Source organism: Parasteatoda tepidariorum, chromosome 3, assembly GCF_982258835.1.
Source record: "Parasteatoda tepidariorum strain Cologne lab strain chromosome 3, Ptep-v5.0, whole genome shotgun sequence".
Classification (NCBI taxonomy): Eukaryota; Metazoa; Arthropoda; class Arachnida; order Araneae; family Theridiidae; genus Parasteatoda; species Parasteatoda tepidariorum.
The window spans coordinates 36,569,869-36,808,076 of record NC_141757.1 but is presented as its reverse complement, the minus strand read 5'-3'; the positions used below and the strand labels follow the sequence as shown (position 1 = coordinate 36,808,076).

The window sequence follows — 238,208 nt, the reverse complement described above, 5'->3', positions numbered from 1 at the left end:
TTTGCGACAGTCGGCGCGAAAGGGTTAATGGAGTGATAGTGGGGAAAGGGCTGAAATGGGTCTATATTTGGTGTTGTCATCTATAGGATCACTGTCTATAGGCAAATAAGTTGAAGTCACTTGTAGTGCAATCGTATGCGTTTTCATTAAAATGTGGCGTTGAGTTTGCCCATGTAAATGTTTATATCTTCTATCTTTAAATGTACGAAAATTAGTACACAATTTCTTTAAACATATTACTTAGTACTAGTACATGAGACTTAATTTCAGGTTTAAAAGTCGAATTGTTAAGAAATTTAATCTAGGATTAGGATTCTTTTTTTTTTTTTTTAATAGTTAATAGCTTTTACACATTTAAAAAAAATGAAAGTTTATGAAATAAAAAGCATCAATTGAATAAAAAAAAATGGAACTAAAAGGAAGTTAAAAAAAGCTTCAAATATGATTTTAGTGTAATGTTTTCTACTAGCAATTCTTTTCTGGTTGAGATGGATGAAACAGAAATTAAAATATCGGACTTCATGAAAGAAAACTGTTTCACTTTTATCCACATGGTAACCAGTACCGATAAAGCCTGTTAATGCAATCAATTGATGTCTTAAAAGTGATAACCAATCCAGAAACTAGAGGTAATTGCCAGGACGTCTGGACCATTACTTTAACACAGATACGAACTTAAATTCTTTTTGATTACTTGAATTTCTTTTCTTTCTTTTTTTTTTTCATTTATAATCATTTGTAAATTATCTTAGTCAAGTGTTTTGGGCCCTAATTTTTCGGCTCAATTTATCCTATAATTTTATTTCATTATTCTCACTCTCATAATTTTTTCACTCTTCTTCATTCAGCTGCCTATATCCACGTTTTACAAGTTTTTTTTTTCTCAACGGAAGAAATCCTATTACTACTCACTTTTTCGCTTTTTAAAAACTGTTCATATTTTTCGTAATAATAGTGGCGAGGGAAACTTTTCTCGTCGGGCTAGTACGCTCAGAACTGAAATTTCATGTCATGACCGTAAGATTTCGTTCTTTCTTTGAAGTTAAGACATGAGCATTTTACCAAACATACAAGATCACTTCTAAAGTGCATAAAAGGGAACATTCAGAAAAAGAATTTTAAAAATCCGTATTTATTTAGAAAAATATTAATATCGAACTCACTAATTAAAATAGCAGAAAATTTTCTATTTTATTTATTTTAATAACATTGACCCGGCATCTTCCCAAATGAAATAAAAATATTATTTTTTCTTAAACTTTTAGAATTATATTAATGAATTTAATAAAAAAAGAAAGGTAAAGCAAACTTTCATAAGGTAATACTTTCAAAACTAATTCGAAATTTTAACGCTGTTTTTCGAAGTTCTGTCGCCAAGGAAAATAAAAAAAGCCATAGTTTCAGTGTCTTACACTTGGAACAATGCGATGATTTTAAACTATATATGTAATCTTGCAGCGAAGACTTATCTGGGTTTTAGAACAGAACTGAAGTATTTTAAAAGTTATTAAACTTTTATAAGAGTTGCCAATTTGGTGGCATTTTTCCACCTAGATGAAAATTATTAAAAACTTCGCCTTATTTTCAGTTTCTGCAGATTTTTATGAGCCCACGTGAAATAGAATTGGAGTAAGACTTTAAATATTAAAAAATTAGACCACAAACCCTTTTCGTTTTCGCAAAACTGTGACATTTCTCCATGTTTATGTTTTGTGCCATTTTCAAAATAGCTCTGTCTTGTGATAGGCTAAACTTGAACTAACAGTCATCAGCGACAGTTGCTAACTCAAAGCAGTTTTAAAAATAGCATATTTCTCTCAAAAAAGCATCATTTCGTATTACATCGGAGCCTGAAAGAAATGATTATTTATTAGAATTATTTCATAAATAATAAAGCTCCGATATCGAACTCCGAAAACTCGGAATAGCTCCGATGGCATTTTTATTTTTGCGGCAGCTGTTATATTGTATAGCTATGGTCCATACGTACGTACATAAGTATCAATGAAATATTAAAAATATTGAATATTTGTTTCAACCACTAATATTTTAATTGTATATTTAGTCCTTTATATAAAATACCCCGTAAAGATGTTTAAAGGGTTTGTCTGTAAGGTGTGTCTTTCTGCGTAAGGTCCGCCCCATTAGGGCGGCAATTCATGGGGCCGCTTCCAAATGGTTGATGGCAATAACCTTGCATGGAGCATCACTACAGAAAATGTTGCACGTAACTAAAATAGATAACATCTCTTGAAAAAAATATGGAACTGCGGAAAAGATATATCTCAAGACAAACCTTTTAATGTAATTCATCGAAAAAACGTTGTTTAACCCCTTGAGGACGGGTGATTCATAAAAACATTCGCACAAAATCAGGATTTAAATAAATAAAAAACGGTAACTTAAATGTCGGCATTGCTAATTTGTCAGACTTTATTCGCCTTTACTTTAATTACTGTTAGTATAATCATAGATATAATCAATGTTAATACAAAGTATAACTAAATAATTTTATTTTGAACTAAGTAATGGTGAATTAAATAAATCAAACAATTATAACCCATCCCACAAATAAATTGCTAAGGAACTACTTTGGTTACCTGTTTTATCTTGTTAACCTGATTGATACGATTTTATGCTGGCACGTATTTGTGACAGTCGGCGCGAAAGGGTTAAATAATGACTTGAAACATATTAATGAATTTACATATTGTTGCATAGCCAAATTTGAGTAGCTTTTCGAAATGTTTTTCAAGAAGAAATTAAATAATTAAGTCAACGATGGACCAGGTCACGAATCATGATTCAATCAGTTCATAAGAAAAATATTATTTTCTAATTCACAAACTCTTCGTGATTTTAAGTTATGATACATCAATATCATAACTGATGACATATCAATAACTGTTAGTTATGACATATCAATAAAAATCAACAAAATTAATGTAATTACGAGAGCTTGATATCTATGTTTGTTGTTTACTTTAATCAATATGTCTACTTTAATTAATATCTAATAAAGATTAAATATTTAAGAAAAATCTTCCATCAATAGATAGTTGATTAACTGTGTTTGTTTTGCGCATTGCTAAACTGTCAGATTGCTGTAGGATTCAGACCTAATTGATCTAATTTCGAAAGTTCATAAAAACGTCTCTTCATAAATAATTGCTTATCAGATATTTTACGTACGTAGATGTTTACTTTGATTAATATCTAAGAAAAGTCCACTATAAGTGGGCTCACAAGTGGACACATCAGGTGTCTCTCTTTTGAGCTTGGACAAAAGACCTATTCAACGTGCACGTGGTGTAACTCTGCACAGGCTTCTCCCGATCACATTTTACACTGTCTTGGTCTGGAAAAGAAAGGCCTCTAACTTGTATTTGATTTCCTGAAGACTTTTGAACTCATTGACTTGGTCTAGCCTGCGGCTGACCAAGAGGAATAAGTCAACAACAGTATTTAAGAAATATTAAATATTTCAGAAAAATCTTCCACTGAAAGCTAGTATAGTTGGTTAACTGCAAATGAGCTTGTTTTCCCCAACTACCTTGCCAAATTGCTGTTGGATGCAGATTAAGGCTAATAATCGTGAACTGCAAACCGTTAAAAAGAAGTTAAGCAAAATGCTTCCACTTTTTTTCACAAAGGCCTTTACTTTATTATCACAAAATTGTTAGTTTAAGTTGGTGATATGAGGTGTGAAGTGTATTAATTATTAACATTTTAAGACTAAAGTAGCGACTAAAAATATTAATTTACCTTGAAAATAAAGTGTTTTTTTTTTTAAAATAACAATCGTAGAAACTTGGGTAATTTTCTCAATTTAAAAACTAGCTTTGAAGAAAAGGTGTAATATAAGCTGAATGAATTGTTTCACTGAATTTTTGATATAAGTAACAATTTAGCTGCTAAATCTCAAATATTTACTTTTGCAATGCAGTGTTTCACTCCTTGAACTAAATAACACTAAAATAAAGTTTGAATTTTAAAAAAAAGTTGTATTTTTTTAAAAATCCATTTAACAGAATTAATCTATTTTTCAAAATTCATACGACATTTATTTTATATTTTAAATAATAACTAAAAAATTTAAGGGGAAAAAAATATTTGAATTTTTTAAAATTGTTTACACTGTGTTGAATTATGTAATTTTTACTAAATCTTCTAATCACATTATAAAACGGTCTGACTGTAATATGAGACAATTATATTTCGATAATAGATATTTTCTGTTTCTAATTATCGATCAGAAAGTTTAAGGAAAGTGTAAAAAATCTGTCTGTCAAACCCTTATGTTGCAGCAAATGAGAATACAAAATGGAAAGTGCTAAAACTATTTAGGTTTCAAATAGGTGATATCTATGATGCTATCGTAAAAATTTATGAAACAAGTAATGATTCAAAATGCGAAGCTGAAGCGAAAGGTTTTGCATAGGCAATAAAATGCTCAAAATTTCGAACCACGTAATGTATATGGTATAACCTTCTAGGCCAATTTAATTTTGTCAATGAGCTAATGCAAAGTAATTCTGAATTCTGTCACGCAATTAACAGTTAACTTTTTGAAGCGGTTATCTTGTTAAATATTTATTTAGTGTGTCTATTTGTGAATAAGGAATAAAGATTTATTGTGGCCAGAATAATAAATTTTTAAAAATATTTTCTGATCTAAATTTATTTACTTTCAATTTGACAAATAAGTTCTCTGTCTTTAGAATTCATTAAAATTTTGAATTTCATTAAAAAAAATGACTTTCGTGGTGAGGCTTATAAAATGTTGGTAAAAATTACCCAAAAAATTCTGTAATCTTATGATTTTAATTGTCTACCAACCTATAAAATATTGTACAAAAAGCGTTGTAGTTGGCAGCCCTGTTAATGTCTTCCAGTTACATTTCGTAATTCATGGAGGACTGAGAATCCTTTAATTCTTGGCAAACAATGAAGAAATGGAGTTCAAGGCAAGACAAAGTTGAAGCTTTCCAAGTCCAATAGGTTTGTTCTAAAAACGGAATCAGCAACGATCTTTTTTGGCAGTATAGTTTGAACTTGGTAGAAGACTTTGTTCCGAAAAAGAAAGAAAAAAAAATTTAAAATATAAAAATACAAACGGATTTGGCGCGAAAGGTATTTTTCCCCTGTTTGTCTGGATTCTTGTGCTCACGATAATTAAAGTCAGATTTATTTACTTAAATCTTAAATTATCATTCCTAAATTAGTGTTATTGCGTCTGCGCTCACTTTAAAAAAAAATTTTTTTTATGGAAAATTAAGAATTAACGAATATACTTAGTTGATAATTTATTCCTTCGTGCGCAGGTCGTCGGGTTACTAAAGCAAGGGCGCCATCCCCTCTGCAGAGAATCAAAATTGCGGGGATGGCATGTCTTCGGATCATTATTAGGGATGCTTCCCAAACCGTCGCCAGTAGCCCATTGTGCATGTGCAGCTCTAGTACGACGTAAATAAAGTACCTACCTGATAATTTAATGTGACTACCACATAGTTTTGAAAAATAGAGCAAATGCTTCGGAACGAAAATTCATCATTTTATAATACTAATTATTCATAAACATGAACTTCGTTCATCGAAAATTTTTTCTTTAAAAAAATGAGAAGTTTATGATAATGATAAGAAGATCCAAATCATCAATCTTTTTTTAAAAAAAAGTTCAGGAGAGTTTCGGCCTTAAGCCTTTTATTAATTCCAAGCATTTGTGTTATGGATGGTTCGCAAGTGTATTAAATGAATTTGAAGTAACGTTTGATCCTTGATTTATTAACTTTGATTTGAAATTATTTTGACCACTTTGTTATAATAACTCAGTCCGAACTGCTGTAGCGAAACGTAACATGTTGTGAAATGATGAAAAAAGTATTTATAGAAATAAATAATAGAGCATTTATGCACAAAAAAAAACTGCTATTTTAAGCTATGGCTACCACTTAAATTTTAAATTATCGCAGGCAGCACTCTCCATACCGCAGTAAAATGGTCGTTAATGGAGGTTGGTCATTCTTAGTGGTTACCTCCATTGACTTCCAAAATTTTTATAGAAAGTAGGGTAAACCAACCAGTGAAGGAACATTTCATATATATTGATTAAAAATAAGAAGTAGAAAAATAAAAATAAGATTAAAAGAAGTTTTTCTTTAAATTGATTGGTAACAATAGCTTTCTGCCAAACAATAGGAAGTCATCTAGCAATGTTTTGGATTACCTGGTGAAATAGACTTCTTTGGAAAATTTTTTGAATTTGTTATTATCTCTGTAACACCTTGTTCCGTTAAAAAAATTATGAAGTGAGTGTTTGTATTTATATGTTTGAAGTGGAATTAATTGCATGTAATAGTCTTATTTTTCTCACTGTGAAAAAGAGTATTCAAAATATAGTTATTGAAGTTGCGTTTTATCTTTTTTTAAGCATCATAGCATAATAAATAAAGTACGGGGTGTTTATTCACTGGATCACCAAACGATGAAAAACCAGTGAAGGAACAAGTGTTCCTTTACTGGGTTTTTTTTCTGAGTTAATGAAAATAAAAGATAAACTTTAATTTTCTTGTACCTTTACTGATGTTCCGCATCAAAAGTATGATAAAAATACGAAAAACAACTAGTAACCAGTAAGGAAACAGCCATGTTCCTTTACTGGGCATAGATTTCCCAGTGAAAGAACAGTATGCGTTAATATGTTGACACTTTAATTTTCAATTCATGATTGCAGAAAAAATTAACATTTTCTAAGTATTTATATGTTATAATTTCAAGAATAGGCTTCTTTTTAAATATTTGTATGGCTTAAAAATTCATAAAGAGCATTGTAAAATAACCAAAATTAAGTGTTCCTTTTCTGGGTGTTCATTCACTCGTAAGAGCTGTTCCTTCACTGGGTCTTCTTACTACTCGTTATTTCAACCTCCAAAACTTTAAAACAATATTATGTATGTTCTCTACAATTTTTTTACATAATTTGCAATTAGTAACAAATGACACTGTCATTTAACTAAAATTACGAATTTTGAAATTAATATGATTTTTTAAAAGGCAAGCGAAGCTTAAGTGTTCCTTCACTGGTTAGTTTACCCTACATGATTTTTGGCAAACTATTTATTGTTAGTCATTATCATTTTCTTGATGCCGAAAGGCCACTTCTGTTGGCGTCATGAAAAGACCTATCGATGAATACAATTTAGCGTTCATAAAAAAAGATCCCAACTGATTATGTGTAAAAACAAATGTACCAATTATGAATGATAAAACTATTTTGAATTAATGAACAATTATGTTTAAGTTTGCATTTGATTTTATATCATAAAAAATAGCTTTAAAAGATGAGAAGAGGTTTATTTGTTTGAGATGCTTGTTTTTTCTAAAATAACTTTTTTTTTTTAAAAAAATTTTAATTTTCAACTCGAGAAGTAAATCATAGATAGCACTGATTGTCTTTAGTGCACTCTGTCTGCAACATGAGTTTGTATAGTCAAAAAGAGCTCTTTAAATAAGAGCCTCACACAAATAATTTGAATACATTTTAATCTACTGATTTCAACACTTCTGTAAAAAAAAATTTTTATCATTTCGCGTTTCCTTATATTTGACATTTTCCGCATTTGGTGCAGATGTTTCCTATAGTCACTGGGAGAGGTTTTAATGGTCTCTCCTAAACTCATACCGCAGTAAATAATTCGTCACTTTTATGAATGTGTGCTCTTATACTAGATTGCTTGTTTTTGTGTTTTTTTTAGGAGTTTTTAATTTCTATTTATTTACTTATATTTTCAAACTTAAAGAATATTCTCTGCGAGAATAGATTCTAGTTAGACAAATAGACACGTCAAACTTAAGATTTGCTCTTTGAAACTTCTGCATTTTCTCAACTAGTTTCTTATTTGTAAGAAAATTAAAGTTTTGAAATAGGCAGCTTTAAAAAAATGTATTGCGTTTTACTTAAAATATTGTATTTGTGCACACGTGATCGACACATTAGTGTCAGAATTTATAAACCAATTAATTTAAATGTTCCTTCAACTGAGAAAATAGAATCCTAAAGAATGTCTTAAAATTAGCGAAATATTTTTGATCAATATTTGAATACATAAACACGATTAGAGAGTCAAGATTATAACTTTTTGATCGGGGGAGGGTTTAAGCTTACATGTTTGTTTTCCTAATTGAATTGAATTTTGTTTGAACCAGTAACACCTGAATTGTAAACTTGCGATGATGTAACATATGTATTTATGAAAATATTGGTAGTACATATTTATTTTATCTAAGTTTGTACTTCCATCTCTTACCCACCATCTCGTTTGTTGTAGTGGAACTGGGAGTCTGAGGCCTTACGGCTCTTTTACCCACCATCTCATCTTTGAAAAGTCACATAATAAATGTTTTTCTTATTAATGTATTATGGTAGACTAGACTATCTTGTTTCCTCAAATAAATAAAATTCTTATAATGAAACAGGAGTGATACAACTTTTTTTAAAAAAAATAAATATAAAATTTAACGAACCATTCATACAAGACTTGTTCGACGCAAATGGATTTAAAAAACCCTCCAACTATCAACTACTACGGAAGTAATTTCCGTAGTTCTAGAAAATATTTTTCTTGATAGTAGCAAAGTTTATTTTTGTTTATTAATGTTTTCTATTTCAGGAGATTTTTGAAGCATCGTATTTATTTCTGCGTCGCTGATTTAAAATCTATAATTAGTTTCTCTCTACAAGATACACTTTTAATCAATCTAATAATGTATTCTGAACCATGATCCCTTAAATTTCAGTCAAGTGAATACTTAGTGTCCTAACTTTTCTGGTGCGTAGGGCGTGGTAGGAAGAAGGCTGTTATATAGGCACTTTGTGAAGCGATAAGTTAAGATCATATGATTTTTGTCTTAAGTGTTATTTTCAAAGCAGGTGACAGGTGTATATGCATGCATATAAATCATTTACGTTCTTTATAAATGCGTGAACGTTCAGACGAAACAAAATTTTCCCCATTGTAATCGACACACTTATGTTTTCTTATTCAATGAAATCAACAAAAAAAAAAAAATAGTGCATAGAGTCCCTCCGCGTGGAAGAAGTTAAACTTCGCAACCTGCGACGTTAATTGTAGAAGAATCAGCAGTCGTAGAAGGATCACTAGTTCTATTCAACGACTCTTTTTCCTGCTCCGCTCGCTTCCGTGCTCTGTAATCACGATAATATTGTGCCTTTTTCCCTCGTGGACCTCTTGAACCAGTGGAAGTGCTTGTGGTTGCCTCATCGTCTCACCCTGGAAAATGCACTTGTATTAATAATGTATGTGAATGCGTCATAATGTAATTTCAGAAGAGAAAACCTAACAATCAATTGATATTCACAAGAGACGTACCTTGACGTAACCTTAAATCCGTCGCATTGTCCGTGGGATTGTTTTCACTCATTTTTTACAATTGTTATCCACTAAATTTGAAAATAAAAAATGCTACCCTATTAAATTATACGTGTATCAAAACAAACTTAAAAAATATTTATAGAAAAACAATACTTTTATGCCTTTATTATTTTTATGCTAGTGAGAACCAAAACAATATGGAAGTGAATGAGGAAAACTGGACCACGTGATTTCCCAGCCAATAAAAATGTAGCGTTAAACGTTTAACGCAACCTTGTTGGAAGTCGCATAAGAAGTATAACTTCAAAAAAATTCGCCATGTCAGAGTTTCGTTAGAGTTATGTATTTTGTAGACTAACATACACCGCAGAACCTGTAAAAATTTTCGGAATTTTGGGACACAATTACACTAATTAATCACAGTGCGTCTTTAGTAAATAGTGACTGCAATAAAACTATATTTCAGAATCATTACTAATCTCGTGAGGTATAATTTTCTCATGTGATAGCTATCTAGTTGTATGGAATGTTAAATAATAACTGAAACAACATATGATTTTATTCTGCCTTATCTAGTTTTTAACTTCTAATCACGAGCTTAGACGATAAAAAAGACTTTAAAAAAAAAAAAGTCCGTTTATCGTAGATGATTCACTAGCTTAAAAAAACGTATCATCCAGGTATCTCTCTCACGTAAGTGAAAGTTTCAATGGAAAATTCTTCAGTTATGTAACGGAATTACTTTTCTTTTCTTTAAAAACCTATGTTGGCCTTCAATAAGGTATCTAATTCAAGTTCATGGAGTCATGAGACTAGTAACCTTGTAAGTAAAATAAAAAAGTAAAATTTTTTTTAAAAAAATTTATAGTGAGTGGGAACGGAAGATAAACGGCTTCAATTAAATCCGGCAGTGTGTCTCAGTTATACATTGACTTTCATGCATTGAAATATTTTTATATTTTGATTTAAGAAAATTTCAAGTCTTAAGTTTGGAGCTATTCTTTAATGTCACACTTTTTTTTTTCAAAATGTCTGATCTTCCTCCATCTCTGTCACTAGGTGTCAGGCTTTATCATATCCCAATATCCGGCTTGTCACACTGTACACAATATTTAAGTATTTGCTAAATGTTAATAAAATATATGTCTGCTATGCAATGTCACTTTTATCAGCATTTAACTACCACTAAAGAAAAACTCACCCTTTCCAACTTGTTGCTGTTTTCATTCTAAAAATGAATTTGTCAAGCAATGCAGAGATGCCAACTAGCTCCGCTTTTGGGAAATATTTTTTCTAGTGGCAATAAATTTTATGTTATAATTCTTGGTTTATCAAATATGATTAATTGTAACCAATACATGTAAACAATTCAGATATTCATATGGCTTGCCACTTTCATAGCTGTCAACTTGTACGGTCGTTTAGAAATTTTTTCTTAGTTATAGCAAAATTATATTGTTGACATATTAAATCTTCAATTTAAAGTTCCAAAAAAAATTGTCAACTTACAATGCCAAACCAATAGTTAAAAAATATGTAGATATGATAATTTGTTAGCTTATTTAGCTCTGAAATATTTAAGTAGTTAAATTTTTAGAAAATATTTCGAACTTAAATTGGTTTACTACTACTTTGTATAATCTTTTTCAGCGACCGTACAAGTTGGCAGGTGCGCATTTTGTTCGAGTCATTTCGAGGCAATCCTGTTAAAGTATTGGTCAATTGAAACAAAATAATAATAATTTAGCTTTGAATTATTTAACAATTTACACAGGTTTTTTTGTTATTTATTTATTTTATTTTTTTATTGAAAGCTGATAGCAGTTGGCATCCCTTGTGATGGTGAAATTAGAATTGGATTATAATCGGTATATTATGTTGTATTTAAATATACATTTAATGTGTAGAGGGGGTGGACAAATAATTTAACAATGAAATACAGAGCCTTGAAAAATTTAAATCCTAAACTAGACTTAAATAAAACAATCACCAAAATTTAAATGCTTCTTACCTGATGGGCATCAGGTTTCAATATTCAGTCATTGAAACATCATGGTGATCAAAAATGCTTTGTGTTTTATTTTTAACTAAACAAGAAACACATTTCATGAAGTAAATTTTACCACCAGTCTAATTTTTGCTAACATTTTAGAAAATGTATAGGAGAAAAAAAGTGGAAGAATTTTCAGCTATTAAATTATCACAGAGTTAAGGAGTTTTTAATTTTAGATCCTTCTTTACGTGCTGGATATCTGTACAGTCTCTGATTTTGGCGCGAAGCGCCACTGACCGATTCATCTTTACTGGGTAGAAATATTAATATAAGGTCATAGTTAAAGTCATATGCTTTCCTTCGTAACGTTCCAGAGCTGTCAACTTTATACGCTTTTTCTAAAATTGTTTTCTAGTGGTAGCTAAGTTTATGTTTTAATATATTATTTTTTATTCATTCAAACTCATTTTCCCCACCACCACATATAAATGACTTTCAAATTTATATGCTACGCCACTGTTCCAGCTGATTCGTAACGAAGCTTTTAAAATGAGGATAAAATTACCAAAAGTTTTGGTTTTTAAATAACTACCACTCTGTAAAATATTTTACAAAAAGAGTAGTAGTTGACAGGCCTGACTTAATAAACTGTTATTATCACTGAGAAGGCTTTCCAAATCAACCGTGTTGTTTTTATATCAGAGCTAAGTGCGTTCGACACTTCAGAGTAGAAATAACAAAGCAGCGAACCATCTGTTTATTCAGTATTCCACTGATTTCTCATACTTATTAATCCAGAAAAAAAATCACTTTGTACGTTTTCCACTATTCTTGCGTAAACGTTCTACTCAATTGCGTAAACGAAATAAACAAAACTGATGCAACATACGTGCATTAAAAAAATGGAGATTGATAAATAGTTACGAAAAGAACAGCAAATAATAACATCAAAGGAGAAAATTCGAACAGCTGTTTGGTTTCTGCTTTGTAATATTCTTAATGTAAGAAACAGAAAAACAATAATTTGATCTGATAAAGAGAAAAAACTGGAATCTTTTTTTTATGAATTATTTGCCCTGAACGCGTTAGATAATATTTCAGATAAGAGATCAGTGCGAAATTGGATTTTCATTTTTATTTGGTGTGCATAAGTTGCCAACTTATAGGCTATAGAGGACTTTTTGAGAGGGTAACAAAGTAATAATTGAATTGAAAATTGTAGGGAAAAAAGGAAAGACATAGAAACTATAAGTTCACGAGACAAAACTCTGAGTTTCACAATTACCATATAATACCTGAAAAGTGATAAATAAAGGTAAATGAAGTGCTTATTAACCCTTTGCACTCGAAATCTCTACTGAGGAAGCACCATTCTGAATGTTATAATTTTCGTTATATTTTATTACAGCTAAACCAATCTGAGTTTCGACTATCAATGTTCAATTTCGAAACCTTGAAATTTCGAACCCAACCCAGAAGACAGGGGAATCGAGCATTGGGACCTTCATGGAGGACTTTTTAATGTAAATTACCCGCATTTGCATAACATGGAGAGGAAATAAACTACTAAAACCTCCCCTGATTATCCCGAGTGCAAGGGAATTCTAGCCCATGATTCGTCTACCACTGAGGATATTTTTGCGGCAACACTGTGGTTGGGGCGAGCCGGGTGCAAATCAAGCCGGGGTGGCTGATTCGTACAAATCAGCCACCGCTGGGATTCGGGAAAGGTTGACACTTCATATATTTTCTCCCTTAACCAACTAAGATCGACGAAGAATTTTTTTTATTATTATTAAAAACTGGTTCATACAGCAACTATATTCTATTAATTTTTATCTCAGAAAATAAATTATACATGTTATTTGTGATTTAAAGTTTCGCAATCGGTTATATAATTTCAGGTGGGCACAATCTCGAAAAATTTTTTAATAAATAATAAATGTTTTTTTATGGTATCGCAAATTTCATGAGATTTAACAATGCAATTACGTTAATTTTGGGAATTCAGTTAGTTGTAAGATAGATATTTAATTCACAAATATTTTTCCCGGTCGTAATTAGTTAAAATAGGCTGTTTCCACCATCAATTTCTACTAGTATTTTAATTTTTCTGCACTTATAATCTCAGAATCGTAAATTTTTAAACCGATTATCTCCCAATGTCTTAGTTGTAGAACAGATTACCTTCTTAAAAATATATATAATGATAGTATTATTGTGTCAAAATCTTCATTTCTGTAGAAGAATTAAAAAATCCTCAGTCGCCAAAATTTATGCATGATTTAGGCATCCGTAACTAAAATTGATAAAAAATAAAATTAAATATTTCATTATTTTTGTGCTACATTTGCTGTAAATGATGATTTGTAACTCTATGATAATTTTCTCTAAAATGTTACTTTGAGATCGCTAATGTGTATTTTTCTCTAGATTTTACTGTTGTCAAAAATTATTTTTAAAAAAAGTTTAAACTTGTTATTAAGAAACAACGCACATACAATTAAATCAAACAGTAAATAAATGTTTAAAAAAAATATTGGGGAACAGAATGCTGTTCATCGTTTTGTTCAGTTCCCAACACGAGACTGTACTAAATCACAACAATCAACTAATTTTACTGTAAATAATCAATGAATAAGTTTCAATATTCGTCACACTAAGAAAAATCTCTAAAGAAATTCTTTATTTAATTTACTTTTTGTTTTGAAAAATCAATAAATTTCGTAAATCATCAATAAATACATTCTTAATAATAGTCACACTAAAAAAACTGTCAAATGAAATTCTCTATTTAATGCTTTATTAAAGCTTAAAAATTTTATTAATTTACTCCAGAATATGACAGAATGACGCCGATGTGAGAAAAAAACATTATGAAAATCAACTCCAATGAGATTATCACAAGTACTCGTATAAGATGGATTAGCGTAGTTGCCTTTTCCTCTGCAGAGGACGGGGGGAGGCTAATTCCAGCCATGAGCACCTGTGCTTCTTGAATGAAACGGATTTCTCTCCTGCTACCCTATAATTTTCAACCCCAGTTTGTGTCACGTGTCACCTTTCAAAGATATTGCATCATGTGACTTCACTCTTCCAAAACGTGACTGATTTGAGTAAACCAGAGTGGCAAAAAAGTGATATAGAGAAAGATTGAAAAAGCAAATTGTTTTTACTAAGCAAAATATATTTGTAAATTGAAAGGAACAAATCTAAGCGTTAAACAGTTAATAATCCTTTAACTTATCGGATGTCTTCATTTTTTATTCCATCCTACTATCTTAAAAATTTTTCTCGATGCCTTCCTATTTGCAAGTTTTGAATCTTTTGTACTCCTGACGTCACTTCTAAGTAGACCACGCAAGTCACTGCTAAAATTTAAAATTTTGATAACTTAATAATTAGAACTACATTATTTTATAAATTATATAAAAATATTTGAATAGGCAGCATTTTACATTAGTTCAAACAGCATTATATGGTCCTCGAACGATTTTTTAATATCGATCGAAAGTAAGTTACTTAATAATGTAAATACGAAAAAAAAAACTGCTCATCGTTACGTTTTTGAATGGTTGACAAAAATATCAAAGTAACACATGCTTCATAATAGTAAACAAATTAATTACTACAAAAACAGCCTCGTCACTGCAACATACAAAACATATTATTTTCAGCATGAAATATGGCGACAGATGGACGTAATTTGGCGCCTATTGCTAAAAATAAACTACCCAGGAAACGTAAATAAGTCTTTTTACATTCGATATTCCAAATATAGAAGTTTCATAATTGATATTTTGATAAAATAAAAACAGAACTACCGAAAAGAACTGCTTTCATTTAGATAAGAAAAGATACTTTCTCACATGATCCTCTTCAAAAAATTCTTCCAAGAAAATTTTATTAATTGATTATTTACGCCAAGTCAACGACTGAAAGATTTTCTTTCATTCAGAAGTATCGATAACGTTAGCCAGTTATCTCATAACATATATTTTTTCATCGATAAAACTGAATTTCTAAGTGATTGTACGTCAATAAAGTCTGTGAAGTAATGCCGATGATGCAAATTTAAATATTAAATTAAATAAGAGAGGAGACTTAAAGTTTCAAGGATGAGGCTAACAAACATATTTTCAATTTTACAATCTGAATAAAAAATAGGCGTAAATATTTTTTGGGGTTTTTGCTAAGTCCAAAAACAACACTTTTAAAACGCGTAAACAAGTGTAAATATAGAAACAAAAACTTGAACGTATAAACAAGTGAAATAAGTATTCGAAGAACATCCTTATTACAAAAACATTTGTGCTTTTCATAATTTTTCACAATTTAAATATATCGAGAAAAGAAATTTTTGCAAGTAAGACATCTCTTATATCCTAAACTAAAATAAGCTACAGTTGTGGGCACATGAATCTGAAAGAGATTTATTTTATTTAAATTTTTAGTTTTTGAAAACACTAATTAGTGAAAGGCCATCTCTCTGTTCCTTTAATAAAATTAGACTTAAAACTAAAGAGGCACTATTTCTTTTTCGGCTTCATTTGTACGGCAGCCCGGGATAGGCCCTGACCTTTTCAAGAAGTTTTTTTTTCCTTCCTGGCTAGCAGGTTCAGCATACGCTTGTTTTTTTGTCCGCAGTACCAGTAGATCTTTTGCCAAGGCATTATAACTTAAATGTACCTATATTTCTGCAGCAAAATATTTTCATTTCCAGGATTTATTATTAACAAGAAAAAAAAGTGCTTCGGGTATTAAACATTATATTAAACATCAAAATTATGTAAAAAAAATTTAAAATAATAATAAATAAATTATTATTATGATATTTAGTATTTTTACAAATTTCGATTCTTTAGATAACGGTGCATCTTTTAATTACTAATGTGCATCAAACAGGGAAAACACTATTTCATTTTTCTATGCAAATCTAAGAACTCTTGTGTGTTAATTAATACAGGGCTAAAGAAAAGAGAGACGGGCTGGTTCATTCCACTCTTAGAGGTGAAACTGCGATTTCCCTCCTCATGACATCACGCCGCACACAGATCTCGGAGATCGCAATCAAAGATATTATGAAAACTTTGCATCATGCACTGTGTAAAAATAAGTTTGACTTTTTCTTGATATTAGATTTCAAACTTTACACAATTAACACATTATTTCCATTCAAAAACATAGTTCAAAAACTTTTTCTGTCCATAATATTAAAATATATATCGTTTTAAACTAATAAAAATATTTTACTAGTTTTCGTAAATGACGCTATCATTATTTCATTTTAAAATTCTCTGCTTTAAGTTTTATTATTAAAAAAAATTAAAGCCTATGTCGACAATTTTTTAGCTACATATTGTTCGATAACAATCATTTGCAAAGTTGGGTTAAATTTAGAATCCTGATTTTAAAATATGCTGTTGATGACAGCTTGTTAATACTTAATCATTAGGAAACAACAACCTTAAACTCTAATTACTGAAACAAAAAAAATTATTTAGGTTCATAATAATATTAGAAATTTTACAATTGCTTATAGATATTTAAATTTAAGAGAATGTAATTTTTTAAAAATTATAAATATTTCGAATAACTACATTAAAAAATATGTTATGAAATTAGGAGAATTTTAACAGTTAATTATTTATACTTTTCATTCAAGTTTTTATTTTCTTTGACTTCATCCATTTTTATAATTTTTTCGCCTGCGTTTCTTTATGAAGTAACGGGTGGAGAATTCTTAAAATTGGATTTTTTTTTATTTGAGGTAAACTCATGGCTTAAGAGAAGTATTTTTTGAAGAATAAAATATGATTTTCAAACAAATTTAAGAATGAAATTTTAGATCACTAAGACTTAATATTTTTTCGATTTAAGAATATTTCAATGACAAAACTTTTTCTGCGTGAATTTAAGTAAAAATGAAAGGAAAATATGGTTTTAAATTTTTATAAATACATTATTAATGTTCCTTTTTTTTATTTAATTTAATAAGATTTTTTTTGCACCTTCCTCTGTTATACTCCTCTATTTTCAGTTCGTTTTTGGAATTAACAGAACTTAGAACTCTTCTGTGTTTTTTAACGTCATACTTGACTTTTGCTAGCAGGATCTCGGAGCTGAATAATTTTTCATGCTCCAGCTCCGCTCCCAGATAATAAGCTGAAGTTCCAGGTAAACTATGACTCCTTCAATTTTACTGTGTATTTATGAATGTTTTTAGGTTTCAGATTTTAATTTGAAATTTACATTGTAAAAAGGAACATTAATTATTATTAAAAGGAACATAGTATTATAATTATAAAAAGGAATTTTTGATAACCGAATGATTAGAATGTTATAATGAATAGATATCAGAAAGAAAGAAAATACTGCGTAACCCAATTTAAAACAAAATTAGATATAATATAACTAGATTAATTAGGCACAAATTATCTGTTTTTGTAGAAAAATTTTGAAATTGAAACCACAAAAATCTTTCATTTTTCTTTTATAATTATATGTCTGAATAAGTTTAAAAGACTGAAAAAAATATTGTTAAAAAACTAAAAGAGAACGAAGCATGAGAAAATTTAGAGCTCCAGCTCCAGGGAAAGCACAGCGGTCTTAGTAGGGACTAAAAATTAAATTTACTTTCAATAAAAGGGAAATGTCCTTTTAAAGAGAGCTAAAATGTCTAGCTTAGGAGGCATTTAATGATTATCCAATATAATGTGGTGTTTTTTTTAAATATATATGCATCTTCGCTTATCACTTGCTTGGACAAATCTTTTGTTTCTACTTCCGACTGCCGGTTTCTGCTGAACTCAAGGTCCTTTTGGCAAGGCAAACGTCAAATAAATTTTAACGACAGAGACGGCCTTGAGCTTGAAACTAAAATTTCAATACAACGCCTATTAACAAGATAATAACCCTCAAATATTCAATAGTAATTTAAACTTTATTTCCTCATCTTCTATTAGCCTAACACTTAGTATAATAACATTTTTGAGTGATTTTTGCAATGTCTTTTTTTTAAATTTGAAACCTAAGAAGAAATAGAAACTGTTTAATTTTAGATATATATATTTAATATTAGTATATTTCAATTGTGAAACTATCTTTCAATCAATTCAATTTAGTCAAATGTTTGGAAAAGTCCTTATCCGATGTATTTGACAATATTTTGGAATTGTGTAGAAATTTGTTCTGTTTAAAAAAAAATTGGTATTTTAATTCTCAAATTTGAAAGAAAAAAAAGAAAAAAAAAACTAACGTAAAATAATTAGCGAAAGGATTTTATGAGAACATTGCTCCGACGACCTGCGAAGTTTAAAAATAATTATAATCCATAAATTGTTCGATTCACGTGGGAAAAAAATTCCGAAAATTAAATTGTCTTTCCAAACTCACACGTGAATGTCAAGGTTGCGCCTGCGGTTATAATTTCGGAAGAAACAGCCGCATGCTCCTCCGCAATTATATTCCGCAAATTGTTACTTTCAGCTGCAGCGAAAAATCAAAGGATTCACCTACTTCCGTTTCTTACACTTCACGGAAGACGGTAGAGTAGAGAATATGAACGTAAACTCGCGTAGAAATTGCATCATGAGAACGTCGGACGTCTATTGGCTGCGAATGAATGACACATGTTGCTATATTTGGCACTTACTCGCGTTATTTTGAGTTCTCTGATTCAAATCTTGAATCATGCGGCAAAATTTAGTTTTTTTTTGTTTTTTAATCTTTTCTTTTAGTCTCTTTTTTTTTTTTGGAACTTATCAAAAAAGAGCACGACTCGGAAAAGCAAACTTCTGAGTCGATTCACTTGGATTCTAAATAAACATCAATAAAGGAAATTAGAATCTATCGCTTTTAAACTTAATCGAACAATTATCAATAAATGGAATTGAAAGAAAAAAACGAAAATTCTGGGTTAGTTTATCTTAATGTTAGTCTTAATCAATTTTTTTTTAAATTTATTTGCTCGATATTTCTTAGACTCTTCAACTTCAGTTCTGGAAAATTTCAAAATATAACACTATTATTAATTATCGTTTGCTACTACAAATACGAATAATAAAAATTTTATAATTCCTTCTTTACGAACGATACGAAAAATAGACATTTTATAATTCCTTATATCATAATTTCTTTTCTTTTTCTTAAAAAAAAAATTGAAAAAAAAATTCTTTAGTGATGTTCCTTTTTCTTTGAAAGACTATTTCCAATATTAAAAACGTTATACTTTGTTATGTTAGTGCACTCAATTTAGGCATAAAAAGGATGGATTAAATAGAACTTTTCTATATATCATAGAAAGGTAACTATCTGTAACAATTGTCCTACCATTCCAATTGGACAGAAAAATCATATTATTTGATAATCAAAGAGTTAAATGTATTTGGTTATTATCAATAACAATTGTAACTGGTTTTACAAACAAATTATTTTTTCTCCGTTATCTAATGGTATTTATCTGCATTGTTTATTATCACTGTGATGCCACAATCACCTTTCCTAATGCTATTTTCTGCTATTATTTTGTTTTCAGTTTTGAATATAATTTAAAACCGAAATCTTAAAGCTAAAAGTGGTGTTGTTTTATTATATTATGAAGTTCTTCTATGATATTCTTTTATATTGCTCAATATTTTATGGTAAACGCATCTAAATGCACTTGTAATATTATTAAATGTTAATAAATTATGATTTTAATAATACTTTCATATTAAATTTATGCAAGGTTTTAGCCTGCCCAGTTCTCGTAAAACACAGTCGTCATTGTCGACCTATACATTTAGGATGGCAACTGTATTTTTAGTTTTTTAATTACGATCTGAAATTTATCTATAATTTAATATTTTTATTAGAAAATCGGTCTAAGAATTGATCTTGAACAATAATTATCGCCCGTGTTCTGATAAAATCAGAGAAAAAAAATCACCTTTTTCCTCATCTTCGCACTGTCGAGTATTCCTTAAATTTCTGATTCTGCATTTTGAAATAATAATGTGATAAAAAAATAGCAAATAGAATCAATAGTTATAGTCATAGCGGATTAGCAATGAAAAACCACATAGATTTACGATGAAATCGGTGCAAATACGAACCAAAGTGATAGTCGAAGTCAAAGTGAAAGTAGAAAATAGAAAGGTTATTACTCATTTCCGCGTTTCGAGAAGCATGATTACGTATTAAAAATATGGGGATATTAGAAATTATTTAGAATTCCATGGGTATAGGCCACTGAAAAAGAAATTCGAAAAACTAAGTTAAGTCACAACAAACTCGGCGCAAATCGTACGCGTGCGTCACAAAGTTATTATTCAAATACGCTATTCGAAATTGACTTGCTGTACTAATATCATATTAAAAATTACTGAGTGATTATATTAAAGCGTAAATGTATTAAAAGCGATTTCAGAAAACTATGAAGAATTCTATTACAATAATTCTAAAAAACCCACATGGATTTATAATGAAATCGGTGCATAATTAAACCCGTCACTTAAATAACCTGAAGACGCAAATGGAAATTTCCGTGACGTATTGATTTCGCATTAAAATTATGGCAAAACTCGTTTCATACGGCAAAATAACGAAGAAACATTAATTTTTATCCACAGCAATTGCATTATTTTTGTGCAAGGCTCGTGTTTGCAGAATTTTCTTCTTCTTTTTTTTTTTTTTTTTTTTTTTTTTTTTATTTCGAGGAATTCTAAGTTTTGTAAAGTTGCATCCCAATTCATAAACTAGCGTAACTTTAAAAAAAAAAAAATAAATAAATAAAATTTAGAAAACTTGTTATATTATTTTGATTCCTGTTAATTCTCTGATAAAATATATATTTAATATTTAAAACACAACTTTGAAATTATACATTGAATTTTATTATTTAATTTTTTTTCGCTGAAAAAATCAACATATTTTATAATGTTGTAATAAGTGTTTCATTAATTTTGAATTAAGTATTTTAAATGTAAGTATTTAATTTTCATTCAACAAAATTCAACTTCAACAGATGTATTCAAAATTTCGAATTTAGAAGGCGGGGGAAAAAGAATGATATGGGAGGTGTTTACATTTTCACTGGCTAACGGAAAATTTTTGCTGGCAACCGACACTTTTTTTTTTTTTTAAATTCTCGGAGCCCTGCTCCGGTCAATGTAGATAATTAAAATAATTCTTATAAGTGTATAAAATTGCAAAGAAATGTTAGAAATTATCTTTTCGCAGTAGTCCCAAATAATCGTTCTTTTTTCTCTTCGTTTTTTCTAAAATTATTTAACAAGTTTTCATAAAAAAATTTTTTTTAAATAAATAAATAAAAAATATGGCTCTATTAAAAGCTTGTTAAGTAAGTAAGTTTTGTAAATGAAGTTTCAATTGCAACGAAGAAAATTGAAAAGGTTTAAATTTCATCCAATTTGATTTGGGAACCAAATCTCAGTTGATGCATTAAAAAAATTGGATCTCTTAATTGAATAATTGCAATGATGTAAACAACCTGTTTATCGTCAAGAAGCAAAAATTAATGCGTAGCAATCTTCGGGGACTGGAGAGCGAAGAGAGTAAACAACTTAATTAAATACCATATGCTCAGTATTTTATTATGGCTACTCCCCCTCAATATTTTATTAAATTGCTTTGTTTTAGTTTACATGACTAGATGCAAGTGTTTAAATTATACAGTAAACTTGAAATAATTTTTTTTAAAATTGTGGTAATTATTACATAGTTAATGAGTTTCAGACTTCAAGGCAATTTTATCATAGTTAGAAACTGAATGAAAAAAAATTTTGAAATAATTTTTCCCGATATACTGTTAAAGAATACAGGAAAAGTACGAGCTTTATCCATATAAAGTCACAGTGATTTTCCATCCTGGCACTTCTGTTTTTAATTCATATTTCATACTTTTTCCTAACTTTAATTTCTTTTTCCCTCGACTTTCATCATTGTTTTTGCAATTGAAGATCAAGGGGGAATAACGGTTTATAGCCATTTCTCACAAAAACAACGATTGGATCGCCATCTGTTACATTTTAAGGATTATTACATTTTGATAACTCAATAATGTGGGAAATCGGTTCTTCCTGAGAGTTATTACTCAGTGAAGAGGCGCTGTGCTGTGGAAAAACAGTTCCTGTCCGCCTTGAAATTCGTTTTTTCTCAGAATCATCTTTCATGGATATAAACATTTCTTTCCTCTTGATCTTCATTTATTTTTAGTTTCGCACTCACATTTCACCCTAATCTTATTTAATACCCTAGCTTTTATTATTCATTTTTATTTTAAAAATATTAAAGAGTTGCACCCTACTTTTCGCTATCGCCCACTTAACACCGAAAATGGTACGTTTTCCGCTATTCTTTTCAAATCGCTTTATCATCTCTTAATCAACTCGCTCGTTTCGTGAGAGATGTTTTAACATCGATCTGAAGTTAAATTTAAATTAATGTTTTTTCCCCTAAGTATTTAAACTTATAATGATAATTGTGAAAACAGTTTTCAAAAAAGCCTCTTGCTGTGTATATTCGTATTTATTCATTGTTTTAATTTGATAATATAAAAATAAATAAAAAATTGATTTCTTAATTATGTTATGGACATGGAGACTTTTTAAAACTTAAATTTTGGTAAAAACAGAAACAGTTATCTTTTAGGCATTTTAAATTTAATTTTGGTGAGAAAGTGGTATATTGACAGTGAATCTTTTGCATTATTCAAATTATTAATCACATTTAAAACGACAAAGGTAGAATAATTTGAAAAAATATTCGAAAAGAACAAAAAAAGGCATTATTTTCTGAAGAAATCTCGCAAACATTTATCATTTAAAATTTTATCATCAATGGATGGTTCATTGTTTCTTGGCAAACAAGCAGGGTCTGGTTATTCCCTAGACTCAATAAACTTACTAAGGCCTAAGATTTTTGAGAGGTTTCTAAAATTAGTATTATCAAGATATCAATCGTCAAAATAATTACTCTTCATTATTACCTTGAAACTTTTTAGAGTGAAAAAAATGCAATTTTTAATTTCCTTTACATCGCAATACAATTAAACTCACGTAAAAGTCAAGTAATAGTTTGTCACGTTTAGTTGGTAAAACGATCAGGGAAATCATGTATTAGGCTTTTAGAATTAGCGTTTTTTTAAAAAAAAATTTTATATATATTTTTTTTTACGTAAAAACTATATTTATCAGTAGGCTAATTTTAAAATATTTAGTAGAGGGCCCTTAAAATTTGGTGGTCCCTGGTTAGGTTTATTTTTTTTCATTTGCTTAAAAAATGTACTATTTTATTATTACTATTTTATTATTTTAGCACTATTTTATTATTTTAGTACTATTTCTTTTTTGTGTGCCGTGGGCGAACTTTCTCTTATCACCCCATGCATTAAGCAATGCAGAATGTTAAAAGAAAAAAATATGTTTTCTCTTGTTTCAATCCTTCTTTCCCTATACATTCCTAAATCGAAAAGAGTTCAACAGTTTTAAGAAAACGAAGTTATAGACCAGTGGTTCCCAACCTGGGGGCGATCGCCCCAAAGGGGGCGATAGAGCTTCTCAAGGGGGCGATCAGGGGGCGACGAGTACTCAAAAGATAAAAATTGCTAATAATATTAATAATTAAAGCTATTTGAGATTGAAATTAAAAAATATATATGAAACCAATGGTTCTGGTGTCGACAAAGAATTATGATAGTTAAAAATTAAAAAAAAATTCAAGTGCAGGATCGTTTTCGTCATACGTTTTGGTATCGCAGGCGGAAATCTGATAAGTCGCTCTGTTCCTCTGAGCAATAATACTGTTTCCAGGCGTACTGATGAGATGGCCGCAGACGTTGAATCAAAACTAATTAAATTTCTGAAAGAAGCTAAATTTGCGTTGCAGATTGATGAATCAACTGTGATAGATAACAAAGCTGTTTTAGCTTACGTGAGATTCATAAATGCGAGTAAAGAGATTAACTAGGAAACGTTGTTTACAAGAACTTTGAACACCGATACAAAAGGATCGTCGATTTTTAAATTGGTCAAAGACTATTTTGAGGTAAAAGAAATTCCCCTCACAAATGTAAGTGTTTGTGCAACAGGTGGTGCTCCAACCATGTCTGGTTGTCATATTGGGTTTCAGGGTCACCTTAAAAAAGAAGTACCAGAAGTTATCTCCCCATTCATTATGTCAGTCATCGTCAACTTTTGGCTGAGAAAAGTTGGTTATTCCTGGCATCAATAAAATAAAAGCTAATTCTCCTAATAACCGTTTGTTCCGAGAACTTTGCCATGAAAATGATGAAGATTTCGAATTCCTGCTCCTACATACAGCCGTGAGATGGCTTTCAAAAGGAAACTGAGCCGTTTCTTCGAATTGATGGATTCGGTTACTGAGTTTCTCGACACCACTGATCCTGTTTTAAGTGAGAGTTTGAAGCAACGCAAGTTAGAAACTGCGTACTTCACAGATAGTTTTGAAAAAATGAAGTAAATCAACGTAAAACTTCAAGCAAATGAAATAAACATTATCAAGGCTAAGGGAATCACATCTTCATTCATCGCCAAGTTTGATATCTACAAGTCAAACATTGGTCGCAAAGAGCTAATGCAATTTCCAACTCTTAAAAAGAGTTCAATGGCAGATGTCGAGATTCTCGAAAATAAAATCTTATATTTTACTGATCACCTTGATCAGTTACAAGATTTAAAGATTTGATGAAATTAGAAATTCCGGATTGGATTTTCGATCCTTTCTCTTTTAAAGTTGTGGATAAGCTCACTTCCTCTTTGTAGACTAAGATTTTAGATTTGAAGTATGACTGTGAGGCTAAAGTCGTCTTTAAAAAATACGGTTACGAGTTATCTTGGGTAAAGCTTATGGATACTTATCCACAATTGTGGAAACAAACTGAGCCGCTTCTCATCTCGTTCCCGTCAACATATTTAGTGGAGAGAGGATTTAGTTCTGTCTCCCAGCTGCTCACAAAGCAAAGCGATAGGTTGGACATTTGATTCAATTGCCTTTAAATCTGACGAGTATAAAACCTGACATTCAAGCTTTAACTTGAAATACACCAAGCACAGGGCAGTCATTGAAGTGGTAAAAATGTACTTTCTCCCTCTTAATTTTTTTCCCTCAAATTTTAGTTGTTAACGTTTTAAATTTTTCTTGATTACTTTAAAATATGAATTTAAAAAAATGTACTTTTGTTTTTATTATTCCGTTTTAAATATCATTTCTTTTTGAAAAAAAAAGATGCACAATTTTTTTTAATTAATAAAAATGACAGGATAAATGTGCCTCCTTATTTGCATTACAATTAAAATTAAAATCAAATAACATAGCATATTTTCAGTGTTTGGTTGCTCACAAGCAACAATGAATGTTTTTTTGAGCAAAAAGAGAAAGGGGCGATAGGTGTCAGCCAACCCCAAGAGGGGGGCGATGGTTCACAAAAGGTTGGGAACCACTGTTATAGACAGTAATTGTTAGAAATAAATAAATAATATAAAAAATAAATTAATAAATAATTAAAGTGAAAAAATTAATAAATAGTATTAAAAAAATAAATGAATAAATAAAATGTATAAGAATTTAAGAATAAATTAATGGAATAAAAAAATTAGAAGCAATTAAAAAAATAATAATAAATAAATAAAAAATAACAGAATATCGTTTATTTCTCCAGAGATGCAAAGAAGTTAGCAGCAGCTTGGCGAATTATTGGCGAGAAGCAACCCTTGTAGAGGATACGTAAAACTGCCGACTGCCAAGAAAAATCAACTATTCAGATTTGATAATTTACACGTGTTTTCTTTTGAATCTTTCAGCCCCGTAAGCAGTTGTCAGACCCTGTGCATTGCTCCTTAAATTTATTTATGCACTTAATTAGTATTATTATTATTTATATTGAAATCAATAAAATTTGAACAATAATGTCCGCGTGGGTCTTTGGATACGGTTCTCTCATATGGAATCCCGGATTCGAATATTTAGACAGCAAAATTGGTTTCATCAAAGGTTATGTTCGAAGATTTTGGCAGGGCAATGACTTCCACAGGGGAAGCCCTAAGAAGGTATGGCAATTTATAAATGTATTTATTAGCTATCAATTTATAGTCTATTTAAATTTTTTTTTTTTTAATTTCCTTTCCAATAGAAATGAATCAATTTCTAGATTACAAAAACTTAATATAAAATGCGTTTAGGAATCGATTTGGACTAAGCTCGCTTTTTTTTTTTAAAGATTAATTCTTTTTAATATTTTTTTTTAAAATAAAAGAAAATCTATTGAAGTTTTTTTAATTTAAAATCTCTTAAAGCTTGAGGCTTAGTGCCAGTGCTTTGATGCCCTTACGTAAATCAGTCCTTAGTAAACTTGTTTTGAAATATGGATAAATTTTACAATTTATTTATCTAACTTTTTAAGCAGTAAATAAAGCAAAATGGTAGTTCGATTAAGAGGATCATTTCAATGTTTGTTGGAGACTAATATTGTAGACTACCCTGTGTGAATTTTATAAAATATTTGAGAGAAAAGTGAGGAGAGTGATTAATAAATGTGAAAATTTTAGTTTTGTCCTTCCCTGATTTATTTTTAAAAGCTCACGGTAATTTTTGTTAAAAAAAATTTATAACTAATTGAGATAATAATTTGGTAAAAATAAGTATCCTAATATCAAGGTTTAATTCTGGTAATAATAATAAAAAATATTCAATTGCGCAGATATTTACAATAGCAACGCTGAATAGGTATGTGATATATATATATATATATATATATATATATATATATATATATATATATATATATATATATATATATATATATATATATGTGTGTGTGTGTGTGTGCCCGTTTTGATATATATATTTATATATACACCGAAGAGCCATTACATTATGACCACCTTTAGCCCTCAAAACTGCTAGCACCCACCATGGCATTGATTCCACAAGGTGCTGATAGATAGTCTGAGGTATCTGGTACCAAGCGCTCCCCAACTGGTCCTGCAATTCCCTCACATTGCGAGGGGGTAGCGTGGCAGCTGGCAGCACGAATTCCAAGGTTTCATTGGTTTTCCAAGTAGGACCACAAATACTCTATTGGATTAAGGTCAGGTTAATTTGGGGGCCAAGACATGACTTAAAAGTCACTGGAATGTTCCTCGAACCAATCCATGACGATTCGACCCTTGTGACATGGTGCATTATCCTGTTGGTAAACACCATCCCCGCAGGAAAAACTGTTGCCATGAATGGGTGAACATGGTCTGCAACTATGTTCAAGTAGCTTACAGACGCCAGGGATTGTTCTATGAGGATTATGGGTCCTAATGTGCCCCATGAAAACATTGTTCCTGGACGAGAAACCATGAAAACCTGGGCGAGCCCATTGTTATAGATGGAGGGTGGCCATAATGTAATGGCTCTTCGTTGTATATACAAACGAGTGAGGTTGGCAAAGGTAATATAAAAACGGGTTAGATGCAATAAAAACATTAATTTATTGCATTTGTAATATTCTAATCTAAAATTACCGATCATAATAATGTTAAAATTTAAGAGTCGGGAAAAATTTATTCTTATCATATTTATTAATTTACTTGTAATTAATAAAAGAGTTGTCAAAACACTTGTTAATTAATGTCAAATAACTAACAAATAATTAATGACTCTTTTTAACCGCTGGAGATTATTAGAGCCATGTATTCTAGGACTTCGTGCGCAGTTTCTCGGACTCCATCTACGAACGGAGTAAAAGATATCACATTTTGAAAAATTGATTTTGATTTTTTTTTCTCTCACAAGAATAGCTAATAATACAAAGTGTGCTAGATAGGTTTTACGGTTCCCAGAACGAAATTTATTACGGGCTCTTCCTTTATAGTCCGGTCCGCAGTGGACTGATCGTAAAGACACGGTTCCCAGTAGAACACCGAAGTCAAGCATCACTGGCTGCGGTCAGTAAGCGGGTGGGTGACCACTTTGATCAGCCTGCGTTTAGGGACCAATTGTGCGCAGTATCGGTTCTCGTTAAACTGTTCTACCGTAAAGTGCTCGACTTCGCGCGCAGGTCGTCAGGCTACTAAAGCAGGGGAGCCATCCCCTCTGCAGAGAATAAAAATTGTGATGGATGTTTCCCCAGACAGTCGCCAATAGCCTATTGAGCTCTAGTGAGACGTAAATAAAGTACCTACTTACCTTTCTTTTATAGCCCAAAAAATTCTTATTTTTATAAATCTTGTATGATCTCTAAAAATCTTATTTTTATAAATTTTGTATAATTTTTGAAGACCCTTTATATAAAATTGGTTTAATAAAATATAAAAATGCTTTTTATAAGATTCTTTATGTAAAAAAGTTTTTTTTGAAATAGATTGTAAGGAATTCGCGGCAATTTTCTTTTGAAAAACTTTTTTTTTTTTTTTTTAATATATATAAGGTGACCAGCGTCCTCAAAATAAACTGACAGCAAAATTTCTGGAAAAAAAAGAAGAAAAAATGTTCGCAAATTCCCTCCTATACTTTTTTTAAAGAAATTATTTCTGAATAATTAGAGAATCTCTGTTCCTCGTTTCTTTTTCATTTTGGTAACAAAGATTTGAAAAATCAAGCGTGTGAGCTGCCATAAGATTGAAAGCGTAAATATATATGTTTACAAATTTCTGAATAAAAATTCTTTTCTCGCGTTGACAACAACATAATTAAAAGGTTGAAAGCGAATAGTTCAACATATGGTGTTCTTATATTATATTTTAATTATAATATAATTTTAGTATATAGGTTGTAATAATAATTTTATACATTTTTATTCATTCAACTTATTATTTCATTGTTATTGTTATTAATTGCTTTACTTTTGTGTTTGGTTTATTAAACAATTAACGCAACTTAACTTAAACAATTTATAAGTTACAAAACAAATACTAAAGAATTAACTTTTAAATGATTGGAAGATTTAAAAAAGAAAGAATGTTTAACAAACAAGAGAATATCAAAATCTTACTACGTAACACGCGCATTTAAAATCAATATCGCAGTAAATATGACCTTAACTGAAAAGTTTATTGCCCCAAAAACATCATCAAACAAATATTGGAAAACAATTCAACGCTAACTTGAGTCATTCAATGAATAAATAGTCATAAATAAAAGAAAAAAAGTCTTTTTATTTGCACCTACTACATTTTGTAAATGATAAGGATTTAGTTTTCTTAATTTATTATTTTCTTTGAGAGTTTACGCGTGTTCAACTACTCGAAACGTGAAACTATTTCAAGAGTAATAATTATTTAAATTAAATATAAATTATATTTGTACATTAAACATCGTTTTTTTTTTTTTTTTTTTTGTAAGGAATAGTGCACAATTTCCGTAGACTAATTTCTTTATGTATCGTATAAAGTTAGTTGTAAATTTACCGTTTCGTACATTTTCTCTTGATTAAAATATACTACACTGTTAAAATTTCCATTCTGGAATTACAGTGAAATATCCGGCATAACTCAGTCTATCCGATTAACCATAAAATTCATGGCTAAAAACATTTTTATTACCATTACGATTTTGTAACCATTTACAATAAGCATAGTTTCTGAAATGAAACTTAAACGGACATTGGAGCTCTGTGGGTACAGGGCTATTTATGCTTAACGTAAATCATAGTTTCGTATTCTTATAGTCTAGGATTCATCGATTTTATTTTATAGGCCGGAATAGCATGGTTGGGCCCATGTTCAAGGGGTTGTGGGTTCGATCTCCGATGACTAAAGACTCCCGTATAGTAAATGGTGCACGTTAAATCTGTCGGGTCACAAAGTCATCCATGTTCCCATTACAAATCATATTTCTGGGGGTACTGAATTGGAGTCGTTTTCTGAGAGTTTCGGTTAAAATTACGCTCTGTGGATGAATAACCCTATAAACGGGCTATGACGTGTGTGGGGCTAAAGTCTTATTCTTGGCAATAGATGACGCCACTGAAAACAAGGAACTCACCCTCTTCACTTAATTTCGCTTGATTTCATCTAGCAGGCTTGCTGGTATCAGCTAGTTTTTTGAGAAAAAGTTAGTCTTTTTTTTTTTTAAATTGCGCGATTTTAAATAGTGTCAAAGATTTATCATAACAAACATATTGAAATTAATTGTAATATCAGTTGAACGAGAAGTGTTTTCATGGAGTTAGAGTGACATAACACATGTTATGTCATTTAATCAGAAGCCAAGTGACTATATAGTATGAAAAAGTGCTAGAAACAATCCCAAAAAAATACATTCCGTATTAAAAACACAATGTGTGTTTTTCAAGGTTGTGTTGCTGAAGAATTGTCAGCTTTTCTTTCGCGAAATTTGTAAATGAAATATCATATATATAAAAAAAAATTTTTTTCCATTCTAAAATCTTAGTGATTGTAAAATATTAGAATAGAATAAGAGTTATTTATATCGCTATACATGTCTGGAATTAAATATCTTCTGATCCAATGAAAAAAAATGTCTTTGTTTAACCAAGCAACGATGTGTGCGCATTTCACTACGGTGATTAAATGAAATATGTATTACTAATGCACGAAAATCAATAAAAGTTGAGTTTCTGCCATTGTAGAATCGTTTTCTCTTCATCTTCTTATCTTCGACATAATTGGAAGATTTTGTTTTCATAACAAATTAGAGAATTAACCAACCATTCAAATTTTGCAACAAAAAAAAAATTAATATTTGTAATCTAAAATAAAACTTATTGCATTTTATTTTACAAAAAAATATATTAATTGCTAGTGTAAAAGAGAATAAAATAATACTATTTTAAACAAACTATTTATGCATATGCCACATTTTAAAAACTTTTCGCGTTTTTTTAATTCATTTTCTCTTAAATTAATTATAATAGGTTAGATAGGAATAAAATAGGTTAGATAGGCAGGTGAATTTTCCTTAAAAAGATCTATCAATACGGCAGGGCAGATAGGGCATCCTAATATGAATAGGGTTAGGCAGTAGCATTATATGTTTTTTAATTAATAAATTTTGTTCTTGATTATCTATTTTCTTTAATTATGTATTAAATATTAGTGTAAGAAAATATATTAATTTGCAGAAATAATATATTACCTAGTATAAACATTAACTAACTTAGATAAAACTTAATTTTTTGAAAATCTTTTGGAGAGGAATGTTATGAACTCAACTTGTTGTTGTGCTCTTGTTGTTGTTGTTGAACTCTGCTTGTTGTGAACTCAACTCCTTCTGGATAAAGATCTACAATTAAACTTTAAATCCTTTGACACAAATGGGACACCGGTGTCCCTTTTGTATATTTTTTTTCTGACGCTCTAATTACAAGCAAAAAATATATTTTGTTATTTTTTAATTATAAAAAACAATCTAACAGTTACAAAAAAAAAATCTGTTAGATTATCAGAAATATATTTGCAATGAAATATAAAATCCTAAAAAAAGTAGTTTGAATTTTTTTTTCTCATTCTTTTTCATTCACTAATTCATATTCAAAAATTTATTAACTGATTTTGCAAATTAAATAAATTTCAGTGAGGAATAACGGTTTCTCTTACTAACTGCTAATAAGTGCAAATTTGAAAAATTATTGTTTAGAAGTAAGCAATGTTTGAAAAATTTTACATTTAGTGCTGAAAAAGGCACTGTTGTTTCATGTATTTTAATAACCATAAAATATTAAAATATAATATTTTTCACTTATTTTGACACCTGTTAATTCAAAATATTGAAAAAAGTATGAAAAATAGGTTTAATAAAAATTCTGCGTCAAAGGGTTAACGTATTGCATTATGAACTGAAAAGCATTACCTTCTTTTTACCACGCCATGCGTACCAGGAAGTGGGGATACTAAGTAGTCACTCGAATGTATTTTTAAATATATCTTGGTTCAGACAGAATCATTAAATTGTATAGATGTACATGTTGGCGTCAGAAACAGATTGCAGGTTTGAAATCGGCGATGCGAAAGATCTCGAGATTTTGCTTGAATTTTTTGAAAATTCTTATATATCGCTTAGTAAAATCTTTTCCAACGACCTGATAAGTTGGCAGATACTGCTGAATCGTCTTTTTTGACAAACTCAGAATAGTTCTACGTATTATTCTAAAAGGTATCATACACTTAAGAAAATAATCGCGTTTATTATTTTAGGATGGATATTCAGTATATGTTAACTTTCAAAAAACAGGATATGAGAAACTTACAGTATGATAATTCATTTGCAAGCATATTTTCGACCTCTATGTTCAAGGTTTATTTTGAAGATTTTAACCTCTTTCAAACGATAAATATGAAAGCGTTGTTTACATGAACTATATATTATGAAAGATGATTTTTGTATGCAATTAGTGTGACTCCGTTTCCTCTACTAGCAATATTTATCCCAGATTTGTTTTGGATTTTATGTAACCTGTATACTCTGTATTAGTAAAAGTGTGTAAAAGCATTCCTTTTTACTTATTAGAGTTTTCTTCTTCATTTTTCAACACATTCATTTCGGGAAATTCTTAACTCTAGCATGACGAAGTTTTGTGGCACACAGCCATTGAAATATCTCAGAAAAATTCTCGTGAACGAACTAGAAAAAAAACCGTCCAAAGAATTTGAGCATTCCTTAAAAGTTTTAGTTAGAATGCAACGAACGCATTTGTTCCGACAGAAAAAAAAAATTCTTTTCGTTATGTAATATTTTGTTTTTCTAATCTCAATTTTTAACCTAATTTTTTAAGCATGTATTTTTTTCCTCGTGTGTTTTAGGTAATTTTATTGAAGGTACGAAAACCTCTTGCAAATACAGTTTTCATAGCACCAAATTAAAACCGAGAATTGAGGAATATATAGGCATATCCACCGGTATAAGGCTCATGGTAGAATTCGCGACGATTAAAAATGCGTGTTCCAATTTGCACGTTCGTTTAATGTTCTAAAGTAGGTTGTATATGAGTTATTTTTTATTATAGAACCAGCTGGACTGCATCAATAAATGCTGATGGTTACATAATCGAAGAAAATATATTAAAACATCGTTCAAGTGAAGAATAATTTATGCATACTTCTGTGAAGAAAGGATTTCGTCGTGTCAGTGAGCGATAATACAATCGGATGATAAGGTGAATAATGCTTGAAAGGAAAACGATCTAAAAATAATAAAATAAACAGTCTGACTTTTTTCTTTATTAATCAGTAAATTGTCACACCTTTGTGAAAACCGGCCGTCACGAGAGCTATCAATTGATGCGATGAAAGCAGCCCTTGATACTGATTAAAAAGAAAAAAGATATCTTTGGCCTCTCTGCAAGGACAAACCAGTTAAGATTGGTTCTTTTTTTTTTTCCACGGTCATCTATCTATCTTTTAACTGAATAAAAAGAATGGTCTTTATGTATGCGGGATTTTCTTTTCTGAATTTTCATAATGTGGTAGTGTTCCGTCAGTCCAAATTCCACTCAGATTAACCCAAGGAAAGTACAAGGCAGAAAGTTGTCTATTGACCCAGTGGCGGGAAGAAATATTTAAATGCGAGCAAACTCATTAATTAAAACTTACGTATGATGCCCCTAAAAAGAAAAAGGGCAATCATTGTAGGTAAAAGTGAATTTTATTTTTTAAAAAAAGTTTTTTTTTCTTTTTAAATTTATTTCTGTGTATCTTATATTTTAAAATAAACCTTGAAAAATTCCAATTACTTCTTAAACATTTTTTTGGAAATGAATCTTTATTCCTTTACTTCGCAGCTCGCAGTTTAAGAAGGTTTGAAATAGACTGAGTGAGAGAGGGATAAATCAAACGTACATTCAAAGTTTCAAGATTAAGACGAAAATGTATACCTCACTCGTATTTACGCCATTTGGCGTAAACGTTTTTATTTTCAATGAAGTTAAATATTTATCGTCTATTGTCTTTAAACGAATAATAGGATTGGCTAATAATTCATGGAAATCATATTTAATGACTTTTAGAATACCTAAATTTGTTTTACTTAAAATATAAAACATAAGCTTTTTTTTTTATTTGCCTTAGTTACGTGAAAATAAAAATAATAAAAAATTCCAAAAGTTTTCTTAAATTTAATTCGATTAATAAAATGTTAATTAAAAAGTTTGTTTCAAAATATTGTTTTATTAATAAAAACTTATTGAAGAGGTTGGATGAAAAGTTAAGATTGAATGCTTAAATTCATTAATTGCTCGAAAATCGTGAATGTTGCCAAAAGCTTCACAAACAGCGTTGGGTCAATATTCTATTTTGGTCCTTTTTCACATTGCAGTACCTTTTTCATTGTTTGTTAATCATTTGGACGTTTTTCAAGGGAATTCGTACGCAAGTTTTACGCTTTGCACAATTGCGTAATCGTTGAGGTAAGACTTAAATAACAAGTTACGTTATTTCTTTTTATAGCATCCGCTTAACTTATTCTTTTTAAAATTTAAAATTGCACTTCGATAGCAATTTTAATTATGTCTCCAAAAATAATGCATATCATCTTTGGTTTTCATCACTCATCTAATTGGTATTGATCTGATAAAGAAATTAGATTATTTGAATTGATTTTCTACTTAGATCATTCAGTTAGGGATCTTTTTTTTCTTCTTATCTCAATGATTCATTTGATTAAAAGGCGAAATTATGAGTTATAATTGCTATTAACAAAGCTTATATCAACAAATTCGTTGCTATTCGGTAGTAATGGAATATGTATATATAATTAAAATATAGGAGAAAACATGGAAAATAATAAAGATTAATGAAAAGAGAAATTATTAAAATAGAATATTTTTAAAAAATATTTAAAGAAAAAAAGAAATTAATATATCTTAAAAAGTCGGAATAAAAAAAAATGAAAAGATATCTCTACATCAGCTCACACAATTATAACCGCAAAAAGGAGTGCTTTCTTATATTGTATCAATATAGCAAAAGCAAAATATATCAATACAATGGTGTGGGGAGCCCTCAAAAAATTGAAACAAAATGGTACACATTAAGTAAAAAATATATCACACAAAAAACAGAAAATAAAATGTAAAGAAAAAACAGAACGCAAAACAAAATCTATAAAGCAAGTACCGGAATCTTAAAAGAAGGATTTAAAATATTTTCTTAATAAGATTGCCAGATTACAAAAAAATAAAAACAGAAGTGTAAATAGAGGGATATTATTTTATAGTGCGTTCCTTCTGCAGTACTTAAGTTACCAAGGCTTCCTTGCACACATCCATTTTCGGGTCAATCTTTGGTAACTAACAAATCAAAACCGCTTCAGTACGTGCCATAAAACAAAATCCCTCTACGTGTTTAACTCCATTCGCTTTTAACTGTAAATATTTGTTTATGCATGGATGCTATGCATTTTTATGCATAATTACTGGTTACCAAATTTTTTCAATTCTTGGAAAATTGTTCCATTAAAATTAAGCAGATACCAAATTTTTAATTTGAAAAATTATAAGTTTTAAAAATGCGTATTTAAAATTCGGTAAAGGCTCAATACTCAATAGAACAAATTTCAATTAATTAAATGAAAATATTTTTTTAACAAGTATATACTACTTAATAAAAAGAGTAATTATTATGTTTTGTATAAATCTCCCTATGTTAATATGACCAAAGTAGAATTCGTTTTCTGCTTTATCCTTCAAGATTATGAGATAATTTCTAACACATATAATTTCCAAAATTCCACACTTAATTATAATAAAACATATTTTATTTTGATTCGTCCTTGAACAGCCGACCCAATTTTGTGTTTATGACTACAAATGTTCAACTCCGTAACCTTGTCATTTTGAACCCAATTCAGAAAACAAGGAAACTCCCAGATCAAGTATTGGGATAAATTTGCCTTCATGGAGGACTTCTTGATGGAACTAACCTGCATTTGCATTACGTAGAGAGGAAAACCACTAAAATCTCCCGCGGTTAGCCTGACAGAGAGGGGACTCTAACCCATAATATATCTACCACTGATGATATTTGACATCAGCACTGTTGTTGGCTCGAAATTTTATTGACCTACCATCACTGGGATTCGAACCTGGGGCCCATCATTGAAAGGCGAACGCTCTATCTCCTGAGCCCCCACGGCTCGTCTTTAGTCTATTGTGGAAATCTGATCTATAGAGCATAAACGCAAACCTCTCAACTCTACAATTAAACATATAATATAGATAAATAATGAATAATAAAAAAACATAATTACATGCCAACTTTTTTAATTAGGGTTTTGTAAAAAAACATTCCATAATTTTAATACCTAAAATATCATGTCACTCTATTTTTAATAACTCCTACATCAGTTAAAAAATGCAAAATCTATGGTAGATATATATTTTTAAATTTTGTACTTGAGATTTGTATTACAAAATGTATATTACATTAGTCATTCTTTCTCTCCCTAGCTTGGTCGCGTAGCAACCCTTGTTGAAGAAGAGCAGGTCAGTAAATTCAGTTGTGTTATTCCATTTAATTAGTGTTTTTATGAAATATAACTATTATACATTTTTATTAAAAAGGACAATGAAAGTTAGGTATTTTTATGATAAGTAATAAGTAAGTAAAAATGACAGAAATAGAAATAAATTTAAATTTATCAAATATTTAAAAAAAGTTTGTATAACAAAATATATTTAAAATATTTTATTTAGATTAAATATCAAATTTTAATAAATTAAATTTTTTTTTGTGTGTTTGATACTGTGTATAATTTGATAAGTCATAAGGCCATTATACTTTTCTAGTGACACTGGTTCTCGAAATTGAGTTTAAAAGGAGGTTGTGTTGCAATATATAATTAAAACATTATTTTGGATTAAGTATTTTTTTACAAAGTTAGCAAGTTTTTGCCACAGGTTTAAAAACTGTCTAGCTGTCATTCTATTCCTGCAGAATTAGGTTTTTACCAGCTCCTTAGGCAAAAAGGAATTTTTTGACCAACATAAAGGTCAGTTTTAACCAGTTTTTGCCACTGTCTAGGTAAAACAATAGCAGAATGCCCAACTCAGAGATTTTTTAATAGGAAATTTATAAAAAATTTTTTTTGTGTATTTTATCAGAATGCGTAGCGTTTTTAAAAAGTTCTTAAAGGTGCTTATTTTCGATTTTTAAAAGCCCTTAAAAGGTTCTTTTTTCATTGGATGTTTTTAAAAAGTGCTTAATATTCCTTTTTTTAAAATGAGACTTTTCCTTCACTATGTTGATTTTTGCTACGAATTAGGCAAAAAGAGACAGTTAACATTGTTCTATTCAACGTTTTCACAATTAATTCAACCCCAATCTATTTCGGTGCATTGTCAGTCCGTACCGTATTAAAACACCATTCGTTTCACATGATTCAAAATTTCTTGATTTTTGACAATTGTCAAAAACAATGCCAAAAGGTTTTTTTTTTTTAACATGATGGTTAAAACAAGATAAAACCGTCAATTGTCAAAAACTTTCTAACCCTGCCTAAAAGTGCTTAAAAATATTTTTTGAGTGCTTGAAAAGTGCTTATTTTTTGTTGAATAATTTGGCTACGCACCCTGTTTATACTTTGTGAGATTTGGTAGCATAAATATTTTCCTGGTGATTATTAAAACAAACACAATTATTTTAATTCCACATTTTTCATAAATTTATTTAATGCTGCAGCCATGTAGCCTTACTAATAATTTTTTTCGGTTCTAATATTATTTGTTCTCAAAGTACCTAATTATACTTTTTAGGGTCTGACATGGGGCAGAGCTTTCCTGTTAGGACCGGGAGCTGAATCTTCTCTTGCTTACTTAGACAGCAGGGAGACTAAACTGGGTGGGTACTGCACAACAGTTGTCTCCTTCCAGCCTAGAGACTCAAAAGAAGAATCTTTCCCAGTCCTTTTGTATATGGCCCTTCCCTCTAGTCACCTGTACATGGGTCCTGCACCACTACCTGAGGTGGCTTCTGATATTGCAGAGGCTGCAGGCCACTGCGGACACAATGCAGAATATCTTCTGAGGATTGTTAGTTTCATGAAAGAGCATGTGCCAGATGCTTGGGATGAGCATCTATACTATCTAGAGCATTTAGTTCGAGTAAGGCTAAAAGAAAGGAATTTATCTGTAGACGATGTTATGGGTGACCATTGTCCACTCTCTGTTGCTGGCATAGCTGGTGGTTCAGTTGAAGTGCAGGAACAAGAAGAGAGCAGGAGGTCACCTCCTATGGATTATGCATCTAGAGTGCCTTCTAGGAAACTACGTTGTGTAGATCTTTGATGACAGTGTTATCCTAAAACAGCGAAATGAATCCCTTTTGGATGTGGTTCTTGGAATCCTTGAATAACATCAGTTCCTAATAATAAGGCACTAAATATAGTGCATCATAGATCTTCAGTAAAACCAAAGGGTATCTGACATTTTTTAAATGAATTTAAACTTATGCTTTTGACAAATAGTTATTTGCACAATTAATTGAAATATTTAAAAGTAATATAAAGACATGTCATTCACAATATGATTAAATGAAATTGTTTTGTTGATTAGATAAAAGGTAATAATAGTCCATAACAATTGTTTATATACATGCTTTTAGCTAAATTTCCGTTCTTGGTTAGGGGTGAGAAAAAGCATAAGTAATTAGTAAAGTCTGTACTAAATAACGCTTAAATCATACACGAAACTTAGATACATACCAAAACAATTTAAAAAAAAGCTTAAATAATAAATCCATTTTTTTTAAAATTTATGTATTGTTCATCTTCTATGTGGTTTTATGCTATTAGATTGAGCTAAACACACTTTTATTAGTTCCTCCCATCAAAATAAAGATTAACTGTATTCAGTATCATTTGACATAATACTATTCCTCAAAACCAGCTCGTGATAGTCAAAATTTAATACAAATAAGTGATTTTCTGCAATACTTATCACTTTCAAGAGGTCGTAGGAAATCTCTTTATATAGGTCAATTTTAATAAGTGCCAAATATACGAGCATGGGTATCTTAGTACCTATATTAGTATATTTGGTATCGATTAAACTGAGCGAATTACCAGTAGTGCCAGTTACCAAAATTAAGCCTCATTGACCTCAATAATATGGCAAATTTTTACCAAATTTCATTGTACAATATCATAAATCTGCACAGTATTGATGCAATTTTAACAGGTACCAAATATACGAATATGAATATCTTAGTACCTATATTAGTATACCTATTAAAACTGAACCAATTACCATAATACTAGTAGTGCTAATTTCCAAAGCATCATTGGTGTCAATAATATGACAATTTTTCTCCTAGACTAATTGCAAACACTTCTCAATTAATTAGATTTTTAGCAAATGGTTTATTTTTTTTATTCCTTTTGTACCTATTGCCAAAATTAATTCAGTATCCTTGGCATCAATTTTAGTATGCCAATTTTTAATGTTTCTCTTAAATGAATTTGCCCCATTTCTCCATTTATTTTTCTTATTGAATCATAAATTTCAAATGAGGTTGATTTTAAATTATTTAGTTTATAGAAACACATTTTAAAAGCCTAACTGTAAGCACATGGTTTTTGATAACTTTAGAATTACTAATTTGGTGACTTAGTCTTTATATGCTACAATGTTCTCATTGATCTTTTAGTTTATCAAACATAGCTACTAATAAATTAATTATTAAAGAATGTGCAGTAAATTCTTTTTTTAAAATAAGAGCTATAAACTAGCAAATATCAATGATGTTATCTTTAAAATATATGAAAAAAGAATAGGACAGTCATAGTTCAATTTAAAAAAATGGCTAATGCTAAACCAATCAGAAAACTCCATTTTTCAAATGTTTCTCCCAAACAATCTAATTGAAATTTTTAAACACATTTTAGGATCAAGAGCTAAAATAACCTCTTTTTATCTGCAGTCCAAATTTCAGAACACTAGTGCTAACGGTTCTGGAGTTTTAAGGGAGACACATGCACACACTTTTCAGTTTATTACTAGAGGTTACAACCTTTCAACCTCTATTTAACCCCCTTAGGGGTGGAAGGCAAAACCTTCCTTAGTGTGTACCTATGTCAGAAAAAGAAACCCATTGTTTAAATTTAATGTTTCTAGCTTCAGTAGTTTAAGCTTTGCAATATATATATATATATAAAACATCTGAAAATGTTTAAACTTAGTTTTTGACAAATAAGTTAGTAAATTATTAGCAAATATGCATGAAATATTAGAGCATTTTCATTGTGCATTTCATTCAACACAAGACTAAAAGTGCCGATTTTTTTAAAAAATATTTTAATGTTTATTATAAATTTATTTTTTAAAATATTTAAACTTATTTCTTTTCTAGTTGACATTGCATAATGAAGAATATGCCTGCATTTGCTTTTCATATTTTAAATTACAAATATAATTTTTTTAAAATAATAAATTTAAATTGTAGACTTATTCCTGGAATATTTTTCTTTTAAATAACTGAAAGAAAATTTTAATCAAGTAATATAAATTTAGGCATGAAACAGTCTTAAACTGTAATTATAAATTCATACAAACATGAACTTAATCCGTTTTTTTGAAAAATATTTGTTTTCTTTTATATTCAAATAACTTTAGAAAGTACCATGCAGATAAAAATGTCCTACTTTCAGTAAAATTGAGCACATTACTCTACTGTTCTTAAGATTGTTTTAAGAATAGTATTAATAGTAAATCATAGTTTCAAACAGTAAAATGGCAAATAAAATTAAGTCATTATAAACTAACATAAACTTTATGTTATCTGTAAACAAAATGTTATTTTTTATATAACTTAGTACAACAGTTGTATTTTTATCAAATTGCATTAATCCTTTATTCTAAGTTTTCCTCAGTATTGAAACAGAGTTACTTTTTAAAAGTTAATTGTTCTTCAAATTTAATTTGCTAGTCTGCTGCCAGAGTATAAGGGCAAATAGACTATAATTTTAAAAAAATAATCTACGTAAGACTTAAAATGACACTGTAAGTCACAAGTTTGTTTTAATTTGAAGAATGGTTGCAATTAAATTGAATTGCATATTTGTACCTCTAATTTATCTATTTAAATTTATTAACACAACTCTCAAGCCTTTCTTTTCTGACTTAATTCATATTTTGAATGATTTTATGTTTAATTCTTTTCAAATGAAGTATTATCAATTTTCTTAATAAAATTAATTAAATAACAAAAATTTTCTCAGGATTTATGACTTTATTAGTAAGTTTGAAATAACTTCTAATAAACAACTAGTTGAAAATACATAACTAAAATGGTTATAAATGCTGCTTTTTGTACATAATGTTATATTTGCTGTTTGTATTTTGATATTCACTGTCTTTCAACTTTGCATTTTGATAACAGGATAATGTTCCTATGAAATATTCGTCAGAATATTTTAAAACTTTTCTCACATTGAGAATATTTATTGTGAAATATTCTATTTTTGTATAAATAAATGCATATATTTATTCACTATTTGTTTTTCTCTTATTTGTTTTATTTTATTTAAACAAGTTAGATCAAACAGAGTTCAATTAACTCTAAAAGTAAATAAATAAACACTGTCAGAAATAAGTTTTTATTTATGATAAAAATCGTGTTAAGAATTTAGCTTAAGCAGGGCTGATTGTGCTCCGGAAAAAATCCGGATTTTTCGCTAATCGTGATCCGGAAGTTTCCGGAGATCGAAGATCCAGACATTTAAAAAAAATCATTGATCAAAAAAGTTTCCAGAAATCAAATTTTGAAAGGTGGAACTTAAAAACACAGTTTATTTTATTTGTAAGGGAGAGCCAGATACTTTATAAGCTTTATATTCAAGATTAATATGAATTTTTTATCAGTATATAGTTATTATAATCATTAACTCAAGAAAGATTGTAAATTTCAATTACTTCTCCAGGTTATCATAGGTATGTGTAAATGGTATAAGTATGTGTAAAATCTTAAATATATTTTAAGTAAACTAAGAAAGATTAAGGAAAAGGAAAAACTCCTGTTTAAATTTTTTTCCATTTAAAGTGTTGTTTTTTTTAAACTAAAGAATGTTTTCGGAATTTTGACTTGGGCTCACAATCATCATAATACTCATCAGAATGAAACTTTAAATTTTAATAACTGAGAGCATATTTATTTTAAAAATTCTTACTTTTTGTATAATCTTAGGAAAAATTTTGCTTCAATCATTAATTACTAACATCCCATTTTAAATTCACAAAACTAACGATTTCTCCTATTAAAATATTTTGGTACTTCAGGCTTTATTAATTTCTCAATTAATATGATTTAAAATGATTTTGACTTCCTTCTGAATCAGCATTACAGTCTAATGCAGATTTTGGTTAAGATTTTCTCAATATGCCTCCCCCAAAGTCTAACAAAAGGATAAAGAGCAATGAATAAAAAATTATAAATATGATGCAGATTTGAGATAGTCTGATGAATTTTATGAATTTTATAATTTAAACCTCAGATTATGTTAAAACAAAAAGAAAATAGAGGCATATGAAATACTTAATATAAAACATTGCATATGGATATATGAAAGTTTATTTGCAAAACTATTTTACAATATATTGAAACTTCTTTTCTTTTCTGTATGTGACGAAAATAAATATTGAAATAATTAAATGAAAGCACAATGGTAATTAAAATTAGTTTCAATTGTTATATTTTCTTGAAAAATCTTTTAAATCTACCTATGTTTACCTTAGCAGCTAAATATAGTAGATTTAGATTCTTCTTATACCAAGACCTAAAGGGATAAAAATATTTCTATTATACATTTTGAAGCCTAAAATTTATATTTCTATACAATTAATGTGAGTAATATTACATAATACATTAGTAATAGGTAGTACTTGATAAATAACTAGCATGTCTACAACCTATTACTATTGTGTATATTTATCAATAGTACAAAACTAAAAAACATAGCATTATCTGGGATTAAACTGATTTCACAAAACAATAGCATAAAATGAAAATTTAATTTCAAAAGAATTAAACATAATATTAAAGCTAAAATTTGAAAGAATTAAATGCCAAATAAAGATTACATTTCAAAAGAATAAAAAGTAAAGCTAAAACTAAAATTCAAAAGAATTGTAAAATTTTTACCAGTTATAATCCATATGTTTTTTGTGATTCCTTTCTAAGAAGTCTCTGTAAAAGTGACTCATATCTTCATCTGTTAGATTTTCATCTTTAGACAAATTTTTTTCCTTGGAAATCTTTTCAATATATAATTTTCTAGACTAGATAGGTAAAAATTAATAAATTAGCTATCTTCTATAATATAATCACAAGTTCGGTAATAATATAAAAAAGAGCAGTTGAAAGACAAAATGAGATTTAAAGTAAAAGTCAAGAATCCTTTCTCCTTTAAATTTTTTTCATATCCTTTGTCCTTATATCTTTAGATATATCCTTTAGAACATATTTTTAAAGGATTCCAAAAGAAGAAAAAAAAACTTAATTTCTCTACATATTATTAAAAGACAATTGTCATCCCCTGATTTTTCATTTTCCCTGTATAGAAAAATATATGGTCATTAAAATAAACAAAGATTCAAATATTTTTGTATGTAATTGTATAAAAGTTATAAAGACATTTTATGCTGTAATTTATTTCTTTATCTCTTATTTAACCATATTTGCTGTATAATTCATTTATTATACTTTCCAAACTAAAAGTGGTGTCTCAATATTACAGTATAAAGAAAATATAAGTTTTTTGTTACCATTTTACAATTATGAATTTACTTTCTAATAAATTATAAAACTATGTCCATTCAACATATGTAATTAAAATAATGAATACAAAATAATTGTTTAGAATTGTAAAACAATGTTAGGAACTAACTTTACCCCAAATGATCTTCAAAGCAAATAAACATTATAAATAGTTCGCACAAGTTTTAAAGAAACAAGTCATAGTTGAAGTTAAACCATTAACAATTATTATGCAAATAATATGTTTGAAAAATATTATGCCGATCATATTTATATATTTTTTAAAAAAATCTATCCCTTCATTAGTAACAGAAAATATTTTTTATTAAAGACAAGCAACATTTAAAATTCAAATAACAGAGGTAATCTTTGAGCTTAATATAATAATACAGGGCATTACATGTAAAAGAGCAAATAATTTAATTAAAAAAAAAAAAAAGATTATAATTTTGCATAAGCATTATATTTAGTATCAATATCAGAATGAAGAAAAATGTGCAATTATAATTTTTAATATAGCAATTTATAATTTCTGCATTTCTCTTCATCCAGAGTTATGATATGGTACATTTTCAGAGAAAAAACTATTTCATTTTCAAACAATTTCCAGTAACTGAAAATGAACTGATTTTGGGAAACATTTAATATATCTGAAATTATTTTACACAAAAATATCTTTGTATTAACATATTAGATTTACAAAAGATATTTCAAATCAGTTAGGAATGTATAAAATACATTATAATTCGCGATCGCAACACTCGAATACGCCATCTGGGGAGAGACCGGTTTCATGCCTTTAGCCCTTCTCCCATCCCTCTCCTCCTCTTTTCAGTTGTACAGGAATGTACTACGATATTTTCCCTTTTCTTAATATTTTTCCTTTTTATTTAATAAAAATATTTCTTAAAATTTCCGTGATACTTTTCTCTAGAACTATGTTTAATGTAGTTTTCAGTTCCATATAGTTTTTCAACTTAAAAGATTTTAATCTATATAAAAATCAAGAGAGAAACTAACGTACTTCCTTCCTCTATGACTTTCCACACGCTAATGGGGAAAGCATGTGAAGTGTTGCCATAGGAAAAGAGTTCTGCTCTACGCCACCTGCAGCCCATTTCGATCGCCAATAGTAAAATATACCATGATAATAAATTCAAAATGTTAAATAAGAATGCATAAAAATAAAAACACACAAATTGATGTAAAAATAATTACATTCTTAAAGTCATTATTATGAGTTTCCCAGTATTCATGATTCCAGTCTTGAGTTTCTTCGTATTTCTGATAAAATGCTTTCTCTTCTTTTGATAAATGTTGAGAAGTAGGAAAAACTTTTAAACGTAAATTTGATTTTGGATGGGGTGGGCTAACCCAGATGTGGTTGTCATTTTCACTAAAAGGCTTTGTTTTCATTCCTTCAAAATATTTCTGCAAGAAATATTAGATTTAAAAATAAAAAAAAATCATTATTATAAAGATTTAAAAAAAAAAAAAATGATGCTGAAACATTTAAAATGAATTTGACAAGTGTGTTACATATATGAAATGATACTTTTATATCTTATGATATTTAGAGCAGTCAGCTTTTTAAGGTAATAGGTAACAATTTTTTTTTTAAATATTTATAAATTAAACAATGCTTCCTATTTTGTAATTTGCATGGAATAGGAATAAATTAATTGATATACATATTTCAAGTGAATACAGAAGGTTTTGAGATTAATAAATAATATTCATACAACACTAAATGGGATTTTTTTATCTTTTGTTATAGCCATAAATTTTTCATGAAAATATAAGTAAAAAAACAAAATTTATTTATTTTAATATTTCTTTTGAAAAATTGAATAATCTGAAATCGGGAAAATTTTACACTTTTCACATAGCTGAAAGTATTAACTTGAAAATGAAATGGCAGTTATTTATGAAATGAAATAACTCAATAAGATTTTTGAGGAGTTACTTTTTTTAGGATTCTAGATATTTTAAATGTTAGTTTTTGAAGAGATGTGGGAAAAGCTAACTAGAAGTTATAAACTAAGATCTTGTACAACAAAAAACCAATAAAATTTATTTGAATTAAATAGCACATTCTTTCCATGCATCATAGCGATCAATATTTTATTACAATTATTTACAAATATGGAAGGTTCAATACCATCCTATAAAGTAATCATCACTTTTAAAGAATAATTATCAAACTAAACAATTTTTCTTTTTACGAAGAATAATATATAATTTATATCTTACTTTTGTCAGATAACTACACATTTATATAGAAAGGGCATCATATAATTTAGTATAGAAAAATATTTGATACTGTTAAAAAAGTAAAGTTAAAATAATTTTTATGCAAAAAGTACAATGTAAATTCTAAACTTATAGATTACTTTCGCTAGACACATACATTTATGTAAAAAAAAGTATCACAATTCCAGGGATTAATCCTGAATTTTTGACTCATTACCTAATTTTCAGAAAGATTTTAACGATATTTTATTGTTGTAAAGACTTTTAGCGTGTTATAATTTTCGGTGAAAAATATGTTCAAATGTAACAAAAAGAAAGGGAAAAAAAACAACATTAATTGAGGTACGTATTTGTCATCAAACTTGCATATGTTCACAGGACTTGCGAAATATGCACATATTCACAGGACTTCCAAAACATGCATGTACACTGAATTATTTTTCTGCAATTTGACCATTAATAAAAATTTAGATGCCGATTTTTTATTCTTTCTGGAAAATTGTCGATTTTGCTAGGATAATTACAAGTTTTATGAAAGTAACGATCTTACTGTGACAATTTTTATGAAGGCACCATTTTTGCTTGGTGGACTATTGTGAAAATACTGATTAACAGCAGTAGTAAAATACAACTGTATAAAACACTAAATTCAGTAAAGGACAATTTATGTTATCAAAGAAATAAAGCTAAAGTATTATTTTCATGACAAAATAAGACAAATTTTATTTTACTTTAGTAAAATGTATAAAATTGGTAAATTCCAAAATTTTAAAATATGCATTTTTTGCTTAATTATGATATTCGAGTCTGATCTTCCATTATGAAAATGAAGCAAGTTTAATAATTATATTCAAATCCCACAAATATCTGAATACTTGCATTTGTTTACCAACACAATGCATGCAAAAAGTTTGTTACTTCAAAATCCATTTACAAAAAGATACTTCACTTCTACAATGAATAACCAATATATGTTCAGATAAAAAAGACACATAATTTAGTATAGGTCAATGTATACATTATTAAATATATTTAATTTGCATTGCACATAAAATTTAAATTCTTGACACTGTATGTTAGAGTTAACAAAATGGTTTTAATATAAATTAGACTTTTGCATTATAATCATAACCTTAATTAATAATTAGGATCATCTTATTTTAACAGAAGTAGCATGGGTACTTGCAAGGAAAGTAAAGAAGGTGCATTTGCACCCCCGGAAATCCAATGGAAAGAAAAATTATAATTTACAACTACTGTTATCAATTATATTTTTTTTAATAATACTTTTACGAATAAGACTCTATGAAAGTGGCACAAACATTGCATCTTTTAATCTAATACTAAAATTAATTATCATTTTTGGTTAAATAAATAAAAAAACTTAATATATTGTGCTAATAACACATTTAATTAACATAGTAACATATTTATTAAAAAAAGTTCTTTTGTTGTAAAATTTAAAATATTTTCTCAAACATGCAAAATTATTTTTAAGTAATACAAAATAAATAAATTAATTAAACAATAAATTATTTCTTTAAAACTATAATGAATATTTCATTTGCTGTACCTTTTTGAGAAAATTTCTAGGAAGTTGAGAAGTTGTAGAACTATTTATACAGAATTTTGATACATATGTTAAATACGTTACATTCAGTTTGAGAGTTTTTCAGTCCCGAAGAATTCAATATCATTGATTCTAAACTATCTATATCAATAGATAATGAAACTGTGTGTAGAAAGCTGTATATTTTATATTATTTAATTCAATAGATTTTCTGGTCTAAAGTCAAACTACAGCAGTATTAAATTCAGATAAAGCCCTTTACTCATTAACAGTGAAAAAGAAAGAAAAGCTATCCAGTTCTTAAAATAGAGAGAAAACTTTCAGATATTATTTTCACTTACAGATGAGTTTGAATGTAATCTTGGACAATCATATTTATAACACATGATTTGAAAAAAATATAAATTTGTTTTAAAGTTCGATCTAAATCCTCTTTTTAACACATGCATGTTAATAAAAATTAAAAGAAAGGTTTGACATATAATTTTTGAAAATGTAAGTTTTAACTTTTCATAAATAAAAATAATTAAATGACTTTGAATTGTTTCTTCAACATTAAGATATAATGTTTGCAAATGCATTTAGTTTCATGCTCATGCGAACTTTTTTAAAACCTTTAATATTGACTGCATGCCATTTTATCAAACTTTAGAAAAGCGAGAGTTGTGGTAAAATTAAAATTAAATGAGAATTAACGTTTTTTATTTGATTAAGTTAGAAAAAAAATAAATATGCATTCATAATATTTTAGAGTTTACTTGTAACCGTGGAAATAAATAAATAAAAGTAAATATAAACAAAAACTGATATCATAGCGCAAATGCGCTTCAATTAATTTTTGTCTTTATTAATTGCTATATTACTACTTACATTCTGGTTTAAAAACCAATAAAGTTTTTTGTATCGAGAATAGTGTTAGTATAACATCATTAAAGGTGAGAAAATGCAGTTTTGTGCTCTGATTTTTGTTTGCCATTTAAAACAATTCCATTTTTTTTTAAGTATTTCATTCATTAATTTTAAAGAAAGTCTTTGCAATTTTTTTTTTATTTATAAATTTTACAGATATTTGTTACATTTTCCGATAATTGTGTTGTTTGTAAACCTTAGTTCGTATATTTTACCTTTGCCCTTTCAAAAGATGATAGGTATATCCCGATTGAGTTCTGACTGGAACGGTACGGGAATCACTATAAAACACTTTTTCCAGATTGCTGAGTGTGTTAAAATCTCCCCATTTTAAGATATTCTTGTTACATAAAATTTGCTTTCACTTCTTATAATTTATTACGATGTAAGTCAATAAACATATAATTTTTTATTTAATATTCATCTAAGTCAGAATTTTCGTGGCACTTTCCTTAAAATATTAATCGAAAATTCGTTCTAATAGTTTTGACTTTCATAAAATATTTTTATGCTAATTAGTGTTGCGTACATTTTTATGAATTGTTTCTGAAAAATCTTTATCTTGTTAGTATTTTTCTAAGCAGACTAGAGGCTATAACATAATAATTTTTGGGAATATTTCTTTATGATGATCTGCTGTGCTTACTGTAATTGTCAAGGCGCCGAATGGATTTCAAACCTGCAAATTGTCAAAAAAACAAATTAACTAGTAAAGGTTTGGCCAGGGGCGACTGCATGTTTTTCCCTTTCGAGTTGGTCCTCCTTTATGATGTTTGATTTTGTTTTGCAGGAGCTATACTGCCCGGAAGTTGAAAAGACTTAATGAATATTCTACCTCAGATCATGATACAAAAATTTTCCTTAATCTTGAACCTTTACTGTTGTAATAAAAGAAAGATTTCCATTTCAGTACTTAGCTTTGCCAAAATAATTACAAAGTTTTAGTAAAGTTTTCTGCACAATGGCCTATATAAAACCACAAAAAAAAACTCAAAGGGTGTATCTCGTGACAATCCAGGAGAAACCTATTTGTATTTAGCAAATCCCTTTAGCATCTTGGCAATTGAAGTGGGCACATATTGGTGCTGATATTGAAATATACCCATAATATATATTTTTCTACATATTATTACAGAGTTTTCATATTATTCGTATAATTTCTGTATTGTACTCCGCTAGAAAAAATGGCCAAGTTTTATCAACTGCTGGTCACCAGTCCACAAGAAACTAATTGGAAAGGTGAAACTGCTTTGTCTCTGGGCAAGCTATTATATATGACTTTCCTATTATTGAAATCAAATAACTGGTAATAGCACTAGGTAAATTTAGTTTTTCAGGGACAAGTATCCATATAATAATGTCTCCATAAAACTGTGATATGCCTGGTATAAACTAAAATTATTTTTTAAAAGAAATCTTCAATAAAGCTAAATTTTTGAAGATTTCTTTCAAAAATCTTCAAAATCTAATAATTTCCCTTTTTCTAATAAAAAAAAAAAAGAAAAAAGAAAATGGTTCATGAAAATTTTTAGAAATTTTTACTTATTAATTGAAAGTTAAATTCTTTGTTTTTCAAGTAGGACTATATTGACAATCTATAAGTCATAAATCTGATATTGAATCTATAAACCTTAAATAAATTACTGATATTTCAAAAACGAGTTATTTTGTTACATTATTTCAGATAAAAGAAAATGATTTTATCTACTTTTGTTATTTTGCTTGAGATACAACGTTAGAATTGTTTCTCTGGTAGAGTTCTACTTTCTGCTTGGAGCCTTTATCGTTTGATGGGTTTGTATATTAATTTTATATTTATTGGGTTTAATTTATGGATATTTTAATAATTATATCTTGGATTGTATTTAAAAGAATACATTCGAAAACAATGCTAAAAGTTTTAACCAAGTTTTTTTTTTTCTTTTTCAACTATGTATTGAAATTTATAAAAAGCTAAATTTTTACCTTTTTATATTTTTAGTGGTCAAAATACATTCCTAATGGCAAATACACTTTAAATTGTGAAAAAATATTATTTTATGAAAAAGTTATTTAATAATTTTTTAAATATTTATTAAAGACTATCTGTGAACATATTGGACAGTTGATTAACTTTAGATTAATTTTTTTATTCCCATTATAGTTTTTTTAAATTTGAATTCAAGAAAAAAGATTATTTTCAGCTTTATAAAGCAGATGATTTACTTATGTTCTGAATATTAGTTTACCTGGTGTGTTAAAAGATATTTATTTTACACTTTTAATTCTGAAAAAGAAATCAAGTTTTGTCAAAAATACTCTTCCCTTACATTTTAATGTCTTGATAATATTTCTAATTTGATTTGGTTTGTTGCAAATTTTTATTCTGATATGGTTACTGATTTTACCTGTTAAAAATGAATCTGCAATTGATGCTTAATGTGGCTGTATCAAATTAATTTCTTCTACACAATTTGTTTTTACAATTGTGTTCATTGTCATTACAGTTTTATTTTTTATTTTTTTATAGTTAAAACCATTTTTCAATTGTGATAAAATAACATATATTGAGTTTTTCTCGAATCTTTAAAATATCCACAGATTCCACTAATTAACCTCTTGATTTTTATTTCCGTTATGTTAAGCTAATTGATCAACTATTTCAGAGTAATAGCTATTGATTTCTTGCTGGCTTGAATTTGAGCTGCTTGTGATGTATTTTTTATTCTTTATTGAAGAATATTAGAATAAAGTTGTTTAACTTGGTTCCCAATGTCTCAATTTAAAATAGATTTGTATGTCTGTTTAAATATCTTAATAGGATTAAAGAATATAATACATCTTTTGTTTCTAATGGTTGTTATATTTAAAAGAGAGGAGACATCTTGAATATGCTATAAAATAGCTGTTACTAAATACACATGTAAAAAATAATTTTCTTTCTTTATTACTTAAAAAATTTATCAATTAGTTAATAAAATGATAAGGGTAAACTTAAGATTAATTTTTTTGTTGTTGTTGTTGAAGAAATTGAAGATGTATCAAATTCTTTCAAATTTATTGTCCCTTCTTTTCTAAATGTATCTAATTCTATGTTAATTTAAATTCATTTGGTATTGGTGACCAAATATCTAATACTAGTGACTCCCCAAGTAACCCTGTGAAAAATAATCAAATTCTATTTGATTATTTTTCATTACCCAATGCAATAAAAGTCAGTTTGTAAATTAATTACTTGTTTGTATAATTAAATGCATTCTTTTTTTTCTTTTTTTCTTTTAAGTGTTTACATAAATGTTCAGAATTTTTTTTTTATCCCTTGCAAAAAATAAAGCAGAACATTTTTGTTTTATTCTGATATTATAAAGTCATTTTAATCACCTTAAAATTATTGTAGGTGTACAAAGTTCTTCCATGTCTTATCAAGAATTGGAGCAAGGTTACCAAGGGTTGAAGCAGAATCGACCATTTTTTTATATCGGAGAAGATGAGTATTCTTTGTCTCAAAAATTGATGAGGGTAAGTTATTTTAATGTCATTAAGGGATTATTTCTTGGCCAAATTATCTGTGATGCAGAATGAATAACTTTTCTAATGAACATTTTAATCTTATCCGATATATAATAAATTTTACCTTTTCTCAATTAATAACAACATTTGATTTACTTGATTCATTTGAACTAATTTTCATTTATGTGTGCAATTGGCTATTTATAATGTATAATTTACCATTACTTTTAAATAGAATTTGCAATTTCAATTCTTATCTTATAAGACTAAAATAAGTTTTAAATAATAAATAAGACATAAGGAGACAAACAAGTTATAAATAATTATCTTACAAGAAAGTTTGAAAAAAGCATTTTTGTTATCTTTTAAGGGTTTTTAAAGAATAAATCTGTATTTCTTGAGGTTTTCAGCATGTTAGTTTATTAATATATTTTAATATTAACCTAATTCAAAAGCTTTTAGCTTTTAAAGTGTTGTCAAATAATTAATTTTGTTGTTTTAACAATTAAAATATTCTGCAATTTGTAAAGTGAATTTGCACTATTCCACCCATCTGTTAAGTATGCTCCATGAGAAAATAGATCACTTCTCATTTTTAAAGTGGTCACGGAGCCTATTCTGTAAATACTCAGAAAAGTTTATCTATCTGAAAGGAAAAAAAATGGAAATGTTTGGGAAAATACCCAAAAGGGAGTTTGAGAAAATTAAATGATTTGAGTGTGAAGTACCTGAAAGTCCAATATTTTTTTCAGGTCTGAACAGGTCTTTTAATATATTTTTTTTTAAAGGAATTCTTTACTTTCAGCTCTAAAATCTTGTAATAAGTGTTTTGTGATGTAGTTTATGTATTAAGAATAAGGCGTAACTAAAAAAATAAAATAAAATGTATGCCACCGGTTGCAAAAATCAAGGAAGTTCGATGAATTCAACCTGGAAACATCAAGGAAAAGTCAATAAATTTGTTTTCTGAGTATTTGTAGCCATCTTGATTTTGTAGTTTTGTTCCATTTTAAACTACAAAACCTTGTAGGAATTTTCATAGTTGATCAATGTAGTTATAATTTCTTAACAGTTCTTCTTCGTTTTTTTTAAAATTTTTTTTAAAATATTTATGTGTCAATATGATAAGGTAATAATTTTGTGTCTTCGTAAACCTTGTGTTTGGCTTACCTTAATATTTGTAAATTTATTTTTTAAAAAATGCTTTCATTGTAATAATTTATTTTTCTCTTTATTATAATCCCCTGTTTATTTATTTAATTGAAATATGATACACAACATCTCTAAACTTGAAAATTCATTTTTAAAATGTTTTGTAAGGTAATTTTTATTGTAATTTTGTTTTATACTGAATCTCCCAATTTCAGAAATTTTCATGCCTATTTACATTTTCAGCAATGTTCTTTTTTTGTTGTTTTAAATATCACATATTTAATATATTGGGTCGCCCAGAACGTTCGTGCCATTAGCGTTAGTTTTCATATGTTATCTGTTTTTATAGAATCAACATAAACATTCTGGATGACTCAATATATGTATATTTTATAAGTAATAGAAATATATTTCTATGCATTTAATTCATTGTAAGTAATGCACAGTCTAATAATTTTTTTCAGTGGTTATAAATATTATAAAGTTGTAACATAACTTTATAATTTATAGTATATAATATTATAAAGTAAATATTATATACTATAAATATTATAACAATTAATAACTTATAAAGTTGATTTTTAGATTGTAAGTCAAGTAAAAAATGAAAATACCAATTAAAATCTATTGTTCAAATGAAATAGAATTTCAACTTCATGTTTATGTTAAAAATTTCATACCAAAACTTGGCAGTTGATAGACAAATTTGTTTAACCCTTTGCCAGTGTCACCTCAATTCAATATGAGTTTACTACCCACTTAAATTTTGGAACTTTGAGTAGAAGTAAAATCAAGGTTTTAGCTTCAGTTGATCCTGAAATTTTTTTGTTTTCTTTTATCAGATGCTCAAATTTAACTCTATATATTTGGTAGATTACAGTACACTGTTGACCCCCCCCCTTTTTTTGGAGTTAACTATCGTTTTTTTATTTGTAAACAATATTTATTAACAATAAACATTATTTTAAAATTATATTCATGTAAAAAAGAAATGAAAATGTATTACAAATCCATGCTGTACTCTTCATTTGATACTCTTTTTTGTTCTGACAATGTGTCAACTTGTATCTTTTCTGCATTTGTGATTTTACTTTTGCTCGAAGTATTTTTGTTTTTTTAGTTTGACTGTTGTGTGAGCAATTTTAATTCATTTGGTATATATTATTCACACATTATTATTATGTTCATATATGTTGAAATATACATTTTATTATCTTGTCTATGTTACTCATTGTATTTATTTGTTAAGATAAAAATTGTTATTTTGTGACAATTACATTATTGAATATTAATTCTTCATTAGAAATTAGAAATTGCATTCATAAGAAATTCTTCATTAGAGAAAGCATATTCTATTTTCAAAAATTATTTGGTATTTGCAAAATTCTACTTTTATTTGTTTTTGTTTCTTTTCTTACGATGCTTAATGTAAGAAACTCAATATTTACATTATATTTACATACTAAATATTTACATTATATTTACATACTAAATATTTACAATATATTTTACAATGGATAATGTAATAAAAGTTGAATAATAGTGTGAATAATATTTGTTTTGTATAAATCTCCCAAACCCATCCCCTCCAGCTGAAGTTCAGTTTGAAATTTACCTGTGTATAGTGTATGGTGAACAATAAGAGTTAAATTAATAATGAAGATATTACATCACGTTTTGTAACTTTTGTTGTTAAAGCCAGATTTTCACAAACTAAATACAAATCTTACTGATTCATAGTGGTGACTTAAAATATATTGATTAATTAGTGCTAAGTATTAAGTTATAAAATTAGACAAAATTTTTTTTTTCTCTGAATAAACTTATCTTTTATAAACAGCTTTAGTTTTTTTGGTCATGTGAGATATATAATTTTATCATAGAATTATCTGAGGGTGAGCAAATTTTATAATAATGTGGAAAAATTGATTCACTTAAAATCTTTCCAAGATATGCAGAAATAAAGAAAAAGTTAGTTTAACATTAAACTCAAACTTTCAACTGCTTTTCAGACAAAACTATTGGGACCATATTTTCCTGATTACAGTTATTTTGAAGGTTAAAAATCCAATTTTGTCAGTAAAATAAAAGGTATGGTTATTCAGAAAAGATAGTTTTTCCCCCCATAACTTAATGAATTAGCATATTTGAGGTCACATTTTTGTGTGATTAATATTGGGGCTTACTTTGTGAAAAAACAATAATTAGAAAAAAAGTTCTGTTATTATACATTTTTGAATTATATGTGCTTATTTTTGACTTTTATCAATAGTAGTTTTTTAAAATATTTTGTTATTGAAAATTTGTTAAGAGACATGAGAAATGAAAATATGATACTTTTTTTATCCAGTCTATTGTTTAGCACATTTAATTTGTTTAGTAAAATTAAAAGATTATTTTTTTGACAATAACTTAGTTAAGGGATCTTTTTTACTGGGAAGACACTGATTTATTTTTGAAATTAGATTTTAATCATGAACAGTTGCATTAAGAATGTTGGAAGAATACCAAAGAAGGAAGTATAAATAAAATATGCTCTTGAAAGAAAAAAAGAGAAAGTTGGAATGGACCTAGAAGTTAATGAATGGAAAATCAAATAATTATAAAATATTATCAAACGATTATAAAATTCAAGCATTGTGTTGCAAACAGATTATTATATGGAGATTTTGTATGACCATTTATCAAACAATATTTTTCATATGCAACCTTTCCTATTATGTTTCAGCTTATCTGTATATTTCAATGTTTCATTCTAATATTAGACTTAATAATTTTTAATATACTGCACTTGTATTATTTACAAATTATTTCAAAAGCAGTTTGAAAAGTAACAAGTCATTATATTTGACATGTATTTAGCTCTTTTTTTTCTGTATGATTATTTATCATATTTAAGACTTCATGATATCACACAAAAGCACATCCTTCATTTGTGACTTAGTCTATTGTAAAGTAAAAAGTTTCAGAATATCCATATTTATATTATGTTCTATTATAGTTATTAGACTGGATAATTTGGAACATACTGTGCTATTTGCAAATTATTTAAAGAATGATTGTAAAAGAAATGCAAGTCATTGTAATTATGCGTTTTCTTTGTATGGTCCTTAATCAACTTTAAGTTGTAATTACGTAATGGAAAAATAATGTTTTTCATTTGTAACTTATTCTAAAGTAAAATGTTAAAGCTATTTTCTTTCTTCAATCTAGGGATTAGTCTAAACAATTTGCAATATACTGTACTGATATTATTTACAAATTATTTAAAAACAGTTTGTAAAATGTAATAGGACATTATAATAAATGTGTATTCTGTTAATCTTTTTTAATAATCATTTATTATACATGTGTAATAAAAGCTATCTTAGCAATATCTTTCATCCATGACTTATTCTTCTATTGTAAAGTGAGAATTTTCAGATTATCCTTATTCTTTTTTCTATTCTAGTGATTAACCTGAATAATTTGGAGTATATTGTATTTGTATTATGTACAAATATACAGTTTATTTCTAAAGATTTTTTTGTGTGTGTATTTAAAAAGGAAATTTCTGAAGAATTAGATTTAGATGTTTTTAAACTATTATCATTTGTGAAAAATTATTTTTCTATATTTTATTTTTTCAAAACTGCAATTCAATTTTTATTGTTAAATCTTAAAATACCATGCCATTTTATAGTATAATTTCAGTTTATTGATTATTAATAGAAAGGAACTGCATGTTTTTTAATGTATTTAGGAGTATGGAATCCCATTTTTTCCCTTTTTTGTTTCTTCGAAACTAAATAGTAATACAATATTTTCTTTCTTGTAATTTGCTGTAAATTACAAGAAGAAATTAATACATATTTCTGATTTTTTTTAAAACTAAAATGAATTTGAAAATATTTCCTGTTAAATAATCTGTTTTATCTTCTTTTTTTTTTTTTTTTTTTTTTTGGTTTACTGTGTAACATACTTATGATATTTGATTTTTCTGTTGCAATTTTTTTTGTCTATTTAAAGCAAAGGGACTAACTAGTGTTCAAAATGAAATTTTATAGCTTGCTGTGCTTTATAAAATATAGTTTTTTTAGTCATGATCTTTTTTCTTTTTTTTTTGGAACTTGTTTGAAGTATTGTTTTTTAAAGAGTTTGTTTCAAAGTTTTAAATTATATTAGAGTGATAAAAGCTAAATATTTCTTTTTAAAGATAATGTTATTTGATTATAAAGAAAATGGATTTGCAAAATATTGACTATACATTTATAAAAAAAGATATTTTGAAAATATGTGACATAACTGACACTTTCGCAACTTCAGTCAATGAAATTATGAGTTCCTTATAAAATTTTGCAATCTCTTGGAAATAAAAACTGGGACATTGTTTGTATTCTCTCTTTCTACTCTTTTAGTCTCATATTACTTTACTGTAGCTGCAGTTTAGCTTTGAAGTACACTTTTTTTATGTTTATAAGTTTTTGTTTTCAGAAAGAGATTATTACAATTTTTTTTATTGGTACTCCAAAAATTTGTTTTTGTTCTTTTACAAATTTTTTTAATTCTGAAATGTAGGCAAAATTTATAAAATTAAATATGTGCATTGTATTTCAATTTTCTTAACACACTATGTATTTCAAAAGTATTTTGTAGCTGTAATCGCTTGATAATTTTACAACCTGATACTTGTCGACTTTCGTAAAAAAAATTTTAGGCATATTCCAAGTTATTTTCCCAAGATTTATTGGAAAACAAGTTTTTATAAAAATTTATTCATATTACAATATGGTTGTTTTATCCAATTTAATTTTTTGAAATTAAATTATTGTTTAATTTTTGTATTTAATTAATTATTGTATAATTAATTTTTAATGTAAAAATAAAATATTACTAACTACCTGTAAAGGTTGGCTGATAAGTTTGAAAATTGTGATGTTAAGTTTTTAAGGAAGTTTCTGTTAAAATATTACTGTAGAAATTCTGCAAAAATTTATTAATCTAATGAATCAATTTTGCTATTTAAAGTGAACTTTGTTTTTCTTTGCATAAAATAACAATTTCAAAATAATAAATAAATTTTGATCCTCTTTGTTATACATACATTCATATTTCAGATTCCCCTTAAAAATGTTTCATGACAGCAGTGTTTATAAATTAAAATGTCTTTTTTTTAAGAAATGTTTTTGTAAAAATAATTCAGGATTAATTGTAAAGAATTAACTAGATGAAAAAAGATTTTTTATAAAAATGGTTGCATTTTGTGATTTGTTTGTTTATAATTATTATTAAAATGAGGGATTGTAATCAGTTTTATGTTTTTAATTTTCAAGCGAATACTTCACGAGAATATTTCCCTGCGTTTTCAGTTTTTATTTGCTTTGTACTTTCGTCATTAGTATTTTATCTACAAATTTAATGTTATTCATTTATCGCATCAATAATTCCGAATGACTGATATAAATTGCATGCAATAACGTGTTCTTTATATCCCAAGTACTTTTATCTTAAGTGGATAGCACCATTCTATTAATTTTTGTATTTCAAAGAGGTAACTTGACTACTATATGTAAACATATACTTTTCCAATTCTTTAATGATTAAAAATTTATAAACAATCTTTTAATTAATTAGTCAAATCCCTATATTTCTATTTCATAATTTTATGTTTAGAAAACACTAGAAAAATTTTGAGCAATACTTGTTTATGTATTCCAGAAATAAATGTAAGATTTAATTATGACTATTACTGCTTGCATGATGCAATATAATACCGATTTTTGATCCTAATTTCATACCTTGATTAAAAGATGAAACTATTTTTCTTTTTCCAGAATTTTTAAATCTACTCTCCCTGTATCCATTGCAAACACCAGCCTTATATCCCGACTGCTGCTATTGTTTCTTATCCATGGTACCAATGCGTGTTATTAATGTAATTTAACTTTCTTTTATAATTATTAACTTTTTGTTTGATATTAACTTAGCAAAAATCCTACAAGTATTGCTTTTGAAAAATTAACTTTTAATTGCATTTTAATTATTAATTGATTTCAATGCATCTTCAACTTGAGATAAATGGATTTTTTCTTCAATTTGTTACAGGATAGCCGAAATGAGTTTAGTGTTGAATTATACTGTGTAGATGTTAAATATATTCTTTTGTGCTTGTGTATTATTATAAAATTGTACTCTTTATTATTAGAAAACATAGAATATGATGTACAAATCAGTGCATGTCATCAACAATTGTTCCTCAATTACCTTTCTTATTTCAGATATTATTAAAATAGTGCATGCAAAAGTTATAATTTCTTTTTTGATCAAAGTGTTATTTATGTTTAATTATTATCTGTTATGTAGTGCCTAATTTTGTTGTTTCTTGTCTGTAACTGATAAAACACTTAGTTTACAAACATGTTATTAAATTATCTGCTTTAAAACAAAGCATTTTCTTCTATCTAAAAACTTATGTAATCATATTCATTCTTTTAAAGGTTAGAAGGAAAAAATTATAAATAACAAATAAAGAAAATACTTAAGAACCATGTTTGTATTATTTATTAGACGTTCATAACAAGATATTTTTAATTTATTATTTAAAAACAGAGAGTGTATTTAGCATTTCACGACCCCCCTTCCTTAGAAATAAAGGCATTTGAATTATTCTTTTCATATAGTAAAAACGCGTAATTGAATGAAATATAAAGATAAATCTTCTTAGTTTTCTTAAAAAATATGAATAGTAATTAATATTATTTGTCTTAATTAAAACAATTGAAAATAATTTAATAATGCATTTAATAATGCTATAATTTGATAATTTGATAGCTAAAACAATAAAAATCATCTACTTATGCATTTAAAAAATACCTTCTAGTACTTTCTCTTTGGGATATATGAAAATATATCAGAGGGTAAAAAAAGTTTTAAAATAAAAAATTTTGAAATTAAAAATCATTCTTCAATGCAATTTTCAACAAACTGCATTATTTAATAAATTATTCAGTCTTATTTTAGTAACCTTAAAAGTCTTATATGTGCTAAGCTTTTTTCTCAAACATTCCTAAAAAAAATTATCTTTGCACAAGTTTTTTGCATAATTTTAGTTTATGTTACTGAAAAACTTTATGACTTAGTTTTGAAAGGATTTGATTTTAGTTTCAGTAGTTGATTAGGTAAGAATTTTATATTTGGGCAAGTTTGAAAGAGAATTTTTCTTGTCAGTATAAGGTTAAAGTGATAAGAAAAATGTGTCAATTCATTTCTCATAGGTTCTAACTCTCAATATCGGTATTTATCAATTAGAATGTGCGTAATATTTGTAAATTTATTTCTTTTACAATTAGTTCTAATAAAAAAAGACTGTTTGTATTCATTGCTTGATAAATACTTGTTTTAATTTTTTAAAAATCTAATTGAAATAAATCATCACCGAATCAACCGAAGATTATTTGTGGAGATAATTTTTTATGCCATTTTATAAATTACAAGATTTTTTTAAAGAATTAGAATGAAAATAATTAGTGTAAAAAACAACTGAAAATTGTCTTACCCTACAACTTTTTTGAGATTTGCGTAAAATTTTTCTCTAAAATTGTTTTGTAGTATAAACTTCTTTAATTTGCATTTTATAATGTTGACTGTGGTATTTTTTTTGTTGTCAAATCAATTTAACTAATTGTTTGGTTAAAACTAATTTTCATAAATTAGACTATTTGTTTTTTCCCTTTTGCACTTAAATTTTTTTTTATAATGTCCTTACAGAAATATCATGACTCATAATACATCGGTTCATGGTGAACAGGGAAAACAGGAATTCTCAGGAAATTGTATTTCGACTCCAAAAAGCTGGGAATAGTTAGAAAAAGTTGCTATATTTTACAAAAACCTAGAAAAGTCCTTCATCATACCTGAAAAATAACTACTTTCAAAATTGTCAGCAGCAGTAATCAGTTATAGAGATTTGAGTTAAATAATTCTAGCATCTATTACAATTATTTGTTGTAAAAATTTCACATTTTAGGGAAATTTCCATGTTTCCTTCCTCATTAAATGGTATTTTTTTGCTCAAAAAATTTAATATTTGCCATTGTAAATAAAAAATAAAATGTTTCGGTTGAAAAAAAATCGCATTGTATAAATAAAATATGGTCTGGATTTTAATAGAAATTTTCCTGATATACCTGGAAAAGTCAGGGAATTTTTATTCCCTGACTTTATACCCTTTAATAATAATTATTTTTCAGAATTTATAGGATATCAGTCATAATTTATAATAAATTCATAGGTCATAAATTATGGAAAATTATGGTAATAAAACTTAATGTTATTTTGTTTGTCATTAGTTTTTCAACTATTTCTGAAAATACTTGTTTGGGATGCATATCTCTGTCAATTGTTTAAAATAAGAGGTCAAATTTTTTCATTGTATAAATTGGTAGAAAATTCAGTAGTAATTTGGTCTTTTAGATGTAACTAGTATCACAAGATTCTTAACTTGATTTCACGTCTTATTTTTTTCTTAACACTTACTATTTGTTTGTGTCTATTATGTTGTATTATTTTATTTTAAATCAAATATTCTACTTAATGAGTATAAGGTTAGAAAAAGGTATTTTTCTTCATATGAAATGATTTTCTTAGCTATGAATTTGTGTTATATGTGTGTACTTAATTAGCATGAGAAATTGTTTACTGTTGTTTGGTGAGCTTGTTCAGTTTTGTCTATAAACTATAAAGGGTATAAACATATATGTTAATTTATATATTTTTTCTTTGTTGTAGTTTAAGAATATATAACTTTGATAACATAATAATATAAAAGATTTTTTTAATATATAATTGTATAAATGTTATAATTTTTTTTAATCACTGATATTTTAAGATTTTCCATTATTATTTTTTGTTTTGTTTTTTAAATGAATAATGCAATATTTACTACATCATAACCTATCAAAAAACTGTTTGTTTTATGAAAATTGGTGATAATAAGTTCAAATTAAATTGGTGTAACGTAAATAATATGAAAGCAAAAAATTAGTGCTCATTTACAAATTGTCTAAACTATATGAATTTGCTTGTAATTTAAATGTAAACTTGACTGAATTTTCAAGCCGACATTTGAATAAAGAATTCTATGGAGTTCTTAACATGTGAAATATGAGGTATAATTAATATAATTTTTTTTACTTTGGTGTCAGATGTAAAAATTTTAGTGTCAGACATAAATTTTTTTAGTTGGATATAAATTAAATCAGTGATAACAATAATAAATACTGAAAATTACTTTCATTTTTTTTCTTAATTCTATAAACATTATTTTTTCTATTAAAAAGCTTCTTTAAATTTAAATTGTCCTCTATTTCCTGTTGGAATAGGTGTTTTATAAAATTTTTCAGTGTGTAAAAGTTAGTTAAAAAATCACTAATTTTAATTTTAACTGAGCCGCATTTTTTAACAACAATGTAAATGCAACTTATATTTAAGCAATATGTCTTTCAATCTAATAATATTAAAAATCCTGGAATAAAAATAAATTAACAACTGTCTCTAAAAATTTTTCTATTTTTTCTAAATAACATGTAAAAAAATTTAAAAAATGCAGAAAAGTTTCACAATTTTTAAATACAATAAAATCATCTATTGAAAAATGTTACTGTACTTTAACAGAAGGACAAAAAAAAAAAAACACTTTAGTACTCTATTATCAGTCTATAAAAATTTTTCCTGCAAACCCGGCTCCCCCCAAAATGATATTTTCACGCAGGTGAAATGATAATTTTGATACCATATTTATGACCTGCATAAAATTAAATTATTGTTTCATACAATTTTCAGTTTTTATAATCATTGTATTTGATGCATCAAAACAGAAATGATATTAATCCGTATACTACACCTTTGTTTTTATTAGCAACATTTGGAGCTTTACGTCTAATGAATGCATATGGCAACCCTTTAGCAAGCATTTGTGCTAACCTAAGTATGAGTAGGTGCTTAAAGTCAAGAAAAGTTTCTGAATATAGGCATAAGTTGCATTTCTCTAAAAAATAACAATAATTACAGAATATTCGGTAAAAAATTTTTTTTACTTTGAATGCATACACTTTTTAAGCTCTTCTAAGCAAAATGATTGATTTAAAATGTTCTAAATGAAGTTAAGTTGTTTCTCACAAAATTTAAACTGAGTTGCTTACTCCAAAAGAAATACTTATAATAAAATGAAATAAAATAAAACTTCACTGATCAATTTTAAATTTAATAATAACAATGAATTTAAGAATGATCAATTTTAAATTTAATAAATGACTTTAAGTACAACATAGTTAAACAGATTTCGTTAGGTTACTGAAATGAAATTTATTGTTCTAAATTAACCCCTAAAAGAATATTTAGATGGTTTCTATTCATATTTCACTTCATTTCATAAAGGAGCAAAATGTGAGATGAAAATAGATGATAAATGGAATGAAAAAGTAAAGCAGTGGTGTCGAACATAAAAATAATTAATGTCCATCTTTGGAATTTTTTTTTCTTCTGCTAATCGAAAATGGTAAATGTTTCTACACATTTGGGCAAGATAATCTGTTTTGATTATCTTGCTTTACTGTGGTTAGAAATTTCAAATGATGTAGCCCTTTATTTAAGAGCCTATAGCTGATTGATAACTTATGTTAATAAGTTTAAAGTTATTATTTCTAAATCTTCAGTTTTTAACTGGAAAATGATACATTGTTTGCTTAAAAATATTAAGTTCAAAATTTTGGTCACCTGGTTTGAATTGCCCTACTAAAATAATGTGCAGTTTTTTTAACCTCGGATTTCACTCTTAAATTGAAATTTTTTTTTTTTTTTAAAAATTCGGACTTTCAAGAAATCATTTGTGAAAGTACCGATAAATGACATTTAATATTTATTACATTCAAATAATTTTTTTAGAACTTTATGTTTACTTGTTTAATCTCATCTTTGATTTATTTTTAAATTTTAAATTAAAATAACTTAATGTCATGAAAAAATTTAAATTGTGTAATATAATGATTAATTTTAGTTTTACTTTTTTTTTATAGGAGGCTGATAAGGGTGCTGAAGATGATGAATTGTGTGAAGGCAAGCAAGTTCTTGTTGGTATATGTGCGATGTCTAAAAAATCTCAATCCAAGCCAATGAAAGAAATTCTGACTCGCCTCGAGGAGTTTGAGTATTTGAAAACGGTTGTCTTTCCTGAGGAAGTCATTTTAAATGTTAGTTTCATCCCTTTCATTCTCAACTTATATTTTTGATTGCCATTTGAGGAAAGTATTTAAACATTATTACCACATGTGCAGCAGTATATAAAAAAAATTTGTGCTTAATCATTTCAAGTGTTAGTATTTATTAAAGGAATTCTTTATATTTGTCTTGTAATTCTTTGTATTTGTCTTTGTACTGTATTTTTTACACATTTATTTCTGAAAATCATAAATATTTGATGTAGTAACATTTATTCAATTCAAATCATACTTTCATTCAATATTTCCGTGCCTCAGAATTCTATTAACACAGTATATTGTTTGGGAAATTTGATATTTCTAGATCAATCACAGTGTTGTTCCAGTTAAACTAACTTATATTATGTTTACATTGGTCAATGTTTTCATCACTTAAATAAAATCTGCACTCAAAATAATATATTCAATAATTATTATCAATATCAATAATAACATTAAAGGTAAATACCTTTTGGGCATTAAATGGTTTATGTTATGTGATTAGTAATTTATTGTTCATAAATCATTAATAATTGTGGTATTTTTTCAGGAGCCTGTTGAAAAATGGCCTCTTTGTGATTGCCTAATCTCATTCCATTCCAAAGGATTTCCTCTTGCAAAAGCTGTAGAATATTCTAATCTTCGGAAACCATTCATCATAAATGATTTATTTATGCAATATGACATTCAAGATAGGTATGAATTTCATCACTCTTGCATGATCATTGATTGAAACATATTTGTATTTATAATACCTTTTTTTAATTGTTTATTCTTTATGGCAGCTTATTTTTAGATAAAAGTATATAATTTTTATATTCCATTATTACTTCAGCATCCCAAATCTCAAATGGCAAAAAAAGTTACAATGAGAAATTTTGATGCTCTCAATTTTACCGCAAAAGATCAAACTGTAATTCTTAAAATTGCTATTTATTTTAAACAATGGGATACCTGCAAGTGACGTAGTAAGGGTATCGCGATCCTGATTGGTTGTTGAAACATGGCATTTGTTTACATTAGCGACTGTTCTTTCCATTCTATTTCGAGTAAGTTAAGCCTGTTAAGTATTAATTCTCATAAGTGACACATTCTATATTCTTTCATAAAGATTCTTTCACTAGGATTTCAATACTTTCGCGATATGTTTCTCAACACAAAAACTTTTCTATTTGCTGCTCTCTTATATGGAAGGTTTAATACATTATTTTAGCTTCAACTTATTTTAGCTTCAACTTATTTTAGCTTTAGTGTATGAAACTTATTTAAAATGTTGCTTTACTTTTTTAATTTTATTCATACATAGTATTTATTAAGATCTCTTGTTTATCTTTTTTTAGGCGTAAAGTATATAGTATTTTAGAGAATGAAGGAATTGAGCTTCCGAGATACGCTGTTTTAGACAGGGAATCAGATCTTCCATCAGGTATGCTAAGAGGTGTGATATAATTTTAATTATTCCTTCATAATATAAATTTAAATATAGTTTCTATATCTTAAATTGTTTTGCGACAATTTTTATGAAATGATTTCAGATTGTTTGATTTTCATAATTTCTAAAATATGTTTAAAATAGTTTTTTTTAAAAGAAATTATGTAAAGTTATCCTTATGCTGCATTTCAGCTCCTTTTTTTGTTAATATTTGACAGTATTTTAGATTTAAATGACATTACATATGAGTATTAGATTCTAATAAACATTTTAGCGCAATATCTTCAAAGTGAGCACTTTCTCTGCTTAAACTATCATGAGATCAGCATTACCTTTCACTATTAAAATACCTGAAAATATTTATTGACAAATCTGTCTTTCTTTAAAAAAAAGAAGATTTAAAGCAAGGTTCTATCATGGCAAGGAAACAAGAATTGTTTGGGAATATGATTTTGACAAAAAGAAAAGTTCAGGTATATGGAATTTTACAATTATTTCTTGTATGCATTCCTCACCAACATGGTAAATTTTTTCCTTCTAATTAAAATTGGAATATAAATTTGTATAAAATACTCTTTCTTTAGCAATTTCTTGTTTCAATTTTTTTCTTAAATATAATTATATTTTTTGACCCGCAATAATATTCTCTAAACCACAGTATTAGTTAATTATTTTAAAAATTAAGCTTTCTGTATAAATTAATTTTGGTTCTTAATAATCTTAATCTCAAGGGTGATATATGCTGACTATATGACTGATATTAATTTATTAATAAACTATATTACAATGTGAGTTTATAAATTTTTGAAGTTCTTCTGCTGAATTTTTCTTCTATTTGTAATTTATATGTTACTGCATAATAAAATTTGCAAGTTTAACCTTCGTGTAGTGAAATTCTGTTTCTTACAAAATGCCATAATTTCTATTAAAAAAGTTTTGTTGCTCATTAAAACAAAATTTCTGTATTTTTGATTAAATATTTCAGCAATTACTATTAATGTGCTCTTGAATTTTATTGACATTTTTCTGAAAGAGTTAGATAAATTTATTTTATAAATTGAGTGAAAACTCTGCAAATATTACAGCAATGGAATTATTTTTGTCCACAATTGTACCAATTATATTAAATAAATGTTGAAATCCTATTTTAATTTTTTCACATTAATCATGCTTTTTTATTTACACATAATAAAAATTTTTATTAAATAGTTTATTTGTTCGCATAAGGCAAATATTTCTATAATTGGTTGTATTCAGAATAGAACATAGCAACTAAACTGTTATAAGTGCAACAAGTATTTATCATTTATTGGGATGTGTCAATACATATTGGTTACACACAAACTTATAGGATATTGAAAAATGGGAGGAAATAACTACTGTGAGGTAGAAAGGACATCAATATAACATTCGATTGATATATGAGCAGTTTTTATGTATTACATCATTCAACTCTTTTTGTTAGTTTTTTTTCTCCCTTCTCATTTATAGCCTTATTCTTTAGTTAGAAAATTTTTTTGCATTAATAAAAATAATGTTACTGAAATCCTAAGTAATATTCAATAAATTAAGTTGCTGCTTTGAAGTTATCAAAGTTTGAGTGCATTTTACTTTAATTAATTACACTGATCATTAGTATTTCACATTATTACAGAATTGGTTGAGAGTGAAGATCATGTGGAGGTGGATGGAGTGATATTCAACAAACCCTTTGTGGAAAAGCCGATATCTGCCGAGGATCACAATATATACATCTACTATCCAACATCTGCCGGTGGTGGAAGTCAAAGATTATTCAGAAAAGTCTGAGCCTTAAATTTTTTTTATCTCCCATTAGTTTAATTGTATTGTGTTCCATTTGAACTTGAGATTGTATATTAAACAAGTTCAAATGTAGTTTTAACGAAATATAAAAGTTTTCTAATATTTATGACTGTTTCTAACTTTTTTCATTTATTTAATTGTTAAATCTTCCATATACTTAATTGTTAAATCTTCCATATATTTAATAATCGGTATAAAATTGTTATAGAAATCTTTTCTTCCAAAATTTAATAAAGTAGTGTTTCATAAAAGGTTATTTGTCATTTTTTTTATAATCAAGGGATTCTTTAGTTTCATTAAATATTAAAAAAAAAAAAAAAAAAAAAACTGACAAATCCAATGTAAAATTGAATAGTTGGTTAACTTATGTTTGCTTGCTAATGAAATTGGGTTAATTTCAGATTGGCAGTAGAAGCAGCGTTTATTCTCCTGAGAGCAGAGTTAGGAAATCAGGATCTTTCATTTATGAAGAATTTATGCCTACAGATGGTACTGATGTTAAGGTTGTTACTTGTAGTTCGATTTGATTAATTATACATATTTTTTTGTTTATTTGCGTAAAAATGAAGTTTATGTATTTTTCATCATTTATTATTTACACATTGTTTTTTGATTAAAGTAAAAATCATGAGCAAAAATTATTTACCATAAATAGCATTTATACAATATTTCTCAAATATTCTACTTTATTACTTCTATATGAGAAAAATTGAAAAATAGTGCAAAGTATTTTGGGAGGTGTAAAGTGTAATGATTGTTGAAAAAAAAAAAAATTTCAGATCTTTATAGAATCTACAAAGAGTTAGACATAATAAAATTTATATCAGTTCAAAGACTAAAATGAATCTGAAAAAGGATCCGGTGGATCTACTGTCTAGAAAAAAATTTAAGAGTTCTCAAAGTTATAAACTGGAAGAGTATCCAAGAAGAAAGCAGCTTGGAACTTGCTTCTGAGAAAGGCCCTGGCCCACTCTGGGCTGGCATGCCATTGAAGAAGTAGAAAATATAAGAAATTCAAAATTCAATTCCCTTCAAAATATTGACTGAAGTTACAGAATTAAAGGTGTTTATTTTCTTCATTATAGCACATAGTTTATTATAAAACTCTTTCTTAGAGTCTTTACAAATTACTAATTTATATTATTTAAAAAAATATCATTTTTTCTTTTTATTATTGATTTTTATAACATTTTCGTATTTGGTGATAACTTTGTTGATGTAGATTGATGTACGCTCTGAAACGATAAGTTTTATACTGTTTTGGACGTTAATTTAGCCACCCTCTTGTTCAAACATCTTTTTTTGTTCTTTGATGTTTTAAAAAAGATTTCTTTCAAAGCCAACAAATATGTATCGCATGCAATAAACCATTTTAAATTACTCTTCAGTTTCACAATAAATAAAAGAAAATTCACCTTTTACAGAAAAGAGACACTTAAAAAAAAAAAGAAAATCTACTTACTTTTGTGTTTAACAGTTTTATTTATTTTTGTAGGTTTACACTGTTGGACCTGATTATGCGCATGCAGAAGCTCGAAAATCCCCTGCTCTAGATGGCAAAGTTGAAAGAGATAAAGAAGGAAAAGAAGTTAGATATCCTGTCATTCTAAGCAATGCTGAGAAACTTATTGCTAGAAAAGTCTGTTTAGCTTTTAAGGTATAAAAACATTTATCAAATTCAATCTTAATTCTTCTATCTTAAAATTCAGGTTACTGTATGACAGGGATGCATCTACCTTTTTTGATATCAAACCTCAAAAACTGAAGAGTGTTAACATGCATAAGGAAAAACTGTTTTCATAAAAATGTAAGATGTATGTGTATCCTGATTAAAAGTAACATGCAAAATTGTAATCATAATGATGTGTAATATATAGTTTGTCTACGCTAAGAACTATCCCCCACCACAATGTCTGAGGTCGTCTACTGCTATGAAAACAAGAATAGCGCATTTCAGGGAGGGTAGTTTCTTTTAATTTTAGAGCTAACACAATAAATCAAAGAAAAATATTCAATTTTTCTCGTCGACTAGACCGAGCCAAAACCTGTCCTAAACAATGACCTTCTTGAAATAGTTATACCTTGTTACCTTAATCACCGCCATGGGTCCAGACGAATGGCTAGGGGAGTTCTTACTTTAGACGAGCTATATGTAAGAAATTGCATCCCCTGCAAGCACTGAACTCATCTCCAAAATTAAAACTTGAAAAATAAAATGGTTCAGGTTTGCATTAAAACAATAAATAAATAAAAGAGCAAGATAACCAGTAAAAAAATTAAAGAAACTGGCTTTCTAATACAGCTGTATTTCAAGGTACTCTTTCTTAAATTTTATTTCACTAAAAAAACTTAATGTATTTCTTTCTCTTCTGGGGCCACTTTATAAACTTAAAAGGCGAACTTTGCCCTTTGCTCCATAAGTTGTGCATCCCTGCTGTAACATACAAAAGAGTCATGCATCCAAATTTTAGTGATCCCAGAAAATATATTTTTTCTGATAGTAGGTCTTTAAGGCTAACATAAAAGCTAAGCATGAGTTGCTTAATAGAAAAAGAAAGGAGGAAAAAAAGAAATCAAAATCAGGACTATTATTTGTTAAATTATGTTTTATCCTTGTTTCAATGATAACTAAAAAATATCTAACTAAGGCATTACTGCAACAAATAATTGTGAGTCAGAGGTGTAATGTAGTCTCTACAAATTTACGTGACCAACAGCTTAACTGTTGCAGTGTGGTCATCATTTCACGGAAGACACCTTTTATTTCCCAGACTATGGTACCAATCAATTTGAATCTGGGTGGGCTTTAATCATCCATTGAAGATCGAATCCCAGTCCTAAAAAATCTGTTGTGATAAAGTAAATGCCTTTAGATAAAATAATTTTAAATAAAAAAAATGAGTTGATGAAAATAAACCGAGAAAAGAATTTAAAATTTTTTTAAAGAGATATCTTTCTTCTGTCAAAAAGTGTCTTGAAAATAGGCGTCTCGATCTAAAACTTTGTACTGTCATAAAGAACTAGCCTAAGTTTTATTTTTTTTAAATTAATGAAATTATAATTGGCAGATTCAGTAGTCAATAATGCTGTTAAAGAAATATTCTGGAATTAAAAATGACCAAAAAATTTATATAAAAATAAGATTAAGAAAATAATTATCTTGAAAAGGTTTCTATAGTTAATGTAATAAATATAGTTAATGTAACAAATAAATATAGTTAATGTAATAAATAAATATATTTCACTCTTTGAATTGAATTTTAGCAAACTGTGTGTGGTTTTGACCTTCTAAGAGCGAATGGAAAATCTTACGTTTGTGATGTGAATGGCTTTAGTTTTGTTAAAAATTCAATGAAATATTATGATGATTGCTCTAAAATTCTAGGGTAAGTATTTTTAAATAATGAAAAAAGCTGTTGTTCTTACATACTTCTTAAAAAGACAACTGCTATTGCAAACAAGAATTTGTATTGTAAAATATATGTTTCTGGTAAATTTTTTTCCATGATATAAAACAGAAATCTATTAATAATATAGTGTCAATTTCAGAATTGCAGAAGTTAACTAAATTTTATATGTAATTACATAATTTTGATTTTGTTAAAATTTATTGGCAGGCATTTAGTTATAAAAGTAAAGAATAAATACAAAAGCATCCATTGTCATTCTTCTCAAAATCAGATGATTTTTTTCGTGTCTTTACAAGTTCCTAATTTCTATTAGCACAATTAGCTTTTTTCTTCTTTTTTTTATATCTAAATTATAAGTGGCAGAAAAGGATGTTAGAGGGAAAATATTTCAAGTATTACTGGTACAGTAGGGAACCGATTATCCGGAACGATCAGGATCATCGCTATTCCCGATAACTAATTTTTCTGGTTTTCTGAATCGCTACAAAAAGCTGCTTTTTTATTGTCAAACTCGACTGAAATTTTTTGTTTTTTTTAAAAATAATCTTAAAAAGAAGAAAAATTAATATACATAAGTTTAATAAGAAAAAAGGGGAAAAAAATAAGAAATAAAAATATATACAGGCTTAATGTAAAATGAACAAAAAAGGTAAGAAGGAAAAAAAAAAAGGGGGGGGGTTGGGCTCCATCTTCCTCATCGCTTTCTTCAACTTCGTCGTTGTCTGCGTCAGAACTCAAAACTAGCCATTCCTTTTTTTACTTCATTATTAACAAATGAAAATGGAAAAATCAGGAGCATTTCTTTTCCCTCCTCTGTGCGAAAAAAATAACGTTTGAATATAATTCTAGTTGGAAAAAAAATTCTTTCAAAAATTCCTGGAGAAAAGAAAAACACAATTTCTTTTTACTTAATTGTTTTTTTATTACTCTCAAATCAGAAGAGAAAAATCGCGAGCGTTTCTTTCCCCTCCTATGCGCGAGAAAGACATCGTTTGAGTATAATTCCGGAAGAAGGAAAAAAAAAAGGAAATCCTTCAGAAAAAAAAAGAGAATCCTTCCAAAATTTCTGGACAAAGGAAAAACACAATTTTTTATTTCATTATTCTTTATTACTTTCAAATTAGAAGAGAAAAATCGCGAGCATTTCTTTCCCCTCCCATTTGAATATAATTCTGGATGGAAAAAAAATCTTTCAAAAATTTCTGGAGAAAAGAAAAACAATTTTTTTTAACTTCATTATTTTTTATTATTCTCAAATGATAAGAGAAAAATCGTGAGCATGCGAGAAAGACATCATTTGAATATAATTCTGGATGGGGGAAGAAAAGAAAAAAAGAATTTCGAAAATTTCTGGATAAAAGGATAACAATTTTTTTTCTTCCTTCATTGTTCTCAAACATTTCTTTTCCCTCCTCCTATACTGCGCTAGAAATACATCATTTGAATATAATTCTGGATGGAAAAATAATCTTTCGAAAATTTCTGCAAAAAAGAAATAAAAAAAATTTTTACTTCCCAAAAGAAAAATCTTTCTGCAAAAAACTCTCTAACGTTCTGTGACAATATCTATCGCCGTGCTTCTGGCACGTGATTTCTATCTAGAAGAGTTTAACTTGGGTTTCAACATTTTGCTAAAACATTAATCAAAATTAGAAGGAAAAACAGGTGTATCACAATCTTATTCCTCATTATGCTTAGCTATTTTATTGCTAATTATGATTATGATTAGCTATTATCCAGTTGAACATAAATTGGCAAGCCCACACAGAAGCTGACAATAAAAAGAATTTATGTTCTACCATGTTCCGCCCCCTCCTCACACCCCATTCAAAATGAATGAATTTGAAAACAGGTGCAGTTGCAATACTTGGCCTTGAGTTATTATTCCCGTTTCTTTGGTTTCTTTGCTGTTGCTATGTTAAATGGGGAAATAGCAGAAAAGACAGATAATTTTTAAAAAAATAAGAAAAAGTAGAAAATAACAGGAAAAAAAAGAAGGAGTGCAGAGATGGTAGGAAAAATAGGAATTCTGCAGTCCCTGTAGGGAGTACTTTAAGAGATTTCTAAGAATCAAAGAGGAATAAAATTATTTCTTTTTAATTTTCCTGGACTAAACAATCAACAGACATGATGACTCTTATTGTGAGAAGCTGGTTGTAATGACTCCCTCTACTTAGGGCCTGATGATAAGAAAACAGGTGTTCAATGAGTCACTCTTCACTGAGCTATGGTCCCGCAGTGGACTGATCGTTAAGACACGGCTCCCAGCAGATCACCGAAGTCAAGCATCACTGGCTGCGGTCAGTGTGCGGGTGGGTGACCACTTGGATCAGTTTGCGTAGGGACCGAGGGTGTGCGGTATTGGTCCTCGTTAAACTGTTCTACCGTAAAGTGCTCGACTTCGCGTGCAGGTCGTCGGGCTACCGAAGCGGGGGTGCCATCCCCTCTGCAGAGGATCAAAATTGTGATGGCATGTCTTCGGATCATCCTCAGGGATGTTTCCCAGACCGTCGCCAATAGCCCATTGTGCAGCTCTAGTGCGACGTAAATGAACTACAACAACATCACTGAGCTATGATTGAAAAGAAACAACTATGTAGGGGGTGAGGAAGGGAATGATTGATGATATTTAGTACAAGACTTTTACTTCTCTTGACAGTGTAGGGAACTAATGATTATTTCTGAAATGATGGTAAAGTAAACATCTTTTAAAAAAGAAAGAAAAATCCTAAAATCATAGGAGGAAAAAAAATTTTTTTTTTTATTGGCGGGAAAATGTATCGAATTTCGTTCTGATTTCCGGATAAGAGGTTCTGTACTGTACTTATATTTTCAGCAAGTTTAAAATTTTAAATCCCTAAATTTTGAAATGTTAAGAATATTTCTTTTTGCATCAGACTTTTCAAGTAATGTCAATCCCACATTTCTAAATTAGTGACTCAGTATATGCATATTCCAAACATAAAAATGCGTAATTTTTATTTTTCGAAGTCTTTTTATTTACTGACTAAATTTTAAAAATTAGAGATACATTTTAAAATTGTTCTAGGTAGTAGGTTGATTTACAGCATATATCTATGTAAAAGTCGATCCCCTATTTTTGATTATGAGATAGCAATTTCCTGGTACGTTGAGTGTATAAATTGATGGTTGTGGGTTATTATTCCTATAGATGTCATGTGTCAAATGATACTAGACACTGAGTAAAGTGTGGATTCAAATGTTATGGTAAAATATTTTATAGAAATGTGGAATTTAGAATTCTTTCTATGGGAGTGAGGATTTTTTTGGGGGGACTCAGAACACTGTTAACGTTAATGAATCTGACACAAATGATGATCTGGAATCTTTAAATTTGTAGCTTTATGTTATGTTTCAAAAGTTTTCATTGTGTTATATATTTTGAAATACTCTTGAATACATTATCTTAACATTTCTAATTCCAACGTAATTTAAAGCAATGTTTATTTTTATTTATTTATTTTTTTTTTAAATTTTTAAAAAAAACTCATATATGTAAAGAAAATACGATGAGAGGAAACACGAAATTAATTGCATATAACATATTAAAAATAGTTTTTGAAAGGTGTGATTGTTATGATAAATTGATACAGAGTTATTCATATCTATTTCATTGTTTATAAAGCATTGAAATTTCACGATAAACATATGTCTGACTTTATTATCAGTGTGTAAGTCAAGGTGTATACGGTAATTCTTTTATTATTCATATCTAATTTTACTTTAAGTTCTATTTTATTTATAAAATGTCCAATGGATTATTATGAATCTTATAGCAATATGATTTTGAGAGAACTTACACCTCAATTGCATATACCCTGGTCCATGCCATTTCAACTAGATGATCCACCCATTGTTCCAACCACTTTTGGAAAAATGTAAGTAAGTTTACTTTTTATTGATATAACATTCCTATCATAAAAATTTGGCATAGCATGTTTTTCAAGATTTTTTTAAAGACATGCCCTTTAATTCATTTAGGATGGAACTACGGTGTGTCATTGCTGTTATAAGACATGGTGACAGGACACCAAAACAAAAAATGAAAATGGAAGTCAAACATTATAAGTAAGACTTGCAAGTTACAGTATTGTCTTTTTTTCTAGCAATGCAACTTGTAAATCCTTTTTGAGATCGAAAATAAATTAGATTTTTCAAGTTTATCTTCGCTAATATTATTTTTGAACATTTATTTATCGTGTATTTGTTTTTAATTTACTTGAAAAATTTGTGCATGTTTATCATAAAAAAATACTTAAGTTTGTTTAACAATGTTAATTATCGTTAAGCTTTGTGTATTATTAATAAGCTTTGTGTATTTTTTTCTCCCTTAGTTGTTATACTTAGAATTACATTAATATTAGCTTTTATACAGCTTGCGCATTTTTATTATTAATTATTTTTGACTAATAACATCTTGATTTTTGTAATTTTATTAAATAAAGAATGCTTTATTTGTGTTAATTTTATAATGTTGCAACATGTTGAACTAAACGTAACATCGCAAAATGTTAAACATGACACATTGTTTACAGCATTTTTGATAAATAACTTACATCTAGAGAACCTCTAAGTCTCAACAGAAACGAAACCACAGAAAGAAATTACCCCAAGTGTTAACTTGAAAATAAACCACTAAAAGAGACAAACATTTGACAAATATAGGGAACAATATTTTCAAACAAAACAAATATGGTCTATAAATTTATTATACTCTTTAAAAATAAATATACAAAGGTTTGGAATGGATCATTTTAAGCCTAATGAATGCATATCATAGATCACTTCGGTTTTTTGTGGCAGTGTAATATTATCTTTTAAATACCAATAATGTAATGTACCAAAAAGATGGTTTAAATATTTTTTTTTAAAGCTTTTGCTATTAAACGTGTAATTTTAAATGGAAACAAGTACTTTTTAAGTACTGAAAAAACAACAACTTAACACTTGTTTTTGGAAATAAAAAAAAATGTTTTGAATTAGATTTTTTTTTGATTGAATTGTTTAGACTTAGAGGTAGGGCAGCTCTGAAGAGCAGGGCACATCGAGGAGAGGTCTAATGTACCCAAACCCTAAATCATGATTAGCAAAAAAGCTTTATAGCTGAAACAAAGTTCAGCAAACACCTGACAGGAATATCTTGTAATTCCCAGGCCTTAATGCAATGTTGCCCCAAATGCTCATATCTTTGATCAGAATAGACCTCACAATCACAAAGTATATGTCGTGAAGACTCCTCCACAAGATGACCACCTCAGCAATGAGAGTGCAATGTCCAGTGAGAAAACCAATGACATCCTCAAACTATTTCTGTTAAGCTGAAGAAGCTCTTTTTGATGCACGTTAGGGTAGTCACGATTTAGCTGAATGAACAACTTAAGTGAGATGTTTTAATGAGCATTAAAATGTCTTTTTTTCATGCAATAGCAAACAAGACAGTACTTACAGTTTTTATAATGGAAGAGTTGCTATAATGGAGATACACAATAAAGGACAAAAACTTTATTTGATTGACAATAATATTAAAAATATTTTTACTTAATTATTTTGATGTATTTAATTATATATTTTTTAAATTTATATTCATATATTTATTACATTATTTATACTATTACAAATATTTTTATTTTTTATTCAACTCCATTTATAAATTTGATAAGTTTAAATAAAAAAAATTATCTATAGTGTTTCCTTAATGAATTTTCAAATATTCTCTTAATTGATTTAGATTTTTTGAAATATTTAAAAAATATGGTGGGTATAAAGATGGACATGTAAAACTAAAGAAGCCTAAACAACTACAAGTGAGTTAATATTTTTTAAAAATAACTTTACTTCTTTAAAATTTGAATTAGCTTAATCTTGAAACTTTAATTTTTTTTCTTTTTAGGAAATTTTAGACATCTCTAGATTTTTATTAAATGAAATTGAAATGAAAAGAACAGATCTTGAAATAGAAGAAAACAAAGCAAAGCTTGAACAGCTGAAAGCCGTTTTAGAAATGTAAATACACATTTTTATACATATACATATATATACCTTATTTTAAAAGAGTTTGCTGAAAGGCAAATGTGCTATCACTTCCATTTAAGAGTGGTAAATTTATATAATTTATTTTAATACAAATTTTATCATATTAACAGCTTATTTTTGAAACTTAACAACACTGAATGTTTATATATATAATGAATAACATGTTTAATCCTTGTTTCAAGGATTCTTTGTAAGCTGGATAAAACTACTATAGACAGATAAATAGTTTTATCATTTGTCCTTGTTTTTTCCTGTGTATACTACAAAAAATATGAATTTTAAAAGAAAAAGCAGCATCATCAATTATCATTGACACATGCAAGCATTTGAAAATTAGGTGTTCAATAAAATACTTTATTTTACCTAATACCTAATTATGTTGATATGCTCTGTAATAGTCATCATCTTTTTAAAGGTTTAAAATGATTAGAATAATAGTATTTATACCTGAAAAAAAATGTAATAGTTGAACTCTTCTAGCTGTCATAAGTTGTTTCATCCTTTTCAAAAAAGGAAGTGCTGTAAGTTGCCTTCAGCTTTCTAAGGCATAGGTTGTATTGGCACGGCCGGATTATCCTATAGGCACACTAGGCACGTGCCTAGGGCCTACGAAATTCAGGGGCCTACGAAAAACTTGGGAGAAAAAAATTTATTGACCAAAATAATTTAGCTTTAAAAACAACAAGTGTATTTTGCACAAAATTATGAAGATACAAATAAAAATATAATTTTTTCGGTAATAAATTATTTTGCAGAATCTTATGATCTAATATATTACTTTTTTGCGATTTTTGGATTCAACGAAATCTTGTATTATGCTGTCGAATTCCAAACTACGCAAAATGTCGTATTCAATAGACATAAGTGCGAGAGATGCCAAACGATCTTGATTCATTGTTGAACGCAAATAATTTTTTATAAATTTTAATCTGGAGAAAGATCTTTCTCCTTCTGCATTTGATCCAAGAATCGACAAATATATTCTTAATGCAATGTGAACATTAGGAAAAGTATTCACAAGTTTATCTTTAATTTGAGCCTTCAACATTTCTTGTGCAGATTTATGCTCATACAAATTTGAAAATAGTAAAAATTCATCTACAAAGTTTTCCTCTAAATCGGAAGAGTAAATTTTCACCAAAAATGGTATTATCGATATCAACTGCAATATCGGCAGTATGTCGGTATTGCAGATAAAGTTAGATAAACAAATTCGTAAATTAAAACCCATATTAATAAAAATGTAAAAAAAAAAATATGCAAGAAAATTTTAGTGGGGAAAGAGGGGAGGAATGGGGGGGGGCAAAAACGGCTATGCCTAGGGCCTACGAAAGGTATAATCCGGCTCTGTACCTAGGGCCTACGAAAGGTATAATCCGGCCCTGTGTATTGGGAACATGGCAATATCCATTCTTCAGTTAAAGGAAGGATGAGAATCCGAGGATTAAATAGATGTTTTTTATAAAAACATTCACTTCTCTGTAAAGATGAAAAAAAATGACATGATTCCATGTTAAAATGCCTTTTCTTGTTTGGCTATTTGAGCATAGGATATTGATACATTAGAAAAATGTGTTCTAAATGTGTGACCGAATCAGTGACTGAACTTTAAAGCTCAGTAAAATAAAAAATTTAAGCTTAAAGTCAAAATGTTAATTTAAAATTTTCCATTTACACTTTACAAAATGTTAAGTCTTGTAGTCAGTAGACTTGTCTTGTTTTGAAACTTGTTCTTTATTTTGTTGTAGTTTCTTTAATTATTACAAGCTAGTTATTTACTGCAACGAACATCTGATTTTTATAATATTTTGAATTGATTTAATAAATTTTGTGAGAGGGTAGTGTTATCACTTTTAATGATATGATTATTGCAAACTTGAGTCACAAAACTTCAGCGAAAACTCATTAATGTCTTAATGTATGCTGATAATGCCATACGACTCACATCTTCATGCTATCTCAGTATTTAGTACACTCTCCCTGTGTTTGATATGAGTACTGATGTTTTTGTCTAACTCTTCAATTAAATTAAATAGAAACTTGAGCTTCTTTAGATTAATATAACCTTTATCAAAATGCCTTTATTGTTAAAATGGTATTCTTAATGACAAATTATGAGATTTGTAACTTATTTCTTATTGTTTCAGGTATGGCCATTTTTCTGGTATTAATCTGGTTTTTGTCTAACTCTTCAATTAAATTAAATAGAAACTTGAGCTTCTTTAGATTAATATAACCTTTATCAAAATGCCTTTATTGTTAAAATGGTATTCTTAATGACAAATTATGAGATTTGTAACTTATTTCTTATTGTTCCAGGTATGGCCATTTTTCTGGTATTAATCGCAAAGTACAGTTGAAATACCAGCCAAAAGGAAGACCTCGGCGCTCCAGCAGTGATGAAGGTTCTTAATATTTTCTGATAAATATTATTCCTTAATATTTATAATAGTTATTTTGTAATATTTTTATCTCACTATATTTTTCAGATACTCCGAGAGAACCATCTCTTGTACTTATCCTGAAGTGGGGTGGTGAATTAACGCCCGCGGGAAGGGTTCAAGCAGAGGAATTAGGGCGTGTCTTTAGATGTATGTACCCTGGTGGACAAGGTATGCTGTAATTGCTTGGCCATTAGCAATTCTGTTATTTTTTCCTTCTTTTCCTTAGAATTTCATCTAGAATGAGATTTTTTTTTTGCTGCCTTTATTTACCGTCACTGCATAACATTTACATAATACATTTAATGAATTCTCTCAACAATCCTGCACTTTTCTTTTTCTCTCACTTTTACAATACATTTCTTTTTATAAAATATAATTCTAATTTTCCTTGTGTAAGATAAACTACAGATTTTATAATTGTTTTTCCAATTGTGTAATAAAGCATTTTTGAATCTATAATGACCTTGCAAATAAAAATTTTCCGTTAGAAGTGAAAAATTTAATGGATACAAATAAAATTTTGAGCTTGTTTATTTAATTTAACTTCGATTAGCTTTATCTGTATTCAGAATTGAAATTGATTTAAGTTTATTAATCATAAATAAATTGAAATCATATAGGTTTATCCATTGCTGAATAATATTCAAAATTAGATTTTAATTTAAATTACAGGAAAATGCATTTAGTAGAAGAGGCTAGTTGTCAAATTATTTGGAAATATCTTTGTTGCTGTCTGAAATTAAAAGCTAATTCCTAATTTATATTTTCTCTTCCAAAAACTTTATATTTGCTTTGATAAAAATACTTCAATATTACAGCATTCCACTAGCATTATTTTTTCTAATATTTTACTTCAGCATCGTAGTTATTCACACAGTTTTTACCATATTGAATTTTTCTAAATATTCAAAAGTCTTGATTGGTATTTTTAATGTAAAAAAATTGTTTTGATTTTAATGTTGTTTTATTATATTTTTATAAAATTATATATTTAAAATTTAATATGTTAAATGAAACAGCAAATTTAATTATTGAACCTTTAAATAAATGGAGATGAATGTGGGTTATACTTAAAACACAATTATAAATGATAAACATAAATTACATTCAATGTAACACATAGCTTTTCGATTTATGTTAAGATTTCATTTACTTTAAGATCTAGGTGTCTGGATTGTTTTAAGCTTCGTGTGTTGCCTTTCTTGCTGTTTAATTAATATACTACAGGGGTGCACAACCTTTTTCCATGAAGGGTAACTTGCTCAGCAGGTTGACTAATGGGCTGCACACATGTTTAGTCATGTTGGCAAAAATGATAATTTTTATACTTGCATGTTTAGTCAAATAGGATATTTTTTGTGTAAACAATAGTGCACTAAGAACTAAATTTTTTATCAGTAAACTTAGTAATGTATTTGCAGGAAAGAAAATGCTAAAAATTATTAAAAATTACTAAACATTATTCAAAAATGGAAAAACATGCTTTTTCAAATTTTTTCCCTTTTACCAATTACTGATTGATCAATAATATATATGAAAGAAAAATATTCATTCTGACAAAAAAGGAAGAAAAAATATGTAATGCTCAAACAATGAAATATTATTTCCATTTCTTGAATTTCTAGAGTTTTTATAGATTTTAAATAAGAAAAGCTTTCTTTCTAAAAATGAAGCACCTATACTACAAGAATTTAAAACAAAATTAAAAACAGTGAGCAGTTTAAAAAATGTGAGTTTTCCTCCACTTTTCTAAATTTTCTTGTTGCAATAACAATGCATTAAAATATCGGAATTCTAAATGTTATGTGCAAATGGCTAAAAAATCGACGGAAAAATAACTTATGGTTACAAGGAAATATGCATAAATTTCATGAAAAAGTTATTATTTAAATGCACTTTTATTAACTCGCGTGTCGCTACAACATCATTGTTAAAATAACGGGATTGTCAAATTCACGTGAAAAAACATCGCGATAATTACAACAGCAACAAAAAGAACAAAAAATCGCTTTAATTTATGATGACATCCACACGAATAAAGCGCGTCTGTAAGTAATTATTTAAATGCATGATATTAAAATCGCATATTGTAAAAGAAATAGAAATTTTTAAAACCACATGGAAATGCATTGTAGACACTGATGAAAAAGTAACTAAAAAATAACTTGGATTTTCGATAAAATTGGCAGAAACAAAGTGTGTCAAAAAGGGAAATTTAATTGTGTCATTTGAAACTGGTACAGTAGAGAACCAATTATCTGGGATGCTCGGGACCATCGCTATCCCGGATGTCTGAAATTCCCGGTTTTCTGGATCGACCAAAAAGTGTCGTTAATCGATGTTTTATCGAATCCGAATTACAAGGAAAAAGTGTGATGCATAAAGTAAGCGAAAAAAGAAAGGTACTCCTAAATTTAAAAGAATAAAAAAAATTTGCAAGTTTAGACAAGAAAAACAAGTTTAAAAAATACAAAATTCTCGTATTTATTTTTAAAAAAATAAAAATAATTCCTAAATTAACTAATATAAACAAAACCAATGGTTAAATAACGCAATATATTTCATACCTAATTATACGGGGGAAACGATAAAATAAAAGGAAAACACTTGAAAATTATCGAACCGAAAGGATAGTTAAAAAAGGCACTATCATAAATATTAAAACCCGAACAAAGCAAGATCAACGAAATTTAAGAAAAAAAACCTAACGATAAAATTTATGAATAAAAAGAATTAATTTATTGAGTGCGAAATTTATCTTGAAAAGAAAAAAAAATCGAACATAGTGAAATCAGAAAAACAAAACTGCAATCTGCTTCATAAAATAATCCTATGTTTAAATTAATAAACAATTCTCCTTTTATTTTTTTGTTGATAAAAACACAATATTTAATTACAGCTGATGTGATTCCACATCAATAAAAACTTGCAAATGATACCCCACTTCCAAAGAATGAGAATTTATTCAGAAGAAAAAGATTTTATTTTTATTAATTGATGTCAAATAGATAAATATATTTTTCTCTTTCATCTTCTGTTCACTGATATGCATGCAATGCATTCCCCCCCCCCTCGTAAATCAAACAGAAAACGAAATCAGCATGCCACACCCTTGAGCTTGATTGACGGCCTAAAGGAGAAAATAAAACATTCCTCCCTTCCCTGCCTTCAAGGTCGCGGAGGAAATGACGTTTCTCTGGGTAAACGAGGAAAAAAAATTCTCCCCTTCCTTACATTTTCTTCTACTCAACTTCAAGGATGAGTTCAATTTCCGCTTTTTTTCATAATCGTTCTAGTTTAAAATGGCGGGAAAACCGATCAAAATTTTTCCCGGTTATCTGGATACCGGATAAATGGTTCTCTACTGTACAATAATATACTAAAAATACAGGATTTTCATAATCACATGAAAAGGCGTAGCAGTAACTACCTTCAAAAAAGATCTAAAATAATTTAGATATACAATGAAATCGTTATAAATGTTACAAAGGAATAAATTAAATGGTACAGGTAGCGTAGAGCAGAACTCTCTACCTATGGCAATGTTTTGCATGTTTTCACCATTTAGGAAACTATATGGAACTGAAAACAACATTGAGCATAGTTCTAAAAGAAAGCGTGGAAATTTAAAAAAAAATATTTGTGACAATTAAGTACGAAAAATATTGAGAAGAGGAAAAATATAGTAGTATATTTCTATACAACTGAGAAGAGGAGGAAAGGGGGGAGGGTCAAGCCATGGAACTAGTCTTCTCACCAGATGGCATATTAAAGCATTGGGAACATATATAGATCTAATGGAATTTTAAAAACCGCATGGATATTGTTAGTTATAAACGCTACAAAAAATAATCAAAACGTCACTTGAATTTGTGATGAAATCAGCAACAATAAAGGAAACAAATCTAAGGCAAACAACGTTAATGAACACAAAAATATTTATAAAATACAGACAGCTGTTTCAGATGTTCAAAGGGCAACCTTCATCAGTGCAAAGGAGACTTTCTGTTGCCCTTTGAGCATCCAAAACAGCTGTCTGTATTTTATAAATATTTTTGTGCTCTTTAATGTTGTTTACCTTAGTTTTGCACTTTAGCACAAAGGTCGCCCACTTGTGTATTTAACAATAAAGGAAGTCAAAATTAATTACTTAAATTTGAAATTTGTGAATCGTAATATCGTATTAAAAATATTGAGTTTTTTAAAACAATGCAGAATTTGCGCAAATTGAGCGCATCGGAAAGTGATTGATTAAATGTGCAATTAAAAATTTTCGATATTATTTTTATATTTTTAAAAAAAATTTCATTGTGTTCAGACTCTCTCCCGGGCTACAGGTTGTACACCCCTATACTACATAAATCAGGTGTTACCAAACCTATGCATCTGGGCATCATTGATTGTTCAATACTTGATATTTGTACACCTCTGTGTAATCGTGTCAAAATGTTTTGAAAAAGTATAAATTCCAAGTATAAACTCATCTTGAAAAATAGTCCCTGCTTTCTGATCAGTTTTCTAGAACGTGCCTTTATGTACAAAAAGTTTAGGGACTCCTGATTTATGCAATGTATATTTTTAAAGAAATCATATTTTAAGAAATAAATTTAAAAAAATTATTTTGTAATTTTTTTTTATTGTAATGTTTGCTCATTGTCTACAAAATTTTATAAATTTTTTTGTTCGTGATTTGTGTTGCTTTCATTGTTTAGATATGCATGTCATATGGCCATTTCATTTTGAAACCTATCCTCAGTTTAGTCTATATATATATATATATATATATATATATATATATATATATATATATATATATATATATATATATATATATATATATATATATATATTGCATGTTATTAGTATTAGGTAATTTCAATATTGTTAGCTATAGTTGAAGCTACTTTTTTTCTTCTTAACAAATTCTTAATTTCCTTTTCCTTTAGCTTAAGCCTGAACCCTTGTAAATTAAAAGGAGAAGGAAATGATAACTTAAACCATGAGTTAATTAAAAAAATGTTGGTATTGATTTGGCATAATCAACAATGATTTGAGTTTTCTCTTTGTTAGAGTTTGCAAGAAAATTCACATGCATGTTATATTATATTTTTTTAAATTTTCGAACAAGATTTTATTTTACATGTCTGATAGCCAAGCAAGTAAGCAATCTTTAAATCATGTAATATTTTTAGATCATCGTGATTTTCTTAGTTACTTGTTGTTCATACTTATTACCTTTCTGTAAGTTTTATAGATTTGATATGTTATAGATTTGTTCATAGCATTTATTGTATATGTTATTGTTCTATCTTTTCATTGTGTTTCAGTTTCACTTAATCTTAGCATGTTAGTTTGCTTTTATGTAAAGTTTTATGAAGCTAAATATAGTTTGTTTGTCGTTGTATCCTCATTTCCTAAGTCCAATTATCTAAATTGTATAAAATTAAGTTGCAAAATAAAGTTTTTTTTAATGTTTGTATTATTGTTGATAGCTCTTGTGAAGTTAGATAAAATAAATATTTTAAGATATAGTGTATTGATAAATGAGGTAAATTGATTGGTAATTTAAGGTTATTATATTAATGATATTATTAAGAAATCAAAAATTTCATATTTAATGATTTTATCATGTTTCAGTTTTTATTATAATTATAAGTTTTAAACTGTACTAAATCTAAAATTGATTTATTTAACTTTGTTTTAGATTTATTCATTTAAATGTGCAAATGTTGCTATTCATTAAATATTTTAAACAAAAAATTGCTTGAATCAAACTTTTTTTTAACTATCTATGTAATTGAGAGTACTTTTTTGTGTGATTAATTTAATCTGTAGGTGAATATGCTGGTACACAAGGCTTAGGACTATTACGACTGCACAGTACTTATCGCCATGATTTAAAGATTTATGCTTCTGATGAAGGAAGAGTACAGATGACTGCTGCTGCATTTGCAAAAGTATTTCAAAACTGTTTTAATTTATACAAAGTGTTATAAAAGCAAATAAAAGCACATTTTATTAGTTTTGTATCTGTGAGTAGGTTTTAAAAACATAATGCTGCAACTTAATGCCAAAAAATTAATATATATATCTATAGATTTGTTTTTAAAAATTTTACTTTGCCCACAACTTACTTTGTACGAAGTATTTTTTATTTTGGTTATTAGCTTTTAAAGAAGTAATAGAAAAATCAAATCAGCATAATATTGAATATATATTTACTTATAAAAGGAAGAGTTTAGGTAACTGTAAGTGTATCTCTCTTGTAACTCCTAAACCATTTGTTCTAGAATTCTGAGTTTTGATTGAGCAATTTGAGAGCAATTTTAGGAAGTGATCTCAGAAATTTTAATGAATTTCTTTTGTTTAAATCAATTTTTAGACATCAAAGCAGACTTAGTAGAATTTTTTATTTTTTTCCTTGAAAACAAAGTCTTTTATGTTTTCTTAGGACATTTTTTTTTATATACTTTTGGCAACATAATTTATAAAATCTTTTTTTTTTGCGACTTTTTCTCTTTAATATTTTAAAATTTCTCATTAATATTTTAAAATAACAATTCTATTAACTTGAAATTTTGATAACAATGTATAGAGGTTCTTTGTATATTATTTGACAGTAAAATAGTTGTAGGATTTTAAGTATAAGATCTTTTACTATTAAATAAAAAACACGTATTTCCTTTTGCTCCAGAAATATTTTGTAAATCATTCTTAGCTTTCTCTATTTTTTTTACTACACTTCAAGATTGTGTGCTTAGAAAATTGAGTGGAATTAAAAATATATAAAAAATGGATAAAATCATTATCTTCTATTATCAAATTTTGTTCAATAATTTTTTTTTATCCCTATGAAAAACAAGTATTCAGCTAGTTTTTAAATTTTTAAACATCTTCACAAAATTGATCAATAATAAATTTTTTAAAATGCAGAGTTTGGATTCATTGGTTAAATTATATTAAAAAAATCTATGGATTGTATTAGATTTTGTGTATTATTAATTGATATGACATGTAAGTCATTGAACCATTTCATACATGGAAGATTTAAATATTCCATTTGATGCTATTTTGTTACAGACAAGATACAAAGTCTCCCTCAAGGGCAAAGTATAAATTTTTATTCTTTTATAGTGGTGTTATTGAAGTAGCTTAAAATTTAGTAACACAGAGAATTATTATAGCTGAGCTATAATAATATGTTTTTTTCTTATCATTTTCAGTGAATGAACAGAAAGCTTCCTTCTTTTATAAGTTATAAAACTAATAATATAGCTCTATTATAATTTTTTTTTTTTTTTGATTCTCAGTGCGTAGTGTGATTTTTGTTTATGTAAAATACTTTCCCTTAAAATAAGAGCATAAGTTCTCTAGTTTCTTCCTTTACTTTTGCTGTGTTTTCTTCTGAATAAAAAATAAATAATTTCTAGTTTTATAAATTATGCTTATACATGATATTAGTTCAAGTTAATACATATGTTCTAGTTAATCTAAACATTTACGTACAGGGTTTACTGGCTCTTGAAGGAGAATTGACTCCCATCTTAGTGCAAATGGTTAAAAGTGCAAATACTAATGGTCTTTTGGACAATGACTGTGATTCTAGTAATTACCAAAACATGTAAGATATAGTTTCTGTTTTATAACTATATTTTTCTATTCATTTTTATAGATGCATGCCCCAATTCTCATACATGTACATCAGTTTCTTAGATAATTTACCATTATGTTTCTTTTAGGATCAAGCAAAGACTTCATGAAACATTGCAAATTGACAGAGAATTCTCCGAAGAAGATTTTGAAAAGGTAATTATTTTATTTCGCAAAATTTTTCTTTCTAATCCATTGAAAAAATTTGATCCAGCTATTTTTCTATTTTTATTTAGCTTAAATTTACTCTTTAGTTTAAATACTTCATTTTATGTTTTAAATGTTTCAGTTTTTTTTTTTTTAAATTGTGTAGTATTTTTTTTCCTATTAACTGATTAACCATAATATAATTTTTATCAAGTTTTTCCTTTTTTATTTGTTGCTAAAAATAATCTTAACATATTTTTCCTTTATAAACAACTTTATAATAAGCTTATTTTTTTGTTTTGTTTTTAATTCCCTAATGTATTATAAATGAAGGATGAACTATTCTGGGTATCTTGTATGCCACTCCAAATTACTTTCAATCTTCTTCCTGTGCAGTTTTAAAACTAAATGAATGAACAATAATGAAGTACAAATTATTTTGCAAATTATGAATTATGTTGCAAAACACAATATCAGTTGTGAAGCTAGTCAGTAAAGACCTCTTTAAACATATGCAGGGGAATTTTTTCTAAACAATTTTCAGTAAATAAATTTAAATTTTTAGAAAATTCAAAACTAACTTACAATAAATTTAGCTAAGGGGCCAAAAAGAAAATTTGAATGTAAGAAAATTGAAAATGAGAAAAATAAATATTGTATACAAGTTAATTAAATTGATTGGATTATTAATTGTTTTTTTATGGTTTTAATTTTTCAGTATTGAATGATTAAAATACTTTTGAAATTTAAGAAAAAAAATTAAGATAAGCTCATTTTCAAATGCTGGTGGACACATGGAAAGAACCCTCTGTATCACATTTGGCATGCATGTCATTTGTTGGTCAATCCTTCCGTAAATTTTTTTCCAATATGTTCTTCATAATTTCTGAAAAATCATCACACTTTTTTCTTTCTTTTTTATTTTCTCTTCGTGTATTTAAGTGTATAATCATTAAAACAATTGTTTCTTTTTTAAAATTTCTGTCAGGAGGCCCATGTAAGTCTAGATTAATCCATTAAACTTGTGCATGTCTTTATTAAAGCATGATATTTTTATTAATTCACTTATACTGTTCCCCTTCTTTTTTCCATCTTTTTCACTCTAAGCTTGAATTAATAATTTACTTTTTTGATTTATTGAGCTATGTTGCAGTAATAAATTATTTTATGCAACTTGTTTACATTTTTAGCTTATATATCTATTTGCTAGTTGTGGACGGGTGTTGGCCAGATAACCAATGGGTAATATTTATCCTTTGGCTTTCCTTACGCTATGTTAGACTTAACTGAATTATGGGGTTCAGTTTTGTTATCTTTAATCTGTAGCCTCATTTGGATTTGTTGCAGTATATCTGAAAAGTTCTACATTCAACCAACTTATGTTATTAACTAAATAGAAAATTTTGAACATGTTATTATCTCTTTACGTTTTTAATACCTCATGTCACCGTGATATTGGGGAGAAAACTAAACAAAAATAGTTATTTGAATTTAATAGGTTAAATCCATTCAGCTAATAATTTAATTAGTTTTTTTTTGTTCTAATTTTATGTTCATTAAAATGTTTATTTTGTGCATTCAAATAACCTCAAATTTCTTTTGCTTACAAATGTTTTTAGTTAAACCCAACCAAAGCTAGATCAATACACAATGCTCTTCAGTTCATCAAAAATCCTGTTAAGGCTTGTGAACACGTTCATGACTTGATTCAGCAGCTGAACTTATTGATTAAAAAAAAGAAAGAAGATCCTCGATTGCAAGGTGGGTTCTGAAATTGGATAAATATGCTAACCTAATATTATTTGTTTTTGAAATAGCATCATTATTTATTTTCAGTTTTTAAAAATAGTTCATCTTGAACAAATTATACATAATTCTCACAAACAACAAAAACAATTAACCCCTTACCTGCCAAGTAAAATTTACGTGATTCACGCCCCAGTGCCACCGTTTTTTCGCTCAAGTGCGCTTTGTTGCACAGTGTTTCGGTGGGGAAAAAAGATGCACGCTTTGCAATTTAAAAACAGTTTACTTTCACAAGAGAAGGAAAGAAAGAAAATACTAAACTTAAATTAAAGAATAAAAATACAATATAGAAGATGTTAAAACATAGTTGTTGTATGATAAATCCTGAAACATGGTTGGACACATAAACCAACATCACATTCATTGCACTGATATTGGGATTCTTGACGAATATACACAGGAAATGAAAGAAGAATAAACACGACCTTACTCAAATAGAAACACACAAGCAATAAATATTATGATATAACTTTTCCAACACATCCCTTTCCCATTCCCCCTCCTGCGAAATTGGTAATACATTCATTGCAAACACTTTCAAGGTCATTTTACTGCATTCACAAGTCGGGGGTGTAGTTCTATTTATAGCAGCACAACGCAAAGCATCGTACTTCGGGAAAGCGTGTATATACGCCTGTGGCAGTTAATACATCGTCTGGCCAAGACGTATATGTACGCCCGCGGCAGTTAAGGGGTTAAAGCTTCTCTTCCAATATGCACATTTTATTAATATTATTTTATTAAAAAAAAAACTCATTGTGGTCTTTAATCTTTCCATAAAAAAAGTAGCTGTAATTTAGAAGTGCATTTAAATTTCATTTTTTTTTCTTCATAAAAAATAACTAAAGCTACTCTAATGAGCTAAATTTACTGATTATATTTTGTTTGAGAAAATCACAGTTGTCTTCAAAATTATGCATTGCTTTTTCATTATTTCTTGTTGCATGCACAGAGGCTCCTTTATATCATGGAGAAACATGGGATTTAATGCAGAGAAGATGGTCCAAATTAGAAAAGGATTTTAAACTGAAGACTGGAAAATTTGATATCAGTAAAGTTCCAGACATATATGACTGTATAAAATATGACCTTCAACATAATCACCACAATCTTCAGTTTCCACACGCAGAAGAACTATATATTTATGCTAAAGCTTTAGCTGATATAGTCATACCTCAGGTAAATTTGTTTTCGTTCAAAACTGTGTTTTCTTGATAAGTAAATCATTGAACTAGTATTTCACTTTTATTTTGAAACTTAAATATTACAATAACTTTAATAAAAACCATAGATGCAATGTGAGAGAGTTGGCACAATTTTTTTGTTTTTAGAAAACTTCGTTTATTTTAAGTTTTATGTATATAAGCATATTTATTTTTTACATGCATATACATTTACATATAAATGTACATATCAAACTTAAAACAGACGAACAGGTTTTTTAAAACAAAAAGTGTGCCCCTGTCACGCTACGGTAAAAATTATTGCAATTTTAGAATAATTGAAATTATTTTATATGCTCTTTTATTTTTAACTCTTAAGTTTTTAGCATAATCTGACTAAGAAAAAGAGAAAAAAATTATTTTTAGGAAGTGTTTATTCTAGGCAATATGTTTTGTATTAAAATATATTCTTCAGGCAATTAGTTTTTGCAATTTACGGTAATTTTAATTTGCACTTGTTAAATTTTTAAAGATATATTTTGATGAAATATTTCAGGGGTTATGTTTCATTTTTACAGTTTAAGGGCTACAAGCAATATAGTTATAAACCATATTTTTTACCAAACTTGTTATTTTTGCAAACTGCTCTTGTAATACTAATAATTAATTGTTTTCAAATAGATACTATGACAGGTTTCTATAATTTTCATTAAATAGCAGCACAATATGCAGAAATATTTTATTGCCTCCGTTTAAGTCATAGAATTTCTCTTGAAATTCATCACCTGAGCTATAAAAAAATGTGGCTTATCAATATATATTTCCCCAAGCTCTTTAATTACAGAGGTGCCTAAAATAAAAATTTAATATTTCCTTTCCATTTGTCAAGAATTCTTTTATTATTTTGTACCAAATCTGATGTAATTTGTATTCTTTACATAGGAATATGGAATCAATCAACATGAAAAACTAACAATTGGACTTGGTATATGTACTCCATTGTTAAAAAAAATCAGGGCTGATCTTCACAGAAACATTGATCCCACAGCTGATGAGACGGAAAATGTAAACAGACTCAATCCTATGTGAGTTGTTTTTAATGCGTCTACTTACAGTATTACTTGGTGCATAAATTTTACTTTTTTTCCTGCCTTATAACCTTATTTGAGGCAGATCATCCTAAAGGGCACCAAACTTTTTCTAGACAGCAGTTTAAAATTTATTTTTGTGATTTTTTTTTGTAATTATATTAAATTTTATTAATTCCTTTATTTTTGTAGTTTAAACTTCATGATGTAATTAAATGAAGTTGGGAGTGTATTATGTTTGCAATGACTCATCTGTTTTTAGCAATTCTCTCTTCTTCTTCTTCTTTTTTTTTTTTTTTTTTTAGCAAAAGCTGAATAAAATGTAATAAATAAAATCAAAAAACTATTACACAGAGAAGAAACAAAATGAGCAACTTACTTTTAAAACTCTTAAGTCTGTGCCAGTGACAGCAGAAATGAATTTATTAAAAAATAAAAATACAAGGGGAAAAAATATACATTCTGAAAATATATAAAATATTGAGTTTAAGAACATATTAAAGTGAATAGTTAAAAAACAGGTTGTTTCTTTTCTTTTCTTTTGTCGCATATTTAAGCTTGGCTATATCAATAGCTAACAGCTTTCTACTGTTGTTCCGCTCTTGAATTTAATGAAAGGTAATTCCACATTAATGTTAAAATTTTTTGATATTTTATATTGGATTAAAAAATACATTTGTTGTTGGTCAGTTGTCAGATCTTCATATGAAAATTCACATTGAAATGCAAATTGTATTGAAAAAATAAATAGTAAATGACACCACATCAGTTGTAATATTTATCTAAAAATGTGGCAATAAGTTACTTGTTTTCTAGATGTAAGTCTGTTAGAGGTAAGACTTTTTTTTTAAAAAATTTATATTAAATTGTGGCAACAATCAAATTTTATGAAAGCTATATTTTTGAATTTCTATTCAATTAAAGACATTATTTTTAGAATAAAATATGCAATTTCTACGTAATCGTCTAAACACAAGGTAATCTCTATTTGACTATTACGACAGCATATACTTAATCAGAATAATTTAAGAATTTTTTAATTAATTCTAAATACATTTGCATAATTTCTAATGTCATATTCAATATAACCAGGCTTGAAATAATTTTATATACTTTTGAACTAAAAAATGCCCTTTTTTTTCATTTTTAACTATTAGTCTATAACTTTTACCAGTGGAAATACTCTGAAATATTACTTTGTTCTACTAAAAGCTCTTAAATAATCACTTAAAATGAAAGTGTGTTTAAAATTTTTTTTTCTATAATATTCCAAGTATTTAGAATTGTTTTATATTTTTCTATATTTTCCTATAGGTACTCACATGGTGTCTCCTCACCTGAAAGGCATGTTAGAACACGTCTTTATTTTACCAGTGAAAGTCACATTCACTCACTGTTAACAGTCTTACGTTATGGTGGTTTACTTGATGTAAGTTAAAATTTCTAAGTAAATATAATTTGTTCTTATTTTATGTTTTCTAGTTTCTATTAAAAGTTGTTCACGAAAGATTGTTATAAACTACTGCAACTAATTAATGACCGAAAATAATATTTTAATTTTGTCATATTGTTGTATGTATATTTTGTGAATTGAAATTCATAAATGTTTATTAATTTTGAATTTCGGCTTAATTTTGAAATGTAAATTATTCTGATTTTTGTAACAAACAAAATTGAACACTATTTTTTATATATTTTTTATTTTTATAAAAAGTTATTATAATTAAAATTTCTCTTTTTTAATAAATAATTGTTTTATTATTATTTTTTACTATTATATTTCATATTATTTTGAGTATAATGACATTAATCATGCTTACTGAAAATATTTATTGTTGCAAGCAATGATTTTAAAGTAGAAGATATGAAAAAATATCCGTTAGTTTAATTTATTTTGATTTGAACATTAACATAAAAGTAAAAATTTTTGATGTTTGTTAATTGTTTCAACATAAAAGAAAAGAGAAAAACTTTGCTCCCAAACGAAGGATTTTCACATCATACCACAACTTTCATTATAAAAAATGCAAAATTTACGAACTTTATTAGCATACTTAAAAATTTTTTTAATTAAAAGAATTTGTGCAACTAGGATTTTTTTTCTTTCAGAACTTCATGATAAACTTTAAACCTAGTTCAATTTAATTCAGTGGAATTTTTTTTCAAATCATTTTTAGGTTTATGACCATGGTTTTAATTTTTATGGTTTTAATTTTAACAATTTTACGAATTTGTATATCGATATTGTTTAAATTCAATCCATGTACAGTTGGTATACCACTGTTCTGATTGAATCTTAAAATAAGTTGTTTACTAATTTTTTTTTTATTTACTAATATGCATGATTCAAAGCAGTGGCCAGAACCATGTTCATTGTGCAGTTGCTTACCAGAAGACATTGAAGATGAACAGTGGAGAAGAGCTATGGAATATGTTAGTGCTGTTTCAGAACTTAATTATATGACTCAAGTCGTCATCATGTTATATGAGGATCCAACTAAAGTAACTTAGCTTTTTTTTAAATTAATTATGATAATTAATTATTATTATTTAATTAATTGTATTAATTATTATTTTTAATCAATTACTTATTGATGAATTTTATTAATTATCATTATTTTTTATTATTGATATTTTTATCTATGCATTGTGTTGAAGAAGCCTCTGTCCTAAATTAATAATTTTAAATTTAATTCTCAAATAGGCATGAGATGAGAGCAACTATTATTATCAAAAGAACTGGTGCCTTCTAGTTTATACACTATGAAAAGGAATAATTAGGAAGCTGAGTTTATAAAGGTTCTAAGTAACTTTTCAGTGATTTCATGTCAATTAGCTTTAAAGTTTATTGACAATAGAAAATTAAAATTCTGCTTTCAATTGGCTTAACCCCTGTTCTGTTGGATTTTTTGTTGTTCTTAAATTTCCAATCCAAAAAAAGTTTTTTTTTATTGCTAAAAATTAATGTTTTGTCCTAAATTCAAAAATATAAATCACTATATAGTAATATATAAATTACTAAGAGTAATTTAAACTGTTCACATTTTAATTTGTTGCCAGATGAGAGGTTTTCTAATTTTACTTGTTAACTGTCTGTTGCCAAATGCATTGGAAACTTTTTCCCCCTCTGAAATTGCTCAAACATTATCATTTACTACCTGTATCCACCGAGATCTGCTACTGAGCTTTAGCATTTGAAATGACTGTTGTATAGTTAAATAAGACTGAAGTAAGATTATTTCCTTACATTTTTTTAAATGCCACTTAGAACCTTCTTCCTCTACATTTTACAATTGTGCCAATGCTAATCTTGTTTCATCTTTGGTGAAAAATCGCTGAAATTCGTTCCCGCTTAGTTTAAACATTTGATCATTGCTCCTTTTGGCACCAAGTTACAGATATAAACTTGAAGTGAGGGAAATTACCTTATTGCTATATTGGGTAAAATTTTGACTTTTACAAGGCAAAGCTGTGTAAGTAAAGCTCAGTTAAGTAAAAACTGATAGTAAAAACTGATTGCTGTCTTTCATAGCAAATTTATTTTTCTTTATGAAAATTTTTTACAAATTTGCTCAATGTTATAGGATTAAAACTTGTTTTTACTTATTTACTATAGTACTTGTTTATTAATCACTTTCCCTTATTTTCTATAATGATAAGTTTTTAAAAAATAAAATTTAAGTATAACGCTAGCAGATGCAACAAATAGAAATTATGTCAACTACTAATAGCTTTTTCCATATAATATCCTATACATTATCATCACAATATAAAAAACTGTAATGTAAAATACTTACGAAACAGACAGTTCTCGTTTTGCCAAATGTGCTGATGATAGTTCTCTAATTACATATTCTTAATTACATATTCTGGATTTCTTTAGTACAAATCTTTCTTATTCATTTTTTTTTCTCTATAAGTGGCAATGTAAACTTTTTAAGCATGAAAGAAATATAGCCTTAACAGTTAAAGTATTGAAATGATCTTTTATCCATTTTCTTGTTAATATTTAGAAGCTATGAATGGTCAATAGCATTAGACAATATTCTCTGTATTGCAATTTTGCACTCATTTCATATCAGGAAATTTAATTTTATTAAAAATTATTTATATTTGGGGTTATTTCCATAAAAATAAAATTTTAAGAATCAATGTTTTATAATTTTTATTTTTAATTAACTTTTTTTCTTATGTAATATAGTGCTTAATATTTTTTTAAGATTGTTAAATATATTTTTTACCTTTGAAGGACATATCTTCTGAAGAAAGGTTCCATGTAGAGCTTCATTTTAGTCCTGGTGTTGTTTGTTGTGTACAAAAAAACTTACCTCCGGGTCCAGGCTTCCGACCTCAGTCTCGAAGTGGGCCAGTATGTATAAAGCAAACTTTCTTTTATTTCTGATGATACAATTATGTTTAAACTCTTATTATTTGAATTTCCTATATTTCTGGATCATTTTTAATTAAAATCTTTTAATTTATATCTGTATAGCTTTTATTGTACTTTCTTGACAACAATTCTAACTTTTTTCTTTCACAAACCATCTACAACAAGCTCTAAAAATATTGCCTCTTGAACTATGGTTGTTCCAAAATAAGCTTAATAAACATTACTTTACCTTTTTTTTAGGAATTCAATCTATTAAAATACTAAAAGTTTATTAACGTAAATAAAACATTTATATCTGAATTAAGTGAATAATTAAATGAGCAATAAGCTTAGTTATTAAGGAAATATTAATATTAACTAGATAAACATTATGAGGAATAAACTCACAAAAAAGCGTCTGCATTTGAAGTGTTCAATATTTTGCATTGTTTAATATTTTGCAGTGTTTAATAACAATTATTTTATAGTAGGCTGTAATTGAGAAAATAATTTAATATGCAATAATTAATTAAATTAAATGTTATTAAAAATTATTAATTTTAAGTTAGCACAAAAGAATGTTTTGCGAACATGTTCCTAGCCCAATAAACTAAGTAGTTTTAATAAATTTCACTTACTTAACATTACATAAACTTGTTGATTATTGAAGTTTTTGTGCTTTATTATTGACTTTTTGTTTATTCATTAAGATATTTTATTAAAGATAACCACTAAAATATTCTTATTTTGTCAGATTTTGTATTGTGTGTAAATATACACACTATTGCTACAAAATAATTTATGACCCAAAAAATTTATTAATATGTTTATTTTATTAAAAAAAAAATTTTATTTGTAATTTTAAACAAAATGTAATTTTAAAAAATTATTCTTTATTTTATTAGTTTTTTTTATCACTTATAGAATATATGTAAGTAATAAAAACTACTTTTATTTGTATTAAATAACTCTATAAATATATGCATATTATAACGTAAATTAAATTTATGGCCATTTTACGCAACTAAAAATTACATATGGCCTTTTTTGCTACATATTGTTTTTTTCTTTTTTTTCCTTTTCATTTTGCATCAATAGTTTGTAAGTTTTGAAAAATTTGGAAGCTAATTATTTATTGCCTATTTTAAAATCATTTTCTGATTGCTATTTCTAAATTGAAAAAACTTTTAGATCATTTACCAATATGCTTTTTGGTTTAAAAATGTTATTACGAAAATAGTTTGCTTGTTCTAGAAACATATAAGGCTAATTTTAGCATTAAAATAGACATGTTAATGCTAAGAAATTAAAATATGTTTAAAACTTAATCACTAATTTTAAAATTATAAATTTTTATAAAAAGTGTCTGTAATTTATTTGTTTATGTTTATCATTATGTAATTTTATTAAGGATAACTTCAAACCTCAATAAGTAGAACATTTGTAATTAATTAGTTAATTTCATTTTTACTAATAATAATAAAAAAAGATTTTTCTTATTAAAAAATATCTAATAAGTAAAAGTTAGTCAAAGTTTCTCATTTTTATGCTACATTTTTGTACGTATAGTGCAGACCTTATTTTAAATAATAACTAAGTTTTTATAATAATTATCAATAATTTTTCATCTCTCTTTTTAGAAGGAAAGGCTTAATTGCCCCATGATAATGATGAGTGGGGAGAAACACACGCCAGGCTGCAGCTATGACTGTGAGAAACATGCCCGAATTGATGAAGAAGATGATGATCTCACTTTAGAAGAAGAAAATTATCAAGATATTGGAAGTGATCCAGTATGCTCTTCTCATTTTTGGTTAAACACTTATACTGCAAAAAACTGAAACTTGATTTAATTGTATATTATACATGAAATATTTCTTAATATATAATTGGTTTGTCAAATGGAAATACATATATGTTATGAAAAAACTAAATTTTAAAATATATATAAATATATCTTGCCTTGCTTTTTTTGAAGTTTATTTCTTAAACTTTTTAACAATTTTTACCTCACTTTTTTAAATATTTCTTAAAAGTTTTGTTTCTTCATTTTTTAATGAAAATAAGACTTAATTCTTATATATTATATACTCACTTACAATAGTATATTTTGAGTGAATTAAGTTTTACGAAGGTATCACTTTTTGATAAGTAATCAGTATTCGGTTATCAGTTGTTTTTTTGAAACAAAGTAATCTGTAACATTATTTTCTGAGTTTTCTTATTCTGTGATACATGTTTTTATAACAAGGAATAAGATTATAATGCAACATTTTAGTTAATTTTATCGGAAACAAATTTTGAATGGGGCTTATTTTTCAAATGTTTCATTATCATAATTTTTTTTAGTGTTTTCTGTAATTGAAATTTTATTTCCTGATTATATTAGTCTTGTCATTTCATTGTTTGACTTAGATTTCAAAACTGCTGAGCTCAAAATATTTCCAAAAATTTTGTGTATTCTGCTTTATAATTTTAAATTCAAGGTCTTATATTTTAATCCCTGAATAACAAATATAGGAATACTTTATCTTTATGCTAACATAAAAAGAAATATGTAATTAAGTTAGCTAGCAAATATGGTTTTTAATTCTAAAAGCATGTCTTTTGCTAAAATAAGTTTAATAAAAAATAAATCAAATTTGAGTGTTTATAACACAATATAAGATTTTTAATAGTGAGAAAAAAAATTCTTTTCAACCTATATTGTGATTACCAATATTGTGATTGCTTTAGTTTTCTTGTATGAAAATTAAATCTTCAGTTTTATAAGAAATTTTATGTATGTAATTCATATTAAAAGAATTCTTGTTTAAATTTTAGAGCTCTGAATAATGTAACTAAGGTTTCATTACTTTTTTTTCTTTAAATAAAATGCAACTTACCTTTAAACATAAAGTATACTTATAAAAACAAATATTCAATGCAACTTTCTGTGTGTCTGCAATTTTTTAATGACTTTAAAATTCATTTTAAACTATAAAATTTGAAATGCATGTAATATTTTTCTTCTTCTTTTAAGTCTTGTTTGTAATTGATTATTATAATTTCTTTCACAAAAAATTAGAGTTTTCATCATTTGAAGTCACTTTTTCAATTATTTTCTCTAGAGTATTTCAAAATAGAAAAACTTAGTGGAATTTATGAAGTTTTAAATTAAATATATCTTACCTCTTTGCTTCATTTTAAATCTTAAGATAACTGAAATAGCACCAACGTAATCTTTTAAAAAGCAATTTTACTATTTTCATTGTTATGAGAGATAAAACTAGAGTATCCTTAGAAGCCTTATGTGCACGATAAAGCAATAAGAAAATGATATCACTCTTTCATAAATACAAAGATGATTTAAAATACAAATAAATTATTATATGCATAAAAAAATAGTTTTTTTAACTAATGCTATAAACTTCAAAATAAGAACTTTTACATTTTTGAATTCAATTTGCAAAATTTTGAAGTGAAACATAATAATATTCCCAAAGTAATTACACTTGAAAAAATTATTAAAATATATAATTGTTAACGAATAATTTTAACTTATTTTATAATTGTTTTATTAATTTAGCATTCATATTTCCTTGATTATAAATATGCTACAAAAAAAAATTTGCTTCAAAAAATTGCTCTATGTCCTTATTTTGTTAAGTTTGTTTTATTCTATTCAGTAAATTATGAAACAAAATTTTAGTGTGAGTGAACTATCTTGGTAAACGACTTAATAGTTTTTAGAATATTGTGCCAGTTGAGCAGTTATTTATTTGTGAATTACTGTTATCTTTATTAGAATCATTTACCTGGTTCTGGATAACTTGTCTGGATAAGATTCTGGATTACTTGTATATACTTGAAAATGCTGAGCAAAAAATCTGTTTTAAAGTATTCCTTTATTTTAAAATTTCTTAATTATAACAGTTTCAACACAAAGGAGCAGGAAGAACAATAAACAATAATCATTTAATAATAAACAATAAACATTAACAATGAATATTTTAAAAGAAACAATAAAAAGTCAAAAGGGGAGCAAACGACTATTTCATTTAAAGTTTGATAGTTTAAGTATTCTTGTTCTTGCTTCCCAATATAAATTGGTGATCTCTCCATTATCCTGTGACCTTCTTTCTAGACCTTATTTATTTTAAAGTTTAATTGATTTTTTTAATCATTAAAAACTATATCCACCACTTTGCAAAATAAATTTATAAATCATTAGTATAAAAATATTTTCAAGACTTCCATTCAAATTTTTGAAAATAATATGTTGATACTCCTCCTTATAAGCTTTTCAAATAAAATCTAGGTTTAAATACTCAGCTTTTAAAAAGCCATACAAAAACATAACTGATTAATAAAGCATAAATATTATTTATTATGAAATATAAATGTGAAAATATTACTATTGAATTCATTAAAAATAAAGTACTTAATGAACACCCACTAAAATTACCATTTAAAAAAATGATATTTTATATTTTAATATCCTTATCATTATTTGTACCTGTGTTCCTCAACCAACTGATATTTTCCAAGAAAAATGAAAAGAAAAAAATGAAAATTAAATTTTACGACATAGAAAAACATGTTGCAGTATAAAATATTTGAAAACTTCGTTTTCCACTATAATAACTTGTTTCAAAATGAAAAATTTTGAAAATGAATATTTGCTATGTAACTTAATTTCAATTTTCATATTTAGTTTCACTTTTTTCATTTTTTTAAGGGAGTATTCTGAATTTGGCATATTTTATCTGATAACAACATTATGCAGTTAAAGTGTTATTTTATTTCGTTTACAAGAAGAAAAAAAGTTCTCTCTTTCTTATTTCTAGTATATGTTTCCAAGTTTCAGGAGAACAACGAATTTTAAAACAACATATTTCATACAGCAAATTCTTTAATTAAAGTCACTGTCAAATTCTTTAATTAAATCACTGAAAAAAGAAACAAAGTCCTTAAGAGTTTTTGTTATCTTAGATAAAATTTGAGAATGGTTTAAATGTTTTTCTTTATTGGTAAACATATTTTTTATACATTCTATCCCTAAATAAAGTTTTTTTCATGTTATTAATAGGATTCACCTACTATTCTTGAAGAAAATGAAGTGAAGGATGAAAAGAAGATAAATTCTAGTCGATCTAAACCATCTGAACCTATTCCTATTCAAAAAACAACCACTAAAGTTACTACTAGTTAGTATAACTTTTAATTTTAATCTTCATTTTTTTACCTGTTGACTCACAGATTATGGGCTAGAAAGGCTTTTCAAAATAATATTAGTATGATATGTGTCCAATTTTAGTATTATTTTTTATGCAATATTATTAATTTACTTAAATAAGGTACCTTGAGCAATCTGAGTTTCTGAAAAGGTTAATAAAACTATTTTTGATATCTTTGTTTTGACTGTTGAGACTGAGTTCATTTAAGGTAGAAACTGTGTGCTTTTTTGCAAGATAGATTTAATTAGTTACCAGGTTTTTTATTCAAATGTTGTAGCAAAGTTGCATAGGGAGAAAAAAAAATTACGCTTTCTGTCTGAAGATTTTATGAGTGAAAGTTTAATATTATTTCTGGGTTTCAATCAAGTCGTTGTTTGGAATGAACTAAAGCGGTGATTTACTCATGACCACCCAATGCTATTTATCAATAGCATTAAATTCCCACAGCTAACTCTAATTCTGTGAAAGTTGAGTCAGACTAGCATGTTCTCTCATCCTGCTATTTTGTGTTTTTCTATTAATAGGATTTTACTGTATTTTATTGTACAGTTTTATACAGTTTTACTGTACAGTTGTATTGTACAGTTTATTGAAACTATTTTAAATATTTGACCCTCATTGAGGACAGGAGTGATACATATCAGTTTCCCTTTTATGTTAACATTATTTTATTTAAATTATTATTTTATTTAAATTATTATTTTATTTAAATTATTATTTTATTTATTAACAATGAGTTCTCTAATTTTTTTAATTTTATAAAAAACCTTTTGTGTTTGGCTGCATACATAAAGAAATATACCTTCTTGCACCCAAATGATTACTTAAGCAGACAAAGCTAAGGAACTTTTTTGTTGTTTCTTCTACTGTTATCACTGCATGCACTTCAAACTACTAAATCTAGTTTGTCATTATGTCAACAGATTCTAAATGTATTTCAAGGAATTGTATGTTATTTATTTAACATAATTATTCTTTTTTTCAGGTCTTCCACATAAGCCTTGTGTGATAATGAAAAGCAGCAGCGACTCATCTCGCCCTAGAAGTCTTGATAGTGAGAGTAAACAAACGAAAGCAGACAAAGGTAAAATATTATGTATAATTAAAAATCTTAATATAATTTTAATTTCTTTATTAACTTACCTTCTAGAGATAGTTGACTCACTTCAGTGTCCTATGACCCAGATGCAAATTGGCTTCTTGAATTTGATTTTGTATTGACTATTATGCTGATATTAATAGTCTCTATGCCAAATAGCTAATAATCACTGTAAATTAATTTTGAAACTTATAATTGATTTACATATAGCAAGAAAGACACTACCTATTTTTATACCCTTCTCACATTAGTTGAAGATTATATAATGTATAAAAAAATATGTTGTTTTTTTATATTATACCAACATGTTTTAAAGCTCTAAAATATGTTGGTATTTTCACACATTCCATTTCGTATTTCATAATGAAAAAAAAAATCACTTTTATGTACTAGTGAATTTTGATGACAAGTACAAAGCACCTAATACAAACCAGGTTTTAAAAAAAATAGTTGCAAATACTTTTTGCATAGCTTATATATGAAATAATGTGTTTGTAAAATGTGTTACAAGAAATTTTAAAATATTTTATTACTTTAAAAATTTCGTATTTTTACGACTCATGTATCAAGGTTTCCCTCTTGTGCATTTTGAAGCATCGTAAATCATTGTTTTTTTTAATTATTATTTCTATTTTGTATAATTTGAATTAATAAGATTTCTTTTAAAATATTGAAATTAAATAAACTAAGTTTTCATAGCCCTGATTGGTAATTTACATAATATAATAATCACTGTTTTATCTTCAAAAGGTGTATTAAAAAAATATCCATTTTTCAACTTTTATGAAATCGCTTCGCTTTTGGATCATAGGCAATCTTTACAAAGAATCAGATGAAAATTATAGAGTTGTAATTCTCGTGTAATTCAAAGGCAATCTTCTAATGTATTATATTTCATTTTACTATGCCCATAAAAACCAGTTAAAAATTTTACCAGTATTAAAATTTTACTAATGCCTATAACTATAGTAGGAAGTTATAAAAAATTGAGATTATAAATTCTATAATGAACCAATCAATGTTTTTAGAAAATCAATTTTTTTCTCAATGTACTTTTTGAGTGTTTTTTAAAAGCTTTGGTTTTTTTTTCACATTTAGAGAAATGTCAGCTGAATTAAAGTTTTATTTATCTTTGGTATATTAGTCAGTATTCAGTAAATTTTATTTGTTGTATGTCTTCATTTTATAGACAGTCCTCATACTCAGAGCTTAGAAGATGTATCATCTGTAAATACAAAATTACAAGAACGTCGTGGTATGTCATTTAATAAGTTGATTTTATTTCTTTTATGAATCTTGAAAACCTTACAACATCTTTGAAATTATACTTGAATTATTTGTTAGAATGAAAATAAAAGTATTGTATCAATTAAAATACTTCAATCAATTAAAGTAGATTGAACAATATTTGCATTTCATGTAATATAGATACCTATTACTATTCTGTAAAATTAAGGTCATTTTATGCATAAAAAAAGAAGTTATGTGAATAGATGAGATGCTCAACCATCTTTGGATAACAAGCTACAATACCTGTTAAGTTCAATATAAATGAAGTAAAGCTGTAACCTTATAAGGAGTGTATTTAGATTATATTTTAAAGATTTCATATATAAATAATATTTTTTTTAGGTGTAGTTAATTAAAAAAAAAACTTAATATAAATAACTTAGTCTAAATATGTACATAGTTACGTGGGAAATTATTACAAGTTTATAGGTATGTAAAATAAGAAAAAAAATCATGTTACTGGCAAACTTTTGTTTTTGTTAAACTTAGTTTTTTTATTGTTCAAAAAAAAAAAAATTTGTTACTAAATTTGCTAATAAAATATTAAACTTTTTCAGTTTTGGAAAATTTTCTTTTCTCAATTACTTATTATTACAGAACTTGTCTGAAAAAATATTTTACTAATTTTTTCCACTTTTTTTCTATCATATTTTTTAAGATAATTTAGTATCCAATTTTAAAGGCTCTGTGGTGCACATGTTATATATATATATATATATATATATATATATATATATATATATATATATATATATCTTATGAATAGTAACTCAAAAGCATAATCAAGAAATAAGTGACTGATAACTTAAATATGTCAAAATGACTAAACTTGATATTTCTATTACAAATCTAATTTTAAAATAATTAAAATATCTCAATCAATGTTTTTTTCCAATTATCAATTTTTAAGCTAAAAAACTTATATATAAAGACTGGCAAAAAGGGAGGGGAGACTATATTATATTAATTTCATGTCAATTGGGTACTTACACTTCAAGAAAAAGAAGATCACAAATACCCACACATGTGACCTATGACGTCAGCATCGTTTATAAAAAAAGTGGTATGTTAAAGTTGAGCTAAGTTTCTCAAAATAAGTTAGATTGTTAATTAATATCTTCAAGAAAAAGAAGATCACAAATACCCACACATGTGACCTATGACGTCAGCATCGTTTATAAAAAAAGTGGTGTGTTAAAGTTGAGCTAAGTTTCTCAAAATAAGTTAGATTGTTAATTAATGTAAAGTTACTTAAATGCAGCGTATCGAACATCAAATTTATCGAAATATAATTCTTTCTCATCTACGTCTTTAACTTAACTTAGATTTATTATTTGTTGATGCATTTTATTGTAACTGTGATATATCTTCATTTTGTGTACCTGGCAACTTTGATGCATAATTAGCTTATGTTCTACATCATTTCATGCCTGTCTTTGTTAAGTAAGAATGTAGAGTGAAAGAACTGAAATCTTTGTGTAAGGATATAGAATGTGTCACTTAAGAGAATTGATAATTGACAGGCTTAGCTTACTCGAAATAGAATAGAGAGAACAGATGCTAATGTAAACAAATGCCACATTTCTACAACCAATCAGGATCGAGATAAACCCACTATGTCACTTGCAGGTATCCCATTATATAAAAAATCTGGCAATTATATCAATATTAACATGAGAACTTTCAAATTTTGAGAGTCTCCTTAGCGAATATTTAGTTATCTAGAGTAAAAAATTATTCATGTTTATTCTGTTAGTGAAAAAGATCAAATTTGAAGGGGGAGGGGAATATTTTATTTTTAAAACTATTTTTTATTTCTTTTGCTAAATTAATTTAAATGCAATTTACAGTGTTAAAAATTTATTAATCCTTATTTAAGAATTACTTTAAATTCATATATTGTTTTTATTAACTATACATTAAAGTATATTTATTAGATTGTATTTTTATTACCATGTTTATAGAGCATCTGTCATATTATTGCAATGTTAGCCTGATAATTTCCTAATAAAAATATTCAAAACATTTATCTTTGCAAAAGTTATACAAAGATTGTGCAAATTTTTCTCTTAGACTAAGAGAATCATATAATTTTTTTATCATAATTTCTTAATTCGTTACAATTTTATATTGACCTACTATAAAATCAGAATGTAATTTTGAAAAGAAAAATATTTGGTGCTTTTTTAGAGAGCTTTCAGCATAGACATTCAATTCCAGGGCAGCTGAGTTCATACCTGAGAATGTGTAGCGCTGCAGACCTTCCCAAAGTATATGGTAAATATTTTTGCTCCACTTCTCGACTTCACTGCTTTTCAGGTAAATATTTCCAGGAAAGAAACATGCTCTTTTATTTGATTTTGTAATTTTGATAACTTGTTTTCATTTGTAATAAACTAAACTTATTTTAATGTATCTATAATTCACCTAATTAGTAGTAGATTGATTTGACTGCTATGCATGTGATAATGTTTCAAAGGGCAAAGTGATCAATGAATTTTTTCCCTGGAAAAAAAAATTCTTAAGATTTGAGATTTAGGACTATATATATTTCTTTTTCCAATTTCTTTGTTAAAAGCAAACAACTTAACATTTTTCTTGTTTTTTTCTTTTTCAGTTTTTATATTATTGTTTCATTATTATATTTCATTTACACAATATTAGTGACCTTCAGAAGGTAGTACTCTCCTGTTTCAAAGCTCTGCTGTAATATCTGTTTATTCCAATCTTATTCTAGTTCTGTAATCTTATTCTTATTCTGATTCTATTATTTGATTGATGATTATTATAATCTTATTCTGATTCATATAAAATTTCTTGTGTGGGACCCCAAAAATTGTCCACTTACTTTTTTTTTATTCCATCTAAGTAATCAAAAGCAAAATTAACAAGTTAAAAATTATACTAATTTTCCTTATAAATTTTTTTTTTTTTTTAACATTTTTTATTACTAAAAATTAAATTTCAAGTATCATCATTATTCCGTTTTGGATGTATGAACTGCTTGCCTCTCTGAAAGTCTCTTATACATTAAATTAAACTTTTTTATGATTTGTATGAATCAATTATTGAATTTGTATGAATCAATTATTTGTATGAATCAATTATTTGAATCAATTATTGAACTAAAAAAAGACATTTTTCTATCTGTTCTATCTAAAAAAAAATTTCATTAATTGAAAAAAAAAACTATTACAAGTTAAATTACTTTCATTAACTGCAGGCATCAGGTGATTGTAAATTCCTTATATTTTCTTGAAAAGGAGTGTTATTATGTGTCCTGGGAGATTTCAGAATTGTTTCCCATAAAAAATTGTGGAAAAGTACAATGAACAATTAACCCTTTAACTGATTTGCTACTTGGGCTGGTTCTAGAGCTTGTGCAGAAAATTCCGCTTCAAATCGCACCATATCTCTAATAAATAGCAAATGGGGAAATCTGTTTTCCATGTGGAAAAAACTAACTTATCATATTCCAAGCTGAGTTCGGAAACTAAAGTAAATGTCAAAGGGTTAATGTTGAAATCTAAGTTAAACAATCATATTTAATCAATCGAAAAGGCATATTCTGTCTTTAGTTAATCTAAAGGCACTTCAAAAACTTATGACTTCAAAAGAAGAAATTCACTTTTATTCCATAAATTTTTCACGTATTTGGCAAAAAAATTTAAATGGCGGGGAAAAAAATGTCAAATACGAAAAACCTCGCAATTTTTATAGAGAGAAGAAATTTCCAAAAATGTGTGAATCTTTGAGAGATAGATTTGTAAAATGTAAAACAAAAACATGTATAATTTATTAATACTTGTTATGTTTTATAAATACATGATGTATATTATTAAGTTTTAAATTTGTTAAGAACTTTTGCAATCACATATTAATATAGATTTTGTTTTGAAACAATGCTGTATTTAATTACGATTGAAATCAGACATAAGCTTTTGCAATTATTCCTTCTGTTAAACCAGCTATGGGAAAGGATGTATTGAGTAGAAAAATTCTATAAAATTCTGCCCTTTAGCAAAAAATTATTAAATATATTTTAAAAATAATTTAAATTGTTTTTTTGTTAATACAATATACTTAGGATTATGTTTAAGAATATTTTATGACAATGAAAATTACTTATAATGTTCATTTCAGATCTATTATATTGTGTGTTTCTGTAAAAATTAAATTTTACCTTTTTGGACATGATTTACAATTCAAGTATTATTATATCATCCTAAGTTCCTATATTATGGTTTTTCAGAAATTTCTTTCAAACAAGAATAAACATTCATCTTTAAATCATTATCCAGTATGTATATTGTAATCAAAAAAATTTAATAATGTAAAATGGTTTGGAATGTAAATGGTTGGTTAAGAAATTTAGGACAATTATTAGTTTAACATAAAATATATTTCATTGACAAAATCGAATATTTTGGTTCAATTTAAAAATTGTCTGCTATAGTTGTTGTTGTAGTATATATATATATATATATATATATATATATATATATATATATATATATATATATATATATATATATATATATATATATATATATATATAATTGCTTTTCATTTTTTACCTTTTGGTTATGTGAGCCATAATATTATTTTTTAATAAATCAGTAAAGATTTAATCATTAATCAATTTATCATAATTTAAATGTTATTTTACATTATTTTTTCCATGTCTAATTTTCTGTTTTGTTGAAACAGTAGAAAAACTTTTCAAACTATCATATTTTAAAATTTTAAGTAATCCAAGTGAAATAATTTCATTTTACATTCATCATTATTTATCTTTCTTGAAGCAGATAGATATATTATGAATTGTACTCTGGATATATTCTGTGGCCAGTTAGCGGTTGGTGACATTTTTGAAATGTCAACAGCATCGTGAATATCGGTATAATAGTTGAATTTCATATATAATTAGCAGAACTGTATAATTTTACTTTACAAATAGCTGCTGTGTATATATTTTACATCAAACCTATTAAAATGTTGTGTTCTGTAATTTGTAGTAACAAATAAGCTCATTGAAAAGAGAGTGCATGTTTTTTTTATTTTGAATTATTAAAAAAATTGTGTTAAAAAAGTTTGCTGCTTCAAAAAGCTATGAGTTTTATTATTTCTTTTAGCATAGATGGTAGAAATGGTTAAAACTCAAAATGGTTTATAAATACTTATATTTCGTCATAGAAAATGGTTTTTATTTAAATAATCTATATTTGAGAAGCATACAACTTTGTTTTGGTTTCTAGCGCATGTTATGATTTTTAATATGGCTTTGCAGTTTGTATGTCTGTCCTTATGATTGAAAATGTTTATAGAAATTTATTTTTATTTAGGTTCAACGAACAGTTTGTTTAGTACTGCTGTTATAAGTGGATCCTCTAGTGCCCCAGAACTCAAAAATGCAGTCCCACCTTCATCTACGGGTAATGAATTTGAAATAAATTATTATATTTATTTACTGTAGTATGAGAGGAAGTGAGAGCTAGTATAATTTTCAATTTAAAATTCCACTTGAAAATTTTCATTTATTTATGCCCATGTATACTCATGGGAATAATTGTGTTTTATTAATGTAATTTTATTCTCAATTCATTCAAGAATCTCTCAATCCATCAAGGTTCTTGCTCATCAATATACTAAATTAATTTAAACGTATATAAGCCATCTAATAATCATTGGTGTGGCTCTAGGTGCTGATGAAATTTATGAAATTTCTGCTTACTGTTATCGTTAAAATTTTTATTTCACTACCTCTAGAAAAAGAACTTTTTAAGAAAGTTTTGAATGCTGACAGCTAAAAAATAAGTTTAATAACAATGTCAACAAACAATCGTATTTCTAAAATTCAAATATATAAATCAAATTTACTAACAGCTAGGGATTTGCTGTAACCCTAATGAAAAAATGTTTACTGTTTGTAGAAAAGTATATATAAGGATGTAATTCATTTGCTTCAATTAAAAAAATTTATTATTTTGTTGCTTATGTTTTCAAAACACATTAATTTTTTCCACCAATATATTCTTGATTTAACGATTATATATTTAATTATTCTAGTCAATAAATAAAATAATTAATGTACCATTTGAGAAATAAATATTAGAAAAAATCAATTAGAATAAAAAGTTCGAAATCAAAAACGAAATTCTAAAGATATGTATGTTAGCAAAAACAGCACTTCATGAAGAGACACACTGGAACCTTTCTGTAGTCAGTGGTTAAACCAAAAGCTGATTGCGCCTTGAGGCCCCGTGATGGAAAAACTAAATAAGAAAATGCAAATATTTAGTTTTTCCATTATGGGGCCTCGGAACACAGTCAGTTTTTGGTCCAACCACTGACTTCAAAAAGACTCCAGTGTCATGGTCAATGAGTGATGTTGCCAAGAAGATGGATTCTTTAAATTTTAAATTGTTCATAAGTTTGCAAAATCTCTATTTATTACCATCATTCATAACTCAATTGCCAATACTATGAAATGTATGACTCCCAATTTAAATTTTCTCTCAAGTTGCTTTGGTATTAAAAAAATTATTTTACCAAATTTGATTTTTTGTTTATTGATAGTATTTATCATTACTATCAGAAATACTTTTTTTCTTGAATTACTTTAAGGAAAACTGGTAATTAAATCTTTTTTAATAGATGGTTATTGCAATGTGCCTACTATTCGCCCCCTGGAGACTCTTCATAATGCTCTGTCTCTAAAGCAGTTGGATAGTTTCCTGGAACGCATGACCAGTGCCTCTTTTCGTATGTCTCTTCAGACCATGTGTAAATTACCCACATCTTCATCAGCCTCATCTGGCAACTCATCCACATCTCAACCATCTGCCTTACCTATTGTATCTCCTTCTAATAGTAAGTACATCCTAATATTCAGGGAGATTTTATGATGTTTTTAGAAGGCAAGGTTTTTTTTTCTTTTAAGAAAAAAAAACTTATATTTTTAATAGTTTAATCCATAAAGGAATTTATTAAATGGATATCCCTATACTATTTTCAACAAACGCTTTCATCATCGTCTCTTTTTTAAAAAAAGAAAAAAACAGAGGTGAAAGAGGCTCTCACAACTTTTTAATGTAAAGAAAGTTTTGTTTCATAGCAGAAAACAACTTTCGAATGTTTCAAGCCTGAAGTATATATTCAGATTAATTTTAAGCATAAATGTTTACGTGAATGTTCGAAGATTTATTTGAATATTTCTATAATTATTACCGATAAAATCGATTTCCTACGAAATATAATTTTTACACTACTTAATTTAAATGGAGCATGCATTTTGTGTATGGCATGTTTCATAAGAAGTGCTCTAAAAAATTTGTTGATAAAGTAATAATACAATAAAGACTGAAAGGATCAAAGAAAAGAAAGCTGATGACAGGATTATATCTTTTCATTATTTTGTTTCAGCTTTTTAACTTTTTTCTAATGATAAAAACAAAAAAAATTTTAAAAATTATTATTTTTCTTTTCTTTTTCATAAATCTTTATTACATTTTAATTTATATATCTCTAAAAAGCCTTGTGCCACTTCAAAAATTTCTTTCACCCTATATCTATGAAAAACAGTTCAGTTATCTGAAGTTTATATTAATAATTTCATGTTTAAAAAAATGTAATTACTGTATTTGAATCAATTTAAAATCAATGTTACTCATTGCCAGATATTTGGATCCTTTTCTTGATATTATAAGTACATAGTAATAAGGTTAAAAACAACTTCAGCCAGATTCTTGGCAATAAATTTCTTTAATTTTGTCTAGATATTGAAATTTTAACTGAGTACCCCATACTTATGTAATGTAGATCTTAAGTTAAAGAACAGATCTTAACTAAAAACTTGAATAAACAATCTTTAATTATATATAAAAATTTTTATCATTTGAAAACAGACATTGTGTTTCATGTTGTTAAAAAATTGTTTTTACAAAAGTAATAATAAAAAATGAATCATTACAAGAATGAGTAAAATATACATAAGACTAGTTAAGATATATTGAAACATTTATTTTTTCATAACATATCTGAAACTCTTTATAAATCTAAAATGTTTCATTGATCTGAAATTTATTAAATATTCATTATTATTTTATTTTTATTATCAAAATATAAATAAATAAATATTATTTTACATTGGTATGAGTTTATTTGTTTATAATGTTAATATTTTACAAAATAATAATACCATTTTAAAATTGTATTACATTGTTCAGTTCTAGTTTGAATTTAAAATTTTTAAGTAAATATTAGGTTCTATTGTTGTATAAGTATATAAAAATTTAGAAAACCTGTATGACCTGCATATTTGAAACTCTTTTTAAATCTTCTATAAACTTATAACTTATTTTAGGAAATAGCCTTCTTTTTTATGATTATAAACTTAGATTATTTAAAATAAATAAATAAATTTTATAATTATAAACTTAGATTATTTAAAATAAATTTATTATTTAGTTTTCTTATTTTATTCTTACTTAGAGAAGGATTTATTTTTTTATTATTTGTAAGTTTTTTACAAATTGGTATTCAATTTTTAGTAAGTTTCTTGTTCATCCCTTATATGAATGTTTAGAATACTACTCTTTGTGAATCATTTTATAATCTTGTTATTATGAAAGATTAAATTTTTACGATTTTTGAAGAAAAAAAATTTATTTTTATTTTTGAAGTTTGACGGTTGGAGAAATATAATAAATTTTAGTTTTCGCTTCCTTTATACAAATATAGTGGGAAAATAAATAAGGCTACCGAAGATTTTTAAAGACTATTAAAAATATCATGTTTTATCAATAAAGAATTTATTTTTAAATAGATTTTAAAATTTCAAACCTGTCTAGAATACGATTATTACAATTATTAAAAAAAAAAAAAAAAAATCAAGTAATGATTTTCAAATGCTTACTTTTTATCAATTGTGAGTCCATTTTAAAGTAAATTTTTATAGTTTTAACTCTTACTAAATGCAAATATTGCAATTAAATGTTTAAAGAAATCATAATTTTTAAAAGCTGACTTGTTAAAACACATTTATTATTTATTTTTTTAAGTAAATTTTAATATTTCTAATAATTTGGAATGCTATTTTTGCACTTCAATCAAAACATGGGTTTTAAAGGGCCATATGTTTTAACACTTTGAAATTTATTTTAAAGGCTATTTTATTATTTGTCAGAGTATTTTGTTAAAATAATTTAAAACAAATTAATTGTTACGTTACCTGTAAAAGTGGTCACAAAATTTTAGATGTGTGAGCATGACGAAATTCTAATCTATGATTTAATAAAAGTATGTATGAAGAGCTGTTTACTACATGTTTTAGATAATATATCTCAATGGCGTAATTGCCTGCTGATAGCGTTTTGATAACATTTAATGTTAGTGATAGTTGCCTAGTGTATGAGTCACACAGCATTTGTTATCATCTGGACACATCAGTGGTTAAACTTGTTTTATTCACTTGTAAATAAATATATCTTCAAATAGAAAAGTAAACAATAAAACACTTACATAATGAAACATTTACAACTATTTCTTTAGCTTAAATTTCTTTTTTTAGATTGTAAGTTTTATTCTTAGTTAAATTATTCTGTATTTGCGAATAAAATTTGATTTAAGGCGAATTGAGGTGTTATTATTTTTTTATATAACATTTTAGTGGTTGTAGTATTTTAATTTTATTAAATTTAATCAGTTTTATTGTATAATCTTCTAAATATAGCTTACCTAAAGAAAATGAATATATTAAAGACATGGACCCATATCCTAAAGATAAAAATTGAAAGATACCCCAAAATTAAAGCATTATATACTGAATAAATTAATATTCGACTTACCTATCTTCTAACCAAGTAATTAAAATATTATATTAACAAAACAAAAAACCCACCTGCTTAAATTTATATTAGAATTTTATTTAATGATTGTTTAAATTATTTTTATCCGATTACTGTAAAAATGATAAAATATCTTGATAATTTTTTTACTGTAATGATTTACATTGGCAGGGCTGATTGTGCTCCGGAAAAAATCCGGATTTCCGGATTTTTCGCTAACAGTGATCCGGAAGTTTCCGGAGATCGACGTTTCAAAAAATCATTGATCACAGAAGTTTCCGGAAATCAAATTTTCAAAGGTGGAAGGAACTTAAAAACACAGTTTATTTTATTTGTTTGTAAGGGAGAGCCAGAGCGATACTTTATAAGCTTATATTCATGATTAATATTCATTTTTTATCAGTGAATAGTTGTTTTAATCATAAACTCAAGAAGCACATATTTGTAAATTTTAATTACTTCTCACGGTCATCATAGGTATGTGTAAATGGTATAGGTGTGTGTAAAATTTTAAGTATATTTTAAGTAAACTAAGAAATATTGAGAAAAAGGAAAAGAACCTTGTTTAAATTTTTTTCAATTTAAACTGTCTTTTTTTTTTTTTTTTTTACTCCAGAAATTTTCCGGAATTTTGACTTAGGCTCACAATCACCCCTGCATTGGTCTTTTTCTTTAAATAATCAAGTGATTGAAACCAGCATTTAAATCATTAACAACCTGATAGTTATCCCTGTTACACTCAAGTGAAATGGTGGAACTTGCTATTTGTTTAACTGATGTCTTCAAAAATACGATTTCCATTTTTTTTTTTTTTTTTTTTAATAAATTTGTTTTAACGCTTGAAATTTTTAATCAGAATGTTCCAAGTTTGAGTCAACAATGGTATTATTGTGCATTCATGTTTATAACGACCTGATATTATAATGTCTGTTTTCATTTAAATAGACCACTATGTTGTAGCAGGGATCTTTTTATAATTCATTTGGTATATTCTATCCTGACAATTTCATTTACTTGGGTTTTGTAATCAACAACAGGAACAATATTACAATGAAAATACAAGGAAGAATCACTGTAGCCAATAGATGTTTTAATGGAATTTGAAAATATATAAAATTTAATGTAGTTCATAGAAAAACTAAAGTTTTATTATGTAAATCTCATTTAAGATCAATTTTAACATATCTTGTATGGATGAGGTTATGTTAGGTACCACCTGTAAGAAAAAGGTCTTGAGAAGTATTTTTGGAGGAATTTAAAAAAAAAATGATGTCTGGCTTAGAACAAATTTAGGGCTTTATCACTCATATAATGAACCTGACATTATCAAACGGCAAAAAATAAAATGGGCAGGCCACGTTATCAGAATGGATGAAGACCATATGACAAAAAAAAAGTTTTAAATGCCAGACCAGTTGGCTAACGAAAAAAAAGGCAGACCGTATTTGAGATGGGTAGATGGCCTAAAAAAAGACCTTTTGGTCTTAAGAACTGAAAACTAGAAAACGCTAGCAGGAAAAAGGTTAGAAAGGAAAAAACTTCTTGAGAAGGCCAAGGCCCACCCTGGGCTATCAAGCTATTGATGATATTCTATCCTGACAATTTATTTGTGCTTCTGTAAATAATTTGTGTTCTATTATGCATATTTAATACCAACATAAAACATATTTTTTTAATTTTTTAGGTATTTTATGGAGCGGCCCCCCATCTTTTGTATCAAGTAGTGGACCGTCATCTCCAAATTCATCAACTCTTGATATTTGGGCTCGATGGCGCCAAATGACCGAAGTGGACTCTGTTCTTGATTTCTCAGGTCCTGGAAGTCGTAGTAGCCTCAGCAATCCCCCTTCCCCACATGATCCTTGTTACTACAACAACAGTCTATGACAAATTTTAAGTCGTAGACAAACATCTCTGTAGACTGAGCTCTTAAGATGTATTTGAATCTCAAATTGATTATCCTATTACTGGGATCTAAATTATTTTTTAATGATTTAGCCTAGTTGCTCTTTTATTTTCAGAAATTACTAGCACACGGGTGATGTTTCTGATCACATATTGAATATGTGAATAATCGGTCAGATTTATTATTTTGAAAAATTTATATAAATTACATTTGAAATATAGTATTTCAAATTCAATAATTTATTTGTAATTTTCATACAAAAATACTGATGCTCTCATTACTTATTTAGTGGAGATTTATGTGATCGAGAAAAATTTTAACTAATTCTTGAAAATTATTCCGTTATCTTCTGAAAAACAGATAGTTCCTAGGATGTAAAATGAACCAAAAAAAGAATTAAGATTGTGTTGTAAATCATTATAGCTGTATTAATTTATTTAAAGCAATCTACATAAACTACAGATTGCTAAACCAGTATTATTTTTCTGATCAGTGAGTTTTAGCATTTATTTTTAGAGATATAATTCACTTTCATGTTTTTTAGTGTATTAAAAAAAAGCCTTTTCTTTTTGTTTGGAACACGATGTAGGGATTTATGTATTATCTCTTTGGTAGTTTAATTTTTAGAAAAAATTATTCAAATTTATCTTTGTTACAAGTTTTTATCATTAGTTTTATGTGATTTAGATAATGATAGGTTACCTACTATATATAATTGGTATAGAAAACTATGTTATTATTCAGTCAGTAGTATTTTTCCGCTTTGATATTTTTTATGAAAATATGCAATGACTTAAGAACTATTCATACTAAAACACTTTAGTAAAAGTAAGAACTGTTAGCTTTTTTCCTTATATCACAATTAATTTTTAATTCATTAGTTTTTACATCATATTTAAACATGGATTCTTTTGTAAACCTAAAAATTTTATCTAAAGTTTGATTTTATTTAATTTCAGAAGGGTTATTTCTATTATTACATGCAGAGAAAACTAAATTTAAATAATAATAGCTTTTAATCAATTTAATTCTCTAAGTTTAATCCAAATAAAAAATTTTAAAAAATTTATCAAAAAAGCTGCTATATTTATAAGAAACAAATAAGCATTTTCTTCATTCTAAGACAAGGAATTTGTTGAGAAATCACAAACTTTTCTATTATCAGCAGGTGTTAGTGATAATGTATTTTTATGTCGTGATAAGGGTTGCATGTGTGTCGACCAATTGCCTAAATTCAGTTTCAAAAAAAGAATCATATGTTTAACTAGTTGGTGTAAATTGATAAAGTAAGCCATTTCTAAGCGTTTTCTTGTTAAGTTTTGTACAGTGCATAAAATAAGAAATGGAACAACTTTTGATAAATGATTGGATTTTCATCGCCCGAGAAGCAATCATAATGAGCCAAAGGAGTAACGTTAAATAGAGAGAAATATTTGTGCAGCATTTTAAGTAATGAAATCAGGGAAACATCAATTTTTCATTATATAAAATAAAAAAATTGTGTCTGACTTTGTAATTTAAATATCATCTGCATTAATTAAATAGTGTGCTTATTTAATAGCTTAGCCACTATAACCATTAAAATAGAATCTTTGTACATGGAAATCTGAAAACTGGATCAAAAGTTATTAGGGTTTTTTTTTTGTACACTGTACATTGCAGCTTTTATTTTCAATAAATACTTACTCAGGTTTAACGAGCAAAATGTCTTGGTCTCTACATTCTAATTTTAACAATCGTCGCGTTATTGACAGTTTGCAGTACAACTAATATTTCGGCAAAACCAACCAGATTTACCAAAACAACTTATTTCTAAATCTAAAATACAATAAAGCTGTCTTTTTTTTCTCCCCTCCTAGCTACTTTGGCATATATGTATGTAATACATAGCTTGAAACGAAACAGGCAATTGAGAACAAAAAAGAACAGTCATTTTTCAGCTATTATCATTGTATTTATTGTCATTATCTTTTTATTGTAATTATACTTAATGTTTATAAGTATAATTAGTAAGTAATATTAGTTCACTAAGCATTTACCATTAAATTTTTTGTACAGATTTCTTAATCAAATTTGAACTGAGAGTTTTGTAAATAATTATATTGCAGTTATTAATCTAGTCCTACTTTGATAAACTAATTTCTAAACCAATTTACCACTGATTATAAAATGTCATTTTTACTGTGCATTTTTATCTTATATTTACCTCATTTCACTTATTTGTAATTCTAATATAAACATGCATCTAAAATGCTCCTTATTCAAGATATTTTTTTGTTACATGTTAATTCTGCATGAAAAGTATTAAAATTACTTGAATGCATTATAATAGATGTGTTTTTGTACTTATATAATATCTGAAATCCTTGTTCACAAATTTTGATTTAATGATATTCAATGAGCTTATGTAGTTAATCATGATGATTATTGAATATGTTCTGTAGTCCAAAATTATTATTTGCAATAGAAAAACTAGTTTATTTATAATGCTATGGAAGATTTGTGTACTATATGTTGCCTAGTAGTCAACATATTGTTTAGATGATATGAAAATATATCATTTACATTGAGTATTAAAACTGGGATAGCAGATCTTGTCCTAATGTGATAAAAATAAAATGTTTAAGAAATAAAAAAGATGAAGAAAGTCTAAATTTCACAGAGCAATTTACTTAATGAAAAATAAATTCGTTGACACAGGGTTGAAAAAAAATTATTTTGTGAAAGGGTGTCTTTTGAAATATGACGTAATTTTTAAATTAAAACAAAATGTTTACACATAAATCCTGATAGAATTTCATTTTATAAATATTTTTAAAGATTAAGTGTGTCGCTTTGAAAGCATTAAAATACATTAAAAATTGAGCAATTAATAGTAGAAAAATATATAACATTATCAAGGCCAAAATAAATTAAACTGAGAAGTAATTATTCTTCGCAATGTTATAATATTAAATTAATATTAATTAGTTTACAGTTGTTTTTGATGCTCGTCAGAAATTCAAATTCATAATTATCAGGGTTGTTGATTTAATAAATTTTTCTAAAAAGATTTGATTTAAACAATTTTTACATGCATATTATTTTTGGTTTCCTAAAAAAATTATATCTTTTATAGAAATATATATCGAAGAAAATTTAATTAACACAAATAGTAATTTTCAAATAATATGTACTAACTAAAAATAATGAATCATATATTCATAAAATTTATTAATGGAAGTAAGAAAAAGCTAAATATTTTTAAATAAAACACCTTTTTTGCAGCAGTTTCATTTTCAATCATTTGCTTCATTAAAAACTTTAATTTTAGAATGAAATTTACAATATCTTCCAAAAAAATCATATCTATAACATTGTAAAAGAATATTTTACTCCTCAAGAAGTAATTACAAAAACTAGATAGAATTAATATCTATGATTCACTAACTTAACATAAAAAAGAGTTGTATTAATATGAATCATAAATCACTTTAATGGAAATGAGATAATTGTGATAAGACAAACTGTAACGTTAAAGTTATTCAAAGATACTTAAACAGAAAGAAATCACTTATTAAAAGTTATTTTTCAGATAAATAATAAAATTTAATGGATTTGCTGTTAAATTTTCACAAATTGTCTCTTGTATGGTTAATGAATGTAGTGTATATTTTATAATTCTAAAATAATACTAACAAATAAAAGATTTTTTTTTAAATCTTTGTTATTAATTAAATAATCACAATATTCTAGACCTTGACAATAATTAACAATGCTGTGAAAAGAGGCAAAATAATTACTAACGTAAATATTACAGGCTAAGTTGCAAGTAGTCCTGGAGCTTCTCTGGTTGCAACCTCCCCCTCCCCTTTATGCAAACACTTTCAAAGTCCTCTCTGAACTTATACTACACAATACTTAATTTGCAATTTTAAAAAAAAATCAATTAAATAAAGCAAAATTTTCAATTTTTAATCAACAATTACAAATTTATATCCACCATCTACAGAATATTCACCAACATTAGTTACACATCATTACAGAAAACAATCACGAGTTGGATGCCAAAAGCAGTGAAATAATGAAGCAATGTAGTATATATATATATATATATATATATAATCTAGAAATAGATTATTTATGCCATCTTCAAGGTATTCAAATTACAGCATTCTGTTGTAAAAGATAATTTTAAATAATACATTTCCTAAGTTAACAAACAATAAAATTTCATTTGCCTAAAGATGAATGACCAAGCTTTATAAAAGCATTACAAAATTGTTTCACTATTTTGCTATTGAACAGATAAGTTCATCTAAAAATATGTTATTTGTCTTCTTACTTTAAAAAAAAAATACTAAAAAGAAAAGGTTTACAAGTTAAAAAAATGTGTGCTAAATATATACTAAAAAGTAGGATGCCTTAAAAAAAAATCAGCAAATTATGCTCTGAAAGTTTTTCATATTCTTTAGAAGTTGGTGACCCTAAAAGCATTTTTAAAAAATTAATTTGTTAACACAAAAGACAAAGATAATTAAATAATAGTTACTCAATATTTATTCTGCGATTTTTTAAAAACTGTATTTAAATGCAACAAAATTTACAGTTTTTAATCGATAATTAGAAATTTATGTCAAACATCTACACAATATTCACCAATATTAGTTCCACAACATTATAAAAAACAATATCGAGTTTGATGCCAAAAACAATGAATTATTTTATTCAAACAGCCATAGGAAACAAGAAAAACAATGATGGAGGAAATTGACTGTATGCATAAAATTGAATGACATGAAGGTGCAAAACAGTTGGCGTAAATCCATAAATGAGAATAAATATCATTCATTACCACAAAAAAAATAATAATAATAATTACTCAATACTTATTTTGTTCAGATAAAACAAAATTTTTAATTTTTCATTAATATAAACTTATGTCCAACATCTACACAATATTCACCAGAATTGGTTACATTACAAAAAACAATATTGAATTTGATGCTGAAAACGACAATGAGGAAATTGAACGTATGCATAAAATTGAACATGACAGGAAAAAGGTGTTTAACAGTCGGCATGAATCCATAAATGACAATGAAATCAATATTCATTTTAAAAACCCTATCCTTACCATTCTCATCAAGTTGAAGCACTTCCAGATCTTTTGGACACTGCACTACTGCTGGATGAAGAAGAGGAAGATCTTTTACCCTTTCCTTTAGCACCTCTACGAGCATTTCTTCTTTTTCGACTAGCACTTCTTGAACTAGAAGAGTTTCTGCTGGAGCTGCTACCAGAACTACTGCTTGAACGCCGATTTCTTCTCCTTCTACGTATTGGTGATCTACTGCGACTATGCCTGGTCCTCCCTGCAGCTCTAGCTCTACCGCGGTAACTAGGACTTTTACTATAACGGCCTCGATAAGCTCCTCTACGATCAGGTGAACGAGGAGGAGGTCTACCGCCAGAAGAACGATGCCTCAATGGTCTTTCCTCTCTAGTTCTAGATCGGGATCTTCGCAACCGAGATTCCGGAGATCTGCTGTATCGCCTTCTAACTCTATTTCTGCTTAGAGACGTTGACCTGCGATTGGATCTAGACCTGGATCGAGATTTAGAATGTCGGTCGGATCTAGTACGCCGAGAAAGAGGTGAACGAGTCTTTCTTGGAGGAGAATGTGATTTTGATCGTCTATTAATGGGTGAACGTATTCTCTTAGATGTCTTTTTATCAGGAGAGGCTTTAGTAGATGAGCGAGGTCCTGGTGAACTACTTGATTTAGGAGATTTTACATCAGGGCTTGGGCTTCTTGATCTTGAAGACTTGTGTATTGGTCTAGTAGTGGATTTTTCCTTGTGTTCTTTGCTTTCATTATAAAATACTTTTCTTTCTCTGAAAAATAATGAAATATTATATGCATAAAACTAACATAATGCTTCTTATTGCTTTTACATATTGAAATAAGACAATTAAATTTATAAATAACAAATGATATTTTTTGCTAAGCCTTGAGGAAGTCTTAAAATACTATTGAAAAATAAGCTATATTTATATTGCGAATATCTATTTGAAAAAGAAGTGGAAATTTAATTGAAAATATTACGATCTTATGGAGTAATCGTAGTGAAACAATTTTTATACCTGCTTTTAAAATTTAGAAATTTTATATATATATATATTTAATCAAACTTTACACCAAAGCATCCAGGTAAATACTATAGCTAATGTTCCATATAAATTATTTTTCACAATTTAAATTAATTCCAAATAACTTTGGTATGTAGGGGGAAAAAATTTTACTAACAAACTTTATAAAGTAAAAGAGAAACAACAAAATAAAAACTTATAATTTTTAAGTGCTCAATGTAGTGAAATATTTTTAAAATAGGTAAAAGTTTAGGCATAAAACAAATAATCGTAAAATTTGTGAAATTTAATTAAAATAATATTTTAAAATAAATGCATCTTACCCTAGCTGTCTTTCTCCTGCATTATTTTCCTAGAAAACGAAAACAAAAATTTTTATTAAAAAAAAAAGTCCATTTTATTGACAGAATAAAACATTTTGAACTATTTTACATAAAATGCAAAGTGAATAAAAAGGCATAAAATTTGCTTCCTTAAAAATGTACAGTTAAAAAAAAATTGCACAAAGTCAAACATAATGTATGCCTAAAACAAATGGCTCTAGCACTTCTAATGCCAAACTAATGAACTGCAACAAAAAGTAACAATTTTAATCTTTTAATAGGCAAGTTTTTCTTGAATAAGAAGGTAAAAGTATGTTTATAAAATTTACAATAAAAAAGCATTAACATACTTGCTTAGAACCGAAATTAAAATTTTGAAGGAAAGGGATAGAAAAATAAAGTTTCTGTCAAAATAAACCCAGTATTTACGAGTTATGAATTAGCATTTGCTATTGTTCTATGAACTCGCGATATCACGATATAACATCAATCTTCGTTAGGACTGCAGGATTGTTAAATCAAACATCGACCGATTACTCTTCGCATAGTCAAGCTACATTAATGAGACAATGCCAAACAAACAGAACAATAACAATTTATAATCAGGTTTGCTACCTTTTTAACTTTCAACATCAATAGTAAAAAGCCTTTTCTCTTAGATATAAAATAAAAATTCACAGATTTTTGAATTTAAACATTAAGATGCCGATGTTCTAAAATGGAACATATGATGTTTGATTTCATGAGCAATTAAAGTCCAAAAAATATTTTTTCATACATTTAAAATTTTCATCATGAAGTATTTTTTGCATTTAGATTGGTTCCATTTAATTAATAATTTGATTTTTTATGAATTTTAGAAATTTGATATAATTTTTATCCAGCTTGTAATATAATTTAACAAAAATCCAATTTTTATAATACAAGCTACACTCACAAGCTTTTGAGATAACCTGTTGGACATCAAATTCAAAATTTTATTTTAAATTTAGAATAATAATTTAAAACCAAATGCTTCATTTTTGGAACACTGGCATTTCAAAGATTCTATTTTTAGATTTCAAGATAAAAAATTTTACTTTCATGATAAATTTGCGACTGAGAAAGTTAAAAAAAATTTGTCTGTTTTGTCTCATTTACAAGTTTTGCTTGTTCTTTGCACTATGTCCAAGAGATGCATAACAATAAAACAAACAATGACTTTGACAGAAAATTTTTTCGCTTTTGGATGACTTACATCTAGATCTTGATAAACCAGGAGTTTTAATTGATATGCAAAACATAGATGAAAATAAATAAGAGCCTGTTATTCCGTTCTATGTATGTTAAAATCAAATCCTATAGTCAGGAGCAAATAAAAAACAATCTGAAAGCCTAATTATATAATAGATTTAGAAAAAGAATTTTGATGAGCCACCAGAATTATTAGACCAGAAAACAATTTAGTAAAAATATCATAAACACATGAATTATGCTCCACTGCTTTAAAAAAGTTGAAACCATTAATATATTTCTCATAATTAGATTTTACATTTTCATAATATTCTAAGTGGATATCATTTTGTTCCGACCGAAAATATGACAGTTGAAATAATCTTGACCACCGTTAGTATAAAATGCCCCTGTCAAACAGAAATGTAAAAAAAAAGTTTTACATTTTTTTTCTTTTTTTATTACTTGAAATTGTCTTCAGATTCTCTTTAGTAGTGAATTTATCAAATTTCAAGTTATTTGCTTTTATAATTTGGCATTTAAATGGTTAACAAGATGAATTATGTGATAAATAACAAACAAAATTTAATTTATAAATGAAATAACACTTGAATATAATTTAAAAACTATGCACAGAAGAAATTTTTTGTTCTAGTTGTATTTTTTCAAGCAGCAGAGAAAATGAGTGTGTTAATTTCATTACAAGTTTTACAATTAATATCTTGTTAACAAATTATCAATAGCCTCTCTTTAGGCTGTACAACACATTTTAGATATTTTTTAACTAATCATTCCTCGTATTATACTTCTAATACAATAAAATATATTTTTCAACCAGAACTAAAAAATTATACTGCCTGACATACTGAGACCATGTGAGAATATCAATTTTCACATGGTTCACCTTTACCCCAATATACCTAGTAAGGCGAGTAAATATTTTATCTGAAACAATGTAACATATCTCCCCAGTACTTCTATCTACCAATGAAAGATGATTCAAATTAAAACCCTAAAATGATATAGTTTGTCTTTTGAGACAAGAAATAATTTAATTTGAATAAACATTAATGGAGTAGAACTTTCAAGCTTTGTTCCATTGGCCACAATCAAATCTTTTGGTTGTTTTAGTGAAAGGGAGTTGGCATGGTATATCAAAAACTATACAAGAAAAAGAGTCAATAATCCACAGATTTAATGACTGTTCACAACTTATTAAATAAAACAATCAGTAAACGGATTGATTTCCTATCTGAAAATCGAGTGCAATACTTCATATTTTTAGGTAATGAAAAATTATTTAAAATGAAAGGCTTTGGGGAAAAAAATATTCGTCACTCAGATGGAAAAGGTTCCCCAGCCTCTTTTAAAAAAGAAAAATATATATTTACATTTAAATCTTCTCTATTACAACATTGTAAGAAAACGTTTGTAAAAGAAACCAAAATAACAGTTGATTTAAAACTTGCAATATTTTCTAGTAAAAGAGCTTTTATATCAGGCATATTTAGGAGTTCAGCATGATTATTTTTATGGGGAAAAAAGAAAGAAATTGTGATGTTGAAGGAAGGTTTTTTTATTTAAAATATTCGCTCTTCAGTAGCCTGTGAGTGAGACACCTACTGTAGATGGATTTAGGGTCAAATGCCTGTCACTGACTAATGATGACAAAAGTTGTATGTATAACAAAAATAGATACGATTCTGAAAAAAAAAAGGTGGGGTTAATGAAGAAAATCTTTCTTCCAATACTGATTCAGCAAAAATTCATTCTGCTGAGGGGAAAATAAAGAGGCAGTTCGATTTTTAAGTTATCAATACTAAATAAAATAAAAAGATGATACAAGAAGATAAGAAGTCTAGTTTTTCTTGTCTAGTGAAAGTAATTTTTTTTCTAAAAATTAGGTAGATTTTCTAAAAATTGCGTGTTCATAAGTTCTGAACAAATATATATATATAAAAACAAAGAGTGATCAAATGAAAAGGTACGAAACAACGAAAAAACGTAACAGTTAAATATTTGCATATTCCGCCATGGGAGAACATAGCGAGACATCTCGGGAAGCGATTGGAATCTCTGACTGAGATCGGAGCATGCGCTAGAGAGAACAGAGGCTCTTATCAAAAGCCGCGTCCAAATGATGCGGCAAACCGTATGAGGAACAGAAACTCAAGCACCAAAAGAACCATTAACTCCGATGTGTACTGTGAGACACTCTGACGCCTACACAGGTTCATCAAGAACAAAAGACCAGGGCTGCTCACGGAGGATGTGGTTCTGCCCCATGATAACGCGTGTCCACACGTCTCCAGAGTCACACACATGGCGCTAGCCAAGTTCAAGTGGGAGACGTTGGACCATCCGCCCTACAGTCCGGACATATCGCCCAGCGATTTCCATGTGTTTGGTCCACTGAAGAAACATCTGAAAGGGAAGCGCTTAATTCGGATGACGACGGACGGACATATTCGGATGACGACGCTGAGTGAGTCTCGTCACGGTCACAGGAATTCTGGGAACATGGAATCCTGAGGCTTGTTCATCAGTGGGATAGTTGTACTCAGGCCTGTATATGGTGTATATTTTGAATAAAGTCTACATTTGTACCCACCGTGTCGTTTCGTACCTTTTCATTTGATCACCCCTTGTATATATATATATCAGGACAAATATGAACATAATTTGTATCAGGACAAGTACGAATTCAGCTTAAAGGTAGGAAAAGAAATGTAACAAAATGTTAAACACTCTAAATAGCAGTGAATAATGCAGAGTTTGAAAATTTACAATTGAATAAAAATATAAGACAAAAACATCTTTACTTACAGGTTGATTAGAATTTTCATCATCAGCAACAAAAGTTGTTCCAGTTCCAGGGGGTTCTTCATCAGGAAGTGGAACAACATCGGCAAGACTTCCATCAAAGACACCAAAAACGGCAGGAAGAGCATCATTCACTGGTAATCTCTTTTCCTGTTGGCCTTCATCATTATTAGCCAAGGGATAATCCTGTACATCCCACCTTCCTCTATCCCTAGGTGGCTTTTCTGTATTGATAGATTGAGATGACACTAACTGTATTGCACGAGTTTCTTCAAGCGATAAATTATCAGATAAGGAAACAGACTGATTAAAAGAACTTTCCTCATTTGATATATCATGCATGTCATCTGAATCATCTGGTAAGCGAGGTTCATTCTTAATCCCTTTTTCCGCACTAGAAGCAACATCCAAATTAGATACATTATCAAATGCATGGTTAGTGACACGTTTAGAAGATTTCTTTATGTAACCTACTTCTTGAATTTCACTATCTGGAGAACTTTTTTGAGAAATTTGAGGGAGAGTCTCATTAACATTTGGACTATCTTCTGAGCTGTCATCGTGCTGGGAATAATGGAACAAATCAGTTTTCAAAGGTTTTATTTTAGGCTGTTTCACAGAATCAGATTCATTATTTGCAGTGGCATTACTTTCCACAATTTTGTTTAAGTTTTGTTTACCACGACCATCATCTGAACTGGATTCTAAGTCTTTATTGTGCTTCATCAATTCATCAGTAAGAGATGGAATTCTTTTCTTTTTAGATTGTTTCACTTTGTCAGCATCAGAACAGGATTCATTGTCCTTATTGTACTTCATCAGCTCATCAGTAAGGGATGGAGCTGTTTTCTTTTTTGCTTGAGCATCGCCATCGTCAGAACTGAAATCCACATTTTTATTATATCGCATCAAATCATCGGCAAGAGAAGAAAATACCTTCGTTTTATCTTGCGGTTTCTTGGCTTTTGCAGGCTTTTTGATGGCACTGCTTTTGCTAGGAGTTTTTTGTTCATCTTCTACAGTATCCATATCTTTGCAGTATCGAAATAAATCATCTGTTAGAGATTTGAAACGTTTAGATTTATCAGCATCATCTGTCTTTTTGTCACTAGACTTAGGCACATTTATATGATAAGCTGCAGAGCTTCTTTTTGGTGAATAACGATTGCTTTTAAAATCACGTTCCCTAGATCGCCGAGGAGGGGACCATTCAGATCGGTTCTTGCCAATACTTTTGTTATTAGATCTATCTCGATCTCTTGCACGTTCTTCACCACCCTTAGAAATACTAGATTTAACAACAACTTTACTTCTTATAGGAGAGCTACGAGACTGATCTCGATCTGAATTACTTTCATGTCGTCTTCTGGGAAATTCAAAATCATCATTCTCTCGCCATCCACGAGACCTTACATCTCTTTTCGGAGAGAGACCAGGACTGCTATAAATTTATGAAAAAGATAATTAGACTCAAAAATCTTGAAATAAACATATAAAATCCATGTCATGTTAATTTCATTTTTAAGGTGAATACTGTTAACTAGTCAAAGATAATTAAAACTTTACAAAGCACAAATCAATTCTTGACCAGGGTAATAAAATCTCCCAGTTTGAAATAATATTCAGATAAAGAAATGTACAAAAAAAAAATTTGCAAAACTGAATGAAACTGCCTCCATACTTTATTAATTCTTTTGACAAATAAAGGCTTGTAATTCATTACGTTTTTTAATAATTCAAACAAGTAATGCATATAAATTTTGACAGTTGTTTCAATTTTTATATATAAAGTAATTCAGTGCCTCATATAAAATATAAAAATGCTTGTTGTCACACCAGAATTGGGACTTTTTCCATCGTACTATTATTTATTACTTGACATAAGTTACTATACATAAACAATTAACTGCTCAATTCCATCTTAAGAAACATGTCAACAGTTATATTTAAAGACAGTGATATTTTTAAACAAATATTTTTATATCATTGCCAATATGGTATGTATTACAAAATAAGTTATTAGTTAATTATTTTTTAAACAACTTTATTGTGGAGTTTTATTTTAATAAATAAAAATATTCCTTTATGCTTATCAAAAGAATTATTGAATAAATCACATGGAATAAGAAAATTGCAAAAATCTATTTAACATAAAAAAAAAAAACTGTTGAAAAATTTAAACTAATTTATAAAAATGTATTTATGAACTTAAAAATTTATTTAAAATGATTTAACATTTTAAAAGAATACTAAAATGTCCATGAAATGTAGCAAATAAAGTTGCAGCACATTTTGAAATTCCTATGTGCATGAGGAGCTATTTAATGTGTAACGTGCAAATCAAACTTTAAAAAAAAATCTATAAAATTACAAGATGAATTATAAAGTTTAACTAATTTATGAAATTAGATAAATTGAACAAATTACACTGCATCAAAAAATATCCTTCATTAAAATTTATGTTGAAATATAAGTATATTTGCAAATATTTTTAGGAGCTCAAGAATTTTATTTCATACGATTTCTCATTATATTATGTAACTAGTTTAGGAAACTTAAATTTTTTATAATATATACATATAGAAAATCCTATGGACAACAGATACTACATCTCAATGACATCTAAGATTTAAAACTTTAAATTAAATCAATTAAAATTTGATTGACTCATATATTTCAACTAAGTTTTACATTCTAGGCTTTAGAGGCATTTTATTCAAAATATTTCATTTCATTAACTATTTTAAATTTAGTTCAAAACATACATAAAAAAAATCAGTCATAAATTCAATAAGAAAATTTTATGTTTCTTTAACGATTGATTATGATTTCATTGTAGAACACCATCTTTCAGAAATTTGTGCACATTTTTGTTTTAGATATTAATTTTTAATTGCACAGATACAAAATATATCTATTTGTTTATTTTATTATGCTAGTTAATTAATTAATAACCAGTATGAGTTATTAACATACATCTGTCAAAAAATAAAGAAAAATTCTTCACATGATTTTTTTTTTAATTATTGAAGGCTTATAAACACAGGGTGAGAATAAGTAATGAGAAAAAAGAACATATAAAATGAATTTAAAAGCATTGCTAACACTGTAAACACATCAAAATTTTAAACATAGGACAGGGGGGATAGAGTAAAAAATTTTCATATATTTTTCCAAAATGTTTAATAAAACCTTATTTTGAACATTTTTAATTATTATTATTATTAAAATGTTAATTTTTATTTTCATTTTCAATAGAATATAAGCTAAATTGAATGCATAATTTTTTAATAATCCTAAATTTTTTTTTTTAAAAAGATGTTCCGTCTACACTAGCCTCAATGATATGGAGCAAATGTGGACAAGTTATAAATTGATTACATAATTTATTTTTACTCATAAAGAAGCACGTAAAATCGAAATAGAATTAATTTAACAAAAAAAGCACAATTTTGTGTAAATATTAAAAACAATGTTCATTTTAATTAATGGTAAGCGCCATACATATTAATTTAAAACTCAGGACAGAATTACAATCCAAATATGTAAAAATCTATTTAAAAGATAAAACACCACTTTTAGAAATTATTTTTACTATTATTTAATTTATTTCTAAAGAAAAAGATTAAATAAATGGAATTTGGCTTTAATTAAAAAAATTTTGCAAATTTAAATTAATGCTTTTATTACTGCAAAAGCATGCTTTTGTTCCAGCTTCTGTGCTAAAATTAAAACAAAATGTCAATTTCTTTAAAACTTGTTTTTTAACATTGAAAAATAATAATCAATAGCAATTCTCACTTTGTGATTACAAGCAGGGTTTGTTGATTTAAATCACGATTTGAATCAAATGATTTTTTTTTAAAAAATCATTGATTTAAATCAACAGATTTTTTATATATATATATATTAAGTTAAAAAACAGTGTTTCAAATTATTAATACTTTTATTATTTATTTTCTTAGTTTTAAAAATTATTTTAAATAAATTGCCGCAATAGTTTTAAAATTTATTATTGCTGCATTAATTCTTTCTTCAGGGATGAGATTAGCTAAAACGCAAAAAAGCTGAATTTCCACGATAGTAAATTTTACGCAAGCGCAACCCTTTAATAATAAATTCCAGACAGTTTAAGGTAATAAATAATGTGTTGACATACAATTGTGTACTAATCTATTATTATAAAATCGATTACATTGATACTTAACATTTAGTGAGAAAAAAAATTACCAATTGAAAAAATAAAGCTGGAAATTATATTTTTCCTCAGTTCACATAAGAGACAATTACTACTTGAAAAACTACCAGGTAACTACCAAATTACTACTTGAAAAACTACCAAATTAAAACTAATGAGAATATAAATTAATATTTCATTCCTTTTAATAAATACTGTTATGTAATTCATAGCAAATATATCAGTAACTTTGGCCAAGATCAGTAATATTACTTTTTAAATTATATTGGAAAAAAAAAACTTTTAACAATGGACCGAATCATTATGTTCATATAGTCTAATCTAACTACAGCCCTCTGAAACATATCAATAACTGTGAAGTAGAAATATATAGTAACTCATTAACATACAAAAATTGCTACTTTAGTTTGAAAAATTACATGACAATCAGCAACTGTTTAGATAATTGTTTTTTATTTGATAAGAATTTTGCATTCTATACCATAAATAACAGCAATTATAAATAAAATTTTGATGATGAGTTAATTAACTCTTTTTCCCAAAAAAAATTTTTTTTTAATTAAATCCCTTTTTAAGTGATTGCTTTTGTTTGCTATATCTTTTATGTTTGCTATATTTAGTTGTTAGTCCATCTTCAAACATCTTGTGACAAATCCTATTTTTTCTTCTTTGCAAGCACAGAATGTAAGTTTTGAATATATTCCCTTCCAGTTTCTCTGATGTTGTAACACTTACATATACTAATAATCGTCGTTAGAAAAACAGTCACCTTTATAGTAACTAATTAAAAAAAAATTTACTTCTTACAAGAATCGCGATAGTTGATCTTAAAATTGCGTGAATATGAATAACAATTATGGATTTTGAAATCACATGAATATGAAACTAGATATACGATTTTGAAAATGAGAAAATACAAACTGGGATATAGAATTTTTAAAACGCGTAAATACAAATCATGATTCATAATTTTTAGATAGCGTAAATACGAATCATGATGCGTAATTTTTAGATTGCATAAATAAGAATTATGATGCATAACATTTAGAATGCGTGAATGCGAATCTCAATGCCTTATTTTAAAATTGCGTATAAATACGAAAATCAATGTTTGATATTATAAACCGCATGAGCAAATCAGCACATTGAATTTTAAACTTGCGTGAATACGAATCGCTACATAGGTTTTTAAAAAGACGTAAATACGAATCACAATATCAGATTTTTAAATCTCGTAAATAAGAATCGCAACGTACAATATTCAAATCGCGTGAATAAGAATCGCAACACGCAAATATGAAAAGCTATGTTTGATCATGTAAATCATGCTATGTAAAATCATGTGAATAAGAATCGAGATATTAGCAGATTCCAGGCTTGGGACTTCTAAAAGGCTTGTCAGAAGCAGCGTCGTTTGAACTATAAAAATCGGATCTATCTGGAGGGCGGGTAAAAATTCGAAAAATCTTATCTGCTGCGTGTAAAAGGGTAGAAAATAGATAAAATAAGTAAAAATGAGAAAGGATTGGTAGCTATGTAGTTTGAATTTTCTGCTTCTCTTTGAAAATCGATGAATTTTCTGAAAAAGCGGAATAGTTATTAAAAAAAATGAAATTTTTAGAAAATCTGAATTTTTGAAAAAAAAGCTGAAATTTAAGAGATAAAAGTGAAAAAAGCGGAAATCCGCTAAAAAGCGGAAAAATCTTATCCCTGTTTCTTGGTGTGCGTTAAATTCCAACACATTTGAAACACATTTTTAAAAATCTTTTGATTCTTGAGAATGAAAGTACAGATTAAAGTAAACATTTAAGTATTTTTTCTCATAATATGTTTACAGTATCTTTGACATCATAAGATTTTCTATAAAAAAATTTTGTGAAAGAAAATTTCAATGAGTACATAGATTTTTTTTAAAATTTTTTTTTAGCTTAACTATCTATTTTGATATAGGATTTAAAAAAAATGAATATTTTAATATAAAAATACATAGATTAAATATTGATTTATTTTTTGATGAATGACTACATTTATAAACACAATCTGTTACATTTATTTTGTCATTTTAAAAATCAAGAGGAAAAAAAAAATCACAATTTTAAACTAAAATTATGGTTTGGTAATTGAAACTTCTTCGTTTTAATAGTTCAAGTATTCTTTAAATTCTCTATTTTATCTAGTCTTTAAATTTCAATCATGCATTTGTTTCAAAATGGTTGCTATGCATTCAAAGCTATGTATAATAATGAAAAATTGTTTTAGGTAGTTAGAGCTTCTAAAATATTAAATTTTAAAAAAATTTAATTCAATTTAAATTTTAAAAAAATCTGATTTTTTTTTTTTAAATCAAAAAAATCATGAACCTTGTTTACAAGTATAAAAATAATAAAATGAAAATAATAATCTATACTAAATGTTGGTAAATACATCACTGAAAACGCTACTAGAATATTGAAAAACTTTGTGTAGAGAGCGAGTTATCTCTTTCCTAAGTGCTCAGCGGATATTCCTTCATGAAGAAAGAGTTTAATACCAACTGAACAATATGACATATTCATCATTTAATGAAATTTAGACGGAAATGGAAGTTTACATTTTCCATCCACTGGAAGTTTACATTTCCGGGCACTTTTAAGCAATCAAAATAAACCAAAAAAAAATTTCATTTATTAAAATGAATTATTTTAACGCTTACAATTTTTTAATAAAAAGTATTAGTAAAAGAATTTTTTTTTAAATTTATTTTTGCTGCTTTTCGGATAGATTCTAGACTATAAATACTAATAAAAATGAATATTAATAGTGTCTGAAAAAAGCATCTCCTGATGAAATTTGTATCGTTTTAAATTTAAGATGTTTTCATTAAAAATCTTCAATTCAGTTAATTGTTTTAGTTCTTTTTTTGTTATTTAAGTGGATTAATCTACTTTTGGAATTTTATTTTTTAATGTTACTTTTATCTGATTATCTATGCAGCTATTTTTTCACAAAATAATGGGTAGGGGAAAAAAATTTATTTTTCATCATGAAAATTTTTTGTTGTTGTTTTTATAGCTTCTTTTTTTTTTCATAAATATATTTTATCATACTAAACATTATTTAGTTTTTTAAATGTTATTCAACCAATAAGAAAATGTTACATAAAATTATCATTATTGTCTATTCATAATTTTTTTTTATCGAATAACTCATGTTTGAATGTTGATTTACTATAAAGACCTATTATCCTGAAAAGTCTTATCTTCTAGACTTGCCAAAGTTCCGACAATATTAGATATAAGACTATCCCCTGTCTAATAATTTGTCATTGTTCGTTTATGCCTATAATTAAAAAAAAATGAATACTAAAATCAGTAAAAAGCACATTCATGAATATTTAACATAATATCCTTAATAATTCAAAATACCATCATAAAAAACATGTGAACCAAGCGTATACAAAAGAGTACAACGATATTCAGAAGTTTTGTGAAGTTATTAAAATTTTTGGGTAATTTCGACTGATTAATACTAGAATTATTCCAGCTCTTTACGTAAGCCCTATTTCCATATTAGCCCCTTTCTTCCCTATACATACATTGTAATTGTATCCAAATTACAATTCAAATGAAGCACATTTTAATTACAAAATAGAAACCACTAATAAAATTTACCTTCTATTTCTTTCTCTCCGATTTTGCAGAGTTGCCCTAGCATCTTTTCCTTCTTTTTTTGACGAAAGCCTAAAGTTATTTTTCAAAAAATCAATAAATAACTAAAGATTTGAAGGAAGAAAAAAAACATAACAAGCACGATTCAAAAGATTCTGCATGATTAATGCATATCAATTAAAATGCAAGTTACAAAATAATAAATTAAAATACATCAGTGGTCCATCTCAACCTATTTTGATCCATTCTCTTTTTCCAAAAAATATAAACATATATTTCCCATATTTATTCATATATTACTAAACATATTAAGTTTAAAAAAAATAATAAACGCAAACTTATAATTTAAGCCAAAAAAATATAATAATAATAAAACAAATACATCAATAGTTAGAAAAAAATATTATGACACACTAACGTCTACTTTTATATTCAATGGGACACCTGTGATTATTTCTTCTTTGTTAATTCTTTAATACTTAAAGTAGCGTAGCCTTTTTTAATATCCAATTCATTTCATTGTTTGTATTTGTAAAAGAGTTTAAAAGCATATTTCATAAAGACAGACACGCAAAAGTGAAAACAAGCTCCTTTAGCAACTTTTGGATAAAATGTGCACATTTAAAACTAAAATTCTGAAACAATTTTTCCTCAAAAATATTTTTAGCTTGAAAATTTGTTTTCAAAAAAATAATCTTAGAAAGCACTAAGGTCACCCTCAACAGACAAATTAAATGGATTTGGCACTAAATCTAACATTTTATTAAGAATTCCTGAAAGAATATACTTAATTTCTTTTCTAAAAATGCAACGGTATCCATAGCAAGAAAAGAGTTTGATAAAAATTTCTCCCTTAAAACTAAGAAATTCAATCCGTTGGGTTTAACTGTTCTACATTGTATACTATTCTCAATATAGCGTTTATAGCATAATAGTTGAAAACTTCAGCTAAATTTTAAAATTTAGGTAGTGAATTTCATTTAGTGTAATACACCAAAAAACACAAATCTTCAAAAGTATTAGTTATGTACCTCATAAAACACATAAGTCTTATTATTATTAGTCATAACACTTATTATATAAAATGAAACAACTTCATTTTTGTTTAATGTTAAAAAACTTGGTAAGTTATAATAAAACATCAACTAATTTATTGATGATAAAGAAAAAAAGGTATTATACAGAAAAACAAATTATTTATAAAAACAGAATAAACAAAATAACATAAAAAAATAACCTAAAAATAAGTCATAAAAAAAAACAATAAATTTAATTTTAAAAAACTATATTCTAGAATATTTATCTAAAAAAAGTTATTAAGTTTAAACAATAGTTTTGCCCTTATCTATAAAATTATTTCAAAATTTTAAATTTGTATGCACGCTAACAGCAATTTAGAAAAGCCAGAATAATTTACATTTATTATATCCATTTATCCGAGTACTGAAAATAAGATATTTCAATATTAATAGGATTCAACTACAATATGCTTTGATAATATTTGAGAAATGTTTTTTTTTTTTAAATTTAAATAGTATATTTAAAAATTTATATCAGTACTTAGTAAACAACAATCAACTGCTCCACAGCTAGACAGCTACAAGAAAAAATTGTTAAATACATTTTTAAAGTTAATAAATTCTATAAAATATATAATTATTGAATGATAAACTTTTTTAAAAAAGTTTCACTGGCTTTTCATACATTTTTGTAACATACATAAAACACTGTTTAATAAATTTTAATAGATTGTCCTCACAATTTCAGAATAATGACCAAAATTATATTAAATTTCCAATAATTTAGTTATTTTTAACATCATTAATGGCACAAAAAGTAGAAGCATTATTTAACAATATAAAACACTTATTCTAAAAATCTTATGAGTTTAGAATCATGATGAAGAGCAGATGACAAAAAAAATCAAAGACTTACTTAATTTTTCAATTGTTTCGTAGACTTGTTGCAATAGTTAAGAGGTAGAAAGAGACTGATTCAAGCCCTAAAGGTATACAATGGGCAGTGCAATAGGTAAATTCTTTTATACCTCTTACCTGGTATCTATACAGTTATATATTTAACATTTATGTTGAATAATCAATATATTGAATTTATAATTATTAAAAGTTTTATAAGCCCAAGCCTTATAAGCCATTTTCAATTATTCATTTGTGCCCCGATTTCCACTCGCTTAAACAAAAGAAAAACTTTGTACTAATAGATTTTGCTTTTAAAAGAAAGGCACAAAATATACTTTTACATGCAAAGTAATTAATATTTTGAAACATGCTAACAGACTACAAAAGTTTACAGGTGATTTAATAATGATAAAATAAATAGGGATATAAGTCAACTGTATAAAAACCCCATTCCTTCTCATCTCAACTATATATATATTTTTAAAATAATGTTGCTACTATTTATTACTATGATTTTCTACTAATGATATACTGATCATAACATACAATTATCATCTGCACTTATTAATTAGCACATTTGAGGTCACCCCCTCGAGCTATTACGATTGAGTGCTAAAACGTGAAAAATCTGATCATTAGATCAAAAGTTATTCAGGGTGGCCATTTTTTAGCTCACTGTACATCTTGTTATTAGTTCTTGATCTGTATGATCAATTGCAGGATTTTCAGAATTCAGTATAATAGGAAAAAATTTTGAGTATCTTGAACAGAGTCTTGTTTATTTATTTTTATGGGCTGCTTTAAAAGAATATTTCAAAAGCTCTTTGCATTTTTTGTTGCATAACTGCTCAAAATTTAACTTTTATAAATCCAAATTTATTACAGAGTATAAGATCTCTTGACAGTAACTAATCCAACACAATAATGATGATGCAAATTCATACATATTCATTAAGTAAATTTATAAATTTATTCGCAAGAAAAGCAAAATGAATAACTCGAACTTTGCACAAATTATCTCTGCAGAGAAATGCATCCTACTTACAATCACTGAGCAAAATAACTCAAAGACAAGCAAAGCAAACAAACCAAAATTAAACTACATGAAGCATAAAACTCTATTTTTTATAAAGCGGAAGTGGAGTACTTTGGTTGAGGAATAAAATTCCAAAAAGTGGATGTTTTTAAAGTGGCATATTCTATGCAATGGTTATACTGGAGGAAAATCTGAAAGTAATTGATTTCAGCGTTGCAACATACACAGAAACATGATACATAAGTATGAATATTTTTGAACCTGAAACCTGATTTTTGAACCTGACTTGTTTTTCTTTTTCAGCCATCTATTAATGAGTAACAAATTTAATCTTAAACATTTAATATTTGCTAAAAATTAAGTATAAATAGTAAAATAACAAATAAAGTACCACCCTTTGATCGATGAAAATCATTTGCTCTGCCTTTCCTGCAACTTATTCCAGACTAATTTAATGAAGTGACTTTCTACTGCTACTTTGATTTCTGTTTATATTAAATTTCTTGATGTTCTTTGAGTATATTATGATTAGTACTGTTTTAATCTCTAATTAACTGAAATAATCTATAGATCTTTATAATTATTAGATAATCTTTAGAGAAAAGATAAATCTTTACAAAAAATAGTCATTTGCTTCAGAAATTCTATACAGCAGCCTTTCTATACAAAAGTCAGAGCAAAGTACATATATTTTGTCACGAACCCTTAGCTTTTGACTATCTTAAATGTTAATAAATTAAATATAATCCCTTAAATATTAAAAATAATGAAATAATTAGCTAGGATATATTTAAAAGTAAAAAAGCAAATTCTCTTAGACTTACCCAAGCCTACTTTGAAGAGGAGTTATTATTTTAGGAGCATCATCTTCCATTTCTTCGTCTTCTGACCTGAAAAAATTATTAAATGGGAATTTCCTAATTAGAAAAGAATGTTCCTCTCTAAAACAAATATTATCAGCAGTGTCCAGAAAGTACAGAAGACAAAAATTCTGCACATTTATACAATTTTAGGAAATTTAGAAAAACCTGGCAAAACAGTGCTATCATTATAAACATAGAAAAGCTTAGGTTTCATGTCTATTATCTAAGAATGTTTTACAAAATGCAATTTTCATAAGGTATAAACTTACATTTCAATAAGAAATTTTTTTAATCATACAAAAAGAAAAAAATTTCAATTTTCATTTTGTAGACTGATATATAAAGAAAAGAGGACTAAAATAATAAAAGTCTTTAGTCTTTAAAAGCAAATTAAGATTCTCTTACTCTGACTCTTTTGGAGTAGCTTGTTTTAGGGGCAAGACATCTTTAATATTCTTTAGTCTTGATTGTGCCATTTTCCAGTGCGGTGGCGTTTCACTACCAGAACGACTTGTTGATCGGGATGGTGTTCGGTACCTCTAACAAATAAATAATAAACAAAAATTTGTATTTTCTTTCAACTACAACATTTTCCCACAGTAATAAGCACCTTTTAAGTACTTTTTAAGCACTATATACATTAAAAAAATGCAAAATAATTTTCAAAGACTTTACATGACCATGATAAAACAACTAGTTTCTGACAAAGAACTCTTTTCTTGATTATATTAGCCACCACGATTGAGATATTTCTCGGTTCAATTTTAGAGGGTGGAAAATGAAGCCTGAAATTGAGAATATCTTGCAAAATACAGCAGAGTTGCACATGAGAGTGCTAGCATGTCACTGAACTCAGCTCAATAGACGCACATGCGGACTCGCAAGTATTTCATCAAACGTGTATATTGATTGGCGCTTTTATCAGGGTTGGGTTTTTGACGTCAAAAAGTGGTTTTTGACATGACAAGGGTATAATACTGGTTTAAACCGTCAAAAACCCGTCAAAAATGTCAAAAACTAAAGTTTGCCAAGAAAATATATAAACTTCAAAACTACCAACAGTTGCCATGCATTATATTGAAATTTAATTATACTATAGGTAATCAGCAGGTTTTAAAATATTTTTTAATTAAAATTAAGGTAAAATCTCAGAATTAATTAAAATTAAGGTAAAATCTCAGATTTAAAATCTCAGAAATTTATATTCAAATGCATGTGCAGAAAAATTTTGCCCAAAATTTTTTTAAATATTTATATTTTGAAAAAAAAAAACTTTTTTTTTGATACTTAAGAAAATTAAAAGTTTATTACTATGCATTTTTGACATATAAGGAACATATCTATATATATAAAAGTGAATGTGTGTCTGTCTGTCCTCTATAGACTCTTAAACCATCCGACAGAAAGCTATGAAACTTGGCATACAAATAGTTCAAAGCACGAGGAAGGTTTCTGTCGACATTAGAACACTCTGCGACAAACCGTTCCAGCGATATCAGCGAAAGTCGAAATGGAATTTTCTGATTGGTTAAAAGTTAGCCATTGTTTTAAATTTTGCTTTAAACGATTCAGTTTTCAGATATCTTGAAGATAACAACAGTGATATTTTCTATCTTATAACTCTATTCATTTAGAAAAGTAAAGTAAAGTAAATTGCATATACTTTAATTTTTAATTCGCGCGTTTCTTTATGTCAGGTGAGCACAAGCAAGTAAAATCAACGAGAATAGATTTCTTAATTATTGGTCGTATCACGGATTCAGTGAAAACTGTTTAATAAATATAAAGACAAAAGCAAATTTCCTTCAAATTGCACGTTTTCAAAAATATTTATATTTAGCATGTAGTTTTAGGTTAGTACAATTAAATATAGTTTTCGAAGATTTCATTGCTGTGACAGTTGTCATTTGAAAACTATTAGTTTGTTTACTTAGGAGTTATTACTATTAGTTTGTTAGTTTTCGAATTCATCCATTTTATTTCTTTCATTTAAAAAATAGATTTTTGTTTTAAATTTTATAATTTTCATATTTCTTATTCATCTCATTTATATTTCTCTTTTTATTATTTAAAATATATATGTGAATTTTCTGTTTAGCAAATTTGCGACCACTGTCAACTTTTACATTTGTTTTTGTTTGTCAGAGAGAATATTTGCAAAAATAGGCCGCCTAAGAAAATCGCTCTTAGTCGATCGACATCTCAAGCGCGCAAAAAGAGAACTACCCGTGTTTCAGAAACATCGGAGAAACGGGAAAAAGACTTGAAACTAATCGAGAACAGAATGCTTTTGCCCGTTCCTTAGAAACGTCTGAGCAGCAGGAAAGAAGACTGTCAACAAATCAACTATGCAAGCCCGTTCGTCGGAAACATCAGAGCAACATGAAGCAAGAATGAAAACTGATCGAGAACGCATTTCGCTATTCAGACGCTGCCAATACTCTGATTTGAATCTCAGTGCATTTCACTATGATCCGACAACAAACTATAGTCTTCCCCCAAGTGTCATCATCGGAGAAATAGATCAATTATGTATGTTTTGTAATGCTCTCAAATTTAAAAGTGAAACAGCTTGAATTTGCTGTTCTAGAGGCATATTGAAACTACAAGATTTTATGTCGCCTGCCGAGCCCTTACCAATCTTCTTATAAGGTCAAACAAACCAATCGAAACATTTTTTGGCAAATATACGCCGGTACAATTCTTGTTTCTAAATGACTTCATTCGGTGCTACACGTATCGTGAACGAGAATTACATACCAACATTCAAAGTGCAAGGCCAAATTTATCATCGTGCAGGATCACTTCTTCCATTGCCTGGCGCAGATCATAAATTTCTACAGATTTATTTCATGGATAACACAAATGATCAAGTCAATCAACGCTGTCAGGTAAACAATGGCACTAAACGAGAAATTGTTACCGCATTACAAAAATTTTTCGATCAACATAATCAGTTAATTAGGCTGTTCAGAATTGCCCTTGACTAAATGCCATACGATATTTACAAAGTTGCTATTAGAGCTGAAAAAAGACCTGTAGGCCACCACAAAGGAAAATACAACGCGCCAACATTGGATGAAGTGGCTATTGTTATAGTTGGCGGAGAATTTACCTCCCGCGATACAGTTCTTCATTGCAGAAATGGTGACGTTCAAAGAGTTCTCAAAAACGTATCGATCCTATGATGCATTGCAATATCCTATTTTATTTTGGTGAGGAGAGGAGGGAAATTATTTTAACATAAAATTGAGAAATCCGCAAACAGGCGAGAAAACCAATAAGAAAGCAAGTGCAATGAGTTTTTATGCTTATAGATTAATGATTGCCAAAACGCTGAAAATCATATTTTAATATGTCGACAATTATTTCATCAATACATTGTCGATATGTATGCAAAAAATTTAAACTGAACGCCTACTGTATATTAAATTAAATCAAACCAAATTACCTTCAGAAGAATACATTCTTTTACGGGATGCAATAATTAATGATGGTAACGATAATCCTAATGATGTGGGGAAAATGATTATATTGCCGACTACATTTGCAGGGAGTCCAAGGCACATGTATGAATACTCACAGGATGCAATGACGCATATGGGCTCCCAGATTTATTTATTACATTTGCATGCAATTCTGCTTGGGTTGAAATTAAAGAGCTTTTGTTACCAGAACAATCATCATCGGATCGTCATGATATTACAGTATGTGTGTTCAAACAAAAATTAAAATCTTTACTTGATTTCATTGTGAAACGTCATGTTTTTAGAGAGACACGGTGTTGGATGTACTCTATTGAATGGCAAAAAAGAGGATTGCCACAGGCACACATTTTGATTTGGCTTATTGAAAAAATCCCACCATGCCAAATTGATTAGATATCAGCAGAAATTCCTGATGTCGCCATAGATCCTGTCTTATTTCAGATCATTGTCCAAAATATGTTTCATGGTCCGTGTGCATCACCATACATGTCTGTTTGAAAATGCATTAACGATATCCTAGAGAATTAACTGCTGAGACTATCACTGGTTTTTTTCACCATTAAATAAAATTTGCATTTCAAATCATAATCGCAAATCTCATTTGCACACTTAAATACAAAATTAAAATTCAAACTGAAAGCGTTGCAACGCACGCAGGGTACAGCTAGTAACTAATATTTATAAGGAACTTACAAGTTATGTTGTATAAATACAAACTTGATACAAGTGTATGAAAAAAAAAATTTATGTTATACCGAATATCTTTATTATCCAGTATGTTAATTTGAATTTAAAAGTAGTTATATTTGGGAATAATGATAAATATAATTCATATTGTTTATTATATTTATTTATAATTATTACACTTATCATTTTAAAACAATTTTTGCCTCTTTAATTTTTCCCCCCACTTGTATTAAGAATACAAATAATGCATATCTTGAAAGCAAGAAGTAATTATTCAACAGCTGAATATTTAGATATTCAACAAAACTATATCGTATTCAGCAAAATGAAATTCACAAGTATTTGGATAAACTAAATTTTCAGCATAGTAAATTAATAGGCTAAATATACTGTAAATCGACACTAACTACTCTGTGTATTTAACAGAAAGCACTTAAATTTGTATTGTCTTATGTTAAAAAGACTATTAAGAAGATTTAAAAGAATATTAAAAAGATTTTTCTTTAAAAGATGTCTAATGTACAAAACTGCTAATGTTTATCTTTAAAAATGTCTAATTTTTAGTATAATCTATACTATACACTAAATTTGGTTATAAATAAATTTCTTAATAATATCATTGCAGATTTTCAATAACACATGAAAATGAATACATAATATTACAATAGATGTGAGCTTTCAAAAGTACAAGATTTTGGTTACTATTCTAAATATAAGTGTTTCGTCAAAATTTTAAATTTATTTTTTCTAGAACATATTTAGAAACACTATCCTTTATAAAAAATATATAAATTTTATGTATTAATTAAATTTCACATATGAATATAGGTTTTTGACATTTTCGACATTTTTGACAGTGAGGTTTTTGACGTGACGGTTTAAACCATGGTTTAAACTGTCAAAAACTGTCACATGTCAAAAACCTGCCAACCCTGGCTTTTATACACTATGGACCGATGGTAGCCCGAAATCTATTGTGGTTGAATGAATTGTGAAAACGTTGAATAGAACAATGTGAAAAGCACGCTTTTGCATAATATGTAGCGAAAATCGACATGGTAAAGAAAAAAAATCTCCTTTTCGAAAACAAAAAATTATGCACTTTTTAAAAACACCTAATGAAAAAAAGCACCTTTAAGGGCTTTTTTAAATATTGAAAATCAGAAATAAGCACCTTTAAGCACTTTTTAATAACGCTAAGCACCGTGTACAAGACACATGCAATAAAAATAATTATTTAATACTTGCAATGAAATACTAGGAATTAACTTTTTGCACTCTTACTAAATTATCTTGGTGGAAAATTTTTTTTTAACCTGTTTCAATAGTAACTGAAATCTGAAGAAAGCTTTTTATAAAATATTTATGATATTTTATATTTATTATCCTTTTTAATTTTATATATTAGCGTTTTATATATTTATGATCCCTTAATTACATTTTAAAAATTGCAAAAAAATTGAGATAGATATGAGATTGCAAAAAAAGTTGAGGAAATATAGGTTAAACAAAAAATTAGAACTTATGTTCATATTGTCTTAAAATAATAAAAAATACTGTTTGAATAAATAAGATTTAAATATTACATAAAATAAAACTATTAATGAAAATTGAAAAAAAATTACCTATGTCAGTTTAGTTATAATACTGATAGTTTTACAAAGTAAATTAAGGATCTAATAATGAGTGATCTAATAATTGATTCAAATGATGGGTGACTTTAAAAGTTCTAATTTACCAGGAACTGATCTCAATCTTTATCAATCGATGGATTTAGAACACAGTTCAAGTAGCTTTTAGACATTTTGAAAAGAACATAAAAGAAAATTTTCAGCAGTACAGTTATTTTAACACATTTTAGAAAAAATAATAAATAACTAGAAAATGGTAAAAAAAGTAAGAGTAAAATGAGAAAAAACAAATACAAAAACTAAAAAGAACAGATCTGGGGAAGAACTTATGTTTGCTTATATAAATGTAACTAGATTGACTGAGCTGACTGAAATCTAGAAATTATGTAACCTCAACTTAGCGCTTACACTGTAAAATATTTCATTTTTTAAATATTTTAAAAAAATCTCTGTATTTAAATTTTATGACAATGATTTATAGCAATATTTAGTGAGACAAAATAGGATAGTGAAGTAACTGTGGAATTGTTCAAAAAAATAATTTTTTTTGTAAAAGATATTTAATTCGTATAAATTCTAAAATAAAACAAGATTAAGTAAAGAAGAATAAAAAGACTAGTTACCATAAAGCCCCTTCCTTTTATTTTTCGACCAGAACGAGATCTTGATGGCCGCATGTAATTAACTGAGTCTCTTTGATTTGGTCTAAAACAAAATTTTCATCAAATCAAAATTGGCATTTATCTTATATAATTAGAAATCATATCTTAAAGGCCTAAAAAAAAAAAACTAGTAAACCAATTCGAAGCTAAAACAAATGTTTTGTTAAAGTAAATAACAAAGAAATTTGACTTTTTACATTAAATATGCAATTTCAACTTTTAAAATAAATAAAAAAACACAATCAATAATAACTATGAAAATGCACATCATTATAATGTAAATTTTCTTAATTAAATATGTCAAATAAATATAAAATAAAAAAATATGTTAAAATAATAAAATATGTTCAAAATAAAAAAAAAATTTCATTGTTTTTTTTTTCAAAAACAAAAAAATCAAAATTTGTGCAGTCTGTTCAATTAAATAAAGAACAATAAGGATCTAAAATTCAGTTTCACTTATTTAAAAGAAAATTCTCATTTAACCTCTGATATCCATAATCAACTGGTGGTTGATTTTTCACTAAACAAGTAATGAAATAAACTAAAATTAGTTATATCTAGTACATAACTTAAGCTTCCTTATTAATAAATTCTAGACAAACTTCCTCAACATAAAATCTTTTACAATCTTTTGTATCAAAAATTCCGTGTTACTTGGATTTGTCAATGCAACAAGAATAAGCAACAAGCAAAGTCTATGACGGCTGATTTAAATAAATCTTCACTCTAATTATTATAACAACCTTGATTATATGATTGCTTAATTGTGCAAAAAAATCTAAAAATTCATATTTACTAAAAATCATGATTTTTTCTAAACTTTAGCTTTTCTCCCTCTTATCTTAATTTTATCAGAGAAACAAAGCACTTGCAAAAGCATATAATCGTTGAAACATTCATTTTTATGTTATTTTATATAAAAGTAATTTTAAGCAAAACTTTAAAAAAATGGAATTTATAAAAAAGAATACCTTCTATTGCTATCCCCTAAAGGAGAAGTTCGTCTTAATAAAAAGTTATTTGCAGGGACTTCGGGTATTTCTTCAGGATCAACCATACAGCCAGTATCTTCTGATTCTTTGAAAGGAGCACTGCAAATTTTTTTTTTAAAAAAAAGAAAACTTAGTTTCACATTATTTAATTTATTAATCATACAACAATAATATAACTATCAAAGCAAAATCTACAGCCACTACCCAAAATAAAATAATTCTCAAAGTTAATTTAATTTTCATAAGATGTGGAATGCATATTTTGTTGGAATAATTTCTTGTTATTTTATTGCCCATTTTTTTAAGTACATTGTTGCAGAATAAAATTATACCACTGATTAATAATTTAAATAAACAAAATAATTTATAACTAGAACAACAGTTATGAACAGTCCGGAAATGCTTGAGCTTGAACCTAAGTTGTTATTTATCACAAAACAGTAAGCAAACATAAAAGCAAAATATAATTACAAGAAAACAATGCAGGGTATTTAACTAGATTCATTTTAAGTGGGATTTTATATACGAAATTTAATTTTTAACATTTGTTTTTGAAAATTATTTAGCATTGAACTAATAAAGCAAAATTTTATATGTAAATAATAACGTAAAACTAAAATTAATTGAACAACTCTAAGTGTCTTCATTTAACGCATCTTAATGTTTATTTAATGACTTCAGTTTTTCATATTATATGCAAAACAACAACAATAAACTAAAGTTACAAAAAATTAGATCAGAAAGATGCTGATGCAGTAATTATTTTAAAGTAAAAAAAGAAATACTCCAATATATTTAATGTAAAATTTTATTTCTTCAGAATTAAAAGTGACTTCAAGTTCTTTAGCAGAAAATTTCATTAAAAAAAGACATTTACATATGTTTAATACATTAAAAAATTACTTTTAAATAATCAACATGCTTTAACAGGGTTCCCACTCTATGATGAGATTGAAATTCAAGGACTTTCCAGGACTTTTCAAGGACCTCAACAAAATTTTCAAGGACCTTAATCTAAGACCAATTTTAAAAATTATTCTCTTCTATTTTACTGGAAGCAACAATGCTTGTTGTGGCAATAATTAATTTCAAATATAATATCTAATTGCTTTGCCTATATAGAGAGAACAGAGTATATGTATTATGGACTAAAATTTATATTTTTTTAAAAACAACCCTACTGGTTTTACATATTAATTCACAAAACCATTTTCAGCACAATCTATAACTAATGGTAATGAGGTGTTAATGGTGAAATCCTTTAATCCTGTGTATTTCCATGTGAAGGCTGCATGAAAGACAGAGCTAAATCTTAGGTATTCCATATTCCATGACTATTCCATAACCCCCTCCTCTCCTCTATTAAACATCGTTTCTGAAATTATTCATCCATAATTTACACAACCTTCTCTAAATGTTATGCAGCAACAATTCTATCTGAAAATAAAAATTAGAAGGAACATATCCCATTTTCACCACGTTTAAAAGCATTATTCGTTATGTGTAATCCACAACTGCCAATGAATATGACCTGGTGGGAATATTTCTCTTTTAATTCGCACTGAAGCTTCTAATAGAATTTCCAATTGACATAGGGTCCATCCATGGATAATTGAAGTATTTTAGAGAGCTTTTAACCATCATCCATGCATTTGTAAAAAGAGGACAAAATATTTTCTGCAGTTCCATGACCCTTAAATTGGGAGATAAGATACTTAGTGCAAACTTTATTATCAATTCCTTGCCATAATGTCCATCTGCTTAGATTGTAGAGACTGATTTAACGTCTCATCAAAGAGTACAGTGTAGCAATCAACATTCTTCAGCTCATTTATAAGAATCCCTTTGAAGTATAGTGCCAATCCAAAGGAGCCCAAATAGGATCACTTTGTGGCACTACAAAAAAATTGTCTCGCTATACAGCTATCAGCAAACATTTTGGAGAACAATTTACTAATCCCTTCACAGGAGTTACATGAATAATTACAAGTGATGCACTTCAGACTTCAGAGAATTTCAGCATCAAGCACATTCCTTTTGACCAAATAAGAAGACAATGTTACCTCGGTCACTAAAGCTTCTGTTTCACATGGGGCACACGATGTTGAAGGAGTATTTACACCAGATGAATAAGATGTTGATGTCTTTGGAAAAAGAGAACTCAGGGCATGAGACTGCTTTTTTGTTTTACCTTTCTTTCATGTGTGATTTCAGAGCAGATTCTTCCATTTTCGCGATATCGATCTCCTTCATGCATAATCCGCACTTGGCTCTGAACTTCTTTTCGGGCATCGATAAAATCCATTCTTTATAAGCTTGATTATCCATCCATTGGGGATTAAAATAGCACTTCCCAGGCATAACTAGTCTAAACTACATAACACAAATACGAAGCCGTGCCTTTGCGAATACGCTTTACAATAAAGTTTTGAAATGACGCAAACGTAAGGACAAGTGCGGATGGTAAAACGGCAAATTTATTGAAAACTACAAGGTACATATTGTTACGAAATTCGAGAGTATTCCAGTTTCGATAAGAAAAAAGAAGATCTAAGCATATGCGACAGAAGATGAAGTGGAGTCTCGCCCCGAACGTATTGTCTGCTGTGCTCCGCACGTTTGGCAGACACCAAGACGCTAGGCCCGGTTAGAAACGGTGGCGTTAAAAACCATGTGAGAGAGCTCGGGAACAAAGCAGAAAGAACGGGTGTTTTATAAAAAGGGCAGCCGGCAGTATTGGACAAATTCAAGGACCTATCAAGTTTTTCAAGGACCTATCAAGTTTTTCAAGGACCTAAGACGTTTTTCAAGCACTTTCAAGGACCGAAATTTAGCAAAAAAAAAATTCAAGGACTCTCAAGGACCGTGGGAACCCTGTTTAAAAATTATCTGATGAACAAATGCTTCAAATGTTTGTATTTTTAAAAGAAATATGGACAAAGTGGAAAAATAAAAACCATAGTTTTTTTATAATGAATTTTCACACTGAAATTAAAAAATAAATAAATAAATAGACATTATACAAAAAAATTAAACTGAATTCCGACATTTGATCTTAAAATATGTAAACAATGATTCTGAAATACATTAGAAACTATGGGTCCTTAGGACTTCTATATTTCTGGGACCCTTTTTATTAAAAGCAAGTCCCCATTTAAAACATGAATGTTCTTTATCCATCAATTAATATTCATATTTATAATTATTCTGTCTATTGATAGACAAAGAATTTTGAAACAAAAAGGGTTATAGTTAAACTATCAAAGCTTAGCATTCAATTAGGACTGAAAATGCCTGCATTAAATAATAGCAACTATGTAATTTCATACTCAGATTTATTCTAATTTTCACTTTCAGCTATTGTTAACTAAGAAAAATACTTTTCTTACGTATAAAAATTTTTTTAATATAAATTAGAGATATTTCATGTTTTATTTTATGATCAACTTAAGAAAAATTGTGCCACTTTATAAGAGCTGTAAAGATTGTGAATCAGTACATAACAATTATTTCTGAATCAGCTTATGTAAAACAGGGTAATATATTAATTCAAGAATTAATTATACTGCACTGAATTATACTCACTTTGAACTTTTCAATTCTTTTTTCTCTTTTTTGTGTTTCTTATGCTTTTCTTTCTTCCTTTTTCTGGACCTTTTCTCTTCACTTTCTGCCTCAGAGGCAGAACTTTCAACGGATCTTCGACGCTTTTCTATACATGAAATTTAGTAGAATTAGAAAGTTACCAAGAAATATTTTTTAGCAAACTATGATCCAATAAAGAGTTTTGCTCAAGTAAAGAATTTTTTATTTAAATTTTATGTTTCTAATGTTATAAATTCTTGCATTTCTTGAAATGTACACATAGCAACTGATTATATTGTTAATCTGCTATTTTTAAAAATTGCAGAACTATACTTTAAGTTAACTCATAGAAAGTCATGGTGGCATGTCAAACATAAAAAAGTTAACTTTTTTTAAAACCTTTTTTAATCATATGACTAGGTTTTTTCTTCTTCTAGAAATAGGGAAGAGTTTTTATTAAATAAGGAAAAAAATATAACACTCAGTCAATCTATTATTTACCTACTGAGTGTAAGCAACATAGATTTATCATGGAGACAATTTTAAGTATGATTTGAATAAAAGCAAATATCATTAATTTTTAATAAATAAAAAGTCGCAATGCCATCAAAACTCTCAAAGTGTATAAGTCCAACACAAATATTATTTATGGATTCGATTATTTTACTATTTGATTTATATTATAGGAACAGTAAGAAACAAAAATTTTCATTAAGAGTCATTTTTAACCTATTATTGCCCAGCCATTAAAAGTGGTTTATAAAAAAACATAATATGAAAAGTAGCAACATGCATTTGTTTTCATACCAAGCGAATAGTTCTACCTGTTAACCACCACCTTAGCTTTCAAAAAGAAATATGATTTGACTTCAAATCTAAATATTTATATTTTAGTGGTCGAGTGAACAATCCTATTTTTGTAAAATAAATCATTTTAACAAAGCACCTGTTTTACCTTTTAAAAAAAAAGGAACTGTTCTTTTAAAAGGATGCTAAGCGCTAATGAGCACAGCCACCCCTGAAAATACTGCCTTATTATTCAGTTTCCATTTTGAAAACAATTAATTCACTGCATAAATAATAAGTACACACTGATAAAATATCTGCGTTTATAGGTGTAATTCAGATGAGTATTACAAATATTTACTTTGATACGATTATTCTCAACAGGTTAAATTGAAGTGGTTACTGGTTAAACCTCCAAAAAAAAGGTGTCTTTTTGGGGGAGATATTAATAAATTGATTTTAAATCTTAAAACTCATTTTTTAACAAATACTTGTTTTTGAAAAAAATGCACATTTAAATGTTCATATTCTCATAATTTTCAGTTTAAATTAAAGAAAAAACCTTTTGAGTTCCTTATCAATTAAAATTTTTTGTTAAGTTTACTTTATGAGAAAATAAAATATGCACAGAAATTGCTTTTTAGCACGCCTTAAATTAGTTTCATAAATTACAAATTTTTCTCTTGTTTTGATAATGGGCGAAAGATATTTAAATATTTTTAAGAAAAAACTTCAGTCATTGCGTAATATTACACATATTGATAAAATTTTACTGTGTTGAAATATATCTGAATCTGAAATATATATATATTTACATACACTTGTAATAAACAGGCTATGTATTGGACGTGACTGTCTCTCCCACAGACACTTTTCATTTGAATAACAAATGCAAAGTTATTCAATTTGCCCTGAATGATTAACTGATGAACAAAATTTTGACCCAGTGCTTTAAATATAAACTTAAAGGCCTAACTTGAAGTGCACACCAACTCTCTTTGCTTACTCATCGCATCTTAATTTATTTTAATCAAGTTTAGTATAAACGATGGCATTCGTCTTTATATAATACATTTCTAAAAATATCATAAAAATTTTGATCTTTTTATTATAAAAATTAATAAACAGATTAACATTTCAATGCCATTTAAAAATTATGTTCGCAATATGTTATTCTTTGAATTTCTATAAATACACAATTCTGAATTTCAGTGTTTGGAGACAGAAGTTTTAGGTTTTTAATTCTGACGCAAATTTTTAAATGGATAAAAACCGAAGAAAAACTCAAGAAAAAAAAAAGCATAGGAACAAAGTAAGTAGATGTGAAAGCAGTACTTCAAAGTTAAAACAAAAAGTAAGGTTGGATCAATCAACTAAGGTTAGGTGGCATAAAGGTTGGACATTCTGAAAATTTAACATATATATTAGACACAGCAGTGAATTAAAAAAAAATTTATTTTAAAAAGACATGCAAGCATAACTGATTTTCAAGGGTAAATTTGTTTCCTTTAAAATTACACATTAAAGCATGTGACATAATTTTAAATCTGACTTTCCTAATCTAACTGTTTTACTTGGAGTTCATCCACACCAAAATATTATACTTTATCTTAAATTAGTTAATATAATCCTTTATCAAGTGATTAGCATGATATAGTCCTTAATGGCTTTTGTGTTTTATCTACTTAGCTCTTCTATATATGACTGCCGTTGGAAATATACTAAGAAATAAAAACTTTGAAAATTTTTTTTATATTCTTTATGTAACAATTAATTAATAACTATAAACAAAGTTACCTTTTTGTTTAGCCTTTCGGACAAGTTCACCACAGTTTTTAATTTTGACTTCCTTTGTGGGCCTGCAACTTTGATCAGTCTTTATGTTTTCAATATCCGATACAACATCGAGACCATCAATGACACGCCCAAACACAGTGTGCTTGCTAAAAAGGAAAAAAAATTAAGACAGTCTATACATAGAAAAAGAATTTGCTAAATCAAGAGCAGTTTCGAAACCAATTTAAAGACTGAATCAATTTTTAGTAGTTTAAAGACTATCTAAATATTATATTATTTTGGAGTTACTATATAAAATTAAAAACATAAGGGATTGACATTCTTTTGAAGCTTTCATTCCAAAGTTTTAAAGTCAAAATACTACTTTAATTTTTTTTTTTTTTTTTTGAAAAAAATTTAAAACTATCCATTTAATGCATAAATAAATATAAAATTTCTTCATAAAAAATAATCTTTATAATAGAAACACACAGTACATAACTTAAGAAGTTTAAAATTATACATAGCATCACATAAATTTATTTGAAAATAATAATAATTTATTTTCTACAGAATATAATTTTTTCATTTACTGAAAAATGAAAGCTTTGCAGATGATAAAAATTAAGTTTTTACAATGGAAATCATTTAAAAGTTCATTAAAAGCAATTATATTCCTAACAGTTTTGATTAAAAATAATACTTATAATAATTAAGAACTTAGAAAGATGTTTAATCAATTTTAGTAAGCAACCCTGATGAAAAAATAAGCAGCTAAACTTTAAAAAAAACAAAAACATTAGAGACCTATTTGAATACCTATGGATACTTTTCACAACATATCTATCCCTAAGAACACAACTATATCAAAACTTACAGAGTGAGACCAAATTGCACAAGTTGTCAGGCATGAATATGTTCTTTCAATCTTACAATCATAAATCAATAAAAGGTGAAATAAATTGTTTAAACACTCAAAATAAACTAAATTATCTCAGTATCTAACTTTTCATGAACATAGCCAGGCAGAGTCGATTGAAAATCATTTTAGAAAATATAAGAGACTATAATACTTACTCATTTAAATGAGGAGCAGGCTGTGTAGTGCTAAAAAAGAAAGCAGAGAATTCAGCTTGAATTTACTTTACTATTAAATAAAAGAAAACAAACGCATGCGATAAATAGTAAAATATTTATTTTTACAAATAAAGTTAACCAAGACTAAAACCTTTAAAGATACATCAAAATTTGGAAATTGGTTCAATTTTCTATATTTTTTTTTACAATAAACAGAAGCAGGGTTGGCTTTTTGCAAGCAGAAACTGGTTTTTGCCATGCAAGTGGCAGAAACTGGTTTTACCCAGTAAAAACCGACAGAAACTAAAAAAAACTTCTATATTAGTTCTAGTAATTGCTTAATGACATTTTGTTTAAGTAAACTGAAAAATGTAACTCCATGCAACTGTAACAAACTTTTTAATTCATTGCTTGTAAATATATATTATTTTGCTTACATTAAATATAAAGAGTGCAGTATATCAAATTGAGAAAAGAAATTGTTTAGGTTCAGAAACTGCATCAAAACTTGTCTTTTGTTATAGATTACTGCAAAGTGCAAACAATGTAATATTTGATCTCGAATGGTGATAATTTTATAAAACAATTGAACTTTGTTTAACATTTAATTGTTTTTTCTATGAATTATCCATTGTACGTCAATCTCAGTATTTACTTTTATGTCATTTTCTGAATTTATGCCACAAAATGTGGCAGAAAGGGGTTTCTGCCATGCCAGTTTTAACCGGTTTCTACCAGTGGTTTTAACCACCTCGGCAGAAACTTGCCAACCTTGAACAGAAGTAAAATTAACTAGATTTTTAGATAGATTTTCACAAAGCTTTTTAAATAAAAAGCATCAATTCATGTTTCAGAGCATAAAAATATATGTCTTAAGATATGCATAGATGTTTATGCCATTTCACATTTCTTTAGTTAAAATAAATCTTGATTTATATGTAATTGTTAAAATGTAAATTCTAATTTAATCACTTTGTAATATAATGCATTAAGTAGTTTCATAAAAAATTATTTTAATGCCCATTTTTAAACTCATAATAAACTAATTTATAGATATATTTTTAATTAAAAATAAAATTCAAAAATATAGATTAAAAACAGATAACTTACATGAAAAACTGTGAACCATTTGTGTCTTTTCCACGATTGCTCATACTGAGCAAAAAAGGTTTATCATGTGGGATGTCAAAATTTTCATCTAAAAATAAAAGATGAGAATATCAAATCATTCAATGAATATTAAAACGAATTTTATTTATAAATATAAAATTTTTCCTGTGTATTATATAATAAATTATTTAATACACAATAAATTTTCGCTGTTTGCTTAATCTATTCAATTAATAAAAAGTTGCTTAATTCCAAACTATTTCATTTTGCGATAATATTGACATAAATTCTATTAACATGAAAAGGACGTCAGATGATGACATTAATGTTTGTAATATAAAGGATTTAAATTGTAGTTAAAAAATAAATTAATAGGATAGTTAAAAAGAATTTAAAAAATACTGACCTTTGAATTGACCACCATAAATAGATTCGCCACCAGTGCCATTACCTAAAATTTACAATTTAAATAATTTTAGAGGACCTGTGAATAATAAGAGCAAAAGACTATGCTACTTTTATACTTTTTTTAAATGCAGATTTTAGTTAAAACAATATCAAAAATGTAACTAAAAATATGAAGAAAAATTATTTATTTAATTAAATTACCAGAAACAAAATCTCCTCCTTGTATCATAAAATTTTTCACAACTCTGTGAAATGGAGCTCCTTTGTAATGGAGAGGTTTCTCTGTGTTCTTACCAACACCTTTCTCACCTATGGTAAACAAATAAAAAGAAAAATTCAGCCAAAGATACATACACAATTCTACAATAATTGAAATGACACTTTCAGTTTTTGGTCTCTTTTCATTAAATTGTATCCTCTATGTATTTCTCAAGAAATACATAGAGGATAGTTTTATAGCTAAGGAGGTGTTTAGCTCATGCAATTCCTCATACTTATCAATAAAGTTGAAACCTTTCAGAAATCTGAAGGACTGGCAATAAATTACAAATGAAAAAAGTATATTGAATGTATTATGTCAGAAAATACAGCAACAAACTTGTAATTTGTATTTATTACTTCGATTATTATATGCAATAACTGCATAAAATTTCGTAAGTCTAGCATAAATATTTATGGCGAAGGACATTTTTATAAAAGAAAATATATTATTTTCAAGTCCAACATAAGACATAACCAGGGTTCATATAAAGATCAGAAGAAGAAATCCAAGGAGTATCCAAGGAGTCCAAAATTTTACGGACTTATCAAAAATTTAAAAACTTTGTTTAAAAGAAAACTAGAAAAAAAATTTTTAATTAAAAAGCAATTATTATAAGGAACTTGCAAAAATTTATATTTTGCATATTTTTTCTCTAACCCTTTTGAAATAAATTTTGACTTTGTCAAACTTCATCAAGAAAAATAAATAAAGTTATCACTTTTACACATAAATACATTTTTCAGTTTCAAATATTGTAATAAATCTTGTTAAAGTACAGATGTTAAAGATTAACATAAAAATATAACAATCTTATATTTTTAAATTTGAATAAACATATAAAAAAAAATCACAGTGAATTATTAAGTTTGCTTGTAACATGTAAAATTAAAATTATTTGCTGTTATTTTTTTCTTCGAACTCTTGCAATTCAATTTTTTTCTTCTTTTAAAGTTTTTCTTAAACTATTAGATTTTGGCAGCTAAGTCATCATTTAGTTTCTCGGCTTGGGCAGCAAATTCATCAGCAGACTTAGTAAGTTCATCTATGCAACGTAATAATCTAAGGAGTTTCTAAGGACTAATTTGGAAATCTAAGTAGTTCCAAGTAGTCCTTGGGAACTTTTTTATTTCCAAGGAGTATAAGGAGTCTGTATGCACCCTGAACATAACAATGTTTTTTTTATAAAAATTTTACTTTCATAAATTTTTATGGTTTACGAAATTTTATGCAATTATTGCATATAATAACCAAAGTAATAAACACAACTTATTGCTATATTTTCTGATATATGAAGTTCAGTAACACTTTTTCTCGTTCAAAATTTACTGCCAATTCCTTAAACCACTGAAAGCTTTAAATTTTATTGATAAGCAAGAGAAATCGCATGAACAAAACTCTTTTAAAGTTAAAAAATAATCCGCTAAGTATTTTTTGAGAAATTTAAAAAAGTGTTGAAAACCTGGAAGTGTTCCTTCAATTATTGTAGTGTAAAGTATTTCAAGTGAAAGCAACAGAAGTAGAAAATACAAGGTCTCAATGAATCAATCAATTCATTACAGATTATTTTTCAGAATATTATTATAACACATTAATTATTTCAAACTAAACAAAGTGCTTTTTACCTGTACACAATGCTCTAAAATTTTCACAAGTGATGGGGCAGACATCAAAAAATAACTCCACAATGATTCTTCCGACTGAAAAATACAAGATAGTCTCTTCAAAAAAGCAGAAAGTATTGGTAATACTAAACAAACATTAAGTCAATTATGATACAAAATTTGCAGCAGTTAAATAAATGGAACACATTTGTTGAACTTTTTACAGAAGAATAAAAGAAAAGTTAAATTTTCTTTAATTTGGCAAAATAGCTCTTAGATATGTGGCCTTATTTTAAATACTAAAAAAAAACTGAGCATCTATACTTGAAATAACATGACTTTAATATTCTTGAATGATCCCTTGAGAAAGTTCTGAAGTTAATGGAAATAAAAATCAAATAGATATTACTGGGTGAGTAAGTTCTTAACGCATGTTAATTTTTTACCTCATGACAAAAACCTAGATCTTTGGTGACATTGTATTTTTATTTCAAGTAATTAAAAATTAAAATAAAAAAATGTACCTTAAATTTTAAAGCAATTAATTTAACAATATTTTTATAAAAGATGTTTGACAAAAAAATGATTTGAGATTATTGATAAAAACATAACAATGTAACTAATGATTACATTAGAATTTCATAAATCTTAAGAAAAAAATAATAATAATAATATTTTTATACAAACATTCTACTTTTATTATTTTGTTTCATTATACAAATTACATTAATTATAATCATTAATTATAATATTATCAAAACATTTCAAGCATTACACTGTAAAACTTCTAGTTAGATGACTTTTATTTATATATAAAGGAAGAAGGTAACTTAGTTCTAAAATTCTTATGCAAAATCTTAGCCGTGGGAAAAACTTGGCTACTGTAGAAATCAGCTAGGTAACAAAAACAGTGCAAAACTAGTCACTATCTTGTGCTTTGACACAACCCTGATTAATAAGAATTTAGTTTTATTTACAATTATGATTTGTAGTAATGTGAGTATTCAATTAAATAAAAGTTTTAAAATTCGATAAAAGAGAAGTGGTTTTTCAATCAGTTTATCTTTAGTTACAAATTTTGATGGATATTTCAATATTACATAGCACAGTGATCACAGTATTTTAAAAAATTTAGATGCTGAGTGGATATCAATAACAAAATAAATTCTGTATACACAAATTTTTTAAACATATTTTAAATATTTTATCAGTGCAAAATTTTGATTTTTAGTTTTCTTGCAAATCAAGACTTTAAAAAAGACTTTGCAAAACAAAATCTTAGTATCACAACTTTTCATAATTTATATTTGATAGTATATTAAAAATTATATAAATATATATGTACATAATAGCAAAATTGATTGTTAATCATAAAGTTAATTTTGTTAAGAAATTTATTGTCAGCTGAACCATGGCATAGCTTAAGGAAAAAACTAGGTTTTCGACTGTTTTAACTGGTAAAAACTCGGTCTTGTCAAAAATTAGCTTTTGATGTAAAAAACCAATCCCTAAGCAAAGAGCCGACTGCTTCCTTTTTGTACACCCGCACGGCACAGCCTCATAATTATAATATATGATGTTTCACAATTTGCATTCAGAGCAAACGTCAGAGTGAGACATTTGCACCGAGTCTCACGTCAGTGATATTAATATAAACTATAGTAAATTTCCTTAGAAGAACTCTAATTATCCAGATTACGAATTATTTCGAGCCTTTTCTTTTCATCATCTTAACTAATTTAGTAACAATTGTCTAGACATCATTTCGTAATGCAAAATGAATCTGGTCCCAAAAACTATTAATTTATAATTTTTGAAATAGTTATATAAATAAATGTTTTAAAAGCAATTACAATATTTTCCAAATCACAATTATCATAATATACTCAAATCTCATAAATTGACCTAAAAATGCAAGAAAACTGATTATCTTTGCATATGAACAAGTAGATAACAGAATAAATAATCAAGAAAACTTTAGATTTTTTTTGCAACATTAAGTAATGACAAACTAAACTTCTCTAAATCATTAATTCAAATCATTCTTTCATAAATAATTATATAAAGGAATGATTTAGAAACAGTTCTAAACTTGTTTTTAAGTAAAATTTTGTTCATAGTTATGTTAATATCTTAATAGGAATGAATTTACTGTGAAATTTAAAGTAATTGATTTACCATGCTCTCCATCAATTTCAATATCCAAAAAACATCGAGGATGATGATACTTGTCCACAGTCATATTTGATGATTTTAATTACTTATCTATATTCGTAATAAAAGAAAAATATGTCAGATAATAAAATAACAGCTATTGTTTTATACAAATATGGGAAAATAAAGGACACAGAAGTAGATTTAAGATAAAAGATCAAAAAAATTTCAATTTTTAACATTTTATATAGTTTAGGCGGATATATTTTAAATATTTGACTAATGTGTGAACTTGTACTGAAAATAATCCTAGAAAAAAATTGCTTTCAGTAGCTGCAATAAAATCAACTTTTATATCAATTAATAATAACTTAAATATTCCTAAGCTATTAAGAAGAATATCAATTTGTCACAAATGTTAAAAGTATAACTATATTTATAATATTTACGGATGAAAAAACATTTAAAATTTTGATTGTTAATAAAAATTTTAAACAGTTGTTCAACCTTTTCAGTGGAAAAATTATTATTTTTTTCATACTCTACTATTCTTGTACAACCTTTAATTTTTAAATAAATTATTGAAATACATTGAATCCATTTTGCACAAGTTTAAGTTGAATATATATCTTTCTTTAAATAAAAATCAAAATGGTAAAAAGATTTAAGTTTTCTGGCCCTGTAAACATACATTTTGCAATTTAAAGGTTATATAATTACATTGGTAACTTTTACCATTCTCCTACAAATGATTAAAATATAGTAATAAGGCTCATATAGCTTCTCAGCTTCATAATTAGAAAACAATATGTTGCTTAACATTTTGTACTCAGGCCAAAGTCAGGGGAAAATGTTTGCCCAGGTTCTCACATCAATATTAAAAGAAAATAATTGAGTAGTAATAAAAAATGCAAAATATTTAAAAATCAGTAATTACTCAGCATAAGTAATCACTAGGCAGCTTAGCATAATTTTATATTAAAAATTAATATAAAGGAAAAAAAAACTGAATAAACATAAAAAAAGAACAATGGAAGTTTTAATCATTAACAAGTACAAATCAAGACATTTTTAAGCAATTGAAGTTATAACAATTTATTTCTCATGAAAAATATCATAAGTGGCAACAGATTTTATGATAAAAGTTCAAATATTGATTGTGAGAACTATTTTATCTGTTACATTCAAAATTGAGTTTTTTTTTTAGATCAGTTATTTTATTATTAAATAATTTTCACTAACTTTAAAAATCAGCATATAGTATTACTAAAACACAAACATTATATGTGAAATTGAATGAAATAAATTCATTAAAAAAATTATCAGAAAAATAATAAGTATTCTTAGTTTTAGCCAAGTTAACCCTTTCGCGACGAGTTTTTTTTTACCACAGAAAAATTTTGGTAGCATAAACTATAGGTAGGGCAGCACTATGTACGGTAGTGCCATCTATGTTCTGTGAATGAAAATACCTTAAAAAATATTGGCAGGACTGGTGGGAAAATCTCCCATTAGACAGAGAAACGTTTCTGTCCCAAAAGACATTTTTTGAAATTTGCTTGGGACGTACGTGTCCTGTTAGGTGCGAAAGGGCCAAGCTGTTGAAAATTAATAAACCCCTACTTCCGACTACTGTTTCACAATGATATGGGACTATTTCCGTATTGTGATCCGTAGCGCCAGCTGCAATTGCCATAGTACCAAATAGATTTCAAACTTGCAATTTAAAAAAAAAAAACATGTAGAGTTTTGCCCAAAAGTGGATATGGGTACTTATGTATTAATGCCACCGCAGCTACAGATTTGGTGGTTTTTAAGTGCCGCGAATCCTAATATTTAAAATCAAAGTAGTCAATCGGATTTCGGTGGAAAATGGGCCGAAAGAGAGTTTAACATAGATTCAAAACAGTCTTTTTTTTTCACCTATGTTTACCAAAATAAAGTTTTAAGTCATGGGAATTGGTACATTTTCTTTTTTTTTTTAAATATTTCGCTCCTGAAAAAATAAAATTGCATCTTGTTCCATTTTTGGCAAAATCCCAAAGACGCATTTTCTTAGCACTAAAAAATGGCATAAAAAATCAGCAAACAACAAGAAATCCAAAAGATAACTGCATGTGAACAACAGAATTACTCTTTATTGGCACAACTTCTGCTGCAGTGGTGTTAATACATAAGTACCGGGGATATGACTTACACCCTCTAAGTTGGTCTCCTTCCTTCTCCTTTTGTGATGTTTCTTTTTTTTTTAAGTTTCTAATCAGCTGCTGTTTAGAAGTTGCCAAATATTGGTGAAAAATTATTTTATGACATGTTACGATAGAGAAATCTTTCCAAAATATGCTATGTGGCTGCTGGCAATCAGGAGATAGAATTGAAAAAAAAAACATAAAAAGAAGGAAACAGAATATTGATTTACATACTTTTAAAGAAAGCAAAGTTTAAAGCTAATTTTATGTTACATACACAATAGATTATCTACGTCAAGTTGAGCTACAGAATACTATAAAGTTGAATGAATCAGATGGTATACAATTAGTCTACTATAACTCTGTTAATACAGTGGTTTTTTATATAATATTTCGTTCATAATTATGGAATTACCCTGGAAATTTTTATCAAATGTTTATTATTTAATATTTGTTCAGCAAACACATAGCTCTGCAGGGCTACTGCTTTTCAATTTTTGCTATTTATTAATCATTCTGTTCACGCATGGTGAATTAAAACCTATACCATCAGGTTCAGCATTGAAATATTGTAGAAAAATTGTGGTAAGAAATAATTGAAAACAATTACCATGGACTTAAAAGTACGCTTTTGCTTTAGGTTAGGACACTAAGGATTTAAAAGATTTACAGATAAAATAGTCAATAATAAAATGAAGAACCAGTATGAGGTAAGAAAAAGTTGTTTGTTTTCATCGATGATGATAAAATATCATAATAAACATTAAGCTTGACAATAAATAATAAGAAAACAGCTCATAAATAAAGAGGATATGATCTTTCAGACATTCTAAGAGATTTAAAACCGTTTATTACGAACTCAGAGATCCATACACCTTAATGAGTTAAGTAAACACGAAAATATTTCAAGCGCCATAACTATCCTTTCAAAACAACATCTGTAAAAAATTCAAGATCAAGGCTCTTTTTCATGAGAGAATTAAAATATCATTATTACATTTTAATAAGATGGAAGATGCCGACGAAGATATAATCTAGGCTGGAAACATCGGCCATAGTTAAAATTATTATTAAACTACAACTTCAACTTTGTTTTGTTTTACTTAAAATCTGCAGTTAACTCCCAGCTAAGGCGAGAAAAATAATTTTCTTCAGTGCTGATGCGCTCATATTTTTTCAGCGTTAATGTCTCTTTAAATTTAAAGGATTCAGAACTATTTTACTCAACTCGCTTTGTTTACACTTTCTGCTAGAGTACTTCTTGTTTTAAGGAAGCTTGAGAAAATTAAAATTAAGTCTTTAATATGATCAGAAATATTTGTCACTTCATAATTATGCTTTTATAAATATTAGAAGCATAAATCACCAGGCTAGAATGGCCGCGATTCGGCATACTTTACATAAAGAGGTATTTTTACCAAATGATGAACGATTGGTGGGCGTTGTTAATGTCGCAAAAGCAAACAAAAAGAAGAAAACCGCATTTTTGTGTCTTTCTGTAAATAATGAAAAACCTTCTTTAATTACTTTGTGTCAAGTAAAAAGATCTGAAAAAGAAGTATACAAGAAAAAAAATTCGTGGCAATTGCGGGAATTGAAGCTTGTTGACGGTAAAGATGAAAATAAACCATCTGCTGAGTTTGATTTGCACTTTGAAAAAGTGTACAAATGGATCGCCAGCAGTGTTCAAGAAAAGAATGCATTCATTAAGTGTCTCTGGAAATTTTGTAGCCATCTTCCGCGTCAAAAACCGACGTTCATTAATATTCCTAAAGACTTGTTACAAGAGCAAGTTACGTCTCCAAAAATTGGTACCGTTACTCCTCAAATAGGAGAAGAAGTTTCTGTGCTAGATCCTGAAGATTATCAAGCGTTGACTACACGTGAAGAATCGGATCTTGAGTCTTTAATGGCTCAGTATGATTTTATCATTGGTAATGCTGAAGAGTTTACTGAGCAACTGGCCAGGGAACTATCTGAGTTGGATGCAGCCAATATCCGTTCAATTATGGCATCTGAGCTCAAAGTTCAAGGACTTATGAATATGTTACAAACATCGTATGATGAAGTGTGTGAGCTTGAGGACAAATTAGATATTTATGACGATATTCTAAAAAACGTAAAAGACAGTGTTGTACAAATGGAAGAAAAAGATGCCCGAATGAAAATGCAGCATCGAAACAACATTAAACTTCTTAATGAGCTTGAAAATATGGTAAATAAACTTGACTTTTCTGAAAAACATCGCATTGCATTAGATGGAGATCTTAAAACTGCTGATGGTATAGCCAACTGCACTGCTGCTGCAAAGGCATTGCAAGAGGCTATTAATTCATATATTAGTCCTGGATTGATGAAAATGTCTGCATACTCTGAACAAAAATCAGAGCTAGATAGATTGCAGAATAAATTTGTGTTACGATTGAGTCATCATTTAAACAATCTATTTCATCACTTAGGCAATGAATGCGAAGAGAATTTAACCTTTCTGTCTCCTGAATTGACTCTACCTAAACATAGCACTTGTCACAAAGAATTACTTCCATACACAGAGTTAATGAATTGGGTTAAAGTAACCTCTCCCAGCAGTTATGCGCAATTATGTAGAGTTTATACAGCATCTCTTTCTAAACTCTATGACAAAGAAATAATGTTCTTATTTGATGTAGCAAAGGAAAAAATTGCCAGCCGAAATGGATTCGACAAGGACCGAAAGTATAAAACTCTCACTTCCAGCCAGGATCTAATACAAAAAACTTCCGTAAAAAACAAAACCACATCTCTGTTAGGAACAGATTCTGATTTATATGGTTCAGATTTGGATGTTGTGGAATACGAAGGATTTGACCGAATCTTTGAAAATCTTTTAAGTGCCTTAGAACCAACATGCCTTTCTGAACAGCAGTTTTGTATGCAGTTCTTCGGCTTGCAGTCAGAAATTGCAGCTTCTCAAAGCAGCCAAACATTGACGATACCAGTTCCGCAAGGTCTGAGTCCTACTCCGAGCAATAGCAGCTTAAGTCATGCTGGAAGTGAAGAAATGCTGTTGAGTGCCTTAAAGAAAGAAAAGCAAATCAATGAAGAACTTAGAAGAATGATGGGAGAACTGTTCTCATGTTTAGAACGTGAATTAGTGACCTTCATATCTGATTATGACAAAATTGATGGCTTTTATTCTATGTATGTATTGGTTCGATTAAGCCAGCATGTCATGTCTGCCCAGGATACTGGATCTTTTCTTAGCATGACATTCGCAAGTGTATTAGTGCAGGCTAAGCGAAACTTCGATAAATTCATGAATTCCCAGATCAAATCTATTGAGGAAGCAAAGGTTTCCAAGAAATCCAAGTGCGGCATTCTTCCTTTCATAGCTAACTTTGAAAAGTTTGCACGCCAAGCGGAAAATATTTTCAAAGCTTCTGAGCGACGTACTGATTTGGACAGGTGGTATTCTAAGCTAGCTAAAACTATGTTTGAAGAAATTGTTAAAATTTCACTTGAACATCAAAAAACACCACAAGAAGTGATCCAGATGGAGAACTTTCACCACATTTTTACTGTGTTGTTTCAGCTTAAAATTCCTTGCCTTGAAGCTGAACGAAAAGAAGCCAAACAGAGATACAATGATGCACTTCAAGCTTATGTCACTCAGTACTTTGGCAGACCTCTGGAGAAACTCAATCTTTTCTTTGAGGGAGTTCAAAACAAAGTTGCTCAAGGCGTTAAAGAAAATGAGATTGGATACCACCTTGCATTTAGTAAGCAAGAGTTGCGTAAAGTTATCAAAGAGTATCCTGGCAAAGAAGTCAAGAAGGGACTAGAAAATTTGTATAGGAAAGTTGAAAAACATTTGTGTGAGGAAGAAAATTTGTTGCAAGTTGTCTGGCATTCCATGCAAGACGAGTTTATCCGACAATATAAATATGTAGAATCTTTGATCGAGAGGTGCTATCCTGGTGCGAAGATCAATTTAGAATTTTCCATTAATGACATTTTAGAATTTTTCTCTGAAATAGCTCGCTCTCACTAATATTACTAGTACATTTTTGTTAATGTTTCATAATTATATTTAAATTATTACTTGTTGAAATTGTAATTACATTTTAGACAAGATCGCTCATTAAATTGTTAAGATTTGGTTTTCACTTTAAATTTAAAATGGGTGGACCAAAATTTATTATTGAAAAGTATGTAACAATATATTTTTGTGAATGAGCTTCCTGTCTTGAAAATTTCCTTTCATCTTTTGTAGTAACATATTATTTGCCATTAAATATTGTTAGTATTAATTTAATCTTAGAGTAGTTATTTATCTTTTTAAACAAATACAACAAAATGAAGAGGATACTAGCTTATATATTTAAACAATTTGCTTTTCTACTCACAAAAATATTCAAATTTTAACAAACTGATATTTTATGAGTTCATAGTACTTTATATCAGAGTACTTTAAATAAATGATCAAAAACAAAGTGTTTTATTTATTTAATATTTTTTTCAAATTTAATTATTGAAAGGGTATCAATTTTTTTTTTTTGGGGGGGGGGAATTATTAAACCTTTGTTTTAAAAGTATAAGTGATAAAATTTCCCCTGCTAAGTTACTAAATCTGAGTTTGTATAATTAATAACTTGCAACTTCTTTATTATGACATTTTCTTGCCTACTTAATGTAATAGTATAAAACATTGAAAAGATGCCTAATATCTGCTTATTTTTATCATTTAACATTAATCAGCAAAAAAAAAATTTATTTCAAGATTTTTTTATCGGAAGGGGGAGGATGAGTAAAAATGTTATCTAATATTTTTTAAGTTTATTTATTTTGAAAAAATTCTATTATTCTCACACTTCCGAAAAACTCTTTTAAGTTGTGACAAATTATCTTAAACATTGTGTAAGAATTAAAAGACATCATAGTTTAACAATTCAAATCAATGATTTGTTTTGTTTACATCATCAAATGATTTAATCATCAGACTACTTTAATTAGTTGCAATCAGTGACATCTTAATCACGAATTCAAAAATTTATTTTTACTATATCCCTTGAAACTTGAACTTTCAAGGAAAAATTTCCATAAGTTAAAATTTTTAAAACCACTTAGCTTATATTATTATCATATTCTGATAGATGCATTTTTCTATGTTTACAAAACTAAAATGAATTAACTGCTTTGTAACTTATGTCCTAACACATACACCTACTTAAATTCTGAAGTTTTTTTTGTTTGGGAGAATAGGTTGAGCTGGTTTAAAAAAGTGGAAAAAACTAAAAATGCCCAATACAATATTTAACTGTTAAAAGAATTATTTATATTTAAAACAAACAAAATTTTATATAGTACAAAAAAGTTTAAAAAAATTAATAAGCTATATCAGTTTGTAAATTCTTTATAAACTAAAATAATGTGATCAGTGGTTTTTTTTAATAACTTTTTTCTCATTGTAACAGTTTCATACAGAATTTTAAAGTCTAAGTGTTTATTACAATAATTTATTATTCATATTTTTTTAAATAAATATGTGCACTTACATTATTTTTAGTTATTTTACTGAATTTTCTTTTTAAAAATAAAATTTTCTAAAAAAAATAGTAAAATATTACCTACTTTTTTCTACTGGATACATTACAACTTTCAAAGAGAATTTTAGATATGAACCATAACTAAACAAAAACTAATTTTTAACCCTAAAATTATTTTTGTAAATCCTGAGAAAAATGCTGTGAAGACATCAAGGTGGGAATTTTTTTTTTTTTTAATTGTATGTAATCAATCATTGATATGAAAATAAAAATTCATTCCTTGTCAAGAAATTTTTATTGTATTAAAAATTCTTAAACGAACTTATACTGTGATTAAGTATGTAAAAATTATGGAGAAACAAACTTTTAGCATATTATCTAAGAGTTGTTTAGCGTATTCATACTTAACAACATTCGGTTATGAAAATTTTTGTATGATTATCAATATGTGATTCGTAGTACAATTTAATATAAAATTTGGTTGATATTTTAAATGTTCTAAATAAAAAATTTAAGTTCTATACACCTTTTGGCAAAGCAATGAAAGAAATTAGTTATATTTTCTTAAGAATTTCATTAAATTTATTCTTTTCAATTATTTAAATATGATTTATTTACTGACTTAAATTAATACTATTACTTAAACTTTATTGCTATTCAAAAATGTTACTTTTAAGAAAAAAATATTTGTTGCTCCTTTTTTTAAAAAAATGAGTTTCTTCCACTTCAGTTTGAAGAAAATTCTTCTGGGGCACTTCTTTTCACTGTGAAAGAAATTTGCCATTCCTTATTTTAAAAGTAGGTTATACCAACATAACCTATTATTTTAATTAAAAGTAATAATAAAATTATCTATACCTGTTGAAGATATCTCAAAATTACATATATACATCAACTTTTGATTCATTACTTTTTAAAGTCTTACATCCAATTATGTATTTGTATTATGTTAAAATTAAAAAATTTGCAATTTTTTTATTAATATTGATGTACTATATCATTAGCTAACATTGGAAAAGATGTGAACTATTTGTTTTAATATGGAATATAATGATTTAAAAAATAAATAAATAACAGTTTCAGCTATGAAGTGATAAGGCTTAATATTGCCATGATGATTAATTCCAAAACTTGTGCAGTTATTTAACTTGTCTTTATTAAAAGACCTTCACCACCAGTGATGTACCAAAATGCTCGTTCAAATTCTACCATAGAATCTGTAGATATCTTACAATTACACCAAATACCTGTGAGATAAGAATATTGAAGAGAATAGTTTTCGACAGAGCTGTGGAATGGAAAGGTAAAATATCTAAAAAAAATAAGATAAAATAAAAGGCTCCACACTTTTTTGAGACTCCAACTTATACTCAAAATTATGAGAAAATCGTAGAAGTGTTAATATGTTTTTGAATAACATGTTTCTAATTTTTTTTATTTACTATAAGATGTAAAGATATTTTATACCACATAATATAAGTGTAAGAAATAAATTTTAACAAATATAATTATAGCAAACATAGAAATTGTGCAAAATACATAATTGAATAAAAATTCAGGCATGGATAACTATTCCTCTTTAGAATTTTCTTTTACATGAAAATGTGTTATTTTCAACATTTTTTTTTTATCTGGTTAGCTATTGATAAGGGTTTTTAAGGTTTAATTTTTTTTTAAATTTAATCACATTTTTCCTTTAGTAGTAATTCAAAAGTCAGATTTTCTTTCAATAATTTTCTGCAATTTAATATAGACATTTAAACATTAAAAACATTTAAATGTAATTAAGTTTATGATGAGTTATAACTTAAATAATTATAATATTCATTTGAGTAATATTTTTTGTTTACATAATTATGAATATTTGTCTAAATAATATTCGTAAAATGGAAAACTTTTTTCTTTTTTTCAATCTGTAGGAATTAACTTGTAACTACCTGGAAATAGAGTTTTATAAGTCTTTGACTCAACTGCCTTAGTTTTTGATTTAAGTAAAATTACTTTTTCTCAAGTTTCACTAAAAATGAAATAAAAAAAGGAAATTTGCTAAACGCAAATAAATGTACAAATAAAAATTCAAACAAGCACTTTATTTGGTAGTTCATTTACACAAATAGTTGTTAGTTTTTACTCAAAGTCTACAAAAACATAATGTATTTTATAACTTTAAAAACGACACAGAAGTAAAGTAAGAGTCAAATGATGATATGTGGTTTAAAAAAAAACAATGCATGCTAAACTTAAAATACAACATATTTTTCCCTAGTAGGAATTTGAGATTCAAAATGGTAGAGTAGGTTTAGTAATTCATAAAATGTAAATAACAGATATAACTAACATTAAAACATGTTATTGACAACTGCATATTACAAATATCTAAAATATATATTAATTTAAATAACGTAATTATTTATCATAAAATATATTTTGAGCTGTTTGTAATGCCTTTTTAATTTTATTATATACAAATTTTAAAAATAATTTTTAAAATGACATGGTCAGCTCTCAATATTTGGGTATATTTCTCTCCTCCAATAAGAAATATATATCACACATTAACTTTTCATTCAATAAAGTTCGATACTTCAAGTAGTGAGGGGAGAAATTTCTTTTTACAATCACAAGAGTTTTTAATTTCTGTAACCGTTTAAGTATTGAAGAAAATTAAATCAGAACATTTATCACAATGGTCATGTAAAACTCAATGAATTTATAACTATAAATTACATTAAAAAACCTAACAAACAAAAAATCTATATTCAGACAGGCTTGTAGTTTCCAACTGGTTTCTTGAATACATTTCCAGTGATCATTCTGTGTTGTATTTCATTCCACAGAAGTTTTCGTTCTCTGGCAGACTTTTTTAGCAAACAATGGTTCTCCTGAGCACGACGAGAAAGGTACGGCAATACTTCATCTACTGGACCGTAGGGGACATATTTATATACAGAATAGCCAGACTGCCCTATAAAAAAAAAAAGAATTAAACATTGTTGGGGCATTTTTTTTCTTCAAAATACGGCACAAAAATGACATGACAAAACAAGTATATCTTTCAGCAGACAATTTTTCACTTCTCAGATATCAATATCAATTTTCTTAACTATTTTATTAACACAATTAGGCACTAAATCTATGGTAATATCTTCAAAAGTAAAATATACACTTAAGAACCATCTATGCTTAGTTCTTTGAGTTTAAGTAAGACATTAAAACATTTATTTGCTAGCGGCACATAAAAGGGAATGAATATTAAAAGGATGAATATATTTTTGAATCTAGCATTGATTAATGATAAAACTTATAAACAAATATGTATGTTTTGAAATAATTTTTAATCTATCGGAAATCTGAAATAAAATTTTATGCCTATTTATCATACCAAAATATGTGTGATTATACACTTTGTTTTTTAAACTTTAATAAAAGTTCAAAAGAGAATAAAATATTTATTTTATTTAACAAGTATACCAGTTTTTAAGAAAAATATAAGAGGAAGAGAATAATTAAATTCAAATGGAGATAGGTTATGAGCATGTCGATGCACAAAGGATATTGTTGAATCGGATCAGACATACGACTTTTATTACGTATTTTACTAGATCTAGTAATGTATGAATGTTATTATTAAAATTACAATTGCTAAACTAGTATTTCTTTTGTTTCTTCTCATTCTTGTCTGGCAAGTATTAGACATCTATTTTTGAGCGTTTAAAACATGTTGACTTTTATTTTATATTTGAAATCAGTGTAAAGTTTTTTTTAATTAAGTAGACCTAGTATTTTTAAACCACATTTGGGTCTTTGTTATCCAGATCTTGTCATACAATGAAAAAGGAGGCCTCAAATGCTAAAATTATTCCCAACATAAGAGCCAAATTTTGAAATATATATATATATTCTACATACCTAATGGAAAACTAACATGATCACACATGCCATATAGTTGTCCAAAGCAAATTACTTTATGTTCAGGTTTAATTCCAAGCTCATCCATTCTATAAAAGAATTTTTAATATAAAATAAAACATGCAAATAAAAACATGAAAAATAAAACATGCAAAAAAAATTTTGATTTAAGGAAGAAAAAAAAAAGGATTTTTACAGAAATAACTTGGCATTTAGAAACTGGACACAGGGATACAGTAATAAATATCGAAGAAAATATTAATGAAGACATGAATATCTAAAAAGAGAAGAAAATTTTTAGGTATTTTTGAGGAATTGTATATTTGAACTTCTTGAATTTATCCCAAGTTTTGAGATTCAAATTATTTAGATTAATTGTATTTAATGATGGTAAGAAACATCATTAAATACAATTATCATTTCACACATTTTGCTATGGTCATAGTTAAGCAAGGATTTTGATGACCTAAAAATGCTCTGAAAACATTAAAAAAATTCTCTTATAATGGAACCAGAATTCAAATCTAAAAGATTTATCCCCTACCTTTATCTTAATAATTTGTGAATATGAATTAAAAATCAAGATGAAAATTTCATTGAAACTTGAAATAAATGTTAAGCATGGGAAAAAGTAACACATGGGGGTAAACAAAATTGCTGAAGATATTGAGAGTTATGACTTATTAGAAAGGCATCATTTAAAAGACCTGGTACCAAAAAAAAAAAAAAAAACTTGAAATGTAGTAGAATGCTAAAACCAAATGCCTCATAATCTATTAGGAAAATCTCTAAAATGCTTTAAATGAGAAAATCAATTCGAAAATGTCGATGTCATTTTAATCAGGGACTTACTAGTCTGAGAATGTATTTTATATACACTAATTTTTTCCTGTTAAGACTGTTCACAATAAGTGCAGACATCATTCTTACTTTTTATATTCTTTTTAAGATTATTTTACAATTCAAGAGTTCTTTTTAAATCTTTTTTAGAGCATTTTAGAACATAGCTATTATAATTTTGAGCAGAACTGAAGACTTGTGGCAATAGATAATCTGGCCACAAGTCTTTTAATTCTACTTGAAATTATAACAGCTCTTTCCAAAAATTTATAATCTTTGGTATGAGTAATAAACCACATTTTTTATACACAAAATTGACATTTATTCCATGAGACTAGTCTTTAGTATTGTATCTAAATTGGAATTTTTCAAGCTACCAAAATTTCCAATTGACAACAATACAAAACACAGAAACATCTTATTGCTTACATGAAAATAAAGATATTTTTCACTAAAAATACTTTTAAAAAAATACTCATCAATACAATTTGAAGATGAGGCTTATTATATATGAAGTCCAACAATTTTGCACAGAAATGCATGTTTTAACAGTAAATTAAAACAGCAATTACATCACTAAAATTCTTAAAACTAGCATCAATTAAATGATAAAAGGATTAGAATTGAAATAGGCATTTCAAAACGGTGAATTAGACTTGATGCAATTTACATAGATTGATTACGTTAAATAAAGTGATAATAGAAAACAAAATTTGAGTTATATGAACAATTCAAAAATAATTTTGTTAAATAACATACTTTTTTACAGCAAATCTAACAGTGTCCTCATTATGTGATGCAACCATAATAGCTGTTTTTCTGTCACCTTTTGTTACAATGCGGCCCAACAACTCAGTGAGTGTCTTATGATACATCTCTGTAGTTGCTTCAAATGTAGGATTTATAGGATCTTCATAACCAATTTGCTGAGCTCTCAAACGTTCCTTATTAAAGAAAATGAAAACTATAAAGTAAATTCTTTTTCTGCACACATTATAAAACTCTAGGTATAGTTTTATTTAAGTTTCAAATTTTTTTGCAAAAAATAAAAAATCTCAATTATAAAGGTATAAATCAAACATCACAAAATTTAAAATATTCAACATTTTCAAATTTTGAATTGAAACAAGTTCTAAATAATTGAAAAATGATTTTGGCTGAATAAATAATTTTTATCTAACTTACACTATTCAGTATTTCGTTACTGAACAGTTAATTTTTATTAACAGTAAAGTTTTAAAGAATAAAAAATATAGTTAAAAAATATAGTAAAGAATAAAAATATAGTTATAATAACAAAATACTTCCTTATATATAATTTATTTGCAAAGAATATTGCAGAAGAACTTAAATTTGTACCTGGTCTTCCTTATTTTAGATATTGAAAAAGCTTACTAAGAAATTTTAAAAGTTTTCTGAATAATAGCATTACACTATTTCTTAGATATTTTCAAATTATTATTCAAAATTAATTCTTAAAAAATATGAATAAAGCTCTTTAAATTAAACAAAATTGAAATTAAAAAAAAAAAAAATTCACATAAAAAATTTAGCTTATTGATCGTATATAAATAATTTTGCACATAGTTTTTAAACATAAAATTAGTTAAAAGGCGCATTATAGATCTTGTCAGCAATTTGCTTGCTCGAATATACCAATGAAATTGCTGTTTGATTTTATTAACTAGTTTCCTGTACATTACACATACATTTACATCACGATGTTCATTCTATCCCAAAGAAACACTTTACAATTTTACTTCATGATTTACAAATAAATAGCTGCCACAATGATCTCGAAAAATTTGATCAACATTTAAAATAGATAAAATATTTTTCGCAACAACAGAATTAATATCCATGATAAATATTTCAAGGTAATTTTATACTTTTTATGACCTTTAGTTACATGTTTTCTTTTATAGCAAACATAAAAAAATAAATAAAATAGGAGTAAAAAGTAATTCGGAGAAATTAAAAAACTTTATTAATTGAAAAGGTAAGTGGATGAAGGTTTTTAAGGACATTTTAGTAAACAAGTATGTCACTTAGTACCTTTATCCATTGAGACCTTTGCAATGTTAGCATAAAAATTAAGAAAAAATATGAATGACTAAAGAGAAAATATCTGTCACATATGTAAATAAGACAAAAATAAGATCTTTCTCCAAAAAATTTGTTCTTTTTTTTTTCTTCATCAAAATATCACTTATGCTCGTTTCTTACTAAGTTTTTCAATTACCATTTAAAACATGCTTTACTCAATTAATTAAACATTATAAATTAAAGACAAAATTGAAAACTTAAACTAAACATTAAAACTTTAAATTACTTGTTCCATATAAGCTCCTCTAACAAGTTTAGCACCAAAGTAAAATCCCTGACGATCAGCCAATTCTAAATCAAGAATAACACTGTTGTAGGACTCCTGCAAAGCACAATTAGAAAATCAAATTGATTACTCTGCTTCTTAAATGCTTCTATACTTAAAACTTTATTTCAGATCATTTAAAAATTGATGACTTTATTTAAAAATCAACAAATTGTTTTTTTTTTTAATGTGTAAAGCAAATTAATTAGCACAAACAGATAGGTTAAAAATTTAACTTAAAGCACAAAAAAAAATTTGAATACTAGAAACAAAATTTCTTAACATCATTTTTCCATAATACTATTGTAACTGAAAAACTTTCATATGAAAGTGCTTTTTAAAATTATTTTTTACAATAAATTTAAAAAAATACCAATAGAAAATTTTTAAAATTGATGAAATTTGAAATTCTAAGTATATCGCAAAGTTTAATATAAATATTTAGAAACAAATCCAGAAACAAAAATCACATAATTTCTTGCAATGTACCTTTAAATAACACTGATAAGTGTTGAATACAATGGCTTTTTCCTTGTTATATTTACGCATCAATTCCATAGTTATCCTATTGATAGCTGGTTGGAAATAAGATTGTTCTGCATCAATCATTACTCTAACATCTTTCTCACGAGCAATCTAGACATAAAAATTTGAACTTTAATTAAACATTTTCAAATTAACAATTGTAGTTTAATAATATTGCTATCAATTATTATCCTTCAAAATACAAAAATAGTAATAAGGATTAGTTTGTACATGTATACAAACATTAAATAGGATGAGTAAAGCAAGATGATGTGAAATGCAGTATATAGTTCAATACTGACATACTACTGTTTCAGTTTTATAAAGAAGAACCATTCTCAGTGTCAAAACACAGAATGAAAAAGAGAAACACAAAAATGCAGAAGTACAAACAAGTTACATCTAGGGAAAAAAAGGTTGAACAATACCTTAGCAATATGGTGCACTCTTCTCATCATATTACGAAACATTTCTTCCTCTTCTTCAGTTAAAGCTGATATAAGAGGTTCCATTTTACCACTCTATAAAAGAAAAAGCTCTTTAACAAGTTAAAATATTTTTATGTATACTAAAAATTTTTATACATAAATGCATTATTCACTTATTTTAAAATTTTGGCAAGATTGTTTTACATATATGACAGTAATACTAATACTTTCTTGTTCATTTTCTTTGTCACACAACTTAAGTTTTAATTTTTAGTCACTACAAACAATATTTCATTTAAAAAGAAAGAAATATTATAATACATATATATCAAATTAATATTTTATTTTGAAATGAAATACTTCAAATTATGAGTCTCATAAGATTTGTTAAAAATTTACTTAAATAAATAAATAAGTTGAAAAAGTAAAAAGTTGAATACTATTTAAAAAGTTAATTATTTACTCATTTATTTATTTCATAAATATTCTCGCTAGATTGTTCAATAATAAAAAGAAACTACCTGGGCATTATTAATTCCAGAGTTGAGAAGTGTTTAGTTTTTAAGATATATATAAACATGTAAAATGTCTAAAAAGCTGTTTTAAAAAGTTTAAGACTTTTTAACAAAATATAAATGCAACAATTAAATTATTTAAGTAGAAAAACATTAATGAATAATGCAAGTAATTAAAAAAAAATAAAGCAAAGCTTTATAGAAATTACCTTAATGTTAGGAACTTTAAATAGATCTGATATCACATAGTTCATGTCAACAAGGCCACTCCAACAAAAAAGATTCATTAATCTAAAAATAACAATTTTATAGAATTATTTAATATCAATAAAAAAATTTAAACATTATAATTCATTATCATAGTGTAATAATTTAGAATTAGTCATTTTTTTAAAGGTAATTTTTTTAAACCTAACACATTTTTGGAGTAATTCTAATAAAACAGTAAAAAAGCTATTTTAGTTACTTTTAACTTTTCCCCAATTTTTTTTTTACAATTTCCAAAACAAATATAAAAAAAGAAAAGAAATGAGGACAGATTTTTCTTTCTTTAGACCTTAATTTTTAAAGATTATTAATTTTTTCTTAATTTATTTTTCGTTAATTAAAAAATTATTATTAATAATTTTTTTTCTGTTAACAATAATCATAAAATACAAACAAGAGCCTATGAATTTCCATCTAACCGAATTCAATAACAAAAAATAACCCTTTCAATCCAAAAATTGCAAATTCAATCCAAAAAATTCTATTTTACGTAAAAAATAAGAGAAATTTGGAGGGAAACTAGTTTACAATAATCATGATTTTCAGTACATTCCTAAACAGTAAAAACATTTGCCTTATGCTTATGATGGGAAGTTTTTCTGTATCTTCTGTAAAATTTTTGAAATTGGATATAGTTTTGAAACCAGGCCTCATTTTAAAAATATAAATTTTTTTTAATTAGTTACCCCTTTTTATCATAGTCCATGTGTTCAAAAAACTCTTTCAGCTCCTTTTTTGTAGTATTTATATTGTGATCCTCCAATTTATGCTCTAGTATTTCAGGAGTGACATTAGCATATGCCATAGAACGCTCAACTCCAGTTATATTTTTGAAGTATTTCCTTGTTTGTGCAATTACTTCAGACAGTTGCATCTGTAAATTAAACAAACTATCACACGACTAGAAAAATATACATTGCACAAAAATATTAAATATATTCTTCAACCTATGAGCTTAAAATAAGTCTTAAATTATACAAATATGTGTTGCATATTGTGAATGGTGCTTGTTTAAAAATCAGGTCTCAGTATCCCGATAATCACCTGACTAACACACATGACTTTTTTTTAGAATCCTTATTGTACCTTTTAACCAGTGTTTAAAATACATGGTATGAATTATGGTGGCTTGTTTTTTTTTTTTCTTTTTAGCAGAATTTTTTCAAGCGTTAACAAGTACCTTTCTACAAGATAATTTTAATAATAACAAAGATGTATGTTACAAATTTAAAGTAACAAAACACTGTGCTTGCAAAAAAAAAAACTATATAATTTTTTAAATTGAATATGTAATATTTTTATTCAAATATTGTGGGCGATATACTCAATTTTGATGGGGGGGGGGAAACATCCTAAGTATCTTCCTTACCGCATTTTCCAAATCATCATCACATTGAAAAAAAAAACTCAGAAAATTAGTAGCAATAACTACCTAAAAGCAGATTTAGGACGAAATCACACTAATCAGACTCTTCAAAAAGGAATTACTCAAATGAGTCTTTTGTTTCGAGATTTGATTGTTGTAATAAATAATATCATATGAAAAATATCGGGTTTAAAAACTATGTGGAAATCAAAAGCAATAACTGCCTAAAAAATTTTTTAGAATCATTGCCTTAAAAAGTAAATACTCAAATGCACGATTCAAACTTTTCATATCATCTGAAACATATTGGGATATTTAAAAACCACGTGAAAATAAATCAATATCAATAACTGCCAAAAACACATAGATTAAGGATACTATTTGTGTAAATTGAGCATGTCAAAAAGTGATTATTTAAATGTGATATTCCAACTTTAAAAGTAAATTTCTGCAGAAAAGAAAACTAAAAAATTGTATTTCTCAAACGAAAAAATTTTCTGCATGAACTCTAACATTCTGCGACAATGTCGATACAATTACGGAACAGGGGTACATGATATACCCCATATTAACAAAATAACAAAGCTATGAAATGAGATTGTTTAATCTGAGTAGCATATTCTCTTTATTTTTCTAAGTTTTAATTTTATTTTAAACCATCCCTACGTTGCTGATTATCATTCATTTTTTCCATTAATTTTAAACAATCTTTCAAATTGAGCATTAAAATAGGTTATGCTAGAGTACATGTTTTGCTCTTATATTACTAGAAGCCACCCTAGTTTTTACAAGTATAATTTTATGCATGTTAGAATAAAAAAGAATTCATTTTCTTATCTTCAGTGATAGTACAATCAAGAAATGTGGTTTTAATTTTTATTTAAGCTTCATTGGACACCATTCCCAAAGAAATGAAACCAGACATTGCAAGAATAAACTTCTCCTATTCAGGCAGAGTACAATGAGAAAAAAAGGACAGTAAAAGAATGAATAGGAGGATATTAAGCCGTGTGAAGAAAGAAGGAGAGAAAAAAGAAGCAAATCAAAAACAAGGAAGTGACAAAAGTAGAGAAGAGAGAAAAAGAAATATAAAAAAAAAGCATAAGTCAAAAATGAAATACTTAAACAAGATTTCTAGGCAGCAAGCAAGATTTCAAAGCATTAAGAATTGTTTATTATTATTAGTATTTATTGTATTTTTTTTAAATTTAAAATATGGCTACATTTTATTAAAAAAATAATAAAGTAGCATTGAAAATAATCTTAATACTTTGAAATTGCAAAAAATCTACTAGAGTCCAAAGACAGTTTAGCAATTTTAGGATTTAAACACTTTTTGGTTCGAAACAGAATTTCAGTTTTAGCAAACTCTTTAATTGGGTTCTTTCATTTTGTCCAATATTAGATAAGTAATTTGAATTACAAGAAATACAATAGATTTCATATTTTCAAAGATCTGAAATTGGAAATTCTTCCTGAAATATGCAGAATTTTTCTGTGTATGATGTCTTTAACCATTTTAATAATTACTCACGTACTTACAAACAATTTCACAATAAAAATTTATAGAAACAAAAGTTTTAAAAAAAACTAATGATTAATTACAAGAAATACAAAAGATTTCATATTTTCAAAGATCTGAAATTGGAAATTCTTCTTGAAATATGCAGAATTTTTCTGTGTATGATGTCTTTAACCATTTTAATAATTACTCACGTACTTGCAAACAATTTAACCTTAAAAATTTATAGAAACAAAAGTTTTTAAAAAAAACTAATGATTAAAAAAAAAGAAAAACTTTAAAGAAAAAATCATATCTTCAATCTTTTTTAAAAATGAGAACTTATTCTTAGTATTAGTAACACAATCATCTGGTTTCAATGAGTTTTAAATAGACCTTAAAACTACTAATAATCATAATATGTAGAAAATGGGAGAGGCAAACTTAGGTATACCTATTATACAGTTGAAAATAATTAAAACTGAGATTAATTCATAATTATTATTAACAATTATCTTAAGCTAAAAACAAATCTGAATGCATTGTAATGCTTTAACGAACAACAAATTGCAAGCAAATCAATTCATCGTATAATTATGTATATTTACCATACACATAATTGTATTTATAAGAATAAATTTATTTAAATGGAATTTAGCAAAGCATATTATATTACACACAAGAAAAACCTACCAGAAGTTGAGGTCTTCCAAGTGCCGTCAATTTGATAGCAGCAAAACCTGTCGATTGAGTGGTACCTAAATAAAACAGATTTGGTATGATCAAAATGAAAATTGTAACTAATTATCTTGCAAGACTTTTATAAAAATGTATAGTATACTATTAACTTTATTGTTTGTTGTATAAAATATATAACTCTTAGATACGGACGAATCAGAATTTCTTTTAACAAAAATAAACTTGAAAAAACAATTAAAAATATATGAATGCCTGATTGAGAGATTACAAGATTACAAGATTGAGAGATAAGTTACAAGAAAGATTTTAAAAAAAAGTGGCAAAAATCTGATAATGTGTAAAGTATACAATTTTTTTATATTTTGCAAACTATATACATCAAAAAATTCCATGCTAATTTAAATCTTTTATTAAATCTATTAAATTAGCATTTTGCATAGTAATTACAGCAAAACTATTTTCTGCTTTCCAGAAAGCTGGTTGCAACTAGCGCTATGTTGCTACTAGTTACGAAATTTAGAACTATTTTAACATTGTATTTTTTAACAATTTATTGATTTTCTAATGTAACAATACAGCAAGCATCACCTTTTACTTTTAAAATTCAGTTCTTATAAATTACATTTAAAATGGCTTCGTCACTTTGTAGAGGTTTTGAGCACCCTGTAAGTAATATGATTTAACGTTTGCAGTCATTGAAAACGTTATAATGTTACAATAACACCCCCACTTCACAAAGCTGGCAGAAGTCAAGAGTCTGTTTATTTGAAGGATGTCTAGTTATCTAGACTCAAAATCTAGTTATCTAGACTCATAAGTTTAAAATCTACTATTAAATACAAATGAAATATTAATTAAATTAATTAAATATTATTTAAATATTAATATTAATTAAATATTAATATTAATTAAATATTAATATTAATTAAGTATTAATATTAATTAAATATTAATTAAAATATATTGAATTTAAAAGCTTTGAAGCATTTTAATTTCTTATTTAAAAATAGAAACAATCTGAATGACTGACACAAATGTGTAAAATTTCAATAAATAAAATAAAGCATCAATACATTTTAATAACAACCTTCACGGGCTTTCTAAAATTGAGCTTAATATGAACATTTTGAAAACTTAGAAACTACCATAAAAAGAAAATTACCAATGTAGAATAAAAGAGATTTTAAATTTGAGAATAATTACCTGCAACAGCATTAATACATTTAAGAAAAATCTCCATGTTTTTTTCACATTGAGCCTCATCCAGATAAAAATAAGTTCTAGCAACAGGACAGAATTTTCGTCTATCAGCAAACTCTTCATATGGCTGATACTGCTTCATTTCACCTTTAATATAAATTGAATTCTAATAAGTAATTAAAAGAATATCAGTTAATATCAAATATAAACTAAAAATATGCATATATGCATACGTTCATCTTCTTTTTACGCAAATATCAATATTTTTCACTATGAAATGGCAGAGGTCAATACAATTTCAATTAAAGTGACATTTCCAAAAAAAAATATTTTTTTTATTTATTATATTTAGTTTCTGTTAGAAGTATAAAGGAAATGAGGTACTAAAAATAGTAAATTAACAAAAAGGATATAGTTGCACTAAACCTACTTTTAAAATAAGAACAATATTAAACTTATTATTTAAATGCTAGTAGTGTTTTGAACATTCCCTGCAAAAAATATGACATTTTTTTAAAAAATAAAATGATATAAATCTGTTATACTTAAAAAATTTAGCAAATTTTTTGAATCCTATTCAAAATTCTCTAAAAATAAATAGATAAATAAAAAGGTAAGATCAAAATAATAAACAAGAATGTAGTAAGAAAAGGTTTTAAGGATTATAATTTTTTTTTCGATTGCAATATTTGAGATAATCTTCCATAATCTGTAAGAACAATAATTTTTGAAAATATGTGTATAAAATTGTAGTTATACACTTTCTTTGTATTATTCAACTTTTATTATGTCATTTCTGAAAATATGCATCATACTATATTCCATTAATTAAAAAATAATATATGAACTTAAAATTAACATTTTCAATTAGTTTCGGTTTTTGGAAGCAAAGTACAAGCTTTATAGTAGGCCAAAGAAAAAAAATCGGAACAGTTTTTAAAAAAAACTGGACAGTTAATAGAAGCAATGAATCTTGCAGTTAAGTCTATATGCCTGTGCAATGCATATAATTAGTGAAAAATCCCTATGTTAGAACAATCTGATTTTGCTATTTTTCTAGCTTCATTAATGAAAATAAAAAGATGTTGAATCTAAATCTTTCGATTCTTCAAATCGATTATTTTAAAATCTGCATTAGTACTCGTAGAAAATGGGGTATTTTGAGCATATGCAAAAATTAAAACAGAAATCTAAAAATTAGGGCAAATACAGACAAAATAGTATATCAAGACAACTACAAACACTGCAAAATAGCAAAGAATTCTCAACTAATTAAAATGATAGATAAATTTATTCTACGTACCAAGTTTTCCATCTTCAGATGCTGATGACAAGCAACCACTAAAAGTAATTCAAATACTTATTAAACAATATATTATAAACTTTAAATAAAAATTATAAAATTAAAATTATGCCAAAGCAAAATTACACAATTCGTTAAAACAACTTTTAAATGATGTTTATTAAACAATTTTACGTGATTTTTTTTAACACAGATATTATTTATGCAACTTGAAAAAAAAATGGAATATAAAGAGAGAAAAAAGTTTTAAAAAATATGGTGTGAATTGGAACCAGACTGATTTGTGGAACAAAACAAATTCAGTCTTAAGATATTTATAAATGTGAAACAAATTAAGCCTAATGAAAAAATATATATTTGATTATTATACCTCATTTCAGCTTCCCTAGCTTGCTGCTCACTTAAATCCTCTTCAGCACTGTAATCCAAGATGCTTTTTACACCAAACGAGCGCATTCTTTGAATAACAGGTTGTATTTCTCGTTCATTTTCCCCAGCAACAAAATGTCCATAAAAGGAATTTTTCATCAATGAATTGAACAGTGACCGGCCAAGTATGCGTTTTCCAAACTTAAGCAGCTGAAATAGGGGGGAAAATTAAACTTTTTACAAAGTCTATTAAAACAAGTCAAAAGGCTTGGAGCAATGTAATATTGAAAAGCCAAATTTTTTCCTAAAGAAATGGTTCAAATGAAATGGTTTCCTAATATTAAGTATTTCCATAATTTCAGGAAATAGATAACACAATACACAGAAACATCATTGCAATAGAAATTGTGGAGTCTTTCACCCAAAATGTTCTTAAATCCTCTCTTGAACATGTAGCATATCCTTTTGAGACACGGTATCTAATATATTGAACATCATTTTGCATAATTTTATCACTAGAGAAATAATGATATAAGGTTTTATTCCGCACGCATGCCTTTACAAAGCAATTGTCTATGAAAAAATATAATTGGTTTTACCTTCATTAGTTGTAATGAAATTGAATTAGTTGAATTACAATTAAATATATAAGAAAGGTAAGAAATTCGATTTAAGGAACTTTTTGGACAGTTTTATGGAAAATAAATAGTTTATTATTTGAGTCATTGTGGATTTTGTTTCATGTCCAAATGTGAAGAAATACAAAATTGAAATATCATTAAGTACGAAAAATTAAAATACATAACTTCAATTAATGGAATTTTTTTAAAAATAAATTTATTGTATTTATGAATTTATTTTCTTTTAAACTTCATTTTTCCAAGTACATTTTTTGCGGTTTCAGGTGGCTAATACTAAAAGCTCAATAATTCATAAATTTAAAAAAAAATTCTGTTTTTGTAACAACTTTAACAAAATATAATTAAAACAATAAATAAAACGAGATATCTTTATAACTTTGGAACAACACCTAAGAATATAATCAATAAATAAATAATTTAAACTTTTTAAATTTATTTTTCAGGTAGTATTTTTTTATATCTATAAAATATCGTACATATTAAAATTTGCGGATAAAATAAATCAGACACCTATTTTTTTTTTTTTTTTTTTTTGCTGGAACAAATCATATATATCGATAAAAGATAGTTTTATAATCTGTTAAAAAATAATTCTCACGATAAAAATGTAAAAGTTCATATTTTCTCTTTATAACGTTTACCTGCAGAGGAAATATATTACCTATAATAAGTTAACTGTTTTTCTTTAGAAGAAAAAAAGGATTTTTAAATGAAAATTATGGATTAGAATTAAGGGAAAGAAGATACAAAGTATGATTTTTAAAACAACATTTTGTATTATTTTCTACTAATGTTTTTATATCTTCTAAAGTTTTTGTTATTGTATGCAATCTATCCTTCTTCCATGATGTTTTTATTTCTAATACATATTTAAACTTCTCAAACTCACTAAAATGCTGCACAATCTCCATTTAAAATATTAAAATAAGACACTTTAATCGTAAAAAGTTTAAAAACTCAATTTTTTACTTTACAAGCATCACAAGTCAGTACACTTTAGTGCTAAATAATTATTTGATACAAGCATGTAAAGATTATAGAATAAATCTATTTTTTTTTCTTTTAAACAAAATGTGTGAAATTAGTAACGATGAAAAATAAAAGAAAAAATACATTTTTAACACTTTTAAAATGAGAAAAGTTGTGAAAATAAAAACCAACGTAAAATTACGCGAGTTTATGAATATCATCATTATAAAGTTTAGCTTTCACGTCATAAATGTAATTTAGAGCGTAAAAAGTGAGTTTAATGAGTTAACCTGTCAACTTCTTTATTTACAAAAACGTAACTCAAAACATAATCACATTTTTATGGGCAGTAAAGGTTTCGCCATATAAAAGTAGAAAAGATAGTAAAAGCTCCATAACTTTTCAATAAAACCAATACTAGCATAATCAATTTTTTTTCCCCTTCAAAAATTAAGTTTTATAATGAATACTCTCAACTAACAGTTATCGTTTTTTTTAACAAATCAACAGCCTTTATTTTAAGTTTTATATGCAAATATTAAATGAATATTAAATATATTTACTATTATAAATATAAAACTAACAAGTCTATATTTTTATTTATTTATTTATTTATTTTAATGAATAGCGCAAAAATTGCATTTAAGAAAATGGGCGTAGCATGAAATGAGAGTTCGGAATAATGATTAATTCTCAAAAAGCGCATTAAAAAAAAAAAAACATATTTGCTTAATATGATCGTTTGGCGTAACTAAAAATGAGCAATTAAGAAAATGAACTTAGCAAGAAATTTGTGTTTGAAAAAAATAAAGAACTTAAAATGTATGTTTAAGAAAATGATAATAGCTCGAAATGCGCTTTTGAAAATTTAACTTAGTAAAACTCAAAATAATAATATTAACATTTAATAAATAATCATATGAACGTCTAAGTATTTGTATCATGCCTCTGCAAAAATTAAACAAAAAGGGATCAATTTTTCATGTATGATTTTTTGACAAGCTTTCCTTGCATGTTATAGCACAAAATCTCATCCAGGCACAGGGCCCAAAATTAATCACAATCAGGTCCTGAATTTAAATACACTATCTGTGCATAGTTTAACATTTTATGAAGTCTTAAAGGAAATGGAATTTTCATTGAAATCTAATATTATCAGAGAATAAACTATTTGGTGGTTAATCCGACAATGATCACACGAAAATAAAATCACTATGCAATTGGAGAAAAAAAAAAATAATACAAGATTTAAGAACTATCAAGAAAGCAGTAGAGGAATTCTAGATATTCAACAGATGAACTCACAAAATCAGCCGACGTTTTTCATTTAAACAGACGACTATTTTATGATTTAGAACAGAGAAAGGCGTGATTGATGAAATAAATGTGTCATCACCCGACTTAAAGAATGTTCATGTAAGTGATCATACACTGGGAAAAAGAAAAAGAAAAACTGAAGGAAATAAAATCAGGAATACTAAACAATTAACCTTATCTAAAGGTTATTTAAGGCGATATATTATCGTATATTTTGCTCTCTTAGTTAAAATAACATACAATTAATAGAATTATTTAACTGAAATAAAAAAATTTCACATTGGAAGTCTTATTGCTAAAATGTTTTAAATAGAATGCAACTAATTCCAAAAGTAGAGTAAGCTGGATATAAAGGCACAGTGAAATTGAATGTGATAATGATTAGGCTGTCAATAGAAGGGTGGTTTTTTTTTAAAATACACACTAACTAATAATGTTCTAATTGTTCTTTTTTTTTTTAGTTTTAATTTTTTACTATCGCTTTAATTATACTTTAAATCATATGTACACATAGATTAAAATAATTGAAAAAATTATACTTTACTTTAAATTTTATATAATTCTATGTGAGCCTAAATTTTTTAACAGTCGCCCTGAATACTTTCTTAAATCCCCGAGAATATAATAAAATGTATTGTTTAAAATCACAAAAGTCGGAGTCGGTCATACTGCACGAAATTTAACAACATTTATTACACTAGGCAAAATTGAAATAAAAAGTTGCGTCACTGAACTGAAAAACTGAAATTAAATGGTGTTACAATTTAAGTTCAGCAATCAAATAAAGAAAAACGGAGAAATAAAAAACACTTAGGTTCCTGCGAATCACGGAACCAGAGTTCGACCAAAGGGATCCTTAAGAAAAAGATATGAAATAAAGGTCCAGCTTTATTAAATTGGGAGAAATAGCATTTTATAATTTTTAGAACTTCTACTGATTTTCTCATAAAAATTTTAACCAATAAAAATATGCAGTTAATAAATTTGATCAGGTCATTTAATATTGTACAATTTTTTAAGTTCAAGATATCTTGACTTTTATATATTTTTTTTATTTTTAATTTATATTTAATGTTTGAAAACTGAAAACTAATGCGAAAACTAATTTGGATTATAAAATCAGTGTTTGATTTTAATAAATATTCCAATAAAATATTTTGTTTTTGCATAAATTACGGGGGAAAAAAATTTTTCTCCTCAGAAATCTAAAACTAAACAAATGCATAATACCAAATTGCACTTCAAAAAAGTGAAAAAGCTGATTAATTATGCCAAAAAATTCTAGAAAAACGTTCGCTATTTGTTCCCTATTTTGATCGTGCAACTACCTTCTATTTTATATGTTCCGAAAGATATTGAGGATTGTAAAGTAAATAGCTACGAGTTGATTTCATCAAGTCATAGTATATGTAATTATGTTAATGTTAAGGGAAACAACACAAAATGCACGTCAAGCTACAGAAATTAAGATTTTTTTCCTGCTCTTAATGTAAATGTTTGAAGAAATAGAAAGCCTGTTCCTCAACGCTATTTTTTATGAATTTGATTCGAAATAGTTGCACAGTCAGCAAAAGTAATTAGAGCGAATGTCATACAGTAAAGACGCGTAAAGGGCATTTACTAATGGAAAAGAAATAAGTCTAGTTCTCTAGGAATTAATAACTAGAAATAAGTCTAGTTATTAATTCCTTCCACGTATCTTCATAAATGAAGTTGAACGACTTTTTTGTTAATATTTTCTATGACTTGAAAATTCAATAAGAAAAATTAGCTTACAAAAAACAAGTTTGGATTTTTATTTTTAACTTCACTGCGGTCAAGAGTTGCAAGACAAAAGTTTCAATTCATTCCATTATTACAATTTTTATATTCAGAATTATGAAGAGAATTATACAAAGTTTAAAATCTGGCATTCTAATAATAGACTGTAGAAAACTTAGCGACGACATATAGCATGAAAGAAAGTATAAAATATTTCACTCATTATCAAGGCCACATTATCTAGGCATTCTATAGAACGGCAAAGAAAGAAATACGTCAGACATTCCATAGAATATCGGCGTTTGATACTTAGGCCAGTAACAAATACAATTGCGCATATCAGTCACGATAACACAAACACCAATTCATGCTTTTTGATTATTTTAATTTCAGATGAAAAAAAAAAAAATATTGCATATGTAACTCATTTTAATTTTTGTTTTGAATGTGGGTTTTGATGGCCCAGGGTCCAACTTGAGCATCGCCAGATTAAACTGGTATATCGATCAGAAGGTCAGCATTGCAATTTATATTTCTTAATGAAATTCAATTAAATATTATCGATGATTTAATCCCCACTTTTTTTCTTCTTTTTTTCATTGAAAAGAACTACGTTTTCAAAAAATTTATATTTTTCACTAAACAGTTGTAACTGTTCAAATAAATATTGCATTACACCTTACAACTAGAGGACTGAAATAAGTTCATTGATTGTTCGAAAATGAGGCAGACAATAAATTGCGATGAATTATTTTCATAATTTTAATCACCGATTTCAAAAAATAATGTCTTTTTAACTTGAAAATATTAATTTCTCCTTCTAACGCATGTACACTTGAAAAAAAAACTTTCTCATTCTTTTCACATTCCCGTCAATCCTTTTTCTTTTCTTTTTTTTTCTTTTCCCGACTAACATTTTTCATAAGTAGGGCGCCGTCCAGAGAAGAACGATACGGAAAAGATCATACGATCTCATCAAGTTCAAGGACTTGACTGTTAGTTTATCGCTTACATCCACTAAAAAATTGAATAAGTGATTTCAAAAAAGTTTAATAAATTAATCAGATAAATTAACGCAAAATTCGAGTGTTTTCATGAAAGATCATTAATGTTTTAAAGCTTTAAGTGCACTGAAACATTAATCTACATGTTTGTAACAAATTAGAGAAGAGAATAAACTACAAATGCTGTATAAAATTTATATCCAAAAGGTTTCATAACTATTATACGTAGGTTTAATTCTCATAACTTAATCATGTAGTATGCAATAACTTGTTTGCAAATTGACGCGTTAATCGAATTTTTCAACTTAGTCTGATAGTTTCTTTAACGGAGTTTAATTTCAAATAAAGAACCTGTGAATTTTAACGAAAGATTTCCTTGCAATTTAATTTTAATCAAAATCATTTTTTACAAATACTATTTTATAAATTTTTTAAAGGAAATTATAATTTGTATATTCAAACTACTTAAAAATACTGAAATACTGTACTCGTTATTTTACAATAAATGTTTAAAAATATGGGGCAAATATTTTAATACAATAAAAAATATTAGGAAAATAATAATTTTTACTTGGTTGTTTTTATTGAATTGAAGCTATTCTTAAATAATCGATAAATTATTCTCAATATTCGAACCCCGCCGACCGAAGTTAATCTGTCGGGGTCACAAAGTTCCCATAACAAATCAATATTTCTGGAGGAGCTGAATTGGAGATCGATCGTTCTCTGGTTCATGTCAAAATTACGATGAATGAATGAAGTATGGATGGGTGCTTCGCGTAAAACGGACTGTGACGTGTGTGTGGCTGAAGTCGTATTCTCGGCCATAGATGGCGCCACTGAAAACAAGTAAAGCATCCTCTGATTAAAAATCGCGTGGATTCCCCAGAGCAGGCTTGCTAGTATTGGCAAGCGACATTATAGTAACATAACATGCAAGTGCAATTTTAATATAATAATGAATTAGGGATAAATACTTCAGTGGTATTTTATAAAAATAAAAAAAAAAATAGGAATATATTGAACAATTCTTATTGTATAGGAAAAATAAGATTGATTCACAACAATAAGTAAGTATAAAAATAAAATAATATTTAATATTGGGATTAAAGGTTAGCAAGATTTACATAAAAATATAATCTTAAAAAAATCAAGCAAGTATGCAACGAAAATTATTATTAGCAACTGCATTTATATTGTTCATTCACATTACGTAATATGTTTAATAACTGTAATTTTTTAGAACAAAATAATTGTTTTAAAGAAAGTGATGGTTAAAATTTATAACAGAAAAATAATTTAAATTGAGATTCTGTATAAAAATCTATTAATATAATTACATAAACTCAAGAATTAATAAGTAAATTATTATTTTATTTATTGATTGATTGATTTTTTTAAGCTCAGCCACTAGGCAAATTTCTAAAAATACATAATACTTAACTGGAAAAAATTAACATTATCATAAATAGTACAAAACATATCATTAATATAAATTAATTTACTTAATTTTTTAATAATTTAAAAAAATTAATTATTACAATAAAATAAATCATAATTACGCATAACATGAAAAATATTTTAAAAAAAGGTATATTGTTGTTTTTTTTAATTGCACATTTTGAATAAAAAATTAAAAATTTAGATTTAAAAAAAAAAAAAAGACCGTAAATAGCCGAATTTAATTAATTTAAATTTTCAACAATTTTACAAATTAAATCAATACAATAAAAAAAGCCATGAGTAAATGTAATAAAAGTTAATTATTCTTAAAAATCATGAATTTAATTTTTAAAAAAAATTTTAAAAAATAAGGAAAATCTCGAAATTTGAGGAAAAATATACATTTAACATCGCATTTCGCACACAATTTTTTTTTTTTTTTTTTTTTTTTTTTTATTAAATGAAAACTAGTAAAAATAATAATGCGGAATCAACTTAAATCAGAATCTTACCTTTTGGTTATTCTCCACCAAGAAATCGTAAGTCGATAACTTGAGAACCATGAGAGCTCGGACCAGTTCCCACGTGGTTTTACTCTTGTAAGCATCTTTGGCATTTTCAAACGTCAAATCTAGAACATCTTTTTGGTACTCCGTAGTATCATTTGAAGTTGTTGACGTTTCAGGAGTTACCACTGTAGCTGCTGTAGACTTCCAGCAAACTTGACCACTTCCTATATCATTTCTCAAAATCGAATAAGCAATCGAAAGATATTTAGGGTTCGATTTAGGTATTATAGAAACCACGCCGCATGTCGCCATCTCAGACTACAGATTTGAAGAGGAGTGTTGTAAAAAAGAGCGAAATCGGAAACGGATGCGCGTTATTTTAACTGCTCAATCACTATTTGCCCGAAAACTCGTACACAAAGACACACCTCTTTGAAGTTGATGTTTTATTTCTACACCCTTTCAGGCTATTGCGTCCCAATTCTTGCGGTCTGGGTTATCGTGCGTCACAGGTTGGAGAAAATAATTTTCACCTGTCAACTTGAAAGCAATGGGAATAAATGTAATTCAAATCTATCAGCTGTTTCGGAATAAGATATCTCTTAATTGTTTGAGTGGAAAAGAGATCGAGTTGGAAGTTATATAGTCTGAGTGATGAATTTTATCAGGAGTTCGGCTACGGGGAGGGCGATGGAAAATTATAATGGAAAAAAGTTTGCTTGCGTCAATAACGGGACTTTGGCAAGATTCCCACAATGTAATGACGAAACAAGAAATTTCAACTGTCTTGGCAAATGTTGAGTGCAATTGTTTTAATGTTTGTGTTTTATCTTAATAAACAAACAATTCAATCAAATTAATGCAATTTACTTTTTAAATTTTTTTTAAAAAAAAAAAAATTAAATTTCTTGTAAATGATATATTTAAAATTAAACTAATATTTATAAACATCATTCAAAAATTGTTAATTAAAAAATTTAAACTATGTAATTGTTGCGATAACTTTATTTTTCTTAGTTTTTCTTGAGTAATTTTTGTTCAGGCTAAATTTATATAAAATTCATAAAATTAAGCATGAAATAATCAAATCTTGGTCTTGGCAAATGTTGGGTGCAGTTGTTTTAATATTTGTGTTTTATCTTAATAAACAAACAATTTCATTCAAATTGTTGCAATTTAATATTTTTTTTAAAAATTTCTTTTTAATTATATATTTAAAATTAAACTAATATTTATAAACATTATTCAAAAATTGTTAATTAAAAAAATGCAAATAGAAAATTTAAAAAAATTTGTAAATAGAATATTTATATTTGTAATAGAAATTTGTAATAGAAAAATTTGTAATGTAAATAGAAAATTTAAAAAAATTTTAATAAAAAAATCGTCTGCTTACTTACGAAATTATCCAATATTTTTCGAACGTTGAAATAGGAATCACTTAAAATAATACATAACTGCAAGAGAGGATCGAGATCAAGAATCTCAATCTGTCAAAGGAAAAAAAAATACATGTTTTTATTCAGAGCAATTACTTTCTTTTTTTTTTTTTCTAATTTCGAAGCTAGACTAGTGGTTAATAATAACTAATTCATATCTTTTGTGAACTATGAAATAAAATAAAAAAAACTATCTTTTGGGTCAAAAGATTTTCTTCATCTTCTAGCTTCCTCATCTCAACACACACAATCACATGCTTTCTTTTGTTAAAGTTGATAAAGTTTAAAAAGAGCTAGATCTTTGAACTGAACTGCGTTCTAAAGTAAATGAACTGAATTTTACATATAATATGTATTAATTGCATATATACCTTTAAACTATTAAGTTCATATTTTACCTTTTGTTTATTACTGAAGTTTAAAAGGCCACTGGCTTAATATTTATATTATTAGAATGTAAGAACATTAGTAGAATATTAGCCATTCGAGAACATTAGCCTTAGCAAAATAAATGTTGGTAATGAAACTTTTGTTGTACCACTTTTTAGAACAAAACAAAAAAAGGATCGATCTTTTTAAAACATGCTTAATTTAAATGGTTTAACTTTGTTGCTAACGCTTATTTCACTTATTTATTTTTTTCCTACTTGAAAGTATATTTATTTTATATTAGGTGAATGCAAATTATTATCAGAAAACCTATCTTAATGCCACTAAATCTTGTTTTAATAATAGAGGAATGCCGATTATCTAGAAAATTAGGGCCTCAATTTTGTCCATTCCCTGCATTGCGCATAGAAATATAGTTTGCCCTGATTTGCCCCCTTCGGTCAGTGCCATTCCAACGACTGACAAAGTTTCTCTTAAATTTCTATCTTCAAGTTTTTTTCGCTCACGTGTTTTTTCGCTCTGTAAAGCGCCGTGTTCGTGCAGTTGCAGCAATAATCTTTCTTCCATCATTTAGGGACCATTCAAATATTAGGTAAACACCTAACAGGAAAGAGGAGGGTGTTTGTGATTTGTTTATTTTCTGACAAGGGGGGGGGGAGAGGGGTGTGAGCAATACTTAAGTAAGATATTAAAATGCCTTTATATTCACTTTTTTAAGAAAAAAGAAAGAAAAAACGTAACAAAAAAAACTACACATGGAAAAATTTCAAATGCTGAATAAAAGTTGAATTCTGAAAATGAAAAAATTAGAATTTGTTTTTTTTTAAAAATAAGTATTATAGGTCAAGGTTTTGAACACAAAAGGAAAACACAAAAGACTCCTAAAGAATATTCGACTCACTTTTTTTTCTTCAATAAATTAAAATGTAAACTTTGTTAAGAGCAAAGTTGCGTCTTTTTATTTGAATTTATTCCTAGAACCGAATAACTATAGTAAATGTCAAAATTAAATCAAAAACCGATGCTTGCGTAATATTTGAACGGTCCCTTTCAAAATTAAAACAACAAAAGTTTTTTTTTTTCAAGCAAATTTTTCGTTTCATTTATCTTGGTATTATTAATTTAAAACTCAAATGGATTTAATAGTGCTGTTTATTGTTTAAACATCGTTATTTGCTCGAAATGTAAAAAAGAATTATCATATAAAAAAACTTCGAAATATATATCCTTACACAAATATTATATTTTATTGAGTTAATTGAAATACGTATCAGAATGAAATGTTAACGTTCGATCTTACGAATTTAAATTATATGGTCTAGGTGCCAACTTAGTGTTTTCACGACATTATTAATGATCGTTGATTAAGAAATATTTTCCTTGCCAGCCATAATGTTGTCTTCGTCAAGGTCAGCAAAACTTTTCAAGGCGACGTTTTGTTTCTGTTTGCATACAGAACGAAGTGTTAAAGTAAAACAAAAAGTGTAAAGCTCTTGCCAAGATTTTAAAAATATTAAATCTGAAAGAAAAAGAAAAAATAATTTTTAAAGGGTAACAAGGAAGGATTTCTTTTACGTTGCTGAATTGAATTCGATATAAGTTTACAATTAGTAATAACTAAAAAGATCAGAGTAAGAGCTTTCTAATTTACATCAATGGCATAAATTTGAAGTCACCTGAATATTTCGTTCTATAAATGAAAAAATAATAATGATAATAAATTTAAAAAAATTGCTATGTACAAAAAAGAAATAAAAAATCACGTTGATTTACGCATTAAATTCTAAATCTTTCGGTTGCTTGTTTTCTTAAAAAAATTATAATAATAGCATGATTTCTGTAAAGATTTATATTGAAATTTTTTACATTTTCGTAAACGTGCTAAGCATAAAAATTTGGTAGTTTGCAAGTTGCAAGACGTTAAAATTCATATAAGTTATAGTTCAAAAATTTAAATCGTGTAGAAAATTTATTCTAAAAGGATAAAATGCAAAAATATTAATTACTCTCTGCTAGTTTGTTTAAAGGGTATTGATTTCATCAAAAAAGCATCTGTGTACGAACTATTTTTTCCTGATTTTCTGTAACTTGTCCAAACGTCAACTTAAGATTCTGAATTTTTTACAGGAGTTTAACATAATCACAGATATTATTTAAGTGCAAGCACTTTTTTAAAAATATTGCAAATAACTTTTGTAGTTTAGCCTTCAGCAGAGCTAAAATTCGATGTACTGTGATGTCTTGTGCTCACGATAAAGTCTTAAAAAGACATGTTTTAATAGACAGTCATTTATTTTCTTTCTTTTTTTTAATAAAAATTATTTTTTTAAACTTCAAATATCAGAATTATTTGGATTTTTATGTAAAATAGTCTTAGTTAGACAAAAATATATAAAATATTTACTAATATTCTGGTGCTGGTATGCATTTAAGTAACATACGATACTTCAACCAATTATTATTTTTTAGCATAATAGGTTTATTAGAGGTCTACTGATCTTGCTTGCTAAGTGAAAAAAATGCGAATTGGAAAAAAAAGACTCAGAGACTAAACTTAAAATAAATAACTTTATACAAAATGCATGAGTTCGCAGACGATTCCAATTTAGAAAATGGCTGTGTTTATTTTTTGTTTTCAGTGAGCTGGGTTTCAGTATTATTGCTGCAACTTAGGAAGTGTTTTGTGCATTATCTTATTCTTGGTGTCAAAATTATTCGGAAGGTTATGACATATATTCTTTTCAAAGAATCGAAAATTGTGTTTGGAAAAGCTCTTTATTCCCGTTAAAGCTTATTAGTTAAAAACGAAATTTACACACCTGTCAACAATTTTTTGCAATAAAAATTCGAACATGGTGAAAACTCAAAATATTATTTATTTCTGAATATTTTTGAAATTTACGTTTTTAACTGAAACTTAAACTTTATTTCAGGTATTATACCAAGATGTATTTATGCTACTTTCTTTATATTACCCACCTCGTAGAAAAAAATGTTGGTTGAATATAAGATAGAATATTTTTTTTATAAGTACTATAATCAGTAAATATCAGATATTATATTTATGCATAAAGTCCTATCTTACAATTCACCAAATCTACAAAGTTACTACTACTACTTACTTTCTTACAAAGTTTTTAATATATCATAATGTATAATAAAAATGTATGTTGTGAAATATGTTTTGATTTTTTTTAAATTTCATTTTTGTGTCAAATTTTTAATCAATAAGCATTTATTTAAGTTTTTACTCCCTTATTAAAATATTATTGCTTTTGTGAAAATAGTGTTTGTCTATCATTTGTTTAACTCAGATAAAACACTTTTTATTTGTTGAAGCTGAAAATGATCAAACAGTAACACATATGATTTACGTCTCATTACGTTCGATGTTTATTTACTGATATATTTTGTAAACAGCAATCACTGGCAGATATGAAAATGAAGTCATTATCGACGTCACAAATACGTAAAATCGTGCAACACCTCAGATGTCATAGTTTTGTCAAAGGGTTTCCCTATCTTACAGTGCACTAGATGAACAAAATATTGTTCTTATGTCTGAAAAGAGAGATAAGGATCGAAAGGATTGTTAATCTAATAAAGATGATAATATTTTGTCATTTTAACTGTGCAACTAATGAATATTATTTTAAAAAATTTTCACTCGATATTGAGTCAAATTAAAGATTATGGTGATTAAATCATAAAAATGAAAATTAAGAATAGTTTTGAAATTTTTTTTTTATGCTTCTTAGCTGATATATATTATAATAAAAAGTAGATGTTTTTTTTTTTTTTTTTTTTTTTTTTTTTTTGCACAAATTAGAAGGGAAAATGTACTTGAGCTAGCCCAAATAACACGGAGACAGGCGTAGTAACATACATAAATTTAAAATGAGGGGGGGGGGAACAGAATAAAATAAAAAATCATATCACCACCGAAAATTTCTTCCATGTCTTTCAAAAGTGAAGTTTCGTGTTAGGTCCGACAAAAATTAAATTAATTAAAAAAAAATTATTGTATTTTATGATTTTTTATGGTTGACATTGGTAATATGTAATATAAAAATCCTCTAATGACTCTTAATATATTAATCCACATGTCTTTCATTAATTTAAAACCATACCTTTTTCTTTTCATTAATATTCGATTTCCATACATTTCTCATTGAAAAGTTTATTTTTAGAGCATTGTTAGCGTAGCATATTTTAAAAAAAATATCTACCTCTGAAGATTATCCTTTCAAATCATTAAGCGAAGTATTTAATTTCCCCCTTAAAGCGACATTACATTCACAAATAATTAGGAATTTCTTGCAGCTCTTCAAATTAACTCCTCTATTATAAAGAGAGAAACCATAAGATTTTGCACTCTCTTTTCTTTTTTTCTTTGCTCTTATACGATTTGAAAAGTCAAATCAAATGTTTTCTGTTTTGCTTTTTCTGCTGTGTGTGTTCTGCCACGAACTCTATTTCGTAAAAGGTCATTTTAAAAGCATTTTCTATGAAAACCGCAATGATTAAAACTTTAATCTTTCTCAATTTCATTATAACAATTAAATAAAGAACAGTTCACAATTTTGCTCTCCGATTTGATATAAAAAGTATTTTTATTCTTCGCTTGTAAGGTGAAAAAAAATTTCTTTTTCTCCTATTCATTGCTTTTCTCAACTGCGAACGATTCATCTGACATAATTTTATTACAGAAGAGAGAACTTTATTTTTTGATTTATCTATCGTTCACGTCGATTCTTCTATTCCGATTCTTCATGTTTCGAGTTTTTACTTACAATGCATTGATGTGATGACTCAACTTAAAAATTACTGAATAGCGACATTGCCCCAACACTAAAGAAAGAAGGGTTCAAACAATTTGATTTAAAAATATATATCTATTTTTATACACACCTTTTTCTTATGAGGTTTTTTATTATCAAACAATTTTATTTTAAAAAGGCTTTTCAAGATATCCCTTTTTTATACATTTAAATTAATCCTTTTTTATGAGATTTTTTATTATCGAACAATTTGATTTAAAAAGCGATGTTCAAGATATCCCTTTTTTATACATTTAAATTAATCCTTTTTTATGAGATTTTATGAGATAAACTAGATCTTGATCTGAGCACTTATTTACGAGGAGTAGCTTACTTGCTTCACTCTGACTGTAAAAAACATCGAATAAGTAAATAAAAAGGGTATAAAATTGCCCCACCAAAATAAAGACTTTTCTTTCGTTATGTTTGGACATATCTTATTGAAATATATGATGCTGCGTACCATTTACTTTACCCCGGAGGATATCAGCATCAATAATATCCCAGGCTCCAAAGATGGCAGCCTTTAGTTCTGCCAGAAACTGAAACTGTTTTCTTTTGATAGAGATACAGTCAAGGGCGCCGGCAGCAGGGTGCAAGGGGGGACACTTGCACCCCCTTGGCTTTTTTTTTAAACAAAGAGATACAGAAAAACAAATTTGTTATAATTTTTTTTTAATAAAAATATTTTTATTCGAAAACAAGTAACTAATTATTGATACGTAACAATTAAAAAATTGTTTAATCAAACAAGAATTGTAATCGTCTCGTTTGTTGTCCAAATCTGTTTATAACTTTTTCAATGAATTCTGAGTCATCTTTGATTCTTTTCTAATGCACACTGACCATGCACAAACTACTTAATCTTTCGTGAGACACTGTAGACCGATTCCATGTTTTGATGCGTCTCATTGTACTGACTTCTCACAACTGTAAAACTTCATCAACACAATAAATACGGATGTTAAGCGTGCACAAACACGTTAGTATGCGAAACTACTGTTTGTAGTTATTTGTGTTTCAAAGTCAGAAGCTATTCCAGCGCCATCAATACAGTTTCTCGTGGCAAAATTTGCAAGTACAAGAAATTCGTACTTTTTTTAAAATATCTTGATAACAATGAAGAAATGTATCTTGAAAAAAATTAACAGATGAAAGTATATGTAATAACAAAACAAAATGTAATAACAGAATATTTTTTTTTTGGGGGGGGGGGGGGAGAAGCTTGGATACAGTCTTACTGAGATAGCAGCCCTTCATGTTTGCTTGGGGTCAGAGGTCATGATCAAAACATGCACCCTACTATCCAAAAACCACTACTTTGAAGATTTCGAATGAAGATGAAAACTTTGAAGATGAAGAACAAAGCATTCTCGTTGGTGGAAAATCTGAGTGGAGGCGACAATTTTCTGTTCAATTGCCAGTAAATAAACTTCTAGCATTATTTTTTTTCTTTTTGGTAATCGGTAGGTTTCTTGCGATCTGGGGGAAAGCCCACGTCAAGTTCACCACTAGAGCCAAAGCCTTCAATTGCTGTCCATTTGGTGAAAAATTTCTCTTTTTTACATTATCTACTGTTTCGTTTTATTTATCCTCCAACAAATCTGTGATGAAAAAAAAAGAAAGAAAAATGAATTAGTAATATCTCATGTTTAAAGATATAATATCTCATATTTAAAGCTATCCACGAGCAAAGAAGAATTGAAAAAAAAACATATGTAGATGATCCTATCAGTTTTGTGTGCTATAACAATGGCATGCAAAAATCAAGGTGGATGTTTATTAATTACGTGGGAAGTCTTCAGATATGGTGAAAAAAAATAGCTTTGTCTCTCCCTTAATCTGTATGGAAGTTTCCGGCAATCCAAAAATTTTAGAAATCCACGCTAATGACCATTTGCATAGAGGAATGCCTTTATTTTCGCTGTAAAATCATCATAATGATGGTTTTTGGATTATAAAGTTCATGCCATGACTCATGAATTATCTGCCCTTTTACCTAACCTATATCTCTAAAAAATCGTGGGGACTATACTTGGTAAGGCTGTATCTCTATCAAAAGAAAGCAGTTTCAGTTTGTGGCAGAATTGAAGCTACCATCAATGAAACCTGGGATAATAATATTGATGCTAATTTCCTCCAGGGTTCAGTAAATAGCACGCACCATCATATATTACAAGTCATATGTAAAAATGGCGAATATATTAGCTATAATCAGAAGTGGTTTCATTTCGATGGAACAGTTTTTTTTCTTCTCCTTTTTTACTTTTTCGATGCTTTTTTCCTGTCCAAAGGAGCTCTTGTAAATACAGCGCACTCCCGGTTATCCGGGTTAATCACCGGGACAGGTCGCACGGACAATCGAAAAACACGGATAATCCGAAAACTCCTTTTGTTAAAGAAAAATTCAATATCAGTACAAAAAATATAAATATGATATTACTGACATTTGCATGCATAACATCAAACTAAGAATTTTCCTTTTTAAAAAATGTGTAATGCGTCTTCGCCATATATCGATACACATATTTTACGAACCGCAGTAATGTCACCGTAATCATATCCTCCCTTATAATCTAATAAAGCTTCCACAGAACATGAGCAGCAGAATGAGAAATTGTATTTCATTCATTTACTACATGTTCTGCATCAGTTACTATCATCACTATTTGATTTAACAACATAACGATGTCTTCATCAGTCAAATACTGGAAGCCAGGCTCACATGCATCACTTTGAAACCAATCTTCTAAATTTTCTTCATAAAGAATTTCGAAACCTTAGATTTCTTTTGTTTGTTCGAGAACACTGTTATCATATTCTTCTTGAACATCTGAAGAGGATTGTTCATCAAGCGGTATGATCTTTCTCCAAAATCGTGATAACGTAGACGATTTTACCTTTGACCATGTTACTGATATTCCATATACTGCAATCCAATAACGAATATTGCTTCCAAAAATTTGGTAGTGTTATAACTTCATGAATCAAATTTTTTTAATCTTGAAAATGTTTCTCTTTATATTTTTTGTGTGACTCCGGAATGAGCACGGATAATCGAGAGTGTACTGTATGTGTTTAGATATAGACTTCCGTAATATGTATGTTCGGTTTCCTTTGGCTTCCTTCGCGTCCAGTTACGGCAAAAATTCAAGATGGCTTTATTTAGTAGAGACACAATGTAAATATTTTTTTATTTATTTCCCTATATTATATTAAATATTTTTAAAACCATTTAATCAGAATGTTTTTTTTTAATATTTCAGAAGGTATGTGAAGCACTTTATTTACGACGGGTGTACATTTATAAAGTATTTACTATATTAATATTGTCTTGAGAATAACAAGATTTTATTTCCGTTATTTGTTGCACTGTTAAAGCAAATATTTCAGTTATTTTCAAATTTACATACTAAAAAAATGATAAAAACAAGTCCTTACGAACATTAAAAATTTTATAAAGACTAGACAAATTTCAAAGCGAAAAAAAAAATATATATATAATAGAAAATTCTAACAGCAGTTTAGGTAAAGGAACTCTGAATAAGGCTTATTTAACTATAATAATTCAAAATTATTTCGAAATCTTGAGTTATTTGCAGTTTTTGAATATCATTTAGTTAAAAATTCAATTAAAAGACCGAAAATGATTTTATTTTTAATTATTGAAAAATGAATAGAACTAATCAAAAGTTGAAACTAGAAAAAGTGTCTCCTGGTCGAAACGTTAATTCGTTACGAAAATTCGCTTTTACTAATTCATGCTGATCAATGTTAGATGAATATGATAATCTCAAATTTTTACTTCAGACTGGCTGTTCTGCAAAGCCCGTGTCGTCATATAAAATGAGTTTTTTTTACTTCAAATAATAAATTGTTTTTCTGACTGTTGTATGAAATGTTAGCATAAGTGTTTCATTTTTAGCATTTATTTTGCAGAAACAAAATAGTTCCATCTGCATCTACCATATGTAAATCAATCTATATCAAACTCACAATGCAGTCTTGAAGATTTTGGATTGTTTTGCATTCACCGGTTATGCATTATTGCATCTAAATACATTAACTCAGTTTATCAGCTCCGTTGTAAAAGATAAAAGCAAAGCCATCTTCAAATTATTGTTCTTTCATTCAGCAAAATTATCTAATCAATTTATCTACCTAACACACAATTGTAAAGTGATGCGTGATGCGATAATGTTTGAAGTAAATTTTTTTTTAACTACTTGACAATGACAAGTAGAATCGTTCCTATAGTTATCCTTAAATATTTTTTTTCTAAAGCGATTTGATAGTTATTACGAAACTCTGAATCGAATTGATTGGTTTCAGGACACAAACCTTCAAAAATATCAGGCGTCAAACTTATGCCCCACCAAGGCTAAAACTTCTAAACTTCAGATTTCATGATTGTGTTAAAATGAACAAATAAGGGGTAAAGTGCCTAGTTATATCCTGTTAATTTCTTTTAAAGAGGGGGAAATAAACGGAACAATGAATTAGTATGACACACAGAAATCGGCCGATGTTTTGTTTTCACCAAAACTTCAAGGTTACAGAAAGAAAAAAAAAGACAAAGCTTAAATTTTAGAGGTTTTACTGCTATAACTTTTTAAGTATTAGTTATGCCTATTCCTTTCATCAATCAAACCGCGCAAACACTATTACTGCAAAAATAATCAGTTTCGAATTATTTTTTTTTTACAAAGTCAAAGATTTTATTATCATTTTGCACAACGTAATTATACCTATCGGAAACTTCGCAGTAAAGTTAGCAACTTTTGCAGCCATGTACTCTTATGTCTGACAATATGCAGGACGTGCCTTTTTTCCCCTCCTCTAAATCAAATTCAGTTTTTTTTTTTTTTTTTTGGAATTATTTTTGTAGTTTTTTACTTTGTTTTTCAGTTCAGCATTTTTTCTTTAACGGTTTTACTTTTATTTTCTGCTGTAAACCAGCACCATCTGAAGATAAGAATGACTTGCTCCTTTCATTAAAGTTAAAACTAGTTTAAGGAGTTGTTATATTACAAAAGTTCCGTTTTCCTTCTTTATTTGACGAAATTTAATTAAAAGACCCCGAAGGATTAATATTTTTTTCCCCGCTATTATAAGATTGTAAGGTCATATAGTCTGCCTTTATTTAAAAAATGCAAATTAATATCGTGAGAGATTTTTAAAATTCATCTGGAAGATTCTTTACTTTCGGATTCTTCGTATCGTTTACGTGATCTTTCTTGTGACGAGGAAAAAGCCAACATCTTTTGAGACTTGAGAGAGACCGAAGTTTATTTTGTCGATTTTCTCTTCTTTTCTTACAGAATAACTTATCAGAAAAACTTTTCACCATCGTTTATGAACATATAGATATAAGTATCAATTCAATCATCAGCGTATAATTTCCCATAAAAAATCTATCAATCTTCTTTTATCAATGTTAAACTCCATAGCCTGGTAATTTTGAATCTAACCCAGAAGACAAGGGAACTCCTCGATTAGGCATTAGGACGAACTAGCTTTCATGGATGACTCTTTAATGCAATGAAACCATATTTACTTTACATAGGGAGGAAAACCAAGAAGAACTCTAGCGGTGAGACCGACGGCAAGGGGATTCTAACCCGAGATCCGTCAACCACTGAGGTCAGCGTGAGCAACCAGCTCCTTTTTTGCCATTGAAACCTCCCCCCCCCCCCGTGATTACAGAACGTCTGCCATTTTTTCAAAAGAAACGAGTTGCCACCGGCAAGACACAAATAGAGCCCTTTTTGTGAGTTTACGTTAGAGATTTAAATATATATAGACTATTAAAAACTGTTAAAATTTTAAATCAACGTAAATGAATATTAGCAACTAAAATTTTAAATATTTCTAGTTCAGGAGTTATAAATTTGCACGCTAGGAACGAATATCAATCCATTCCAGTATGTTGATTTTTTTCCGTATTATCGGTAATACGATATTTTTTATGCTCGATATCGGTATGCTCTCTTGTTGGTCAGAGATGTGAAATCAACAAGCTCAGAATGCGAAGAGTTGTTGTAGTTCATTTACGTCGCACTAGAACTGCACAATGGGCTATTGACGACGGTCTGGGAAACATCCCTGAGGATGTGACATGCCATCACAATTTTGATCCTCTGCAGAGGGGATGGCATCCCTGCTTCGGTAGCCTGACAACTTGCACGCGAAGTCGAGCACTTTACGGTAGAACAGTTTAACGAGGACCAATACCGCACACCCTCGGTCCCTACGCAGACTGATTCAAGTGGTCACCCTTCCGCACACTGACCGCAGCCAGTGATGTTTGTCTTCGGTGATCTGCTGGGAACCGTGTCTTAACGATCAGTTCACTGCGGGACTCAGACTGCAAAGAGATCTTAAAAGAACTGCAGAAGTAATTCTGAGATTTGTCAAACGATAACGAGCAGGGGCGATATCCCTTAATGTATAATAAAATAAGAAAAGGAAAATAAAAGTTAAATAAAGAAATCCTGCGTAGATCCTGTTTTAACAAAGAAAAAAATTGAAATGTAACTCCACAATTTTTTCATAAATGTTTTAGACACATAAAAAAAAAAAAATTATTTCCTTTTGTTTTAAAAATCATTCTAAATCTACGATGTCTAAAATATTTCTATATCATTATAATTCTTCGAATTTTTTAACAACAAAATATTTCGAAAATTTATGACTTCTATTTAATTACTATAAAAGTATTATTTTCTGCAAAAATGGTCTAATGATCGGATCTTCACGTTCTAGAACTCAATAAATGGTTCAAGGGGGTGACTTTCTAATGCGCTAATTAATTACAGCAGACGATATTTTAAGTTATGAAATCAGACCCAAAAACGCATCTATTTGCTTACTATTTTTTGGTTTAAATCACAGAGTATGCTCAACAAAACGTTTACAAAAAAATTTGGAACTCCTACAAAAGTTATAAATTGGAAAGGTAAAAATAACTATCAAAACAGCAATCTGACAGTTCCTTATGATGCAATATGATGAACAATCTATTGCATCATGAATTTGCATCTATTCATCAGATCCCCATTACATTGCAGCACCAATAGCGAGTATCTGTTTCATAAGGTTCATGTTTTCATACGGATTTCCTGGAAAGTAAAGATATTCGTCTAATGGATTGGTCTGCTAGTTCTCCGGACCTCAAGCCTAGAGATCATATCTGCACGCTCTAGGGAGGGATATTGCCAACAATGAACCATTCGCACTTAAATGTCTAAGAAATAAATCATTATGGCAGCGGTGATTTGATGGTTTGGACAATCGTACTGGAAGGCCGATGGTTGCTCAATGTCTTTGAAAACGGTACTGTGACTGGTGTGAGAGATAGGGATGAAATCGTAGATCCCTATAATAGCATTTTCAGATGAGCAGATAACCTTGATTTCATTTTAAGTCGACAACGAGCAGCCACGAAGAGTCAACTTGCTTGACAATTTTCTTGAAAGTGTAGACTTGCCAGCCAGTTGTCCAGATATCAAGCTTCGAGAGCATATCTTGGACGCTTTGGAGAGAATAACTTCGACGTGAAGCCGATAGGGGATCGCAACGCTCGAATACGCCATCTGGGAAAAAGATCGGTTCCATGTCCTTGGCCTTTCCCCTTCCTCTTTTCAGTTGTATAGAAATGTACTACGATATTTTCCCCTTTCTTAATGTTTTTCGTATTTAATTGTTAAAAATATTTTTAAAAAAAAATTTCCATGATGGTTTCTCTTAGAGCTATGTTTAATTTAGTTTTCAGTTCCATGTAGTTTCCTTTCCTAACTTAAAAGACTTTAATTTATTTGAAAATCAAGGTTGAAACTAACATACTTCCTTCTTCTATGACTCTCCATCCGCTAATGGTGAAAGCATGCGAAGTGTTGCCATAGGTAGAGAGTTCTACTTGTTTTACGCCACCTGTAGGCCGTTTCGATCGCCAATACATCTGCTAGAGGAAACCTTACCCCAATATTTTTTGTTCGATTCTGCAAGCATTGTTTCATACCGCCCTGCTTCAATGAGTGTTGTGCTCAATCATGTGGATGTGAGCCGCAATGGCGATTTTCGGCCGGTCGTGATGGCGACCGGGTTCGAATCCCAGTAGATACGACTTCCAATTCCGGCTTGCACCGACCACAGTGCTGACGTGAAATATCCTCAGTGGTAGACGGATCATGGGTTAGAGTCCCCTTGCCACCAGGCTAACCGTGGGAGGTTATAGTGTTCTTCTTCTTGTAACGTAGATGCGAGCAGCTCCATCAAAAAGTCATCCACGAAGCCAAATTTCTCCCAATACTCGATCCAGGAGTTCCCTTGTCTTCTGGATTGGGTTCAAAATTACAAGGCTACGGAGTTGAACACTAGTAGTCGTAAACCCATAAGATTTGGTCGGCTGTTCAACGACGGTTATAAAATAAAATTAAAAAAAAAACCATGTGGATGTATTAAAACTACTGAATGATTATTATTATTGAGTTACATCAAGTTATTTTCTAACCAAATTTCGATAAAATCTGTCCTGTCGTTTTGGAGATAAGCAATTCTCTAAATTTCGAACATCGGTACATTTAAAACTATTTATCTTGAAATTTGAGATACTGATCTGAAATCAAATTTTTCTCCAAACAGAAACCGTGAAGTGAAGACAAATTCAAGATAATGAGAAATGATAGGAAGTGTTAAGGCTAAGAGTATGAAGCGATAAAAAATGATAAGAATGTTGTCAAATTTTTATTTTTATCAAATCGAATATTTTGGATATCTTTCGAGGCTGCGTGCTCTTTTTACAATGTATCAGCTGTTTCATATATACTTACAGTTGATCTCTTCTGTTAACTCTTAACATAAAACGCAAGCATAAAAAAGTATTTATCAGTTTTCTTTTACATTTGTATGGCTTATTAAGAAGTCTGACTTCATGCTCGCTTCATTCACCAACATCCACGATTGTCCATTTTTATTTCTTAACGATAGAAAGATAGTTTGATAAAAATTAAAAATTATCCAATTTGATGACACCAAAATTTTTCACTGTAGTAACACAGATTTTCTTCCAGTTCTAGATTCCAATAATTTAACCGAATCATTTTGCTAGATTAAAACTGCAGCTTTATCTAAAATTTTATTTTTTAAAATTACTAATTGATTTTTGGTAACTAAACAAACTCGTGATATATGTTTTTTGTCGTCAAAAAAAAAAAAACAAAAAAAAAAAAAAACAATTGTGATAGTGCGAGAAGTTAATTCTTAATAATGCTTTGCAATTTTGTATTGATTGAATAAAATACTAAAAACAATTCATTATTAAAATAAATACTATGACTTTTTTACTGTTTGGCAATTGTAAAACGGTTAATGAGTTGCAAACTGTTTTTAACATTTTTATCATTAAAGGCAGCGGTCAAATATACTCATATAGGATTACTTTATAATAAAAGGACATATCTTTTAGTTTTACGCCTTTAATTTGGAATAACATTCAAAATCAAAATGGTGGTAACATCAGAGGGAAATACTAAGGAAGGATATTGAAAAATATTGTAAATAAATACCATTAAATCAGGGATAAAGAAATATTTTACTAGTAAAAAATACTTTCGTAAATTTTAAGTTTATGCTGATGACAACCAAAGAAAGTTATATCTTTTTTGAGAATTAAGATTCCTATCATAGGATTTTTTTTGGTCAGTAAGAATGCTTTGACAACAAAAAGAAACGACTTTAGACCATTATCTTTTTATGTTATAAAGAGTAAATTTACATAAAACTGTTATAAAGAGTAAATTTGAAGTTCATTTTTTAAAGTATACGAGAGTCTACTTTTAACGTTCGATTTAACAATTTAACAATATAAAGTATATAATCATGATATATTCATAGTATTTTGTCTGAGATTCAACTCATAAAATTAATTTATCAATAGTTAAATTTAAATAGATAGAAATTGGACATGATTTTTTTGCAATTAATTGTGCAATTTTAATTCTTTTCAAATTAGTTTTTAAAGGTAACACTACTGGGAAATTGTTATTTTTTTCCAAATGTATTTCAATAAATTGATAGTAGGTGTATGCCTGCCTGAACATTGTCGTACAAGCTTAAGTCAAAACTTATGTAAATAAAAATAAATAAGTAATTTTGTTGCACTAATTCGCACGTGAATGAAACAAGAAGTACTTCTACCACAGCCAGTTGTCGGTCAATGAGGTTAAGGCTTCACAGTTTCGGGACCAAAGACATGAAGGTGACAATATGGTGAGCGCTGCGCACTGCCCGCTTTTATTTCCCAGTCAATCTGATACTCTTCGTTTTGAAGCTGGGTGGACAAAAGCTGTCATCAGGTATGTAGCCATAGCCTATTAATGAATATTCGTAAACTTTAAATGCCCTTTTATTCAAATCAACGTTTTTCACCTTCGCAAATACAATATCTCATTAAAAATTTTTTTTTTATTCGATTCACTAGGAAATTTCATAACATACACACAGCTAATGTAATTTCTGTTGCAGTTAGAATTTTAATGCCGATTTTAAGGATACGTCGGAACGATAAATAAATGAATAAATCCCATGCGCATACATAAACAGAAAAACTACATCAATATAATTTAATCTGCCAAATTATGAAGCAAATCGAATAAAAATTAATTAAATTATAGGTCTGACGTTTGCAGATTCTAAAAGGAAATATTATACTATTATCGGATTTGTTTCACATTATTTCATTAACTTGTTCAAATTTAATTTGAAATATTTTTAGTTCTCCACCAGGGCGTTAAATATAAACATAAAATTTTAAGTGATAATTAATAAAAATACAGATAAATATTCTGGTTAGAGATTTGAGTACTATACAGACATTTTAATACTCTATTAAGAAACCTTTTCTCTAATGACCGTCTAAAAGGGGTGTGAAAGAAGGGTTAATGTTCAAAATGCTTTTACGATTTTAATCATTGCTATTTAATCTTCATAAATAAATTGATAATTAAAACGTTAAATAATTTACGGGAAGTTATAAATGTTAACTAAATAATAAACCTGAGTTTATTAAATTCCATAATTGTATTAGAACATTACATTAGATTAAAAGAACAAATTTTTTTAATACGTCGGAAATATTGATCCTGGCAACCAATTTTTTCACACTTCCTCATTCTGGGAAATTATTTTAGACACTTCACTTGAATCTGACCATAAGTGACGTCAAGAAGTTATGACATCAACACTGACCAGAGGTTAAAAAAGGTCGCACTGACAAGTCTGGAGGTGTGACTGATGAATATATTAGCTTCTTTTTCTTTTCTAATATAAGCGGGCAAGCACGTGTCCAATTTCATCCAATCGTTTTTTTTTTTTTTTTTTTTTTTCGTGCGTCTTTTAAAGCGATAAGATCAACCTGAATAAATAGCGATGAGCAATCGTTCATATTTAAAAAACTTAGAATATCTTAAGAGCTACTTCAGTTATTTTAATTCAGGGTAATTTATTTTTAATTCGTAGCTATTTCTTAGCACACAAAGTGTTTAAGGAGGTGTCTTAAATGCAGTAAAAAAAAAAAAAAATCTTATTCATGAAATAGATATAGGAAAAGAACTTTAATAACTTATTGAGTTCTGGAATTTAACAATGTGTCCAATTGATTTCTAAGTCGTTAAATAAGTTGCAGCACAAAAATTGCTTAATTTTATTTTTTTAAAAAAAAAGCCTACGAAAACCTAATATTTAAAGAATAAATAGTTTGTTTAAAATTGCCTTTTTTATTACTTAAAATTTCTATTTTTGAATGATATATCAGGCTCTATATCCAAACTCTTTTCTGTTCAGAGCTTATCCTATTAGGGATGCCCTCCTCACTTCAAGGGTAATGGGGACATTTCATCAAATTCAAATTAATCTCTCTGTTTATCAAACACGAAAAAGTTTTATTTAAATAATATTTTGTTAACTTATTTCTAAACTCAATGCTTATCTTAAAATTATTTCAATCTTTGCAATATTTAAAAAAATTTTTTAGAGGACAAAATCAATCCTGTGCGGAAAACCAATCATTTGGTGTGGCATTAACTGGGATGCCAGAATTTGAGAATTAGACGTATCAGTAAATGTGAATCAATTTTATTATTTTATTTTATAACCACCGTTGAACAGCCGACCCAATTTTTGCATTTAAGACCACTAATGTTCAACCACGTAGCCTTGTAGTTTTAAACCCAATCCAGAAGACAATGGAACTCCTGGATCAAGTATTGGGAGAAATTTGCTTTCGTGGAAGACTTTTTGATGGAGCTAACTCGCATTTATGTTACATGGCGAGGCAGTCCACGTGAACCTTCCACGGTTAGCCTGACGGCGGCAAGGGGCCTCCAACCCATGATCCGTCTACCACCGAGCAATAATTTAAATGGGAAAAATTCACGACCTTTGTATTTTATTTTAGCTCTGTAATGAATTCAACAAATGTTTTTGGACACAGTCTCACTGCAAGGCTATAGAAGTACGGCATCACTATGCGCTCTGCTTAACTAAGCCACTGGTGATAAATCTGCTTTTTCTACGCATATATCTTTTATTGCAAAGGTGTATGCATTTAAGATAATAATAAAAATGATATGAATGCATCTTTAATTTCACTTCTCTCAAAAAATAATTTTGTTCTTTTCCTACTAAAGCTTTGCAAATAAATACGATTTCCTCCTATTTTTCCTGTGGCTAGGCTATGAATTAAAGATGTAAGTTTTGTTGAAAAAAAATCACCCTAAGATAATTTTAAAAATATATTTCTTATAAACAGTAGAAGAGGAATTTATCAAATTATATTTGGTTGCAAAGACACTCAGAAAAGTTTGATAAAATTCCTTGATGAATCCTTTCACTTATCAAAGAAGAAATTTTACACCACATTGTTATCCTTCAAAACAGATAGAGAAATTGGGGGTAGCTAGGAGAATCATTACAATAAAAATTCTAATCAAAAACTTAATTCCAACTCATAATTATCAGTAACAATACTTTATACAATTTTACTATACATTACATGACTAATCATTATTTCTTTGGAGCCTTTTTTAAAAAAGGAGGTGCTAATTTTAATTTGTCCTCTCCGACCTTTTTATCAAATTGTAAAACATTTTCAGACTGTGGGCGAAATAACTCATACTATCGGCAATTTTTTTGTAACTTGTTTATGTTTTTTTTTAAATATTTTCTTCATATAATAGCCCATGAAGTAAAAGATATCACTTGGGGGTAGATTAAGGGCACATTTGTGATTGAACGAAAAAATCTAATTTGATCTTATTTTATTTCCCAAGTGCATCTTTAAATTTGATCATTTTTATTATTAATACGATGAAATTTAGTGATATGATTTTTTTCTTTTTATTTAACAACTGAATAGAAAAAAATTAAAGCTTAATTATATTGTAAAAATAAAATTCTTTTTTATAATCATTTGTAAGTTATATTATAAAGGAATAAAACAAACTAGGGGGGGGGGGGAGGAAGGCTTGCTGAACTCGTCAACTTATAGAAAGCTTTACCATACAAGGTCACTTTGATCACTCATTGAATACTTCTATATTTAATTTTAGCTTTGTATGTATCATGGCACTTTTTTAAAATGAAGTTCCAAGAGTATTTCGACGGTTACATCCTGGAAAAACTTTGATTTCATTTAATTCAATTTGTATACATAGTTATTTAATTTATATGGGTCATTCTCAGAAAAGTGGCCATTTCACGGTATATTTTTAAAAAAAAGAAAAGTAGTCAAAACTATTAATATCATCAGCTATACATATAAACTGTTATTATTTGCTTACTGGAATTACATTTAAATTGTTTACAAATAAAATTTGTTAGGTATGGTAAATTATATATATGTATAGCAAATATTAATTCATAAATTAAGTTTTATTCATAATATTATATTTATATTTAAGGCACTTAAAATTAGAAAACTTTTTATCTCTTTCCCTTGGAAATTGTTCCTTCACAAAACAATATGACTTTACATAAACAGTAGATGGCAGACTGATCAAATTTAGTTTGGTATAGCAGCTAAGAGAAGAAGTGATTCTGTTTTCAGTTGGAATTCATTCTGCAGTGAATGGACACATGGCTCATAAATTCTAGATCAATATTTTTACTGTATGCCATTCCCACATTTATTATAAAATTAATAAAAGATGTTTGTTTTTCTTTTGTTAAATTGATAAAAATGTGTTTCCAATAATATTTAGTATTTGAGAATGTAACTAAGCTTAATGATTTTTTAATTAAATAGTTCATGGAAGAAACTATTTCCTCATTTTTACACATGAGGAATGAATGATTGATACTTATACAATAAAACGAGTTAATAGTTCAAGAAATAAAGTACCTGCAGACCAAACTTTGAAATTTTTAAAGAATGATCGATGTAAAGTTTAATGTGCATGGAAATTTCTTCTTCTTCATTGGCTTGACAGCCTAGGATGGGCCCTTGCCTTCCGCAGAGTTGAACTCCAGGCTCTTCTACACTTGGCCATAGACATCCAATTTGTGACTTTTAGAATATTTAAATCACTTTCGAGGCAGTCGAGCCATCTAAGTCTAGGTCTTCCTCTTTTTCGAGTGCCTAATGGTCTTTCAGAGAAGATCTTTTTTGTAAGATCTTTTGAAGATCGGTTATTATCCATTCTTGATAGGTGTCCTGCCCATTTGATTCTCTGAATTGCAATATATTTGACTATGCCTGGTTCTTTAAATAGTATGTAAAGTTCGGAGTTAGTTCTTCTTCTCCAGATATTGTTACATTTAAGGCCACCAAATATGCTTCTAAAAATTTTTCTTTCAAACACAGAAATAATGTGCTTTACTTTTTCTGTCATTGTCCAAGTCTCAGTAGAGTAAGTAAGAATGGGTCTTATCAAACTTTTGTATATCAGAATCTTTGTTTTTCTGCTGATGAAGTTAGATTTCAGATACTTTTTAAGGCCGAAAAAACATCAATTAGCTGCTGTGACTCTACTACGGATCTCAGGCAGGATGTCGTTAAGACTATTGACTTCAGATCCCAAGTATTTAAAATTGTTCACGGTTTCAAATTTATAATCCCCAATTACAAGATAAGGGCAGGTATAATTGGTACAGGTCATATACTTAGTTTTGTCCTGGTTGATTACAAGATGCATTCTGCAGGCTGCGGCCTCAAGTGAGCATGGAAATTTCATTTGAAACAAATATTCTATAGAATTTCTTTACATACAAATATTATAAGTTTCAGTATTTGAAGACAACAGTTATAAATCTTTTACTCTAAACTTAGAAAATGAATAAAAGGAAAACAAAAAAGCTCATTAATAAAATTTAGGTTGACTTGATATGCTGCATATTTCCGGCTGATCTCCATTGACAAAATGCAACTCTCTCCTGCGTTAGATATTAAGCATCGGTATAACCAAAATATAACTCTAAACTATTAAACTCCTTGCATAAATTAATGAGTATAAAACAAAAATATAGAAAAGTTTGTTTAGGTAAACTGTTTTCTTTTAACATTTCACTTTTGCCTAACTTCCCTCGGTTTGTTTCAGCATTTTATCGTTCACACAGGAAATATCTAAATGGAAACAGTTTACACACATATTTGAAAGGCATATTAGACGTTTCCCGTTTCATGCTTATAATTTTTCACTCGCTGGATATTTCAAATAGTTGTAGCCGATGCAAAAAAGAAAATTTATCGGCTTGAGGAAAACATATCTAAATGAGCATTAGTGTTTTAAATAAAACAGGGTAGCCACACAAAAAATACAACAAAAAAAAAAGCTTCAGTAGCACATAAAATTTAAAAATTAAGAAGTATAGAAAAATATAAATGAACAGTAAGATTAAGAAAATTATTATACACCATTATACTTTTTTCTTGCTAACTGTAAACTTACCCACGTTTGCCTTCCAATGAGGTGCACCTGGTTCGAATCCCAGCGATGACTGGTCGATACAAATTTCGCACCCGGCTAGCACCGATCACAGTGCTGACGTAAAATATCCTCAGGGGTAGACAGATCATGGATTACAGTCCCCTTGACATCAGGCTAACCATGGAAGGTTTTCTCCATGTAACACAAATGTGGGTTAGTTCTATCAAAAAGTCTTTCACAAAGGTAAACTTCTCCCAAAACTTTCTCCCTTGTTTTCTGGATTGGGTTCAAAATTAGAAGGCTACAGAGTTGAACATTAGTAGTCGTAAACCCAAAATTACGTCGGCCGTTTAACGACGGTTATAAAATAAAACAAATCCATGCAATTTCATCAATGGACCTTCATTAAAAATAGATATGCTCAGGTCTAGAGCAGTTTTGAAGGTTGGATTCCAGAGTTCTTGTGGTACAGATAGATTAAACATAGGACTAAGTACTTTTCTGTAATTACTATATCACTTTTACAATTTTCAAAATACTTTCTCATTTAGCATCTCACTTAGTAATTCTAGAGGATAACTGATCTATTTAAAATAAATTTTTTAGTTGGACTCAGAATTAAAATACAAAACAAAAGCTTAGAATTTTTTTTATCATAAATCTTAGTTTCTGGAAACTTTTGTTTTTCTTTGTTTTTTAAGAACATGGGGATGGTATATTTCTGATCATTTTATAAAATTTTTTTTTTGTAATTTCAATCACAGCAAAATCATCCAAATCTTAGAACAATAATTAGAACTAAAAAGTGAAAAATCTATTATGAATTTAAGAATTATTTTCATATTTTTTTAACTTTTATATTCTAACCTGATTATGAGAAAAGTAACATGAGGGTATAAATACTGATTGTAACAAAATTAATTATCCAAACTGCAAAAAGGGAAAGGGACCTTAACTATTGGATTTTCATGTATTAAGACTCAATCTTAATGGTTTAAGAGCCTTACTTTAAATATGCTCATTAATTATTGCAGATGAAACATTAAGTTACAAAATCAGACACAAAAAGTGTCTCAATAAACATACATTCTTTTCAACAAATTTGGATTCTTGACACTTAAAATAAAGAGGGTAGCCACAATGTGGGAAGTATGGTCCCATTGTTGGACTAGGAGAGCAGTTGAAAGCTTGGACCTATTAAAGTCAATTTAATTTTTTGCGTAATTTGCCATAGTTTGAAAACTATTAAAGGAAATTTAAATATTTTTACAAAAATTTATAAAATTTGTTAAATTAAAAATAATTACATGCAAATTTTTTAAAATTAATTTTATTATATTTTTTGCATTAGTAGTTAAAAAAATTTTTAATTGTAGGGCATACAAATTTAAATTTTTATTGAAGAATGAAGAATTTTATGAGGCAAAATACAACATTTGAAAACAAACAGTCAAGTAGTTTCTGAGTTTCCAATTTTAAAAAAAGTAGTATATTTAATACAGATACAGACTGTAACAAAAACTATTTGACCGATTTGTGCATTGCACACTTTTATCACCATAAAATGTAATATGTGGTGTTAATTTATAAAAGTAATAAATCTATATTATTTCAAAAAGGTGGAAAATAATAATAATAAAAAACATTTTCAACTCTCATAAAAAAATATTTGTTATTATTTGACTTGTAAAAAACTATTTAATTTCAAAAGAGAACCAACAAAATTTATATTTTAGATATTCAAGAAAAAGAAGTATCAAATTAGAAATAAAGCAATGAAGTATAAAAATATTTTACTATTCAATAGAATATTTACAAATTAAAACAATATAATTTACAAGATGTAGGATGATTGACAAGATTAGCATATCTTTGAAATAAATAAAATTTTAATAACAGTGTTAGAAAAAGTCACTAGCTTTACTTCTTTTAGGTTTTGTTAATAATGTTTCAGTATGCAGTGGGGTGATCACAGTAGTTTTAGGAGAGGGCGTAACAGCTGGAGTTCCTGGTGTAGAGGAGATAATGGGAGTTTTGCTTCCATTGGGTGTCCGCAAAGGAGAGGGAGAGTAGCTGGCTCGAAGAGCTTTGTCAGTATCTCTTTGAATACCTAATTTGGCATATGCTAACTTACGTGCAGCTGGTGACATACTTTGTAGCTTTTCTAGTGGTGTAAGTGATCCTACTTTTGGAGAACTGCAAACAGATAAACAATAAAAATAATTTTTAAAAGCAAATGATCATGCAATGTAAATTTTATAGATAGATTGTGGGCTTCACCCCATGCTTGCTTCTGCTTCTCTCATCAACCCCACAATTGTTTTGATTCAACAGAATTAGTTTCCATTTCTTTTGCAAGAATATTTTAACCTAATAATTTTGATTTATTACCATTGTAACTTCATCCACAATATTTTTCTTTTAAATTTTTGGTTACTATAAAACCAAACTATTTTCAAACAAAGAGATTGTTTCGCAAAAGAGTGCAGAACGTTACTTTTTAAAATTATCTTTAAATTTTAAATAATTTTTTGGTATTTTTAACTACATATATTGATGACACACTTTCTAAGATAAAAATAATTTTAAAAAAATTTATGTAAGTGTAGTGTAGTGTACAATAATTTATAGACAATAGCTAAATATCTATATCCTAAATGTTGTTGCATAATAAGATAATATCATGCAAATACTATATCAAAAAAGAACCTTTATATTTTCAAGCCTTTAATTTTGAACAACAATCAAAATCAAAGCAAAAAAATAAGATTAAAAAAAATATGACAGATATATATTTTATAGGTAAATACCAAGATAATTTTTTTCTTAATGCTAATGATAACCAAAGATATCTGGGTGTTCCAAGTAGAGTCAAAATAGTATTGTGTTTTTTCTATCTAATGAGAACAGACGATAATTATCTGTAGGGTTCAGAAAGAAAAAAAGAATTCCCCAACTTTCCCTGGTACTTCAGGAAAATTTCAATGTAAATCCAGACCATAAATTATCTGTATTATACAATTTTTTATTGGAAAACTTTGATTTTTTATTTAATGTCAAATACTAGATTTTGTGAGAAAAATATAACACTGAAACGTGGAAAAATTTCAATAAAAAGTGGAATTTTATAAAATAATTGTAATACATGTTAGAATCATTAAAATTGAATCTCAGTAACTGATTATTTTACAGGCATGATTCAAGAATTTTCTAGGTTTTTGTTTAAAAAAAAAAAAGAAGCAACTTTTCCCAGCTATTCCATGCTTTTTACAGTCAAAATAAAATTCCCTGTTCTTCTTAACCTGTGAGAGCCCTGATCTATCTTTAGACATATAGAGGAATAAAAGTTTGTGCTCCGATAGGGGCAGATACTAGAGCAGAGTTCAGAATCATTTTTTTACCAATAAACTTGTAACTGACTTGTAAAAATTGACATACATTCAGAGGATCATATATAATATTTTATGTATTGTGAAAGGTCTAGCTAAAAACCTCTCAGTAATTTGTTTAAATTAATACATTAACAATTGTTTTTCATATTTAGTTTATATCTTTGAAAAATAGAATTTTACATTTGGTCAGAAATTTGTATTTAACGGGTGTGAAGTAAGAGTTCAACTGATTCATCAAATGTACTATTTTGTATTTAAAATAAGGAGTAAACTCATGTACTGGATTAACCTATACTACTGAAAACACTGTAAATATTATGTTATCTTTAGAAAAAGGTAGAAATGTAATTCTCCTACAACCAGTTTTTAATCTTTTTTAGATAAGTAACAAAGATTGTATTTGTGAGGGGAAAAAAATTGAAAGTTAAAGAAGAAAAAATAATTATCAACACAAGGTATTTCTTAAGCATTATGTGAATGAAAATTTTGAAGACAAAAACTTTTTTATTCTTAGTTATCAAAATTTTTTTAAAAACTTAGGTTTGAGTTAGTGAAGTTTCTACTTTTAAAGTGCAAAAGGGCTTTTTAATAGTCAAAATTTTCTTTTTTCATAGTAAAACACAAATAAAAAATAAAGGCATTATTTCAGTACCTAAGGTTAAAATGTTAGCTTACTTAAAAGGACTCCAGTTTGTTTTGCTGGTTTTTCTGTGCTTCTTAGCAGCTTTGTCTGCTAAAGATAGTGCTATTCTTTCACGGGCTGATAGGTTAGGAATTTTAAATTGCTGTCCACCAGGATTTTGTGGAAGGGGTGTATCTCCCCCATCTAAGCGGAAAGGTGTTCCTTCAATTTCACCCCAAGTCATAATTGGAGTATCTGTCACACCTAAAAAAAAATAAAAATAATATTGTGATGATAGCTTACTTTACATCATAAGTTTCAACACTAATATAGTGGCAAATGACCCTAACACCATTGACATTACATTAACTACCAGAGTATTAAAGGAATTAGTCAAATCTAAATTTATGCAGTTTCTTCATTAATGTTAGTGGTACAGTCAGCAAAAAAAAAAAGATATCACCCTGAATAACTTTCGTTCTAATGATCGGATTTTCACGAACTAAAAGTCAATCTTAATGGTTCCCGGGGGTGACCTCAAATATGCTAATTAATTAGTGCTAACTATTAATTAAGTTACCAAATCAGACACAAAAACGTACTTTCTCTGAATAAACATGTATTTTTTTTTACATATTTGGATTCCTAACCATCACAATATAGGGGGTAGCCGCAATCTGGGAAATGTGGTCCCCATAGTTTGGTCAGGAGAGCGATCCTAAGTTCGTACCCCTTAATGTTAATTTCGCTTTTTGCGTTTTCAGTCATATTTTCAAAATTAATGAAGCAATTCAAAAAAAAATTGCACCCACTCATAAAACTCATTTACCCAAAGATAATTTCATGAAAAAAATAATTTTTAATAATTATTAATTATTTTTTATTATTTAATTAAATTGAGGATGAAATAATTTTGAATTATAAGGTATGAATTTTTTTATACCATAATAATCTACATATTTTTCAATAGAAAAATCTAAAGTTTCAACTGTTTTTATTTATTAGAAGCTGAAAAAAATTGAAATTAATTATTTTAAAAAAAATAATTTGGCGACAATAAAAAAATGATTAAATGGGGCGATTAATATTAAAATGTGATAAACTTGCGAGGAACTTGACTTCGCGTGCGTAGTGTAAAATTTCATTCATATTTTTTTCGCTAATAATCGTTTGCTAATCTTTTTATTTTTATTTCTTTCAAACTATAAAATACGATGTTTCTTTTTAGTCATTTAATAATTTATTTGTAATTTAGTGAAGAAATTATGAATAAAACATTTTGAATAAAAAACACTTTATTCAACGAATGTCTAGTTTTATAAAGGCGTGCTTCTGATAGAATATGATTATGCACCAGATTGTGCTTACTTAATGTGATTATGTTTTAATTTTTGATTTTCTTTTTCAATAACTGATAAAATTTCAATAATATACATACGTATGCATAGATTTGGAATAATATATTTATCAATTTCTTGAATATATATTTTATAATTATTAATACGAATGCGTAGTCAAAATTTTTAATCATCTTAAAACTTCGCCCGGTGGCTGAGAGGTAGCGCTTCGCGCTGTCGTTCCTCGGGCCGGGCAAGGCTGACTCAGCCTTTCATCCCTTCAGTGGGTCGATAAATAAGTACCAAGCATGATTGGGAACTAAACACTGGGGGTTCCGCTTTCGGCTGACCACCTGACCGGAACATCTGCTCCTGCACCCCAGAGCCCTAGGTCCAGAAAACTGAGATGGGCACAGTAGGCCTTGGCCCTCCATGGGCTGTCGTGCAGCTGAGTTTAAAGTAGAGTTTTTTAAAACTTCTTTACATCTTATATATCGCCTTTATCTTAAAATAAATTTGTAAATTACCTGTCTGTGCGTGTTTCGCAGAATTATTTTTCTAACTTTTTTATTGAATTTTAATGCAATTTTTTTAAAATTCTATTATGTATATTTTTTTCCAATAATATACTAATCAATCGTTTAAGTACTTTAATTTATGTTTTTCTTTAAAATAAAATTACTTTTTAAATTATTGCTAAGTTCTTATTGAAAGAAAACTTAGAATTATTGCCAGCTATCTGAGAATTAAATCTTGTTAAGAAATTAAAAATATTCTACTGATCACACACAAAATCATTCGAAGCAGAACAGCTGACTATTTACTAAAAATACTATTGTTTACGAAAAATGAAGATAAATTATTAATTTTTTTTTTTATTGCTTCTTATTTATTCGAGTAATGAAAAGTAAATGCGTATGTGCGCACAGGGGAAAAATTTAACAGATTGTTTTGTTTTTTAAATGAACAAAAAACTATGGGCATGCAATTTTAATTCAACATTCAAAGTTAATCTTGTGCGCTAACCCTTTTAAGTTACCCTTTTGTCTTAAAAAGTTGAAAATATTTTCTTTAAAAGTTGTTTGTATGATTTCTCAACTTTTGCACAGTTCAAAAAAATATTGCTATATCAGGAAAATGTTCGATATGCCTTGTTTTGTTAAATAACTACTAAAATAAAAAATTGTAAAAAGATTTGAAAAACGTGCTATTTTTAGAATCATCATCTCAAAAATTGTTCTTTTACTCCATTTGACTTTTTTCTTCTTAAATAACTTATAATCATAGTTTTAACACACGTTTTGAAGAAATTATGTATACAAATTTCTCCTAATATTTCGTAATAAAATAACAAGAATATTAATGATTTATTTATACAGTGAAACCTGCCAAGTTGACCACACTTGTAAGTTTTACACCTGAATAAGTTCAATTATCAAGAACGGAAATTTTCCTACATAATAAAGAAGCAAAACCTTTGTAACTTGACCACCTGTCTATCTTGTATGTTGACCACTGAAATAAGTTAATTTTGTCTAGGAGTATTATGAAATTCTATTCTAAAACCCTCATAAGTTGACCAGAAAAAAAAATTCAGAAAATTTTCTGTCATTTTGTAATGTATGTTAATATTTCACTTGTTTGGTGAAATAGTGTAAAAAGCTAATCTAAACCTTATTGTGAGTTGACCATCTGGGGAAACTGTAGGGAGTCAGCTTTTGACTATTTCTTTCATTCGTTCATTGAAAACAGGTGTGTTATCAAACGCACTACAACACTGCAGTAAGAACGCAGTTTAATACAAAACCCCTCTATTTAAGCTTTTAGCTCAATTTCCGCTTTTGGTTTCATATTTTGTAATGTGGCAATCTTTTTCGAAAATATTTTAAATCATTCTTTGAAAATTTCACGTTCATGTAATAAGTTCATTTGAATTCGCAGCTCGCTTTATAGATTTCGTTTCATGTTTAATCTGTTTCTTCTTTATACTTAATTTTCTGATTTCGCTTGATATTTTTACTTATTGTGTTCCATTATATTTGTAATTTTTTTTAAAATTTTTTTGAGTGCTTCTCAAACTATTGCATTGATATATTTTACTTTGGCTATATTGATACAATAATAGAAAGTACTATTTTTTTGCTGATATAATCGTGTAAGCTGATGAAAAGATTATATCTTTTATTTTCCGGATATTTTTAGAAATTTTTTTCCTTTTTTCGGAATTTTTTTCCCCGGTTTCTTGCTGTTTTATTTTTAATTATTATTTTTCTTCCCCCCTTTTTTATTGTTCTGTAATTTTTTCAAGTTTTTTCTTCATTTTGAACTTATTTACTTATTTTATGAGTTCTATTTACTTGCAGCTTATTTTTTTAATTTTTCGTAATTTTCTTCGTGTTTTTTTTGTTTTTATTTATTATGATTTATATATATATAGGATATATATATATATATATATATATATATATATATATATATATATATATATATATATATATATATATATATATATATATATATATATATATATATATATATATATATATATATATCAAAATGCTTTTAAAATGCCATATAACATTTATTAAGTTTAATATTTTTATCGAAAATAAATACAGTGATTTCTATAAAATTTTGAGATTATGCATCAGAATAGCTATCTTTTTTCAGGTCCACCTTTTCTTGATCACTTTTTTTTCCTTTCCTAAGAAACTCGAAGTGAGGGGCAAAAGCATTTAATCCTACAACTCTTCATAAATTTATGATAACTTATGAGAATTTGGTTTTAATTCAAAACTGTCATACAAATTATATTAAAACAGCTTTAAAAAAATAAATAATGTCAGATAAAAATTCAAAGATTCTATAATCTTGGATAATCAAAAATAATTTATTTAAATTTCCTTTTTAAAGGAGATCTAAAAAAAAAAAAAAGCCCAGAAAGCAACGTGAAAAATTCTTTTGGTTGCTTAGCAACGAGAAGCACTATCTTTTCCCATCTTGTCATTCATTCAGTTTCTTTATGGTTGTTATAAATTATTTCCCCTTCTATGGCGAGGTAATTTGGCATATTTTTAAACCATCGCCAGATATATAAATCCTTATTGCTACCCAATTTATGACCCAATTTTTTCAAAATTTTGTCTACCCCCCCTAATTCAAGTGTCTAGATTCCAAATATGTAAAAAAAAATGTATGTTTATTCAGAGAAAGTACGTTTTTGTGTCTGGTTTGGTAACTTAATTAATAGTTAGCACTAATTAATTAGCATATTTGAGGTCACCCCCGGGAACCATTAAGATTGACTTTTAGTTCGTGAAAATCTGATCATTAGAACGAAAGTTATTCAGGGTGATATCTTTTTTTTTTTGCTGACTGTACATATGAACATAAAATTTTTACATGTAAAATTTATAGTCTCAAACATATCATCAAAATATTTTTCAACAAGCCAAAGATATTTGTATTTGTTAGCTTCAATAAAACTTAAAGTACAACTTTAAAAAAGTAGAACTTTGAATGCACAACTTGCGACCTGGAGCCAAGTTTGCGACTGTTGAATGGGCAATCTGTGCCACTTACCATCTGCACAAAATATATTTAAGCAAATTAATTTAAATTATTTTTTTTAAAAAAAAAACCCACTAGTATAACTGTTAAATTCCTAAATATATGGTGATAAAAGATGGTCATGGTATCTTTCAATACATTAAATTTTTAAAAAGAATATTCTGTTTAACCAGAAAATTTCATTCATATATTCATTTAAAAATTAAAGATGTAAGTAATTTATATGCAATAAAAATATTTTTCTATGTAAAAAATTTATAAAGCTGTTATAAATTGATTTTATTAAAGGAGAAACAGATGTGTTAAGATTTTTTTTACTTTAAGAATAATAATGTTGCATAATTTACTCCTTAATTTTTAGAACTAATTTGTGGTGTTTTCTTACACAAAGGAATGAATTCCCTCATTATGATCATTAAAATCATTATTTTCCCCTGATGTTTTTCTCCAAAAAATAAAAAGTTCTTTCCTAATTGAACAGTAAGAATGGTTATAAGAAACAAAGTATAATTTTTAATAACAATTAATATTTTGAATAATTACTGTTTTGAGAATGCTTAAAAATATCTTCTTTATAGAAAATATTTGAAAACATTCTTCATGCAAGCAGAGTTTTCCTTAGGAATAAAAAAGGACAAGGTGCTTCTTCACAGAAAAGGGCATTTTGAGATTTAAAAGGACACTCACTACCATTAAAATTTATCAAAATGTGCAATATTATGTAACAATTGAATTTGATCCTCAATTTTTAAATTACCCTAATACTATTTTATGTGTATATTTCCCAATGTAATTCTCACTCATTATCAAAATAACAGAAAAACTCAAAGCTTTTAAAAAATAATTAAAGGCAAGCTAAAAGACAATCTCTGTAATTTTCTTCAAAAAGAGTAAACTAAGATTGATTAATAACTAGAAAGCATTTTTTAAATTTTAAACTAAAAATTATGAGAAAATAAACATTTAAAGGTGCCTTTTTAAATAAAAGGCATTTATTTAAAAGTAATGGTAAAATGACTAGAAAAACTCATCCATATATATTCCCCTTCTTATTTGTGATATCTTAGGGGCTGAATATCATGTGAATTTTAACTATATAACTAGATAAGGTAAGTAAAATCTTACCAAAATGAAGGAATGAAATTAAAAATTAAAGTTAAATAATTACGAATAACTAAATAAATCCTAAGTTGACATTTCTTTAAAATAGGTAGTTAAAAAAAAATAAATAAAAAGGTGGTGTTTTTACAAAATGTCACCATTTTTACATACACATATTTATAGTGATCAAAGGGCAGGCGGGATGGGTCGCCCTTTTAAAAACGCTTAGGGAGAAGACTGACGTAAGTATCATCAAGTAAATTATCAATTTATTTAAGGAATTAACCATGAAATATAATAGATACCTGGTGAAGGTGCTGGAGTACCCACAAAACCATATCCATTAACTCTGGGTGACTCTCCAGGAATGATTTCCTTCCCGTCTATGCCAACTCTCCCTTCTTTCATTTTGGCTTGAAGAGAAGCTGCCTCTGCTATGGCTTCCTTGTTAGCCTCTTCATCAAAGGGCGGCGTGTCGAATCTCGTGTTGTCATGCATAATTTTCTTCTTATCACCAAATATAAGTTTTTCCTCAGATGTAAATTCAGCTCCTTTATAAAAATAAACAAGACATGATATACATGATTTTTTTAAAATTTAAAATCCAACTAAAAGTCAGAATTACAGATTGAGACTATTCCTTGAAAACCAACAATCATACCTGACTTATCATAATAACGGCATACGTTAGGAAAAAAAAAAGATAAGATAAATAGAAATACATCTACAATTGTTAGGAAGAGTATATAAACTCAAACAAAGAATAAGAGGGAAAAAAACAGCTTTTTCTGGGATAAATTATATTTTGAGGGAACAATTCCAGTAGAAATCAGAGCTGTTTTACAATCACTTCAAAAAATTTGAATTTGATTTGTAAGAACAGTCCCTTGCCAAATACAAATTTGTCGAAAAACATTTACACAAAATTTAAATTTATAAAAATGACCCTTTTTTAATCTATACTTTACTATTGAGGATGTGAGAAAGGACTCGTTTTAAGAAAATCTGGCAAAAAAGATATGTTCATTTAAGAACAAAAGCAATATTTTAATTCTAAAGATTAAATATTCATCAGACACTACGAAATTAATATATCTTACTAAAAAAATAAAAATATATATGAAATCAGCCATATATTTTCGTATTAGAATCATTAAATTATATATTAATTTGCTAAAATTTCATGCATAACTCAACGATAATTTAGATTTATCAAATGAGTTTTGTTTATAAAATAAAGTTATTTTCAATAATTTTAATTTTCCTCAATTCCAAAATCTTTTTTCTGTACTTCTTAAAGACTAGAATAATGTAAAAATAAAATAAAATAAATTTCAAAACTAATTTAAACTTGAAAAAAAAATCTGGAGTACAGTGCATAAAGTAAAAAATTAAACACATTAATAACTGAGGACTTAGATTTAAATATAGTCATTAAATGTTCAAAATCAGACAAAAAAAAAAAAAAACTTCCACCCGATAGTTTTTGATGGTTTTAGATTTTAGACTATAAAAATATATGGCAGTAGCTGCAGTAAGGAAAATATGGTTTCTTTAGTTAAGTCACAAGAGCAGACAAAATGTTTAGTCCATTTTAATCACCATAATTAAAACAACAATTCGAAAGAAGTCCTTAGTTTTTAAAAAATAAAAATTAAAAATGCTATTTCTTTGAATTGATGAAAAGCACAAAAAGGCAGATATAAACTTTCAACTGTTTTCGAGATTCAAACTATTGGAATCCTATTTTTAGACTTTCTCTACTTCCCATATCTTGAGGATTCAAATATGCCGATGAAATAATGTTTATTCACACAAAGTATGTTCTTTACCTGATCTTGTAACTCAAAATATCGTCTCTTCAAATGAATTTGCACATTTGAAGTCAAATCCTCAAGATTGTATCCTACATGAAAATCTGATTCATAGATTATAAGATATCCAGTTGTTCTGTTTATTTTTTAGCACATTGTGATTCGTTTGTTGATTAAATCACAATAAAATCATTGATTTAAAAATTGTCAAAATATTTTAATAAAAGATAATTTTTGAAGTGGTAAAATTTAATGTTTACTTTAATGTTTCAATAAGTTTCGATTAGCAAAATTATATTAGTCAATTTGAGTGAAATAAATTACAATCGCTTTTGAAATGACATTTTAAAAATATTATGAATCTTGCAAATAAAAAAAAGGCAAACTTAGAATAAAAGAAAAATTTAATACAGTTATTTAATATAGATTGTTTTTAAGTTTATAAAAAAGGAAATTAATCTTATGATTTGTTTTGTTAGTCTATTTTAGTTAATAATGATATATTTTTTATTTCCTTTTTAATAAATATGAATCATAGATTTTAACGTATAATGCAGCAAATATAGTTTGAAATATATTATAATTAATTTTTTTTTCAAAATAAAAATATAAACTCTGCAATGTATAAAAAAATAAATAAATACCACCAACTTACCATCAGGGACATACATTAATGCATTTTTGTTTTTATAAGCCCAAGTAACAAGCTCCGGTTTTGATTCTTCAATAGCATATTTTTCTGTTGTAGGCAATGCAAGCAAATCTTCTATCTTCTTTTGTTCTGCTTCTTCATCTTTGTATAACCATGGATATTTCTGTTGATGAACTTGTTTAGACTTTTCAATGATTACTTGGAAAGAAGCATTATCTTCACTGGTAGCTTTTGCTAAAAATTGATCTAAAGATTCCTTACTCTTTTCACTGCCTAAAATATAATTAAGTTTTTCAAAATAATGATTACATTACATTACATGTTAGATATTTTAAAATATAGTTTGGTGATGACAAAAAGACAGTCTTATCAGAAAAACACCCAATATTCCTTCCAACCCAGTAGCTCTTCTTTTTTCACTTTTTATAATTTAGGTTTGACCATTATCAGAATACAAAAAATGAGACCTTTAATTATTATTTATCAGTCACACAAAACTTTTAATTCTAAGTGACACAGAACCAGAACTTAAACCAACCAGACAATGAGAATCTAAGTCCATATGAAAACATTATTGAAAAGAGGTGTAATCAAGCTCCTGCTCCCTTCCATGTTTTAGTTACTAATATGCTGAATCCAAAACACAATAAAAAAAGATTTTCTAAATACACGAGGAAAGAGGCAGAAAATTGGGTTTCTAAAAAAAACTGCTGATTCTAGTTCTGCATTTCAGAATAAAAAATCAAGTGTGTACCCACACTCATTGTTTAATGAAAGGGTGGTAGTGAATACAAAAGAATTTGCCATTTTATGGTTCAGTTAGCTGTCTGTCCAGCAAGCTCAGCAGCTATTGACTGCAGGTTATCTATATTTGGACTTATTTGGTCTATATTGCAAAACAGTACAGGTCCTGAAAAAGCTTGTTGAAGTTTATAGACATTCAACCAGTGAAGCAGAATTTAATTTAAAATCTAATTAAAATATACAAAATTAGTAACATACAAAATTTAATTGAAAAGTTTATTCACTTTATTTAAAATTATACATACACAGGGGTCTGTTCAGACATTTTGTGAAAGGTCCGTTTTTCGTGAAATTGTGAAAAAATTACTCACATTCTATTAACTAGGGTCTGCTTTTATGAATTTGTGCAAATAGGGTCCGTTATTGCAACAAAAAAAAACTTTTTCAAGGAGTTTTTAAATTGTAAAGACATACAAGATTATGCTCAACACTGTAAAATTATAATTAAAAAATTAAATTTTAAAAAATAAACAACAATTGCTGCTTCTGAATTAGAGATGCAACCTACAAATATTTGGTATTTAGCCTATGCTGCTGAACGCAGAATATTAATTTCGGATGAATAATGGAAGAATCGTCTGCCGAAGATAAAACTTAATTCGTTTACTGCATCCATCTTTCTTGTTTTCTGCCCTGGAAAGGGTTTATTCGATTAACAAAATAATAATGAAGATAAACAAACTTGTAAAGGGTCCGGCTAAAAGAAAAATCATTTTGTGAAGGGTCCGTTTTTAAGTTAAAAATTTTTGTGAAGGGTCCGTTTTTATGAAAAGATATTTTGTGAAGAGTCCGTTAGCGGACCCAAATTTCTTCTAAACAGACCCCTGATACAACTTTTGCTCTTCGAAAATAAAAAAAAAAGATAATAAAAATTACTAATAAGTAAATTCCTAATATTTAATCAAAAATAAAATAATACTTACTAGGTTTTATGGGGTTGCGGTGTAATTCTATTTCACTATGAGTAGGAGAGCTATTTAGTCTTATATCTGGAGTCTCAAAAGTAGATGGCGTGGAAACTAAAAGAATCATAATATTAAACTATTAATTTTTATAATTAAACTGGAACATCAAGTCTTAAAAAAATAGGAATCTAAATAATTATGCTCTAATGCACACTATAAACATTGAACACAAAGTTAACACATATATGAACAAGTCTATAAATAATAATATTAAAAAAAAAAAAACTTTCAAAAAGAATTTAATACATTGCAAAAGTAATGTAATGTTTTTAAGGAAAGTACAACTGTTATTTATTTAAATTGAACAACATCAAAAAGGAAGTAAGGAATTAATAAATATTTAGTTTTTTTTTAAAATTTTCTATTTTAAATGTTATTCTAGGTAAAAAAAAATACAGAAGTTGTGGGTCAGGATGTAACACATAGACCTGAAAATTTAAAATTTTAATTAGTAGCCAGAGGCTGGTAGACTCAAAAACTTAGTATAGTAATTTTTTTCCTCAAACCCCCTTTTGGTGACCAATAATTGATAATAGCCAATTTTTATAAACTCTTTTTATTTGGATTAAATTATATTTTTTAATAAAAATGTTACTAGAAATAATCTACAGCTATTGAAAATTAATTCACCAATAAAAATAATATAAATATGTGACAAAATTGAGATAAGAATTTAAGTTTAGATAAGAAATAAGGACTTTAAAGAATTTATGCATAAATATTTAGGGAGGCAAAATACATTCATTGTATAGATTACAATTTTGAAATATGTAAATTGTTAAAGAACTTTCCTTTCATATGAATCTTTCCATTACAAATTGATTCTAAAGGACTAAAATTTGGGGGGAAACAGTTTGCATGTTAATGAAAATTCTGCTTTTCTGACTCTTTCTGCATTTTTACCATACAATAATTCAAAAAAAAAAAAAAAAAAAAAAAAAAAAAAAAAAAAGAAGATCGGAATAAGTGAATAGTTGTTTATTTATTCAAAGTCGTCATTTTTTTCGTTGACTCACCTTGGCACGCCGGTTATTTTCAGGTCTAGAAACACACAACATTCAACACATATTCCTTTTAGCAGAATTTATTGAGTCGATTTGCACGAATTCAAATTTGTCAGCAAAAGCAACTCAGCCAGACAAGAGCTATTGTGAAAATGTTGTAATCCAGGATTGAAAATAATTAGCAGTGCTCATTGTCGTGCTGCGGGGTTCTGTCACAAAGTGGATCAATTTTTAAATTTGATTTTCAGATATCACAGATTTTCAAAGTTAAGCCACTGCTAAGTCTCACTTATTATTTGACAAACTTGCAAAATACTTTATTATTTAACATTGAATTTTGAAAAGAAAATCCGTTTGTATTTTTTAAATCAAACACATGAAGTGCATTAAGCACTTACAATAAGATTATTCGTTCATCTCAAGAAATATTACAGAAAATCGGAAAATATTTTAACACATATTATGCACATAATATTTTAACTAACCACATTAAAAAGCTTAAGTTTCAAGTCAGAGAATAAAAAAATAAATAAATAGAAATTACTCTTCTTACACCAGGCAAATTTAAAATTTTAGTAATTACATTTTTAATAAACTTGTAAACCGCACTGTAAATCAATGTTGTTTTGCAATATTTTTATGATATTACGTACTACATTAATATTTCAAGTTAGAAATCATCCCTTACCTGCTTTACTCAGGACTGTTCCATTTGTTTTTCTTTGGCTGTTATATTTTTTGTGCCGAATGGCTTTTAGATTTTCGATATTTTTATAACTAGACGTAGTGTTTTTAAAAATAGTACTTCTTTATAAAATTAGCTATAAGTTTTCTGAAAATAGTAATTTAGCTGTTTTTGTAAAACAAGAAAGAAAAACTAGCCTCTAGTTACCTGTGGATGTCCTACTAAAATGATATAATGTAAGTTTCATAAATTGTGGATTGATCTCATGCAAAAATTAAGCTATGAAGAAGGAATACCGAAGAGTAATGCTGTAAAAGGCTTTTCCATTTCGTTAAAAAAAAAGTTTAAAAATGCATCAAAAATCAATATCACACATGAAATGCGTACATGCCAATAATAACACAAAAATTTTGTAATTAATTAGAAAGTGAAATACATCAGGGGTCTGTCTAGGTTTTTCTGAGAGGTACCTATTTTGTGAAAATTTAGACATAATTTGAGTAAATTAAAAATTATATTAAAAACTTAACACAAAAATATGGATCTATCGCTTTTTAAGGGATGAAAAAATAAAAATTTTAAGAAAAAGTATTTTGCGAAACTACCGTTTTTCCTAAAGTTGAATTTGTGAAGGTACCGCTAAACGGTAGTAAATTTGGCCTGTACTGACCCCTGTACATCCAAACATAACTCTTTTTTGAAGTACAGTAGGGAACAGATTATCCGGAACGATCTGGACCATCACTATTCCGGATAACTGATTTTTCCAATTTTCTGAATCGCTACAAAAAGGCGTTTTTTTTCATTGTTAATCCCAACTAAAAAAAATTTTTTTTGGAAATAATCTTAAAAAGAAGAAAAAACAATGAATTAATACACTAATGATTATTTCCAAAATGATGGTAAGGTAAACATCTTTGAAAAAAGAAAGAAAAATCCTAAAATCTCATGAGGAATTTTTTTAAATTTTTTTTTTTTAAAAAAAAAAAATGATGGGAAAATTTGTCGAATTTCGTTCCGGAATTTTGGTTTTCTGATTTCCGGATAACGGGTTCTGTACTGTAATTAAAACTAGAGAATAAATAAATGCATTTAAGCAAAATGATTAATTAAATCAAAAAAACAAAAATAGTATATAATTAAGTGATTGTAAATTAGAATGATCGATAACTTAAAAAATTAATACCTAGATCTCTGACAGAGCTGACTCTACTTCTGGTACTTTCACTAAGTTGATACATAAGTTGAATCTCTTGCATTTTGGCAATATCTCCTTTTTCAACAGCATCTAAGTAATTATTTTGAGCAGTAAGTTTTGGTAAATCTGGGAAAAAATCTCTTGTTATAATTTTTTCCATTTCCTAAAAAAAAAAAAAAAAAAATACAGGCATATAAAGATACTTATTTTATTCAAATTACACTATGAAATGCGTCATAGCAGAAAAGCCCTAATCACATAGAAATTTTTTAATGAAAAGGAGAAAATGCTAGAAAAAAAAATTATTCAACTAGAAACTTAAAATCTCATAGAAAAAACAAATTTAACTTTTGAAAATTTACTATTATTTTATCTAAGCAATGTGCAATGTATAATGACAAATATTTAAATAATAATGAAAACTAAATAAAATTCTTTACATTTTTTACTTAGTTAAGAACTAAATTATCTTCAATTGATATCATAATAATTTATTTTTCAAGTAAGAAAGAAATTACTGGCTATTCTCCAATTCAGTAAACATATTTGACATTTTAACATTGGTTTAAGAACTAGATTGTTTTCAAGAAAGTAATATAACTTGAGAGTACCAAAATGTTTAAACTATCATATTCCATTTTACAAAATAATGAACCAAACTTAAAAATTGGAAGACAATAAAAATGAAACGTACCTGTTGCAATGCAAAATAAATATATTTTAATTTTACTTTCATTTAAACTAACTGTAAACCTGTTTTTTGTAAAGAGTAAAATGGTCATAAATAAATCTGCCACTGCATATTTATGCACAAAACTGAATGCATAAATTGAAGCAATAAAAAAAATTAAATAATATAATTTATATAACTATTATTTGATACCTTTCTCGTTATTTTTAAATTATAAGATTGTGAAAAGAACTTCAACTTATCAAAAATATTAAGTATTATTTCTTGGCACCAAAATTAATCATATTGATCATAGCAAACACATAAAATAAAAAATTTACCACAATCAAGTTTTGATGACTTTGCACAGAAGTACATAACATACTAATTTTTTCTTATTATAACTACAGTACAGAACCCGTTATCCGGAAATCAGAAAACCGGAAAACCAAAAAACCGGAACGAAATTCGATAAATTTTCCCGCTATTTTTTTTTTTTTTTCAATTTTTTTTCCTGATAAGATTTTAGGATTTTTCTTTCTTTTTTGAAAGATGTTTACCCTGGCATCATTTTGGAAATAATTATTAGTGTATTACTTCGTTTTTTCAAGATTATTTCCAAATATTTTTTTTTTAGTTGGGTTTAACAGTAAAAAAAACGACTTTTTGTAGCGATTCAGAAAACCGGAAAAATCAGTTATCCGGAATAGCGATGGTCCCGATCGTTCCGGATAATCGGTTCCCTACTGTACTATTAATTTTTCATTATTTAGATTTATAGAAACAGGTTTAAAATTTTTAATTATAACGAAAATAAACACGATTTCAGATTCAGTTTTGACTCAGTACATGATTCAGATTTGGTTTTTTCGGTACACGATTTAGGTTTTTTTAGTGACTGAGCGGTAGCACTCTGCGCTGTTGTGCCACAGGTCCCTGGTTCGAATCTCGGGCCGGGCAAGGCTGACTCAGCCTTTCACCCCTTCAGTGGATCCATAAATGAGTACCAACTAAACACTGGGGGTTCCACATTCGGCTGACCACCTGACCGGAGCATCTGCTCCTGCACCCCAGAGCCCAAGGTCAAGAAAACTGAGATGGCCACAGTAGGCTCTGGCCTTCTATGGGCTGTCGCGCCGCTGAGGTTAGTTTAGTTATTTATGATAACAAATAGCTTACATGTTTTTGATAATACTAAACAATATATGGGATATTTTATGTTACACTGGAGAACTTAAATATTATATTATTATTACTGGTATTTTCATCCAATCCTTGTAGATTATTTGTAGGCATTTAGTGAGCTTAGTGCAGATATTTTTAAATTTTAATAAATTAGACTAAAGAGATCGTTTAAGCATAGCAGTGTTAACTTCATATTCCAAAATTTTATATAAGTAAATGTGGTAATTCCTATATATATATTTATAAAAAAAATATACAATGCATTTTTTTAACCTGCACATAAATACAAATCTGGAATAGAGCCCATTAGGGATATTGCCTTTTTGCCCCAACTGAAATCGCCAAAGAGCTAAATGAAATTATATAAAATGAATTCTCACCAAATTGAAATTAATATTGTAGTTGGAAGAAATTAAAGAAAAATATAAATTATCTTGTTCAAGCTTGTTATGAGTTTTACCTTTTAAGTCATTGTTACTACTTCATTCTATCTTATTTGTTTTAGTTTCTCATGTGCCTCACTGATTATTTAGGTGTAGGAGTAGGTAACAATATCGAAATCTTCCTAATGAACTCAATCTTTGTTTATTTTGACTGTTGGTTTGAAGCAAGGTTAAATAAATGGTTCAATAATGTTTAAAATAAAACTTATTATTAAAAGTATTCATCAGAAAACTTTTTTAAGAATAAATTAATATTTTTAATATACGGTTTAAAATTATACAATTTTGTTTCATTAATATGCAATCATTATAAAAAAAAGAAAAACAGAAGATCTAAAAAATTTTAATACATAACGTTAGAATTCAATTTAACAAGCAAATAAACACTTCAAATTTGCATCAATTTTAGTAATCAGGGGTCTGTCTAGGTTTATCTAATAGGTACTTATTTTGTGAAAATTTAGACATAATTTGTGAAAATTAAAAATTCCTATATTAAAAAATCAACACAAAAATATGGTAAAAATATGGATTTATCGTTTCTTACCGGATAAAAAAATAAAATTTTAAGTAAAAGCATTTTGTGAAACTACCCTTTTTCCTAAAGTTGAATTTGTGAAGGTAAAAGGTAGTAAATTTGGCCAGGACAGAGTGGCTTATGATTTAATACTTGGCTTGTCAGTAATGAAACATAACATAACATAAACATTATTTACATCAATGTCATTTTCCAGCAGCATAAAATTTATAGTATTAGTATCAATTAAATATTATAAAACCATTATTATTTTCTTATATATATATATTGAATCAATACAAATTTTAATATAAACAAATATTTAAATCAAAATGATTTTTCAATTAAGAAATATTCTGTTGTTGTTGTTGTCGTGTCTATGCTAGTGCAAAGATTAGAGTCCTCCAAAAAAGAAATATTCTAAAAAAAAAAAATTCCCATCATTTCATTTTTTTTTAAAGAAAGATTCTAAAAAAATGGGTTGTAATATTAGTATATAAAATAGTATAAGTATGAATGATAGTACAAACAAGTTTTTACAAAAAATATAATAAGACTAAAACATTTATTTCATTTACTTTAGCACATTGTTGCTTAAACAGAATAATATGTGCTTAATAACATAATCAGGGGTCTGTCTAGGTTTTTCTGTGAGGTACTTATTTTGTGAAAATTTATACATAATTTGTGAAAATTAAAAATTATATTAAAAAATCAACACAAAAAAATGCAAAAATATGGATTTATCATTTCTTAAGGGATACAAAAATAAAATTTTAAGAAAAAGTATTTTGTGAAACTACGGTTTTTCCTAAAGTTGAATTTGTGAAGGTACCGCTAAACTAAGGGTGCACAACCTTTTTGAGTGAAGGGCCACTCACACAGCAGGTTTGCTCACGAAGGGCCGCACATGTGTTTAGACATGTTAATGACAAATGTAGTAATGTTTATTTAAACATTAGCATTCAATTTTTATTACCAATAAACTTAGTAATATCAATAACTTAGTAGTTATCCATTATTAGAATTCATTCAAAAATAAAAAAATTTATACTTTTTTTTTTACAAAAAAAACTTGCTATTTTTATTATATGAACAATAGATTTTTCAAAATAAATAAACATTGAAGAAAAGAAATGTTTTTTTTATCATATCATGCAATACGAAAATTCATTTTAGAATTAAATTCTAATAAATAAAAAAAAAACTGCAATGCCCACAGACTGAAAGTAGGAAAAAGTTTAGTCATATTTAAGTATTATAAATTCAAATTAAATATTTTAATTGAAGAAAATTTATAGGTTTTAAACAAAAGCCTAAAATAAAAAAACTGTGATAGTTCAAAATAAAATTCAATGCTTATTTTGTAATGTACTTTATTATTTTATTTTATTAATTATTAGATTTTTTTATATCGTAAACATTTTCCTTTTTTTTATCGAAAAAGATCACTTAAGCAATAAAAAATTTAAATCTAAACTACAAACAGTGAGCAGTTTAAAAATTCACGTTTTCCGCCATTTTATGAATTTCTCAAGTTGAGATAACATTGCATTTAGGAGCATTGCATTAGGGAGGGATGTAACGAGTATCTGGCCATTCTGTGAAAAATTCAGTAGATTGAATGATCAGTCAAATATTCGGCAGAATATGTTTTAGAAAGGCATTTTTCCAAGATTTTTTTATTTAGAATGTTTATAGATATTACTTTTTTTAAAAAAAAATTATAATCAGACAAGTCAATTTTGTCATTTTTTCGATACTTTGAGAATTGAGAAGGATTTTTTTCCATTTTTCGCTGTTTTTATTATAAGCCAGCATTTTAACAGAAAGTCTCATACTATTAATTTATTATCACTCTTTCCCTGTACTGTAATATAAATAACCAGTAACATAGAAAAGTGTGATTTTCAGTATTAAAATTTTGTTTCAGGAACTAAGAAAAATTTGTTTTTACAGTGTTTCTTTCTTTAGGTATTTTTATTATAACTCAGCATTTTTTTTTTTTTAAATAAAGTTAATAACAAAATTTATTTTATAGCAAGTTTTTTTCTTCTAAAATTATGGCAATGAGAAAAATTTAAATTGAGATTTTCGGCATAAGATTTTCATTTAAAAAATTAAGAACACTTTCTATCTTTTTATTTTCTTTAAATAAAAAAAAAACTTGTTTTAAACATTTTCCTTATAATGCAGAAATTTTTAATAGCATTTCTGTTGACTTAATTCTTTTTTCTTTGCTTTTTCTGGTAATTAAAAAACTGAGATGTTCAGCTTTAAATTTTTTTTCCAAAAATTAAGATTGATTTTTATGTTCTCTGTTTCACTTTTCAACATTTTCAAAAACGTTCTTGATTGGCCTTATTTTTTAGAGTTAATTTATGAATGCGTTTTTCCAGGAAATATTATTCTGAGCATTGAAATTTTAGTTTGAGTGTTGCTATGCTGCTAAAAGATTTTGCTATTGGGCCCCAAGTGTACGGAGTTCAGTCGATTTATTCTTCTTTTTTTTGTCGAATATTTGGTTTTTGATCAAATCACAATTCATTACCACATTCGACCAAATCATATTCGCTGCGGTGCTGCGGAAATAAAAACGTTGAGGAAATAAAAACGAAGGAAAAATAGCTAGGATTTATGATAAAACTGTACTGAAATACCATATCAAAAACGGATTATTTAATTGCGCGATTAACAATCACGTGTCATAATAACAACTAGTTAAATAACAGGATCGTCAAAATCATGTGGAAAAGTATAGAAATAATTGGGAAAAAATATATTTATGCTGAACTCATCACAAATAAAGCGTGTTAAATGCATGATTTAAAATTTGTATGTCGTAATAGAACAATTGGAATTTTTTATAATACATGGGAACGCATAGCAATAACTGTCGAAAAAAATTGCTGAAAAAAAAAGAATTGCAAAAAAAAAAAGATAAAAAATCACTTAGATTTAAGATGAAATCGTCACAAATAAAGTGCACAAAAAGTGATTATTTAAATTTGCGATCTGAAACTCGTATCGTAATAAAAATTCCGGGTTTTCGAAGTCACGTAGAAAATCAGAAATAACCGTTTAAAAAAAATCATTTATATTTACGATAAAATCGGCTTACACGTACATTTACTAAAGAATCTGTTAAAATTGATTGGGTCAAAACGTGATGACTTAAAAGTGCGATTAAAAATTGCCATTTTTTAAAATTTTTTACTGTGTTTAGAAGCTCTCGCGGGCCGCACTTCAGCAGTCGAAGGGCCGCAGGTTGTGCACCCCTACGCTAAACGGTAGTAAATTTGGCCTGGACAGACCCCCGATGCACCATAAAATAAAATATATATACCTGCCAACTTTTACTCTTTTTAAAGGACAAATTTCTTAAATGGTAGTAAAAAAATAATAGAAATGGTAGCTAAAAATATTCATTCACTTTAATGGGTCAATTCATTTACATGTGGTCTGCAAAATCATTTTTATTTTAATTTATCTTTTCAATAATTTTATAATTATCTAATATTCAATAATCAGCAAAAAATATTTTTGTTTTTAAGAAATCTACTTAGAGAAACCTTTCAACTTTATTCCAATATCGCTTTTTGAAATAAAAAGCAAATTTTTAGAAATATAATAGCTAGTTATTTTACAATATTAAATGATCTATGCAAATTGACCTATGAATTATGGAAAAATTACTAACCACGTAATTCAATTGCTTTGATGTTTCGAGAAAAAAAAATCTCCTAAAATTCTTAAAAAATATAAAGCACTACATTTCATTTTTTAAAGTTATTCCTGCAGCCTTATACTCGCATCTTATTTTATAACCGTCGTAAAATAGCGGACCCAACTTTTGGGTGTATGACTATTAATGTTCAACTCCGTAGCATTATAATTTTTAACCGATTCCAGAAGACAAAGTAACTCCTAGAGCAAGTATTGGGAAAAATTTGCCTTTGCGGAGAACTTTTTGATGGAAATAACAAACATTTATGTTAAATGGAGATGAAACTGGCCTGAAGGCAAGGGCACTGTAACCCATGTACCACTGAGGATATTTTACGCCAGCACTGTGGTTGGCACGAGCTGGGTGTGGAATTTGTATTGATCAGCCATCGCTAGAGTTTGAACCCAGTTCACCTTATTGGAAGGCGAAGGCTCTATCTCCTGAGCCACCACGGTTATAATTAAGATAAAATTAATATTTTTTCTTATGGTGCTATTAAAGTTTAAACAACACATAAAATGGTAATTACATATTAACGCAACCAGGCCAAAAATTCGCATAAATCGCCAAATTTGGCGACCCTACTTACGGCAACCCTACGTGTTACATGCGGTTTTTCGTAAAGAAACAAAATAATAATAAATAATATTGTTTTAATAATAATTTGATAATTTTAATAATAATTAATAAATAATAATTTTGTTTTAATAATAATAATTTGTTTTAATAATAATAATTTTGTTTTAAATAATTTTAAAACAAAATAATATAAAAAACTGTATTAAAAAATTATCTGTAATTAATAAATGTACATTTTCTTTCTATTCATACTTTCTTACTCAAACTTACAAATCGCGCCAACCTGGTTGCGATAATACGTAAGTACCCATAAAATTATTACAAAATCAAAAAGACTTAAACAATAAAAACAAAAGCTTTGTTCTTCAAAAATACTTTTTGATTTCAAATAGCAAATCTTGCTTTAAAATCCAATGTGTGTATTAATTTTATCTACTTTGTGATTTCCTCTGTTTAGCAGCAGTAATAAGTTAGATGTGAAGAAGTGGTAAAATAAGATAGCATGAATAATAATGTGACTATCTTTTTATAGTGAAGTTGCTATACGAAATAGATATAGTTTTTAGCAATATTACTCATATTGGTACTAATATTTTTTTTATTTAACAGGTGGTTTAACATAAGAAGGGCCCAAGGGTGACGAGTAGTGGAAAGGTTTGGAACTTAAATTATTATTCGAATGTATGTAGTTTCTCTTTATATCACAATTCTTTTTTAAAGACAAGTTAACAGAGAAGTTTTAGTCTGAAATGTTTTTTTTTTTCATGTGAATTTTATAATGCAAGAAATATTTAACACACGACAGTGATGTAATTTATGAAGAGAAGTGTTAATGTCAAAATTAAATAACGACATGAAGTAATCATAAAAAAAGAAAGAAGTTCAATACCTCTGTGTATTCTTCTTCGCTCAATATTTTTTTAGCTTTTCGTTTCGCAGAGGTTGTCAGTAAGCTTATTTGTGACGAAGAGGTGGACATGACAGACATATCTGTCTTATCAAGACTCATTTCAAGATAAATTTTAAATATTTATATATTAAAATTAACGAGGTTATACATGGATTTATCCACTCAAATCCAAATGTCAACCAAAACCAAACGTAAATAGAATGATTTCACTTCATTTTGAAAAATGAAATTTTAACAGGGAAAGTGTTATTTGCTTGACCTAACTCGCATTTTATGAGCTATTCACACTGTATCGTTTGAAACATAGTGCTAATGCATAGAAATACGATATTTGGTCAATTTAGGAATTGGTAACTGGGTGGAGTGAGCTTGACGCTAGCTTTTATCCATCAATCTTCTTATAACCCTATATTGATTGTGTGACCAAACTTTTTCGCCAAAGCAATTGGCGTTGTTTAAACAAAAGCTATTGTTAGAGGAAGCCATTTTCTGTGTTTGGCTGCGCGGGATTTAACATTTTATCATCATGAAAGTTTTAATTACAGGTAATTCTTATTAATTAAAGATTTATAATATTAGTGTACGTTTCATAGCAGTATATAAAAAAATTACATGAAATTTTTGAAAAGATTAATGAATTTTATTAAATATCTGTGAATACCACGCGTTAGATTTTAAAGTAAATAGTTTGTAAAATGTATGTATTTTAAGAAAATCGTTATAATAATTCATTTATCAAAGTTTTTCCCTGCTTCCTTAGAAATCCTTTGTTTGATCTGCCGAAATTGTGTGAAGCAGTTTAGTAATGAAATTTCATTTAGTTAAATTACTTGATTTATGTTTATTTTAGTGACATAATACAGAGGTATCTTTTTTTTCTATGAAATATATTGCTAATTAAAATTTATTTTATATAGAAAGATTATTATTGAATTTTCTTAAAAATAGTGAAGAGGGTTTAGATCATGTCTAAAATAATTTGTTTCAATTTTATTGTAAACTAATCTAAAAAAAAAATTCTGAGAGAAATGGAACAAATTTAGATAATATTTATCATTTTCATTCACAGTTACTGCATTCATTATTATTCTTTTAGGTTGTCTTAACTATTGAATAAATTATGAGCATGCATACTTTCAAAAAAAAATTTTATTCTATAGGTGAATCACATTTATGTGCAAAACAATTTGTACTCAATAATTTGTTTTATTTAAAATACATAATACAAATACTATAATAAATTAGAAGATAATTCAGATTAGCAAGTTATTTTAAATTTAAGTTATCTTTATTGGATATTAATATGAAATTGAATTTTTTCAATTATTTAACTTCTCAAACTATATCTATAATTGTATTTTTTTCATTACCCTAAGATTTTTGACAGTTTACGTGGACAATGTAAAGCAAACTTTTCATATTTCTTCTTTCTCTTCATAAAATACTTTTTTACTAGGTGATTCCCTTTAGAAGTATTTGGCTAATTACTTAAATGCTGAATGAAAATGGGATATCGATGTTTGCACACCCTGGAATCGGTGTGGACAAATTAAGTGTGCAGTTGTGAAGGGACGATTGTGTTTTTGTCTTAATTCATGTTGGTAAGTTGAAATGTAATTTATTTACATATTTAATGATTATGTATCTAAACCATTTGTTGGCATTGTTAGTATCTTGTGTAACTATTCTAATTCAGATACTTATTTATTTTTTTATTAATATTACTTATGGTTGTGCTATAAAATAATAATTTATTTTACTTTTCTTAAAAATAAAGGAACTAATGATGTGCAATTGGGTACAATGCCCAACTTTAAAAAACTGGCTTGTGTGGTTATTGGGGAAATTTTGTTTGGTTATCTGTGGAAGAATAATTCTGGGTAGCCAGCCGCCAGGAACTAATAAAAAGAGAAGGGAACTCAGAAGGTATAACTCGTAACCACCCTCGGACAACTATCTACATGTGTTTTTTTTTTATTATTATT

At 27.3% G+C, this 238,208-nt stretch overlaps 8 protein-coding genes across 31 annotated transcripts; 3 read left to right on the top strand and 5 right to left on the bottom strand.

Moving 5' to 3' along the window:
* The first annotated feature begins 26,155 nt into the window (after nucleotides 1-26,155).
* On the top strand, nucleotides 26,156-41,835 carry LOC107445363 (putative glutathione-specific gamma-glutamylcyclotransferase 2). Its single transcript, XM_087159087.1, has 3 exons — nucleotides 26,156-26,453; nucleotides 36,797-36,832; nucleotides 38,102-41,835. Exons 1-3 carry the CDS (start codon nucleotides 26,313-26,315, stop codon nucleotides 38,630-38,632), a joined length of 708 nt encoding a protein of 235 aa, XP_087015213.1. The 5' UTR covers nucleotides 26,156-26,312; the 3' UTR covers nucleotides 38,633-41,835.
* Nucleotides 41,836-42,893: 1,058 nt separating this feature from the next.
* Nucleotides 42,894-48,482, bottom strand: Coa8 (Cytochrome c oxidase assembly factor 8). The gene is made up of 4 exons (XM_016059733.5): nucleotides 48,261-48,482; nucleotides 45,315-45,527; nucleotides 43,482-43,618; nucleotides 42,894-43,116 (listed from the first exon to the last, which is right to left on the bottom strand). Exons 1-4 carry the CDS (start codon nucleotides 48,366-48,368, stop codon nucleotides 43,029-43,031), a joined length of 546 nt encoding a protein of 181 aa, XP_015915219.3. The 5' UTR covers nucleotides 48,369-48,482; the 3' UTR covers nucleotides 42,894-43,028.
* Nucleotides 48,483-48,693: 211 nt separating this feature from the next.
* On the top strand, nucleotides 48,694-115,495 carry l(1)G0196 (inositol hexakisphosphate and diphosphoinositol-pentakisphosphate kinase). 22 transcript variants are annotated; one of them, XM_087159086.1, is made up of 34 exons: nucleotides 48,694-48,854; nucleotides 50,513-50,622; nucleotides 52,205-52,326; nucleotides 59,283-59,383; nucleotides 64,521-64,694; nucleotides 65,251-65,396; nucleotides 66,041-66,126; nucleotides 67,787-67,935; nucleotides 68,358-68,459; nucleotides 69,452-69,613; nucleotides 71,221-71,342; nucleotides 75,164-75,265; nucleotides 75,369-75,455; nucleotides 77,116-77,191; nucleotides 77,278-77,390; nucleotides 79,740-79,825; nucleotides 79,910-80,011; nucleotides 85,700-85,821; nucleotides 87,373-87,485; nucleotides 87,604-87,670; nucleotides 89,281-89,422; nucleotides 90,420-90,646; nucleotides 91,573-91,715; nucleotides 93,033-93,147; nucleotides 94,071-94,220; nucleotides 95,968-96,087; nucleotides 97,728-97,880; nucleotides 101,159-101,276; nucleotides 102,292-102,390; nucleotides 103,595-103,660; nucleotides 105,886-106,014; nucleotides 109,041-109,130; nucleotides 110,353-110,568; nucleotides 115,228-115,495. In XM_087159086.1, exons 4-34 carry the CDS (start codon nucleotides 59,360-59,362, stop codon nucleotides 115,428-115,430), a joined length of 3,804 nt encoding a protein of 1,267 aa, XP_087015212.1. In that variant the 5' UTR covers nucleotides 48,694-48,854; nucleotides 50,513-50,622; nucleotides 52,205-52,326; nucleotides 59,283-59,359; the 3' UTR covers nucleotides 115,431-115,495. The 22 variants fall into 22 exon arrangements, with proteins under 22 accessions (XP_087015212.1, XP_087015207.1, XP_087015206.1 ...); XM_087159081.1 differs by having other exon boundaries at nucleotides 79,910-80,032; nucleotides 94,074-94,220; XM_087159080.1 differs by having other exon boundaries at nucleotides 79,910-80,032.
* Nucleotides 115,496-119,382: 3,887 nt separating this feature from the next.
* LOC107445353 (uncharacterized) lies at nucleotides 119,383-161,142 on the bottom strand. 3 transcript variants are annotated; one of them, XM_016059729.4, is made up of 17 exons: nucleotides 161,012-161,142; nucleotides 157,850-157,936; nucleotides 155,693-155,767; nucleotides 154,010-154,117; nucleotides 153,807-153,851; nucleotides 153,401-153,488; nucleotides 152,291-152,320; nucleotides 151,235-151,380; nucleotides 148,652-148,778; nucleotides 145,046-145,165; nucleotides 144,033-144,114; nucleotides 138,009-138,142; nucleotides 137,565-137,630; nucleotides 133,789-133,857; nucleotides 125,944-127,381; nucleotides 121,906-121,934; nucleotides 119,383-121,327 (listed from the first exon to the last, which is right to left on the bottom strand). In XM_016059729.4, exons 2-17 carry the CDS (start codon nucleotides 157,911-157,913, stop codon nucleotides 120,574-120,576), a joined length of 3,375 nt encoding a protein of 1,124 aa, XP_015915215.3. In that variant the 5' UTR covers nucleotides 157,914-157,936; nucleotides 161,012-161,142; the 3' UTR covers nucleotides 119,383-120,573. The 3 variants fall into 3 exon arrangements, with proteins under 3 accessions (XP_015915215.3, XP_015915217.3, XP_042899722.2); XM_016059731.5 differs by having other exon boundaries at nucleotides 160,625-161,085; XM_043043788.3 differs by lacking the exon at nucleotides 161,012-161,142 and adding an exon at nucleotides 160,023-160,093.
* Nucleotides 161,143-161,288: 146 nt separating this feature from the next.
* Sec3 (exocyst complex component Sec3) lies at nucleotides 161,289-164,308 on the top strand. Its single transcript, XM_016059732.4, has one exon. It carries the CDS (start codon nucleotides 161,390-161,392, stop codon nucleotides 164,042-164,044), a length of 2,655 nt encoding a protein of 884 aa, XP_015915218.2. The 5' UTR covers nucleotides 161,289-161,389; the 3' UTR covers nucleotides 164,045-164,308.
* Nucleotides 164,309-167,610: 3,302 nt separating this feature from the next.
* On the bottom strand, nucleotides 167,611-189,193 carry LOC107445362 (proline dehydrogenase slgA). The gene is made up of 13 exons (XM_016059740.5): nucleotides 188,480-189,193; nucleotides 180,834-181,042; nucleotides 180,464-180,501; nucleotides 179,164-179,307; nucleotides 177,955-178,019; nucleotides 175,081-175,268; nucleotides 174,337-174,418; nucleotides 173,613-173,705; nucleotides 173,149-173,295; nucleotides 172,621-172,716; nucleotides 171,048-171,232; nucleotides 169,449-169,537; nucleotides 167,611-168,504 (listed from the first exon to the last, which is right to left on the bottom strand). The coding sequence occupies exons 1-13, from the start codon at nucleotides 188,786-188,788 to the stop codon at nucleotides 168,299-168,301; spliced, it is 1,851 nt and encodes a 616-aa protein (XP_015915226.2). The 5' UTR covers nucleotides 188,789-189,193; the 3' UTR covers nucleotides 167,611-168,298.
* Nucleotides 189,194-209,596: 20,403 nt separating this feature from the next.
* Nucleotides 209,597-210,013, bottom strand: LOC147813740 (uncharacterized). The gene has a single exon (XM_087160070.1). It carries the CDS (start codon nucleotides 210,011-210,013, stop codon nucleotides 209,597-209,599), a length of 417 nt encoding a protein of 138 aa, XP_087016196.1.
* Nucleotides 210,014-212,824: 2,811 nt separating this feature from the next.
* LOC107445364 (ess-2 splicing factor homolog) lies at nucleotides 212,825-236,441 on the bottom strand. Its single transcript, XM_087159064.1, has 7 exons — nucleotides 236,203-236,441; nucleotides 228,181-228,355; nucleotides 225,264-225,359; nucleotides 223,540-223,809; nucleotides 221,376-221,621; nucleotides 215,116-215,326; nucleotides 212,825-213,244 (listed from the first exon to the last, which is right to left on the bottom strand). Exons 1-7 carry the CDS (start codon nucleotides 236,320-236,322, stop codon nucleotides 212,950-212,952), a joined length of 1,413 nt encoding a protein of 470 aa, XP_087015190.1. The 5' UTR covers nucleotides 236,323-236,441; the 3' UTR covers nucleotides 212,825-212,949.
* Nucleotides 236,442-238,208: the final 1,767 nt, after the last annotated feature.

What these genes read in the sequence shown, in the direction of transcription:
- Coa8 (XM_016059733.5), bottom strand. Translation starts at nt 48,368, where the DNA reads ATGCATGTGTTAAAAAGAGGATTTAGATCGAACTTTAAAACAAATTTA. An exon ending in GATTACATTCAAACTCATCT is followed by an intron (nt 45,528 to 48,260) that starts GTAAGTGAAAAT and finishes TATTTCTTGCAG; the next exon opens with AAATATTTTGAAGGAATGAA. An exon ending in AAACATATGGATTATAACTG is followed by an intron (nt 43,117 to 43,481) that starts GTAAAAATTTTA and finishes TTATCCCTTTAG; the next exon opens with GTCTTGGTATAAGAAGAATC.
- LOC107445353 (XM_016059729.4), bottom strand. Translation starts at nt 157,913, where the DNA reads ATGACTGTGGACAAGTATCATCATCCTCGATGTTTTTTGGATATTGAA. An exon ending in AGGAGGAGATTTTGTTTCTG is followed by an intron (nt 153,852 to 154,009) that starts GTAATTTAATTA and finishes TGTAAATTTTAG; the next exon opens with GTAATGGCACTGGTGGCGAA. An exon ending in CCGAAAGGCTAAACAAAAAG is followed by an intron (nt 148,779 to 151,234) that starts GTAACTTTGTTT and finishes TTTCATGTATAG; the next exon opens with AAAAGCGTCGAAGATCCGTT.
- LOC107445362 (XM_016059740.5), bottom strand. Translation starts at nt 188,788, where the DNA reads ATGGCGACATGCGGCGTGGTTTCTATAATACCTAAATCGAACCCTAAA. An exon ending in CTTATCAGTGTTATTTAAAG is followed by an intron (nt 172,717 to 173,148) that starts GTACATTGCAAG and finishes TGTGCTTTGCAG; the next exon opens with GAGTCCTACAACAGTGTTAT. An exon ending in GTTAGATTTGCTGTAAAAAA is followed by an intron (nt 169,538 to 171,047) that starts GTATGTTATTTA and finishes ATTCTTTTATAG; the next exon opens with AATGGATGAGCTTGGAATTA.
- LOC107445364 (XM_087159064.1), bottom strand. Translation starts at nt 236,322, where the DNA reads ATGAGTCTTGATAAGACAGATATGTCTGTCATGTCCACCTCTTCGTCA. An exon ending in CAGCTCTGTCAGAGATCTAG is followed by an intron (nt 225,360 to 228,180) that starts GTATTAATTTTT and finishes TGATTCTTTTAG; the next exon opens with TTTCCACGCCATCTACTTTT. An exon ending in ATTAATGTATGTCCCTGATG is followed by an intron (nt 221,622 to 223,539) that starts GTAAGTTGGTGG and finishes ATTTTTATAAAG; the next exon opens with GAGCTGAATTTACATCTGAG.
- LOC107445363 (XM_087159087.1), top strand. Translation starts at nt 26,313, where the DNA reads ATGTCCGCGTGGGTCTTTGGATACGGTTCTCTCATATGGAATCCCGGA. An exon ending in ACAGGGGAAGCCCTAAGAAG is followed by an intron (nt 26,454 to 36,796) that starts GTATGGCAATTT and finishes TTCTCTCCCTAG; the next exon opens with CTTGGTCGCGTAGCAACCCT. An exon ending in CCCTTGTTGAAGAAGAGCAG is followed by an intron (nt 36,833 to 38,101) that starts GTCAGTAAATTC and finishes TATACTTTTTAG; the next exon opens with GGTCTGACATGGGGCAGAGC.
- LOC147813740 (XM_087160070.1), bottom strand. Translation starts at nt 210,013, where the DNA reads ATGACAGAAAAAGTAAAGCACATTATTTCTGTGTTTGAAAGAAAAATT.
- Sec3 (XM_016059732.4), top strand. Translation starts at nt 161,390, where the DNA reads ATGGCCGCGATTCGGCATACTTTACATAAAGAGGTATTTTTACCAAAT.